The 288,358-nt window shown below is 41.8% G+C and overlaps 5 protein-coding genes across 5 annotated transcripts in view; all 5 read right to left on the bottom strand.

Moving 5' to 3' along the window:
• slc12a4 (solute carrier family 12 member 4) overlaps positions 1-13,593 on the bottom strand; it is a 46,344-nt gene extending 32,751 nt beyond the window's left edge. Inside the window, exon 1 of the mRNA XM_080436908.1 lies at positions 13,319-13,593. Within this exon, the coding sequence (XP_080293034.1) occupies positions 13,319-13,457 (139 nt within the window). The 5' untranslated portion in view covers positions 13,458-13,593. The remainder of the gene's footprint in view (positions 1-13,318) is intronic.
• Positions 13,594-45,746: 32,153 nt separating this feature from the next.
• On the bottom strand, positions 45,747-94,607 carry slc6a2 (solute carrier family 6 member 2). The gene is made up of 15 exons (XM_080438717.1): positions 94,464-94,607; positions 93,106-93,622; positions 90,632-90,763; positions 88,880-89,114; positions 68,111-68,249; positions 67,014-67,148; positions 66,155-66,258; positions 63,455-63,579; positions 60,847-60,959; positions 59,363-59,491; positions 54,687-54,786; positions 53,222-53,322; positions 51,186-51,353; positions 49,516-49,587; positions 45,747-48,879 (listed from the first exon to the last, which is right to left on the bottom strand). The coding sequence occupies exons 2-15, from the start codon at positions 93,395-93,397 to the stop codon at positions 48,856-48,858; spliced, it is 1,869 nt and encodes a 622-aa protein (XP_080294843.1). The 5' UTR covers positions 93,398-93,622; positions 94,464-94,607; the 3' UTR covers positions 45,747-48,855.
• A 16,781-nt stretch (positions 94,608-111,388) lies between these two features.
• lpcat2 (lysophosphatidylcholine acyltransferase 2) lies at positions 111,389-131,983 on the bottom strand. The gene is made up of 14 exons (XM_080438414.1): positions 131,631-131,983; positions 130,414-130,556; positions 127,159-127,376; positions 126,255-126,367; positions 123,966-124,026; positions 122,905-122,963; positions 122,590-122,624; positions 121,250-121,304; positions 119,835-119,917; positions 118,525-118,650; positions 117,231-117,384; positions 116,484-116,582; positions 115,202-115,343; positions 111,389-113,367 (listed from the first exon to the last, which is right to left on the bottom strand). Exons 1-14 carry the CDS (start codon positions 131,739-131,741, stop codon positions 113,186-113,188), a joined length of 1,581 nt encoding a protein of 526 aa, XP_080294540.1. The 5' UTR covers positions 131,742-131,983; the 3' UTR covers positions 111,389-113,185.
• A 1,595-nt stretch (positions 131,984-133,578) lies between these two features.
• On the bottom strand, positions 133,579-157,876 carry mmp2 (matrix metallopeptidase 2). Its single transcript, XM_080429295.1, has 13 exons — positions 157,551-157,876; positions 156,500-156,726; positions 154,414-154,562; positions 152,900-153,028; positions 152,253-152,426; positions 150,371-150,544; positions 148,882-149,055; positions 148,254-148,412; positions 146,855-146,993; positions 140,093-140,229; positions 138,389-138,548; positions 137,711-137,820; positions 133,579-134,817 (listed from the first exon to the last, which is right to left on the bottom strand). Exons 1-13 carry the CDS (start codon positions 157,683-157,685, stop codon positions 134,714-134,716), a joined length of 1,971 nt encoding a protein of 656 aa, XP_080285421.1. The 5' UTR covers positions 157,686-157,876; the 3' UTR covers positions 133,579-134,713.
• Positions 157,877-262,309: 104,433 nt separating this feature from the next.
• On the bottom strand, positions 262,310-268,583 carry irx6a (iroquois homeobox 6a; the record flags this gene model as incomplete). The annotated part of the gene is made up of 6 exons (XM_080436549.1): positions 262,310-262,410; positions 262,887-263,552; positions 264,326-264,624; positions 266,077-266,186; positions 267,095-267,406; positions 268,515-268,583. The coding sequence occupies 6 exons, from the start codon at positions 268,581-268,583 to the stop codon at positions 262,310-262,312; spliced, it is 1,557 nt and encodes a 518-aa protein (XP_080292675.1).
• Positions 268,584-288,358: the final 19,775 nt, after the last annotated feature.

The following is a 288,358-nucleotide window of genomic DNA, read 5'->3' as shown; positions in this document are numbered from 1 at the left end:
TTGCAATACTTTTTTTTACTTCTACTCCACTACATCTCAGAGGAAGGTTATGGTACTTTTACTCCACTACAATTATTTGAAAACTTGAGTTACTAGTTACTTTTTAGATTTGGATTAATATTACTAAATATACAGTACATTAACCACTTCAGCCCTATATATACTCCGACCATTTGAAAATAGGCGATCTACTCACAACGCCTCGCTTTGGGAGCTTGTAGATCTGCTATTTTGAAAGGATTTATACATGTGTATACATTTGAAAACTTGTGAAATGGTAGTACTTTCTACTTTTGGTACATTTTGATGCCAATACTTCAGTACTTTTAATCTTACTTAAGTAAACTTTGAATAACAGACTTCTACTTCTATTTCTACATTGTGATATTGATACTTTTACTTAAGTAAATAATGTGAGTACTTCTTCCACCACTGCCAAACGCCAGTGTGTCAGCATGCTCTCTAAAGCCGCTTAAGCATGGAAAACAATATCTCCCTCCATTAGCTCCTTATAGGATGTGAAAGCCTCTTTACTAAACTTCCTCTTTAATGAACATTTATGAATCAACATTGAGAAGCAGAGAAATAATGCAGCTTAACTCGCTCTACCTCATGTGGTTTGCTGGCATCAATGGTGCCAGCAAATGGCCCTACTAGTGGTGCCCAATGGTGGCTGCTGTACACACACACACACACACACACACACACACACACACACACACACACACACACACACACACACACACACACACACACACACACACACACACACACACACACACACACACACACACACACACACACACACACACACACGATGCATTTGTGTGGAGGTAAACATCAAGCATCTGACTGTGCATTCTCTTAACAAAAGTGCACCAACTCCATCAATGTACAAATTCAGTCCATTCTACAACTCATCACCGGTGGTAGGAGCACATGCAACCATGCAAGGTGAGTAAACAGTATTATTTTAATCTTTCAGCCAGGAATATGTAGGCTGTAGTGTATAATATGTATACTGTATGATAGATACATACACTAGTATGTTATGCTTGATTTTCCTGCACTGCTAACAGCAGCACAGGTATGTTAATGGTTCATTTGATAATCTTTGCCACAGAGGAAAAGCACATGACATGCCTTCTTATGACACTTATTACAGTTATTAAAGTTCACACTATGTCCACTAACAGCAAAAACCCTATTGACTGAATCCAAAACAGATTACATAATGTGGATCAATGTTGTTTTAGAGATTCTGAACAGCTTCTGAGTTTTCAATGTCTGTATTTCCTAAGTCAACATGACTTTTATGCTCTGATGAAATTAACTTTTTATTGGTAAGTCACTTTATGGTTTTTTCCCCTTCTTTTTTTTATATATAATATCCATTCAATGAACTGGACATGCAGGAACACAATATAATCATTGCCCTTGTAAAATCCTAGGAGGATGTGTCTTTTTGGGAGAAAACAAAGATTCAAGATTAGATTAGATTATTATGGAGCACCCCCACCTAAGTTTTTCACAGTGCATGTACTCGTACATTTTTGTCTTGAATTAGACTGCACTTACTATTACTGACTATTACTGCACTTACTATCACTTACTATTACTGATATCAACTTATTACAGGTAACTAAAGCCATTGAACAAAGGGACAATTTCAACACTGATGGACTACTTCCAGATTTACAAAGATAGATTTGATGGATGTTTTTTCATGGGAAGTGTCAGTTAGACTGGGATAGATGTTTTGTAACTTATGATCACGTATTCTTACTCATTAAGGTTTGAAATAGTAGGGGAAAGTATACAGACTGTGTAAACAATGAAGGAATAAAATACAAATTAAATATATACAAAAAAAAAAAAAAAAATCTAATATGTTAAATTTCCTAAATTAAAATGCAGCTCTTCAGGAGCTGAGGCTTGAGAAAAGGTCTTTGAAGCAAATTGTTCAGATTGGTACAGAATATTCTCTCACTTGTTCCTGTTCCTGTGGTGAAAAGCAGCAATAGGCCATCATTAGCTGTAATGGCCATGGCTCATGGGGAACAGTGGCCAGTGGAATGCTCGCCTGCTGCTTTCTTTTGATGTCTGCTAATGACAGGGAAAGGACAACGGCAGTGACATTGACTGCCTACCTTTAGGGGGCAAAGGTGGAAGCGGAGAGGTGCACTGCTGTAGAGAAAAGACTCAAATTAACTAAATAGGGCTAAATGGAGCACACCTGATACAGGGGAAATTACTCAAAATGGAGAAGGATTATGTTATTATGAACTACACAGGACTCCTATAGACAAGTTGGTTGAGGTCATATACTGGTCGTGTAGGTATGTGCACCTCCTGATGAGTTCCCCAGCATTGCTGTACATGTATTCTTCACAAATGAAACGTATGAAAAAAACCTTCTTGGTGAGATGTCTACACAACAGTGGCTTTCAATGAGTTTAGTTTCATACTGCGTCCTGAATTTAGCATGGGGCTGGAATCATTCTGGATGCATTATTTATTAAATGTTCATCTGAAAGTGCTTATTTGCCATGGCCAGCAATAGGCCATTAAACTTTTTTTTTTTTTTTTTTAAGAAATGAATGACTGGGCAGTGCCAATTTTGTCAGTATATTATATTTTATTATATTATTACATTGTATCTCAATGTTACTCTCCTCGATTTTCTCACATTTGCATGTTCCTATTCCTACAAGAGGTCAATTTCTCATCTCCATCTTCTTAAAAACGTTCCCACTTTAATTGCCTTTTCTTTGCAGAATCCGGTGTCTTTCAACAGAACCCAATTGTAATACCCTGCAGCACTGTCAGCATAATGCTGAAGAATTTGAACAAAACCAAAAGGACAGTCAGCCCCCTCTTTGAAGGCCTTGATGCAAGGGAAACATTTTGTGACACAGTGGATGCACATTTCTTTTAAGGATAACTTTTTAAGGCATTTATGCTGGATGATGCAACGGCATGCAAACAGGAGGAGAGGTGCACTTGGGGACAGCGACTGTGCAGTAACAGTAAGATCCCTGGTTCAGTTCAGTCCACACTACAGACAAAGTACAAATACATGTTAACAGATCTTAACAATTAATCAACTATCAATTAATTGCTAATAATCAGAGTGTGATCCATACATTACAAATATTTAAAAATGTACTAAACAATCTGCCATCTTCGTTGGAGCCACAGCTATTTTAAATTCATCCCAGAACAAAGTCAGATTTGTATGTAAAGAGAATAAATAAGTGATCCTATAAGGTCCTGTACCTGGTAGCCAGACACTGGCTGCAGCCTGCAGAACCTGAACCTGCACTGAAATACTAGGACTTTCACCACATCCCTAGCATCCCTATTCTGGGCATAATATGTGAACAAATAATGAGGCAAACATATATGAACATTCTGCACAAAGCTCTACAAGCTCACAAAGCGTTGCGTTGTGAGCTTGTATTTGATATGCAATGACAACATATTATATACTGTATAGGGTCAAGTGGTTAAAAGATAGAAGGGCACTGAACCCCTACACCTCATTAATTGCAAGTTCCTCTCATAAGGTTGTAAGTCAAAAGCCTGAAATGTAAATGTGAAATGATCTGAGCCAGAGTTGAAGGGAGCATGTTGCTGTCACTGTATGCAATGTGCTCCCAGGGTAGCTGGATGGCCAATTATGGACAACAATCTTTCTTTTTGCATATTTCTTATAATTCACTAAATCATTAGTACCGGTACTGTTTTTGTCCAAATATTGCATGTGCATACCATTACTTTGAAGTACTGTACATGGTTACTATGTCACAAAGCTGTGAGCTTTATAAGCTAGTTAGCTCCTCAGTAGCAGTGTTGCCATGTCCGCTTATTATAAGCGACGTTGGGCTTATTTTTCTGTAAAGTTGCTTGGGTTTTTTGGGCAGAGACCTGGTTGCTTATTTCTCTCGCAAAATCTGGCAACAGTGAGCTCTACTGGTGTAAGGATTGGATATCACTCACAAAGAGGATACTGTGGGAGCCCTGTGGGACTACAATATTGCGAGCACACCCAGGAAAATCACAGCAGAAACACCATAGACTTTTGTGTATGAACATCAATGTCTGCATTTGCTGTTATTATTTCTAGAGAGTTAGTATATATAAAAACATAGTACACAATGCATGATTTCAATGTCTGTACTAAATAATTACGTGTTATGCAGTGCTATCTGGCTGGTATCCAAAGTCAGACCAAAGTCAGTTGTCCACACTTTAGGAATACAACTACTGACAAAACATCTTTGACATTGAAGCTGAATCTTTTTACTGACTAATTATTAGTTATGCAAAACAAGTTTGACTTTGAGACAGAGTTATCTTGATTGTGAGCCACAACAATCCTTCAACAGCAATGTAGTTGTTGGTAAAAGTACTCAATCTTTTTACTTAAATAAAAGTATCAATTCTGCAATGTAGAGATACTCGTATCGTGTAGTAAAAGTCCAGAATTAAAGTACAAAAGTATTGGCATCAAAATATACTTTAAGTACCAAAGGTGAAAGTACCCATTATGCAGAATGTCCCATTTCAAAGGTTTCAAATGTATAAAAATATTTTGAAAATAGCAGATCTACGAGCTATGCGATGCGTTGTGAGCTTGTAGATCGGCTATTTTCAAATAGGCAATTTAAATAAAGTATGTTTAAATAGGGCTGAAGCGGTTAATGTATGTTTTGGAATAATAATCCAAATCCACAAAGTAATTAACTAGTTACTAAAGTTTTACTAAAACTAAAAATTGCAAATACTCCAGTAAAGTAAAAGTCCCTCAAACCTGTACTTAAGTACAGTATTTAAGTAAATGTACTACTACTGTAGTTACTTTCAAGCACTGAGTACTACAATGACATCAATGGAAAGCTGAATTTCAAAAATGGGGTATCCAGGAAGAGAACATGTGGGGGGCATGCTATTTCTATATGACTGATAGCGCAAACCTATGACACGTTATTGTACTCTGTTAAGAATGCTAAGTAAGTTAATCAAGTTTCAGAAAATTTGTGGCATTTAACATTTTTGAAAGTTGGTGAACATGTATGAAAATATAATAATAATAAGCTATGTAATTACTTGCCCATGTCTTGTGTTTTATACATTTTGAATTCAGGCTGTGTTTTTTCATCTGTCTTTTTCCGTCACTCGTCTCATGTGGTTCAGTTTAGCCACTCAGCTGTCTCTAAAGAGATGTACCGGTTCCCAGGACACTGACAATCAGCTTTGTGTGTGTGTGTGTGTGTGTGTGTGTGTGTGTGTGTGTGTGTGTGTGTGTGTGTGTGTGTGTGTGTGTGTGTGTGTGTGTGTGTGTGTGTGTGTGTGTGTGTGTGTGTGTGTGTGTGTGTGTGTGTGTGTGTGTGTGTGTGTGTGTGTGTGTGTGTGCAATCTGTCTTAACTTCTGTCAGCAGTTCGGTTCCACATTTGTGCCCTGCCACGGTGCTGATCTGTCCAGAGGGCGAGCGCTATCACACACAGTGTCATGTCATGTCAGACAGAATGACAGGAATGGACGCCATGGTCCCCAAGATCAGCCAGGAAAACACAAGCAGCAGCATCCTGCTGTTCATATACAGTTACACCCCTTTCATAATGGTTTGTCTCTTCTCTGAGCCCTGGCTGTTGCCATTCAATACAAGGACAACACCAGCAGCCTTTCATACCAGACGACCAGACACATTGGCTATGGTTAGATTATAGCTGCTATTGTTTACTTAACCTGGGAATGTTTGTGAAGCACGCAAGCATTGCCGCCTGGCGCTTGCATTCTCTTTTCAGTAATGCCCTGCATCAGTGGTTCCCAAATGTTTTAGCTCCCCGGGACCCAAACTAGTGAAAATAGCCGATCTGCTATTTTCACTACTCTACTTTCACTACTTTTTTTTTTTAAACAGAATTTCTTCGCTATTATTATTTATTTATTTTGAAATAATAATGAATGAATGAATGAATGGTTTATTTTTGGTCTTTCAAATCAAAGCACTTGCGTGTGGACTTCACAAATCCTCATCACAAATGTGCATATCCAACCGGCTCACACACAAAATCCAAATTCAATGACCTAAAAAAGGAATAGGCTGAAGCACAATGCTTATTCTTTGCCTTTACAATCCTTAAAAATATATGTATTTTAATATTAAAAAACCTTAAAATATGCTGCAAAATAAAAGAGAAAAAAAATAAAGAAAACGGTATGTTAATAAAAAATGTTAAAAAAGCAGGAAACAAAAAAAAGGGATATTTACTTGCAAGTGCGACCCATAAAAATGGGTCCGCCACCCAAAAATGGGTCCCGACCCGCTGTTTGGGAAACGGTGCCCTGTATGACATTTGCACACAGATGCAGACATCTACTATTGACTGGCATGGAGCCAGCTATAAGTGCCTTGCTCAAGGGTATGTTGACCTTGTAATATAACCATTTAAATGGTTATATTACAAGGTGATGTTGATGACATAATGACAGAGGTTCCAACTTAAGGGGCCATGGGGGCAGACAGAAGTCCCACATGTGTCATGGTGGGTTTGTACTTTTCCACAATACCAAGTGACTTTCTGTCTAGCAATGTGCAGATAACGGCAACGTTTCTAAAGTTTCCTCTCTCAAGACCAAAAGAGAGTTAGTTGGTGCAAAAACTAGAAACACCCATCACACCTGGAGGCATAGTATCAGTAACCTTAAAAGCCATATAAACTTTGTTGTGTGACGTATAGCAAAAAATAGCTGATCTACAACTTTAGATCACTATTTTTGACCATTTCTGAAAATATTTGCCTACAGTTTAATGCAGTGTTGTGGTCTAGGTTTTTTTTCGGAGGTATACGATAATCATTCCCTGCACGAGATGCGCATGGTCGTGGGTATACGCTAGTGCGTTTTCAATGGATGAAATGGTTAGTAGACTGTATACGCTTTTCCCCAAAAAAATCTACACTGTATACGGCGTATACAGCGGGACGCGGTAGAACACACCACTGGTTTAATGGACATACCCAAAATAAGAGGGTAACCGGAACAGTAGGCACCAACATGTAAAAAAGAAAATGTTTAAAATTTGGCTAGCCACTAGCCAGTCATTTGGGGCATAAACAAGAAGTTGAAGGGTAAATTTATGTCTGATAATGATGCACTGTGCATGTCCAAATCCCGTTAACTGTACTTTACAGTACTTCAGACCATTTTCCAAATTCTAAATTTCTTTACATTTAGGACAGAAATTGCCTCTTTAACTTCGAGGTGTCCACAATGTTTAGGTGCCCACTGTTCCTGTAGGCTATCCAATAAGAATGCCAGGTTAAAAGTGGTAAACTCCTGATCCTGATTAGTTTGAAAGGTAGACAAAGCACTGTAATGTTGTCACCGTTACCTTTGCCTTCTACAAATGAGGAAATTTGATTTTTATAATTCAACAGCTTGCGTAACACAATCCCACACGTCTCCAAGGATGACATGCCGTCTGTCTGTAAATGGATTTAGAAGTAATGTGGGTAGTGAATTGTATTTTATGGTGTGTTGTTGTGTGTACTGCTAATAAAAAAACAAGGTTTCCCCTGTTTAGGCGCTGAGGTACCCTGAAAGCTTTTTTTCCCTAAAACTAGGCTGAGTGCAACTCTAGTCCACAATGGCCGCAGTGTTCAGTCCAGTGCTGCCCTGTGCAGAACAGAGCCGGGCTCACAGGCTGAACAGACTCAGCACTGTGACAGTCCATCCATACCCTTCTGCTTCCATTAGACGTAATGCTGTGGCTCAGTCATAGAGTCCATCCAGACCCACCCACCCACACTATGAACTCACCCATCACCCACCCGCCCCCACTATGAACTCACCCATTACACCCGTGGTTCAAATTATTTTAGCTCCAGATCCAAAAGTCTCCTCGGGACCCAAACCTGAATGAAGAATTAACCACTTAAAGAATGACTTTACCCATTTTCAACATAATCTTCATATAATTGATCCTCACTAATGCTCATTATAAGATGGGACCATTTTTGTCTACTTACTCTGTGTTTCAGAGGAGGGCTGTGGACAGTTCAGAAGTCCTCCTACCAGTTACATTATCAATGGGGAATCCAAGCTAATAGAAACTGCAGGCTTTCTATTCCTGGAAAGTTATGCTATAATGGAAGCCATTTTTCTCGCGATAATACAATAAAAGAAAACATTTTGAAAAAAATGTTTGAAAAAAAAAAACAGCCTAATGATGATGTCACTGGTAGGCAGGTTTCTGAAGTGTCCACAGCCCTCCTATGAGACACAGACCGAGTTGAAAGAAATGGTACCATTTTATCATGAGCATTAGTGAGGACCTATTATATGAACATAGGTTGAAAATGGTTGAAGTCGTCCTTTAGGCCCTATTTAATAGTGAATATAGCCGATCTACAAGCTCACAATGCGACAGGTTGTATAGAATAGTTATGGGGACAAAAAATATTCTTTTAACAATTTCTGAAAGTCATTTGAAATATTTTGTTTTACCTTTTGAAATAATGAATGAATAACCAATAACGAGAACGAAACGTAGGGCCCATTAAACTTGTGACCCATTAAAAATGGGTCCGCAACCCAAAAATGGGTCCCACCCCATTGTTTGGGAAACACTCCATTGGACGTAATGCTGTGGCTCAGTCATAGAAAGTACACCCAGTCCCACCACCCACACTATGAACTCATCCATTACACACTCTCTCCTTTGAGTGGAGTCTGCGTCCCCACCCTTTCCCTCCATGTGTCACCACCCTATACAGTTACTCCAACTCAAACGTTTTAAAGGGTACTGAGATGTTTAGGCCAGTAGTTCTCAAACTTTTTCTTGCCAACGAAGGACCCCCAAATTGATATGGATTTGGTCACGGACCCCCATCTGAATTCTTTTTTTGTGCCAGGGACCCACAGCAGACAAGATTTGTGTTTAGAAAATTCAAAAAGAATTGAAAATCTTCCAAACAATCTGCTATAAAAAATAGCAGATGTATAAGCTCGCAGCGCGGCACAAAGTCAGCTGCTGCGAGCTTGTAGATCTGCTATGTTTTAATAGCCAACATATAAATGGATAAAGTGGTTAAAATGATTGTGGTGCTACAGTATGTTAACTACTTTTGCTGGGGACCCCTGTATCCCCCCCCGGGATCCCACTTAATTTACCCTGTCATTTGTTGACTATAGGTTTTGTGTAAATCGCTCTCTGAAATTGGATAAATTAACACTAGGAATATACTGTGTAGCTAACATTTAATTCAGGTCAGAGTAGGAGCACACATTACTACTACTATGTCCAAATGAAAACTTCCAGTAAAAGTACCGAGGCACTACACTGTCTCCCTGCATTTGATGTATGTGTTTACCTTGCATACTGTAAGTTGCTCTGGATAAGAGCGTCTGCTAAATGCCTATTTAGCAGATGCCTAATTTTAACTTGAATACTAGCAAAAACTGTACAAAATGAGTGTGTGCTGTATTTCCTCATCAATCATCTTCTCACTTCTTGGCCAGTGGAAGCTCTACTGTTGTTCTCTGCTCCTGCTCGTTCAGCGCAAAAGAATGGAAAGCGAGAGATGAAGAGTTAGAGGAATGGGATGTGACAGATCTGTCCAGTTAAGAATGAATTGAGGGGGGGGGGGTTGAACTATGGCAATAGTGAGGGGGGAGTGGAGAGAGAGTGAGGGAGAGAGAGAGAGAGAGAGAGGAGGTAGAGGTAGAGGAAAAGACAGAGCGAGAATGAGAACGAGAGAGACAAAAAGAGAGAGAGAGAGAGAGACAACAGACTTAAGGAACCTTCTAGGTCAATTAAGGACATACGGTGTTTGTCTGCATCACTGCCAAAACAACAACTAATCTAACCCAGCCTCAAAACCTATTTGAGTAAACTACATTACGCTACATTTAGATACCACTGTTGAAACACCTTCACAATCCTGATATGCATTGTGAACTGTATTGAATTACAGCATTTCTTGGTGGTTTGTTATACTTAAACCACTTAAACCCCATATGGTTGACCGGAGTCCCTCAGGGCTCAATACTAGTGTCTTTTCTGTTTTCTGTTATTGTGGGGAAAGCTTTCGCTGAAAATATTTTCCGCGAAAGCCTTCACCCACAATAAGGATGCTGGGGTTTAAGTGGTTAAGAATTCCTCCCCGCATTAAAACGATGCCTTCCATGCATTCCACAAATCCAAGTAGACAACTAGGTCGCCGTGTCCCGAGATTCCGGCCTCCTCCGAGGCTGGAATGCTTAGTGTTGTTGAGCCCACTGAAGCATGCTCCTCTCCTCTACACTGCACTTCAACACTTCCTACAGCAGTTCTCAAACTTTTTCGTGCCAAGAACCACCAATTGGTATATATTTGGCCTCGGACCCCCATCTGAAAATGTTTTGTGCCATGCAGGGACCCCCAGAAGAGAAGATTTGTGTTAAAAATATTTAAATTATTCAAGATTTTTCAAACACTTCCAAGATTAAAAAAATAATAATCAAAAATAGTAGATGTACAAGCTCGCAGCCTGGCACGAAATGACACGCTGTGCTTGTATACGTATACAAGCACAGCGTGTCATTTCGTGTCTCCTTGGATTTGTGGAATGCATGATGGAAGGCATCGTTTTAATGCGGGGAGGAATTCTTAACCACTTAAAATGAGTGTGATGCTGTATCAACACATTTTGCTGGGGACCCCCTGGAACCCCACCAAGGACCCCTGGGGGTCCCCGGACCCCACTTTGAGAACCACTGTTGACTACTGTATGAAGCCCACAATGTCTATAATGCATTATAAACATACTTATAATGCATTATAAACATACTTATTATAATGCATTATAATCTTAAAAAGGTATAATTGCCCACTTAGAGTGACTTACTGTATATAGTGACTTATAACCACACTCTAATGCATTATGAAATTCATTATAATGTATTACAGGAGCATTATAATACAGTATGATTCTGGACCAACCAGCTCAGTGGCCTTGTGGTTAGAATGTCTGCCCTGAGACTGGGATGTTGGGGTTTAATTCCGGGCCGAGTCATACCAATGTCCCCCTGCTTGGCACTCAGCATCAAGGGTTGGATTGGGGTCCCTGTGACATACTAGTGTCATGTCCAGGGGATGTACTTGTACATCCAGCTGTCTCAAGCTCGGGAAACAGGAGATGGGATCCTGACCTATGGGGCCACATGGCTCGGGAACCATTGGTTCCCAGGGCTACTTACTTAATTATAATCCTGGCCAAAAGTCTATGAGCGACCAGCCGTTATGAAGTATTATGATACTTGACCTTATAAGTCATTATACCATACTCATAATGTGTTATAGTTAGAAAGAATTATGATAAAATGCTTTATAATGTGTTATAAATTAATGTTATGAAGCAAAATTCAAGTATTTTGAGTATTTACGAATGCATATAACTATACAGTGTTATAAGCAAATTATAACGCTATATACACATATTTATAATGCATTATAGTCATGGGCATCATCAGACATTGTTACCCAGTTTTCCAACACACACACACACACACACACACACACCACACACACCACACACACACACACACACACACACACACACACACACAAATTTCCAGGGAGGTTCTTCAAGGCTGTAGAAAACCATCACAAAACTAGCCTGCTACAACGCTGTGGATAGACAGTCCTATACATAGATGGCCAGCCAGGGTCTGTGCACGTGTCCCTGCCACCCCGTTGGAACGGTGCTGGAGCGTGGGTGCTTCATTCTGCCGGCCACTCCCATGGGAGTGTATTTTATTAAAGGTTACTCTCTAACGAACACGATCCCTCCTGTTCAGTTCCCGCCTCAGCCCACACAAATTGGAGCCACTCTCTCTCATATAATCCTGCCCAGCGGCAGCCAGCTTCTCATTCAATCTCCACCTTCCCTCTCTGTCCTCCCATTCCTTCTGTCAGGAGAAGTCTGCATGATGACATACAGACTTATGCAACGGTGTAATTCTAATGTAATTTAGATAGCATGTTATTTAGACAGATGCTTGACACGTTCATTGTTTTCCTGGTATCCTATAGTTTCAATGTACAGATGCATATTTTTTGATAGTATATTGTTTTTAGACTGATGCTAGGTTCTTGGTTTACCTGCTGTGATCCTAGTTTACTGAGGCACTATACTGTCTCTGCATTTGATGTATGCGTTTACCTTGCATGGTAAGTGCTAAATGCCTAAATTGTAAATTGTAGATACAGTGGTGGAAGCAAGAAACAACAGCTTAAACTAGTAACTGCTGTAAGAGGTGTGAGATAACGCAGATCTTTCACAGTCTTTTTCTCAGATTCTTGATTTGAGGTTTAACAACATTCAAATAAGTATATTTTCTTCAACTTCTATTTCAATGTATGGCACACCATTTGAAAGTTTACAATCTGCCATTTCATAATCTGTAACAAAAAGGAAAACTGAAAAATTACCGTGCCCTAATTGAGGCACATTGTATCAGACCCCGTCACATAATTATGTAGTCTATATCAACAATGAATATGGAGGGGGGGGGGGGGAGGAGAGAGAGAGAGAGAGAGAGAGAGAGAGAGAGAGAGAGAGAGAGAGAGAGAGAGAGAGAGAGAGAGAGAGAGAAGCCGAGGCACAAAGAAGAGGTGGGACAGCCCGCTCAGCCACCATGTCTTGAAAGGAAATCCTCTGCTGGCACAAAGGCTGCTCCATCTTTTGTGTGAAAGAACACTTGAGGCCTTTTCTTGTTACAACAGGGTTGGTCTGGTCCAACGCCCAACCCGCTCCCCCCCCCCCTCTCCCCGGCCCCCCATCACCCGCCCCCCCCCCCCTGCATGGCATGGAACATTGTTGTCTCTTTGTCACCGCCACAGGCATCTGTGGCATGAGACGGGCAAAACCAAAAATGTGTTCGTTCCTGGAGTTTTATCTAAACGATTGTCTGGATAAAACAACAATAAAAGTGTTGCTCCTGAAACATTCCCCGTGAGTGAGCTGTCAAAAATACGACCCGGCTGGCTGGCTGGCTGCTGTGGGTGGGGAAAAAAGTGCTCGCGGGCCCTGGAGAATTGCCATGGTAACGGTAAAGCCAGCTGTTCAGGGGAGATCTCAGGACAATGTAAAACATTCCCACGCTTTGCCTCGCCTGAGGGTTCAAACTCCTGCGCTGTCGTGCGTGGGTCTCTAACGTCTGAGCAACTTCCAAACACTTCTTATTAAGGGGAGTTGTTGTTGTGTACTGCGTCAGAGATGAGAGTATAAAACTTAACAAACAAGCCAAAAAGTTAGTGAAACTCACCATCAGAGCTGACAGTGTCTTGGTGTCCCGGGAAGCCCCCCTGTCCAGTGTCTCTGTAATCCACCCAGTTAATCCCCTCCAGGCTGTCATAGTTGGTCTGAGCGCGGTCCTCCACCGGCACCACTGTGAAGTGAGGCATGTTTACTTTTCATCCGTCTCAGGCTGAGCCTTCCCCTCAGTTGTCCCCGTCCAGGGCTCATGCGTAGCGGGGCTAACCGTTAGCCAAGCCTCCCTTCCCTCAGCCTCCAGTTCCCCACTAATGGCATCTAACATTCCACCACACTGCGCTCACTTCCTCTGGAGAATATTACCATACGACCCGCCCCCTATACCACCAGGCCCGGCCTCTCCTGGGTTTGTTGTTGTGTGAATAAAAGGGTGTGTGGTTGGGGGGGCACGAAGACACCCGCACCCACCCACCCTAACCCTAGAGCTCCTGGTGTCATCTTCCCTGAGTCATGTGGAAGCAGCAGACATGGTGTGGGTGTACAGTAGATGGGGAAGCCCCGCTTATCTTTTGTGTTTGTGTTGTGTTTGTGTGTGTGTTCATGGTGCCATGTTGACTAATGACAGCTCATACACTGAACCCTGTCTGTTCAAGGTTCAGACAGACAGCTCTCTGTGTATCAACGCGCTCCTTTCACAAAACACACACACGCACACACACACACACACACGTGCACGCACACTGCAGCAACGTGGCAGTTTGGAAAATAATCAAGGGGTTGAGAGAGACAGAGACTAACAGAGAGACAGGATGGAAAGAGAGAGAGAGACAGACAGACAGACAGACAGACCGACAGACAGACAGTCAGACAGACATAAATAGACAGAAGAGAGAGAGAGAGAGATGGTGAAAAATGAGTGGAAACAGTATATAGGCCAGCCCACCTCCCCTTCAAAAAGCAGCACAGTTTCATGTAATTGCAGTTGACCTCAGGGGAACTCAGCATTGAAACCCTCAGCGTGATCATTATGGTGTATTCATATAATAAACGATCTCCGGTTGCAGCAAAAACTGCTACGTTTGTCTCTGCTACTGGATAGATCTGGTCATGGTGATAATGTTTACAATGATTTTTATGGTAGCGGGGAGCCATCTAGAAGAGGGTCTGACTGTCTGTGTGTGTCTGTGTTCCGGGTAGAATCTCACAAAAAACTGGACATGTTTTCATATGTTTTGAAATAATTGTATACTGGAAGTCAGTGGAGGCTGTAATAGGGCTGAAACTTTGCCCAAAAAAAATGATGAATGACGTCATAGTACTGACGACATAGTAGTGATGTCATACATGAATGACATCACAGTAGTGATGTCATACATGACTGATGACCACATGGTGGCAGAGATCCACATGGAAGCCATGCCGTTCTTCGACCCCGTCTTGTTTATTATTGCAGCCCTGTATTCGAGGTCTACCTTACATAACCCCTGCAAGGATCTAATCCAAAGAATCATTAATAGACTTTAGCCGGAACGAATGTGTGTCGGGTCCATGCTTGTCTTTGGCACATTTTCCACAATATACAGTAACCAGTTTTTTTTTCAGCTGCTAAACTACCGCCCTGACCTAATTAAACTAATATTATAACAACATGCCTCGCCACACTGCAACGGGTAAATCCATTATACATTTTAAATGTTGTATCATCTGACCCTAGCCAGCTGTAACCTAGTTTTATGCATAAAAGGAACAGTTCATTTCTCTACATAAAGAACATGCGAATGCAGCTGGTAGAACCATTATGGAAAAGTCGGACAGTGGCCTCGTGTAACCTAAAGTTTACTTTTCCTGAAGAACAGTAACTCACAGACCCTAAAAGTCACACATCAAAGGGACTCTAGCCTGTGATTAAAGAGGTCCTATTTTGAGCCGTCTGAGATCATCGGCTGGCCTGTTTGACTGGAGAGGCTTGCTGTCTGGCAGAAACCTCCTACAGTATATCCATATTTTAACTTTTTGTGTTTTGTTCGTACCCTTCTTGATCATACTACAGAGTCACATAAAAGCATCAAAAGTAGCAGATCTGCAAGCTTGATATTTGGAGCTTGTAACAGATTTCAACATAAGAGGTTTCCACCCGACAGCGACGATAAACTGTGTCACTACAGTGCACAGATGTTGTGTTACAGTTCTGATTGTATGTTTATGACCTCATATCATTGTTGTAGTAATGGGACGGGTTGCACTGACAAAGGGCCGTCTAAAAAAAACTGATTCTGAAAAGAGTTTTGTTAAGGAAACAAAGTTGAATTGTTCTCAGGAAGTGCTGATGTAATCATGTAGATTGCAGATACTGGAAGAAAGAAAAGTTAGCCTCCACCAGGTCATATTCAATAAGGTTAGCCAATAGTCATTTTAATCTTCCGCCGTAGTCTGAAGACTCACCTCTTCAGACTCCACCTTAGCCTGTAGCACTTGCCCTAGCCTCGACGACCTGCAGGCTTATGCAAAGGCTAAAATGTAATTTAGATAGCATGTTATGTAGACAGATGCCAGGTCATTTGTAGACCTGGCATCCTACAGTGGTTCAACCTGTGGGTCGGGACCCCCAGGGGGGTCACCACATGATTTTGGGGGGGTCCCCAGATGACAGTGAAGTGACAATTTAAGGACTTTTAATACAAAAAAAAATTAAGAAGAAAAAAGACCATTACTGCATCAAAAGTAATCAACAAACTATACAAATAAAAATGGTCAAACATTGGCCAAATTGTCAAATAATATAAGAAAGAGGCAAACATTGTGAAAATAGCTGATCTACAAGCTTTATCTGTGGAACTGTCAAACTAAATGTAATGCATCAACTCCTCCAATTCCATGTGCTTGTCAGGGTGGGGGGTCCCCAATTCTAATATGTGAGCGTGAGCTTGTAGATCTGCCTTAGTGAAGCTAGGGTTCAGGTACAATTCTAGCATTCTAGTCATTATGCCAAATTCTGTCCAATTTCTTGCTTGTGTAATCTTGTCTGTACTGACGCATAATATGTGTCTGTACCGACAAGATTACACAAGTAAGAAATGAGAAACGAGTCAAAATATTATTGTCTCCGCCAGGCCGAAAGGCATGGCGAGAGAGTATGTTTTACCCCCTGTCCGTCAGTCCGTGTGTGTGTGTCCGTCATTCTGTCATTTTGTGTACCGCTAATCTCTGGCACCGTTGGCTTGATCGCAGCGAAACTGTGCACACACACTTCCTGCAAAAATTGCCTTTCAAAGTTTGCAAGAGTACTCAGTTTCTAACAAAATGCCTCAAATCATGAACACAGCATGCAATTTCCGTGAAATTTTGCACACACATTCCCATTAGGCCGAGGAAGAAATGCCATTTGAAAATGTTCAAATCAGCCTCATGGTGGCGCTGTAACAGGCCGATTCGAGTTTTTACCTATAACTGCACCGATCAGTGTAAAACTTTGTATGCACACTCTCTAGAGGCCAAGGAAAAACCTTTGCCCTGCATTTTTCACATTTGCCTTTTATAGCGCCACCAGGAGGCAGACTTATGTAAAACACATTTTTTGATATTAAGCCTTCAGATTTGATCCAAATTTAAAGCAAATCGGTACACATGATCTCTATAGTCATGTGATCAAGACGGATCTGTTTGATTTTTCATATTCCATCCTGATTGGCTAACATTGACATGTAATGTTTGCAGGAGTGGCCCGTTTTGAACAAAATGCCGCAAATCATGAACGCAGCGTCCGATTGCGGTGAAACTTTGAATGCACATTTGCACTACGTTGAGGAACAAATGGCACCCTTTTCACATTGGCCTATTATAGCGCCATCAGGAGGCCATAATAACCTACCTGACCTGGCGGAGACTTGTGCTCCGAGGAGCACTTTTTCTAGTTTTGAATCGTTTTGTCCTAGAAAAGGTCATAACACCACATGTCACAGACTGAATGAGCCGTCTTACTGAGATGCACGTCGTGTACATCACTGCATCTTCTCACCTCAGTCACACTTTCAAGCTTGAAAATGCTATCACACACAGAGGCCAAACCACAAATTACGGGAATAAAAACCTTTTTCTAGGAGTAGCCCTTTAAAAAAAAGCAGTAATCAAAGCCAAAGAGCTGTTCTGTGGCCATAGCCCTGTGTTACACAAATCAAACTGTTACCAGCCCCTTTCTCGCCTTCTGCCCACAGACACAGATCCTGAGGTAGTACATGCATAGAGTAGACCAGTGGTTCCCAACATGTTTAGCTCGAGACCCAAAAGAGAAATTAGACGTTTGCCCGGGACCCAAACTAGTGAAAATAGCAGATCTACAAGCTTGTGGATCAGCTATTTTCACTACTTCTTAAACATTTGTTTTCAAATCTATGGAATTTCTTAGATTTTTGGTATTTATTTATGAAATTATTTAGAAAAATGTCTGAATTTGTTTTTAATTCATGAAAAATTTAGTCTTTTGGGGGGGGATTTTGGAAATAATTAAAAACTAAATGTAGGAATTGAAAAAAATAAAAGGGGATATTTACTCGCGACCCATAAAGATGGACCCACGACCCACAAATAGGTCCCGACCCACTGTTTGGGAAACACTGGAGTAGACCATTCCTTCCTTGCGTTTACGGTGCAAGGCCTGGAAGTGCGTCTGACACGGCAATTCCATGGACCATATAAGGCCTTTCCCCAGCCGTCTGCCCCATCCCATGCAGTGCTGAGGATGGCGGGCAGGGGTCAGTGAGCAGTGGGGCAGCCAGGGCCTGACGCACTCAGCTCTCCCACTCCCTGTGATTCACTCATGAGGAAAAGTCAACCACAGAGCAGGGGGCCATTTCCTGGTAACTGAGGCCCACAAGGGTTCAGCTTGTTGTTTACAGACATTTGCAATGGGAAGATACAGTTTGTGTGTGTGTGTGTGTGTGTGTGTGTGTGTGTGTGTGTGTGTGTGTGTGTGTGTGTGTGTGTGTGTGTGTGTGTGTGTGTGTGTGTGTGTGTCACTCACCTTTGTGTGGATCTAGAGTGGCACTTGGTGGGCAAGGGAAGAGCTATGAATCCCTACAAGAAAAGCAAAAGATGGTAGGAGGTCAGTTCAAAGCCCAGTCTGAACTGGCTTTGTTTACAATGTGATGTATGGGTTTGACTATTTTGTTCAATGAGATTTATTGCCTGGGCTTTAAAAAACACTTTAAATACAAGTAGTGAAGTAGTGTAGTGACAGTATGTGGTGGTAGCAAAAAAACTATTTTCTTATTTGTACACACACTAGTTAAGTTGATTTTACTTAAAGCCTCACTATTTAACTTTGTTTTAAGGAATACAATGTAATTGTGTCCAATCTGTATGGTTGAGTATGTTAATACAATAATAACTTACACAACTGGGGTGGTTGTATTTTGTCTCCCTGCTCTTCTATTGAGACATTTAGATCATGTCAAAGATCATGTCTGACCTAGACACAGGATCCTACATGAATTTTGACCTGATGGCCAAGATTCAATTTATCCCCTGAGCAAGCAGGCTCTATTAGCGCAATGGTTAAAATGTCAGCACTTGAGCAGAAAACCACGTTCAAATCCGGGGGAGAAGAAGAAAGTTACATAGTGCTTCTTTAACAAAATATTGTGTTTAGTTTTTTTCACTAAGAAGTGAAAACCCAAAATACAGATGGTCCCATAGGCTAACTTTGCAATTAAGTGTTAACTGTTTTGTCTGTCATAATCTTTATAACTTTCTAAACATATGAGCAGCATGTGATTAGCACTTTGTTATGTGTAGAGCAGGGGTCTTCAACAGGGGGTCCGGGACCCCTAGGCCGAGGGGGTCTTCAGAGCCAGACCCCCTAGGCCTAGGGGTCCCGAATCTTTGTGTGATACTTTTTTACATTAACCACTTGAACCCTAGCATCCCTAATTTAAGGAAAACATTATCTGAAAATAGCCAATCTACAATTTTTGGCAAAGAAGTTTGGTGTAGGGGGGAAGAGGAGTGAATCAAGTACTAAGTAGGCTATTGAAGGTTTAAGTGGTAAACTGTCTGAAAAAACGGAATTTACACAACACTGATGATGGTGCTGTCAAACAAGTATTATGAAGCTATCTATGAAATAGTTTAATCTACGACTACAACACAATTGTAAACAATGTGGGGGTCCCTGCTTCATCTCTCTCTCTCTCAGCTAAGGGGTCCTTGGCCTGAAAAACGTGGAAGACCCCGGTGTAGAGAACACGTTTTTACCTGTCCCACTCCCATTGTCTGTGGATCATGGGCATGAATGCTGTCTCCGTTTAGCCCTGGGCTGGTAGTTACTCTGAACTCGCCCAATAATGAATTGTGGTCATGCTATTGTCATCTAGTTTCATATCCACGCACTTAGTTCTGGCATAAAACGTGTGTTTAATCAAATATCTCCACTTTTCCACGAGCTGCACACGGACACAACATTGTCAACATACCCTACGGGGCCCGAAATGATTTTTGCAGGACTGAACATTACTCCACTGCGCCCTCTACAGCAAAACTGAAAACTTTTTCATGTCAAGGACCCCCAAAATGATTATGTGTTTGGTCTCGGACTCGGACCCCCTTCTCAAATATTTTGTTCCAAGGACCCCCAGAAGCAAAGATTTGAGTTATAAATGCTCGCTTTATAATTCAATAATTTCCATCTGGCGGAGATATTTTATTTTCTGCCCAAAAAGTCTGCTGTACCACAGTACCACCCTGGAGAATAGACTTTCAACAACCCAAAACGGGCTTTGTTTTGGTGAAATAGTTTTGTTTATTTTTTACTAAAGTTGGAGACCTCGCACGGCAGGGGAATTTTCGGTCTTTGAGAATGAAACCGCGCCTGGCAGACTCAGAGAGAGATGTAGAGTAGAAGTAAAAGTATTGAAAATTGGAAATACTCAAGTAAAGTAAAAGTACCTCAAAATTGTATTTAAGCACTTACTTTCCACCACTGCCCTAGGTGCCCAGACAGTGCCCACATACACACAAGTCGTATTTGCATTTTTAGGCTACCTCCCACATTTGTATTAAACAGGGATACCCACTAGGTGGCAGCCTTTGAACACTAAAGGAAATTCAGGAATTCTTCTTAGCCTTTGGGAGAAAAAAAGGCAGGTAAACTGTATAAGTCCATTGAGGAAGATGTACCAGTCTCAACCTGGAATAACTAGATTTCACAACCAATTACCATAAATATACATTAGTCACAGGATTGTCCAAATACTTTAATCTTCCTTATTGTTCAAGCTTCCTTTCAGTATTTGCTGTTAATAATAATGGCATCCATAACTCCTATCAGTGCCATCAGTCAGATACAATAATAAGCCAATGAATGAATCTTTAGTAGAGGGCATTTATTTCCAAATGTATCTTCAAATAGTGTTAGTAATTAAAGTAAAATAATGTCTTTATTTTACCAATATTCAAAGGTGTGATGTGCAAATGTTGTATATGAGCCACCCACAAGCCAAATTCCAATTCAGTTGTCCAGAACCACTCCCTTATACGTTTCCCTTTCCTCATTCCTTTCTTTTTCATAGAATAGTAACAAATGGGAGAAATAGCCAAGCGAGGAGAAATAAGTGAGGAAATTAAATCAGGAGAGTAGAATTTTAAGTTCATGTTTTATTCAAGTTACAGTCAGACTGTCATCAACCTATAGCCTAGGGAAGGACATGGTCCATTGTCTGAGTGATGATGATTTACATCACTGTACTGTATGATAAAACAGTACTCTGTGTGTGTGTGTGTGTGTGTGTGTGTGTGTGTGTGTGTGTGTGTGTGTGTGTGTGTGTGTGTGTGTGTGTGTGTGTGTGTATGTGTGTGTGTGTGTGTGTGTGTGTGTGTGTGTGTGTGTGTGTGTGTGTGTGTGTGTGTGTGTGTGTGTGTGTGTGTGTGTGTGTGTGTGTGTGTGTGTGTGTGTGTGTGTGTGCGCGCGCGCGCGTGTGTGTGCATGCGTGGTGTGTGTGTGTGTATATATTTTTTGTTTTGATTGTATTGCTGTATTGTTGTATTGTGCTTTCTGCTTTGGCAATGTAAACGTATGTTTTCTCATGCCAATAAAGCCCTTTGAATTGAATTGAATTGTGTGTGTGCACGTGTGCAGTGCGTGTGTGCGTGCGTGCATGTCCATCTAATGGCCACTGATGTACTATGTTAAGTCGAACACTGATACTTGTCTTGTTTTCAGAATTCATTATTCCTCCCTTTCCCACCACTGTCCCGTCTACCATTTGACATTTGATAAGAGAAGAACAACTTTAAAGAATGCTACCAGCCCACAGAAGGGATTTGTGTCTCTGTTTTTCAACGAATGAATGGTCCTTAAAGCTGCCTTTGCTAAATCTAATTGGTTGTGAAAGCCAAGCACCCTCTGTCTTTCTGCCACTGACATTGATTAGGAGGACTTTCTAATACTCTGCCTGAGGAGCTCGAGTCGATCCAATTACCTTTGGCTGCATCATTAGCTTGACATGGCCCTGGGGTCCTTTCAGATTGTCTAAGGCACTGAAGGTCTGGACTGGTGACAATGGATGCCATACACAGCCAGGCTTTTCTAGCGACTGAATGATCAGCTATGGTAAATTGTTGTAAAAGCGGCTTGAGATGTCTACACTATATGGCTGGAGTTGGGACTTCTCTTTGTCAAGCTCTATCACTGCCAGATTAAGTTGAGAAGGGCAAAAAGTGATCCTGCCAAAACTTCTTCCAATTACTTTAGCTCTGGAAACGGTGTATATTTGCTCCAAAACAACCTCCCACTGTCTCAGTTATGGGTCGGTTTTGGACAGGAAAAAGGCACCATTTTGGCAAAGCTTTGGCAGGAACAACTGTACATCAAAGGCAGAGGACGACAAAGATACAATTGTTTTTAAATAGCTTTGACGTTTTATGAAACAACTATTTATCACCCAATTTTTTTTATTTATTATTATTGAATATATTACAATGGGGAAGAACAAAACACATAAAGGCCTATAGCAGTGTGCATATAGAATAATGTAGTTATTGTACTTCTTTTTGCCCTGTGTTTTTTAACCCACCCACCTCCCACTCACTGATCACCTAATTGCCACTGGAGAAGATATAATACAACAAAGTGATAATATTGATAATAATAAAATATAATTGCAAAAATATAGAAATGTAATTAATAGAGTGAGCCATCTTTTATGCACAATTCCTGCATACCTCCAAGTTCACATCTTCTAGACTCGGTATATCTCTGCTGTTCGGCCGGAACCAGCTAAATCCAAAATGGTAATTGTTCAGGAAATGAAAAACAAAATATCAATTTTTCAGAAAATGAAGAAAACCTTATATTTTTAAAACAAAGCAATACTGTCCTCATCAAACTTGGTATTGTGACTTTATATATTATCAGATACTTGCATGTGTCATTATATTATCACCACTTTACCCAAATATAGTGCAAGTGGAGTTAGGAGGTTTTGTCCATCATTGATAAGAACAGCTGGCAATGGATCTCAAAGCTCACAACACATCACAACGCATTGTGAGCTTGGAGATCAGCTATTTATGGTGAGCGCCATCCTCATATACTATAGATCAAGCTGAATTCTGTACTTAAACAACTTTTATTTTAACATGCATTGTAAACAACCATGGATCTAACTGTTACCACTGTTGTTCTTCTACAGTTGAGTGCAACAAACAATTCTGCCTCAATACTCAATCATGTATTTAACAAAAGCAATCATGGCACACCAACAATAAATAAATGGCATATAAATACAAAAATAGAATCTTTAGCCTATCAAATCTGTAGCCTACTGCACTAACAATAACAACCACAGTTGAATTTACCTATCATATCAACATTTTATTATCACACTGTTATGTGTTGTGTGTTGCGTGTTTCTTAGTGCTTTAGATTGTCATAAAAGCTGTGAAAGTCTTTTGGCATGATCTCCTTGAGCTCTTGGAGATGTTTACCTCATTTACCTCCGGCAATAGGATTGAGGCTAAATTGATTCAGGCCAGGTTAAGTAAGGAAATTAAAGAGGCCAAAAGGGAGTACAAGGAGAAGGTGGAAAGGCTCTTCCAGGAGGGCAAAGCCAGAGATGCCTGGAAAGGTGTCAAGACACTTGCTGGCGTGCAAAACAACAAACCCCCGTCCCACCTAAGAGCAGAGGAATGTGTGGAGTTTGCAGAGAACCTGAACAGCTTCTACTGCAGGTTTGACACACACAACTTCACTCAGGAGAGGGAGGAGCTGACCACCAATCTCCTGTGTAATGCAGCGACTAACACCAACCTAGAGTTTCACCCAAGGGAGGTGGAAAGGGTGCTCAAGAGAACAAACCCTTATAAGGCCCCAGGTCCTGACAAAATCAGTGGGCGCTTGCTGAAGGTTTGTCATGAGCAGTTGGCTGATGTCTTCTGTAGACTCTTTAATCGCTCCTTGTCTGAACACTCCATACCAACCATATGGAAGTCCTCCATCATTTGCCCAGTCCCTAAGAAAAATAACCCCACCTGCAATAATGACTACCGCCCCGTAGCTTTAACATCTCTGGTGATGAAGAGCTTGGAAAGGCTCATTCTACCTCAGCTACAGAGGGAGGTTAGTGGGCACACAGACCCACTCCAGTTTGCATACAAGCAGCAGAGAGGTGTGGATGATGCGGTGATAACTCTGCTGCATCACACCTACACACAGCTGGAGAAGTCCAAGTCCTTTGTCAGGATGGTATTTGTGGACTTCTCAAGTGCATTTAACACCGTGCAACCTCATCTGATTGGACAGAAACTCCTCCGGATGAATGTCAATCCCCACCTCATACTGCTCATTCTCTCCTTCCTCACAGATAGACACCAGACCGTTAGATTCAACGGCTATTACAGCTCCAACAGAACTGTATCCACCGGGGCACCACAAGGATCTGTTATCTCACCAGTCCTGTTTACCCTGTATACAGATGACTGTAGCAGCTCAGACCCTGAGATGCTGTTCATCAAGTACTCTGATGACACGGTTATTGTTGACACCACTAACTCCAATGACCGCATCATTGGGGTAATGGACAGGTTTGCAGAGTGGTGTGAGAGCAACTTCCTGGACCTAAACCCAAGCAAAACAAAGGAACTGCTGGTGGACTTCAGGCGTGACCCGCCCACTCCCCCGGCCCTGGAGATAAATGGACAGACAATAGAGCGCGTTGAGGAGTATAAATATCTTGGCACCACCATCGACCACAAGCTCGATTTTAAGACCAACGCAGAGAATATCTACTCTAAGTGCCAACAACGATTGTTCTTCCTGAGGAAGATGAGGAAGCTTCAGGTCCGACCATCAATCCTGCAGGCTTTCTACAAGTCTTTTGTGGAATCCATCATGACCTTCAACATCACATCATGGTTTGGGGTGATGCGGGTCATTAACCGGAAACCTCTCGACAGGGTTGTTAAGATCAGTGGCAAGATCATTGGGAAGGACCAGGAGCCACTCAGCAGCATCCACAAGAAACGGACAGTAAAGAAGGCCTCTCAAATAGTTCACGACAATACACACACACTTCATACACACTACAAACTGATGCCCTCAGGCCGTCGTTACAGAGCTTCGAAACTCTCAAAAAGGGGCTCAGATAGCTTTGTACCTACCTCCATCAGACTGCTGAACATCTAGGTCTGGTGGAGCCCCCCCCCCCTCCCTCCCTCCCTCAAACACGTTGGACTATTCCACCTGATGGACGCTAGTAGTGTACACGCTAACACATGGGTTGCAATATAATATATAATTTTTTATCATGCTTTTAAGTTTTATCATGCTTTTAAGTAGTAGTTTTAATTAAATGAACTTTGTGCCTTTTATAGTGACATAGGTATATATGTATTGACTATATGTATGTTTGTCTTTTAACCACTGCACAAACGAAGTTCCGAAAGGAAAATAAAGTTGTTTGAATGAATTGAGTTTGAAACAAACTCCTGCACACACTCATTCTCTGTCCATTAACATTTAAAAAGAAAACACGAGCAGATGACCTTTGTGAAGACACCCTTCTCCTCTTTACTGGGGTGACATCTATCAAACCTTGCACATACATTCTCTTCTCTTCCGAGTTTATGTTCTCCCAAAAGCATTGAAAAATCTTCTCCCTGTCTGCCTCATACAGAGCAGAGCTTCTCGAGAGCCTGAGAGGAGGGGGGAGTTGTTTGTTTTTGACGGACAGTTTGAGGGTCCAATGGAGTTAGGAGTTTTCGTCAGAGGCGCTTTTTAATACTTTTCATATGTTATTATTTAAAAAAAAATTACACAGATGTAGAGGGGGTTCAATAGCGTTGATTTATGAAAAAAAAAAAAAAAACTGAAAATGGAGTTAGCTGGTCCCGGCTGGACACTGACGATATATTCCATAAACCATGTTATAAACTGGTTTAAGATTGACAATACAGACCACACAGGTTCAGTTAGTAGCCACACGTTGTTTGGTCATATACCATGTTGTATACACATACACAGATACACATACATCCACACAACAATGTGTTAATTTACATAACTAATCAAAACAATACAAATGAGGCGCTTGGGTGGCACAGTGGTAAAGTGCCTGCCCACCACCATGGAGGTTGTGGTGGGTTTAAATCCACCATGGTGCATCCGGCGGGCCCAGGTGTGCCACGGTGTGTTCTCAATTTAGTTCCAAATTGAAGTTTTGGCCTTAGGGTGGCGCCAGAGGAAAGGGCATGGGGTCACCAAAGTCCTCCATGCTCCTGTGAGCATGGATGTACTCAGCAATTCTAATGGCAATCAACTCATTAGAATTTGAGATATCTTGTGTGTAAGTGGACGTTTTGGCCTAATGGTGACAGTGGAGGAAAGGATGAACTAAAAATCAGTAGTGGTCATCCTCTTGGAAGCATGATGGTACATAGCAAATTCCATGGCAATCCAACAAGTGTTTTTTTTAGGTATCATGTTTGGGACTGCTGGCCAACATTATCATCCGTCATCATCACCACTAGTGAGGCTAAAAATGAACGAAACCAAGAAAGTCAAGTCAAAAAGTCATGTTGTCCAAAATAAAAGAAAAAAGGGTTAAACCTGTCCACCATTAGAGTCTAGGGCAGTGCTTTCCAACCTGAGGTCCGGGCCCCCCTTTGGGGGGCGCCAAAGATCACAGGGAGTGTGTGCGGCCATATACTGTACCTGTATTAGGTAGTCCAAAATGTTGCACAAAATCATAACTAACTCCCACATGAACATCATTGTCGAGCACCCATTGTTGCCTGTAGAAGAAGTTGCCTGAAGCTCGAGTGCACAGTTTTAATTGTTCATCGAGCACACATTGTTAAAAATATTTCGATAAATAGTGACACATCGCAATACGTCTTGGCTTGGCTTGCATTTTCGCTATACGTTGTACAAGTCAACAAGTATAGGGGTTAAATGGGTTTAACATGTCTGAAAAACATAAATTTGGTGATGGTCTCATTCACACAGGTAGATGCTTTTATTCGAGGTGAAAAATCTACCTTGTTTTGTTATTACGTTACGTTGCTTTTCTGCCACTCAATATTTGTGTTCTGTGTGGTATGTAGTATGTACACATACCACAGACAAACAGAAACAGCAGTTTAAATGTATGCAAATTAATTGCACGAAATAAACACACCAAATAAAGACTTTAAGACGCTAAAAGCCCCACTAGCAGGACATGTCCCATCAGGCCAATGGCTAGGGGCTTTTGTTAAACACAATTTGTACAATTTTGTAATCTGCCAATTAGATTATTATGACATACCTGGTCCTGGTGTGCAAAGTTGACATTTGGGCTTGAGGGCAGCACTAGAAAAAAGGTCATAATGTCACTCAAATGGTTCATGCATGAACACGCTCAAGTTTCATGACAATCCACTACTGTAGATTTGGAGATATGTGTACAAGTGGACAAACCCCCCTCAGTGTAATCAGTTACAATTACAACGAATAATATGGTAATCAAATTGCAGTTAGGCCTAATAATAAAAGCTGTGTTTACAAAAAGATTACGCTCAAATATCTTTTGACAGTTTAAAAAAGTAATATGTAAAATCTAAAAGCAGAAACCTTCTTTTCTGTGTTGTTAACTTATTTTCAATGTTTTTAAAGACCCATTTAGGGCGGGAACCCCTATTTGTAACTATACCTTTCAAGACGGGAACCCCTTTTGGGGTTGTTGTTGCTATGTACAGTGTATAGCAACATATTTTTTTTGTAATTTTTAAATACATATTTGAAGTTTTTCAGAAAAAAAAAGAAAAGAAAAAAAGGTCAGGATTTAGAAGACGTTTTTAGAATCGGCCTCAGGTCTAAATGGGTTAATGGCAATGTTGCCTTGTTTTTAAACAGGTCCCATTCAGTTGTCAGTCACATAGTATCTAGACCAGACTGTAATAGTAGGTTGTTGAGGTGTTAGTAAAAGACCAGATTTTTGGCAATGTTTCTTAGTTGAAAGAAACTATTGTTTGGACCACTTTTATAACATGTGATTCAAAGTTCATATGTTGGTCAAATAGAACTCCTAGGTTCTTTGAAACCTGAGTGAAATTAGCCGCTAATGGACCCATAAACTGCTTTATTTCACTATGGTTGCTCTTAGGTCCTATGATAAGGACTTCAGTCTTGTGACATCCAGTCCTTGATGTAAGTGAAACATTATTTTAAAATAGACAGTTTACTAGGGTCCGTATAGATTTAAAAGCGAAATACAGCTGGGTGTCATCTAACAGTGGCAAGACACATATAGGTGACTTAGAATGAAGTTACTACAGTGTATATAAAGGCCAAATTACAACAGCAATTTAGGGTTTTCAGACGGCTGTGGAAAATGGGGATTGAGTCTGCTGCCCTGACTGGGCGAGGGGGGGGGGGGGTTGGGGGGTCATTCCACAGCTTGGGAGCCAGGAGGGAGAAGAGTATTGGACGCTCTTGGGGGGTGGGGGGTTGGCCTGGGTGGGGTGCAGTATGGATTTCGTCGACTAAAACTATGACGACAAATGTTCGTCGACTACCTTTTTTCACTCATGAAAACAAAATAAAAACTAAGCTACTATGACTAAAACTAAGACTAAATATATTGTCTTAGCTTACCTGTCTGAGCTTGTAGATTGGTTACATTAGCTATGTAGCTGAGTGAAATGCATGAATTAGCTATGCTTGAACACGGGCTACACAAAATGTGTTATGTACGATCACTCACTCACACACACACACACACGCACGCACGCACGCACGCACGCGCGCACGCACACACACACACACACACACACACACACACACACACACACACACACACACACACACACACACCTATGAAAACACCAGACATCAGACCATTGTAGCCTACCTCTTGTATTGAAATGAACTGTTAACCTTTACTGTGGATCCCTTCGAAGGCCCCGATCAGACAGGATGGGTTTTGTAAGGTGCAAAACGCTGGGTGCAAAGCAGTACCTTTTTGTGCAGTTTACAAAGCAGAATAGCTTGCACCTCCTTTTTTGTCTTCATGCTTTGAGTTGAACTTTTCTCAACATGGGGTGCCTGCAGGGTGCTCCTCTAAACAGCAGAGGCACATCAAAAACACAAGGCGCACTGCAACGCAAAAGCAGCAAGTGAAAAGTCAGTCACATTGATAACAATTACCCCAAAAAATGAAAAACAAAAAGAAACACATCCTGTCTGTCTGATCGGGCCCTTATCTGTGCCACTTCTCTTGTACTACATCACCAGCAATTTCAGTGTGTTTCTGTAGATTAGCAAAAAATAAAGGCTGTCAGGAGCATATGAGCCCTTCTCCTCATAACAAAAGACCAATAACTCACTGATTTAATACATTCAGGGTGTGGGAAGCAGTTATGCCTGGCATACAGTACGCTACTAGGCATAAAATACGCGTGGGATAAAGTATGCCTGGCAGGCATTATACCCCTTTAGCGCAACCGCGTGTGTTTGGTTTGGGGGACAGAGTTGTCTCTTCCCACAAGGACTCCCAAATGGAGGAGAAGATCCCCTAATAACAGTTGCCAGACATCAGTGCTGGTGCCTCCCTTCTTGTGCGATGTCTCCACTCAACGCTGGACCTATTGGCTATTGATGGCACATTTTCAGCTCAATCCATGGTCTCATCCATCACCGAAATTGGTTGTGCTGGCAAAGTGCTGGTGGCACGTACAGACATTGGGGACGATGTCCAAGATTGCTCTGCTGTGGTTGTCATTAGATCCTGACAGAACACCCTCCCCAGATCCTTACCCTAAACTTAACCATACTAATATCATACATGAATGCACTCTGTTTAATTGCAATCTGGCCTGATTAAAAGTGTGACTTGTACTGTACATGTAAGTAACCTGAAAATGTCACTGACCATGATCGTCATACATTTTTCATATCAATATGCTGTTGGTACATATGGACCCCAGGAAGATTAGCTGATGTTATGCTAATCAGCTAATGGGGATCCTAAAAAACTCAATAAACTGAACTCAATGCATAATTCAACATTTGCATGGGCCAAACTTTGGCCAAACTTTGGCTTCTTAAACAAAGGAGTCAGCATGAAGCAGATGAAGATAGAGGAGATTCCATAGACATAGAGTAAGACTAGGAAAAAGATGACAAAGAAGTCACTGTTGGCGGAAGAAGGGCAGCATAGTGCAAGATTATTTCTCTCTGTGATTTCCTATCTACCACTCTCCCTTCAATCTGTCCTGTTTTTCTCTCTGTCACTGTCCGTCTTTCTCTCTGTTTCTCTGGGATGATCTGTCACGATAAAGAAGGGGCCTGTTTCATCTACCTTTTCCATCTTATCTGTGTCTGCTCTCTATGGCTGCCTCAGTTGTGCCTTAAAGCAGCAAAAAGGTCAAAACCACAAACTTTCATCAAATGTATTTAGCCAATAAATGTAGAGCCAGCCCAGCATAGACTGTCCGTTAATGGGCAGCTCTGTGCAGCAATAATGTGATTGGGGCAAAGGAGGACATTTTTTAAAAGATTTGTCTCTTCAGAGCGAGGGCTTGTTCTATACTGAATCCAATTGACAGATTATAATACATGTAACCAAGCCATAAAATCCATTTGTAGACATGAAGCCTGACAAGAGGATCATAATGGAAGTGTTGCTGCTGAGGAAAAGTAATGCTTATAAATGCTCCGTCATACAACGTGTCTCGTGCTGAAAATGGCAGACCTTGAAGCTCACAACACGTTGGCCTGCGATGCGTTGTGAGCTTGTAAGTTTGCTATTTTTGCTGTGTGACATTGTCGTACGATGGAGTATAAATCGGGTTTTAATCACCGGGTTCTCTGTGAGGAATTCCCCAGTGGATTATGCCTGGAATTGGCAAGAACTTATTCTTAACTCCAGTAAAGGGTTTAGGTTTTAATCCGTTTTTGGTTTCTTTGATAGAGAAAATACCAGACCCACGGTTTTAATTATGCTTATTAGATTATTACACTACTGTAGCATAACTTAATTGTCTGATGGTCTTACTTCTCGGGAAATGCCAGTAAGTCAATGTTGCCACTTGGCTTCTCACAAATTGATGATTTTGAAGAAAGAATTGTCGCTTTGCGCTGCGTTTCCAGCTTGCAGATCTGCTACTTTTGATACTTTTGTGATGCTGTAGTTACTTGTAAGTCTTTTTTAAATGCAAAAATATGTGCGAAAATTCTTTGAAGGTTTTTACACCATTTGTTTTTTTTTTGGGGGGGGGGGGGGATTTGCCGAAAATAGGCACACAATGGTTAATGTGGTTACAATTTACAATCTACAATTTATAATTAAGGCATTTAGTAGATGCTCTTTATCCAGAGCGACTTACAAATAAGCAAGGTAAACATAGGCCTACATCAAATGAGAGGCAGTGTTGTCCCTCAGTAAACTAGGATCACAGGTAAACCAAGAACCTATCATCAGTCAAAACAATAATGGTTAAAATAAATGTATTGTTTTGAACCTGTCTGGGCAGTGCAAACTAGCTGTGTATTTAACCCACATTGCCTCATCTCAGGATGAGGCAACTGTGCTGTAGTTTGACCAGGCCTATTTCTCTATCGTGAAACACAAAATAATATTGACCCTGCTACCCTGCGGCCGCTTGGAAACCGGAAAGTTCCAGTTCGATCCTGGGCTCCACCAGATTTACTGTCGAAGTGTCCTTGAGCAAGACACCCCCGATGAGCAGGTCGGTGCCTTGCATGGTTTCCTCCGCCATCGGTGTATGATTGTTTGTGTGAATGGGTGAATGTAATGCACAATCATTGTAAAGCGCCTTGGATTAAGGCACTATATAAATGCACCATTTACAATTTTTGCCCCCTGTAGCCCTGAACCATGCTTGCTGATGTTTTTCTATTTTCCTTGAGTTAAGTAATAGTGAAGTCACTCTGCTGAGTTTAATTTCCCAACTCTAGAACATCTGGAGACCATACTTAAGAGTGACAGATCCCACAGCACATTATTGTATTACAATGGCATCTATCATGCCCCCAAAATGACAAATGAGTTGTATCTTTCCTTGTAGGGATTATTTGCTCCATAAATTGAAGCGATAGGCTATTACAGTAAACCCTCGTTCTAGTGACATGCTTTATGTAGAGGAATACACTATCTGGTGTGGAGGGGAAGGCACCATATGCACATGTTTCCTGAGGTAAAGGGCCTCTGGGAATTGTACTGCATGATGTGAGCATTCCGCTCATACAGTAGGTGTATCATGTCAAAAATGGAATACTGTCAACACATACAGTATTAGGGAGAGGGTCGCTCTGCGGTTCTTCATCCCAAGCTGAGAGGGTGGGACAGAGGAAGTCAGGCATCAATGCTCCTTCTTTGGTACAGTAAATATTCTCTTGTTTTTGTTGGGAGGGAGCCGTAGAAGGATGAGCTTTTCCACTGCACTCTACAGGCAAGACACCCTTGAAAGCAGGCTTGCATGCAGGCGGGTCACGTGCACAAAAACGTTTGTTTGGTACACTGGGTGAGCTATTGTTTTTAAGCTTTGATGTAAGACATGTCCCATTAGCTTTTTCCACATCTGTGTGCCAAATAAAATATGCTGTGTGTCACACATATTAGCACCCCAAAATATGTTATTGTGGTATAATGTTATTTATAACGTTGAGGAAAATGGAAACAGTTGAACTTTGATTGTGAGAGGTTGTTTGGTTCTCTCTCAGATGAATCTACAAAGCTTCATCTATAGCGTGGAATGGGAAAGAGATTGGAGCTGATAACCTGACTCCATTTATACTTGTGCGCCGTGCGGCATCGAAAAAAGATTTTCAATCTGTGCAGATGCCTAATATCTGACAGTTGTGAATAAAAGGGGTAATCAAGAGGTCACATTCCATTTTGATCCAAACGAGGGGCCAGGGTACCCAATGGCCTAAAGCCAGGGCTATTCTGTGACCACATGACAGAGTTGGACCCACAGCAGCCATAAAGCTTCTGTGGGCATCGCAGTTGATAGACAGAATTCCTCACAGCCAGCAAATTATTCTCCTCCAATGCACACACTAAAGATGATGCATTTCCTGTTTACTTCCTGAGCCGCCTCAACCACCGGGACCACCAGAAAGAAGCCAGATGAAATCCAAATCTTTTCCTTAACAATAGAACTCAAACTGCTCAAACTGGGGAGTGGGGAACTTTCCATTCATTCAACTTTCCTCACAATTTAGACATTGTGATGCCGATAAACCTTCCGCACACATTTCTGTGTTGCCACTGCAATAGTAGCCTGCTGGCTCATCTGCCAGTGAGAAGCTAACACCTGGAGGACGCAGTGCCTCCATCCCACTCCTCCCGTTCCACACCTGCCCTCTGACAGGAGGAACCATGTATTTCGGAGCTCAAACAATATCTGGTATTGTATACGGATGCCTCCTGAGGCACAAAAGGCCAATCTTGTCTAGACTTGATGTGGGTTGCCTAGGGGAGACCGGGGACAAAAGTAACAGGGGGCAAAAGTAACACACTCAATAACTCTAATTAGAAATAAGCTAGAGGGGTGAGACTTCTTGTGCACATGCTCAGTAGGGTCCTCTCTCTGCCTATGGAAGGATAGAATGATAATTTCATCTCAGCAGAAGTTTTCAACAAAAAACTGATTTTGAGGTGTAAATGTAATTTTTTGAGTGTACGGTATGTTCCTTCTGCTGTCTAAAGATAAGATGTCAGCTAATTTAAACTTGGATGAATTCAACTGCCCCCGTCACGGGGGCAATTGTAACACTGTGACTCATTGCATTCAAATTAATGTTTTAGTCTGGTCCTTATTCATGAAAGCTTAACATTTGTATTATTAAGGCACATATATATGTTTCTTATAGCAAAAGATGACTAGGATATTTCAAGTAGTCTGTGAATTATGAAGGCAAATACAAGAAGTGTTACTTTTGTCGCCGGTCTCCCCCTACTTAAACCCTATACTTTGTTGACTGGGGTCACCGTGGGGTCTGTACTTTGCTAATTCCTTTTTCCCTCTACACCAAATATGTTTGCAGAAAATACAAGCTACAGCATGAGCTGTTTTGGCCGAATGTTCACTTATTTTCATAGAATGTATGCCAATTATGACATGCATGCCCAGAATCAGGGTACTGAGGTACCTGTTGTTAAAATGCAGTTGTAATGACACCAAATTCAGTTGTAATGACAATAATGACACCAAGATTACTGACTTGGTTTTAAGCTTCAAAGAAAGGGAATCAATATGTGCACCAACATTCAGTCTTCTTCTTCAGTCTTTTGCACCAAAGTCAGTTATCTCAGTTTGTGCTTTAGTTGGAGGCCATTTTGGCACATCCAGTCATTGATTTGGTCAATGCACAGTCTTGTCACTCCTCATGCATTGAAGGAAGCATGAGCTCAGTTCAGGGCTCTCACCAGGCTGGCAGAGGGAAAGAAGCGCCCAGGATTACGGCTTAATAGTCCCTGTCTCCCCCAACTTTATGCTGTAGATTGCTCAAACTGATATTCCACAATGTTATATATAAATTGTGAAATATTGTTGTTATGCTGATGTTTCTATTTCGGCTTGTACCTCTATGAATAGAGACAAATACACTTTCTTGATTCTTGATTCTAGTCTTGCAGATGACCTGAGTCTGTCTAGTTGAATTGAATTGTCAACTCAGCACTGAGATCCAATAACACTAACGCAATTTTGCCGTAATCAGTGTTCATGCAAATGTCATTTACATCCTTAATTAGAGCAGTTTAGGTGCATTTGAAGTTAAACAGTTAAGTTGTTGACAAGCAATTATTTTTTATTAGGCTATTCTACCTATAAAGAGTATGATATGAGTCTTTAGTTGCTAATTACAGAAGCGTCCAGGCTACCTTTTCTAGTAGGCACTTAATAACTGCAATTTTTAAGGCCATTGGAAGAATTCCTGATAGGACGGAGCTGTTTACTATTTGTAGTGCGTCAGTTGGCAAACGGTAAGAAAGCTTATTGGCATGGTCTCAAGGCAGCATGTTGATGTCTTAAGATGTACTATTTCCTCAATAGTTTTGTAGTCAATGGCATTAAACTGGGGCTGTTTATAAAGATACTTTTATGTGAATTTTGTGACACATTTTTGTTTAATGCGGAACTATTGAAAGTTTGTTTAATGTCTTGAATTAGATCCCTAAAGAATGAACCAAACCCATTGCATTAATCAGTGGATTAACTATTTGTGCTGATGGGGGTTCGTCAGCTTATCAACAGTGACAAATAAAGTGTTTAAAACTCATACATTTTCTTAAAATCAATGCATTGAAGAATTAATATTTTGAAATATATACGTACGGTTATATATATATATATATATATATATATATATATATACCGTATATATATATATATACCGTATATATATATATATACCGTATATATATATATATATATATATATATATATATATATATATATATATATATATATATATATATATATATACCGTATATATATATATATATACCGTATATATATATATATATATATATATATATATATATATATAGTTTTAAATAAGGCTTAAGTGGTTAATTTATAACGTTCATAAAGTTTGGATACCGGGGGGTTCCTTCCTAGAATTCTAGTGGAGTCAAAAGTACAATATTTGTCTTTGAAATGTAGTGTAATGAGTAATGTGTAATGTGTAAGTCATAAGATTAAAAAAAACATAACCAAATACAAAAGTACAGTAAGTACAGTTGTCTGTCATACAAACTCTATTTCCCCCTGCAGCTTCCTCAGGTCCTGATGGCTGCACCCCACGACTGACACAGCCCTGGGTAGGCAACCTGGCCTGGCGGCCTGGCACACTTTTCTAGTTTTAAACTGTGGGCATAACATTTCGCTATATGCAGTTTTGATGTCAATAAGTTTAAAGTTAGTTTTTTACCCTTTTAACGAGTTATTTTCCTAATAAAGTTGTTTTTATTTGTTTTGTTTTGTAAAGCCACTTTGAATATCTAGAAAAGTGCTATATAAATTGCATGTATTGTATTATTAAAATAATACGGCATAATGGAAAATAAAATGGAGTTTTTGATTTAATTTGGTTTAACACTTCACAGATCAGCAGCTTCACAGAACTTCACACAATGTTTTTCAATATAATTTATATATATATAATATAATTTATAATTAAACATAACAGTAAAATACATTTATCCATTTTCTACTTTCTGTCATGTACCTCCTCGCACCCCTCGAGGTACAGTACCCCCATTTCAGAAACACTACCCTACTACCAGTCTACAAATACTATGTGAGAGTGCACACACACACACACATACACATACATGTGCACACACACACGCACACACATGCACAAACACACACACACACACACACACACACACACACACACACACACACACACACACACACACACACACACACACACACACACACACACACACACACACACACACACACACACACACACACACACACACACACACACGTGAACACACACACACACACACACACACACACACACACACACACACACACACACACACACACACACACACACACACACACACACACACACACACACACACACACACATGCTCACACACGTCCTCACACCATTACACTAAAGATCGCAATAGTCTGATATAAATCCTTATGGGAGGGTTAAATCAAGTTCGGTTTACAAAAATACTTGGTATTGTACAGCAGGGACCTAAAAACTATGCTGTTTATCCCATGAGCTGGCAAAATTATAATAACTGAAGAACAGGTAGCTACAATATTGGCAGGTCCTACAGCTAAGCTAACCACAATGATAGGCAGAGTATTAGTTAGTTTAGAAACAATCACCCCCAGTTGGGGCTTGGGCAGACTCTGGGGAAGTCCGATGGCAAAATATGATTAAACTGATGGTCCATAATTGATTAACAAGGGGTCAGTCTTGCGGTTTTGATTACAGTATAATATAAACAGAGAGATCATTGTGCAGCAATAAATCATGCCAATGTTGAAACCCTGTGATGCTGTATGTGAGAGCAAGGGCTCCACTCCAGAGTTGGGCCGTAATTGCATGGTTTTCCATGTGAATGCAATGGTTAACCCTCTAGACTAGAATGAAGTCATCTTTAAGTTAAGTGTTCTATTTTTTTCTTGTTTGAATGTTTGAATGGAGCACAAGTAACATGTTGATGGCAATATTCTTAAGCACAGTCCACACACATACGCAACTAGTTGCAACTGCAACTACTTGTACTGTAACTACTCGCAACCATTATCCCCAAATTGCACCGGTCTGCAACTGGTCAGTCCAGACCGCTGCAATTTCTTGCAAGTTGCAACTAGTTGCGTAGGTGTGGACTGGGCTTAAGATTGATTGATTGATTGATAAGTGTACAATGTGACACTTCATGCTCTTTTAGCAAGTTAGCAGAATGCTCAGGTATAATACTGTAAACCTAGGTTATGCACAAATACTGTACAAACACAAGCACATACATAATGCACAATACAGTATCCAAACTGGAACTTTTACAAAGGCTACATCTGTATATTGGGTATAATGATGAATCACTTCCGAAGTTTGTGTAGTGGCAGTGTGGCACGCAGCACGTGTTTCCGATGCAGCTGTTTAGTTTGTTTGTTCTACTCCCTGTTATTTTGTCTGCTGGGATGGTTGCTGCTGATATATGCAGAGGTCAAGTGCTAATGCTGTGAGTCAGAGCAGTAATTTCATGTTAGCAGTTTGTGGAAGTGCAGTGCAGTCAATTAAACCAATTCCAAATAAGTCAGGGTTCTGACATTTTAAGAGTTTCAAAATGCCATGTTAGGGAGAGATCATGAATGATCACTAACTCACTAAAATACATTCTAGCCTGTTTAACTTTATCAACCATGGACTTGAGTAACCCACTATTCTAGATATTTTCAACTTGAACATTGAATGGAATCAAAGCTGGAAGGAGAGAAGGGTTTTTGTGACTCCCAAACTCTTATCTGCATCCAGCCTTACCATCACAACATCACCAACAACAGGAAATGTCCCACATTTCCCTCATCGTTTTTTCCGTAGAATTCTGTTCCCTTTACGTGAATACCTCCATGAGTGAGGTTTGCTTTGAGATTACAATATACAGTACACGTGTAAATTATGATGATTATGTTGTTGTTGTTGTTGTTGTTGTTGTTGTTGTTACGTTCTGCTATGTCTTACTATATGGAACAGCGTTTTAAAATCATTGCCCTCTTCATTTTGTGTTTAGGCAGTATTGTTTAGATGTAAATCCTACAAAAATAACACTTGGTCAAAGCCAATATCTGGTTCTTTACTTGAAAACTGTTCATCCAATATATACCATGCATAGATCATGCAGACTTCAAACTTGGGATGAAAATGTAAAATACCCATGTGCAAATACAGTGTAAACAGCAGGAAAAAAGCTACTTTTGGCCCAGCTGCAGTAATTCCAATAATAGCAATTATGTTTTCACATGGCTGCAGTGAAATACCTTAACAACTTAATGGGACTGGAACAAACGTTTTTTTTTTATCTGGGGTCATTTTTATCTTTTGCCTCATTCCATTGTAAAATATCACATTACACTTTGTTTACTTAGCTAAGCCCACAGAAGAATGTCAGGGCATGTTTTCTTGTAGTAAAGACATGCCTTTGGGGCTATAGGTCTGAGATAAGAGCACCGCATCTGTATATCACCTGACAACTTTTAATGGGGTGACAAAATGTTACGTATAAGACTTTAATGCAGTGGTTCTCAAAGTGGGGTCCAGGGACCCCCAGGGGTCCTTGTGGGGGTTCCAGGGGGTCCCCAGTTAAATCGGACAATAATTTTTGGGGGATCCTTTCACATGAAAAAGTTTGAGAACCCATGGTTTCTGCCTGACAGCAATGAAATGATGCCAATCTTCCTTGTCTCCCTTCAGGCATAGGCGAGCACACACAGCAGAATGGACAGGACAAACAAACAGGTCCTGTCTAGTGTGGACAACAACAGGGTGGGAGTTTGTTTCCTTAACCCAAGGCTATACGATCTCCATCTCTCTTCTCATTTCTCTCTCTTTCACTTCCCATAGACCTGTCTGGTTCTCTCTCTCTCTCTCTCTCTCTCTCTCTCTCTCTCTCTCTCTCTCTCTCTCTCTCTCTCTCTCTCTCTCTCTCTCTCTCTCTCTGTCTAGTTTAGCGTTTTGCCCCCCTTTCCCTTCTCTCCTCTTTATCGCTAGCCTTCCCTGTTCCCGCTCTAATTCTGTTTGGGCCGGTTCCTAGTCTGCAGTCTGTCATATGGACTTGATGTTATCATGTTCATCTGCAGTAGATTTCCTGAGAGGCATGTGATTGTGTGAGTGTCGTGTGTGTGTGTGTGTGTGTGTGTGTGTGTGTGTGTGTGTGTGTGTGTGTGTGTGTGTGTGTGTGTGTGTGTGTGCGTGTGCGTGAGCGCAATGCATGTATGTGGTTCTGTTTCCAATGAGGGTATTTTTGGGTAGATATATGCTTAAGTACATATGTGCACATGTTTGGATATATTGTGTGTGTGTGTGTGTGTGGGGGTGTGTGTGTGTGTGTGTGTGTGTGTGTGTGTGGGGGGGGGGGGGGGTGTGGTTGTAGACAGGTCTGCATGTGACACGCAGAGGAAGGAACACTGTAGTATAGTAACAGAGTTGTACAATGTTGTCAGTCTCCCTGAAACACATATTGACACAACAGAAGTTATATATAGAGACAAAATAGTGGTTTAGTCCAAAATAAACTTTTCCAGTAGATCAGGAAGTTGGAGATAACATTATCAGGAAGGGAAACAAGTCAAACAAAAAACTATATTAAATGTTATATTTTTGGACCAGATTCCAGTCCTTATACATGTGTGTGGGTGTGTATAATCCTTACATCAGTGGTTCCCCAACCTGTTTGCAGTCCAACCATCTGACCACTTAACACAGCAGCCATTCGGCAAGCCGTGTTAAGTGGTCAGATGGGTGGGCCGTGTGCATTTTCAGAGCGTGTTTATTTTAAAGATCAATCCATCGATTGTGTTCCGGCTTGGATCAATGGAACTAACATACTTTAAGTTCCTAATTACCTGTATCACAATGGAAACTAATTTTTCAAAGTTTGTAATTACATTTTTTATATTAATGTTATATAATCAATAAAATCATAGTGTTTTGTCAATGAATTGGGGGCCCACTTGCAATATCATCACGGCCCACCAGTGGGCCCCAGCCCACATGTTGGGAATCGCTGCCTTACATGATTTGAACACAGGGGGAAGCTGTCAGAACCTTCCCTAAAACATCCAGGACAACGGCCCACACGTCCCAGACTCTTCTCCCTTCTGGCTCCCAAACTGTGGAACGAACTCCTCATTGCTACTACTATTTCTATGCATTTGATGTACCTTGTGTGTCTCGTGTTTACCTTGCTTACTGTAAATCACTCTGGATTAATTGTAAATATGTTATGCTGTGTCCTGTTCTGTCTGACTTTTTGTTATCCTCCTCCTCCTGTGCCAGTCTCTGTGACAATGGCACAGACTCTTGATGCACTCTGATGTGCATTAGGTGTGTAGAGAGACAATTATGGCCAGGTTATCTCAGGCTCTCTTCTTATCAGAGACATGTATTTGATTCAGCCTGGACATCTGGCCTGTGAGCCATGGCCCACAGAAGCTCAGGACGGATGGGTGGAGTGGCACCTATAGCGATGGACTGAGGAGGACTAGAGAGAACTGGCCGAGTGACAAGCGGAGGGTTGCAGGTTTGAAACAACTGCATGGGAAAGTCTGGATGGTGGAAGTGAATGAGTATTGGCTTCCTCTGCCTTTAGGTCAGTGGTTTTCAAAGTGGGGTCCGGGGACCCCCAGGGGTCCTTGGCTATTAGAAAATAGCAGATATACAAGCTCACAGCGTGTCACTTAGTGCCGCACTGGGAGCTTGCACGTCTGCTATTTTTGAAAAAATAAAGTAAAATCTTGAAAGTATTGGAAAAAAATCAAAAATAAATTTTGAACACAAATCTTCTCTTCTGGGGGCTTCTCTAATTTGGGGGTCCTTGATATGAAAAAGTTTGAGAAAAACTGCCGTAGGTGATGCCATGCGAGAGCCAACAATAAGGTAGTAAAAGCAGAATCAAACATCATGGTCAAGATTCACCAATCAGCTGTGATTTTCATAACACCCCGCATTCTAAGGATGGCTCTGAAAATACAACCAGGGATCCCTCTCATCCAGCCAATGCACCTTTTGTTATCCCCCTTCATTAAGAAAAAGGTTACAAAGTATTAAGACCACAACTACACAGTTTCTAACACACACGCACGCACACACGCACGCGCGCACACACACACACACACACACACACACACACACACACACACACACACACACACACACACACACACACACACACACACACACACACACACACACACACACACACACACACACACACACACACACACACATGCACACCCTGGTGCACACACATATATTTTCCTTGTGTTTGTTTTTTACTTCTTTGAATTGTACAGTACTTCTACACCATTCATGTTACCATTATTTAACAAGTAAAAAAGCATGCACACCAGTACCAGCTAGGTGGAGGGCAGAAGCAATACATCACAGAAACATAAGAGTCTGCACACTGGGTCATGCTCCAAAATTGTAATTTTTTATTACCACGTCACGTCACGTGACGTCTTGAGCCTAGGGGCTCTTCCTCAGACCTCTACTATTGACTCTCACTTGTTGGATTTTTTTGTTGTAAATTTTCAACATTAAACGTGAATACAAAATATGCCATATCTGTAGCTTACAGTACATCTTTATTTGTGCAAAGAACTATTTGACAGTGTACTATAAGTTCAATATAGTATCGTTTTAACACAGTAACAGTGTCATAATTGTAGTATCAGACCTTTATTTGACAAAACAATTAATATTAATGTGGATATGATACAGACATAATACTTTGTATACTGATGCACTGAGTACAATGGAAACAAGCCCCCTGGGGCTTTTTGTGTTCATCATTTTAGTGTAACCTTTGACTGTTCTACCTAACAAACATGCTAATAAAGTATTCAATTCATTGTATGTGTATTATAGCCCTGTATATATGTATTATATAGCTATTCTTGTAATGTTCTATAAACATGGGCTTCAAAAAAATTGTTATGTACAGATCTTAAAGTGTTTTATAATAGTTGTATTAGAGGACTGATAATAAGCAGCACTTAACAGTAAAGCATCATTAGCATATATCATTCCGCAAGTTACAAATATAACAACCTGACTCGAATAGAGGGATTATTTGGTTGCAGCCAATGACGAAACACAGACCTTTAAACAGAGTAAAGTAGTCACACACTTCCAAGGACCACATGAGGCATGGGTGCTCGATCAAAGGAAGACAATAAAGGAGAAACAAAGTAGAGTCGCACACTGTAAGTGTAACAGTGATGTTTGAGCCTATATGCTCTTCTCTTCGCAGGCTTGAAATGTCACGTTTTGTTTGGATGTGCCATTACCTTTGCACTTACAGGGAGATACAGTGTGCAGATCTCCTTTGTTCCTTTCTTGAAAACACAGACCTTTCACACAAGGTTCTCAAACGGTGTGCCATGAGACTATACAAACAGATATGAATAACTTTTGTATTTACTATCAGTATTTTGTGCACTCATTCACACACAAAAAAAGAAGGTCAATGCCAATAGACCTGGTCCCAGAAGGCAGGCATTGGATGGGGCAAATGGGTCTGCGTTGACACCAAAATTGCAGTGTGCTTCTGTTTGCAAACGACATGCCCCCCTACTGCACCTCTCTTCCCATACTCCCACGGCGAGTCCCAAAAATACCAAACACACGCAGTCGGGGAAAACACATCATTTCGCCTCTGGAAATGATCAATTCAGCCTTTCATTGCAAGCCCACAGACAAGCTACCTGCCCCCAATTAGAGAGTGAAAATGAAATAAAAGTGAGAACGTAAACATTTTGCCGTAAGGCTAATCAATCACACTTTTGCTTAGATCAGTGTGTCAGTTGTTAGGCACACAAATGGACGTTGTTAGGCATACCAGGCCATGGCCTTCAGTGTATTCATTCTAGTCAGTGTGCCTGCTGAAAAACACTGTCTGGCACAAAAAAAAATCTATGTACAGTAGCCTAATAACATATTTCTTTATCTTCTCTAATGATGACGCACCACACGTCTAGCTGTTATTTTCAGTATGTATAAGGGACAATGGAAGTTCTCATACATTGTTCTTGGCCATCAGAGGGATTCTGTTGGTTGAGTGTTTAATTAAATGTCATGTATAATTGCGGTAATTGCCTTTATTTAATCAGTCATTAAATTGATTTGGCTGCTTCCAACCCTGATAAGACACGGGATGTTTGTTGTATCTGTGGTGACCGAGCAAGCAGCTCTGTGTGACAATGAAATGACAGAGACAGGGACTCAGAAAGTGTATGTGCAGAGTGTTTCCTGTTAATTGAGTTGAGAACTTCATAAAAAAAATGTGACTCTTTGACTAGGCCAAATAATTAACAACAACAGAGGGACCAAAAGTGTCCCAAGTCGAATGTTCCCGTGGATGTGTGGCAATCAGCTGTTCACATGGTCTAATTGGCCAAAAGAGACAAAGATAGAGAGGAGAGAGAGTGGGAGAGAAAGAAGAGAATAAATCAACACTTGAAAACAGTATGGAGTCTCTACTGAGTACTTGTACTAGCCTTGACAAGTTGCGTTGTAAGTTGAAATGTTAATCTCACAAATCACTGGACTGATCATCACCAAACTGTTCATGCTACCAGTAAGCCAAGGAAGCACCTCGACCTGCGTAGACCATCTGGCCTGGTGGAATTATGTGCTCCGCAGAACCCCCCTTTATAGTTTTACTCTAAAACTATAGTTTATAGTTTTACTACACTCTAGGACAGACTATGAACTTTGACTGGAACATAATGTAAGCATGTGATTATTGATGATGTTGATCTATTTGGATTTTTAACAACCTTGGTTTATTAAATAATTACATATTATTTTATAATCTTTCTTTTCATTTTAATGGTGGACTTCACCCAACTGTAGGATTTTCTTTCCCCACGGATACATTCTGTAGGCTACCTGTAGTATTTTGTTTTGAACTCTCCCCAGTAGGTGAATGGGGAAACTGGGCATGTGTCCAGGGGGGGATCATGATGAATAACAGCACATTATAGGCCAAGGATGGTGAGACAACAGCACAAAGAATGGGCATTGAGGGGCCAGAATATGGGCCCTCAGTCACTGGTGCAGATGAGACACAAAGACAGTAAAAAGACACAGTCAGCAACTACCATGAGAAGCTCTGACTAAGCAGGAAAATGGGATGGCGCCACATAATGTCTGTTACAAACTGCATACAGTATTAGCTTTTCTTGTTGGTATGTTTTTTTGGTTGGTTTGTTTGAGATGAGAACATTTTACATGACCTAAAGGGGGGTCAACTTATACTACCAGCTTTATTTACTTCAGTAAAAAAAACAAAAAAAACATTCATACTGTGATACTTTGTTGTTCTAAAATTGTGTGAGATATGTTAGTTTAGTTGCATTTTGTTGTGTAAGTTGCAACTTACACAACAAAGATGTACGTTACTTTTTTTTTGTTTGGGATTGCAATCTGTTTGTTGTTTTGTTGCAAAGTACTCTTTGCAAAGTACCTTTTTACCACTTTAACTCCCATATTCTGGGTGTGTTATAATAGGTAAATTGGGGGTGGGGGGGGTGGTCTGCACAATTGGGTCCAGACCCATTGTTTGGGAAACACTGCTGTATACAGGTCTCCCTAAAGAAATCAATCAGACGACAGCAGTTGATTCAGAACGCTGCTGCTCGACTCCTTACAAATACCAAAAAGGCAGAGAATATCACTCCAGTTCTTAAGTCCTTACACTGGCTCCCTGTGTGTCAACACATTTATTTTAAAATACTGTTGGTCTATAAAGCTTTAAATGTGTTAGGGCCAAAATACATTTCTGATATTGTACGATATCATGAACCATCCAGACCTCTCAGGTCATCTGGGAAAAGTTTGCTTTCTGTCCCTAAAACCAAAAATAAACGTGGGGAAGCAGTACTCCACTGGCTTCCCGTTGCTTTCCGGACCCAATACAAAATATCCCTGTTGACACATCAGTGCATCCACGGCAACGCTCCCTCATACCTCAAGGACCTAGTCTCCCTACAAGCCTCGACCCGCAACCTCCGCTCTTCAAACACCAACCTCCTCAACACCCGCAAGGCCAATCTACGCACCATGGGCGACCGGGCTTTCTGCTCGGTCGCCCCCGAACTGTGGAACGCCCTCCCTGTCCACCTGAGAGCACCACAGTCGGTCGACTGCTTTAAGAGAGGATTAAAGACCTTTTGCTGGTTTTACCTCTAGTCTTTACGCCCCCATGTTTTAATTGTTTTGTTTCAGTTTCTTAGTTGTTGTCTTCTTTTATTGGTGCGATGTTTCTGTTTTTATGCAATTGCCTTCTGTAAGCACAAATGTAAAGTGCGTTATAAATAAAATCCATTATTATTATTATTATTATTATTATTATTATTATTTCGTTTTTATGAACCACATATCTGGAACAATCTCCCAGAAAACTGCAGGTCTGCTGCCACTCTTATTTCTTTTAAAACTAATGAACTTTTTGGTTGCCGCTCCCTTTGATTGAGTTATCTTTTGTTTTCTCTTTTCCTTTCTCTTCTGCACTGTAACTGTATCTATTAATTTTTTACTTCTTTTGTTTTATACATCCTAACGTCATTTTTATAATTGTGTTTCCTTGCTTGATGTTCTGTGTAAAGCACATTGAATTTCCTTATTTAAATGTGCTATACAAGTAAAACGGCTTTGCCTTGCCTAGCGTGTAAGCTGTTATCTGACAATCATGAATGAACCACAGCACATCAGCAGGTGTGTGTAAGAAGAAACTCTTTATTTATCATAGTGTAATTATTCAGACTTCTTCATAGTTAGCTGTCACTCACGTTTCAACAGGACATTGGTATTGTACACAGTATTTCTGTAAACATAGTTCAGGAAAAACCGCGGCCGTCTACATTTGTGTGCGGCAAAGTAGCCTGGGGTTTTACACTGAAGAACAACATCTCTACATAGTTTATCTTAGTTTATTCATACATTGAACACCATGTTGTAACAGTGGACGTTTACGTTTAAAATACTTTACATTCACGTTTTGTTATAAACAATTTGATAAATACAAGATTACATTATATGTTTATGTGTATGTATATATATATATATATATATATATATATATATATATATATATATATATATATATATATATATATATATATATATATATATATATATATATATATATATATATATATACACACACACATAAACAAAAGAATATATATTTATATTTTTTTCTTTCCGCATACATTTGAATGATCTTTTCTATGTGTGGTTCTCTTCTTCCTGCCAGTAGGGTGATATTTATTAACAGGTTCAAACTTCAATTCAGTCCAGAGAAATATGAATGAACAGAACAGAACAGAATGGAAATTGTAGGTTGTGTGAACATTTTGTTTGGCACTTGATGATGGTACTGTAGATCCTTCAAGGTAACTTAATAATGTATCGTTGCTGTCGGGTTGAAACCTCATATGTCCACGAAATGTTATTTTTCAGGATTCTATTTCAAAAATATAATAATAATATTTTAGCTAATTTTGTGTGACACTGAAGTATGATGAAGTAGGCCATTAATTGACAAAAAAAACATACAAAGTTGAAGTATGGAGGTACAAGGTTTCTGCCCGACGGTGACAATATGCTCCAAAAAAATAAAGACAAAATGGAGTCATAACCAAATATAATGTACGACAGAAGAGACATTTGAAATCCCTCCCGTATACACAACAATGACACAAGGAGTACTCAACAACCCCCGTCACACACACACATATACTCTTTGGAAGGATATTCCTCACTAGCGTTTACCATACAACAACGCTTTGGAAAACAAAACACACACACACACACACACACACACACACACACACACACACACACACACACACACACACACACACACACACACACACACACACACACACACACACATTGTGTAACAGTTATTGTCATTTTGATTGGCTGGGTTATCCAGCTTCAGTCTACTGGGTAAGCAGGCACATTCTTTACTGACCACAAAACGCTGAAAATTACCTTTGTTTTGTCCTTGGAAACTATAATGGAGCTTGGCAGCTATGCTGCAATGGTTCTCAACCTATTTTTAATTGCAAGGATCCTCAGTTTGATATGCATTAGGCCACAGACCCCCCATTCAATTAATTGTTTTACCTGGATCCCAATCTTCACGGTGCAATCCTCAGTGTTAAAAATGTTACCAAATTGCTTGCATTTGTACACTCTCAGAGTTCCTTTTGGTTCCAAACTACCAATTTGGCTGGGGACCCCCCGGAAGTGGAACCCCCTCAGGGACCGCCAGGGTGTCCCCAGAACTGCACATTGAGAACCACTGCTATACTGCAGTGTGAACAAAACACAGGTTTTGTAGTATAACAAAACAAAAATATACAAAAGACAATACAACTACACCAGGCTTGAATCTCAGTTTGAGAAAATGACTTAGCAAACCATTATGAGGTGAAATTATATTTATGAAATGTTCTTCTTGACTTATTATAAAGAGAAGACTGACTGGTACACCCAGCCCATTTCAACATGCATTTTTTCTTTTTTCCCTTTTCTGTAACATAAAGTGACACAAAGGCTTAATAATATCAAGCCAGTTTTCAGATGCTACGGAGCTTGATCTTGATGCACTAGACCGGGGACGATTAACCACTTAATTCCCCAGCATACTTGTCGTGGGGAAGGCTTTCGCAGGAAAATGGCAGATCGACAAGCTCTGCTCTGCTACAAGCTTGTCGACCGGCTATTTTCAGCCGGAAGCTTTCCCCACAATAACAGAAAACAGAAAAGCCACTAGTATAGAGAGCCCTGAGGGACTACCGCTCAACCACATAGGGTTTAAGTGGTTAAAGGACTCAAGGTCACTGAAGGTGTCAAACAGTATCTAACGCCTAGTTTTACACTTTGTTGTAAGACTGTGTTGCCTGGCAAAAAAAAAACTAAAATGAAAACATGTTGTTTTCGTTGAGCAACGCGGTCGTACGACAAAGTATAAAGACGGCTTTAAGCCTAACAGACAAGCTGTGATTCATATCAGTTTGGTTCCTGAGTAATAAAGCCTGACTCACGCTTCGTTGCACAACGCCGTCGAGTGACAAAGATATCCGACCCACAAGCTCACAATGTGTGGCGCATGCGACACACGATGAGCTTGTGGGTACGGCATTTTCAGCGTGGGACGATGCGTCGAGCGACGGAGCATAAATTAGGCGTAATGGGGTTTTTCTATTCTGTCCTCCTATTGCAGACTGTGTGAAACATGGAGTGTCTAGCTTGATAAGGCACTGACACAGTTGAGCCGCTCGGCCAACAGAACACCAAGAAAAAGTTTTCTCCCAACATTGACAGACATTAACGTGTACATTTGCTGTACACAGAAATACAGGGACAAGAAAAAAACTATTGTTCATTCATTCTAAATTATCAAAGGTTCAAAGTCAGAAATGAAAAGGGCTCAAATTCCCTAAGTAATAGCCCATGCAGGGAATTAAAATTTGGTCCATTTGTTTTTCTTTTTTAGTAGCCCATTCTGACAATAATAAAATCACAGCTTACACAAAATGATTGTAAAAGATGTGTGAATATGTACATAAGGGAGGGAAAAAGGGATTGCACCAGTATTCAACACATGGACTCCACAAGAAACTGTGCAAAACTTTTCACAATATAAAAAAGTATGCAGTTGAAATAAAAGTGCATGGAAACAAACTGAGTTTCAAAGAAAAGTCATAGATAAGTCAATGGAGGCTTGGAAAGCAAGAAAATATATTTTGGCAAGAACACAACTCCAACACACCAGGTCTGAAGATATGAGGACGAATTCTTGATGTCTGCTGTCAGATGGTTAACCAGTGCTTTAGCTGGAAGACAAACAAACAAATGGAATATTAGGTCTGTCTTATATCTAGTTGATTCAATTTTAATCTGTCATAAGTCCTTCATTTGGGGATTTATTTTCTTTCTTTTTAAATAAAACCATGTTTTGGGGTTTCTTTCTTTCTTTTTTTCTTCTTTCCAAGATTTACTTCAAGATTTTCTTTTTGCATGACTGATACTTTCATACAGTAGGGCAGTGTAGATAGACAGTAAATTGAGAGCAAGGAACAATCACACCAGAGATGTTAATAGTATATGAATGCTGATCAGGTGGATTTTAATAAGACAAAGTGGCTATCAAAATATAAGTTTTTTCCCCCACAACAACAAAACATATTAATATTATAATGTGATATATTTCTGAATATCTAGAACCCCAATATGATAATTAGATAGCTAAAAATAAGATTAGTGTGTCATAAGTGATACATAACTTATTAAACAAATGTGTTGTTTCTATTTCATACATGTAAATATTTAGACATGTTCATAGTGATAATGTGTATAACATTATCTTTATAATTGTTGTATAAAGATAAAGATTATTCATGTTGTGTATTATTCAACACAAACAACTGAAGATGCTCAAGACTTGTTCCAAGTACAGAAGAAGGGCTTACTGTGAACTGCCGGATGTTGCCCTCTGCCACCAAATGGTATTCATGTTCAGGTGTGATGCAATAGGCTAACCTCTGCAACAACAACAAAACAACAAACAGAACAGAACAGAACATCACATGGCGTCATTCCCAGCTCTTCTCTTCTGACACACAGATCATATCATCAGGGTTTAAATAAACTACACAAGCTCTTTAAATCTCTCTGTCACAGTCCATGTACCTCCAAAAACCATTAAATATTTATCTGGATGTTTGATGCTCGGCTGAACGTGTGGCATCCAACTGCGTACAAGCGCTGATGGCTGTCAGAGATTAGCCCATTCTGACTGTCGGCCCAATTCCACTTGGTGCAAGTCCCACAACTGCTGTGGTCCCTTAATCTAGTTACTGTGCGTGTGTGGAAGTTTAACATAATGGGTTTTTTATACGTTTTAAGTACATGCTATTTTAAGAATGCACTTTTACTTAAATAGCTCTATTTTGTGATAGCAATCATTGCTATAGACTGTTTGTTCAGTAACAGGGGTCTCCCCCGTCTCTCTAACTCAGAAAAGACATTTTCAGGTCATGATACCAATTTCAACCAAACAGGAGAGAGACCTCATACAGGTTACAGGATGTACCAGTAGAATTGGAAGGTATGAGACATGAGCAGACAAAATTGGAACTGGAAGACTACAAAATTGAAGCTGATAATGGTCATTGCTTGGTTCTCTCTCCTGAATGGAATCCCGAACTTAAAATGTTTGGGTCTATTTGGTTCCATTTGAGTTAGATGAAGTTCAGGATTTACAGTGTAGATCACATTATTTCAGCCCTGTTTCCCCCTATGGATAAAGTTATCCATAAAGGGCCTGTGAGAGCCTTGATACGCCATGGGAAATGCCAGCGTGTTGAGGGGAAACTGCAGCATACGGTAGTGTCAATTTGAGCCTGGCTCGACTGTTGAGGGATCGAAATAGCTCTTATGATGATAGCTTTGATGATTAGAATCGTTCAGCTCTGCTTTGAAGCCATCATTTTGCATCTAAGTGTTCTTTGCAGCGCCAGGAGAAAAAAAGAGTACATTTATATAAAGAATTGTTAGAAACAGCACATACTATACAGCTCCCTCCCCACTATAGCTAATACCATTGTACCATTGTATGGCCTGCTGCATGATTGTATACTGTACATGATATAGTGTGTGTGTGTGTGTGTGTGTGTGTGTGTGTGTGTGTGTGTGTGTGTGTGTGTGTGTGTGTGTGTGTGTGTGTGTGTGTGTGTGTGTGTGTGTGTGTGTGTGTGTGTGTGTGTGTGTGTGTGTGTGTGTGTGTGTGTGTGTGTAAACAACATACTGTATGTGGGGTAATATGGTTTGTATATGTCCTGCAATGGTCCTGCACGACAAAGAATCTTGTGCAGACCACATTAATTACAAAGTAAACAATACCATTGTTTAAAGGAGGAAGGCAAAGTTATTGTAGGAGCGGAAGATTAATTTTTATTATGCCATTCTATGTGATCATTATACTGTTTATACATCTCTTGTACTTGCCTCTTGTACTTGCCAGGCTATGCATTATTTCGATGACCCTAATCATAATATAGACAGTAAAAGAGATGTTGTCTCCGAGTTGTGCTGCTACATTTGAAACAAAGGTGAAAAAAGCATGATAGGTGATACTAACCTGTTTAAAATTTCCGGGCATGGAGAGGAACTTGTAGATGGCATAGCCGGGGACAAACATCATAGACGACATGGCTATACCCCAGCCCACTAAGTTGGCCCATGAGGGAAATACGTACTCATCATAACTCAGGTGTGTAGATGTCACTATACTTGCTATCACCACAAACTGGAAGAGAGAAGAGAGGAAGGTCACTTAGGTTCACATAGAATTATCAAGTCAATTTTAAGCAAAAGTTATAAATGACACAAAAAAACATGAATGTTATGTTTCCAATCACTATGTCTTAATTTATTTGACAAATGCATTCCAATCATTATTAATGGCATAATTAATTACTGACAAAGAAAGTTAGCTCATGCAAGCATTGGTTGCTTGAAAGGTTGTCAATTGACATATGTTATGCTTATTCTACTATTGGGGTCAACACAACACAGGCAGAAAGATAAACGACATTGGATGTACTACAGTATTGCACTGTGGCCAAACAATGTTACGCTCTTAGTAAACGATAATAGGAAAATGGCAGTGACAGTGGAGACAACAGAACCAGAGCCAGACTCAGAGAGCGAGACAGAAAGACCAAACATCCCTTTCATCATAAATACTTCTCTGTCCAGCTTCTTAGGTAATTCATCTGAAAAACATTATTAATGAAACTGAATTGAGTTGAGTTGAGCTGAACACGCTTTTGGCAGAGGGCACAGTTACCCTCTGGGGTCTGCATATACTGTAATAACTATGTTTTCCCCTCTTATTAACCCCATTCACCCGTTGCAGACGGAATCCACGACTGAACTCTGTCCACCTCTGTCCCCCGAGAGCAGGACGAACGGGAAACGTCATTAGCGGTTATGTATCATAGAGAGGTCAGGGTCTCTCTCTTTGCTCCCCAACTGAATACCAAAGGCCACAGTGTTGTCCATACAAAATGTCAACCTTGATAAGGCCAAAGTGTTGTGTAGCGCCATCCTGGCCTTGTACTACTTCACTTGGCTTGGTTACTGAGCGCTAATGAGGATTGAAATCTTTCTCATGATACGCTTACATTTAATCAACTACAGACTGGAGTGAAATTATATCTTGGGGAATTAACTACGATGAAAGCAGGGGAAAAAATACGGTTCAAATGCAAAATGGGTTAAATGCCTCTTAAGTGTTGCAGCTGAATTCAATTATTGACTAAATTACGCAAACTCCTCAACAGACCATTTTAAATGTAGGGATTCATCTTGTGTTGCAGTGCACACACTTTAGAAAAAGTGTGGTTTACAGTAAGTTTAACGATGAAAGGCATTCAAAAATACATTTAAACTTCATTCAAGATGTGATGTTAATCCTTATAAAGGGGTGACATGACCATACATTTTTATTTTTGGTGGACCATATCCACTTCCTGTGGGTGAAATTCGATTTGAGCTTCACCCAGCTGATGGCTGCTCAGATGGTCCTGATGAGAGCTCAGGGAGAAGCAGTAAGGGGTTAAGTGTCTTGCTCAGGGACATGGACTGGCCGGGAGGTGAACCTACGGCAGCTTTGGACATTCAAGGTTTGCGCCTGACAGCGACCATATCAGTATGTACAGTGTACACTGATATGTTAAAAAGTACAGTCTGATATCAGCAGCATGCAGGACAATGTGTCTCCTAATAACAACACTTTACTCTCTTCCTAATCTCTTCAAAAAATGTCCTCTTTTCTTTCCCTTAAACTTAAAGCAAAAAAGATCACCAGCACTCACTTAATGACCTTTAGTTTATTATTATTTTTCTTGGCACGGACAGCATATGTACGCGTTTCGGTGTATAGTGAGACTTCTTCAACGTTGCTTCGCAAGTTACTTACTTTACTTAAACACAATATTTCTAGGAACCTGAGAATCCGATTCTGTCCATTCATTAATGACGTCTCTTGCAATGTCGCCTACTTTTCGGCCAACTACTCACCCAAAGCGTTCACTCTGAAATAGAGAATCTGCTATGTGGCTAAAATGTGAGTGTTCATGTAGGATGCAGTAGAGTGTCACGCTCACTCACCAGCAGAAACGCCGGGCTGACAAATTTCCAGCAGAGCCTCCAGTAGAGTCCTGGCTTGAATCCCATCATGCGCTCGATATCCTCACTGAAGCGATCCACGCCTGGAGAGGTCATAGACCCACACGCACACACACACACACACGCACACACACACACACACACACACACACACACACACACACAGAGGAGTTGCCAGCTGCTTCTTTCCACATGGGGAGTGTCATCGGGAGGGCATAACGCGTGCTGAGGAACATGCCATCCCTCCCAGTTCTTTTACAATTTTTGTATTGAGTTTTTTCCCAAAACTCAATCCCTCCCAGTTCTGCTCCCTGCTGAACAGAGAGGAGCAACCTGTAGGAGTCGCTAATGCAGCAGCAGAGATCACCCTCCCTTGCCGGCTTCCCACCTGACAACACGGTCAATTGTGTTTGTTGGAGATGCATGCAGATGCATGGAACCACTCTCCATGGTGGTGGGAAAACCTGTCGTTCACCCGTGCATTACTGTATCTTTATGTCTCTGTGGTCTATTTCCATTATGTTCCATTATGCGTGTATGTGGATATACTTAGATGTGTAGGTGTGTATGTATACGAATATTGAACTACATACAGTATACTGTAGGTTTCAATTTGCAAGGCTTCAATGTAGACTTATTATAGCACAGTGATTTGGGGTTCAGATCAAAACAAACGATCAAAGTATGAACTAGTTCTGAAATATCTCTTGGAGATTTAACAAACCTTGGAGTTGAGGCGAAATGCAGTTCATATGTTATGCATGACATCTGACATGACTCTTAATGGTACATGTTACCAGTGGTGGAAAAAGTACTCAAATGTTATACTTAAGTAAAAGTATCAATAATGCAATATAGAAATACTTTGCTACAAGTAAAAGTCCAGAATTAAACATTTACTTAAGTAAAAGTACAAAAGTATTGGCATCAAAATCTACAAAAGTACCAAAAGTAAAAGTGCTATAATGTTTGAAAATAGCAGATCTACAAGCTCACAACGCGTCGCGACGCGTTGTGAGCTTGTAGATCGGCTATTTTCAAATAGCCTATGTATAAAATAGAGCTAAAGTAGTTAATGTATGTTTCATAATATCATAATTTATATCTGAAAAGTAACTAGTAACTAAAGTTTTCAAATAATTGTAGTGGAGTAAAAGTACAATATTTGCCTCTGAGATGTAGTGGAGTAGAAGTAAAAGTATTGGAAATTGGAAATACTCAAGTAAAGTACAAATACCTCATCAAACATTTGACTGAAGTACAGTACTTAAGTAAATGTACTTAGTTACTTTCCACCACTGCATGTTACATTGCTCCATTACTTTAGACAGATGGATGCGGGTCACACCCCCATTAAGTGACAACCCACATCTCTGTGGTCTGTAATGGTCAAATGTTTGTTTTTTTGTTGCTTTTGCTTCATATGCTGTAGAGTGGAATTTCTTACCGTAAAACCAGGATACTCCAATGGCCTCAATCAACACGCCAAACAGTATGGATGTACCCGCTGCATAGTTGTCTAGCAGAGTCAGTACATAGATACCACCCTGCACGGAGTGATAGAGAAGGGGAGATACAGAGATAAAAAATAGTTAAAGAGGAGAAGGTCAAAGAGAGGGAGAAAGTGTTCAAAAAAGCATTTGAAAGTGTGATATTAACCACATTAGTATACACAAAGTATAAAGGGTTTCCTGTGAGATATTACAAAATGCAAAGATGTTATTTGCAATGTTGACATGTTAGTCCAGCAAGATTTTTGCACTGGACATAAAATTAAAGCAATCCAATCAAATCCACTTTATTTATAGAGCACATTTAAAACAACAGTGTTGAATCAGTAACAAAATAAATACTAAAATATCCAAGAGCATACTGTATAAATGGACACAGGTCCATTTATACAGTATCCATTGTACATTGTCGCTAAATTAACATTCAGAATTGTGTTCAAAGCCGACAATGGCTAAACCAATAAAACATAAAACATAAAACATTTCAATGGCCAACAACCTGTCTCACATATGTGAAGAGGCCATTCTGTCTGCCCTTGACACTATTGTATAGCGGACTTAAGCTGAAGTATGCCTCTAATCCAACCTATACCTTCAAGTGACCCTTGACAGGACCCTATCCTTCAAGGAACACCTAAAAGCGATTGCGGTCCATAAATAACCTGCTCTGCAAGCTCGCTGGTGCAAAATGGGGGGCGGCAGCCTCCACACTGCGCACCTAAGCACTGGCCCTTTCATACCGTTTGGTCCAGGTCATCCCATACACACAGGAATGCTTCATACGGTTAAAGACTCTCCATGCAGACATCTACAACCCACCCACTGCTCGGCTTCCATCTAGAAGAACAATTTGGAAGAACACCCCACCAGCTGACTTCATCATCCAATCAGCTTAGGAAAAGGAATAGGGAGTCCAAGGAGGTCCCAAACAGACACCTGGTGTCAGACCCCAATCAACAGGTCCCTGCCACCAACCTCCCAAGGAGACAGTGGTCTATGCTCAATAGATTCAGGACTGGACATGGCCCCTGCTTGGCCAGCCTTCACAAATGGGGCAGTAGCCCAAGCCCACTGTGTGCTTGTGGAGAGGAGCAAACAATGGAGCACATCATTGACGTTTGTCCTCTCCAAAGAGTGAAAGGAGGATTAGTTACCCTCCATACAGCAGACCAAGAGGAAACTGCTTGGCGTAAGGACGTTGCATTCGCTAAATAAACTATTGTATAACCAACCTTTAATTTTGGACAATCTGAGTCTCATGCTGGTGGAGGAACTATGACGTTGGATACATTTGGATTCTCTGTAATTTATTCAGCTCAAAACAAGAAACGTTCTGAATGGGCAACTTAGAGTAACCTCTCTAAAATCATACAATGAAAACCTCTGTAATGAATCAGGTACCAATACCATGTGAATAAATGGGTGACTATACAGAGGAGATAAAAGAGACATCCGCTTTCTGGTTACAAAGCATCAATTGAATCCTAATTTGTGATGGGAAGGGAATTGGTACTCTAACCTAGTTCAGACTGAATTTCGAAACACGTTGCTCATACAAATCTGCCATTGTAACATTATGCATGAACAGGTTGTCCCTCTCTCACACGCACGGTGTGCGTGGTACGTTCAAGAAAATACCATTAGTTGAATGAAGCAATAGGAATAAAGGTTGTGGCCTCTCTCACTCTCCCCCATACACACATCTTCTCTCTCCCCTACCCCTCTCTGTCTAGACAAATACACTCACTCAAATGCACACACAGCCTAGAGATGCGTGGGTCTTTTTTCTGTTTAGTTTTTTTACCGCTACCCATCTGACCTTATAGTGGCAACAACAGATTTAAATCACTTACCCTAAACGAATATGCGTAGAATTGTTGTAAATGCATCAAATCTAACAACAGCTGTCATCTGAAGTTGTGTGCGCATGTGTGCATTTATAAGAGTATACAACATATGTATAATATAAACAAAGCAAGGTTGCACATCAAGGAAGTAAGTAGGTTAACATGACGAGAGTTGTTGCTGTGAAAACTGCATTTGGTCTCAGCTTGGCATTTGATGTGGACTGTCCAGTTTTATAATGTTGCAAACCACAGTTTTGGGGAATTCTGTGGTAAGTTTCAACTCTGCTCATTCTCAACACAGCAGAATCATTATGCTCTTCTCCAGACACTGCCTTTGACATTGCACCCAATTCACATTATAAAATAATTGACTTCTAGAATAGGCCAGAAATGAGAGAGAACAAAACATATTTTGTAACATTTGATTACCGTTCGTGTTGTTTTTGTCTATAACAATAGACAGCTGTGCATAAGTTAGGTTTCAGACAGATGAATGAATGGGGTAAGATTATTGGGGACAAACTTAATTACATCTCTAAGCAGTTCCTGGGGAAACTGTGTGGGCATGATGAAAACAGTTGTAAAATAATTATGTTTAGTAGAAACAGCAACATTCAAAAGTACAAAATAATGAAATAGAATATAATGTAACTTTAAAAGTACAAAAAGTTTAAATAGACTTAGTTATTGAGTAGAAAAGCATTAGATTTTTTAGGTTTTAGAAACAATAAATTAGCATTGTGAAGAGTGCTGACCAAAACCGACAGCAGTCACTTGGATTGCAAAACAACAGTCTTTTATTGGGGGGAAACTTAACAAACGGTAGGTTTGTTTAATTCCTCCCGGATTGGGGTATTTCAATAACAAGCTTTTGAGCTTTTGACCTTGAGCCACTTACACATAGCAGCAAGTACCCGGGACATAAAGCAGCCTTGGTCCGTAAAAAAATCTTCAGCCACTCCCATCCGAGTGAACAACAACTCACTCCCTCGCACAGCTATCCAGCTACAGCTGACACCTGTTTCAGGTTCGGGTCGGACCACTGGACGCTGGACGCTGGCAAACTTCCCCAGTGTCGTGAACTCATGGTTTTCCAACTGGGGAAATTCAGAGAACGGCCCTGAGGACTGGTCAGTCGCTTCTGCATGGCCCCGAGTTCTCACTCTGTCAACGTCAGCGCCGCTCCTCCCTCCCTCACTGCCGGTACCGTCACCCCCGGAGCTCTCACTCTGTGGAACCTCTGTGTCACCTGGGAACGCTGGGCAGGCAGGTAGGGGACGTCGTCTCGCTCGTCGGGTTCGTCCATGTCTGGGCCGTCGGGTCTCTCGACACCTCCCTGCCGTCCAGTACCGTTGAGCAGGGGCACAGGCAGCTGGGGAATCACACCAGCCTGGATAGGGGCATCTTCCTTCGGAGTCTGTATGTGGAGGCGTGTGGTTGAATACCGGTGCACATCCCCACGAACACAGGTCACCGGCACTGTTGTGGCGTTTACTGTGTCCACCAGGTCTGTCCGGACCAGAGTGATGGCGCTGCCTGAATCCAACAGGGCACAGGTGTCTTGGCTCTCCACCTTCACCGGCAGTGTTGCCTTTTGGACCTCCTCATGAGCCCAGCAGGATGTCACGAACAGGCTGGGCTGGGGCGCTTCAGAACTGACAGCAGACGCCATCGTGACGTCCATATCGGGACAGGACCAGGAGATGTGGTCTGTCTGAGCACAAATGTAGCATCTCCACTAATGTGGCACCCGTGGAACCCGGACCTGGGGCAGCGGGGCTCTGGCTGGCAGCACCTGGGTCATTGGTTTGGGATCCTCTCCTTCTGGCTCGTATGGCTCTCTCTTCCATGGGAGCCCTGGAGCTGTCAGCTTTAGTAGCCTTTAACATTTCAATGCTCACTTGATAGTTTTCTAATAATGCAACTAACTCATCAGGTGAGGTGGGGATTAGTGAGTTTAGTAAGCAGCTCACTTGGTGTTTTTGGGGCATTGACATCTCTCTCAAACCTTTTGCATAGTTCTTGTACTGCAGTTTGCAGATCAGCTTGGCTCTTTAATAGGGCCGTGAGCGCATTAGCATGTTCCATGTTCCCCCCGGGTTGGTGATGATCAGCACTTATCCATATTCTCCACTATTTTGTGAAGAGTGCTGACCAAAACCAACAACAGAGTCACTTGGATTGCAAAATAACTGTCTTTTATTGGGGGGGAAATTAACAAAAGGTACTGTAGGTAGGGGGAAACATCAACATAAATTTCTCCCGGATTGCAGTATTTCAATAACAAGCTTTTGAGTCCATGCAAAGCCCTATGGTGCCGCCCGAGCCAGCGTCCATTCACCAAGGGAGTGAGTTTCATCTGAGGAGAGGTTCAGCAAACATTTGTAGTTCTGGGCTGATCAGTCACCCCTCTGGCAATCAGACCCCTGGTGTCATCGTATCAAGTTGATCGAGAATGTAAACAGGCACATACCTTCCTTCCACCACTTGCCCCAGTGCTCTGCACTGTCTTTGGTGCTGAAACCTCTCCTCAGCCCTCTGCTCGCCTTGGTGGAGATGCCAGTTGGATCGGGCCCCAAGCGACACTCCACAGCATGAACATTTTAAAGATAGTGAAAGATGATTTTTTTTAGATGTATATAGTAGTTAAAATGTGTTGTGCACAAGCTACACTATTGCCAGATCACTTCCAAAAACCCTGAGAGGACTGATATGACATGAGTGAAAACTTAGTGAGAAGTGAGAAGAAGCCCAGAGAGACTGACATTAGTGATGCAGACGAGGGCGACCAGGAAGGTTCCGAAGGCCGTCGCGAAGGTGAACAGCTTCCTGTGCCTCTTTAGGATCTTAAAGTCATCTGAAAGGCCTGTGATCACCGCCTCCATGCCGCCCATCTTGTTTAGAACACACACACACACGCACACGCACGCACAAGCGCACACGCACACGCACACACGCACACGCACACACATACACACATACACACACACACACACACACACACACACACACACACACACACACACACACACACACACACACACACACATACACACACCACAAAGACAGAAGTTAGCATCACATCTCTGTATCCACTAACACTTTACTTAAAGGTCGGGTCTAGAATGCATTATAATGTGCTTATAAGGCGCTATAACATTATAAATGCTTATAATTAAGCATAACTTAAAACAACGTTTATAACGTATTATAAGTGTTGGTTATAAGTCATTATTATGCTCAATAGAACAGCACATTATAACTACCATAAACCTTGTTATTTATAAATTGTCTTTATTATAAGTTGTTATGTATACTTATACACATTTATAACGAGTGTTACAAATGTAACAAAAACAAAACGAGCTTGCACAAAAACAAATTTCACCCACTGTTTTACACCTGTGATGTGACAATACAGTTCAAATAAAAGATCTACTTGTAGATCTGCTATGTGTGGTGAGTGACACCGTCCTACGACAGAGTATAAGTTAAGCATTACTCACGCCTACGCCGTTACGCCGTTACCACAGCAATCAATGCAGATCGGTCGACTATGTCTGAATACATATCGTATTTGAGAATCAAATAGGATTTGCCTGTAGTCTGGACAAGCCCTAAGGTCTTTCTATGACATAAAGAAGTCAACTGAGGTGGTGAGTCAGTGGACAGTGGTTCCTATTCCTAACTCCAGTCCTCAGGACCAAGACAACTGGCAATTTTCACTGTATCTGTTTAATCAGGGTCTGGCACGGACGCGCAACACTGGATGAATGCAATTACATACCAGAAGAAAACTAGTCATGTAGGTCCCCAAGGATGCTGTTTGAAAAGCACTCGGTGCGGTGGTCAAAAGCCACATCTGTCTGTCTGCAAGCAAGCAGAAGCTCTTTGGCAGCTAGTAAATGCATGCAGTGTCATCACTGACATGCCATGTAAAGCAAAGCATACAGTATTTCTGAGAAATTGTCAGTGTCAGAAAGTGTCAGTTCTCATTGCTTTCCACTATTTCCTTTAGGAGTGCATTGTGCAAGAGCAAAGCTGGCATGGGAAATCTTTCGAACTTGGTACATGGAAACTTGGTTTCTGTTTTATGTGCACGGAAGCCTTATCTGTGTTTTTCTTTTTATTACCAGAAGAGGTCAGAGAGAGGCTGAGCAAGCTATAATTGTTATATATATATATTTTATAATATCTGTAATACTAATGCATTAGTGTGCATTGTTGCGGGCAGCTGGTGTGAACTCACCGAGCTGTCTATGCCCAGTGTGAGTAGCATGATGAAAAACACGATGGCCCAAAACGTAGAGCCTGGCAGCGTGGAAATGGCTTCAGGGTAGATGATAAACACCAGTCCTGGTCCTACACACACACACACACACACACACACACACACACATAAAGGCGCGCATATACATCAGAACATAACGCAGACATATAGTGTATACATTTATAACTTTATAAACATACAGTATATACACGTCAGTATTTCTTATTGAACACCACATGTAAACACACGTATAAAAAGTACATTGTTAGCCAGGATGTCGGAGCAAAAACAGAGTTCTTGTCCTTCCTCTGACCTCCTCATCCCACCAGGTTTTGGGAGTGACGTGAACACAGATAACAGAGACATGTTAGGTGGGAAAGGAGAACACTGCACAAAATAGGAAACGTTTAGCATGGACTTTTCAGCTATAGGCGGTTGTTTTGTCACACAAAAACACAAAATTGTTCCAAGGCGAAGTGAAGCTATCTCTCCACAATGGCATATTTCAGTCATACAGTATATCCACTAATAATACAAAAAGGCTTTTGTGTGCACCCAAGACATTGTTTTAAGTTGCTTGATTCAATATTTAGATATTTGATATTCATTTGACACGCCACCCTCCTATATAAGCCCATTCAACTTAAAACTCCATGTTAGACTCATTGAAAACACATGTCCCTGCTTTTGTTGACTGATGTTGTCCTTCTACTGAATGGGCAGACCTTTATTTCATTTTGTTGATATTTTCTGTAATGTAAAGTTGCATCAAGGAATCCTTTATGCATGAAATCCATGAAGTCCATGTATGAAATATCTAATCGATAAATGAAGGTCTCACCATTCATTAGAAGGACAATAGTCACCAGAAGCAGGGACGTGTGTTTTCAATGAGTATAACATGGAGTTGAAGTTGAATGGGCTTATATAGGAGAGTCTGAGCAAATTATAAAATGTAAAAATATCAAAACTGTCAGGTGCACACAAAAGTCAGAGTAGATGTGAAAATGACTGGCATTGCAGAAGTTTTGAAAGTGAAATTCCACTTTAAGCCCTATACACACGTTGTGAGTTGGTAGGTTGACTATTTCCTCTATAATAGAAAACGTACAAACATTTATTTATTATTACATGCCCAAACTAGGGACGGCAGGTTGAAATTGGTTAATGCACTTGCTGGAAAGGACATTTTGTACACTGTGCTGAAACGTAGAAAGGGAGATAAAAATACAGACAAATGGAGGGGAGAGCACAAAGTAATAGACACGTTGACTGAGAATACAATCTTATATACAGCCTTGGCCTGGGGGAACAGGAACATCGGAGGAACACACACACCACACACGCACGCACGCACGCACACACACACACACACACACACACACACACACACACACACACACACACACATACACATACACACACACACACACACACACACACACACACACACACACACACAATTGACTTCACCTCTTGGCCATTGAGTTGCTGCACTTGTAGTTGTAAAAAAAGTGTGTGGGGGGGGGATAATGGAAGTGGAAATACATCATCATTGAGAAAGAAGAATAAGCCAATTGTCTGTATCAGTGCCAGTCTCCCCTGCAGTGTAAACGTAGTCATTGGACTCAGTAGAGACGATTCTGTCAACACTTTCTTGTGCGTTTGATCTTTTCAACGCGCTGCTCATTATTAACCTCTCATTGTTTTACCATACCTAGAGTGTATGGTAACATGTATAACTACACAGACAGGAGACCAGCTGTGTCTGGGTGTGTGTACTTCTATTGTATTCATTCATGCACATATAGCTTCCACTGAGGACAGCAAGGTCATGTCCACTGTATATACATTTTCTGGGGATTTCTGGGTTAAAGATGTTAATAACCGCAGGTGCAGTTCCTCATATTACTGTATGACTTACAATGAAACCCTCAGCGTCATTTCAATATTTTGTGAAGCACTTTGTAACATTATTTTGAAAGGTGATATACAAATACATTTTTATAATAATATTATTATTATTATTATTATTGTATTAATATTATTAATAGTGATAAAGCCATCCCACCTAGATGGAGAGAAATAAAAACGACAGGATCTGCTGCAAGTTTTGGTGCCTTGACTGCCTTCAGCACTATCTTCAGCTAAGAACCTCCAAAATCATTGCCTTCATAAGTGTAAAGTTATTTAACTGATACTAGTTGCTAATATGTTTGTTAGATCTCTTTGCTAGTGTGTGTACAGTACTTGAGGAATACTGTATGTAATTGAATGGATCAAAAGTAACGTTTGTCTGTCATGCCTGTGGAACAGCCTCCCAAGCGATTTAAGGGCACTGCAGACCCTGGCCTCTTTTAAGACAGGCCTAAAAACCTTTCTATTTAGGAAGGCCTTTTCTCGTACTACTGTCAACAATACATTTTTTAAACCCTGTTTTTAACCTTTTGTAATTGATAAGAACTTATACTGTAGTCTTCTGCATGTTCTTGGGGTGAGGTGGTGGTGGCTGGGACTCATGGTTGTATTTGCATCTGTGTAATGTGATTTCTCCTACATATAGGCTTAAGGTTAGACTAACACTTACCCTCGGTTGCCACGTCCTCTATATTCACACCATGTTTTTGAGCCATGTAGCCCAGTACAGAGAAGATGGCAAACCCTGAGAAGAAACTGGTCACACAGTTTATCGTGCTGGTCAGCAGAGCATCCCTGCAGGAAGAGAACACACGCACACGCGCACACACACACACACACACACACACACACACACACACGCACACGCACACGCACACGCACACGCGCACACACACACACACACACACACACACACACACACACACACACACACACACAATCCCATACTTTAAAGCTTGAAGTTGCTGGTTTCCATCTCTAACACAGTCAGAGAGACTGAACAATATGAGTGTGATTGTTGTCTGAAGACTGAAGTTCAGGTCTTCAGTAACAGCTACATAGGCCGTCATACAGCCATTATCACTTCATGTATATGACTGTTAATGTATATATGACTATGATTACACTTAACAGCTGCTGCACTGACACTTTCACTTACGTATGTATCACATTGATCTTCAGCCAAGGCATTGCTGATTTTACTGTCTTGAATGCTTAATGAGGTGTGTGTTGTTTTTTTCTCCTACTTGGTATAGCTGGACACTCAGCCTGAGTTAGGTTTCATTTCACCTAACTCATCATTCAGTGTGAAAGTGCTCCCAAAGGCTCTGTGAATAACTGTATTCCCGGGTTTCCAAAAGGTGGCATACCTGTTTCCTGTTCCAGTTCATTTTCCCATAGCTTGGCAGCATATATGTGAACTGGAAATATGTTAACTTGTCATACTGTGTTTCCACCCTGAGATTGGGAGGTCTGGGTTCAATCCCCGGCCCAGTAATTCGAAAAGTCAATAAAAATGGTCCCCTGCTTAGCGTTACGGTTGGATTGGGGGATAAGTCAAGTCCAGGGCGTGTACTTCTACATCAAACTCCCTGAAGCTTTTCCCAAGACTTACTGATATGCCTGTATATTCGGCACTTGCACTGATACTGATATGCCTGTATATTAAGCACTTGCATTAAAAAAAAAAGAACAATGAAAACTCTAAATGAAAATCACATGACAGTACACTCAAAAATATTGTTCAACTGCAAAATCCAAGTCAATGACAGATTCATTCAGCATCATGTCTTTGCGTTGGTCCAGCCAGAGGACTTCGTTCAAATCACACTAAATATTTTGTCCCTTGACCAGATCCACACCTACAGTATGTCTCTAGGCCTACGGTATTCGTCCCTGGTAGGTTTCGATAGACCCCCCCCCCTCTCTCTCTTTACGACTTTTCTCTTCTGCACTGTAACTGTATCTATACATTTTTACTTATTTTGTTTTATGCATCCTAATGTCATTTTAGAATTGTGTTTCCTTTGCTTGATGTTCTGTGTAAAGCACGTTGAATCCCCCCCCCCCCCCCCCCCCACACACACACAGTGAAATACGCGTCTATTGTGTTGAGAAAAAGGCTGTATCGCGGAGGGCAAACATTTATGAATCACTGTTTGATGTTGAACCGCTGGCATAAGTGGACAGCATGGTGAAAGCTGACATTGTCCCAAACCACCACCATACTATAGAAAGGATGCACTGGCTGCTGATGACCCTGTTGCTCACTCAGAATCAGAAATAAATCTTGAAAATAAATAAAAACCTCCTTCCTCCTCTGCCTCTAAGAGTTTTTGCATCCATTGTTGGTATCAACATGTACATGACAGTGTGAAAAGTGTTTAGCGATTGAGAGAGTTTTGCAGAAAGAGTGGATACGATTTACGAAATGTGTTTCGCTACCTTAACAGGGTTCATGGTTTTGACAAAAGAGGATTTCCTGTAGGCCACTGAGCATTTGGTTCAGAGTATGGGGTTTGGTGTTTTAGCAATTATGAAAAAACAATCACATATAAATACACTACATGGGCTGACCCATGAACAATGTGAGATCGCTCAGGTCTTCTTACTGCCCCAAAATCTAGGCTAAAGGGTGAACGAGCCTTCGCAGTTGTGGCCCACACTCTTTGAAATCACCTTCCCCTGGCAATAAACACGTTACCTTATCTGGCCTTACAGACAGACGGACAATCTTCTAAACGATTAGCTGGCTCTGAGGAGCCATGCCATAAAAAAAGGAGAGGAGGAGAGGAGAGGAGAGGAGAGGAGAGGAGAGGAGAGGAGAGGAGAGGAGAGGAGAGGAGAGGAGAGGAGAGGAGAGAAGAGGAGAGGAGAGGAGAGGAGAGGAGAGGAGAGGAACAATTGCTTTCTCCCCTGTACAACCCCAGCAAACACACTGACCTAATCTGGAAAGCTTGAAAAATCCAATAAACGTCTTCCACTGTTAAATGTTACATATTTATCCATCTGGATAGGTCAGACTGCTACAGATGCCCTGCAAACCAACAGATGTGGAGAAGACTAGGGAAGCTCTCCACCTCCAAGCCTGCTCTCTCTTAAGGAAAGGAGTATGGAGACAGAACAGGCAACCCACAGCCCTGGGCTAGTATCTGGCAACCCTGCCTGGACTTTATCCTTATCTATATCCGGCACCGGCCCAGAGGGGTCAGCTGGATTGATTAACATCACCTCTGTCTGCAGCATAATCCCGTTAACATAGGAAAGGGGGGACAGTATTGATAACAACACGAGGCTACATTTTGCTACAGGGCCTATTGTGGGCTCTTAATGACAGTGAAAGCGGATATTTAACAGCAGAATATCATACCTGTAGCAGTTGTTGTCAAATTTGTTGTAGCTGGCAAATGCTATGAGCACGCCGAATCCTGCCCCCAGCGAGTAGAAGATCTGAGTGGCAGCTTCGATCCACACCTACAAGGCAGGATCACAGGGTTAACTGCTTCTGATTTCAGATCAATGCTTACATACTGATCTACAGCAATAGCTTAAAGGGATAGTTCACCTGCCAAAATGACTTTTTTCCTATTGATTACACACCCCATGGAGACTTGATTTCATGGAGATTTTTTAGTTTTTGTCCCATTCCTAAGCCAATAATTTGATGATCGGCGGCGGCTCTGGTAGGAGACTCAAAGTGTCAACTTTGAGTCTCCTACCGGAGACATTAGCATCTTTCCGCTGGTCATCAAATTATTGGCTTAAAAACAAAAAAATCGTCACGTATTCAAGGCTTCATGGGGTGTGTAATTGACAGAAAATAAGTAATCTTTTGGGTGAACTATCCCTTTAACCAAATGAACCCTAGTGCCCTTATTCTCTTCCACCGAAGAAATTTGGAGAGGGCCTGGTATAGATGGGGGGGGGGGGGCTTTGGTCAACTAAGTATATAGGGTTAAAGTGGTTAATAAGGCGCACAGCACACATAACACATTCATTCTAAATTCTTCTGCAATATTCAAAATGAGATTTCCACATCCGAGAAACGGTGGCGCCTACTATTACATAATTATTGACAGCACCAAGTTAAAACAAAGTTTTACTACTTTTAAATGATGGCAGACAGATATTTTATATTTGAAATGAAAATCTAAATCTCTGGCGATGTTATGAAAAGCGCTAACAGCTCATGCTATGGCTGTCATGTGATATGGCGGGCCATATCTGACCTTGGGGTTGTTGAGCATCTTGAGGTCGATATGGAGGTAGGCCTTGATGCCGGTCATTGCCCCAGGGAGGGTTATTCCTCTGATCAGCAGCACAAACAGCACCGCGTATGGCATGGTGGCTGTGATGTACACCACCTGAACACACACACACACACACACACACACACACACACACACACACACACACACACACACACACACACACACACACACACACACACACACACACACACACACACACACACACACACACACACACACACACACACACACACGTGCGCACACACGCAGACACAGTTAATTGCGAACGCGGAAGGAGGCGCGGCGAAGCTCTGATTTAAATGCAACACCACACACACACACACACACACACACACACACACACACACACACACACACACACACACACACACACACACACACACACACACACACACACACACACACACACACACACACACACACACAATGTTCTCTCCCCATCACAGTGAAATAACACGGATTACAAGTCCGTAAATACACAATATGTTCGAGCTGCGTTCGCTTCCAGCGTTCGCGCGTCTTACTTGTTAGTATACTGTAAAAGAGTAACCGTATATCCTACATCATAGGGATAAATATAATTGGCCTCCATCCCCCCCGAACACAGGGCAATTGTGTTCTTATATATAGACACTTGTCAAAGCCCGGGTGGATTCGAACCCACAACCAATGCGGTGGTAGGGAGGCACTTTACCACTGCGCCATCCGAGCATCCTTACATGATTTCTTTTTATATTAATGTAATATTATCATAACAATCTTAGTGTTTTGCCAATTATGGTGAATAAAATGTTATTTTGTTCAATCTGTATGGTAGAGTATGTTAATACAATATAACTTATACATTGGGGTGGTTGTATTTGGTCTCCATGCTCCATGTGTCTAGGTTGGACACAGCCTTTAAGACGACCCTGTTTCTAGTTTGACACAAAGTATGACCTAAAGTTAAAATAACATTTCTCCCCCGAGCAAGCAGACAGGCTCCATTAGCTCAGGGGTAAAAATGTCAGCACTTACGCAGAGGACAGAACAGGAAAGTTGCAATTTTAAAGTACCTTGCCTGAGGACTTGACTCCCTTCCACAGGCTGAAGTAGAGGATGAAGACCACAGCAACCAGACACAGGGAGAGCTCCCAGCGGGGAGGTCCCAGGTCATGGAGGCCCCGGCTCTCATGGAGGTGCAACACACCACGCCTGTACAGGGAAACACACACACACACACACACACACACACACATGTTGTGTATTACCATACTGGGTGAGAACATACACATTCCAGAACGGCAATTTTATTAATGTGTTATTTTTTTGTGCAATTTTTACCATAATAATGTAGCCGAAAACAGGTGATCTACTCATGGGTTTGTAGATCGTCTATTTCCGATGCAAGACAGTATAGTATAGACTAGGCGTAACTCAACAACCCCAACCCTTAAACCTAACCTCTAAAAATGTCCAATCATAACCCCATTCAAGCCCATTCAACTCCGGGGAACCCCCGACCACAGGTGTCAGTACTGCTCCTGATTCGGCTGCAATGGGAAAACATGGCACAGGCTGACTAAATAAGCGATTTAAACGGTTGTTTCAACCCGTCGTTTAAATTGTACTTTCCGACTATTATGCAAACATCTGTAGGCGTCTCGGACTACCTTTAGTTTTTGGATACAATCGCTGACTTTTGCCGGACGCAACCTCTGCCGGATGGGACCCTACGCAGCGGAACCTCATCTAAGAGCTATCGTGTAGAAGAGTGAGGTTCCCAACAGAGCTAATCATAACCCTAACCGCAACTTGAATCTTTTCCTAATTATTGTAAGCATAACTGTAAACTTCTTTCTTTTCTTCAAAAAATATCTTCACAAGGTCTATTTCTTGAATTTTACTATACTTGCATAATGCATAGTACATTGCACATTTGACCCTCACAAGTATAGTAATACAAACACACACGCGCACACACGCACACACACACACAGATTACCTTGAATGATCTGTACATACAGTACAGTACGTGCACATGCATGCACAGGAGCACATACTGTACAGCACTGTTTCACAAACAGTGGATCGGGACCCATGCTTGGGTTGCGGACCAATTGTTATGGGTCACAAGTAAATATCCCCTTTTTTTGGTTTTCTACATAACAAAATAATATAGATTTTAAAAAGTTTAAACAAAACTTTTCATCAATTAAAAACAATTCAATTTTTTTTCATAAAATAAAGAAATCTAATAATAATAGCAAATAAATACATTTAAAAAGTGTTTAAGAAGTAGTGTAAATAGCAGATTCACAATCTCACAACGCAGCTCGCAATGCAGCGCAAAAATAGCAAGCTTGTAGATCTGCTATTTTCACTAGTTTGGGTCCCAGAGCTATAAAGTTTGGGAACTACTGCTGTACAGTACCTGCAAGTACGTACACACACAAACACGCACACACACACACACACACACACACACACACACACACACACACACACACACACACACACACACACACACACACACACACACACACACACACACACACACACACACACACACACACAAGCAGTCCCTCGTGATGAGAGCACTGCAGAGAAAAAAGCACAACTACATTCAAGAAAAATGCTTGCAAGGGGCTTATGACGGACAGTTTATTAATGCTGTCCACCAATAATATTTTCATACGGTATAAGGTATCAGAGGCCTTTTATTGCCGTCCAATAGAAGTTTATTTTCCCTTTGTTATATTCTTAGGTGCTGTGCCCTGGACATCCCAGACAGGGTTGTTATTGTCTGGGTTGGAGCCCACCCAGGTTACACTTCAGCCAGGGGGAGACTCAACAAATCAGCCCACGCTGACGGGGTCTGACGAGGGGAGCACATCGTTGCTGTCAGGCTAGAAACCTTGTATCTCCAATGTTTCAAATTTTCTTTTTCGTAAATTTAATGCCCGGCTGCTTCATCATAAAGAGCAGTGGCGGAAGAGGTATGGTCAAATGTTTTCAAGTAAAAGTATCAATACCACAATGTAGAAATACTCTGTTCCAAGTAAAAGTCTGGTATTCAAAGCTTACTTGAGTAAAAGTACTAAAGTTTTCAAATAATTGTAGTGGAGTAAAAAGTACAGTATGTGCCTCTGAGATGTAGTGGAGTAGAAGTAAAAGTAAAAAGTATTGGAAATTTGAAATACTCCAGTAAAGTAAAGTACAGTACTTTTACGTACTTAGTTACTTTCCACCACTGATAAAGAGTGTCGCACAAAAGTAGTGAAAATAGCAGATCTGCAAGTTCCTGTCATTATTTTTTTAAATGTTACTAAAATAATAACTAATAAACTAGAAAAAGTGCTCCTCGGAACACAGGTCTCCGCCAGGTCAGGTAGATTATTGTGTCCTCCTGGTGGCGCTATAATAGGTCAATGTGAAAGGGGTGCCATTCCTTCTTAGGCCTTGCACGGCAATCGGACACCGCATTCATGATTTGAGGCATTTTGTTCCAAAAATGTGGTTTGCTAAATTAGACCTGCTGGTGGTGCTATAACAGGCCAATGTGAAAAGGGTGCCATTTCTTCCTTGGCCTAGTGGGAATGTGCGTGCAAAATTTCACGGAAATCGCACACTGCGTTCAGGATTTGAGGAATTTTGTTCAAAACGGACATATCCTGCAAACTTTGGAAGCCAATGTTAGCCAAGTAGGATGGCATATGAAATATCGGACACATCCATCTTGATCACATGACTATAGAGATACTGTGTACCGATTTGCGTGATTTTTGGACAGAATCTGAAGGAGTAAGAGCAAAAGAATTGTTTTACAAAACTGAGCCTCCTGGTGGCGCTCTAAAAGGCATATGTGAAAAATGCAGGGCACATGTTTTTCCTTGGCCTCTAGGGAGTGTGCGTGCAAAGTTTCACGCAGATCGGTGCAGTTATAGCTAAAAACGTGAATCGGCCTGTTATAGCGCCATCATGAGGCTGATTTGAACGTTTTCAAGTGGTATTTCTTCCTGGGCCAAGTGGGAATATGCGTGGAAAATTTCACGAAAAATCGCATGCTGCGTTCATGATTTGAGGCATTTAGTTCGAAATGAACCAATCCTGCAAACTTTGGAAGCCAATTTTAGCCAATCAGGATGGAATTTGGAAAATCACATAGCTATGGAGATAGTTTGTACCGATTTGCGTGTTTTTTGGACAAAATCTGTAGGAGTAATATCAAAAAATGTGTTTAGCAAAAGTCGGCCTCATGGTGGCGCTATGACAGGCTGATCTGAAAAATGTGGGGCAGAGGTTCTGCTGTGGCATCCAGGGAGTGTGTGTGCGCAGTTTCACAGCGACCGGGTCAACGGTGGCGGAGATTAGCTGGTCGCAGACAGAAGGACGGACACACACACGGACGGACGGACGGACGGACGGACGGACTGACGGACGGACGGACGGACACGCGGACGGACGGACAGGGGGCAAAACATACTCTCTCGCCATGCCTTTCGGCCTGGCGGAGAAAATAAGGAAAGGTTTTGGACATACAAGGTTTCCACCCGACAGAGACGACATGCCTGTTAAGAGTGCAGTGGGACAGTGGCCCTTCAAGGACAAACAGCATTTCATCAAAGCCTCTTTCCAAAACACTTCACTGTTATCACCATCACACCACAGAACAATGCTGTTTGGAACAATCAAACTCCGGGCAGCTTTATAATTAAAACGCAACAACAACAATAGAAAGTATTGTACTTTTATACAGTACCTGGCTGGCACTGTATTAAACTTGATGAAAGATACATGACAGCAGGAGCTTTGGGTTGAATCATAATAGCCATGTTTTGGGTTTGCTCATGCCGCGGGCCTGAGGCAACTCTCTGTGCAATTTCTCCCTGTCTGTCTGTCTGTCTGTCTGTCTGTCTGTCTGTCTGTCTGTCTGTCACGCGCACGCGCACGCGCACGCGCACGCGCACGCGCACGCGCACGCACACGCACACGCGCACGCGCACACGCACACGCACACGCACACGCACACGCACACGCACACACACACACACACACACACACACACACATTTGTCTCCGTCAGGCTCTTTGGCAGATACGGTAGTGAACTGAGAATAAACACAGTAACCTCTCAACAATTCATTCAGCAGCATACCGTACGTCCCCTGTCAGTGTGGGAGCGTGTTTTACCGTCACACACTATAAATAATGGTGTCTCGCCTCGTGCCTCCTATCTCTAAATATTGTTTCTCGCTGTAAGCTCATTCCCTATGCTATGCTCTCTATATTATGCTAGATTGTAGCACAATTTGCGGACAACATTTCACTGCTAGCATGTACTTGTACAGTATAAGTTAGTGACAAATAAAACCTTCTTGATTCTTGATTCATCTGACTCTCTGGTCTAGAGGCTCCTTCCCTTCAAATGGAGAGAATTGTCCATGTTGGGAGACCCCAACCCTAACCCCAAGACTAAGCCTAAACTGAGGGAACATAGGGCTGAGGGAACATGTGATCTGTGACAACCACTGTGTCACCACCATCATGTGAATGGCGTCATTCCAGGGGGGCGCTCACACATTTGCCTGCGGAAACATGTCGAAAACGCGGGGGGAGAAGGGGGGACTCTGCCATCCAAACGCCCCTCCTCCCCTTTCCCCTCCCCTTTCCCCTCCCCCGCGGCACGTCGGACGCTTGAAAACCACGTGACATGTCGTCGTCCCACCCGCGATTTTCAGACGTTGCCTGTCCTCTGCTGTCAATCAGTCCTACTCATTACACTGCCCTCAGCCAATGAGAGTCGGCCACTCAACATTCCTCTCACCTGTCGCTCATTACAGTACAAGAAGCTCTCCTTGTAATCAGCCAATCACGTTCAGTCTTAACTTGCTTCAAGTTTCTAGCCTCCGTCTGAAAATAACAATTTACTCTGACTTTTGTTGCCATACTCTATTTTTAGCTTGCCAACATTATGTTTGAAGACCTCAGCTTGGACTTACAACAAAGTTTGCCTCCACTTATCTTACCTTCTGAGTTATATAGTATGTCATTACACACTGTCATGCCAGTCTATGATGCTCTTGTCAGGGGGACGAGGATGACACAATTAAGCCATTAAGACCTGAGGCCAATTCTACAGATGCCTTTTAAATCAGTAGTTCGGACCCCCCATCTGAAAATGTTTTGTGCCAGGGACCCCCAGAAGAACCCCAGAATAGAAACATTTTTGATGTACAGATGTAGCAGATGTACAAGCTCACAGCGCGGCACGAAGTGACGTGCTGTGAGCTTGTAATGTATCTGCTATTTTTGAGAACCACTGTTCTAAACCAATGTTCTAAATCCTAACAGTTTTCTGAAAAAACGTGTGATGCTATATATCTCTGCTGTTCGGCCGGAACCAGCTAAATCCAAAATGGTAATTGTTCAGGAAATGAAAAACAAAATATCAATTTTTCAGAAAATGAAGAAAACCTTATATTTTTAAAACAAAGCAATACTGCCTCATCAAACTTGATATTGTGACTTTATATATTATCAGATACTTGCATGTGTCATTATATTATCACCACTTTACCCAAATCCAGTGCAAGTGGAGTTAGGAGGTTTTGTCCATCATTGATAAGAACAGCTGGCAATGGATCTCAAAGCTCACAACACATCACAACGCATTGTGAGCTTGGAGATCAGCTATTTATGGTGAGCGCCATCCTCATATACTATAGATCAAGCTGAATTCTGTACTTAAACAACTTTTATTTTAACATGCATTGTAAACAACCATGGATCTAACTGTTACCACTGTTGTTCTTCTACAGTTGAGTGCAACAAACAATTCTGCCTCAATACTCAATCATGTATTTAACAAAAGCGATCATGGCACACCAACAATAAATAAATGGCATATAAATACAAAATACATTCATGAAAAATAGAATCTGTCAAATCTGTAGCCTACTGCACTAACAATAACAACCACAGTTGAATTTACCTATCATATACCTATCAACATTTTATTATCACACTGTTGTGTGTTGTGTGTTGCGTGTGTGTGGTGGGTGTTTCTTAGTGCTTTAGATTGTCATAAAAGCTGTGAAAGTCTTTTGGCATGATCTCCTTGAGCTCTTGGAGATGTTTGAAACAAACTCCTGCACACACTCATTCTCTGTCCATTAACATTTAAAAAGAAAACACGAGCAGATGACCTTTGTGAAGACACCCTTCTCCTCTTTACTGGGGTGACATCTATCAAACCTTGCACATACATTCTCTTCTCTTCCCAGTTTATGTTCTCCCAAAAGCATTGAAAAATCTTCTCCCTGTCTGCCTCATACAGAGCAGAGCTTCTCGAGAGCCTGAGAGGAGGGGGGAGTTGTTTGTTTTTGACGGACAGTTTGAGGGTCCAATGGAGTTAGGAGTTTTCGTCAGAGGCGCTTTTTAATACTTTTCATATGTTATTATTTTAAAAAAAATTACGCAGATGTAGAGGGGGTTCAATAGCGTTGATTTATGAAAAAAAATAATAATAATGAAAATGGAGTTAGCTGGTCCCGGCTGGACACTGACGATATACTGTAGCTAAAATCTAAAATTACACATATGCTTTCCAAGCTTTAAAGCCAAAAGAAACACAGAACAAGTCCAACAAATTGACATTTCCCAATGATTGACAACAGCACAATTCTGCTGTGCTTATAGTATCACATATTGGACTTCATTCTTGGAAAAGTACATCTTCATAATAAAGCTTGATTTCTCCATCCAGCAACTGTCAAACTGAGTGATGGTGGCGTGTGTGCAACAGCAAAGTAAATCATGAAGTCCCAAGACGGAGTGATGGGGCCTTTACTGTAAATGGGCTTAATTGTCTCCACGTCATTGCCTCCCAACGTGTGGCGTTAAAATTGCTGCTGATCTTCTTGGGCTCTGATTGTTGAGCCACTATGTTCACAAACAAACATGCATCTGGATCTGATAGCGAAGGTTGCTTACACAACAATGACATCGGGAGCTGTGTCTAGATATACTGTCCCCATAAGGGATTGTGGAAACTGTGAGATCCCTTATCCAAAAGCTATTTTGGGTAAGGAATTTATGTTGTGTTAATTTATGAAGTGTAAAGTGGACAAATACAATAAATTAATAAGAATGTGACACGGTGCCGGTGGTGAGGCACGCAACGAGAACATACTGTAACAGCACACGGCAGTTCAAGACATTATAAGACAAAGGGCAAAAAGAGGAAAAGAACAGGATGTTTCAGTAGACAAGAAGAGTATGCCAAAAGGGGAACAAGATAACATACAGAAATGGAACTATGGAACAGATTTGAATAAAAACAACAACACAGGATTAAATAAAGCTGTAATAGAAATGCATCCAGTGATGTCCAACGCCCTACGGTCGCATGGCTCATCTGATAGCATGGTGCCAGTAAAAGCTCCAGGTCCAGGTCCCTTTGGCCCAGTTACTCTAAACACAGTCGGTCTTATCTGCTCCCGGTGAGCTGGTTATGCTGCTATCCCAACACTCAGTGTTGCTAGTGCACTTGGTATCAGTTTACTCCAGGCCTTTGGCACACTCTCTCCGGCAGTCCGCCATTGACGTCACGTCGAGTAGGAAAAAAACACGTCACGGCATTAAAACCAAAAATATATACAAAGAGGTTTCAAATGCCTTTGTCTCAAGAGTCTAGAATGGTCTGTGCTCTGACTGGAATGCTCATGGGAATGGAAGAGTTCCTCTCCTGTCAAAGTTGGCCTTTCGTTTTATTTTTAATCTCTTCAGCACAGCACAAACCCGACCCCCGTTAATTTGACTGAGAGGCATGTGAGGCAGCCTAAGGAAAATAGGGGTTTGCCCTGATGAAAGGTATTCCTTAATTCCTTCAACAAATGTGTTAAATTGTGTGTGAGATTGAAGTGCAAGCAAAGCAATCTTCTTAGTCCCTATGTAAGTAGAACTGTTTAATGAAGGTCATTCATCAACTCAAGCTATTCCCGACATTACGGCAAATACTGCTGCTTCAGGATATGGCATCTATAGAAACCATGTGTTCTCATTAAAGTGTTTGGTAATGCTTACAGTAAATGCACAGGATGTATATCGTATGTAACCCAAACTGAACACCACTAATTGTTAAGCACCACGACCAAATGGGACACTATTTCCGTTACTGTATAATACAGAGCCCTTTAGTTTAAGGATTCCAGTGTTTTTATTTTAGCCATGCATTTCATGTACTTGTACTTGATTTATAACCCCTGTCAAATAGCGAGTGATTGACAAAAAAAAGGCTTGTTGGGAGTTAAAGCAGGGTTCACAATTTGGGCAGGATTTGGTCTAAAGGACAGGGCCATCTTTAATTTCCCCTCTCACAACCGGGCCATTCTCAGGGCCCCGTGCATGGGGTACATGCACCTTAAAACCAATGACCCAACCTCCTGCCATCACCAAGCCTTAACCACTTAAACCCTACACTTCGTTGACTGGGGTCCCCCAGGGGTCTATACTTGGTCCCCTACTTTTTTAGAAAATAGCGGATCTACAAGCTCACAATGCGTAGCAATGTTTTGTTTGTCTATTATGACATGCCCAGAATAGGGACACTGGGGTTCATGTGGTTAGGGTTAGTAAAATGCCAAGAGGAAAACATATCCAAGAGTTCCCTCCCCTCAGTCAGCTGGCAGAGGCTCACCAACACCAATCCTCCCCTAACTCAAACAACCTGGCCTAAGGAAAATTATCCAAACACAACAAAACAATTAATTATATTACCTATTGGAAACACAATAGCCAGTTTGATATGGGAGGGGAGCGCATTCCATAATATGGGGGCTACGACTGAAAAGGCTCGGTCACCTCAAGGGACCTCAAGTTTCAACTGGCCCGCAGACTGCAATGACCTTGGGGGAGTATACACCTCTAGCAGTTCAGAGAGATACTGAGGTGCCAGGCTATTTAGTGATTTAAAAACAAACAATAAAATACTGTGCTCCAATCTGCACCAAATATGCCACAAACACTGTTCAGGGGTCGGCCATGAAAATAGTCACCCAAGAGGCCATGTCAGGGGCCCCCGGCGGCCACGGGTACGGCGTTGCTCCAATCCTCACCAAACTTGGCACAAATGCTGTTCAGGGGTCTGCCATAAGAACAGTCACACAAAAAAAAACTAAATTGCACACATATATGGGCCGCTAGAGCAGTGTTACAGCAGCTTTTAACATTTAAAATGGCCATAACAACTGGGTCACCCAACGGTCACCCAGTTATGGCCATTTGAACTGTTAAACGCTGTTCCTCCGCTGGTTTGTGAAACGCTGGTTTGTGTGTGATGTCTAAGTCTGTATAACCTTTGCTCTGCTGTTGTTGTTTTTCGACTAAAACAAACCATTAGGGCGTCCACAAAACGCGTTGTGGGTGGAATGGGTGCTTTCGATATCATGTCCATTGCTCTGACCAGCACAATATAGGACTGGACTTTAAGGCCGCATAGTGGCCTGAAAATCTAGTATGTGTCAAATAGCCTCTATAACATGTTAGCACTCTTATTGTTATCACTGTGTCTGAAAAGTAAATGGTTTGATACAAACCAGAATGATACAAAAGCAGTGACAACACACATAATGGGGAGGAATTAATTGGCATAACGACCAATTTGAGTAGGAGAAAAAAGGGGGTAAAAAAAAGAAACAGGCAGATGCAGACCTGGATGCCCAAAGAAGATAGACTAGTGTTCACTCTGCTCCCAAGGGGAGGTGGAGACAGAGCTGCACTTCCCGTTGACAATGTGACAACTATTAAGGAATCAGAGCATCATTCTATCCCTAAAATAAAAATAAAGAAAGAAAGAAAAATAATTTGAATCCATCATCACTTCAATATAGACAAAAAGTCTAAACTTTTTTTGGCTGCACAATATGTTTGGAGCTGTCATCAACTGAGGCTACAGCCAGGGCACATCTGGAACAAGCTCTCTGAGTATCTGCTCCCTATCATCATTATCATTGCTTCATTGTTTGTTATTCATGTGTTTTCATTGTCGTTAGGTTGTTTGTTTGTCTTCGTTATCGTTGGGTTGTTTGTCATTCAGTTGTTTCTATTATCGTTGTTACCTTCCACCTAATCTCTCAAAACAGATTTGCTAACAGCAGAATCTGTCAGCACCACTGACCTAAACAGGTAGTGCAGTTGTTAGCAGGAATAAACGCAGAAGCACCCAGGAGGAAGTGGACTAAGAAATGGGAGGAGCCAAACTGACACATTTAGAAAGTATGAGTTGAGAGCAAAAAAAAGACTCAAGAAAAAGAAAAGTAAAATGCCAGTTTGAAAGCTTATTTGGACAGTCTCTATCAAAAAGAATGTTGCTTCAACACTTGATTATGGATTTAATTGCTGTGTTTGCTGCAATGAAGGCCAGAAAGATTACACTGTAGAGATTCAGTCAATGTGAGTTATTGATTGTTATAACATTTTAGATAGATGTGCAGTGTCATGGCATATATTCATTATTCATTTGGTTGGTGTGATGTGGAATGACCTACCAAAGGACATGACGGTTCTCGCCTCCCTACCCAAACTCAAAACTAACCTAAAATAATTCCTGTCCTCAAAATACAAGTGAACATAGTTTAACTCTTTGAACATCTTGATAGTAGAATCCTCCGGCCCCCGCCCCCACCACTCCTTTCTCTGTAAATATACCTGTATATTATCTGTATCAGACTACTGATGAATTAATTGAGTACGGTGGACCACAATGGATACAAGCCCCTGGGGGTTTTTGTGTTATTCTTTTAGCATTACCTTTGATTGCACTTCCTGTGCTGTTAATAATAGTGTTAAAAAGGATCCCTGGCTAATAAGCCAAGTATGCCTTTATGATGCATTATAATTGTCCTCTATAACTAAAATGTAAAATTAAAAACACCTTAAATGTTGTATTTATTTTAGAAATAGTTCATCTGTTACATCAAGGGGGACAACGCCCGTCACAAGTTGATGATGTCATTTGTCCATGTGTTGTCCAGCCATATGGAATGTTATATGTTCGTTTAATAAGAACACCAAAACAATATTTTAAATGTGTTTTATTAGCATATGCATTCCATACACTCCATAGGGCTGGACCACACATAGACAAATGACATCGGGTGCGTTCGGAAATACAGCACTGAGCGCACTGGCCAATACAAACTAATAGGCGAGTGCGCTCCGGTGCGCAATTTCCGAACGCACCCTGTATCAACCTGCGATGGGTGCTGTCCCCCTTCAGTAAAAGGGGGACAAGTGTAAAATAAATACAATATTTAAGGTGTTTCACTTTTTTGGGGGTATAGAGGGCAATTATAATGTATTAAGGCATATTTGGCTTATTAGCCAGGGATCCTTTTAATAAAGTATTCAATCAATCAATAAAAAAATGGCTGGTTTGTGTGTGATGTCTAAGTCTGTATAACCTTTGCTCAGCTGTTGTTGTTTTTCGACTAAAACAAACCATTAGGGCGTCCACAAAAAGCGTTTTATGAGTGGAGGGGGCGCTTTCGATATCATGTCCATAGCACGCGCACGCAGTGTTTTGTTGACACGCGCATCTTTCGAACCTATCAACCGTTGCTGTGCTCGAATGTCCTGTAATCTGTGTTATAAGCGGAAATAGCTTAGGTGAAACAATGGTAAACATGGACTTCTCATGGTTGTGATAACAATTCAACATCAGATCGTATAATTACTGAGCTTGTCTCCAAAAGTTGAACGCATCGCCAAAAAAAAAACAGCAGACGCCGGGATCGCTGAAAGCGCTTCAGCTCGGGCGCTGGGAAGAGGAGTGCACTATGCAAAGTAGACATGTGCTTTTTATGCACATCATGAGGCTATTTCTGTATGTCTGTAGGCCTTGTGTTCAATGAAAGAAAATGCTATTTTGTAACTAGTTTACTCTTGTGGTCAAAACGTTTAATGGTTCAGTTATGTAGTAGTGTAAGTGCGTCCAACAAAATAAAACATTGCGGTTGGCTATGACAGTCAACAGCTGGCCCCCATATGGGTTTACTTGCCCAACCCATGAGATGGCACTGCAATCTATCATGATGTTTGGCATCATATTTAATAGCCACTTCATTGAGTTAATTTGAGTTAGTTGGTTAGTTTTTTTTTACTAAAACAGCATATCTTTAGGTTAGATGATTCACACTGCAGATCTATCCAGGAAACCAAGAGCTTTTGAATCTAGCCTCCTGATAGACGTTGGCCAGGAGATCAAACTCTCACCAGAGAGGAACACCTAAAGCTTTGGTTCCAGGTCTGTATTTTGGCAGGGTGCTGGGTTGAGGGTTTTTTGGCTGTCCTCAAAAAGCCTCCTTGACTCTGCATGTTTCTGAAACAAAGGTCCAGCCAACATCCTTGAGCACGACTTTCACTCTCAGCTAGATTCCCGTATGATCTGCGTTGTGTTAAATTTACACCCAGAGCCAGTCAGTGACACTATTCACTGGATCGACTTCAAGGTTTAAACAACAATGAATTGCAAATAAATTAATTATAGTATGACAGCAGGAAACATGCATTAGTGCCCATCTTGTTTCAAACTGCTGGACTCAATTTGTATATTTGTGTCCTTTTAAATGGAGGTCAAAGTGTTCTCACACAGCAAAGGGACCTTGGGACTTCACTGAGCCATCAGCCTAATGGCTTTTTTAAGGCCAACAGCTTGGTGTAAATCAACCATTTCCATTTCCAAAAGGGTTTTGCCTCCAATGAAAAATGAACTAAACTTTAAGTGTTGATTTAAATGGATGAATTATAACTTTAGTTTATTGTGAAGAAACAAAGATGGTGTTGTGAAAACAGTAGCAATTTGATTGAGGTCAAATAATTCATAGATATCATTAGCAATAATGAGGAGATAACTCTAACTGTAGAGATGAAATGAGGTTAAGACTTAAATGGGGTCAGATGTGCATTAGTTCTGAATTATGGGGTCAAAGCGGATGTCACTGTATACGTACTGGGACACATCAAAACAAGCACGACATTTTAAAATACCAGCCAAAACGGCTGTGGCTGCTTATCATTTGACAGGAAATCAATAAATAACAGACGAAAATCAATCACTCTGTAAGCTGCCCGGAGGGCACAGTTAACCAATTAAACCCCAGCATCCGTATTCTGGGGAAAACCTTCGCAGAAAATAGCAAATCTACAAGCTCGCAACACAAAATGGATGAACATTCTGCAAAAATGGATGGACATTCTGCAAAAATGGATGGACATTCGACAAACCAGTTACCACTTAGGGACCAGGCCTGCAGGGACCACATCTATTTGCTGAGTCTCTCCTGAGGCGCCCAATTATGACAGAGGATGAAAGAAGGTGAACAGACGTGTCATGACCTCTGACAGGGCGGGACAAGGGCACAGCTACAGTACCACGTCTTTTAGCCATTTAATGTGAATGTATGTAGAGCACTTTGACTGGATTACATTATCTGTTGATCACGTTCCTTTATAAGTGCAGTAAAGTAAAAAGATCTGGGACTGGTCCATGGTTCAATTCAAGGAAACATCCAACGGAAACAAGTCCGCAAGGACTTTTTTGGTCGGACCTTTTAGTGTTTTACATTCTTTTGCCTAATAAAAATGTTAATCAATCAATCAATCAATCAATGGTCAGGCAATCACGGTTCATCCAGATCGGGTCCCACACACCTGGCCACTTAACACTTAAGTGGTCATCAACATTTACATAATTACCCACATTTGCATTTACTGGCACTATAAATAAATTGCAAGCACATCATTATTTTTGGTCATAAATAAATAGCCACTGTATTTAAATGTGTTATACAGCATGCTGGGGCAAGACTAATTGGAGAGGGAGCAACAGTTTGGGCTTTTGGTCAGAGCACACAACTTTCTACGCTTCACTGATGGCCTTCACAAATGTTACACAAATGCAATGCTTATGTATTGAGATCATTTAAATCTTAAAAAACCTGAAAGGGGAACTCTTCAACTCTGAGACCAAAAGTGTGCTGATGCACTTTGTTGCTGTCAGGTGGAAACGTTTTACAGTATGTCCAAAACTGCTAATAGCCTACTGCCTATTGCCTAGTATTGCCAGTTGCCGTTATCGCAGAATTTATTTCAATACAATTATACAGGACTTTCCTTTTAAAAGCAGCCGTCAATTAAACAATGTTGGCGACATTCATACATTTTTTAACTAAATAATACAGTTGGATGATATCGATGTGGGAGAAATGTACAATGTCAGTCAAATCTATAAACTGTAATTACATAATATTGATATGCTTAATATTTAACATGTCATTAACTAACACATAACATTTTCTTTTTATGGCATGGCACCTAGGGGTCGAGCCATCTAGAAAAGAGACTGTGTGTGTGTATGTACAGTATGTCTTTCTGTGTGTCCACGGCAAATCTGGAAAACCACTGGACCAATCAGTGCCAGTAGGCCAAGCAAGGAAATCCTTGAATATTTTCTTTTGAGTGAACATTTTTCACATTTTGTGAATTCATCATTTCAGATTAACTGTCCCGCCGCCCCTCCATATTTGGGCAAGACTGACATGATCAATATGACATCATCCTACACATGATGTATGAAGCCACACCGTTTTTAGACCCTGTTTGTTCACTTATGAACTTTTTGGCTGGTATGATTCCAAGTCTGTCATAGATTTGATGTGATTTATGTCCAGACATTAAGGGCCAGTGACAGAGTTATAATAACACCTGGCCTGTGGCCCTGATTAGGGCCCCACAATCACTCCGTTCTAAAGACCAGGATTGTAGGGCAGCTGTGATCAATGAGGGCCAATATTAAAGGCCTGTTAGTAGAGGAAATGAGGGCTCAGCACATCCTTGGACATCAGAGAAGACACTCATCAAAGAACCAGATCTATGTGCTGATGGTGTGGTTGACCATTTTTGTCTTTTGATTAAGGAAACTCGACTCAAAGCAGTGCTAATTTTTAGTCATAGTCTTTTGAGTCAAATTCCACTTAGTTTTAGTCATATTTTAGTCATCTGAAATGCTTTCATTTTAGTTTTATGTGACCAAATATCATAAGAATTTTGTCAACAAAGATTTATTTTGGCCAGCCGTGCTGGTGTGGTAATGCCTGATTTATACTTAGCTGCATGCTGAAAATATTTTTCGGAGTATGACATCCGGGTGCACCAAGCATAAAATTACTTTTTTAGTCTACCAAATGAACACTGACCAAAAGGCTATGATTTAACCACTTTCCGTTCACGCAAATATATTTTAAAATATCTTTACATTTGATTATTTTATTTCCATTTCTGCTAAGCAGATAGCTATATATGCTAAGATGATTTTTATTTATATCAGGATAAATTTGCGCGACTGTAAAGACGAAACGGAAGTGGGGAGGAGGCGTCACATCCGCTTTATCGCTTGTTCATGATCAGAGCTTCCGTTGCTCCAGACTGGAAGCATTTGAAATTTGTGGGAGGCAACAGTGTGGCCACGTGAGACTATAACCACTCAAACCCTCTAGTTTTGGTGAAACGGACTTGAGCTACAACTGTACTCAGACCGCTTTTTTCTGTCTAAACCAAATGTCTTTGCCAAAGAATTGCGTTTGAGCTTGTAGATCGGCAATTTTTTTGCGAATGTTCCCCAGAGTAGGCATGCTGGGGTTCAGGTGGTTAAATAGTATGTCGCTTAATTCATTCATTCCTCTTTGATGTTTTTTGTTTTGTTTATAGGTGCTTGTTTTCTACTTAAAGTATATTGCTATATGTATCATAGAAATGTTTTCTGGGGGAAAATAATCACTGATCCCTGATCTCAGAGTCATTAATGAACCTGTACACCATTTTTTAAAGATAATTTCCTTTCCTTACACGCTCTACCAAACTCAAATGTGACAGAAAATGTCTCGGCCCCTCACACTCCCCATCGACTGATTGGAATAGAACACCTGATTTATACATAGCTGCATGTGCACCAGTGTCGCACATCGAAAACAGTGGACCGACACAGCTCACAACACAAGGTATACGTTGTGAACTCGTAGATCGGCTATTTTCGGTCTGCGATGCACAACTAAGTACAACTCAGGCTTATGATCGTATCCCTACACTTCAGATGACTTGATTTTTACAATCCCACCTCCTTCCTGTTCTACAAAGTTACAATCCTCATCTAAATGCAGTCCACATACAGTAAACACACAATACACCACATCCTGCATGCAGTAAACTCCTGTTACATAACCCATATTTATTCTTATTCCTTTGGCTTTAACCCATTAAGACCTGAGTCCGATTCTAAAAATGTCTTCTAAATCGGTAGTTCTTAAACTTTTTTGTGTCAAGGACCCCCAAATTGATACATACTGTACACACATATATATATATATATATATATATATATATATATATATATATATATATATATATATATATATATATATATGGCCGCAGACCCCCCCATCTGAAAATGTTTTATGCCAGGGACCCCCAGAAGAGAAGACTTGTATTATACTGTACTTCTATATCTGCTATTTATGAGAACCACTGTTCTAAACCGATGTTCTAAATCCTAAGAGTTTTCTGAAAAACGTATGATGCTAATATACAGGGTTCCTACCCATTTTTACTAATGAATTTCCAAAACGTTTCCAAAATATTTAACCCAAAAATAATGAGTCTCTTACTCCTACGTGCAATGCCCAAAGACAGGCAGTGTAGCAAAAATAAACCATAGAATATAGAACGGTATAATTACATTCCAAATTAACCCCACCCCCCCCTCCGGAAATCTCTTGAGATTTCCGGAGGGGGGGGGGGGTTACCAGGCTAATCCTAGGGCATAGCTCACTGGAATCTCAAGACTCATTATGGCATCCGTATTACTTCTCTTTTTTTAATATAATCGTCCATTGCCTTGCATTTGCCCCATTTTATGAATATAAAAGTAATGAAGGATGCATGTATGTTTTAAATTACACTTTTGTTTTTGGTTTTGGAAAGAGTTTTTTTCTAATTTCAAAATATTTCCAGGAATTTCATGACCGTGGGCAACCTGTATAATATACAGTATAGCTTAAATCTTAAATGACACAATTGCTTTCCCGGTCTTAATGGGTTAATATGAAACAGCTAGCAACTACTGAAATTAGGTGTCTGATGGCAGGACAATCACTGTAATTAAACATATGTAATTATCTTTGGTAGAATGCAACAGTTAATACAGCCTAATCACAGCGATTGGAAAAATGGAAAATGCTGGATGCAAAACTGTAATTCAACGTCAGAAGCAAACAACACACACTGGCAAAACACACACACGCTGTCATAACATTTGAAGAGCAACAGGACATTCAGTTTGGAACGGTATCAGCTAACTGTAAATGAACGCACATCAGTGAGGGAGCTGGTTTAACATTAAGGGAAGAGAGAGAGAGAGTGAGAGAGTGAGAGAGTGAGAGAGTGAGAGAGTGAGAGAGAGAGAGAGAGAGAGAGAGAGAGAGAGAGAGAGAGAGAGAGAGAGAGAGAGAGAGAGAGAGAGAGAGAGATAAGGGGACTGACAGGGAGAGAGAGAACAAGAGAAAGCGATGACGGAGAGAGAGAGGTAGCGTGATAGAGACAGAGAGAGGTGGACTGTACAGAGAGACAGAATGAGAGAGAGAGATAGCGTGAGAGAGAGAGAGAGAGAGAGAGAGAGAGAGAGATGGAGCGAGGAAGTTGGTTGTTGACTCAGTTGTCTTTGTTCCTATACTCAAAGCCTGTCCTGGAAGTGAACGATTTATGGACCCCAGCAGAGACCCTGTCGCCGGACAGGGCCCGTCTCAAAATGTACAGTAAAGCAGTGGTTCTCAACCTGTGGGGGTCCCCACATGATTTGGGAGGAGGGGGGGGGGTGTCCCCAGATGACAGTGAAGTGACAATTTAAGGAGCTTTAAGAGCTTTTTAATACCTAAAAAAAAAGAAAGAAATGAAAAAGACCATTACTGCATCAAAAGTAATCAAGACACTATACTATGAAAACTGGTCAAACATTGGCCATTGGTCAAATATGATTATTTTGGAGGGGGGGGGGGGGGGGTCACAGCCTAAAAAGGTTGAACCACTGCAGTACAGTATAACGAGACCACATGTAATATTGTCTGTGAATACAAGGAAGTGTGCTCCTTCGGTGGCATTACAACACTTTTCTCACGGAAAAGCGGAGGAAGAATTTACACAAGAGTATCACCTGTTAAGCCTGACAGTCATATGACGAAAATAGCCAATCTACAAGCTCACAGGGCAACAACACGTTGCACGCATTATACGCATTGTGAGCTTGTAGATCGGCTATTCTTGCTGTGTAACACCAGCGTACAACATGTATAAATTAAGCATACCGGTAGGCCTATAGGCTTTTTCACCCATAACAACATGCCCAAAATAGGGACACCAGGGTTAATGTGGTTAAAATCTGTAGACTGGACTAACCAAGCCAGTGCATATTGAGAGCAGTCAGCAATTCTTGCCTCACTTCCCTCTCTCTCTCATACGAATCATTGGCAGGGGCTGGGGGGGTGGGGGGGGGGGTGTCAAGGAAAGTCTGTGATATATGCAATATATGTGAAGGAGGAACGTCTACTGTATGCAGGCACAGCAGGCATGGGGAAGGATCTTCAATCTGCATGGTTAGCCGCATGTGACACAATGGCCAGCGGACTTTGTTTGTGTCCCAGTATACTGTACACGTGAGCCGAGGATGAGATCCTTATACAATTTACAATTTAGGAGACAGTGTTATCCAGACTAAGCATGAATCCTCATCAACAAACGATAGGGTAAAGAGTCCTGCAGAGTAAAGGCGGTTACACACCGGCGAATATGCGAATATACGCAAAATTCGGACTCGTTCCGAATAATTAAAAGACGCTTTTTTCGCTCCGCGAAACTGGTGTGGAAGCTTGCATTGACTTTATAAGGTTTTATAAAAAAAAGTATTATTCGCATGAAAAAAAATCGCCCCGGTGTGTAAGGACCTTAAGTCTGAACATGAGCTGGAGGTCGGTCGGTGGGGGGGGGGGGGGGGGGTTGCTTTGAAGTGCAAACGGAAGCTGGGCTTTTTTTCCCCTGTGCGCTTCAAACACTGTATCTGTCTATACTGTATGCCTTTTTATAGTACAAATGTTCAAGGGTGGATGTTGAAGAATTTGTGAAGGCAGGTGGGCGGGAGGCAGGGGGGAGACACAGATGTTTCTAGTGACAAAGTCACCATCGTTACGGCGGGTGTGCCACGTGAATAGGTGCATGCTACGACAAGCAACAAATAAAAGTGCAAGAAACTGCTCAACTCTTTTGCACCAGGCCTGTGGTATTCCTTTCATGTCCACCTCAGAACGCCCATGGCTTCCAGTGGTGCTTCTAAAACAAACCTTCAAACCTGTCTTTAGCCTTTTTCACATGTCAGCATCGTCCCCCCCACCCGCGTGTGAGGCACTTACCGTTTTGTCCTACACACAAGGGAGGCGCAATAGAAGTTGAATGTATTATTTTTGTATTCTTATTTGTATATATATACTATGTGTATATATATATGCTTGTACTGATTTAGCTTAATGCTGTTATGGGAATGCCGCTTATAAAGGCATAGATTAGAAACATCAGCATCTAATTATGTTAGATTTCCATTATAGTCTTGATTGATATCTAATGTCTGGGGCACAACTATTGAAAAGTGGTTAAGAACCGCCCCGAAGACAAAAACAAAATGCGTGTGACAGACATATGAACTGACCAACCACAAAGCTCCTTAGACAAACCACAAACTTCCGTTACAACCCAGCCAATCAAGATTACCTGACTTTTTCTCTGGCAAAACCCAGATGACTTGTGATTCAGTCCCATGTGTTCTAATCTAGCCGATCTACACGCTTTGAGCTTATAGATCGGCTATTTTTGCTACTTTTTTGTGACACTGTAGTATGATGAAGTAAGAAGAAGAAGAGGAATATCTCAAATGTATATAGCGCTTGTCTAGGTATACCCAAAGATGCTTTACATGGGGAGGGGGAGAAAACAACAAAGGAAAAACCATTTATTAGGGGGAAAAAAACACTAAGATTTTTTTTTTTAGGGAATTAATTTACAGAAAAACATAAATGATTTACATAAGGTTTCTGCCTGACAGCAACCATATGTTCTTAAGCCTGAATAATAATACATTTATAGCACCTTTATCCAAAGCACTTTAAAATGTGCATTACATTCACCCATTCACACACACCTTCACACACCGATGGTGGAGGCAGCCATACAAGGCACCATCCTCAGTGTCTTGCTCAAGGACAGTTCGAGGCTAACCCGGGGGGGAGTGGGGATTGAAACAGGAACCTTGCAATTCTCAAACGGCCACTCTACCTCCTGATCTATCTACTGCCACCCGTCGAATGTCGTACGAGTAGATTGGCTATTTTTGCCATGTGACTCCAGAGCATAAAGTGAGCGTTATTCTGATTGAGACTGCGAGGGATGCTCAGCATCATTTCGGGGTTCATTCGTAAAGAGTTCATTTCTACAGACACCATGACACTTCAGTCCCAGACATCATGAACTTGTATCTTAAGCCATTAAGCATCAAATAGCAGATATACAAGCTCATAGCGTGGCACGAGTGCCGCTCTATGAGCTGTTATTTTTCTAATATAATATTAAAAAATATAATATATATTTTTAAATCCTTTTCAAAGAAGAAAAAAATGGCAGAGATGCGTTTCCCTGATTGAATGGATTTAAAATAGCCCAAAATGGCAGGGTTGGGGGTGGGGGGGGTCTACTCACTCGTAGTACTCGGCCGCCGGTGTGATCTTGTACTTGGAGTAGGACTCGTTGCCCAGGAAGGAGCTGTTGATGAGCTTGGGGTCGGTGCAGTTGACGCTGTTCCAGGGGTTTCCACAGTGGAGCCAGGGCAGGTCTCTGGTCATGGAGGAGAACAGGTAGTGAAGGGACCAGGCGATGATCACGTTGTAGTAGAAGCCCACGTACAGGGCGATGATGATCACCGTGTATCCCACGCCTGAGGACCGACCACACTGTATAGTTTAGATCAGGGGGTCCTTAACCTTTTTTCATATCAAGGACCCCCAAATTGACACATATTAGCCCGTGCGGACCCCCATTTGAAAAGACATGCCAGGGACCCCCATAAGAGCTGATTTTTTTTATGGCTTTAGCAGTGATTCCCAACCATTTTAATTTCAAGGACCCCCAGCCTTTGATATGCCAGACCACGGACCCGAATTGTATACCATTTTGATCTCTGGGAACCCCGATCTAGACTGTAGTATCATCAGTGTTCATTTAACTCTGAGAGCGCACACATTTGGGTCCATTAGTACGCTCTCGGAGTTGCAGACACATAAAGGGTCCATTTGGTTCCTAACTCATTTGGCTGGGGACCCCCTGGAACCCCCTCAAGGACTCCTGGGGGTCCCTGGACCCCACTGTGAGAACTGGTTCAGATCAATGGTCCTCAACCTTTTCTGGCCTACTTGAGAATCTCAAAGGCGTTTGCGGGCCACCCATCTGACCACTTAACATGTGGTCAGATGGGTGGGCCACGTGCATTTTCAGAGGATGTTTATTTGTGTTCTGGCCCCATATGACTCATTCATAAATATGACTCAGATTCATAAGTAGTCCAGTCCCGAGAACGAGAAAATGTAAACATTCAGTGTGACCTAGAACACACCACTGCACACACAACATAATTCAGGTCTCCTTTGAGTGCCATACAGTAGTACAACAATACAACAGAATGGCTGTGTGTGTGTGTGTGTGTGTGTGTGTGTGTGTGTGTGTGTGTGTGCGTGCGTGCGTGCGTGCGTGCGTGCGTGCGTGCGTGCGTGCGTGCGTGCGTGCGTGCGTGCGTGCGTGCGTGCGTGCGTGCGTTCTAGGTTTTTTCGGAGGGCATACCATAATATATAATCACTCCCTGCGTGCGTGTGGTCGCGGTTACGCTCGCGTGTCAATGGATGAAACGGTTAGTGAGGTCTACACTTTTTTTCAAAAACATTCTGCACGTCATACTACGTATGTAGCGTAACACGGTAGAAAACACCACTGTGTGTGTGTGTGTGTGTGTGTGTGTGTGTGTGTGTGTGTGTGTGTGTGTGTGTGTGCGTGTGGCCTGTCACTCATGTCTGCGTGGCATTTGGGAAAGTAGAGGAAGGGTAAAAAGGTTTCAGGAACAAGCAGAAATAAAGATCATAAAACATGGAGAGGTGAAGCGAGCATGGGAGAGACCTGACACAGAGACTGGTCGCTACCAGCGGAGGGGAAAGGCCAACAAAGGTGGAGCAAAACATAAGGTCAAGACCCCCAAAGAAAGTGCACGTGAGTGAGTGGTGAGTGGCATAGGTTGAGAGGTGAGAGAGCCAGATGTGTGTGCGTGCATGCATGCATGTGTGTGTGTGTGTGTGTGTGTGTGTGTGTGTGTCTGTGTCTGTGTCTGTGTCTGTGTCTGTGTGTGTGTGTATGTGTGTGTGTGTGTGTGTGTGTGTGTGTGTGTGTGTGTGTGTGCGTGTGACTTGCCTTTAAACATGGGGCATATCTTCCAGACGGTAGCCGCCCCCTCCCTGTTGTACTGACCCAGGGCCAGCTCCATGTAGAACAGTGGCATCCCAGCGATGAACAGGAAGAGGAGGTAAGGGATCAGAAAGGCACCTGAAACAACGGATACAGTTTGAACACCAACTTGGCATCATTGTCATAATTTAATTTTATTGATTATTTTAACCATTTACCGTAAAATAAAGTTACAACTGTCCTCGGACCGCTTTTTTCATCTACACCAAATCTCTTCACCCAAAAATTGTTGCGCTGCGTTTTGAGCTTGTAGAGTGGCTGTTTTTGGTGAATGTTCCTCCCAATAGGCATTCTGGGGTTCAAGAGGTTAAGCATTTCACTGATGCTCTTAACCAGAGTGACAACAGTAGAATACGCCTAATTTAGTGGATCAGGCAGCATAGGCCTATTTAATGTAACATATAAATAAGATATTCCGGAATGTTCATTCATGCTTAGAAAATAAGTCAGGTTTTTACAACACTGGTTTTGAAAGGACCATACCAGTCTAATATCGACTTCCATAGCAGAGATTGCTCGTCCTCAACAAAGGTTGTGTACACATGTGTATTTAGTGTTTACAGATGCAGATCTCAGCCTACATTTTTTAACATCATTCACTGCCAGTCATGCTGAAACGTTGTGGGAAAGCACAGTCTCTATGTGTAGGTACTTCAACCTTTTAAAATTCACTACTCTGTATATTTTAAATAAAAAACACTGCCAGGTCAAATACATGGTCAAATACATATAAATTGAGATTCCTTGACATGAACACGTTTTAGAACCAGTATTTTAAATGCGTATTATGTAACTTTGCCCCGTGTTTACATATCAAAACAATAAATATGGAAGCCCAAATGTCCCCGTCTACCAAAACAAACAGTGAAAACACCAAAATACAGCAAAAGGGCAGTGTGGTCCTGCAGGTTAACACCACCACACTACTCCAGTGGCTGATAACTGCTGGTATAGAGGGAAATGTATATATTGTTTTGTTATGTAAACTTTAATGCCACAATTAACAATGAAACAATGCCACAGTATGCGCTGTAGGCCGTATCATGGACCAGTAGTTCTCAACCTGTGGGTTGGGAGTCGGGACCTCCATAAAAATGGTCAAACATTGGCCAAATTGTCAAATAATATAAGAGGCAAACATTTCGAAAATAGCCAACCTACAAGCTCTACTGCGAGGCGTTGTGAGCTTGTAGATCTGCTATTTTCACAATATTTATCTGTGGAACAGAGTCAAACTAAATCTAATGCCTCAGCTCCTACAATTCCAAGTGCTTGTCAGGGTGGGGGTGATTATTTTGGGGGGTCCTCAGTTCAAATATGATGATTTTGGGGGGGTCGTGGCCTGCAAAGGTTGAGAACCACTGTCCTAGAGACTAGGCTACAGTATGAATATTTATTTATGTGAAGGTCAAACGGATCACACATCAGTTGTACAATTGACACCGCAGAGCAGCAGACCTTTCACAATGTTTATTTTCACCACATGAGGTGACGTGCACACAGCGCAACACAACACAGCACAGCACAGCAGGTACCAGCCAGCCAGCCAGGGCACACATTCACACTTGTCACAACTGCCTGCATGCCTGAGGCAACAGAGGTCTCATTAAAACTGCACATTTTTCGTGTTGAACTGTCACACTGCAGATGCAGAGATTTAGAAAATAGCTCTTCGATTTGTCTTAGTTATTTTTTTAGCAATCAATAAACTCTGGTAAGTAAATTAAACTTTGATGAGGCTACTAACACAGTGCCACCCTTGTAACCTTTCCTATCTCATGCAAGATGAGAATTTAGAGACTTTTGATTGTTGTCATAAAGAAAGTGCAATTTGTAGATGCAGTATGACACAGATGCAGGGTGACACTTCTTCTCTAGCCTACATATTAACAATTTACACTGTGGATTTAGCACTGTACGCTCTTAGCCAGAGCCACTTACAAAGTGCAAGATCAGAGTTTGACCCTATTCAACGATGGAAAGGGTAAATGGTCACGTATTCAAGAATTTAGTGCTACATAGTAACTAGGATACCAGGTAAACATCAAACCTGTCTATCCTAGGTAGTTTTTTTTCCACAGTACTTTTAATGCAGTTGACAATAAACATCTCAGTGGAATCAAGTGGTTCCTTCTTAAACCCAAAATGCACAATTAATACAACTAAAGCTATTATGGGATTAAAATAACTGAGACTGTGCATGATAAAAGAAAGTCTAAAATAGCTGTGTTGCTATTAGAAGATACGGATGTTTTGCCCCATATGGGAACATTTTAATCTAAAAGTAGAAAATTGGCTGATACTTTGAGGGGAACCTTAAGATAACAGGTTGGGCTATTATTAGTGTGCCCTGCACATAGAGCTACAGCCACAAGTAGGGCTCTATTTGTGTTGCAACATCCCACGCTCATTTCACTCACCTCCACCGTTTTTGTAGCACAGGTAAGGGAATCTCCACACATTGGCCAAGTCCACCGCGAAGCCAATGACCGACAGCAGAAAGTCGATCTTTTTGCCCCAGGTCTCCCGAGTCTCCCCCTCGGGGAAGCAGGGGGGACCGGACAGAGGGGTCGGAATGATGCTGGAGCTGGTGTATTGGACTCCATTCTGGTCCTTCACTAGTATCAGTTCCACCTCTTTTTTCTCCACATTGCACTGCTTAAGCGGGGCCACCGACGACAGTTTAAGTTCTGGCACTACCTGGATGTTCATTTTGTCTGCAGCCGGTGTGGCCCCGACGTGCCCTCACGGCCACGGGGGTGAATTGGCGACGTTGGTGGTGATGTTGGCGCTGCTGCTGCTGCGGTTGATGTGGATCACTGGTGACGTTGGTGCTGCTGCTGTGGTTGATGTGACAACCTGACTCCTGGTGGCAAACTCCCCGCATGAGCGACGGTTCTCCCCGGGAACTGCAGTCGACACCTCCTCATTCATGAGCTGAAGTTAAGTGGGAGAGACACACGGAAAGTTTAAATGAATACAGGATAGGTGGGCACTATAGGGGCATCTGGGCACCTCGATGTAAAATTGGCTATTTTGTCCAGAATGTTAAAAAATAAAATATTTGATAAATGGTCTTAAGTAATGTAAAGTATACATGATGTGAACATGCACAGTACATCATTATCAGACTGAATCTTATCCTTCAACTTCTTGTGTATGCCCCAAAATAACTGGATATACAGGTTTTGTAGCAATTTGGAGCAATTGTAGAAATATTAGACCTTAATTGTCGAATGTTTAAGCATGTTCTAACCATGTATAGGCTACTTTACTTTAGACCATTTTTCAAATTTTAAATGTTTTTAACATTTTGGACAAAATAGCCAATTTTACATCGAGGTGCCCAGATGTCCCCTAGTGCCACAGACTGTGGGATATGGTTGCTGCAAAATGTGTTAAGTTCCCTATAGCTGCGCTCAGTCGAATTACGCACAAAATTGATATGGATTTAATGGAGAGATTTGGGTTTGTATTCCTCCCTAAAGCCCACAGATTGTATGTCTAAAGAAAACAATGAATAAAAGTTTAAAATCTACATGAGGATCGCATATAGTAGACTAATTCACTTCAACAGCAGGTGTCGAGTGGTCTAAAGTAGAACGGACCGCGTCGGAGCGCACTGAGCGCTGCTCGCTCCAAACCAATCCGAACAAAATCATTATTTTTACAGACATTAATTACAAGGATAATAGAAAAGAAAAAAAAGTTTAACAGTTATAGCTGCATGCATCGTTCCTAAAAAAAGTGATATAAAAAATCCCCGCCGCCGACATACTTGTAAAGCTAGGGACACGTCCTCTCCATGGTGACCCGTCGCTGTGGTCGTCCAGATGCGTCTGAGGGGAGACTGACCATCCTGGAGGAACTGACCATCCTGGAGGAAGCTTTAAGACTCGCCTTCTCTTCTCCGGCTCAGGCGAGATCAAATGTGAGCTTTGAGATCCGTTTCCTCTCCTCCTGTCTCTTCCACGTGATATCGTATAATTGAACACTTTCTGCAGCGGTCTGTCAGAATACCAAAACGCTCGCCCCAAAACACAGTCGCCCCGGGGCAAATCCAGAGACCTTGGAACAGCCGCCACCTGGCATTCCTAAATGTAACCTCAGTTGACTAAACCTAACCTTAGCCTACTCCTAAACGTAACCTCAGTAGTCTAAAAGTTTAAACTATGCCTAAACCTAACCTTATTCCTAAACAAAACCTCAGTAAAACTATGCCTAACCCTAAACGTCTTCCTCTAATCCTCGGTAAAACAAATACAAGAATACACAAGAACCGCTGAGGGGCGAGCGGTCCGCGAAAAAAAATGGGGACGAGCGTGTTTTGGGGCGAGTGTTCCGGTTACAGCCTGTCTGAGTCCGGGTTGGGTTGGCATGCCGCCCGCTCGCCAGTGGTGCTGGTGCCCTGCGCTGGAACAGCACCCAGTAGGCTCTATGCACAGCAGCCATATTATCACTTCCTTCTAGGTGTTACCAATGATACTAATGAAGGCTCTGTTCCATTTAGAGTAGCACAGTGCGTGGTTCTCAGACTTTTCAATGTCCACAACCACCATAACTCTGAGAGTGTACAAATGGAACCAAATGGACCCGTAACAGAGTGTTTCCAGTGAGCCAACATGCGCAACATCAGCACCCTGACTCTGTTTGACCAGAATGGAACAGAGCCTTCATTAGTATCATTGGTAACACCTGTGAATGTCTTCACAATATGGCTGCTGTGCTTATAGCCTGTTTGCGCCTTCACAGGCAGGCTACACCACCGCTACGGGTTAACACAGATTAGTTGGTGGAAAATCCAACATAAAAGCGATGACTTTGTACACATAAAACAGCACACAGGGTGACGTTAAGAATTATAAAACATTGACACATCTTTGATTTTTGTTTATTTCTTTTTCGAAACAAAACATCATATTAAATTAAGTGTCTACGTTTATCTTTAGTTAGTAGCCTATGTGCTTGAATCTAGCAATTTCTTTAGGCTTTAAGAAAACTTTTTTTTCTTTTGGAAAATGTTTTAATTTGGACTTTATTTATCTGTTTCTTCTCCTGGCTAAATAGATTGAATTAGAGTTTTCTAAGAAGCGGTAAAAGCATTGTGTTCCACGCGTAATTGAATCCCGCGCCAGCTTTCGCTGAAGGCAACGATTTCTATTAGATATGGCTGATGGGTTCATCCCATTAAAGTCAATGAGTGTCCCTTTTAAAGCTCTCCAGCGCTCCTTTGATAGAATCCTTCGAGGGCTGTGTTAGTGTGTTTGGGCCTTTTGCTTGTGGAGATTGAATAATTGACGTGATGGTAAGGCGAAGAAACAGGTAAACAAGGAGGGATTCTGTGTTACTTGGGTGGTTTCCTCTATACCTGCTGCACCCATGACAAGTAAACTTAGCCCGTAGGCTGCAGTGGCAAACTGTGCAACCTGTGGGTTGGGACCCCAGGGGGGTCCCCAAATGATTTTTGGGGGTCCCCAGATGATTAGCTTAATGTGCAACATTGTTTTCTCACTCAACAGTAAACAAACCAACATACAGTATAAGTGTATATAGGGTATCTGCACATTTCTAAAGTGACAATTTAATTACTTTTAAGACCTTTTTAACCAAATTGTCAAATATTGCATAAGAAAGAGGCAAACATTGTAAAAAAAAAACAACAACAAAAAACAAGTGCCTACTTGACATGATTATTTTGGGGGGTCACGGCCTGAAAAGTTTGGGAACCCATGGCCTACTGGACAGATCCCTGTAACCAGGATGGTCATGCTTGTTACATTAAACATAATGCAGTGGTTCTCAACCTGTGGGCCGGGGCCCACTGGTGGGGCGTGAGGATATTGCAAGCGGGCCCGCAAAACAATTGTCAAAACATTATGCGATTTTAGTGACAATATTAACATCAATTAAAAAAAGAAAAGCCATGTTTGTCATGGTATTTTTTCCCTTTAAAACCTTGAAAGTGAGTTTTCATTGTGAACCGATATATGGGAATATAGGCCTACATTAGTTCCATTGATCCATAACATGCTCTGAAAATGCACGTGGCCCACCCATCTGACCATTTTCAAGTGGGCCCTGATCCAGAAAAGGCTGAGAACCACTGATAAATCATCAGACTCAAAATCCTTTAACCATCTTCACCAGATGGTGAAGATGAGCATGACATTATTATTTAAGGTGAATTCCAATTTCCGTTCCACTTTTGTTTTTGGAAGTTTTCCAAAATCTTTATAAAATAGCTGATCTATTATGAGCTCACGAGGCATCACCATGTGAAGCTTTGTGATCTTAATGTAGATTGGTTGTTTTTGAATAGCTGAAGTATGTAATAAGGATTACGTTTTTAAATTAGAAGGAATATAGAATATTTTCACATTCATATTTTAAGGACTTAAACAAATTAAAGGCAGTATAAAGGCAAGGAACACACACACACACACACACACGCACACACGCACGCACGCACGCACGCACGCACTACAAACAGAACGTGAATATGAGGTCATGCATTGCCTAATTTTGAGATAAACACTTCATACATGGTGCGTAAAGTATTTGAAAGAGAGAGCCATCATCACACTGGCCAAATACACACCATATTACAACCTTTTCTTTCCCATGATGAATGTTGTAGTACTGATACTAAAACCCAGATTTATTTTTAATGATCGCTGCTACTTCGTCCCACGAAATCTGAATAGAACAACAAGACCAGAAAGCATCTGAGCATCAGATAAACCAAGATATCTCCTCATTCCCTCCATTACAGCACAGCTGTGTGCCAGTTTGTTTACATCAGTGGTTCTCAAGCTTTTCTGGATCAGGGCCCACTTGAAAATCAGTTCGCTTTTTTTCTTTATTTATTATTTTTTTGTAGGGGTGACTCACCACTGCAAAATAATAAATACGTGCAGACCAGTTGAGTGCTTCAGTATTTTATTTGGGTATTATTCTCTCTGATTCAAGTTGTCTCTGTTGAGCGACAAGCCCTTCTACCTTCAACTGGCTGAAGCACGCTGGACTCATATTTTAATTTTTACGTTATTCTTTTATATTAATGTTATATCATCATTAAAATCTAAGTGTTTTGGCAATTATTTGGGGGCCCACTTGCAATGCCCTTGCGGCCTGCCAGTGGTCCCCAGCCCACAGCAGGTTGAGAATCACTGGTTTGGATGTCTCTTTGGGAGTGATAAAGTGAATCTGTTTTTTACCAACTGAAGTCTCTCCAGGTCAGGGGGGTCGGTAGAATATAATGACTGTGATTTCCATGCGTTCAGCGACATGTCTTTAGTTATAAGGTCTAGACACTTGTTAAGAGTGGAGTCCAACATAAACCATGATGCATCGCATCACAGTTTTTAGTAATTTAATCAGTTGTTTTCGCCAAGTATAATTTTGGGTGCCTTTTAGAGCTGTCTATAGTGCTTTTTCTGCTGATAATGAAAAAAGTAAAGACAGGGTTCCCACGCATTTTTCACAATGAATTTTCTAAACTTTTCCATAACCTTTCCAACGTGTTTTACCCCATTCAAAGGCCTATAGCAATGGTGCAATAACTTAAACATGTGTGCTATCAATGCCCCTAGGGGCATTGATAGCACACATGTTTAAGGGACAAAACATGAGCAAAATCAATAGCCAAAAACGTTTATTATATCCAAACATCTTCCAAAATATTCAGTTAATTCCAAACCTTTTCTAGGCCTGAAAAAAGGTTTTTAGAATTTCAAATATTTTCAGGAATTTCATGACCGTGGGAACCCTGGAAAGAAGAAGACGACGAATCAGAAGTAGAAGAGGGGCGGGGGCAAGGGGGGGACATTGTGCGACTGACACATTCCATGGAAAGTATACCGAATATTGATAACAAAGATTTAAACTACTGCGTGTAGATGTGAAATTAATCAAGATTGAGCACCTGCATGGCATATTCATCAACTGAAATGTTTCGATTTTTCACAGACAAGCTGTCAGACGAACATCGACTGCCTGCCTGTCTCCTCGCCAGCTGTCACCTCTCTCCTGCAGGGCATCGTGGCTGCTGGCTTCCTCTGTCTGGAGCTGTGATGGTACTCACATTTTGTACTTAAGTAAAAGTATCAATAACCTATTGTAGAAATAGTCTGTCACAAGAACAAGTTCGGTATTCAAAATTTACTTGAGTAAAAAGTACAAAAGTATTGGCATCAAAATATACTTAAAGTACCAAAAGTAAAAAAAAATAAAAAAAATGGAAATACTACAGTTATGTAAAAATAGCCCAAAATTGAACTTATTAAGTACAGTACCGTAAATTTCGGACTATAAGCCGCGACCTTTTTCCCATTTTTCGACCCTGCGGCTTATATAACAGTGCGGCTTATCTATGGATTTTTACAGCTAACGGCCACTAGGGGCCACTAGAATGCAGTTCATTAAAACACCTGCGGCTTATAGTCCAGTGCGGCTTATATATGTACAAATCATTCAATTTAGCTGCTGCGGCTTATATTCAGGTGCGGCTTATAGTGCGAAAATTACGGTACTTGAGTAAAGGTTACTTAGTTACTTTCCACCACTGGTCTGGAGCAGTGGGCTGGTGACTTGGTCACCAAAGGTCTGCCTGTAATAAAATACAACGCCACGATGAATACAGCGAATTGTGATTGTATTAGATAGCTAATAATAGGTTTAATGATATTAGCTGCCTATTGTATTGTTTTGTATGTATTATATGTATTACTGATGGATTGAGTACAATGGACCACAATTGAATCAAGCCCACATGGGGCTTTTTGTGTTTTAGCATAACCTTTGACTGTACTACCTGTACGTTTAACAAACACGCTAATAAAGTATTCAATCAATGAATCAATCAGTCAATCAATAATACTGTTTATGTTAGGCGGTAGAGGAGGTCGACAGTGGGGCATAGAGAGACCATCAGCTTGGATGAGCAGCTCTACATTTGTGCCCAATCCTGATTTAGACAACTGATAAAAAGCAGTCCACATCATAAGCGCATTTCTCAACTTTTCTTAAAAAAAAAAAAAACCAGATGGTGAAGATGAGCATGACATTATTATTTAAGGTGAATTCCAATTTCCGTTCCACTTTTGTTTTTGGAAGTTTTCCAAAATCTTTATAAAATAGCTGATCTATTATGAGCTCACGAGGCATCACCATGTGAAGCTTTGTGATCTTAATGTAGATTGGTTGTTTTTGAATAGCTGAAGTATGTAATAAGGATTACGTTTTTAAATTAGAAGGAATATAGAATATTTTCACATTCATATTTTAAGGACTTAAACAAATTAAAGGCAGTATAAAGGCAAGGAACACACACACACACACACACACGCACACACGCACGCACGCACGCACGCACGCACTACAAACAGAACGTGAATATGAGGTCATGCATTGCCTAATTTTGAGATAAACACTTCATACATGGTGCGTAAAGTATTTGAAAGAGAGAGCCATCATCACACTGGCCAAATACACACCATATTACAACCTTTTCTTTCCCATGATGAATGTTGTAGTACTGATACTAAAACCCAGATTTATTTTTAATGATCGCTGCTACTTCGTCCCACGAAATCTGAATAGAACAACAAGACCAGAAAGCATCTGAGCATCAGATAAACCAAGATATCTCCTCATTCCCTCCATTACAGCACAGCTGTGTGCCAGTTTGTTTACATCAGTGGTTCTCAAGCTTTTCTGGATCAGGGCCCACTTGAAAATCAGTTCGCTTTTTTTCTTTATTTATTATTTTTTTGTAGGGGTGACTCACCACTGCAAAATAATAAATACGTGCAGACCAGTTGAGTGCTTCAGTATTTTATTTGGGTATTATTCTCTCTGATTCAAGTTGTCTCTGTTGAGCGACAAGCCCTTCTACCTTCAACTGGCTGAAGCACGCTGGACTCATATTTTAATTTTTACGTTATTCTTTTATATTAATGTTATATCATCATTAAAATCTAAGTGTTTTGGCAATTATTTGGGGGCCCACTTGCAATGCCCTTGCGGCCTGCCAGTGGTCCCCAGCCCACAGCAGGTTGGATATAAGGTTCATTCAGGTCAGACAGAGGTGGTAGCACTTCGGGAAGGACAGGCTGTCTGTCTATCTATCTATCTATGTTTTGTCCCACACAGCTTGAGGATTTACTCTCACTATTATGTGCAAACATAGTCGCATTAAGCCTACCATTAAGCCTACCATTAAGCCTACCATAAAGCCTACCTTAAAGCCTACCATAAAGCCTATTAGCTCTGCAGTGTGAAGTAGAATGACTAAGCCATTAATCAGTGGTGTTATGACACATCAGTACATGATGTAGTACTAGTCGCTGTTGGGTGGCAACCTTGTACAGTATGCCGCCTGGGCAAGGCCCGGTGTCTAATGTAGTGACACCAGAAACACCCAGTGAACCCAGGATATATCACTGATGATGTGTTTAAGTTGCACCAAAAGTGTTTATTAGAACTATGTCCAAAAAGTGTAACTTTTCAATCCTGTGTTCCAAAGGAGTCAATGCAGTTGTTCTTGTTAATACTTTTCCTTGGGTAAATATTTATAATAAAACCCAGCCTTAACCACTGGTCCTCACACCTGGTGTCCCTATTGTGAGCATGTTATTATATTTCAAAAAATGTTTCAAAATGATACAATAATAATAGATCTACAGGCGATATGTAGATTGGCTATTTTCACTAATTTGTATATACAAGGTTTTTGCCCGACAGCAACAAACACAGACTACATTCTGAAGTGCTTTCTTTGTGGACATTTTCCCCGCAAATGGCAATATGGATATATTATGGAATATGGACAAATTAATCTCATGCACATGGGGAAGCACTTTTCACTGCTGTCTTTTCATATACAATTAATATACAGTTAATATACAGGCCATTGGGTCAAACACATGGCAATTGAGTCATGGCATTAGTCAGTGCTCTGCTCTGCAACCCCTTCAAACCTCGCTGTGTTGAAGTGACTTTGGCTCATTACGTTTCTTTGTATGTTTTTCTTTTTTTTACATCTGAAAAGATTTAAGCATCTCAGCAATGTTAAGTCTTACTCCCTGGTCACACCCACACAATTAGTCAAAGTTGTAGGGATTTGGCTGCCCTGAATGTGTTGGGGGCCTGTTTTTCTCACTTAAGGTGGCAAACAAGAAATATATATATGCAATATATTGCTTCAAACAGCCGTTTGAGAAATAAATGCATACATTCTTCTCATTCTATTGTGAAATAAAATGTATAAGGCTCAGTGTGGTAGCACTGCTGAGTCACAGCAAGAACACTATTTTTCTTTTCTTACTGGAGGTCCTATATTGTAGTGGCTGTTGGGTGGTACAGTAAGTACAGAAAGGATGGCGGGTATATACTGTACTGGTGGAGGCTTTTATCCAAAGTACTTTACAGTATCATCAAGATCAGGGTATATATCATATTTCACATCTCATATGTCATATATAAGTGTATACATTTTTAGCATGGGTGGCCACAGATGTTATTAAATCCACCAACCCCGGGGCAGTATTAACAATGTATTCCACTCACATGAACCACAGCTGGAAATTATAAGCAGTGCACGATGATTGATAGACTAGCTTTATTATAGCCCTCTCCACAGGCATAATTGTACGCTGCCAGGCTTGTAGGAAAATAATTAAATAAATACACTTGAATAGCTGATTGATTGACATGTGACAAGGTAGAAAAAGGCAATGGCATATCTTGCGGTTGTAAGAAAAAACATGCAGTCATTTTATGTTCGCTTTATTTTCTTTTAGATTGCAGAATGTGGGGAGACGGGAAGCTGGGGTAGAGAGGGGAAGGACAACATAATGGTTCCCGGTTGGAATTTAACTATAGATGTTGGGCGCTCCGGTGGCGCAGTGGTAAAAAAGTGCCTGCCCACCACGGTGCATCCAGCTTTGTCAAGTGTCTATATACGAATACAGTTGGCCTGTGTTCGGAAGGCGGGAAGCCAGGCGTGGAGGCACCTGTCAGCAGGAAGTGTTGGGCGGGAGGAGTAGAACGAAGGCTCCATGTTCACCCGGTGGGGGCTCCTCACTGGCAGGTGAGTCAGTAGGATACAACAGCAGTGACAACACACAAATGTTTTGGGAAAATATATATATATATATCGATGTTGCCGCACTGACCATTCATCCATCGGTGCACTTGTCTTTTATATAAAAAGAATATTTCATATGATTGTATTTTATATTTGGGTAATTCTTAAGTTAAGCCAGCCACCACCTCATTCCTTCAGTTTTCCTCAGCTGGTTTCTGGCACACAACTCTATTGAAAATCGTTTATTTTTGGACAAGTGAACAAAGTAGGCCTATAAATCAGCCACAGTCAGAACACAGAACACCACAGCATCTGCGTTGGTGTGTTTCGCTGCACAGAAGCCAACACAATTCGTTATTATGAAAGCAGCAGGGTTTTCCCCCCCAAAACCTCACACTGACCCAGCCTTGAATTATGACACAGGAAAAGGTTTGTGAACGTCTGTCAAACAGACATCTGGAAGAGAATCACAGACGCTCAAGGAGTTGTGAAACTCGCCCCAAGGCACCCATAACAACGAACGTGAAAACAAACCTGGGAGAGCAGCATACAGAGCGGACCACTCATGTTTCATACCATTCCCAGAAACCTTGCCCTTCACCCAGACCCTCCACTGTTCTCCTGAACCATCATCACTCAGGAAATCAAGCAACAATAACTTTCCTGGCAGACTAACAGAGGAGAGGAGATCAACAAGGTGTCATCTGGTACGACCAGGGAAACGCTAACAATGAGGTTTGGAGGCCGTCCCCGCAGGGCTGAACTCTGAGACTCACACTGCAACAGAGGGAGGCACACAAACTACTGTATGTCATTCATTTTGTGTGTGTGTGTGTGTGTGTGTGTGTGTGTGTGTGTGTGTGTGTGTGTGTGTGTGTGTGTGTAGAAGGGCCTAATGTATATGAAAATGTGGTTTCATACTTGTTTGTGTACCTAACTGGTCAAACCGTAGGAATACAGAACACAAGGAAGGATTCAAATACGAAATCCACGGAGGAGTTTTTTATCATAACCCTTTGACTGCTGTTATCAGGCGATGTTCACCCATGCTTGGGGCCAGACCAATCAATCATGGCATTGGCAGCCTCAGCTGTGAGGATGCACGCTCAGTGGTCCTCGCCATACACTCGTGTGTATGGATTGCAGAGAATCCTCCCGTCTTGGTTATGACCACCAACCAATCCCACTTCAGCTCTGGAACACCAGGGTGTCCACACAGATGGGAGCCATAATGGCAACCAAACCGACTCAGTGTGATACCGAGGACAGAGGAGGGAGGCGTGGAGTTATGGATGTGAGCCTCTGGAGCTACTGCTGGACAATAATCGAAGATCCTCCTTTCCAGCTGATAGTCAAGATGAGGACAGTTTATTCTTTATTCTCCACCAGAGGTCTGCACATGCTTCACCTCAACATAAGATGTATTCAGAAGATAGACAAAATTCGAGTAAAGTTCAGTACAAGCAAGGTTCAGATGTTATGTTTCCCATGAAACATGGCTTGACAGCTCCATTAACAATACTGAGACAGAAATAGAACACTTTACAGGCATTAGGAAAGATAGGAAACCTAAAGGAGGCAGTGTTTGTGTTTATGTAAGATCAGACATAGGATTTAATGTTAGATCACGTTCACACTGGACATTTAATTACCGAAATCCAAACCGACTTTAGTTGTTTAGTTTGTTAGAGACCACCTGATCAAAACAACTTCCATAACCTTTTAGAAGAGATCTGGGCAAACTCGGTTGACTTTGTTAAGTCAACCGAGTCCAGATTGATGCATTTTCTTTTAACGAAGTGTCTGATGAAGTTGTACTGAAAAGTCCTAAAAAACCTCCAAAGCAAGTCATAAAAAACGCTTTTTTACGAGTTGCAGCTGAACTCATCACTCCCCCGCATAACCTACATAACGAACTTGTCCTTCGAACGAGGACATTTTCCTTGAAAATCCACATGGAGAGAGTAATCCCTCTGGATAAAAAGTGAAGCAAATGATAACCCTGTAACTAGCATCCTGTCTCCATCCTGTGTTCCGTATCAAAGATAAGAGAAAGGCTCTTGTAGGCTCATCATCATCTCACAATTAGCTGTTTGAATTGGCACCACGTCCTCACCCAAACCATTCCCAACAGGGAGCATTCATTTTAGGTCCTTTAAAAAAAAAATATATATGTTAATGACATGAAGTCAGCCTGTGACTGTAACCTGTTCCTTTTGGCTGATGATTGAGCTCTCCTAGTCTCTCTCCATGATAAATTAAAGGTAGGAAGAACATTGCTTAGTGCAGAACTCTGCATCTGGTTATCAGACAATAAATTGCCTCTCCATCTTGGCAACACCCGAGCCATTACTCTTTGGGTCTAATGCAAAACTAAAGACTTCTCTGGCTTCAGAGTGATAGTACTGTAGGTGACTCTGAAGTTAGCCACAGGAGGAGAAGAAGTTACTTACTTTACTGTGGCTGCATATTAGACCAGGGACTTTCAGCTGATTCTGAGCCAGGGAGCACCACCCTGACTAAGAATCAACCTGAGGACCAATGTTGTGCTGGGTGGGACCACTTCCCCTTCGTGTGATTCTAACTTCCTTTTCTGAGGAATTCTGAGACTAACAGTTATCTCAAGGTCAATCAAAAAGTAAAACTTCTAGCTAGAATGTCTACTTTTATAGATAGAAGTGCTCTTGAAATATTGACAGGTGCACTTGTTCAATGTCAAAGTTTATTACACAAGCATCCCTAAGATCCTTAAAAAGAAGCTACACTCCCCTCCAACTAAATTAGTTAAGTTGATTGACTGGAGGAGATGCCGCCGGAGGGCTCATCTGAGGATGTCCTTGAATTATACTTTCTCTAATAATTTCTCTTATAATTAGAGAAAGAGAGGCTCAAAGTGGAGGAGAGAGTATCACAAACTGTATTATTGAAAACCCAAATATCTAGTCGATATCTTCGACAATTGGAATCTTGGGTCTTAATTGGTGCCATGACCCGGCTCGGTTTTCCCGGTGGGGGGAGGTCAAAAGGGTGGTGAATTTAATAGAGTAGCTCAGCCTGAAGCTCAAAAGCCTAATGTCTCCCCCTGCATGGCCAAGGGCAGATTCCCTCTTGCCCTACCGGTAGAATGTTTGGTTTCCCACACGGGAGACCCAGTTTTGAATGTTGGGTGTTACAATAGAACCAAATACAGTAAAATACATCACAGACAAACGTGTCATAATCAATAGAACTCCCTTGTGTCATGGAGGTCATGTTATAATAATAATAATAATAATAATAATAATAATAATAATTGTGTCCCCTTTAGTTGTTGTTGGGGTATTAGCTACAGTATATTTGCACATACTGTACATAGAATTTGTCCTTTGCATTTGCCCGTCTTAACTATTATAAGCAGTGGCTGCCATTAATACGGCGCCCGGGGAGCAGGGGTTAAGTATCTTGCTCAGGGACACTTGGCACATAGGGACGCGATTGAGGTTGAAAAGAAAAGGTGACCTTCTAATATCCAGATGGCCTCTCTAACCACTCAGCCACGGCTGCCTATATTCATGTAGCAGAACGAATGCAAACTGAACGAAACGAAAAGTATTCCACAATACACATGTACAAATCCTAACCCATATGCTTAACCCCTATTCAACCAGCTGAGTTGACAAAAAACATGCACGCATGCACGCACACAAAGCACGTTCTCACACAACAATAGCCTTGGGGGTGGGGGGTAGTTACAGGGCGAGGATAAGGGTTACAAACACTCTCACTTGGGAGTGTGTCAGTGATAAACTGCTCGCATGTGTGTCCTTGGCCACTCGATAGTTCACTGGAGCAGTGGAGTGTTCAATACTCTACTCAAGGACACACTGACAGCACAGCTGCACGTTTAGGGCTGTCACACGGTGTCACGGTGAGCCAAGGTGCGATATGGTGGCCCAGCATTGCGATATGCGGTATTGTTCCGGTGGCTGACACACCCCGATCTAAAGCATTATAAATAAGCAATAAACAAAACTTACACCATATAAATACACTTTACTGTTAGGCTAATATTAAGTACAGTGCTTTTTAAATGGTAGAGATGACACAGTTTTAAAACAAATTTCTTTAGTTTACTGTTCAGTGTAGAATGGCAATGAGGCACAATGAGAATGCACCGTAGTCTACTCCACACACACTTTTTTTATTTAAAAAGGATTGAGCCTGGGCTATATATACTGCAAGTTGTCAGAAAAGCTAATTGTTTAGGCTAGATTAAGTACAAATAGGCCTAACAAGGAACATCGTCTTAATTAAATAAAAGGAGAATATGTTTGCCGAAAATGGTGCAAAGTTAATGCAGTAGACTAAATCCTTTAAATGCAAATAAAAACGGAACTTGTCCACGCCGAAACCAAATGATAGTTTAGGCTACATCTTTTCAGTGCAAAATATATTGTTTTAATACAAATTGGTGGGATCATATGGTAGTTGCAGTGGGTATTGGTTTCTTTCCATCTCTTGAGGTTGTCTTATTAATATTGTGGTATTGCAATATAATAATTAATGCGACCGCCCTACTTGTTTAAGATGCTCTGTGTACGACCGTCAGCTAAATACATAAGATGTCACTGGGGAGAGAGAGAGGGAGAGATGGGGGGGAGGGAGAGAGAAAGAGAGAGAGAGAGAAAACCATTCCTCATCCATCTCTTATTGCCACACTTTCCCAGATAGCCAGGGGACCGGGGGAGGAAATTGAGTTATCATTGCGTGAAAGTCTAAATTCTGTGTTATTATTGTGTCAAAACACAATGAACAGTCTGTTTGAGTGTATAAGCTACTTCTTCATGCAGGACATGGCAGAGAGAGGAGAGGAGCAATCTGTTGTCAGTGTTCATCTAGTCTTAACCTATTGTTAGAGGATAATAACGAAGAACACATAGTTGGCTTTCTCTTTACAAGGTTTAACCACTTTCAACCTGGCGTGCCTATTTTGGCCATGTCATTATAGGTAAAACATTTTCAAAGAATTTCACAAATCTTTTGAAAATAGCCAATTTACAAGAGCTTGTACTGTAGATCTTTTGTCTGAGTGAGTGGAGATCCTCTCATCTTTCATTGCACAAATGTAATCAGCCAGAAAGCACTGCCGTTACAGTCAGTGCCAACCCTCCCAGTGGAAGGCCAACCTGCAGCCAGTCATCTATCGCTCTTACAGTAAAAGGTGATGACCACGGGCAGTCTGACCAAGTCAAAGTCTCACGTCTTCAAGTAATGTCCCTGTTCAAGTCAAGACACAAGTCACAAACGTCAGTTATCAAATTACGACTGGAAGGAATATTCTAACAATTAGATATTTTTGTGTGTACAACAATTAAATGTATATTCCTTAATGTTATATTACTTTTTCAAATTTTGAAACCTGAAGCATCTGGGAGGGCAGCATCATGTTATGATAAACATTTTAAATCAAGGAATTATGTTGACAAATATTTTACATGTATTTGACATCTATAAAAATGTTATAAATGAATAAGAGTAAGATTTTACACCTGAATTTTGAGATAAGTCTACACTGAGTTAAAATAAACGGTCCCTGCAGTGACCTGAGTGGTCCACAGCCAAGTGGTTAGGGCGCGGCCGCGTACCACATGGGCTCTAATGCCTGACAACCAGTCCTCAGTTTGATTCCCGGCCAGACCATTTGCTACATGTTACTCCTCGACTCTCTCTCCATGTTTCCTTTCTCTCTACACACTGTAACTGTCGAGCCTCAAAAAAAGTTCCAAAATCTACAACTCAACCTTTATAAATACAATGTTTAGATGGCCAAATAAATCATGGCTGGGATGTTTAACCACTTTGAACCATAGCGCCCATATTTTAGGCATGTCATTATGCCAAAGAAAATAAAGAAATGTCTTCCTCTCTTTTTTTCTTCAAAAATAGCCTTTCCAACAGCTCACACCGCACTGTGACATGAGGTGTTGTGAGCTTGTAGATCTGCTATTGTAAATATGTGAAATTTCCGCTATTTTTTTAATCGGGCTTATAAGTTGGTTAATTTGTGCATTGAAAACTGAAAGACACACTTGCATGTTCCACCTGCCTGAGAGCCAAGTTACCTTTCGGAGTGGAGGAGGCCCTCGATTATAGGTCGCATCAATTAATAGCCGCGGCCTGTCGGCTCTGACCTTTCCGTCCAGCTCTCCTCACCTCTATCCATCTGAAGGCCGCCCGCATCCAAGCCTCAGTCCACAAACAAACACACTGGACGCCTCCTCACTCTCACAGGACCTGAGAAGACCAAATGAGATTACCAACGCATAACTCTCGCAATCTACTGAGACAGGATCAGCCCCCAGGGCAGGGGCTGAAATGGACACAGAGATACACAACAGCAACCCAGAGAGAGAGAGAGAGAGATAGGAGTGCGATTTATGCCCCGTCGTACGGTGGAGTCGCGGACCAAAAACAGTCGATCTATGAGCACACAACACGCCGTGGGCGTGCCGTGTTGTGAGCTTGTAGATCGGCTATTTACGGCGTACAACACCATCGTACGACAAAGTATAAGAGAGAGATGGAGTGGATGGCCGGGTGTGTGGGTGGGTGCGGAGGGAGAGAGGAGAGACAGCCAGAGTTGGGGGTGGGAGGAAAAACAAGTGCAGCAACAGCATGACTTAATTGATTCCATGCCATCTCATCAATTGTGATTAAAATGAAATGGGGCCAGGTACGTTTGAAAAGGTTAAAACAAATTGAAGGTGGATATCACAGCTGGTAATCACGGTCTAACAGCAGGCTTTTAATGAAGCGCTTTGCTCTCCATCATTCATCCTGTGCTCCTCTCTCTCTGTGAGAGAGAGAGAGAGAGAGAGAGAGAGAGAGAGAGAGAGAGAGAGAGAGAGAGAGAGAGAGAGAGAGAGAGAGAGAGAGAGAGAGAGAGAGAGAGAGAGAGATATGCATGCTAGCTGATGTATCTAAAGTGTTGAGCATATATCAGGTGGATAGTGTCAGATCAGACATGTCCGATGCGGTCTATGTGTCAGTGAACCTGGAAAGTAAATAGTCATTTGCAGATCATTTGTTATTTTCACAGGTGTCACTACAAAGGCCAGGTGGAGGATAAAAGGTCTAACGTGAAGCATAAACCAAAGGATTCAAGTTCCATAATTTGTTGCTGGCAGAAAACAAAATTTTTACGCTTTTGCATTGTTTTCCATAAATCAGTGCTATTGAACACCCTTTATGTCTGTGTGTTGGTAAAAAAATATTGAACCAGTGCAAAGTATTAAAAAGTGCTTCTGACAACTCCATTGGATCCTCAAACTTTCTGCTAAACCAGCTAACTCCACCAACGGGGGGTGGAGTTAGCTGGTTTTGCTGACTCCAGGCTCCACCCCCTGTTGACCTCCAACCTCATTGTGAGCTTGGAGGTCCATTCAACTGTTCTTACCATTGAACTGTTCTTATCAATGTCACTTATCGTTTTTGTTTTTTTCATTTCCTGAAAAATGAACATTTTGGAGTTGGTTTCTGCCTGACAGCAGAGATATACAACTTTGCAGCATTTAGTCCAAAGTCATGTCAGACTAATGTCACCTTGCATCTGATGAAGAGGTCACTACTTGAAACTAAAGAGTGATGTTCAGAGAGCTTCACTCCAGCAGGTACATTGTGCAACAGATTAGCCTGTGGGACCCGAGACAACAGAAACATAGATCAATATCATAATTTCCTTTTCACCTGAATACGATTATGTATTTCATTTCTCAATGCTGAAACTGGAGCAGATGGTACAGTAGCTTATGGTTTTGAACTTCCAGACACAATATGTAGGGTTGAGTATTAAAGTTTAGGTTTCAAGTCAGAACCGAATATAAATTTCTGGGCACCCTATACCCATACAAATGAAGGAATCAAATCGGAATACATACAATCCTAATCATCCCATATAGTTTCCCATAAAAAGTGTTAAACAATATTTAACTCTTACTGTTTTCCATTGTGTGTCATGGAATAAAACTATAAGAGATTACTATTCATTACATTTCTTATAGTTGACATTAAACAGGGACAATTGTGTTTGGTTAATTTAGACACCAGTATTTTTTAGGACAAAACGTTTCAGCATTGGCTCTATCTCAGGTACCACTAATACACAGTTTTTACTAGAAATAGTAAGTACTATTTACTTCCGTTTCCATTTTCTTTTGGGAAAATGTCTAAGTTACACTTACTGTGTATTATATTCAAATATTTATCTTATGAAGCCCTTCCTTTAAATGCATTTCCTTTAATACAATAGAATTCATGTGTTGGCCCTCGGCCTGTTCAAGTTAGGGGTCATTCCTGTAAATGACACTGCTAACTCACAAACAGTTACTGACCATGTGTCTACCTTGCTTGGGCTTGAATCAGATTCAGGCCTTGTTGTGTGTTGCAGGTCCGTAGAATCATTTCTATGGAGAACTGCTGGCACCTGGTGGCCGTTTGAAGAACAGGAGGGAGAGAAAAAGGTCTTCAGTGCCGAGCATTCACGCCTCATTACAAGCAATTACAAAGTCTGAGAAACTACTGATTACAAGTTTCCTCACTGTGATATACAAAATCACAAAGGACACAACAAACAAAAGGAGAGTTAAAATGGTACTCATTTTATTGCAAGAAAGCAAACTTTTGCTGTGTTAACAAAAAATCCTGTAATTGCGACGCACCCTAAATAAATAGCAATGCTGCCGAGATAATTTGAAGGCATACCCCCATTGGAATATGCTCTGGTGAATAGACACTGTTGCCTTTTTGCTCACAAATTGCCCTATTTTCAGCTGGTTGCTCTGCTTTAGTCGACTTAACGCCGCGCAGACACACTGCTGCATCAGCAACAACACTCTTCAATGGAAATGCAAATAGATACAGATGCAGAGCAAAACCTTTAGCTAATTATACCAGCGTCTTACAAGGTCTGTGTCCCTGAGCGCTGGGGAAAAGGGGAAAGCGCAGCACGTACGCTCTTTGCAGACATTGTTTCCATATACTGCCCCGCTGCGAGGTTGCCAGATCGGGCATATCTAAAAAGAAAAAAAAAGAGTGTGCACTCCCGTGCAGTAATTAATTCTGCAACACAGAGGCAAAAGGACTTTCCTATATAAAAAGAGTGAAATGTTTTGCTTATATAAAATGGTGAGGTTTGGAAATGTCTCAACTTCCAGTCAAATGTAGACTGTTAATACCAACGCGGCTAGCAGGTAGAAATACAGAGCTAGAGGTCTGGCGGTTGTCCATGCTAGGGTAAGCACAGTGTACAGAGAGTTATTGAGGTCAGGTTGCAGTGCACTAAGATCTAAAAATATACAAGTCCAGGTAAAATGTATAATACAGTGTCACAATATTTAACCATGTACCTTTTATTTTATACCTCAGCGTACGAAGGTATCGTGCAGCGAAAATAGCCAATCAATTTTGTAGATCTGCTATTTAAGCTCCTTTAGAAGTGTTTTGCCTATAAATAGGGACGCCAGGCTTATGTGGAGAAGACACCCCTAACAGTGTGCCCGGACAGCCAGTAAAATCTTTGCTGGGTACTCACTTGACTTTACACCCAACTTCCGTAAAAATCAAGTTCCTATACGTTTTTATCCTATTAAAATCACTTCATTTTGTTTATCTTATGAAGAAAATTAATTCCTCTTATAAATAGTCCCCGTCACTGACAACCCGTACTGTTGGGTCTCGGGAGACAACCACATGTCTCCACACATGGAGTCACCAGCGTCTTCTTTTCACCCAACAGTAAGGAGTTTCACCGGGAGGAATGTAAACGCATGCACAGAAACATGCTATGCCTCCTAGTTCCGCTGCCTAATGAACAGGCGCTCTGACCAACTGGTAGGAGTCGCAAGTGCAGTGACAGAGATAATAATAATAACAATAATAATAATAATCATAATCGCTCTCCCCACCTGGCTTTCCTCCCGTGAACACAGCCAATAGTGTTCATTGAAGCACCATGCAGGAATTGAACCCCAGTGTCCCTGGTGGTGGGCAGGAACTTTGCCCCTGCTCACAAACACACAAACTGTGTTTCTGTTAGCATTTAATGTTAACAGACACTGGAGAGGTTTTTAAAACAGTTCCTCTGCAGTGGCTTGTGGCACAACTGCTCTTGCAAATCTTAATAAGGCACTAAACGTCATGATAATAATAATAATAATACTAATAAAAAAGGCAAGCACGCACCAGCCTATTATACAGTGAGGTTCACTTAGCTCAGCTGTGGCAAGAGCTAGAAAGAGATTTTGCTTCTCCCAAAGAATCAGTGCAAATAACTGTTTGAGTTGTCCATCTCCATGCAGCAGACACGGCCATCTAACTTTCAGTGCAGTCCAAAAAGCAAGAATCCCCACCCCCCCTCCCCCACTCCCTCCTAAATCTCAGTCATCTTTCTTATCAGACGTGCTCTCTTCCTGTCCGTCCGCTGATTGGTTAGCGTCACTGGCCTGTTCCTCATCGTCCGCTCCGGACTCCTGGAGGGCCTGGTATCGCTGAAGCTCCAGGTACGTAGTGAAGAGCTTGGCATACTCTGGATGACTCGTGGCAAAGGCCTGGAACTCAGCTGTCACCAGGACACACAGACAGACAAAGAACAGGGTCATTATGATAATAGAATTATTGTCTCCGCCGAAGGTGGAGAATATGTTTTCGCTTCGTCCCGCCGTGTGTGAGCAAACATTGTTAGCCAAGCTAACATTGGGCAAGCTCCACGTGACACGTGTCAATTTGTTGACACCAATGCCTCTGATTGGCTAGAGGGACGCGTGACGAAATAAAATTCTATAAATAAGTGTGTCACTTCAAAAAGCCCCTACTTTTTGAAGTGAGGTAAAACAGGATCAATCAGACTTGAATGGAACAGTACCTTCAGTAAGTCCAAATCACCCGTCTGTGCGTGTGTGTTTCCCTCTGAGAACACCTAACATTGGTCAAGCAAAGGCGCAGAAGGCCAAAGCTAAGAAAGCATACTCATCTACAATTGTAACACAGAAGAGGACTAGAGTTGAAATGATCCCACAACAAAGCCGAAGTCTTAATACGTGTCAATATGTTGACATCAATGTCTCTGATTGGCTAGAGGGACGCATGACGAAATACAATTTTTATTTAACTAAAATATATATATTTTACTCTACTGTATCTCATTAGTTATTGCTATGATAATATAATTGCTATAGTCTGCTGGCGGAGACTTGTGCTCCGAGGAGCACATTTTCTAGTTAGCATCTCTTTTTGCGTATAATGACATGCTCGAAATAGGGATACCAGGTTGGCGGGTGGTTAAGCAAAGCAGGCCTAAACCCCAGCCATTTCACACAGCATTGCATTTGTCATTCACTGAGTATTTCTCTGTGCAAGAAAAGTGGTATGCAAATATGTGATGTGGGTGGAAACCTGGTATGTCTTAAACCAGGGGTCTTCAAAGTGTTAAGGCTAAGGACCCCCTAGCTGAGAGAGAGCTGTAGCTCTATTGTATAAAATTGTGTTTCAGATTCTTAAATTGTGTTTCAGATTTATTTATTTTTTTACTTGATCTGCTCTTTTTTCTCTCTACACCAAACCTGTTTGCCAAAAATAGTCGATCTTCAAGCTCACAACGCCTCGCGCTGCGAGGCGTTGTGAGCTTGTAGATCTGCTATTTTTGGCTGAAGTTCCTCAGAAAAGGGATGCTAGGGTTCAAGTAGTTAATGTAAATCATAAAAATCATAACACACAAATATTTGGTGGCTCCCCTGTAGTAACTCTGAGGACCCCCTAGGGGTCACGGACCCCCAGTTGAAGACCTGTGTCTTAAACTGTTACTTTTCAGGAAATGGAAAAAAAATAACCTGTGTTCCAATGGATCCAATATACTTAATGTCACAAGCACTTGGTAATATTTTCTTTGTTTCAATATTTATAAATGTTATAAAGTTAAATTATCATTAACATCTTAACTCATTCACTGCCTCTGACGTAATTGACGTAATTATTCCCGTTTACCAATACTGCCACTGACGTAAAAATCGTTTTTATTTTATTTTTATTTTTTTGACCCAATGGCCAAGGAGATATGATTTTTCGAAGATCTAGACTCCCATCCACTTCCTTGTTAACTTAAAACTTAAAAATTCAGTATCTCGGCTCCTGAGTACTTTTTTTTTTTCAATGAAAAGTCTCTGGCAGTGGGCAAACGCGGCCAGCAATAATTGTGGCAGTGAATGAGTTAAGTGTTTTGCCCATTATTTGGGGGCCCACTTGCCATATCCTCGCGGCCCACAGGTTGAGAACCAGTGATCTGAACTGTAAGTAGTGTGTGTGTGTGTGTGTGTGTGTGTGTGTGTGTGTGTGTGTGTGTGTGTGTGTGTGTGTGTGTGTGTGTGTGTGTGTGTGTGTGTGTGTGTGTGCGCACACACCGAAGGTGATGAAGCCAGAGGCGTCGGCATCGATGGCCTTAAAGAGCTTGGCCATGTTGATATCTGACACGCCCAGAGCGGAGCGCAGCAGAGCCCTGAACTCCTCCCGTGTGATCCTCTCATCCTTGTCTATGTCGAACAACTGACAGACAACACACAGCACACACCAACATTAGAATGAATCTGTTAATCCATTAAGACCGGGAACGCATCTGTGTCATTTGAGATTTCTTTGGCTATTCAAAAATAGCAGATATACAAGCAAATCTGCTATTTTTGAAAAATCTTGACAATTTGTGCAATTCTTTGAATATATTTTTATAAGTGAAACATTTTAACTCCACTATTTGCTTCTGGGGGTCCCTGGAACAAAATATTTTGAGATGGAGGTATAATTTTGGGGGTCCTTGACATGGAAAAAGTTGGAGCACCACTGATATAGCCACCAAACAACACATATGTATTTGGCCGCAGACCCCCGTCTCAAAATATTTAGTTCCAGGGACCCCCAGAAGCAAAGATTTGAGTTAAAATGTTTGTTTTAAAAGAATATATATTCAAATATTTGCAAAAATGTTCATGATTTATAAAAAGTTGCAGATCTGCAAGCTGCTTCTATATCTGCTATTTTTGAATAGCCAAAAAAATCGTAATGACACGGATGCGTTCCCGGGTTGAATGGGTTAATATCGTTGCTGCCGGGGCAGAAACCTCTCATCCAGTGGCGTACCCACTGTAGAGGCAGGGCAGGCGGTCGCCTGCCCAACTAAGATCTCGCCTCCCCTAAAAAACCCAAATAACCCGGAAAAAAAGTCATCAAAGTGTCATTGCGTGCTTAATGTCCTCAAAGTCACGCATCCAACAAGCTTTGAACTGATGAGCAGATTGGACCTTCCATCCCAGAGATAATGGCCAAAACATCTTGAAAACGGCGGCTGCCCTAAATGTAAATCCTGGGAACGCCACTGCTCTCATCTCCATATTATAATCCACCCATCTATATAAAATGTAGAGATATACTTTCATGTTTGTTTTTTCATAATTGTTTATTTATATTAAACATCAATCTGTGCAAAAACCTCATCTACTAAACTAGCCTTTAGTAGATGAACATAAGTCAGTAAAAGAGTGCAGTGTATAGAGGATTTAGGATTGATCAAAATACAGTAAGCTGCAAACAGTACATCTCAACAAAAGCTAACATTTCCAAAAACAGAAAGAAAATACAGCATAGTCCCAGAAGGAACAACAGTGATGACCCAGCAGAATATGAGTGTCCCACCTGGAAAGCCATGCGCAGAACCTCTTCAGTGTTGGCTGGTCGACACAGGATGTTCACACCGATCACATACTCTCTGAAGTCTATGGTGCCATCTCCATCCTGGACAAATTGTTATTAGATTTTTTTAGCTACATGAACCCCAATCAACTAAGTATATAGGGCAGGGGTGGGCAACTTTGATGATGGAGAGGGCCACTATATTTCAAGTCACTCCAGAGGGCCACATTGCATAATACTGTCGTGCCATGTCACACAAAAGTAGCAAAAATAGCAGATCTGCACGCATTTTGAGCTTGAGCTTTTTTTGCCATTTCTTTATTGGAATCATAATTTTTTGGGGCTATTTTTGGGGGGAATCTGGAAAGTAACATTTTAATTTAATTTCATAAATTACAAAGACATAACAAAGACAATAGCATTTTAAAACTAATCATTAAGCTACTAATATAGACTGAAGTAATTAAAGCGGGTCATGTTTGCATGTTTGGAATTGTAACAGCTGAAATCAATAATATATCAGTATTAACCTGCAGGCTGCATTAAGTGAAGGTGGGGGCTGCATGTGGCCCCCGAGCCACCAGTTGCCCATGTATGATATAGGGTATATATAGTAAGTGGTTAAATTAAAATTTTTACACAAGTTGGTCACCATACTGTATGTCTGTGTGTATGACATTGATTTTACAAATGGTTAGAGGGTCGCCTCTTAGCCATTGTAAAATGTGGCTTATTGCTTTAGTTTCTCACCCTGTCAAACAAAGCAAAGAGCTCCTCCAGCACCGGAGTGACGGGCAGTTTCAGGAAGGCAGAGAACTCTTGGATGTTGATGCGTCCCCCTTGACAGGAGCAGGCCATGGACGCAAAGCCCTCCAACTCCGTCTTCACGTTGTCCCACTTCAGGCTGCATGGGGAGACCGAGCAGGACACAAGGACTCGAGGTGAGGATTGAGGAGGTGGTGGGCGTACAGTAGGTGAGGCGATGTCGAGTTGACATCTCCATTCACAGCCAAATGTCACTTTTGTTTAACCCATTTAGACCGGGAAAGAAGCTCTGTCATTTAGAGATTTCTTTGGCTATTCCAAAAAATAGCAGATTTACAGGCTCATGAGCTTGTAAATCTGCTAAAAATCGTGAAAGTGTGTGCAAATCTTTAAATATAGCATATATTTTTTTAAGCGAACATTTGTAAAATATTTTGTTCCAGGGACCTCCAGAAGCAAACATTTGAGTTACAAATGTTCGCTTAAAAAATATACATATGTATATATTCAAAGATTTGCACACATTTTCAAGATGGAAAAAAATAGCACATCTACAAGCTCATAGCGCGGCACTCGTGCCGCGCTATGAGCTTGTAGATCTTCTATTTTTTAATAGCCCAAATAAATCTATAGATGACACAAATGATGCTTTCCCGGTCTGAATGGGTTAATGCATGTACTGTATTCTTGTGTGACGTGTTAAAGAACACTATTCGTATGCCTTGACCTGTCCTCCTGCACTGTGTGCCATGTTCAGTGGTCCTTCTACTTTTGTGCAATCTGTCGATATGTCTGCCCCAAAGCAACCTAAACGAGTTAAAACATATTTATTCGTCCCATGTAACCACTTGAGGCCCATTTAATAAAATTGCTGACGTACAAGCTCATAACACTTCACATCGTGTTGTGAGCTTGTAGGTCTGCAATTTTATTATTAGTGTGCTTATCTATGAGCAACCAAACACTATTTGTTTGTTTGTTTGTTATTTAATCTTTTTTGAAAGTTTTCAGACCATAATGACATGCCCAAAATAAGGATGTCAGGTTTCTGATTCAGGGATTCTGATTCAAAGTGAGTGCTACAATGTGCAATGTAGCTCTAAAATATGGCAAGACAAGTGTATTTGCATGCAGGGATTCAAAATGCACACAGAAATTAGAGAGCAGCACTCACACATATTTCTAAAAACTGATCACGTTCAATAAAGAAAACTTCGGCACACAGTGCGGTGTTTTTACTGGCAAAAGCTGATGTACATTTTACAACCCTGGTTCATACTTGAGTTTTCGGCTGATTTTGGTGAACTCCACCAGGCCGGCCTCCATGGGCAGTGTCAGCTCCCCAGCGGAGATCATCAGACGGCAGTCTTCATATGTGTGGTCCGTCACCGGAACTCCCAGAGCCCTGAACAAAGATCACATTAGAAGATCATGGACAGACAGACAGACACAAATAATATCACATATCGTTGCTTTCGGGCGAAAGAAACCTTGTATCTCCATATTTGTTTCCCCATAAATTCACGCCTTACTTCGTCATTCTATTATGGCACACAAACGAAGCAAAAATAGCCGATCTACAAGCTCATGATCGGGTCAGCCACGATGTGACACGTTGTGAGCTTGCAGATGGGCTATTTTTGCTCCCTTTTTTATGTTTTAAAGAAAAAGTGGTTAAGTGTGTCGGTTTTATAACTATTTAACCTATGAAAAGTACTAAATAATAACTACAATGGATCCATTGGAAAATAGGTTCTTTATTCAATTTCCTGAAAAGTAACAGTTTTGGACAGCGGTGATACTACAGAAAGACAGGAATATAAAATCTGATCACATGCACACACAGTACACCCACCCATTATCAGGTCCCCGAAATACCCTTATTACACATTCAGGGAAGATGTTAACGATGTGATTTCGAAACACTTTGCAGGGATGTTCCTCTATGTCAGGACTACAGTAGTTGTTTTGTCTGGTTGTCTGTGTGCTTTGGCACAATTCCTGTCATTCTTCTGTTTTGAATGCAAATGACTGGATATTTTGGGGTTGTTTGCTCCATTTTGCACACTGGAACCAGCATGCCAGGCACAGCTGATCCTCATGTCATGTCCAAAAGATGTTTAGATGACTTGTTTCATCCATTCCAACATTCAGCTAGACATTCATTATACTCCTCAGTGGCAGTCTGCCAGTGCATTCCAGTGCATGTGGGAGTCATCTGTATACATTGGCAGGGTGGTGTTATGTACCTCATAAACTGGATAGTGGGTGCTATCGTCATTATTAGATATACTGTAACTCTCTAAATCACAACATACCACAGTTATTATACTTTTGAAATATCCATTAGTTTTGATTTGGTTTCTCAGGTTGGTGTTTGTTTGATATAGTTTAGTAAGATTTTTCAGGTATTATGAGGATAGCCTTGACATCAGATATAATGGTGGAAAAACTAAAAACTTTTATTTTAGTTTCAGTTAAATAATTGTTTTCCCTTTTACTTTTATTCTTAGTTAACTATAATAACCCTGCAACATACTAGACAACTTTAAACACATGATGCTCAGTCAAAGAAGGTCAGATGCTTACTGGGCCATGAAGTTTCGCACGGTGCTGGCAAACAGCGCTGGGCTTTTCTTTTCCTCCTCAGTGGGGATTTGTGTCTGAAGGAACTGAGGAACGGAGAGACAAGACCAGTACAAATAAAGCCTCCAACAACTCATCTTCTTGTGTAAAAAACACAAACAAGTATTTCTGTTATCAAAGTAAATCATTTAATTAATAGTGAGTTTCACACCCGATTCTCTCCAGCTCAACGGGTAGAACGTGGTATTAAGGAAGTTTGATTTCCAATGCAGCCAACTTTAAAATAAAGGTGTGTGCACGACGATAAAGCTCTTTAGATTATTTCTTTATTCCTTCTTTCTTTAGGATGCCTATTAGCTTACACAAAGTGATCGCTTATCTTCCACAAAATTTCAACAATAAAAAAAGACAATAGTTAAAAGGTAGGTTAAGTGATATTTTCAATTTTTTTTGTTTTGTTAAAAAGATTAAAGTACTATTCTGATAGTAATCATTGCTACAGAGCAACCGTCACAGGGGTCTCTCCAGCTCTTTAGTAAACAGAATATAGTACATTTTCAGGTAGGTGACAAGCCAATCGGGAGAGAGCACTGAAAATGCATTTTCTGTTTAATAAAGAGCTGGAGACATGGGAGCTCCTTTTACTAAACAAACACTCTATAGCAATGAGTACTATCAGAATATAGAGCTATTTAACACTTATTTAAACCAAAGTAAATCACTTACCCTACCTTTAAAATACTGCTATATAACCCAAACAATAGATAAGCATATTTTAATGCTGAAAGTTTTGTTGAATATGCAGGTAATTTTCCCATCATGTCGAGCTTCACATACAGTAGTTTCCAACATAACTCTACCATAGAACCCTCATTTAAGCCTCATTGAAGCTTTAAGCAAATTCTTATTTACTACAGCCTGGGGGAATACCGGAGTTACAAGGAAAGCGTTGCATACATTAACATCAAGAGCCTTGCTCAAGGGCACCTCATGAGATAATTGTTGAGGGAGAGCAGAGTGCTGGTAAATGATGCATGTATATAGTGCCTTTCTCCTAAGCGCTTTATAATGTGCATTACATTCACACACCATACTACAGCGGTGGAAACCATGCAAGCAGAGCAGAATTATGTTAAGTGTCTTGCTCAAGGACACAGAGCCAGGAGGAGCGGGAGATGAAATCTGGAACTTTCCAATTCCAAGATGCCAGTTCTACCTCCTGAACCACTGCATGCCCCTTTTAGTTACTAGCATTAGTTAGACCCTTTCCCAGTCCAGTTTTTCCCCCACCAGCCTTGGGATTTTAACTGGCAATCATTCATTTGCTATAGACTAAAATTCTTTTTTTTTTTATGTAGGAAATTACTAGAAAACCTAATATAAATGGATGTGCAAATAATTCTATGGCTGCATTGTACCTCAATCTCTACTGTAGTGTAGAGCTGTGACAACGTAAGAAGCAGGAGAGTCTTCCTGAATAATGAAATCAATAAAAACAAAAACAAAAGCAACAGAACAGTTAGTGACATTGTGGAATTCAAACAGGCAAAAGTTTTTTAATTTTTAATAAGTGTTAATGCTGTTGTGCTATGCTGACTGAAACATTAGGATGTTTATCGTGGCATGACATTAACAAGGAACTTAAAAGTCCTTCCTCATTATTGCTACAGTATGTTTCATCATTTTTTAAGTGCACAGGATCTGAGAAGTGGTTTCACTTCCTCTAATATTGGCGCTGAATAAACAATGCAATGTGTTCTCTGAAATGGCTTCATAGACCTCAGGGATTGAAGCCAAAAAAAAGAAAAAAAGAATCTCACGACTAAACATGTCCCAATCTGAAAAGCCCCAATCTACAATTTGTGAAACCGTGTGAAAGAATCCACCGTTTCCTAAAGATTATGATGATACACTTTAAATGTATGCAACTGCTGTTCTACGTACAGCCAACCAGTTGAAATCAAAGATTGAGGCTTTAACTAAGCATTGCTTTTAAGTAATATCCGAAACCATTAGGGTTTTGTAGAATATGCTTTTGAATATCTACAGCAGCATGTAATCTATTGCTTGTTTGAACAATTCAATAATCTTCAATATTAAAATAAAAAATATATATTATTATTGTAGGGCTTGGCTTTAGCAGCCACATGGTGCAGTGCAGCTGTGTTAAAGTTACAAGCCAAGAGAAAGACATGCTAGTCTCCATGGAATCCAAATGACCGAAGTCCTGGCAACTGAGAACTTTAATCCATGATATAATGATGTTGATGTGGTGCAGGTCTTTTGTTTTGGTTCTGGCTCCACTTATCCAAGTTTGGTACCAGGAAGGACTGGTAACGGTTCATGCTGTTAAATAGGTGATATCTGAAAACAACGGGCCGATTCACTAAGCTGGTCGTAAATATCAGTGTAAATAAAGTGATTAAAGGAGGGTGTATTTTCTCTAAGCAAAAACCGACGTGTAATTCACAAAGGGGTGTGTAAATCCCTGATATGTGCGGATCACAGTTGTTTCTCATTTTTGCCTGAAGGTCAGAGAAGCGTTCATATGGAAGATCCTTTGCATTGCTCCACGCCCCCATTTAAGACCATGAAGCTGTTTAAACTCAAAATATGGGTGTAAACAGCTTAGTGAATCGGGCCCATTGAGTCTATACTTGATGGTGATTTTTTTATTTGCATGCGGTAGAGTTTGTATGTACGCAACTCTTCAAGCTCCGGTCCGAACAATTACACCACAAAAAGTGTGGACACTTACGAGCTGAAACCTTGCCATGTCCATGTCACTGTGTCCTGGTAGAAAGAAAAAGGAACACACACACACACACACACACACACACGCGTCATATAAACTGACATAAAGTGGAAACTTTATGTCATAAAGTTATTAGACATTTCTAGTATAATAGCAAAATGCTACATCCCAGTGGAAAGGTATTACATAAAACAGAATGCAATACAAAATGATCTGTCCAGTTTTTTTCTATGCAACTGAACCATGAACCTGAGTTATATGCAGTTGTGTGTGTAGGTGTCGCACGCCGAAAATAGCCGACATACAAGCTGTACCTACCAGCTTGTTGGGATATCTCATGATGATAGGCTGTACTGGGACCCCAGGGATGAAGGCACCTGGGTTAAAATGACAGAGAGATATGGTGTGTGAGAGAGAGAGAGAGAGGTTAGTGTCTGTGAGTTGTAAGTCTTGTAGACTTAAAATACCAAAATACATTTAAAACATCTATACTACTACTAATAATAATACTACGTCAGAATTATTTAGCGTGTTTCTAAGTACTCAAATACGCTTTACAGAAAACAAAACAAATACATTTGTTTATATATAAAATACATATTAAAGCAAAGAACAAATACGAGTAAATAGAGGATTAAAACAATATATATTTATGGTTGAAATTAGAATGATAAAAATAGCTGATGCAGACTAGGTGGGGAGACAGTTCTGAAGAGGTGAGTTTTGAGGGTGGTTTCAAAAGAAGAGAGGCTGGGGGGCTGCTTTAATGTGGGTTGGGAGTGAGTTCCATAGAGATCTAATCACATCTGAAGCTGCCCCTTGTGTGTGTATCATTTGACCACAGACAATGCATTATGGGTGAACGAATTGGTATGGTCATGACAATACACACCTCTGAAACTAGAGCATTTCTCCTGCTACTGTATAGACCTTCTCCCTATGGGCATGTTACGTAGTTCTGCCAATAGACCCCTAGGGCTGCATGGGAATTCTACAACATTTTAGCATGAGTCACTTATTTGAGGATCATTGTGCAAAAATGCTAATATTTAACCACATGAACCCTAGCATCCTTATTCTGAGCATGTCATAATAGGTGAACAATATGCACAAAAAAAATTGAATCTACAAGCTCACAATGTGCCGAATCGTGAGCTTGTTGATCGGTATATTTTCTCTATTTGACATACAATGTAGTACAGTATGTGAGGTTTGAGTGGTAAATATTTAAGTGACACAGACTACTAGACTGGCATTCGAATTGTCCATCATGCAAAACTTGTCCCCTTTGATATCTACAGTATATAGGTTATACATCTTCAACACATTATTTGAGTCAGGTGCAGGTTTTATTAATATTAGGAAGTATATAAACATACCTAGTTTGAAAGTTATAAGACATGAGCGATTTGTACACGTCCCTTCAGGGAAAATCAGGACCTGGAACAAAGAATAGAATCTAACACTGTTCACAATGTAGCAACATAAAATACGTATAAAAATGGGTATTAAGTGGTAGGGTTCATTATTTTCTGTCATCAATGGTCTGCATTTTATTTAACACCTTTACCCAAATTCACATTCCTGCCAACACTCCCGATTCTAACGGGAGTCTCCTTCTATTTAACCCTTTCTCCCACTGCACTCACGGTTTATACTTTCTCCTGTTAATCTCCCTATCTAATGTGCAATGCAAGCACAAACAACCCTGTCTGACGTGCGTTGCTTGTCACTGCGCTCACTCAAACCCTCTCTCCTCAGTTTGCCTCTGAAAAGTGAAAATAGTTGAATCAGTTACCAAGAAGAAATACACTGATCAATTTCAGTCCAGTCCACTTGGTGCGAGAACGTCCCCTTTCTGACCTCTAATACCATGTAGCAACTCCCTTATTACATTATCAGCCGTTATTACATTATGAGTTGCTATATACTACCATATTCTAACCACTAGGCACGCACGCACGCACGCACACACACACTCGTAATTTAAGACTACTAAATTATCATTTTGGTTTCAGAACCTTGTTTTTATTCTATTTTCCACATTAACCTAACTTCCCTACTTTGGGCATGTCATTCTAGGCGAAACCTTTCACATAAAAAAAACATTTTCAGAATCTTTCAAGATTTCCCTAAAATGTTTTGTAAATAGCACTTCTACAAGCTCACAAGTGAGCTCTTAGATTAGCAATTTCTGGTGGTGTAAGGGTTATATATGGGGCGGAGGTTGTTGAGGGTAGGCCATTTGCCAATACCAGTCTAATTGTTGGCAGGTATGCATTCACACACCAGAGCCAACCGTGCAAGGCAAACAACCTGCTCGGCATGAGCAAGTAGGGATTCAATGCCTTGCTCAAGGACGCTTTCACACCAGGGGGAGCCGGGAATTTAACCTCCTGAGCCACTGCTGCTACATAACTTATCCAGTGTCCTTAAAGATTTGTATATTTGACAAGAATACAGTGGGCGTAATCGGAAAAAGATATTGTAGGCCGAGTTTAGTTTAGCCGTTAACCCATTCAATCCGGGAACGCATCTGTGTCATTTTTGTATTTCTTTGGCTATTGAAAAAGTAGCAGATATACAAGCTCATAGCACGGCACTGAGTGCTGCGCTATGAGCTTGCAGATCTATTTTTTGAAAAATCTTGAAAATGTGTGCAAATCTTTGAATATATATATTTTTTAAGCGAACATTTGTAACTCAAATCTTCCCCCTGGAACAAAACATTTTGAGATGGGCCAAATACATATCTAAAAATGTTTTCTAAATCCTAACAGTATGTTGCTATATCAGGGGTGCACCAACTTTTCCAAAATGATATGTATTTACAAGCTCATAGCACGGCACATGAGCTTGTATATCTGCTATTTTTTAATAGCCAAAGAAATCTTAAAATGACACAGACGTGTTCCTGGTCTTGATAGGTTAAAATAATAACTAACTGTGAACCTCTGCTTACGTCATTCTTTCATCTCCATCGAGCGACAGGAGTGCAGGATTTGTGTTTGTGGGATGAGCAGCTCCTCGGTCTGAAGACACAGAGAGGAATGTGGAAGGAAGACCAAACCTACACCCTGAGCTACGTTTCTCACCACTTCCTTCCTTTTAAACCAAAACCAACCAGCGCCGTTTCCTCTAACAAACTGATAGTGGTGCAATTTGGGGTGTGACTTCTAAATGTTTAAACACTAAACATTAACAAAAATTGTAAACATTAACAAAAATCTCTAGCCATTTAAACAGAGAAAAAGCTTATCTCTCACGTGATAACGTGGGCGTATGTAACTTTGCGATAGTGAGTTGGTTTACTCTGACAGCACTGGAGCAATGCAAAATCATTTGATTTAAAACACCCGATAGTGATGTTGAGTGATGCTAGCGGCGGCGATGACGTCAGTCCAAGCCCTACTATTTCACAGAAAACAGATTTTACTTTGAAAAAGAAAGCGTGACCAGGTTGAGTGTCAAAATTATGGCCACGGATATGCAGCTATTGTGAAAGATGAGGGCTTCACAAAGCTTGTGACAAACCAGATTAACAGATTATAAACGGTAGGGCTGTTCAATGAGACACTATGATCAGCGTTTGTATGTATGTATGTATGTATGTATGTATGTATGTATGTGTATTTTTGCATACATGTTGTGCCTATGTTCTGACTGACCTGTGGCCAGTGGCCCTCTGACTTGGCTCTACTCTCTATCTCTCGGATGGTGTTCTTCCTGGAGTCTGGATCCTTTCTGGACACCAGCACCGGCTGGAGGCAACGCACAAACCCTGGAGCGAGAGACAATACACAGGCACACAGTCATTACAGGCACACAGTCATGTCCCTTGCACTTCCTTCATTTTATCGACAGCCCTTCAATAGAAAAAACGTCAGTCAGTGCTAATTGTAAAACATGCCAAAATCTGAGGCATTACTATCATGAACAGGATCATGAACAGGATCAAATTAATAATTTAATTTACAATAAAGTCCAATATACGGCAAACTATACACACAGGGATCTGTCAAGGGTTTTTAACTTAATTAAAAGCTAAAAGAAGAAGTGGGGGGCTTTGTTTGAGTTACTTTGTCGTGGAATTCGGGATCAATCAGTAATTGATGAGGCAATAGGAGTCAGAGACAATATTCTAGGTGGTAAAGTAATGGTTATGCTTTACATGATATCATGGGGAGAAGTACAATATCACAGGTCGGTGGTACGGTAGTTCTGCCAACGAGCACAGGGATCAGACCATAGTTATACTCTAGCTGCTTCAAGGACAAGCTGAACCATAACAAGACAGGCTGTACCAAAACAATGGCTATCAGGCATAAATTCTTCTTCAAGTTACATAATACAAAACAAAGTGCCACGATCTTCTCCATTCTGTCACACTACTGCTGAACTCCAACATCCCACAAGTCCAAACACCATCATTGTCTTTAACAGACAAAGAAACCTTGACACCAGAGTTACGCCCACACAAAGCCATAACCAGTAACCACCATCAGCAACATCCCACCTTTGTGTTGAAATAAAAAGGGAAATAGGAAAAATAATAACAATAGCCATACTCACTGCCAAAGATGGGTGTCGCCAGGTTTTCGATGCGGGACACGGTGGAGGGCAGGCCCGCCATTACGCACACGATCCCATCAAAGAAGGTGGAGTGTGGGGCCACCGCCAGGATGGGGGCCTCGTTGCTGCTGGCCTGCTTGCCCTTCACCACCACTCTGAAGCCCATGCTGAAGTAGTAGGCCTTTCCCAAGAACGCCATCACCCTCCGACACATAAACCTGAACGAACAGAGCCACATCCAAGATGAACTGTTGGAACTGTCCAGTAGGGCTGCAACGGTTAACCAATCTCGACCTGGCATCCCTATTTGGGCATGTCAGTATAGGTGAAAATGCTGAAAGACATTCAAAAATAGACGATCTACAAGCTCACAATGCGTCGCATCGTGGCACATTGTGAGCTAGGTGTCGCACAGCTATTTTTGTGAGACACTGTTGCTCAATGAAGTATACAGTAGTGCTTAAGTGGTTGATCAGTCTAATCGATTCGGTCGCTTATAAAAAAATCTATTTCAATTATTTCACATTGATTTGTTGATATATACACACACTACAGCAGGAGTCTTCGTTTTTTAGGCCAAGGACCCCCTAGCTGAGAGAGAGATGAAGCAGGAATCCCTCTACATATTGCATAAAATTGTATTGCAGATTAAACAGTATATATGCTATCAGGAATAGCCAATCTACAAGTTCACACTGTGAGGCGTTGTGAACTTGTAGATCTGCTATTTTTGGCTAAAGTTCTCCTCAGAAAAGGGATGCTAGGGTTCAAGTGGTTAATAAAAAAAATTAAATCCTATCACACAAAGATTTGATGGCCCCCCTGTAGTAACTCTGAGGACCCCCTAGGGGTCCTGTTGAAGACCCTTGCACTACAGTATATCTATAGTATATCTAAAAGATAGATATAGAAACATGCTTCTCAATTATTTGATTAATCGAAAAAGGAACCCATAGATTAATCGGCAAGAAAATACTCGATAGTTGCAGCCCTATCAAAGAGACAGCAGGCTATTCCGCAACGCAGGGTTTACGTAGTAGAGGGAGAGATTGTCATGGAGTGCATTTTCAAGGCTTTTCTGCTTCATTAGTGAAGTGGGGATAAGCAGGGCAGAACAGGTAGAGAAAGAAGATGCCACCACTGGCTATGCGCCAGACTCAAATACCAGGAAGATCATGATTAGGTCTGTGCCTAATGTGGCATGGCATGGGCTTCATCTGTTTAAGTCAGTACATACTAGGGCAACCCGCAAGAGATCTCAAACCTCTACAACTGATGCAGAATGACATCACATCTCTCACACCTCTGTCTGCATGCACTCGCAAAACACTGGTGATGACAAGAAGACGCCCCAGGGCATGCCACCACCCTAAGACTAACTACTATGTTTCATGAGACTAACTCCAACCGTGCACTTTGTACTATAAATAGCTCTAGAAACGAGTGTCTGGTAAATGTGTCAATTATAAATTGATCAAGTCCTCAATCATTTGGTATCCTGCAGTGGCATGGCTTGGCACGGAAGCCCAGTAATACTTGTCCTTCATATACTCTATATTATAACCACAGCTTGTGATATGCTGTATTTGAGTAAGTAGGCCAGTGTTATGAAATTTCCCTTAACTTCAACGACAACTTTAATGACTTCCTCAAAAATCTATAAATCTATAACAGACGTTAAGGAAGTGGCAGGCATACAGATCAGACTTTTACGATAGCCACAATAAACCAGTATTGTGAAATAGAACCTCGGTACACCATGTGCTTTTGCACATGGTATAAGCTGCCAATATAAACACACACACAACTGAATGTGTGACAGTATATGCTATCAAGAAAGCAAGGATATTACTTTAAACGTCTAACATGTACGCATATTCAGTACAGCTTTAACTGTCAACACACAAAACTTATGAGCCGGTTACAGAAGTAAATTAGTCAACAGATAAGTCCTTGACCCAGATAAGCGCTCTCTCTTCCCTGTCACAAACACCTCATTTCCTCACTGTGTCAGTAAAAAAAACGTTTGTGGTCTTTCATAGTTCACAGCGAGGTCTGCTGATGCATTACTCAACTATTGGCTTTCTTGCTTTATAATACAGTACAGCACAGACCCATGGTGTGACAATTAGGTCTGTGAGAAAGCAGTGCAAAGCAGAATGCCCGCAACACTCGGAATTAAACAACAGTCTCATGGAGCACAATATCATGGAACTGAGAAAACAGCCAGCACACAGTAAATGCTCTTTTCACATGTTTTACTACTACTAATACTCAGCGTTGTCACAACACTGAGGAATACCCGTTAGGTTGAAACGCATCCATTGCTCTGTCCGTGGGGAGGTAAAATAAATAAAAGTATGTGAAAAGGACATTTACTGTGTGCTGGCTGTTTTCTCAGTTTCACAATTAGGTCTGTACCTTAAAAGGTACGCCTACTAACTAGCTGAGCAACCAGGACACCCTGACGCAACATTTCCAAATGCCAATACTATTGACTGATTTTATTTGGTGATGGCACAGAAAATTCAGTCTGTAATTGTATCAACCCATGTTGAAATACCCTATCATGTCATGGGTTATCTTTACATTGATTGTAGTGATTCCTGTGAACTCATTCTAGAAGTGTTTCCTAAAGACGTCCCAGCAAGCACAGTCAGGACCCGGACCAATCAGTGACGTCTCGATTGGGGCTAGATCAAGTCAAACCAAGACAAGTCAGATCTGGCCCAGAATATCACCTGATTTCAACCAAAATTTATCCTGACCACAACAACGTCACTTCCAGGACGTCATCTAAACACATTTCTCATCACCCAAAATTGCTGTCCAAATGTCCATATGATGTCCCGGTGATGACGTCCTGTAAATGACGTAAAGATCATCCCCATATGGGCTGTGATCTGGCCTAGTCCTGAACGTCACCGGGTGATGACCGGGCGTCATCATAACGTCATCATGACGTCATTGTGCTTGCTGGGGTAGTTTCCATGCTACAGAGGGGGTACAATTTAAGCATTTAGCAGCAACAAATAACAGGAAATAGTCATGTACTGCAAGTAGAGTGCAAATATCTTAAGAAGGTAATTGTTCATCTGCTTCCTGCATCAGCAATTATGTCACAGACATGCTCATGTGTGTTGTATTTGACAGTTATGGGTACTCTGGATGGGCTGTGAGTTTGAGTGTTGTTTTTGGGGTTGCTTCGGATCCCTCTCAAAAGATGTGTGAGGGCATTTTGTTTTTCCTAGTTACCGTCTCCAGCCTGTCATGGGCTCCACTGCTCCTTTCATTGGATACATGAATGTTATTATGAAGGACACCGGCCATGTCACCATGAGAACCAGGGAACACAGGATGGCGCGAACAGGGACCAGGAATATCCCAAGGAGAACACACTGAATAAGAGGAGAGGAGCACACACACACACACACACACACACACGCAACATAACATAACATAACATAACATAACATAACAATGCAGTGTCACAAATACAATGCAAAGAATGTTATGGCAGTCTGACCTATAACATAAATAGTAGTAGGCGGCTGTTAGAGTCATCAGCACAGACCAGAACTAAGCACACGATTAGCCTAGAAGAGACCACACTAAAAGGATTTCTAGAAAGCACACAACAACGGCCCTATTGTTTATGTTTTTAAAAGAAAAATGAATTGGTGGGGGGCACACGGTCTTTGCGAAAGGAATGCCAATCAATGTACCATACTCCATAGGATAAGCTATAAGCACTTGCCAGTTGCCACACAATGTGCAGGGCAGGCTACCTGACTGTGTGCAATATGTTCCCTCAGTTTGGAATTAGGCTTGGGGTTAGTCAGTGTTAAGTTTTGAGGGAACATAGGGCTGAGGGGACATAGGTACGCTCCCGGGTCACACCATCACCAAATGAGACCCATGCAAGTGCAAGGTGCGCGCATAGCTCTCAACAACATTTTGCCAAGTAACTTGTCAAGTATGTAACTGATTTGTGAGTATTTGTTTAATTTGACTGGACTGTTGGATTTGATTTCATGTTAATTTGTCTTTTTGTATTCATTTTTATTTTATTGTTTTTTTACTCTAATTTGTATTTTTAGTTGTACATCTGTATTGTATTTGCTTTGTTCAGGAGTCCCCCAGGAAGACTAGAGGCTCATTCATGTATCCCTAATGGGGATCCTTTAATTAGTAGACTGACATAAACATAAACATTTGGCCTATTACCATTTCTCAACAGACTGTCCTCTCCTGCTGCCAACCAGAAGAAGACGTACAATTAAACAATGAGTCTTAAAAGTGCAATGGAATCACAGTCACTCACTTTAATGTGATGTCAGCACCTTGCACAGTGAGTGTGGTGTCCTGGCTGTATGAAGGGGGTTGATACTGCTGCCTGGCTGCCCCCCCTGTCATCAACCCCTTCATCCATTATACACAACATATAATACATGATATACTATAACACTCACTTTAATGATGTCAGCCCTGCACAGCTTGGTGTCCTGTATGAAGGGGTTGATGACAGGGGGCAGTAGCAGGGACTGCTGCCGCGGGAGAGCGAACACCCTCTGCGGGGGCATGGTGGCGGTGTGGCCGCGGACTGGTGGAGCTCACTGTGCTCACAACAATGCTGCTGCTGCTGCTGCTGCTGCTGAGGTTAATGCCTGTTCTCCACTCTTTCTGTGTCGTTTTTTGAATATTGTCGGGTTATATCTTTATTATACGGCCATCCTACGACGCAAATCTCCCGTCCGTCGCCATTCTACTAGACGCTGGCTGACATCGCTCACATGGAGGTGATCGGTGACCGTACAGTCAGAGGACGATTAGACCGTTGTTATGGTTTAGCAGCGCGGTGTTGCCAGGCTGTGCGAGAGAAACAAGCAAGAAAGCAGGCCACAGGAACACCTTTTTAAAATCGGCTATTTTCAAAGAAGAATCTTGTAAAAGAATGTTTTTGAAACATTTTGAAATATTTTCAAATCTACTGTGGCCAAGTTAAGTAGCCTGGCTGCATGAAAAAGGTTTGGGAACCACTGGTTTAAACTACATTTAGGTCAGGAAGCAAGCCCAAAATAAGCAACTAACTAACTACACTTTAGAAACAAGCCCAAATAAGCAACTACACTTTAGAAACAAGCCCCAAAAACCGCAACCCTCAACTACTAATATTTACAAGTAACTTTACAGAAAAACAAGCCCAAAGTCGCTTAGAATAAGCAGACATGGCAACGCTGTTTAGCAGTCTAGTCTAGATCTTATAGATCCCATAGCCTGGTGCGTTGGTGGTAGTTGTGATTGGCTATGTGTGGTTGTCAAGCAACCGCTAAAGGTTGACACCGTTGACACCCACGCGCTTGACAACCGAGCTAGCCAATCACAGTTCGACCTTCGGGGCTATGGCATGTGTTGTTGACTAATCACTAATGGAATGGGTTTTTCTAATCTAGTGGATTTACAGTTTGATTACTTTAAACAGAGGGTTGTTGTGGACACATGGCCAAAATAAGGAGGCCAGGGTTAAAGTACTTAAGTGATATGTTGTTTGTAAATAAATACAATGAATTAATAATATAATATTGAAGTTTTTGTTTGTTTTGTTAAAAATGCCCCAGCCTACTGTAACTGCCTAGTGGTGGTGCAGGAAGGAAGAGAAGAGAGGCAGTAATGGAAAGTAACTAAGTACATTAAGCACTGTACTTAAGTAACATTTTGAGGTATGTGTAGGCCTACTTTACTTGAGTATTTCCAATTTTCAATATTTTTACTTCTACTCCACTACATCTCGGATCCAAATATTGTACTCCACTACAATTATTTGAAAACTTTAATACTAGTTACTTTGTAGATTTTGATTATTATTACTAAACATATATTAGCCACTTCAGCCCTAGGCCTATACATTTCGGCCATTTGAAAATAGCAGATCTACAAGCTCACAATGTGTCGAGATGCGTCCCATTGTGAGCTTGAAGATCTGCTATTTTCAAAAGATTTGTAGGCCCTATACATTTGAAAACTTGTGAAACGGGACATTATGCATATTGAGTAGGCTACTTTCTACTTTTGGTACTTTTAAGAACATTTTGATACCAATACTTTTGTACTTTTACTCAAGTACATTTTTTATTCCGGACTTATACTTGTAGTAAAGTATTTCTACATTGCAGTATTGATACTTGTAATTAAGTAAAAAAATATTTATACTTTTTCCACCACTAGGCATTCAAATGACAACGGGACTGAATTTGAGTAAATGGCCTCAACCAAATGTCCATAAGATGGCGCAATTCCATAATAAATAAATAAACAAAAAATATATATATATCTCCCCAAAAATGTCCCTCATCCAGCTTTATACATGTTGTGTACAAATTAATTAAGTGATGTGCTTTCACTCTTTATCACTGAACCATCTAATATTTACCATTGATCTTTATTGACGACAGAATGACAAAGTGCACAAGCATAAAAAAACAACAAAAACAAAACACAACACAATCACTAATGACTGCAGAGTAACATCTCAAGGAAAAAAAGATTGAATATAAAAATGATTATCAAACAATACTACTGTGGTACTCTGGTCATGATTCCATCATGCAGCAAACCTATACAGCCTCTGTAGGCAACCTGTGCCTTTTTTTTCTTTCCATACCATTATCGAAGGAAAATGCAAAATGGAGGTTCCATGAAAATGAATTGGGTCTCCAACTCTCCATATTGTGCAGTTCCCCTGTATATTTCTATACAAAGTGCTAGCCAAATGAAGAATAACATGTGCCTATGAATACTACCTTCTGACGTAAAAAAAAACAAACAAAAAAAAAAGTTGTCCCGTCGGACATTGTTACACAGAATATAAAACACATAGGCCTAATATGCAAAAAAGCTATTTCTAAAGCACCATCTTCGGTTGAGAGACATTGTGCAAAGTCATTTTTTTCCAAATGTATTTCACAACAATGAGACAATTACTTAATCAATAAAACACTAAGGCATTTATAAAAGAAAATGCACTTTATACACTGTGGACATAGAAGTAATTCTAAGCCAACACAAATCCCTCATATGGTGCAAGACCAGCCCGTGGGAATCAAATTTGCATAATAGGCAATATCTCACAGCACAGTATGGACATACCTGATGTCTGAATTTATGACAAAAGTTTAAAAAACAAAAACAATACAACAAATATAAAATGTGAAGGGTTGGGGGTTTGGGGGTGGCCACACATCATAACAAATCTGCATCAGCATAACAAATTAAATGCCAATATCACACAGTAATACATCAATATATCCAGTTGCCTATGTTGAGCCTGTGTAGAAGGCCTCAGGGTTGCCTTTCTGCCAAGCTAGGGGCTTAATATTACAAACTGGAGGGAGTGGGGCATGTCCCTTCATGAGAGCAAAGGGGGCAGTGGGGCCTGAAAGCCCAGCAACGGGATACACTTTGGTGACCTCTAGCTGTGTGCAATTCCAGGTCCTCATCATGAGGCCAAAGGTCATCCTAGGAAGAGCGGGGCGGTGGCTCTGCATCTCGTCAATGTTTAACACCCGAGCCAGTCCTTTGTAATTTCTCCCAACTTGACAATCTTCAGGCTACTGTCTTCCAACTTGAAATAGTGGGGACCTTTGAAGAAGTAGCTGTAGTCTGTGAAAGCAAGGAACAAGCATTGCACATTTAAAACTCTTTGCTGTAAAAATGTTGTTGCAGTTAAAAATGAAATGCCCAAACCATATACTGATAGTCTTCAAAGCCGCAGATTTTTTTCATCTCTTTTATTAAGAATACATGTTTCTCGGTTACAGTTTGGTTGGGGCTGTCTATTTTTATTGTCGTGTCTAAATAAGCTGGAACAAAGGTTGTTTGAGTTGACAAACATAGTATTCATTATTATAGTATATAGGCTCGTAGGGCAATCAGTCTTCAGTATGGAGAAGGATATGACATAATTTGCCTTCGGAGTAAAAAACTAACAAATCAGGCACAAAGTTGGACCTCCTCTTTTTCAGAATGCTAATAAGCCAGTGTACAGAGGCGCCACTGTGGAGGGGCACAGAAGTTCTCTATATAAATGTGTTTTTTCTCACCGTGTGGGGGAGGTGCTACGTGATGCTTACAGTATGTATGTCAGGAGCAATGGCCTGAGCAGTAATGGAAAAATCCCTGGTTAACTGCCATCAACCAAATTGTGCATACCATCTCACAGAGCAGGGGTTATGGCTGACGCTGATCATGGGCCATCAGAGGAGTTCTTTAGGTTTCATGCTTAATGTTCATACAAACGTACATTCGTACATGCATTTGCTTTTATGCTATGTTGATGAATTGAATACATAGGACCACAATGGAAACAAGTCTCCAGGACTTTTTTTGTGTTATCCTTTAAGCTCAAGTTCTTCAGAAAGAACAAAATAAAACAACTTATGATACTATTATTACTATTATTATGAACTTTACCAGTACCAATTATGAAGTCTAATTGTAAATGAACAATACAACAGCAAAAGTAAACCAAGATAATGCGGAACCGGGAGTTGCCGGGAGAACTCTAAGCTGAATAAGATATGCAACATTCACTGGAAAACTTCATTCACTTTGCTCTGTGTACTATATCTAATCGACACAGGGCCTTCCTGCTTCAGAGCTTCTTCTTGTCGACTGTTTAATTTTCACATCTTCACTATGTAACCCAGTCCTTCTGAAAAGTCAATTTTTGGTTGCATGGCGTCAGCCATGCAAGCAGAGTTCTGGTATATGAGCAGTGTTGTTGTTGGAGGCATCGTGCCAGACATGATGAAGGGGCTGGCTAGATCGGCCTGGCCACTGGAAACAAGGCATGTTACGACAGAGAACTGGATCAGACAGCACTGACCCCAAAGGCTTAGTTTAGACTGCAGGCAAATCTGATTTGTTGTCCACACTGTTATTTGCAAGCGATCAGATCCGATTTGTGTATCCAGACACATCATCGAAACTACCTGCATTGGCTGCTGTAGTAGCGACGTAAAGACATAAGAGTAAGTAATGCTTTACTTGTAGTCTGTCGCACGATGGTGTCGCTTGCCTAAAATAGCTGATCTACAAGCTCACAACGCATCAAAATGCGTATCAATCAGGCTTCAGTGTTGGGAGTGTCCAGATTGAGACACAACTTTAGAAATAAGATTTGAATGTGGTTCGACAAAAATCTGTTTCCATGTGCTGTTCTGCTGTTCAGACTTGATAAGCAAATCTGAGTCCAATCTGGGTAGGCCACAAATCTCATTTGGGCTGACAGTATGAACTCAGCCTAAGAAGAGCTCTGCTTTTCCCCCCCATATATGAATCACTTTAGCCTCATCAATTCCATTTCACTTAGTTCCATCTTGGTAAATAAAACTATAACTTGGTGGACAGTTCAGAAACCTGCCTAACAATGACATCATCCATGAGGATTCAAAGATAATGGAAACTACAGCTTTGTCTTCCTGGAAAGTTGCAATACTTCTTGCATCAAAAAAGAAAAGGAAAAATATGGGTGAAATCTTGTTTGAAATTACCACCACCCTAAAGACACTGGACTGGTTCTGACTGTAACACAACCAGTTTTAGCAACAAAAGCTGGGAGATTGTCCTCAGTCTCTAGTTGAGCGAAGCATTTTACACACTGACTTGTGAGTCTATGCATTTCTAGTCTTTTACCTGTAACCATAACCTAACGCATACTGTATGCACTCGCTGATTGCACAGTCTGGTCTTGTGTTGTTAAGTAATATGTCTCTCTCTACTGTATGTCTATTGTATTGCAGGGTAAGGAATGCCAGGCTGCTGCTGATGACTGGGTACAGACAATGTGGCCCATGCACACAGACGTCCCGTGGTCATTTCCTCATGGTTGCCCTTTCACTCTGCATTGCTCGTCGAAAGCGTTAGTTACCGAAGGCTGGTCCGGAAAAAAAATCACTCCTGCTCTGATAAACTGAAAACCAGCGTAAGAGCTGATACCCTTTGTGGAATTGCTGACATTATGTGGAATATGGCAGGTTGTTTGTGTTTTGCAGGATCAATATGGTTGCTACTGTAGGTTTGTTGCATAATTATTATTTATCATTTTTCAATTATAGCTATGACTATGGTCATGGTCATAAATATCTATATGGCTCCTACACATGAAATATGGCACTCCGGCACACAGACTACTACAGTAAGACGCACATTGCCTAACATTGACATAAAGCATGTTAGGGATAACTGTTGATAGACAGTTATATTCACATATTCATTGTTGATAGGCTGTATATTCACTCATATATTCATGGTTGATACATATATTCAGTGCTAGTTAGTAGTCACTGTATATAATATATATATATATATATATATATATATATATATATATATATATATATATATTGAGAAACCAATTTCAGATTTTACTGCCAGATCCTGTCTTGTCTTCTTTCTTTCTTTCTTTTTTCAATCTTATCTGATCTTATTATTACTATACCAAAGATGTCCTGATTTAAAACAAAGCTTAAAACAAATGAAGATGTGATCTTACCAATGCCATTCAGACTGAAGGCAGCGTCTATGCCGTCTGGGATGCCATTCCATGAGTCAGCGATAAGCTTGGGGAACCCAAGGTCCATTTTCTTTTTATCCTCATTGTACCTAAGGGATCATCATGAAGAGCATGGATTTGTCTCAATTATTTCACATCTTTAATGACTAAAGTTACAGTAAGTGGGTGGCTCTACAATCCGGTATGAATGGTTTTAGGTACTGTGGACCTCAGTCACATATCTGCTCTCATTCATCCCCCATGCCTCTAGCCTGCAAGACATGTTTTCTCTTTTTTTTTACCAAGGTGGTTATCCTAGTTTTATAGCACAACTCCTCTTCTATATTGGCGAAGGTGCCTCACCGACTATTGATGCGGAGGTATTAAACGTTAACATAGACCTCAAGAAGCAAACATGCTCTTCCTTGGAAGTGAAAGAGTTACAGGAAGTGTAGTGCAGTCATCATCTTATATATACACAGTACTCACATTGTGTAAGAGCTGTGGGAGCTGTTGTGGTTTACAGCCCAGTGTAAATCAATCATACTAAAGAGCCTAACTGAAACCAGGCATGACTCTGGGCAGCAATAACATATCATAACATCATCAACCCAGGCCTGGACTTTGTAACAAACAAGCTTTATGCTTATGGAGGTGCATTTAGGCTTTGCTCCTCACCTCCAGAACTTGTCCCCAGAAAACAGGTAAGTCTTCCTGTTTTTCCTGAAGCTGATGGCTGCGTCAATGTTTTGTACATCACTGGGTAGGCCAAGGGAGGAGATACTCTTGGGGTAGCCTTTCTCCAGCAGGTCCGCTTTGAAAATCCACATTTCCTTGCCTGGGATAAAGATAAAGACAGGGGTGTTGAGGCGCCAAATCAAAGCCAAAACAAAGACATGAATGAATAAATAGGAATATATATGTTTCTTCTGATGAAATGCCTCCAGAATTATCCCAACTAACACGTATAAACAATAATGCATTTATGCATTACTTACACAGTTTAATCCATCAAATCTATTGTATTCAGATATATTGCAAAGGCGTATGAAATACTGCAATACCTAAAGAATTTGGGCTGGATATGTAATCAAAACAGGTTGTGTCATAGGTCAGCTATTAGGAAGACTGACATTGGAGAATATAAACTTTCAAAATGGAGAATATCGAGTCTTTTGTTCAGCCAACCCTGAGCCTACATATGAAGGAAAATATGCAGTGAAGCAGCTCTGCCTCCAGTGTCCTACAATCTGGAGAAGATATTATGTAAATGGAGTCAAGAGTCAGGAAGGTTGTCATGATGCTGCGATTCAAGGCATGCACGATAAACCACTAATAACCACAGTCTAATGTCTTAAAGTGTCCAAGAGTGTGCACCACAACCGTACCCTGCTAATGTTTCTACCTTACAGTTCTTATAAATGGACCATCACTAGACCAGGGGAAAACAGAAAAAGGAATGCCATCCATTAGTCATGGAAATGGAAGAACGGCTGTTTCTCTGATCACCGTAGAGCTTGAAGTGACATGACCAAAACGCAAGAGCAACTAGATCCTTTAGTACAGCTGGTTCCCAATCTTTTTAGCCCAAAACCCAAAAGAGAAAGTTGATGTTTCCTCGGGCACCCAAACTAGTGAAAATAGCAGATCTACAAGCTCACAACGCATCGTTTTAATTTTTTTTACATTCATGGAATTTCTTAGATTATTATTTTTTATTCTGTTGAATAAATGTTTGAAATGTCTTTTTTATTTCTGAAACTGTTAGATTTTATATATTTTTTACTATTTGAAAATATTTTGGAGAAAAAATTTAGTAAAAAAAAAAGGGATATTTACTCAAGTCGTGACCCAAAAAATTACGGTAGTCTGCGACCCAAACATGGGACCTGACCCAGTTTACTGGTTATCAACGTATGGCCCGGGACCCCACGGGGTCCCCACCTAAATTACAGATGGTTAGGCAGCGACTGGACACTTACGGGTCCTCTGAGTTAAATGAACACAGGGTTTTACAGTTATACTATAAAAACTGGTTGTACATTGGCGAAATTGTATAAGAAAGAGGCAAAAATCGTGAAAATAGGCGATTAGAAAATAGCAGATCTACAAGCTCTCAACTCTGCTATTTTCACAATATGTATCTGTGGGAACTGAGTCAATATAAATGTAATGCCTCAACTCCTACAATTCCAAGTGCTTGTCAGGGTGGGGGGTCCCCACTTCAAATATGATTATTTTGGGGGGTCCCCAATTCAAATATGATTATTTTGGGGGGTCGCGGCCTGAAAAGGTTGAGAACCACTGCCCTAATGCATATCAACCTGGGATTCCTTTAAACAAAAAAAAGGTGAGAAGCATCTGCTTATCAGTATAACGTACCTGCAAAGAAGACGGTCTTCTCCTCCAGCGGGTTCTCGTAGGCAGCGTCTATCTTGACCGGCAGGTCTGGCCAGTAGGTGGCCACCAGCATGGGCCCGTTGGGCTTGCCTCTGAAGTTCGTTGACCTGAAGAGGAACCTGGAAGAGGAAGAGTGGATGAAAGGAATGAGTGGAAGTTATTAATGAGGCCAGCTGGACTGAGTTTCAATAGACATGTTTCGTGATGTTAGTGGTAATTTACTGATTAGTGTTTATTATCATTAGTCATTTGTTACCCCGTCTATGATTATAACTGACAACAGTTGGCAATAAAGCAAATGAAACGGTCAAAGTTGTCATATTGACATTTAAAGTGTGTCGAATGACTCATGGCATCAACTCATGCACCGAGTAACATGCAAGAAAACATTTCACCTTATACTGTAAGTTGTCAGTAGCTGCCCGTAGCCTTTGAGCGGCGCAGTGTATTAAATTAATTGACTGATGTCGTTAGTCTAAACAATGGAACTTACTCGGCACCATGGGTTGCCTTCTACTAGGTGTATTTTCATATTCGTCAACGTGTCAAGTGTAGCCTCCACTGTTTCAGTAGAGGCTACAGTTTATAGGGCACAGCATAGGTCATGTGGTTATCCCGCCATTGAGGCCTATATTGCCAGTGTCTGTCTATGGGTGCGGGAGCTTCAGTCAGTGTGTTAGCTTGTTGGATTGGCTGCCATTTGGAGGTGTCATGGAGTTGCATTGACCCAGCATACTTCTAGGCAACTAATGCCCTTAGGAGGACAGCCAGTATTAATGCACCATTTTTATTGATAAGTAATTTGGATACCTGTAACAGACTATCTCCCCAGTTGTGTCATTTGTTTGAGCACTTCATTTGTAAATACACACCCAACTAATACTGAACCAGGCAACAAGTAATGCCGCGTGACGATGCCGCTGCCGAGACTTGACAGAGTCGGCCAGACACTGCGTGGAAGGTGAGGTTTAACCGCACTCTTTTATCTTCTTGTTCCAACAACAGCGTTAGTGTTAGCTTAGCCCTTTGGGTCAACTTCTGTTGTTTTTAAATGTGCTATAACAGTGGTCCAAATGTATTTGGCCATGGACCCCATCTGAAAAGGTTTTGTGCCAGGGACCCCCAGAAAGAAGATTGATTTGTAAAAAAAAAAGGGGGAAAAAAGAAAGTGAGCTTGTATATTTGCTATTTTTGAATAGCCAACATATAAATGGATGAAGTGGTTAGACCACCTGGAATTCCCCCAAGAGCCCCTGGGGGTCCCCAGACCACATTTTGAGAACCAGTGTGCTATACAAATAAAGGTGACCTGACATTGGATTAATGTGTTGAGTGGAGATCAAGCATGCATATTTGTGATAGTCACCATTGCTCAACAATAATGTTTTCATATATGCCAGGGTGTGAGCACTGTCACCAATAATGTTTTCCTATTTGTGAAGATGCTTTTCATATTGCCGATGTTTTCATATTCATATAATCATGTCAACTCCATACTCAATGTTATGAAACTACAAATAAAGTCAGTCTACCATTCCCTGTTCAATGGCCTTGACTGTTTTAGATGCTTGTGAGCTTACAGTATATTTAGTGGCTGGCTTCGAGTAGAAGAGGCTTTCTTTGTCAAACTCAGTTTTCAAAGCACTGAGCTTTGGTCTAAACTCTTTCTGACTGTACTTTCCCCTTAGGGAAGTTGAGCTCTGCCAGCCACAACAGCTGAATTATTTTAAAGGACAAATCCTTTCTGATCGGCTCTAACCCAACCGACAGTATGACTACAACCACACAGTGCTTACATAACCTTTCGAAACAAGCAGGCACGCATGCGTACGCATCATAGGTGCACTCCGGTACTTAATACAAACAGCACTGTCTACACCCCCTTGGGGAAGAGGGAATGATGAGAGAGTGAGCGAGCGAGCGAGCAAGATAGAGAAAGAGCAACAGAGAGAGAGAGAGAGAGAGACAGAAACAGAGACAGACAGAGACAGATCGCGGCAGTGGTTCAGGTTGAATAGCAGTCTTTGTTGGAAGTGGAAGGTCCCCGGTTCGATCCCTGCCGGCTCCTCCTGGCTCCCTGAGTGAGATACTGAACCCCTAACTGCTGCCGATGAGCAGATTGGTGCCTTGCTTGGTTGCCTCTGCCGTCTATGTGTGAATGGGTGTAATGCACATTGCACAGAGCTTTGGATTAAGGTGCTACAGAAATGCAGAGAGAGAGAGAGAGAGAGAGAGAGAGAGAGAGAGAGAGAGAGAGAGAGAGAGAGAGAGAGAGAGAGAGAGAGAGAGAGAGAGAGAGAGAGAGGATAAGGGGGGACAGGGGGGGTTAGTACAAGTGCTTCACTAGCCCCAGTCAGCCACAATGGCCTGATTCATGAGCATCTGGTCCTCGTTAGGGCCAGGGCTGCCGACGCCAGCGGAACAAGACCCATCTTGCCCGGATTTCCAATACACAGCTGCACAACAACAGCAGCTTCCCAAACTCTTTTCCACTGACCTATTTTACACAGAGCAAAGCTCTGCCCATCACAAAGATAAGTTGTGATAATGAATAAATATGAAGACACAAAGCAGATTCCACCAAACCTTGTGTTTTTGCTCAAGTCTGTCACATGGAATCAAGAGTGAATGACTAACTGGATGATAGTTGCACGCGAGGAAATACAACTTTTTGTCTTCAGACCACATGTGTCAGCCACTGACGATTTTCCAACCTCTTTCACATAAAACTCGACCATCAAATGATGGGTCAGCTTGCTACTTACGGTATGTGTCTGGCAGAGCAGACAAACGTATTGGCCACAGCCAAAGACGTAGGAGGATGTGACTCGTGGTCTGACCATTTAAACGCTATATACAGTACTTCATTGACCGGGGTCACCCAGGGGTCCATACTTGGTGTCCTCCTTTTTCCCCTCAACACACAAATCTCTTTGCAGGGAAATAGCTGATCTACAAGCTGATTGGGAAGTGTTGTGAGCTATCTGCTATGTCTTTGTTATATTATGACATGCCAAGAATAGGGATGCTAGGTTGTGGTTAATTCCCGACATACAGTGTGAGACATACAGCGTGGCATTAGCATTAATTATTATTTTGTGACTTTTTGTAAGAGCCTTAAACTGTCATACCATTAATTAAGCTCATTATATTGAGCCAAAACCGTAGTTGGCTATAATATCAAGAGCACATAAATAAAATAAATCTGTTTCTGAAACAAACGTATTGGGGAGGTTGCTGGTAAGCTGATTAGTCAAAAAGTTGCTGGTCCGATCCAACAGCTCTCAAAACTGCAAAGGTTTCCCTGAGCAAGGACACGTAAGCCGTACTACAATGCATTAGAGAGTTTGGCAACATGTGGTTGTATCTGTCCCTGTAAGAATCAACATAGTCAACAGAATCAGCAGGTTGGACAGCAGACGCTATGCTAGCTTATCTCTAAAGCCTCCAGACAGACATACAGACAGACACACCTGATATTTTATGCTCAGTGAGAACTTTCAGTATTATTCGTCTCATCATGTCCAGATTTGTCCGACATAAATATGCAGAGCCGGGACAGAGAGGGGGGAATCCCTGTATGTTCTTTTACAACAGCGCAGATGGCGGTGAAATTTAGCTGAAGCCCAAAGTGCACTGGTTTCTATCTGCTGATATAAAAGTTGACTTGTTTTGCTGCTCTACAGCCAGAGGACCTGACATGGCCTTGAGGCAGCTCATAAGTCTCAGCTCCAGTCTCAGTTCCAGCAACAGGCAACGCACTGAAACGTTACTCATCTCTGACTTTGGAAAGGGGAATGTTATTGCCTCCAGTCTCCCTCTCTCCTCCCCATTTCGCGCAGTGCCTCTGGGTCAGTGTGCTTGGCAGCCCTATTTCAGCCTTTCTCGCGTTTCAAAGCAGGAATCACTCACACAGCTTGCTTGAAACTAGCTAGATAGATAGCTAGTCACGCAAAAGCCTTGTGCGATTCTACAAAGGCCAGAAAACACAATAACCACTTGAACCCCAGCGTCCATATTCTGAGAGAAACATTAGCCAAAAATAGCTGATCTACAAGCTCACAATGCGACACATTGTGAGCTTGTCGATAGACTATTCTTAGAGCTTTTTTAAAAAAAGAGATTTGGTGTAGACGGATAAAGTGGTCGAAGTATAGTTGTAACTCAAGTTCAAGACTACAGGGGTTTAAGTGGTTAAACATCTGTACACTAATTCTGGGGGAACCCCCCAGTCCGGGATCGAACTTGGAACCTTGCGGTTTTCCAGTTCACACTACCCGGCCACTCTACCCCTGAGCCACTGCCGCCCCTAGGTAGCTAGATAGGGACACCAGGTGAAAGTGGTCAAATCTGTCTGTTGGTTTTATAAATATTTAACCAATGAAAAGTATTAACAAGAGCTTGTGACTAAGCAATAACTACATTGGATCCATTTGAACACAGGTTCTTTTTTCCCCACTTCCTGGAAAGTAACGGTTTTGGTTTTCCGCCTGAAAGTGAAGATTTGTATGTAGGATGACTAGGATCGGTGTTAGTTTTCTTCCAACTCCCACCTTCGGGCCTTCTAGGGTTATGCAGGGCAGTCTTAAAGTGAATGACTTCACTCTTTGGTACAGAACAGAGGTCTGCTGACCTGTTTGCTTTGGATGCGCTTTCCGAAATGGACATGACAGATATACTACAGCTCTGCCAACCTCAAAATTACAGCGTTAAGAAAGTGGTTCCCAAACTTTCTAGCTCGAGACCCAAAAAAAGAAATTTGATATCTCCCCGGGACCCAATCTAGTGAAAATAGCAGATCTACAAGCTCACAACAAGTCACGATGTGACGCGTTGTGAACTTGTAGATCTGCTATTTTCACTACTTCTATAAAGTTGTTTGCTTTGTTTGTTTTTTTTACATTTATGAAAAATAAAATCCTGAAAAAATCCTGAGGATTTTTTGAAAATCTTTTGAAATAATAATAATAAAAAATATTTTTAAAAAAATTAAGGGGTGTTTACTAACGAACATTTTTTCCATGACCCACACATGGGTTCCGACCCACTGTTTGGGAAACACTGCTTAAGAGCTAGTTAAAAGGCGCTCCTACAAAAACAATAGGGTTTGTGATTCAGGACTGTTGCTTGGGTTAGAGCTGATCAGAAAAGGTTTGTCATTTAAAAGAATTCAGCTGTTCTGGTGGCTGGAAGAGCTCAACTCCCTAAGGGGGAAGTACAGTCAGAAAGCGTTTAGACCAAAGCCCATCGCTTAGTGAACTGAGAGAGATTGACAAAGAAAGCCTCTTCTTCGACTTGAAGTCAGCCAGTAAACACAAGCTTACAAGCATCTAAAACAACTGAGGCCACAGAAAGCGGAACAGAATATGAGTATAAACAATACAACTATACCTCCTGGGGAAATGATAAGGCTATGATCTGGGTTGTGAAATCCCACTAGTTTGTTTTGCTATATTACATTTGGTTGTGATTGTGTGTTCCTTCCTGTGCATGCATATATTACAGACAAGACAGTTATATTGACAACAAAGCCAACATCTTGATAAGTTTAGAGAGGGTTCAACCCGGTGCCCGAGTGGTGCAGGGGTAAAGTTCCTGCCCACCACTGCGGACAATGCGGTTAGATTCCTCCACGGTGCCTCCGGGGTTGGCTACGCATTCCAAAAAACACAACTGACCGTGTTTGCAGTGGGAAGCTCAAAGCTGCCAGTGGAAGGTGATCAGGGCCGGACTGGGACCAAAATTCAGCCCTGGCATTTTGGCCCGGTGGGCCACTGGCCCAGCGGCCCACCAGTACGCCAAATGGCCAGTCCGCCCCTGAAGGTGATCTGTCGCTGCACTAGTGACTCTAACAGGGCTCCAGACTCACTTTTTAGTTGGTTGCACTGGTGCACCTTAATTCTTTCATGTACTGTAGGTGCACCAGCATATAACTCGGGTGCACCCGCCACCCACACATACAGTTACACACACATTCCAGATTACAGACCTGCTAAGTGTAAGGTGCACTGTTGCGACCAATGAAATTTTTTTGTTGCACTGGACAGATTCTTGGGTGCAACTGCTGCCAAAATGGAGGCATTCTGGAGCCCTGTTTTACAGGTTGGTCGGAAAAGGTCGGAAAAGGTTTGTCAGAGAGATAATATACTGAGAGGCTGCTTTGGCTGCTTGATCCTGCACCAACATCGCTGTCATATTGGAGAGGGCAACATGCCATCAAGAGTCATGTGCAGTTTGGGGCTGTATATTAAAATTTTTACTGTTACTATCGTAAGAAAAAAGTATTTTGCAATGAAAACCCACATTTTCTATGTAACCATTTTTTTGTTTTACTTTACATATGCCGAATAGTGAAAATAGTTACAAGCTCACAGCTTGTACTTTGAAATTGGTCCAAAATATCGACGCGAGGGTTAAAATGGTTAACCAAGTATCCTGTATTGTAACATAACTACATGTCTGGAATTTGTAATGAACCAAAACATTCAGCGAGTAATGATTGTGGATAGACCTCCTGCCTCAATTGACATACAAATGCTTGATGCAGAGGATGAGACAGTGGAATAGTTGAAAACAATGAACAAAATGAAACAGTGGATGTGATAAACCACAAAGGTAGTAGCCTCTGTGGTTTAGTCAACTATACCTTGACCTAAACTGCATCAGTCATATTAAGAACCACCTACAGTATATGTGGTTGTAATATCAAACAATCAGAGTTCCCTTTGATTCAGTTAGGCCTACCTGTCCTTGAAGAAGAATGTCTCTCCCCTGATCTGTGCTACAGCATCAAACACCACCGGCTCACTGCAGATGTCCATGGGAGTGACAGGACCCTGGGTGGGGCGCTGGGGTTCATCTGGATCGGTTCCACCACCACCACCTATCAGTGAAACATTGGACATAATATTAGCTATTTGAAAGATAGATTCATGCTCCATGATGACAATATTAATTTAGAAACTTTGGTTTCATAGATACTTGAAGGTTTTTAATGGCTCTTTGTTTTAGTTTTGTTGCCAAGCATGCCAATAATCAAATTGGTCAAATATTGCCATGGAAACAACCCATTTAATCGTTTCGTGCCTGATTATCAAGTTGAATTTCTCCTCAACATTTACAGAGATTAAAAATAATAACAAAAATCCCCTATTGCTCAACATGAGGAGTAACTTAACGGTATTGCCAGATAAACAAAAAACTGCCTCACTAAACAATCCCCACAGACAAGATTTTAGTGTTAAACAAGATTACATTCCCTGTGCACGCCCAAAACTAGAACCCAAAACAGCTGGGAGCAACATAATGTTGCAATCTCTAGTCTCCACAGACTGTCCGTTTCTATGGAGCACAAATCTGATGCTTATAACACACATGATGATGATACCAGCTCTGTGGCCTTGTGGTTAGAGTAGGGGTGTGCCGATATATCGTCCCGCGATATATCGCGATACGTTTTCGTGACGATATGTATCGTTTTGGGGTTTATTTATTTTATTTTTTTACAATAATAAAAATCAGGCATGCAAACAGCCCCGAGGTGAAAAGGGTGACAACATGTTGTTATTTTTCGGGTCAGGTGTCACACTATTGCCCTATTTGGATTCAAAACGGCTATTGTAGCTGAAAAGCTACAAGTTTGCATGTCTGAATAATGCAAAAACTCCCCCATATATTTTCATAATAAAAAAGTGCGTATCGTATCGTATCGAAATCGTATCAAAGTTGTGAGCCCAATATCGTATCGTATCGTTTCGTGAAATTAGTGTATCGGCACACCCCTAGGTTAGAGTGTACGCGCTGAGATTGGGAGGTCAGGGTTCCCCGGCCGGGTCATACCAAAGTCCCTGCGACATACTAGGGGGTGTACTTGGATATCAAGCCGGATATCGTCCCACAGAAACTGGCTCCTGTGATACTTACCCACTTGAACCTAGCATCCGTATTCTGGCCATGTCATATTAGGCAAAAATAGCAGATGTTCCCAACGGGTTGTGAGCTTATAGATTGGCTTTTTCTGGTGAAGAGATTTGGTCTAGACTAGAGGGAGAACATGAGGGGGCCAAGGACAGTCCCACGGGGGACACCGCGGTCAATGAAGTGTACAGGGTTTAAGTGGTTAAACTGAAGATTTTAGTCTCACCAGGATAGAGCTCCTGGATGCCTCTGATGTCATCATTAGACAGTCTGAAGTCCTTGGTGAAGGTGTAGATTGGAGCCATCAGTGCACCAGGGTCTTCAGAGTGTTCCAAGCCCAGGGCATGACCAAACTCATGGGCCGCAACCAGAAACAAACTGTAGCCTGGAAATAATCAACCGAATTACCTTCACAGATCTTCATATTTACAGCCAGAGATTTTAAAATGTGTTGATTTTGCATCCCAAGCTTATGAATGATTTTAAAACTTGTTTGCAAAATCTGCATTTTACTTCTACAAAGCAATTAAATGATTTACAACTTCCAATAATATAACACAGTGTACTTGTGGTGATGAGTCTGGCTCTTGGAATGCCAGATGGATGGCGCTTCTGGTTTTGGTTTTGGTGTGTGACACTCACACACCAAAACCAAGCAATCAATTATAAAATGTAACCTACTGTAAATCAAATTGAGAATAGTTTCCTGTGACTGTCTAACTTCCTGCAATTCTCACATTATGTGTCCTATTTGGAAAATCCCACCCGCTTGGCACTCCAAGTGAGTTACAACAAATGCTAAGCAAATGATCTGCATTATATGCATTCTGAACCCGTGGCTGAAAGCCTCTTACCCTGGTCAGGACAGAAGCCCCACTTGCGGTCGTCATCGTAACTCTTGGTGGTGGCGCACCACATCTTGCCATCACTGCGTCCAGAGGCAGTGCAAGCCTCATAGGTGTCTCCCAGGAAAGTGAAGGGGAACGCGCAAGGACCTCCCTCTGAGTTCCCTCCCACTGTTGACATGGCTGTATGGGGGGCATCCAGTCACACGTTTCAGAATAGTCACAAGTCTAAACTTCAGCTGTTCATGGGTCATGACCTAGAAGTCGTATGGCTCACCGAAGGAGTGTTTTGATATGTATTGTACTGTGAAATAATTGCAGATGTTGAAAATGGCACCATTAAAGCATGCACAAGGCACACAACATCAATAACTAATATTCCAGGCACCAAACCAAAAAGGGAAATTCCCAAACTGCTTTCTTTCACAGGCAGATAATCTTCTGTTTGGCTAAATCAGGTTTTGTGATGTTGTTGTTTTTTCTTCTGCCGTTTTCTCATTCAACACTAGCACTACATGAGGCTCTGTGCACAGCTGCATTCCCAGTCAATTAGAACCAGATCCCAATAGTATTACCTATCCATGTCTTTCTCTTGCGCTCTCTCTCTCTCTCTCTCTCTCTCTCTCTCTCTCTCTCTCTCTCTCTCTCTCTCTCTCTCTCTCTCTCTCTCTCTCTCTCTCTCTCTCTCTCTCTCTCTCCCTATAAACTTGAAGTAAAGCAAAGTCTTGGTCATAATTATGAAGATGAATATCTTTTTACATGTTTAAGTTATTATTTTATTTTTTTAAGATTTAGTCTATAATCTCTCTCTATCTCACTCTGGCCTACTCTCCCCAGCTCCACAATCCAAGAGCAGCCAGCCCCACTGACCAAATGGAAAATGAGCGGTGCTATTACACAGTAAAATACTTTTACAACCATTCAGTAAACCACTAGCAAGAATGAAAACCACAGCTGGAACATTCCTGTCAACCAATACGGAGAGGCATCGTGCACTGTACAGCAAATAAACACACAAGCACACCCTCAGGCAAGCACACACATAGCTTACACACACGCACGCACACAAACACACACATGCATTCACGCACGCACACGTGCACACACACACACACACACACACACACACACACACACACACACACACACACACACACACACACACACACACACACACACGACAACTTTCACTCACACACAAGCATACAAAAATGTTAATTTAATTCTCAGATTATGGTTTCCATGCAACAGCACTTGTACTTAGGAGCAAAATAGAGCAAGTCAACCATGGATAGGCAAAGTATTTCTAAAAGAAGCTGGTCTAAAAATCTGAATGAGTTAACGTGTCGAAAACGATAAACATAGAAGAATTTGTCACGTGGCATTGGTGCAGAGTCTGCAGACACATTTTGACAACTGACACACATGACACAGGGACAACATTATCTCACATATACAAGTGAGAGGCATGAGACAGACAGTAGACTATCCAACCCACCGGTTTCAGGGCAGAACCCGTAGGAGGTGTCGCGGTCGTAGTCGTCGGTGGTACCACACCAGCGGTAGCCATCGTCACGGCCTTCAGTGGTGCAACCGTCGTACTTGGTCCCCTGGAAGTTGAAGGGGAACTTACATGGAGCTCCGTTGGCGTTTCCACCCAGGGTGAACAGCACTGTTCATACACATGAATAAAGCAAGGTTAGGGATTCTATATTATGTACGTTTCTCTGAAATCTGTTTCATGTCTCGAAAAAAATCCTGTAATATAGATCTCCCGATCTACATGGGAACAGTGTGGCCCCAATGTGGATCTTGGACTTCATGTGGCCAGCCTGTGATGTCAGTCATCTATGATGTCAGTCTTTGATGACATATCTCCTGACACATAGACTGACACAGCACACAGCATAGACACTCACACAGACCGTAGATGAAATATCGCTGGCACTATTGGCAATTATTTATTTATTTACTTGGCACTGAATGAGTTCATGTCTAATATCATGTACAGTATATTTGCTGCTGATGTTGATGCACCTTACGTACTCTGAACTCATGTCCATACTGTACCTGATGGATATGCTATGTGTATACATATAGATATCTTTTGTTGATTTGTCTTTTTTTCCCCTTGCCCCCCCCCTTCAAGAGGCCAGGACGTCAGTCATCTACACATTTTACAGTATGACGTCAGTTATCTATAACATACTGTATCTATCTATGATTGGGCAAGGGTTCAGCCTAATCAGAGCCCCATTTGATTTCCATTTTGGAATTCTAAATATTTCAAAAAGTATAAAACATATGTGAAAGAAGTTAGTGGAGGTACAAAGTTAGTCTACTGCCAGTGTGCACAAGAAATTTGGCACTGATCGGTCCAGCGGTTTCCGAGATTTGCTCCAGAGAAACACACACAGACAGACAAACACACACACACACACACATAGAGCCATGCTGTAAAAATAGACACACTGAAACACTGCGATGCATAATGGTACATCTGCTGCAATATACACATTTGTTAGATTTCAGTTCCATATGAAAATGCACAAATATGCACGTAATTGTACTAACCCAATTATCCTATTCCATTACATGAACTCACTGGTTTAACTTGTGTTTACATCATTTCCAACAACCCAGTACATGTGTACGTTGGCAACGGATCATAATGAGCCTTTGATAACAGCAGTACCGTGGACAACAACTTAACGCAGATAAACAACATGTTTGACAAATCCCAGTATTTTCAAAGTGGGACAGTACCTTGCAAATGAGCAAATTCCATATGCTGTTCCAAACAAACATCGCTTTCCTGGCAGTTATTCCAGCCTACTTTCTCTCCATCCAAAATAAACAGAACTACTTCAAATATATTTCAATCTTATTTGAAGTAGCACTTGGCCATCAGAAGAAAAACAGCTTCTTACCACCAACTTACTGAACATTTCTGAGGTTCAGCTACAATGAAATTGAGCATGTTACTAACGCTGCTAAAGTTGTCGGTCTGATTGCCCATGGGGCCATCTATGGCAAATGTGCACACTTGCAATGCTGCTGCAGTTGGTGAATCACTTAAGCCCTATATACTGTCATAATTTACACGTTTACAAGCACTGTGAGCTTATAGATCTGCCATTGTGGTCAAATGTTGTGGTCCTTGTTGCTACCCGGTTGGCTCAGAGCTCCCTTCTCTGATCGTTCTTTTTGCATAGTTTTCAGATTTTTCACGTTTGTGTACGTACACAAAAGTACACAAACGTGAAACCTCACACCTGTCACATCAAACATGCGATGTGACAATAAAGTTGAGTGGAGTCGATATCACAATATTATTTTGTCGTATTAGAACAGGAAATAGAACAGTGGCCCATACTCACACTCATGGGGGCAGAATCCGTATTTGCCGTCTTTATCGAAGTCGTAAGTGGTGGAGCACCACAGGAAGCCATCATCACGGCCCTGGTTCGTACAGCTGCTGTACTCTTTCCCCTGGAACAGGAAAGGCAGTTTGCAGAATTCCCCCTCAGCGTTGCCAAACTTCACCTTCACCACTGCCAAAAAGAGTTCACAAAAGATGTCTTACAATTGTCCGCCTGGTGCAGTGCTACTACATGAGAGAGAGAGAGAGGACTATCAATTTTATTTTCTACATAGTTGTTTCAAACAAAGCATTCTTAATTATGGGCAGGCCATATACAGTGCATGTAGATAAATTACACATAATGTTTGCAAATACATGTCAAGGTTTTGGTTTTGATTCTCCTAACATTGTACGGAATATAATTCAAATTGTGTTGGAGTGTTTAGGCAAGACAGAAAAGTACATATAAAAGCAGGTTAAAACAAACACCTAGAATTATTTGCAATAATTATAATGGTCCGTAACATAAACACAAATTATTGGAGTGGAAAAATAGTAAAGGCTTTAGAATCTACACCTGGGTACACTAGAGCCTTTCCATGAAAAATGCAACTTGAATTTACTTTTTCTTAATATTAAGAAAATGTTCTGTTTCTCTGGTACCTGAACCCTCTCCCAGGGTCCATTGCTCATCATCATCAAAGTGGGAGTCTCCACCAATGCCTGGTCCTGGTGCAAAGGCATGGGCCAGAAGGCCATCTTTACCATCGAAGGGGTAGCCATCCCCATGCTCTGTTGGTGAGACAATTTACACATTAAAAAAATATATATATATGCATATATCTATATATTACTACTGCAATGAAAAAGAGTACCTCATTTTTCAGTATGTAGTATGTACTGGAAAATGTACTAAGGAAACTGCTATGAAAGCTAAGCTACCAATGTACTATGGAAACTACTACCAAAGTACTATGGAACCTTTTGAGTTAAAGTTTAGCATTATAATTAAACAAATGCTGACTAGCTGGTTAGCAAATTTCAAGGGGAAATGCTAATAACCGTAACACTGCAAACATATTGACATCTGTTTGTCTGATGAAGGAAAAGATGCAACCTACTTAAAGCCCCAAACGTCGAAGTGTCTCTTTAACTTTTGTATAGATCTTTTCTCCCAGTTCCTCCAAGGTGGCTTGTTTTTATTTGTGTGCCATCATAATTACGGGAGTCTTTCCAGACAGGTTTAACTGGAGCCAGACAGACACCTCTGGCAGTACAATGATTTTTATGAGTAACTGTCTAATGGATACCTTGACTAAAATGACCCTAGTAACCCCCCCTAAAGACTATAATCCTCATCCATGTCCCAAATCTGTCCAAAATATAGGCTGGCTGTGTGGGGTGGTGTCATAATAAAATAATTATAACATAATAAATGTTATACTTGACCATAAGTCAACCAGGCAGAGTCTTCTGGTGAACTGTTTTCTTCCTTATGGTTCGGTCTGATGGTTACTGCCCTTACTCAAGGGAATAAGTGGGTTACAAATGACTTGCCAGGGTTATTGGCGCTGTGTTCCTATAATACTTGTTAAGTCTCAGTGGGGAATACCAATGAATTTCAGTTTTAGCATGTCACTCCTATTCCCTGTGGAGAACTGGGAGGTCTGTCCTAGTGATCATTTATAACAGCCCACACAAGACATAAGAGTTTATCCTGCCCTGTCCTGTCCTAAATGTGCAACGCCAAAATTATGTGCAACTCTGTACGGAATGAATATTGAAATGATGGAAAAAAGGACCGTTGCCAGCCAGGATGACTAGACACACATAAAGCACATACTCACAAATACTGACTGTGCTGTCCAAGGCCACAGGTAAGCCATGGTCAATCTTAGACATAGTGTTACGTCCTATAAACAAGCGTGTACCGTACCCTCATCCCCACTGTAGTTACACATGGGCCTCTATAGAGCTTTCATTTCTGACAATCTGGGGTGCCACAAATATGAAAAATGTAACCGTATGTTGTAGAAACTCTTCTCCCGCAGGTTCCTCAGGTCCTGGCGGCTGCAAGTTAACCAAGACTTACACAGCCCTGGGAACAGCCCTGAGTTAATCACTAGTGTTCACTGATATACCTTACTATGACAGAAAGGAAAAGGGTTGTACTGTACCGTTGCGGCCAAAATTGATCATGATGTCAGCCTCCCCATCCATAAGGCGTGTGAAGGTGAGTGGAGTGACGTCACCCCACACTTTGAACGCCCTGAAGAAAGCATCGTCGATAGTCTCTTCATCCAGATCTGGGCTGTGTCCGAGGATTCTGAAGAGTGAGACAAAAAAAAAACATGCAGGGATTTCATTTACTACAACAGGAAATGCAGTGTATACCTGCATGGGTCAAAGTGTTCGGATGATTCTTCCTGCACATTAACATTTGAGTTAAACACTTCCAGCTCTAGACTTTACACAACTAATCCTCAAGACCAGTGTTTTTTCAATTTCTTTGTGCCCAAGGCACCAACATCTCAAGGCAGACCTGTATTTATATCTGTGCAAAATACTCTCCATATTTGTATTTACTAATGCCAAATAAAAAGTTTAAAGAAACACATTTTAGGATCTATAATTTGCCCAAAGTACTGCTATAGTTCATTAAAAAAGAAGGTTCATAACTCTTCGTATAGTAGCATACTGTATATTGCAATACTAAAGTTGTCACAAAATCCTACGGCACACCTGGACTTTTATCACGGCACACAGAACCGGCCAAGACAATGACAGGCACTTATTTTTGATACAAAATGGTCAGCAGGATACAATCAGGGTCAGAGAGACAATGTAAACAATACAGCCATGTTGTAGCTTTTAAACCCCAGAACACAAAGACCAAGACAGTCGAAGCAGAGCGACCCAGTGATACTGTTATCTTCAGACAAGCAGACACTACTCCTACTAACAGACTATGAGTCATCTGGGGAAAATCTTTCCTGAAAGAGTTCAACCGCAAAAATCCGTTGTGTGCCTGTCTCTGCTGTGGATTCCTCTAGACATGGGCTGAGCTGAGATCCCCAAGTTGTTATTGTTTTCCTTAGGCTTATTGCCATCCTCCTTGACAAACACACAAACAGGCTAAAGCGGTCAGGCGGCCACGCCACCCAAAAAACGCTGATCTAAATAAAACAATTCAGCGCTGTTGTAAACTTCAAATAAATGGAGGGGGGAAAAAGAAAAGAAAAAAAGATCAAAGACAGGCTGTGAAGGAATGCTGGTGTTAGCAAGAAACAATTCAAGCACAAAGATTGTGTGGATGGGGGTTGGGTGAGTGGGAATCAGGGGGCATAGCTGAGGTCCATCTCTCAAAGCAAACAGACTCTGGGGGTGTTCTTTATAGTTTCCTTTGCTCAGCAGTTTATGGAACAACACAGTTAAACACTGGTTAGGGGAACGAAATTCAGACCTGTGTGTTTGACAGCGTTTTTATGTGAGCCACACCTGGGACAAACAGGATAATACATTGTTATTAGTGTTTCTTTGCCCTGCTTAGATGGATATGCTTTATTTCACATGTCAATACATCATCATTTAGACACTTAAACCCCCTAGTCTCAGTAAACTGGATCTGAGTTGGCTCTGTAATTGGACTGAACCCTTTTCCGTCTACACCAAATGTCTTCACAAAAAGAAAGAAAAAAAGAAAGTTCCCCCCAGAATAGGCATGCTGGGGTTCATGTGGTTAAGTAGCCTACCTCAGAGTTTCTATGGGCTGTTCCTTTTATGTGATAACCTGTGTGACACTATATCCTACTGCAAGGGTTCCCAAACGTCTCAAAATAGTTTCCAGTTTGGGAACCACTGTCCTACTGTATCTGAACTTTTATAATGTGCCAAGTACCCCAACCATATTGTATAATATTATTATTAGTTGTATTGTATGTTAACATTAATTTACCATTGTGGGTTGGAGAAGACATGATGCTACCTCTCAGGATTAGGTTCAACAAGAATCATTTCACCAATTTTGGTACTTTAACTACATTTTGATGCCAATACTTTTATACTTTTACTCAAGTACATTTTGAATTCCAGACTTTTACTTGTAACAGAGTATTTCTATATTGCAGTAGTGATACTTTTACATAAGCAAAACAATGTGAGTACTTCTTCCATCACTGAGAAAATAGTCTACCTCTTGCTTGGTCATTTCAGCATGCATGTAATATAGCTCTTGTTTTATGGTGTGTGTTGTGTAGTGCTGACCTGTAGGTGATATCTTTCTTCTGCCACTTGGGGCTCCTGTGGAAGAATTTGTAATTGGCCACATCTGGTACTCCACAGCGAGGCTTCTTCATGATCTCCACAGTCTTCTGGTCGATCTCTCCAGTCTCTTGCAGAGTGAAGAACTTCTGCATTTTCTTCAGGGTGTCCTTGAGCACCATTAGGTTACATCTGTCTTGTGGGCATCCATAAAACTTGTTCAAATAGTGCTGAAAGAGAAACGTGGAGACAAAACAATGGTCTTTATAAATGCAGCTTTGATGAAGTGGGGATTTTCCGTTCTGCTGACGATGACAAAAGTAACTTTTTTCCATTCCTATGAAAAATATTAAAACTAGTGTTTTTATGCAAGAATCAATGCAATCAAATCTCGCGAGTATTTCACTTGATCAGCAGGCAACTTCTCCACTAGCCTATTTATTGTGCGTGCAAATGATCAGTGGTGTAAAGTAACTAAGTACATTTACTCAAGTACTGTACTTAAGTACACTTTTGAGGTATTCTTACTTTACTGGAGTATTTCCAAATTTCTGTACTTTTACTTCTACTCCACAGCCACTACATCTCAGAGGTAAATATTGTACGTTTTTCTCCACTACAATTATTTGAAAACTTTAGTTACAAGTTACTTTGTAGATTTTGATTATTAATACAAAACATACAGTAACCACTTTAGCCCTATAGGCTACATTTCAGCCATTTGAAAATAGCCGATCTACAAGCTCACAATGCATCCCAGCTTGTAGATCTGCTATTTTCAAACGATTTTTCGACATTTTACACATTTGAAAACTTGTGAAATGAGACATTCTGCACAATAAGTCCTTTTACTTTTGGTACTTCAAGTACATTTTGATACCAATACTTTTGTACTTTTACTCAAGTACATTTTTTAGAAAGAGTAGGCTACTTCTACATTGCAGTATTGATACTTTTACTTAATAAAAAAAAAAACGAGTACTTTTTCCACCACTGCAAATGATTCGTAAAAAGAAAAAAGGAAAAACTAATCATAAACAAATAAAAAACTTACCAGGGCAACTTCTTTGTCTGTTCGGGGGGTGTCGTCCCCTGGAAACCTGATGATGGGCGAGGGGGCCGCGGAGCAGTTCTGGAGAACAGCGATCAACTGCAACAAAAACACGCTAAATATCGTCGAACGCCCCATAGTTGTTGTCAGGTTGGAAATAGATTTGTGGGGAAAAGGGTTAAGGATAGATGCAGTGGTGCTCTGCAGACCTTTCTGTCTGTCTGCCTCTGCTGCTCTGAAATATGTCTTTTCTTTCCTTTAACGGGACATCCTGCACCTCAGCAGCTCCATGAACTTTTCTCCGTCACTTCTGCTGCACACGCACTTTTCTCGATGCTCTCCGCTGTGCGCAACAACACTGCGGAATACCAAAACACTCGCCCCAAAACACAGTCGCCCCGGGGCAATTCCAGCGACCTAGGAACGGTCACCATCTGACTGGTATTCCTAACGTAACCTCAGTAAAACTAGGCCTAAACCTGAACTTTTCCCTAAACTTAATCTCAGTAAAACTATGCCTAACCTTAAACGTGTTTCTAGCCTTGTTATACTCAATAAAACAAATACAAGAACGTCTGGGGGCAAGCGGTCCGCGAAAGAAAATAGGGGCGAGGTGTTTTGGGGCGAGTCTTCCGGGGTTACCAACACAGTACTGCGCAGTCTCCAGGTTGCCACTAGTATGTCTGCTTCGCCTTCTCTCCGTCGTACGACGGTGTCGCTGCGGCGAAAATGGCCGATCTACAAGCTCACACAGCGTCTGTGCATGCATGGTCTGGTGTGACGCGTTGTCAGCATGTAGACTGACTAGGCTATCTTCGGTTTGTTTAGTCCTACTGTCGTAGGACTAAAGTAGGCTATAAGTCAGGTCAATGGTTCTCTCTAAAGAAAGTGGGGTCCGGGGATCCCCAGGGGTCCCCAAAATGTCTTCATATAGCATCAAAAGGAGTTCAACCACTTCAACTCAACAAAACAACAAACCCTTCAAAAACTACTCCTGCCAAAAAGTGATTATAGCTACTGGGAGGTATTTTCTGCCTACAAAATTAAATGGATGGCTTGATTTCTTTCTTGAGGGTTATATTTTAAACATTAGCTATGGCCCAATCACACCAATACAATTATTTACCATGTAAAAGGCCATACAGTATATGCTTATGGCATTAAATTAAAAGTTTTCCTCCTGCCAGAAAGTTATTAAAGCTCCTACCTGGAAACTGAAAGCTTGGTTCTGGTTATATTTCAAACATTATAGCACAATCAGACCAATATACAAGTGGACATACCTCTAAAGGCCTTAATAAGCCATAATATGCAATTATCACTCATGCCAAAGTCACCTCCTATCTGTTTACTGGGACGTATTTTCGGCCTCAGAATAGCTTAATTCTTGAGGGTAGGGTATATTTCAAACATTATAGCCCAATCAGACCAATTAACCAGTGGTTATACCTGTAAATGGCCATACATATATAATAGAAAACAGGTTTCCTCATATTGCTCAGGCCCCAGAAATGGATTTTAAAATATAACATGGGGTAATGAGTGATTAGAAATGTCTCTAAAATGTAGCTATGTTAAAAATGATAATAAGTTCTCCCCAAATAGTCCTCAGTTCTCCGCCTAAAAACCCAGAGTTCTCTCAAGTGCCCATCAAGAAGGTTTGAGATTCATGCAATGCCACTAGTCAACCAGAAGTGGACCAGAGGATCTACATTTCTCAAAATAAGTGCAGGGAGACCACCTCCAACCACTGCAGATACACTACTAGACTTACTGCACTAACATACTGTACCATACAGATTAGCCAAAACAATGTTCTATTCGCTAAACAAATAGTTATGGATGGCAGTTTTAAGGAATTCATCAGAGATAAATGTAAATCTGTTATATTTAAAGTAAAACATTTCTGCAATTAAATCCAGGTAATATCAATGTCTCATGTCATTATTCTAGGATTCGTTTGATACAGTGAAATCGGTAGAAAACAGCTCCTGTCGTCATTAATTAAAAAATATTTGGATAACAGTAAATAGAGGAAATTATATGGACAAGCCAATTCAATTCACAACACCTTTGCACAGGGTTAAACATCAATTAAATTCACAACACTTTGCACATGGGTTTAACATAATATACGGTTTAATAACATACTGGGTTTGTATTCAACCTCAAAAGCTATAAAAAATACAAAATATATACAATATATACAACAAGCAATAATAAAAGACAATAATCACTGGGTGTCTCTGTGTTCTCTGAAGTTGAACTTTGGCGACTGTCTCTTCTTTCAGACTGGTCTTCACCAACATGCAACAGCTCCAGTGTATAGGGCAGAGCCAACGCTTTTATCTGCTACTAGGGTAGTCCCCTGTCTTCTTGGACAATTCAGTCATTAAATCCTCAAAGTATTAAGGATAAGGCTGTTTGAAGGGAAGTTGGCTGAACATGCCAGTCCTTCCAGGCTGTCTGTTGTTGTCATGGCTCTGACAGTGATGTCAGGGCGGCAGTAAGTCTCGCGTTCCTGTCCTGTGTTCACTTTTTCTCCTCTTTGGGTCCGGGCTGCTTTCTGCTGCTTCAGATGAGGTCCGTTAGGCCCTCTGTGTCTGGCAGACGCTCATCTTGTCATAACAAGACCTCACACTGAAAAGCAATAAGGAATTAATGAGTTAATGACTTGATTAATCACATGGAATAAAGCAAAATAAAATCTTGTGCCTGAAAATGTAATGATGATGTTTATCATTCTAAACCGTATGTTGCTGCTGTTCTACATACTGCCAATAAAAAAAATTACAGATTGAGGCTTTAAACTTTGCTTTAATGACATTTCTGAGAACTTTCATGTTCATGGAAGATGCTTCTAAACTTGAATTCTATTGCTAGTTTGACCACTTCAAATACTCTCATCTTAATACAACTAATGAATGAAAATAGCCGATCTACAAGCTCACAACACGTCGCGCTGCGACGTGTTGTGAGCTTGTAGATCTGCTATTTTTGGTACGTGACATGCTTTCATAGAAGACATGCTGGCTTCTATGGAAACCAAATGACAGAAATCAGTGGCGTGGCGATTGAGAACTTTAATCCATGTAATCGACCACAAAACCAATTTCATATCTAGACACTTCAACACACAGGCCAAAAACAACAACTAAACACACACACTTACAAGTAGCTGTGATGCAGGCTGTCCACCAGGTGGCTCATGGTCACAAATGGATGCTGCAGTACCTGGTCGGGTTCAAGCCGTCTGCCAGCATCCATTTGGAGCATTTGCTTCAACAGGTCCACAAAGTGATGGCGATCTTTCGCTCTCAGGTATTTACTCTTCAGCTCCGTGGACAGATGGATCTGTAAATGGGAGAGAAAAAAAAAACATTTCAATTCAAATCACTTTCCTGGTCCATAGTTCTACATCCTAAGTGTTTGCGTACAATGTAACCAAATGGACCCATAAAGGTAGATACTGTAAATGTTTAAAAAACTTTGAATTAAGTCAGTTTCAAGAGAACCTTGAGAAACGTCCTCACATTCAAGCGCTAAATGATTAATATCAATGTAAAATGAAAGCATGCTTACATCTTTGATTGCATCTAGGGAGCATACGTCGTACACCCTGGTCCCTACAGACTGGACCCTTGCCTCCACCGGTGTCTAAAAAGCAAAAAAAGAATTACAATTTATGTTTTATATCACATATACAGTAGCCTGTATTTTAAGAATATACAGTAGTACCATGAGGGCAGAAGAGTATGTGTTTGTACCTTGAGCCTCCTGACACCAGTCCGGTCTCTTGTAAAATACAAGTCAGTCTTGGATGAAGCATGGAGTAGACGTGCTGGTAGCGGTCCCTGAGTCTCTGTGATGAATCGCATCTAGAAACAACACAACATCAAGTCATTCATAATGTTTAATCCACATTATATTTGCATAGGAAAGCATACTGAAATTTGTTCTACGCAGTTGAATGTATTAACCACTTAAACCCTATATAATTTAGTTTGTTGTACATCAAATAATGAAAATAGCCGATCTACAAGCTCGGCTTTTTTCGCCGAATGTTAAACCATTTCTGTTGAATGTTCACCTAATTGCAGCCAATTAGGCGAAAATTTTCGCCTATTATGATATTCACAGAGGTTCATGAGGTTAACTCCAGTAACTTGTGAGCTTATGTTTCTATACTTACCATGTCATATTCACTCCCTCCAGGATACAGTGCAGCGCCAAGGAAGAGTTCTGCTGCCACACATCCCAGAGACCACATGTCAATGGCCTCTGTGAAGGGGAGTCCCAACAGGATCTCTGGAGACCTGAGAGAAGAGAAACATCACACATGAAAAGTCTAATCTCAAGTCTGTCAACGATCGTAATGTTACTAACCACTTACATCCTATACACTTAATTGACTAGAGTCCCCCAGGGGTCTATGCATGCCCCCTCTTTTCCCTTCTACACCAAATCACTTTTCCTAAAATAGCACATCTACAATCTCACAATGTGTTGTGTTGCAACACGTTGTGAGATTGTAGATCTGCTACTTTTGCTGAATGTTTGCCTATTATTGAATGCCCAGAATAGGGATGCAAGATGCATGTGGAAGTAATAATAATAACAACAATAACAATAATGACAATAATAAGTTATAAACGTGTATGTATGCCACATTTTTCCTAAATAAGAGTTTACTAAGTGCTGAATGGGAAAATATAATACAATACATGAATACAACGATAAATGAAACATTCACTCACCTGTACCAGCGTGTCTGGATATAGGAGCCACACTTGACTTCAGACGTGCTACACGCACATCCAAAGTCAATGACCTTTACCCTGAGGGGCTGATCATGGTGGTCCACCAACATAATGTTATCAGGCTTCAGGTCAGTGTGGATGATTCCAGCTCTCTTCAGCATCTGTAACGCTGTGGCCACCTGCAACATAGAGGACAGAGAGGTTCCAAAACCTTTCCATGCAAACAACCCCCAAATAGAAAAATAGAAGAAAGAGAAAACATAATAGCAGATATGCAAGCTCACAACACGTTGTGAGCTTGTAGATCTAGTATCTAGCCTTCACTTTGAAAACCTATGACATAGGAAACATTTGCAGTATGTGGTTCTTATTTTTGATGAAGTCGGCAAAGTTAAGTTCCATCAACATTACGATTCAAACTTTCAACAGATTACAAATAGCAGAACATACCTGCTCCACTATTGGACGTATCACTCCTAGGGACAGCGGCTGGAAGCGGGACATGAATTCAGTGAGACTCATGTGCAGCCTTTCAAATACCAGACAGTAAAATCCACTGACGTTGAAGAAGTGGAAGCAACGTACAAAGTTGTGTTCGTCTGGATCGAAACACAGCTTCTGCAGCCTCTTGAAGATCTCAAACTGTGGAGAGAGAAAGAGAGTTTAGATGATGTGAGAAAAGATTAATTAGATTATATCACATTGGTTTACATAGCACACAAATAATTCAAATATTATGTAATTAAAGACATAATTATGCCATAGTTATGTCTATAATAATAATCATCATCTTCACATTGACAACATTATAAATGTAAACATTCCACAACAACTTGTTTGTACACATAGGTAGATGAAACTGATTAACTTGATGGCACTCTTTAAAGATGTAAACATTACATTGTAACCACCTTGTTTATGTCATGCTGTATAGATTTACTTTTTTTGTTGTTGTGTATATAGTTGGGGGGTCTCATGCCATTGTTTTGGATTTTATTCATTTTATTGTATCTCTTTGCTCTTGATTATTATTATTATGTTAATAGAGGTCTTGACTTGCACAGAATGTTTGGACATGTCTTCCAGGTTGGCTGCCTGTAACCGTTGGTAACCACTTTCAAAAGAAAAGCCTGATTTCAGGGCAGGTAAACGGTTGGAAATTAAATAAAGGTTCAAAAATGTAAAACAAATTAAATGTAAGCCTTGGAAAATGGTAGGAAATAATGAAATGATACATTATTTTAATGCACGATACACCATCAGTGGACAAATATATTAATGTGGGGGTCCTTGACATGAAAATGTTTGAGAACCACTGGTTTATAAACATTTATACAAGCCCAAATAAGCACTTTAGAAACTAAAGCCCAAAACGCCTCCCAACCACCAATATTTACAAGCAACTTTTGAGAAAAACAAGCCCAGTCGCTTACAATAAAGCAGACCTGGCAACACTGCCGACACGTCGTCTGGCCCATCAGCCCGTGGACTAAAGGGTGTCGGTGTCGCTAGCCCAAAAAATATAGACTCCACCTACAAGCTAACGGGCGTTTTTGCTACTAGCGACCAGTGGTGTAAAGTACATTTACTCAAGTACTGTACTTAAGTACCATTTTGATGTATTTTTTACTTAGCTTGAATGTTGGCAAATATTTACTCCACTAGAATAATTTGAAAACTAGTTACTTTGTAGATTTTGATTATTATTACAAAACATACATTAACCACTTCAGCCCATATACATTTTGGCCATTTGAAAATAGCCGATCTACAAGCTCTGCAACATATTGTGAGCTTGTAGATCTGCTATTTTCAGAAGATGTTTATACATTTTATACAGTTGAAAACGTGTGAAACGGGACATTCTGCATAATGAATACTTTTCCGGACTTTTACTTGTTACTTTAAAAAGAAAAAAAAATAATCCACCACTGGGTGTCAGACTGAGAGTGTCAGATGTAGCCAGGCTACCTTACCTCACGTTTGGCTCCTGGGATGCTGTTCTTCACCATCTTAATGGCCACGGTCCGTTCGGTGACCGTGTTCTTACACCTGACCACCTTGCCAAAGGATCCTTGACCCAGGACGGACATCACCTCGTAGGAGCCTTTGGTAGGAGAGGTCAGAACCAACGGCGGACGGCGTCCTAGTCCTGTGGAGTCCTTCACTGAGAAATACCGATCACCTTGACGTTGACGTTGAAAAGCCATGATGCTGAAATGTAGAGAGAAACACATCCATGTTTAATAGAACTGGTTGCTGGAAATCCTAACGTTTCAACGTTTTTAAAATAAACCTTGAGTTTAACTAGACATACAGTGCAAACGTCATTTTGCTGTAAATAATGTAGACATAAACATCCATGTTAAAACTGGATGATGGTTAAAAGTCAAGTCAAGTCAACTGCCAACTGCCAAGTCAATATTATTTATAAAGCACGTTTAAAAACAACCAGTTTGACCAAAGTGCTGTAGTACAACATGATAAAACAACCTCAAGTGTAAAAACAAACAATAAACAGTTTAAAAAGTTTAAAAGTGTTTACATTAAACCAACTAACTTAACTAGAGGTCTTCATTGCTGTCATGTAGACAGAAACATCAAAGCTACAATCTCTAAGTTTAAGAAGATAACGTCTGTTCTAACATGAGCTTCTTACCTGTTCGCTGTTCAAAGATGAAATGATGATGAATTCAAACCAAATCACTGCTTTTCAACATCGGTATTGGATTCAAAACACGCACACTCCATTGATTGGTTAAGAGGAAATGGTTCTCACAGGACGTGACGTAGCGAGCGGTACCAGGTGGCCCGTGGTCGCACGCGCTACTGTACACACTACGGCTTGTGGATTTACAGTGTGTTGTCATGGCGACATCTCCACACGGCTACGTTATGCAGGTAACTAATCTGTAATGACACGTATGTCTGTCTGCTATGTAGGCTAACGCTTATTTTATTTCTTTTTTAACGCTGCCGTTAGCTTGCATGCTAACTGAGCTAGCTTGCAAGCTAACTCTAATGTGTGCAGCTTGCAAGCTAACTCAGATGTTTACGTTTTGTTCCGCGTGATGGACGAGGGTGAAAACCAGTGTGACTGTAAAGTAACTAAGTACATTTACTGAAGTACGTGCAATTTTGAGGTACTTTTATTTACTGGAGTATTTCCAGTTTTCAATACTTTTACTATCTCAGCGGCAAATATTGTACTTTTTACTCCACTACAATTATCTGAAAACTAGTTACTTTGTAAAACATACATTAACCACTTCAGATCTATACTGCCTTTTTGAAAATAGCAGATAGATCTGCTTGTATAGAGCTTGTAGATCTACAAGCTCACAAGGTGTCACAAAAGACACATTGTGAGCTTGTAGATCTGCTATTTTCAAAGGATTTTATACATTTGTGAAACAACTTATGAAATGGGACATTGTGCATAATGAGTACTTTTACCTTTTTTTGGTTATCAATTGTTTTTATTATAATATCAGCAATACAATTATGTTTATGGATACATTTTTCAACAAAAACAAGATACAAACACATACACAACTGAGTACTTTTACCTTTAGTACTTAAGTATATTTTGATGCCAATACTTTTGTACTTTTACTCAAGTACATTTTGTATACCAGACTTTTACTTGTAAGTAACAGAGTATTTCTACATTGCAGTATTGATACTTTTACTTTGGTACATTTTTTTTAGTACGCCTACATTCAGTCCATTATTTGAACCAATAATTCATATGTAGCCTAAATTGATAGTGCACCAACCCTTTTCACACAAAAGCCTATGCTTTATTTATTATGGTAATATGTGGCATACACAGTTGCACTATTTCAGACATTAGCTACTATGTAAACATAGTAGTATACTTATTATTGTCATTTGGTAGGTGCCTTGGTGATGTGTTTTCCTCTGCAATGGATGTTTAGCATTCCAGTTGGCAGTGACTATTGTCAACATTTAAATGTTTTGTAGGCTAATGAACACATATCTTGATGCTTAGGTCTACTGAGCCAAAAACATTGTTTTTCTCCAATCACCTTGACCTATAGGTGCCATTAAGTTAGCCTGGTAAACCCTCCCTCCGGAAATCTCATTTGGGTTTACCAGGCTACCATTAAGTAGGCTAGTATTGCCAGTGGTGGAAAATAACTAATTACATTTACTCAAGTTACAGTATTGTACTTAAGTACACTTTTCAGGATGTTTTTACTTTACTGGAGTATTTCCAATTTCCAATACTTGTACTTCTACTCCACTACATCTCAGAGGCAAATATTGTACATATTACCGGTACTCCACTACAATTATTTGAAAACTTGAGTTACTAGTTACTTTGTAGATTTGGATTATTACAAAACATACAGTAACATTAATCACTTCAGCCCTATTTAAACCTTGGCTATTATGTGAAAATAGCTGATCCACAAGCTCACAACGCATCGTGAGCTTGTAGATATGATATTTTCAAAAGATTTTTATACATTTGAAGCCTGTGAAATGGGACATTCTGCATAATGGGTACTTTTGGTACTTTGAGTATATTCTGGACTTTTACTTGACTGAATACTTTATTAGACCGAAATGTAAACAGCACGAGGTACAGTCATACATTAAGGCTAAAAGGATAAACACATAAAAGTTCTGGGGACTTGTTTCCATTGTGGTCCTATGTATTCAATTCATCAACAAAGCATACAAACTTGGTGACCTCAACTCGGACTGCGAAGAATCTGGGTGTGACCCTGGACGATCAACTGACGTTCTCGGCAAACATCGCATCAGTGACGAGGTCCTGCAGATTCCTGCTCTACAACATCAGGAGGATTCGCCCCTTCCTCACGGAGAAGGCAGCCCAGGTGCTCATCCAGGCTCTCGTCATCTCCCGCCTGGACTACTGCAACTCCCTCCTTGCTGGTGCTCCGGCATCTGCCATCAAACCCCTGGAGCTTGTTCAGAAAGCTGCGGCTCGTCTGGTGTTCAACCGCCCCAAGTTCTCCCACACAACCATCCTTCTCCGCTCTCTACACTGGCTCCCCGTAGCGGCTCGCATCCAGTTCAAAACCCTGGTGCTAGCCTATAGGGCAGTGAAAGGAACAGCTCCTTCCTACCTCCGGGCTATGGTCGATGCCTACACCCCTGCCCGACCACTTCGGTCTGCCACCTCGGGGCGACTGATTGCCTCGTCACTCAAGGGTCCTTCTGGCCGATCCACACGGTCACGACTCTTTTCTGTTCTGGCCCCACAGTGGTGGAATGAACTTCCCACTGATGTTAGGACAGCAGAGTCACTGCCCATATTTCGCCGCAGGCTGAAAACTCACCTCTTCAGGAAACACTACCCTTCCTCTCTGCCTGACCTACTTGTTGTTAACTAGTTGTACGAACGCTTGTTTTCTATTGCTGTATTGTTTATTGGATTATTGGATTGTTTATTGGATCTTGTTTAGTCGATTCACTTATTTGTTTTAGCTCATGCTCATTTGATTTAGCTATTTTGTCTCATCTGTTTAAGGAAATAGGTAGCTGATATATTGCACTTTTACCTTAGCGCTAGGTATACTCTTGGTTGCTTGTTTTTGCAGATAATGCACTAAGGACTTCTGGTGATTAGTAGTTTTCGTTCCCTACCTATGTTGAATGCACTTATTGTAAGTCGCTTTGGATAAAAGCGTCTGCTAAATGACTGTAATGTAATGTAATGTACAAACATAACACAATAATACATGTCCTGAACAAATACAAAACACTATACTGTATGTACACAGGAGAAAAAGGGAAAACGGTGGCAGTGAATGGCACCTCCTTTCTATGGGAATTAGCATTTACCTCCCCTTGTGGTCTCCTGACTCATAGAGGGTCATTTCTTTTTACTTTTTTCATTACGTTTTTAATGTGTGTGTGTGTCTCTCTCTCTCTCTCAGGCCTTCATGAAGAACACCATGTCGAGACACTGTGTGTCTATCTTTGACCTGACAGGTGATCAGTGACCTGGCCATCCAGATCTACCTGCTGACCTCATCAAATGTGTGGAATGAACACAGACAGGGGCTTCTCGACTAGCCCTCATACTGTATATGCACAGGTACTGTATGTCCCTGCATATTAAACCTCTCTACCGGTCAATGGTGTGACTAATATTGCTTGTAAATGACTTTTTACTAGGACTGTAGAACACAGATACAAGTTACCCACATAAAGTTGCATCCACATAGTTCAAGAGGTTTTTGAGTAAATACATTTAAAAAATAATCGTTACAATTACCCCCAGTCTTATGTATGCATGTCAGGGTGTTTCAGTTATGTGTGTGAGAGTGTTTCGATGGTGAATGTAAGAGCGTTTCAATTGTTTATGTGAGAGCGTCTCGTTGGTGTGTATGAGAGTGTCTCTCATTATTTCAGTCCCCTGCAACCCCTCACTGTCTTACTTTGGATTTGCAGACTTACATTGTACTTAGTCTGTAACATAGCTTATTAGTGCTCTTACAGTATGTATACAAAATATGATGGTGCAAGATGTTATGTAGCCCTTAAACTAAGCTTTGTATGATATCAGTGATGCAACATATTTATTTGAATATCTCTATGATGATGTTCACAGTTTCACATTGAATTGGATGTCTACCCCTGCATCTTCACTCTCTTCCCAGTGGAATGTACAGGACAGACATGCCTTTGACAGTGCTTGTCCTACCAGTTACCAGCCTGAATGGTTAAGTTTCTGTTCCTGATGTGGGAGAGGAATCTGTCCCATATTCAAGATGGCTGTTGGTGCCAAACCTCCTGCAAAGGTGACGTCGGAAACTGGGTCTTCTCGAGAATCGCTGAGGGTAGTGATCAACTTCACTCAACATGCCAACAGCACCACCAACCAACCACCTCCTTGTCCAGCGTGTGGTCAAGCAACTAGCCCTAGAACAAGAACACACCCTGCCCTTCACCATTGAGGTCCACTATTCACCTCTGTCAGTGAACATCCATGCACCTTACAAAGATGTGTTCGAATGTGTGTCTGTCTCCAGTTCCAAAGCTACGTACACCTGGAGCAGAGTGAACCAGTCTAGGCCTGAGTCTGGGATCAGTGCAGAGGGAGGCATGCTGCAGTTCATCAGCCTCACCTCTGACCTGGGAGGTCATTATGTCTGTGAAGTATCTTCTAACCCTTATGTAAGATTAAGAAACAATGTCTCTCTCTATAAGTGTACCATGCCACAGGAGGCTGCATTGCCTCTTCTTAGACTTCATTCATTTGTAGCATGATTGCTGTTGCTTTTGTTGGTGATCTTGTCTTGTGGTACTACAAGCGTAATGGAGAGAAGAAGCGATGTGATGATGAAGCCCAATTCTATCAGAATAAGAAACATTGTGATCAGCTAAATGTTCTTTGACACTATTCACACCTTGGAACTGTAACCACTTTCTAAGTCACAGTAATAACAACCAATTTGACCCAACTGTTTCTGTCACAATGTTCAGCAATTTTATTTGCTAGTATTTCAATTTGTGCATTTAGGTAGGCTGTGAAGGTTTGTTTTAAATATACATTTAGATTTGGGTTTTTGACCAGAACACCTGTTGCTGTGCATGTTAGGTTTATTGAATAATAAAATAGCGCTGATTGTCTCTAATATTTTCGCTCTTGCGTGAATCCACGCATTTACATTGACAATGCATTGGCAGATTCTGCCCCAGAGGTAAAATAAAAGTGCGGTGAGAGTGCGCCCTTAGACCGAAATGTAAACAGCACGAGGTACAGTCATACATTAAGGCTAAAAGGATAACACATACAAGTTCTGGGGACTTGTTTCCATTGTGGTCCTATGTATTCAATTCATCAACAAAGCATACAAACATAACACAATAATACATGTCCTGAACAAATACAAAACACTATACTGTATGTACACAGGAGAAAAAGGGAAACCGGTGGCAGTGAATGACACCTCCTTTCTATGGGAATTAGCATTTACCTCCCCTTGTGGTCTCCTGACTCATTTCTTTTAACTTTTTTCATTACGTTTTTAATGTGTGTGTGTGTGTGTGTGTGTCTCTCTCTCTCAGGCCTTCATGAAGAACACCATGTCGAGACACTGTGTGTCTATCTTTGACCTGACAGGTGATCAGTGACCTGGCCATCCAGATCTACCTGCTGACCTCATCAAATGTGTGGAATGAACACAGACAGGGGCTTCTCGACTAGCCCTCATACTGTATATGCACAGGTACTGTATGTCCCTGCATATTAAACCTCTCTACCGGTCAATGGTGTGACTCTAATATTGCTTGTAAATGACTTTTTACTTGGACTGTAGAACACAGATACAAGTTACCCACATAAAGTTGCATCCACATAGTTCAAGAGGTTTTTGAGTAAATACATTTAAAAAATAATCGTTACAATTACCCCCAGTCTTATGTATGCATGTCAGGGTGTTTCAGTTATGTGTGTGAGAGTGTTTCGATGGTGAATGTAAGAGCGTTTCAATTGTTTATGTGAGAGCGTCTCGTTGGTGTGTATGAGAGTGTCTCTCATTATTTCAGTCCCCTGCAACCCCTCACTGTCTTGCTTTGGATTTGCAGACTTACATTGTACTTAGTCTGTAACATAGCTTATTAGTGCTCTTACAGTATGTATACAAAATATGATGGTGCAAGATGTTATGTAGCCCTTAAACTAAGCTTTGTATGATATCAGTGATGCAACATATTTATTTGAATATCTCTATGATGATGTTCACAGTTTCACATTGAATTGGATGTCTACCCCTGCATCTTCAGTCTCTTCCCAGTGGAATGTACAGACATGACATGCCATTGACAGTGCTTGTCCTTCCAGTTACCAGCCTGAATGGTTTCTGTTCCTGATGTGGGAGAGGAATCTGTCCCATATTCAAGATGGCTGTTGGTGCCAAACCTCCTGCAAAGGTGACGTCGGAAACTGGGTCTTCTCGAGAATCGCTGAGGGTAGTGATCAACTTCACTCAACATGCCAACAGCACCACCAACCAACCACCTCCTTGTCCAGCGTGTGGTCAAGCAACTAGCCCTAGAACAAGAACACACCCTGCCCTTCACCATTGAGGTCCACTATTCACCTCTGTCAGTGAACATCCATGCACCTTACAAAGATGTGTTCGAATGTGTGTCTGTCTCCAGTTCCAAAGCTACGTACACCTGGAGCAGAGTGAACCAGTCTAGGCCTGAGTCTGGGATCAGTGCATATGGAGGCATGCTGCAGTTCATCAGCCTCACCTCTGACCTGGGAGGTCATTATGTCTGTGAAGTATCTAACCCTTATGTAAGATTAAGAAACAATGTCTCTCTCTATAAGTGTATCATGCCACAGGACTAGGCTGCATTACCTCTTCTTAGACTTCATTCATTTGTAGCATGATTGCTGTTGCTTTTTTTGGTGATCTTGTCTTGTGGTACTACAAGCGTAATGGAGAGAAGAAGCTATGTGATGATGAAGCCCAATTCTATCAGAATAAGAAACATTGTGATCAGCTAAATGTTTTTTTGACACTATTCACACCTTCGAACTGTAACCACTTTCTAAGTCACAGTAATAACAACCAATTTGACCCAACTGTTTCTGTCACAATGTTCAGCAATTTTATTAGCTAGTATTTCAATTTGTGCATTTAGGTAGGCTGTGAAGGTTTGTTTTAAATATACATTTAGATTTGGGTTTTTGACCAGAACACCTGTTGCTGTGCATTGAATAATAAAATAGCGCTGATTGTCTCTAATATTTCAAAGTTAAGAAGCAGCGACATTTATTAATGTAAAGATCAGTCTAGAATACATAAACATTCCCAGAATCTTTTTTTATTCATATCCCTCTTTGCAGAATAAAGATGAATGTAGTTGGGCACCTCATGGGGCTCAAGCCCACTGCTATAAGTAGCCTGCCCTGAAGCCCACTGCTATAAGTAGCCTGCCCTGTTTTCAATTGGCATCAACTAGTGTTAGAAATGTAGTCCTAGGACACTAGTCTGTCTTGTTTTAATCTTGTCATTACATAACACAGTAGCGCTGCTACTGCACTGCCTTTAATTTTGCAATGTTCTATTGTACATTAACAATAAAGTTGACCTTGACCTTTAAATGCTATTGCAGACTGAGTTACATTTGTAACCTATTGGAATTATAAATCATGCTGTTATTGGAAACAATATAGGCCCATACAACAAAAGGTCCTGTAAATGACTATCGTAAGCAATGTATGTCAGAATAGCTTAATTCTTGAGGGTAGGGTATATTTCAAACATAGCCCAATCAGACCAATTAACCAGTGGTTATACCTGTAAATGGCCATACATATATAATAGAAAACAGGTTTCCTCATATTGCTCAGGCCCCAGAAATGGATTTTAAAATATAACATGGGGTAATGAGTGATTAGAAATGTCTCTAAAATGTAGCTATGTTAAAAATGATAATAAGTTCTCCCCAAATAGTCCTCAGTTCTCCGCCTAAAAACCCAGAGTTCTCTCAAGTGCCCATCAAGAAGGTTTGAGATTCATGCAATGCCACTAGTCAACCAGAAGTGGACCAGAGGATCTACATTTCTCACAAGAAGAGCAGGGAGACCACCTCCAACCACTGCAGATACACTACTAGACTTACTGCACTAACATACTGTAGCATACAGATTAGCCAAAACAATGTTCTATTCGCTAAACAAATAGTTATGGATGGCAGTTTTAAGGAATTCATCAGAGATAAATGTAAATCAGTTATATTTAAAGTAAAACATTTCTGCAATTAAATCCAGGTAATATCAATGTCTCATGTCATTATTCTAGGATTCGTTTGATACAGTGAAATCGGTGGAAAACAGCTCCTGTCGTCATTAATTAAAAAATATTTGGATAACAGTAAATAGAGGAAGTTATATGGACAAGCCAATTCAATTCACAACACCTTTGCACAGGGTTAAACATCAATTAAATTCACAACACTTTGCACATGGGTTTAACATAATATACGGTTTAATAACATACTGGGTTTGTATTCAACCTCAAAAGCTATAAAAATACAAAATATATACAATATATACAACAAGCAATAATAAAAGACAATAATCACTGGGTGTCTCTGTGTTCTCTGAAGTTGAACTTTGGCGACTGTCTCTTCTTTCAGACTGGTCTTCACCAACATGCAACAGCTCCAGTGTATAGGGCAGAGCCAACACTTTTATCTGTGGCTACTAGGGTAGTCCCCTGTCTTCTTGGACAATTCAGTCATTAAATCCTCAAAGTATTAAGGATATGGCTGTTTGAAGGGAAGTTGGCTGAACATGCCAGTCCTTCCAGGCTGTCTGTTGTTGTCATGGCTCTGACAGTGATGTCAGGGCGGCAGTGAGTCTTGCGTTCCTGTCCTGTGTTCACTTCTTCTCCTCTTTGGGTCCGGGCTGCTTTCTGCTGCTTCAGATGAGGTCCGTTTCCTCTCTGTGGGAGCTGTGACCCTCTGTGTCTGGCAGACGCTCATCTTGTCATAACAAGACCTCACACTGAAAAGCAATATGGAATTAATGAGTTAATGACTTGATTAATCACATGGAATAAAGCAAAATTAAATCTTGTGCCTGAAAATGTAATGATGATGTTTAGGCATCATCATTCTAAACCGTATGTTGCTGCTGTTCTACATACTGCCAATAAAAAAAATGACAGATTGAGGCTTTAAACTTTGCTTTAATTACATTTCTGAGAGCTTTCATGTTCATGGAAGATGCTTCTAAACTTGAATTCTATTGCTAGTTTGACCACTTCAAATACTCTCATCTTAATACAACTAATGAATGAAAATAGCCGATCTACAAGCTCACAACAAGTCGCGCTGCGACGTGTTGTGAGCTTGTAGATCTGCTATTTTTGGTGCGTGACATGCTTTCATAGAAGACATGCTGGCTTCTATGGAAACCAAATGACAGAAATCAGTGGCGTGGCGATTGAGAACTTTAATCCATGTAATCGACCACAAAACCAATTTCATATCCAGACACTTCAACACACAGGCCAAAAACAACAACTAAACACACACACTTACAAGTAGCTGTGATGCAGGCTGTCCACCAGGTGGCTCATGGTCACAAATGGATGCTGCAGTACCTGGTCGGGTTCAAGCCGTCTGCCAGCATCCATTTGGAGCATTTGCTTCAACAGGTCCACAAAGTGATGGCGATCTTTCGCTCTCAGGTATTTACTCTTCAGCTCCGTGGACAGATGGATCTGTAAATGGGAGAGAAAAAAAAAACATTTCAATTCAAATCACTTTCCTGGTCCATAGTTCTACATCCTAAGTGTTTGCGTACAATGTAACCAAATGGACCCATAAAGGTAGATACTGTAAATGCTTTAAAAACTTTGAATTAAGTCAGTTTCAAGAGAACCTTGAGAAACGTCCTCACATTCAAGTGCTAAATGATTAATATCAATGTAAAATGAAAGCATGCTTACATCTTTGATTGCATCTAGGGAGCATACGTCGTACACCCTGGTCCCTACAGACTGGACCCTTGCCTCCACCGGAGTCTAAAAAGCAAAAAAAGAATTACAATTTATGTTTTATATCACATATACAGTAGCCTGTATTTTAAGAATATACAGTAGTACCATGAGGGCAGAAGAGTATGTGTTTGTACCTTGAGCCTCCTGACACCAGTCCGGTCTCTTGTAAAATACAAGTCAGTCTTGGATGAAGCATGGAGTAGACGTGCTGGTAGCGGTCCCTGAGTCTCTGTGATGAATCGCATCTAGAAACAACACAACATCAAGTCATTCATAATGTTTAATCCACATTACATTTGCATAGGAAAGCATACTGAAATTTGTTCTACGCAGTTGAATGTATTAACCACTTAAACCCTATATAATTTAGTTTGTTGTACATCAAATAATGAAAATAGCCGATCTACAAGTTCGGCTTTTTTCGCCGAATGTTAAACCATTTCTGTTGAATGTTCACCTAATTGCAGCCAATTAGGCGAAAATGTTCGCCTATTATGATATTCACAGAGGTTCATGAGGTTAACTCCAGTAACTTGTGAGCTTATGTTTCTATACTTACCATGTCATATTCACTCCCTCCAGGATACAGTGCAGCGCCAAGGAAGAGTTCTGCTGCCACACATCCCAGAGACCACATGTCAATGGCCTCTGTGAAGGGGAGTCCCAACAGGATCTCTGGAGACCTGAGAGAAGAGAAACATCACACATGAAAAGTCTAATCTCAAGTCTGTCAACGATCCTAATATTACTAACCACTTACATCCTATACACTTAATTGACTAGAGTCCCCCAGGGGTCTATGCATATTGCATGCCCCCTCTTTTCCCTTCTACACCAAATCACTTTTCCTAAAATAGCACATCTACAATCTCACAATGCGTTGTGTTGCAACACGTTGTGAGATTGTAGATCTGCTACTTTTGCTGAATGTTTGCCTATTATTGAATGCCCAGAATAGGGATGCAAGATGCATGTGGAAGTAATAATAATAACAACAATAACAATAATGACAATAATAAGTTATAAACGTGTATGTATGCCACATTTTTCCTAAATAAGAGTTTACTAAGTGCTGAATGGGAAAATATAATACAATACAGCGATAAATGAAACATTCACTCACCTGTACCAGCGTGTCTGGATATAGGAGCCACACTTGACTTCAGACGTGCTACACGCACATCCAAAGTCAATGACCTTTACCCTGAGGGGCTGATCATGGTGGTCCACCAACATAATGTTGTCAGGCTTCAGGTCAGTGTGGATGATTCCAGCTCTCTTCAGCATCTGTAACGCTGTGGCCACCTGCAACATAGAGGACAGAGAGGTTCCAAAACCTTTCCATGCAAACAACCCCCAAATAGAAAAATAGAAGAAAAAGAAAACATAATAGCAGATATGCAAGCTCACAACACGTTGTGAGCTTGTAGATCTAGTATCTAGCCTTCACTTTGAAAACCTATGACATAGGAAACATTTGCAGTATGTGGTTCTTATTTTTGATGAAGTCGGCAAAGTTAAGTTCCATCAACATTACGATTCAAACTTTCAACAGATTACAAATAGCAGAACATACCTGCTGCACTATTGGACGTATCACTCCTAGGGACAGCGGCTGGAAGCGGGACATGAATTCAGTGAGACTCATGTGCAGCCTTTCAAATACCAGACAGTAAAATCCACTGACGTTGAAGAAGTGGAAGCAACGTACAAAGTTATGTTCGTCTGGATCGAAACACAGCTTCTGCAGCCTCTTGAAGATCTCAAACTGTGGAGAGAGAAAGAGAGTTTAGATGATGTGAGAAAAGATTAATTAGATTATATCACATTGGTTTACATAGCACACAAATAATTCAAATATTATGTAATTAAAGACATAATTATGCCATAGTTATGTCTATAATAATAATCATCATCTTCACATTGACAACATTATAAATGTAAACATTCCACAACAACTTGTTTGTACACATAGGTAGATGAAACTGATTAACTTGATGGCACTCTTTAAAGATGTAAACATTACATTGTAACCACCTTGTTTATGTCATGCTGTATAGATTTACTTTTTTTGTTGTTGTGTATATAGTTGGGGGGTCTCATGCCATTGTTTTGGATTTTATTCATTTTATTGTATCTCTTTGCTCTTGATTATTATTATTATTATGTTAATAGAGGTCTTGACTTGCACAGAATGTTTGGACATGTCTTCCAGGTTGGCTGCCTGTAACCGTTGGTAACCACTTTCAAAAGAAAAGCCTGATTTCAGGGCAGGTAAACGGTTGGAAATTAAATAAAGGTTCAAAAATGTAAAACAAATTAAATGTAAGCCTTGGAAAATGGTAGGAAATAATGAAATGATACATTATTTTAATGCACGATACACCATCAGTGGACAAATATATTAATGTGGGGGTCCTTGACATGAAAATGTTTGAGAACCACTGGTTTATAAACATTTATACAAGCCCAAATAAGCACTTTAGAAACAAAGCCCAAAACACCTCCCAACCACCAATATTTACAAGCAACTTTTGAGAAAAACAAGCCCAGTCGCTTATAATAAAGCAGACCTGGCAACACTGCCGACACGTCGTCTGGCCCATCAGCCCGTGGACTAAAGGGTGTCGGTGTCGCAAGCCAAAAAAATATAGACTTCACCTACAAGCTAACGGGCGTTTTTGCTACTAGCGACCAGTGGTGTAAAGTAAAGTAGCCTACATTTACTCAAGTACTGTACTTAAGTACCATTTTGATGTATTTTTTACTTTGCTTGAGTGTTTTCAAATTTCAGTACTTTTACTTCTACTCCACTACATCTCAGAGGCAAATATTTACTCCACTAGAATTATTTGAAAACTAGTTACTTTGTAGATTTTGATTATTATTACAAAACATACTTTAACCACTTCAGCCCATATACATTTTGGCCATTTGAAAATAGCCGATCTACAAGCTCTGCAACATATTGTGAGCTTGTAGATCTGCTATTTTCAGAAGATGTTTATACATTTTATACAGTTGAAAACGTGTGAAACGGGACATTCTGCATAATGAATACTTTTCCGGACTTTTACTTGTTACTTAAAAAAATAAATTCCACCACTGGGTGTCAGACTGAGAGTGTCAGATGTAGCAGGCTACCTTACCTCACGTTTGGCTCCTGGGATGCTGTTCTTCACCATCTTAATGGCCACGGTCCGTTCGGTGACCGTGTTCTTACACCTGACCACCTTGCCAAAGGATCCTTGACCCAGGACGGACATCACCTCGTAGGAGCCTTTGGTAGGAGAGGTCAGAACCAACGGCGGACGGCGTCCTAGTCCTGTGGAGTCCTTCACTGAGAAATACCGATCACCTTGACGTTGACGTTGAAAAGCCATGATGCTGAAATGTAGAGAGAAACACATCCATGTTTAATAGAACTGGTTGCTGGAAATCCTAACGTTTCAACGTTTTTAAATTAAACCTTGAGTTTAACTAGACATACAGTGCAAACGTCATTTTGCTGTAAATAATGTAGACATAAACATCCATGTTAAAACTGGATGATGGTTAAAAGTCAAGTCAACTGCCAACTGCCAAGTCCATTTTATTTATAAAGCACGTTCAAAAACAACCAGTTTGACCAAAGTGCTGTAGTACAACATGATAAAACAACCTCAAGTGTAAAAACAAACAATAAACAGTTTAAAAAGTGTAAAAGTTTTTACATTAAACCAACTAACTTAACTAGAGGTCTTCATTGCTGTCATGTAGACAGAAACATCAAAGCTACAATCTCTAAGTTTAAGAAGATAACGTCTGTTCTAACATGAGCTTCTTACCTGTTCGCTGTTCAAAGATGAAATGATGATGAATTCAAACCAAATCACTGCTTTTCAACATCGGTATTGGATTCAAAACACGCACACTCCATTGATTGGTTAAGAGGAAATGGTTCTCACAGGACGTGACGTAGCGAGCGGTGCCAGGTGGCCCGTGGTCTCACGCGCGACTGTATACACTACGGCTTGTGGATTTATAGTGTGTTGTCATGGCGACATCTCCACACGGCTACGTTATGCAGGTAACTAATCTGTAATGACATGTATGTCTGTCTGCTATGTAGGATAACGCTTCTTTTATTTATTTTTTAACGCTGCCGTTAGCTTGCATGCTAACTGAGCTAGCTTGCAAGCTAACTCTAATGTGTGCAGCTTGCAAGCTAAGGATAAGTCCTTTTAACAGGTCGTTCATGAAAGTCCTTGCGGTCTTGTTTCCAATGAGAACCTGTGAGCAATTGGGGTTAAGAGTCTTGCTCAGGGACAAATTTCATATCATCGGCACATATGCTGGGATAGCCTGGAATCGAACCTGGGGCAACCAGGGCCAGCTGGTTCCCTAGGCGGGCTCACTAACCACTCAGCTATGGCCGCCTAAAGCAGATGTTTACGTTTTGTTCCATGTATCGACGAGGGTGAAAACCAGTGTGACTTTAAAGTAACTAGGTACAATTTTGAGGTACTTTTATTTACTGGAGTATTTCCAGTTTTCTATACTTTTACTTCTACTCCACTACATCTCAGAGGCAAATATTGTACTTTTTTACTCCACTACAATTATTTGAAAACGAATTACTTTGTAAAACATACATTAACCACTTCAGATCTATACTGCCTTTTTGAAATTTAGCGGATCTACAAGCTCACAAACAAAAGACACATTGTGAGCTTGTAGATCTGCTATTTTCAAAGGATTTTATACATTTGTGAAACAACTTATGAAATGGGACATTGTGCATAATGAGTACTTTTACCTTTAGTACTTAAGTATATTTTGATGCCAATATTTTTGTACCTTTACTCAAGTACATTTTGTATACCAGACTTTTACTTTTAAGTAACAGAGTATTTCTACATTGCAGTATTGATACTTTTACTTAGGTTAAAAATGTGAGTACTTTTACCACCACTGGTGTTAACGTCCGCAGTGTAGCCTACATTCAGTCCATTATTCAGAACCAATAATTCATAGCCTATGTAGCCTAAATTGATAGGGCACCAAGCCTTTGCACACCAAAGCCTATGCTTTATTTATTATGGTAATATGTGGCATACACAGTTATACTATTTCAGACATTAGCTACTATGTAAACATACTTATTATTGGGTAGGTGCCTTGGTGATGTGTTTTCGTCTGCAATGGATGTTTAGCATTCCAGTTGGCAGTGACTATTGTAAACATTTAAATGTTTAGTAGGCTAATGAACACATATATTGATGCTTAGGTCTACTGAGCCAAAAACATAGTTTTTCTCCAATCAGCTTGACCTATAGGTGCCATTAAGTAGGCTAGTATTGCCAGTGGTGGAAAGTAACTAAGTACATTTACTCAAGTTACAGTATTGTACTTAAGTACAATTTTTACTTTACTGGAGTATTTCCAATTTTCAATACTTGTACTTCTACTCCACTACATCTCAGAGGCAAATATTGTACATTTTACTCCACTACAATTATTTGAAAACTTGAGTAACTAGTTACTTTGTAGATTTGGATTATTACAAAACATACAGTAACATTAATCACTTCAGCCCTATTTAAACCTTGGCTATTATGTGAAAATAGCTGATCCACAAGCTCACAACGCATCGCGAGCTTGTAGATATGCTATTTTCAAAAGATTTTTATACATTTGAAGCCTGTGAAATGGGACATTCTGCATAATGGGTACTTTTGGTACATTGAGTATATTAGTCTGAAATGTAAACAGCACGAGGTACAGTCAGACATAAAAGTTCTGGGGACTTGTTTCCATTGTGGTCCTATGTATTCAATTCATCAACAAAGCATACACAAATAACACAATTACACATGTCCTGAACAAATACAAAACACATGCACACAGGAGAAAAAGGAAAAACGGTGGCAGTGAATGACACCTCCTTTCTATGGAAATTAGCATTTACCTCCCCTTGTGGTCTCCTGATAGATCACACAAAAACTGTCACAGTCAAAGACTCATAGGGTCATTTCTTTTTACCTTTTTGTGTGTGTGTGTGTGTGTGTGTGTGTGTGTGTGTGTGTGTGTGTGTGTGTGTGTGTGTGTGTGTGTGTGTGTGTGTGTGTGTGTGTGTGTGTGTGTGTGTGTGTGTGTGTGTGTGTGTGTGTGTGTGTGTGTGTGTGTGTGTGTGTGTGTGTGTGTACACGCGCGCGCTAAGGCTGAACGATTAATCGTTTTCAAACCGAAATCGCGATTTGAAACCACGCGATTAGCTAATCGTAAAGGCCGCGATTTTTTTATTTTTTATTTTATCATAATAAATCATTTTAATATTCATATTAATACCAGACCACCCGCGGGACTTGTCTCCTTCTCTCCAGAGTGGCTGCCTGCATCTCTCTACAGGGAGCGAGAGGGCAGCGAGCCCCCCCACCCTCTCTCTCGCTCTGTCCCTCTCATAGAGTAATAGGTCTCCGTCGGCTACGAGTATTTAAAGTTTGTCGAACGGCCGTGTTGCGCAAATCCCTGATGCCGCGCGTAGCGGTAAAACATTATTTTCGGTGCGACACAAGTAGTGTAGTAGTAGTAGTGTTGCTCCTATCTATGTTTGTTTCTGTAAGTGTAACTTATATTTTTCCCATCATTATTAAACTATTACTGTTGGATGCAATGTAAACAATACGATGGAAAGCACTTCCTGGTCAGTGTTGCCAGGTTTTGTGAGAGAAATAAGCAACCCTGTCTATGAAAACAAGCCCAAAAGAAGCGACTATGAACTGTATCTTTGTCACTTCTGTTATGTACAGTGGTGGAAAAAGTACTCAAATGTTGTACTTAAGTAAAAGTATCAATACTGCAATGTAGAAGTACTCTGTTACAAGTAAAAATTCAAAATGTACTTGAATAAAAGTACAAAAGTATTGGTATCAAAATGTACTTAAAGTACCAAAAGTAAAAGCACTAATGTTTGAAAATAGCAGATCTACAAGCTCACAACGCGTTGCATCACGGCGCGTTGTGAGCTTGTAGATCTTCTATTTTCAAATAACCTAGGTATAAAATAGGGCCAAAGTGGTTAATGTAGGTTTTACAATATTATAATTTATATCTGAAAAGTAACTAGTCACTAAAGTTTTCAAATAATTGTAGTGGAGTAAAAGTACAATATTTGCCTCTGAGATGTAGTGGAGTAGAAGCTAAAGTATTGGAAATTAGAAATACTCAAGTAAAGTACAAATACAGTACTTAAGTAAATGTACTTGTATGTATTCTGAGTTTTTCACTTCCAAGGAGTAGTAGTAATACAATGTACAGTAGGAGAGGACTTTGCCTTCTGAGACAAAAAAGTGTTACATTTTAGTTGAATGTTAATCTACATAAGCTAAATACTGGATATCAGTAAATATGCTTTAGCCATAAGTGAAATACCTACTTATTTCACTGCTGTGAATTGTTTACACAAAAAGGTAATTCTTTGTTTAATTTTATTTTTATTTATTGAACTTCATTTCAGAAAAAGCTTCTCTTCTTGAGCCATAAGTTAATGACTTAACAAGTTCAATGTTGGGTTGTTTACAAAAATAAGCTATTTCTATTCCAGCTAAATGTTTAAATATATACATGGGAAAAAAAGTACTTGGAAGATACATGTTGGAAGCAATGAAGCAATTCATATCTTTTAGTTCTGATCCTTATTTATTAGAATATAGAACAGTAAATAAATGGTATGCCATTTGGTAGCCATGGTTCACATGACGCTTGTATACAAGCGTCATGGTGCCGAGTCCCCCTGGTCTAAAGTTGTGTTCGATTTTTTCACATAAACATAAACGTTCAGATTTCAAATATAAAGTGCTTACCACCGAGCCACGGATGTTACAAGGCGATGCGGACCGCGATGAGTACCCGTATCTCCCGTATTGTTCAATCAAAAGCATTTTAATCCCATCGCCGGCCATTTTCTCCAAATTGTCTCCGATACTTTCAACCATGCGACACTAATGGTTGGGAGGTGTATTGCACTCTGATACATTACAAAAAAAAAACAAAAAAAAAAGAAAATGGCCGGCGATGGGATTAAAATGCTTTTTATTGAACAATACGGGAGATACGGGTACTCATCGCGGTCCGCATCGCCTTGTAACATCCGTGGCTTGGTGGTAAGCACTTTATATTTGAAATCTGAACGTTTATGTTTATGTGAGAGATGGCAATGTGAAAAAATCGAACACAACTTTAGACCAGGGGGACTCGGCACCATGACTGTCATGGTATGACAGTCATGTTTCAGGGCTAGCCATTTGGTAATGTTCCATTACTTCCAATTACTTTTTAAACGTACACAGTGAACACTAAACTGAAGCTTGACTTAAAAAAAAAATTTTTTAAATTAAAAAATCGCAATCAAATCGCAATCGCAATATCAGTCAGAAAAATCGCAATTAGATTTTTTCCCAAAATCGTTCAGCCCTAGCGCGCGCGCGTCTCTCTCTCAGGCCTTCATGAAGAACACCATGTCGAGACACACCGTGTGTCTATCTTTGACCTGACAGGTGACCTGGCCATCCAGATCTACCTGCTGACCTCATCAAATGTGTGGAATGAACACAGACAGGGGCTTCTCGACTAGCCCTCATATATGCACAGGTACTGTATGTCCCTGCATATTAAACCTTTCTACCGGTCAATGGTGTGACTCTAATATTGCTTGTAAAAACATGTTATGACTTTTTACTAGGACTGTAGAACACAGATACAAGTTACCCACATAAAGTTGCATCCACATAGTTCAAGAGGTTTTTGAGTAAATACATTAAAAAAAATAATCGTTACAATTACCCCCAGTCTTATGTATGCATGTCAGGGTGTTTCAGTTATGTGTGTGAGAGTGTTTCGATGGTGAATGTAAGAGCGTTTCAATTGTGTATGTGAGAGCGTCTCGTTGGTGTGTATGAGAGTGTCTCATTATTTCAGTCCCCTGCAACCCCTCACTGTCTTGCTTTGGATTTGCAGACTTACATTGTACTTAGTCTGTAACATAGCTTATTAGTGCTCTTATGTATACAAAATATGATGGTGCAAGATGTTATGTAGCCCTTAAACTAAGCTTTGTATGATATAAGTGATGCAACATATTTATTTGAATATCTCTATGATGATGTTCACATTTTCACATTGAATTGGATGTCTACCCCTGCATCTTCACTCTCTTCCCAGTGGAATGTACAGGACAGACATGCCTTTGACAGTGCTTGTCCTACCAGTTACCAACCTGAATGGTTAAGTTTCTGTTCCTGATGTGGGAGAGGAATCTGTCCCATATTCAAGATGGCTGCTGGTGCCAAACCTCCTGCAAAGGTGACGTTGGAAACTGGGTCTTCTCGAGAATCGCTGAGGGTAGCGATCAACTTCACTCAACATGCCAACACACCACCAACCACCTCCTTGTCCAGCGTGTGGTCAAGCAACTAGCCCTAGAACAAGAACACACCCTGCCCTTCACCATTGAGGTCCACTATTCACCTCTGTCAGTGAACATCCATGCACCTTACAAAGATGTGTTCGAATGTGTGTCTGTCTCCAGTTCCAAAGCTACGTACACCTGGAGCAGAGTGAACCAGTCGAGGCCTGAGTCTGGGATCAGTGCAGAGGGAGGCATGCTGCAGTTCATCAGCCTCACCTCTGACCTGCTGGGAGGTCATTATGTCTGTGAAGTATCTAACCCTTATGTAAGATTAAGAAACAATGTCTCTCTCTATAAGTGTACCATGCCACAGGAGGCTGCATTACCTCTTCTTAGACTTTATTCATTTGTAGCATGATTGCTGTTGCTTTTGTTGGTGATCTTGTCTTGTGGTACTACAAGCGTAATGGAGAGAAGATGCGATGTGATGATGAAGCCCAATTCTATCAGAATAAGAAACATTGTGATCAGCTAAATGTTCGTTGACACTATTCACACCTTGGAACTGTAACCACTTTCTAAGTCACAGTAATTACAACCAATTTGACCCAACTGTTTTTGTCACAATGTTCAGCAATTTTATTTGCTAGTATTTCAATTTGTGCATTTAGGTAGGCTGTGAAGGTTTGTTTTAAATATACATTTAGATTTGGGTTTTTGACCAGAACACCTGTTGCTGTGCATGTTAGGTTTATTGAATAATAAAATAGCGCTGATTGTCTCTAATATTTCAAAGTTAAGAAGCAGCGACATTTATTAATGTAAAGATCAGTCTAGAATACATAAACATTCCCAGAATCTTTTTTTATTCATATCCCTCTTTGCAGAATAAAGATGAATGTAGTTGGGCACCTCATGGGGCTCAAGCCCACTGCTATAAGTAGCCTGCCCTGTTTTCAATTGGCATCAACTAGTGTTAGAAATGTAGTCCTAGGACACTAGTCTGTCTTGTTTTAATCTTGTCATTACATAACACAGTAGCGCTGCTACTGCACTGCCTTTAATTTTGCAATGTTCTATTGTACATTAACAATAAAGTTGACCTTGACCTTTAAATGCTATTGCAGACTGAGTTACATTTGTAACCTATTGGAATTATAAATCATGCTGTTATAGACCGCCGAAGTCTGACGTCATTTACACATCCTTTGTTTGTCTACCTGGTTCGCAGTTTTCCACCCCCGTTCTGAATCCCATAGACTTATTTAATATCGCGTCAAATAAGAACTGTGTTCCAAAAATAAACAAATGACCACGGCGGGTTGACTCTTATGGATATGAAGCATCAACTGACGGTGAGAAAACGCTAATGTTACTTCCGCCAAATTAGTTACATTTTCGCCAGAAACAGACTGTATCAAATATAAGTGACTGACTATCATAAACTATACAGAACCTCCTCCCTGACAATAACGCCGACACGCGGTGTTTATTTTTGGACCACAATTCTTATATGAGACGATTCTAAGATGACCCAATGTTATTCTCCATAGAGAAATTACTTCCGCAAACCTGGGGATGAACGAGTGACGTCAGGACTTCGGTGCTCTATTGGAAACAATATAGGCCCATACAACAAAAGGTCCTGTAAATGACTGTATCATAAGCAATGTTTGGACAAAGAAAATGCGTCTTTATTGGAAGATATACCCATGTACACTCGCATATTATGCAAAATGCATGACTATGGCCAAGCCTTATCTGATAACATACAGCATGAGTTTTAGTCCCATCAACAAGACATTAATGAATATGTATAGTGTAGACTCCTGTCCTTCTACCTTCATTAAAGTTTGATGACCATGGTAGAGGATGATTTGTTTCATGTTGAATAGACATACATGTTATGCATTACAAAAACATAAAAACAGTTATCTTCAGTACTTTGTTTACCAGAATCCTCCAGGGCTTTATACCAGGCCCCCTCCTTTTTTCCCTGTACACCAAATATCTTTGTCAAAAATAGCCAATCTACAAGCTCACAACGTGACGTGTTGCTTGTAGATCTGCTATTTTTGGCAAGTGTTTGCCCCAGAATTGGGACTCTATGGTTTAAGTAGTTGACTTATAAGTAAACAAATAAAAACAAACTTTTTCATAGATATATATATATTTTTATTAAACTATATTTAATATATTATAAAAAATAATTTAACTGTAATTATTATACAATGAACAACAAACAATGTACATTACTCATAGTGTAAATGGTACCCATTAAAAAATTGCAGTAAGTTCACAATGGGTCATATTTTGATCTCGTAGATCAGCTGCATGACCGCTGATACCAAAGTGATATTGTCAAAAAAGTCAAAGTATTGTGGGAGCAGATGTGGTCCTCTGTGTCCGGCAGACGTCCATTACAAATGGATGCTGCAGAACCTGGTCAGGTTCGATGCGTTTGCAAGGATCCATTTGGAGCATTTGCTTCAGCAGGTCCACAAAGTGATTCAGGTCTTCACCCTTCAGCTCTTTGGACAGGTGGATCTGTAAATAGAAAAAAAACATATCAAATCACTTTCCTGGTCCATATCGCTACACTGTAAACTTAACTACAAATGTAAATAAATGGATACATAAAGTTAGATTGGAAATGATACAAAGTGATTAGTTGATTTGAAGAAAACACAATTGAATTGTCCTAACTGATAAATGATGATGAATATGACAATTTAATTCAATTAATGTAAAATGAAAGACACCACTTACATCTTTGATTGCATCTAGGGAGCATAGATTATACCGCCTGGTCCCTCGGGACTGGACCCTTGCCTCCATTGGTGTCTAAAAATAAAAAATAATTAGAATTATGCTTTATAACACACATTCAGTAGCATTAAAGACCATGAGAGCAGAAGTGAGTTTGTGCCTTACCTTCAACCTGCAGAGACCCATCAAGTCTGTTGTAAAGTACTGGTCGGTCTTGGTTGAAGCATGGAGTAGAGGGTCTGGTGGCGGTCCCTGGGTCTGCGAGATAAATCTCATCTAGAAACAACACAAAGAAAGTCATTCATAACGTTTAATCCATGAACATTATACAGTATAGTGCATAGGAAAAGCTTACTGAAATTAGTTCCACAGTTAACTCCAGTAACTTGTGATACTTACCATGTCGTATTCACTACATCCAGGATACAGTAGAGCGCCAAGGAAGAGTTCTGCTGCCACACATCCCAGAGACCACATGTCAATGGCCTCTGTGAAGGAGAGTCCCAACAGGATCTCTGGAGACCTGAGAGAAGAGAAACATCACACATGAAAAGTCTAATCTCAAGTCTGTCAACAACCCTAATGTTACTAACCACTTACATCCTATATACTATATAGGGTTCATGTGGTTAATAATAAAAAAAATAATAATAATAATAATAATAAGGGTAATAATAATAATAATAATAATAATAATAATAATTAAATAATACTGAACTTGTATGTACAGAATGCAGGATATTTTAAACATAATAGTTTACAAAGTGCTGAATTGGAAAATATAATACAATGCAGCAATAAAATGAAACATTCACTCACCTGTACCAGCGTGTCTGGACATAGGAGCCACACTTGACTTCAGACGTGCTACACGCATTGCCGAAATCAATGACCTTTACCCTGAGGGGCTCATGATGGTCGTCCACCAACATAATGTTGTCAGGCTTCAGGTCAGTGTGGATGATTCCAGCTCTCTTCAGCATCTGTAACGCTGTGGCCACCTGCAACATAGAGGACAGAGGGGTTACACAATGTTTCCGTGCCAACGACCCCCAAATAGCCTCTAGCTTCGGCCCCATTGGAAAATGGCTTAAAATAATAAAGAAAATTGTCGGCGTACAAGCCCAGCTTGTAGATTGGGTATTTTTTCCTTTAAAAAAAAAATGTTCCTCTCCTTTTCAATTGGCCCCCTGGCAGCCCCACTTTGATATCCTGTGATATAGGAAACAATTGCAGTATGTGATTCAACTTATGTTTGAAGAAGTCAACCAAGTTAAGTTCCAGCAATATTACGATTAAAACTATCAACAGATTGCAAAACAGTAGAACATACCTGCTGAACAACTGGCCGTATCTCATCTAGCGACAATGACTGGGAGTGGGACATGAAGTCCCTGAGACTCATATGCAGCATTTCAAAGGCCAGACAATGAATTCCCCCGAAGGTGAAGCAGTGGAAGAAACGTACATAGTTGTATTTGTCTGGATCAAAACACTGCAGCCTTTCCAGGATCTCCACCTGCAGAGAGAGAGAGAGTTTAGATTATGTGAAAAATATATCATATTGGCTTATATGGCACACCAATAATTAATATATAATGTGATTGAAGACATAACTATGCCATAGTTATGTATTTTTAGTCATTATATTTGGATGATTGGTGGAGTGGAAAGATGACACTTTCACCAACAATGTAAATGTAAACGTTGCATAGCAACCACAGAGATGAAACTGATTAAATTGACGAGATTTTTTAAAATGGAAACTTTACATATTAGTAAGTAACCACCTTGGTTAGTAATCCTGCACATGGCTGTAATAGAGGCCTTGCACAGAATCTTAGGATCTCTTGTCTTCCAGCATGGTTGCCTGGCTGTAATCATGGGTAAACACTTTCAAAAGAAAGCCTAATTTCTGTGCAGTGGTACAGTTGGTAAAACGTTGGAAAATGACATTACTAGACACCATTTTGTGACATAATTATGCTGATGTTAAATGGCATTCATGTCCATGGAAAGGCCCCCGTTGGAAGACAAAATATAAATGTAAACATTGCAGCAACTGCCTTTCCATATTAGATAATAAAGGCAATAACTCACTCACTCAAAGGATGTCGCTTTCCAAAAACGAACAGCTACAAGCTATAAGACCTTTAGCTTGCAGATCTATCTAACGTTGCGCCTTTTGGCTAGAGAACCTGTCCAACTACCACCTACCTCACGGTCGGCTCCTGTGTTGTGGCCGTCAGCGACCTTCAGTATCTTCATGGCGACCGTCTGGTTGGTGTCCGTGTTCTCACACTTCCAGACCAGACCAAACGCCCCTTCACCCAGGAGGGTCATCCTCTCGTAGGAGCCTTGATCCGAGGTCAGAACCACCGGACGGTACTCCGGTGGTTCCTCCTCTGCCAAAAAGTACTGCGGTGGTTCCTCATCTACCAAGGAGTACTTCGGTGGTTCCTCCTCTACAAAGGAGTCCTTCACTGACCGAGAGAAACATCTCGCACCTTCTAGAACACTTTGAAGAGCCATGCTGAAATGTAGACAGAAACATCCATGTTAAAACTGGTCAGAGGTGGAAAAAGTACTACTAAATTGTTTTACTTAAGTAAAAGTATCAATACTGCAACTTAGAAATACTCTGTTTAAGTAAAAGTCCGGTAAAAGTAAAAGTACAAAAATATTGATATCAAAATTGACTTAAAAGTACCAAAAGTAGAAAGTACTCACAGAATGTCCCATTTCAAGTTTTCAAATGTGTCAAATGTATAAACATTTTTGAAAATAAAAGATCTACAAGCTCATAGATAGGCTATTTTCAAATGGCCAAAATGTATATAGGGCAGAAGTGGGTAATGTATATTTTGTAATAATAATCACAACCTACAAAGTAACTAGTGACTAAAGTTTTCAAATAATTGTAGTGGAGTAAAATTGTAAAATTGGAAATACTCCAGTAAAGTAAAAAATACCGCAACATTTTACTTAAGTAGAGTACTTGAGTAAATGTACTTAGTTACTTTCCACCACTAGACAGAAACATCCACATTAAACTGGTTGATGGAAACCCAACTAACGTTAAAAGTTTTTACGTTTTAACTTAAAACCTAAGTTTAACAACACAGACTGTGAGAACGTCATTGCTGTAATGTAGACAGAAACATCAATGCTACCCTTAAGTTTAAGAAGTTAACGTCTATTCTAACATGAACACCCTATACGTGCTTCTTACCTGTTTGCTGATCAAATATGAGGAATTCAAACCAAATCACTGCTTTTATGTTCCAACATTTTAGTTGATAGCGTGTTGTTGCCATGGATACGTACATCATACGTCGGTATTCGCTTTATGATGATTTAAGATTCCATCGGTTAGTAGAGGAAGTGACGTCACGTAGGCACGCTGCTCCCTGAAGTTCAAGAAAAGGGTTCAAGTTCAAAGCCAATACTCGCATTCCATTGGTTATAATAGAAATGACGTCACGTATGTACCTTGCGTCACGTGCTCAATATTCAGCTCGTCGTTATCGTGGATCACACGATTTTTAATAGTTATAATGTGCAAATTAACCGTTTTTCAATGGTTTTCAATGGCTTCTGTTTACTTTAGAGGCCCGAGCATACTCTTATTCTGATTTCTGAGGAGATCATCCACCGGAAGTCTTATTGTTGTTGAGTTATTGTTGCTATCGGAACACAATCAACACAGCTGATCACACGACGGTCCATCATTTGTCACGACCGTCATTGCGAAACTTCATCCTGGTGTTGACTTGGCCCGTACATCTACATAAACGTTCAAATTTCAAACATAAGGTGCTTTCCCCATGGCCACGGTTGTTAAAAATAACAGAGTAACAGAGTATTTCTACATTGGAGTATTGATACTTTTACTTAAGTAAAAAGATGTGAGTACTTTTTCCACCACTGTTCCGTTTTGTTTGGAGCATGGTCACATCACAGTACAGCTGCCCAAACTCAGGCTCTTGTAAATGGAGTGACTTCATTGGGAAGAAAGTAGTCGCTACACTTCCTGTGTGTGTGAACCAGTTTAAAGGCCTAATATTGTGAGTATTGAGTCAATGACAGTGTCTGTTTTTGTTTAGTTTTTTAAGGGTGGTTTATACTATAGTTTATGTGAGCGCTGGGTGGTCATCATTATAATTATCTACTTTGTGGACGCCATGTTTATGTAGTACTGTCGTCTGACCAACAGGTGTAGCTCTTGTTGTACCTCTTTCTTGTAGTTGTATGTGAATGTAGTTCATTTCTCTAAAGTGTTCTCATTTGTATACAATTCTTGGTTACTGTTTCTGTTGAAAATGGACATTGCAATGCTTGAATATGTTTGAATGTGCCTTGGTGGTTCTGATTTTATGGTAGGCTGCTGTATAGAAGATACATTTCTTCATGTTTCATGGTTGTTTATGTTCTGTTGCTGTCAAGATGCCAGTGCCTAATGGAGATGTATTGTTATGAGTAGTATGTTATTGTTGTTTGAGAAGGGTCCTCAACTTCATTCCTGTGTCCTAATATACTAACATGTTACCCAACAAACAGTGAATTCATATTGTTTTCTTTCATTCCTTCATAAAAAGAAAGATGATACCAAGGCCCAAGCACTTAAAAAAACGTAATAATAATAATAACAACAAGAGTCTAATAGGCAAACACACACACACACACACACACACACACACACACACACACACACACACACACACACACACACACACACACACACACACACACACACACACACACAGAAACATATAGTAATCACTCTGAGTCTCTGTTTGCTATTATTTAATTTGTCTGGAATATAGACTACTATAGACTACTAGCCTATTCTGGGACCATGTGAGTCGGGAATGATGCATGTTGGGAATGATGCAAGTTGGGAATGCACGCCACACCCATTTATGCAATCCCCGTTGTAGTTATTGTCAGCGTACCCATGGTACCCGTTGTTATAGTCACAGGCGCCGATTTATGTGCGCGGTTGTGGGGGCTCAATTATTGGACACTGAATTAATTGAATGTGATCAAACCGTTCGCAGTCATTTCAGGTATATGTTGGTGTGGTCTTTTACATACAGTATGTAAGATTAGGATAAGATTATGCAATTTAATGGTTAGTATTAGTAATACAATGGGTCAACACACACACACACACACACACACACACACACACACACACACACACACACACACACACACACACACACACACACACACAGAAACACACAGAAACATATAGTAATCACTCTGAGTCTCTGTTTGCTATTATTTAATTTGTCTGGAATATAGACTACTATAGACTACTAGCCTATTCTGGGACCATGCATGTTGGGAATGATGCAAGTTGGGAATGCACGCCACACCCATTTATGCAATCCCCGTTGTAGTTATTGTCAGCGTACCCATGGTACCCGTTGTTATAGTCACAGGCGCCGATTTATGTGCGCGGTTGTGGGGGCTCAATTATTGGACACTGAATTAATTGAATGTGATCAAACCGTTCGCAGTCATTTCAGGTATATGTTGGTGTGGTCTTTACATACAGTATGTAAGATTAGGATAAGATTATGCAATTTAATGGTTAGTATTAGTAATACAATGGGTCCACACACACACACACACACACACACACACACACACACACACACGTGCGCGTATAATACTGTACGTATACAACATACTGTACACACACACACACACACACACACACACACACACACACACACACACACACACACACACACACTTTTCTTTATTACTTCACTGTCACATTTTGATTACTCTTTTTAAAGTGTGTGTGTGTGTGCGTGTGTGTCAGGCCTTCATGAAGAACACGTGGTGACACTGTATGTCTACCTTTGACCTGACAGGTGGTCAGTGACCTGGCCATCCAGAACTAGCAGCCGATCATCAAATGCATGGAATGAACGCTGACTGACAGGACAGTGGAACTCTAGCCCTCCTCTCTGCAATGGTATGTCCCTACATAAACCTTTCTACCTGTCTGGGTTGAAATGTTGCTTAAAGGTATCCGGAGCTACTGTGTAATCCAGTGTGTGGATATGTTTCATTATTGTCCCTGCATACAACCTGTTCTCCCAACTAAAGCACAGGCACCAGATCCATTATAGCTTGGGTGCCTGCCAATATAGAACTGCTTGGTTGGGAAGTGTACTTTAATGTACAGTGTTCAGAAGCTATAGACTAGAAAAAGCTGCATTTAGTCTTCAAGCTGATCTCTAAAACAAGCATCTGAAAATGGCTGCTATAAAGTCTGCTTTTGTGAGCACTCTGTATTGTTATCCCAAATCAAAAGGTCCTTCTTTCTGTAATTTCTTTAATAATGTAATTAATTAATAATGTTCTTTAATTCTCCACAAATTCTACGTTTTATTATATATTTGATGCTAACTGTACTGTAACATCTACGCCAAACTTTCCATACCATTATGAACATCATGAGTGGAAATAAGTCTAATTCATACCTACAGTATGTTTTTTCTAGATCTATGTAGACAATAGCGTTATTCTTTATCTTGACACTGGGAGGTTTGGAAGCTGTCTAATTATGCATCAGCGGAATGGAATATCCTGACCCGTTCTCAGTTGCATCTCTACTAAGATTTTTAATCTCTGCAAGTAGATTCATGTTTTCACCTGTCTGTCTGTCTGTCTGTCTGTCTGTCTGTCTGTCTGTCTGTCTGTCTGTCTGTCTGTCTGTCTGTAGTTAGCTAACACTACTAGGCCAATCAGCATAACATTTCTTGTGCATGGTCCCAGCAGGCCAAATAACTCAGTTCCTTTTCTCTGTCCCTCCATGTCATGCCGATTTATAACACACACACACACACGCACGCACGCACCCACGCACGCACGCACGCACGCACGCACGCACGCACGCACACACACACACACACACACACACACACACACACACACACACACACACACACACACACACACACACACACACACACACACACCCACACACTGAGAGATTTTAGTTTTGAGTGACTGGTGATACAAACATATTTCATACATGGCATTAACCACTTACAACCTCTATATACTTCATCGACCGGAGTCCCTCAGGGGTCTATGCTAGTCCCCGCTTTTTTACCACTCAACACCAGATCTCTTTGTCGAAAGTAGGGATATATTTTGATGCTAACAGTACTATACTTATCCATCATTTCCACCATTAAGTCTTTAGTTTGGTCAATGGAAATGCAAGATGTATGTGGTAAGACTTTTTGATCAGAAGACATGCAGACTTACAATTCTTGTTCATCACTGCAGTAATTCAATATCAAAACAAGGTAACCAAATCATATAATATCACATCACTGGTACAGGAACTGAGAACAAACCTTTACAGGACTAATATAAGCTGATCAGAGCTAAATGGAGCACGGTATTTAAGGTGGAAGGTTGACATCTGGTGGACAGACTGTGAAAAGTCTCAGGGGGTTGACTGTAATAGACCAAATACATGTATACACACTTTTTTCTTTCCCCCAGGAACAGACACTCTGATACATCTTACCACATTGTCCCTGTTTAGAGATTTTACACTGGTGTTTCCAAAACGAACAATGTTTTACCTTGATGTTGATAATTATGCCTCTGACTTGTTAGATGAACAAATTAACTGGCATTAAGTGAGTTCCAGACTGCAGCAATAATTATAATAAAAAGCATAGATACATATGTAGCAAGCTAAATAAATTCCCTATACGTTCTGGGGAAATAATCCTTTATTGTATCACTTGTCAGTGTCTTTGGAAACAGCAAAACTGTCAAGGAGAGTAAAGTATAGAAACTTATTTCAGTTCCATACAGAACATCTTTATCACACTGTAGTATGCACGTTAGATATATTTTATTGATCCCCATAGGGAAACTTATCCTCTGACCCAACCTAACTAGGAGCAATCGGCTGCCACCAAACAGCACCAGGCCAGATCTGGCTCCCAAGGCCTTGAGTATGTTCCTAACATGCTAGTCTTCTGAATGTGAGGGTCTGTTATCACCCTCTGGTGGCTGATGTGTGTATTGCATCCCTTTTCTTGGGAGTCCTGGGCAAATCATTTCTTGCTGGTGGATTCTGCCCTACTACTGTATAGGCTCAAGATTGAACTAAACTCTATTTGACACAGTTCTTTGTTTCAGCTCTCATTGTGGATTAGCTTTGACAGTGTATGAGAATAGACTCTGATAAAGACCATTCTGTATATGTGTGTGTGACTGTGTTTGTGTAATGAGGTTTGACAGATGGATAGCTCACATACATGATTTTGTGTTATGTCTAGCAAAGCAATTTCCCTTTCCCTTTAGCCGGAGTAGAGTTAATTTTTCATAGCTGGAGCTGCAGTTGGTGGCTGCAGAGTGAATTTAACATCCATTTGCCAACAATATCCAGGGCCTGTCACTTTGGAGTAGGGCTTTATTTCATGCACGGGTACATGCTGCCATCTCCACAGACTGACACAAACAGAGATCTCTCACAGAGCCGTGGAACACAACGGCTGCCCATTAAATGTACATGGGCCTGGTTCTCCAAATAGAAAACGCTGAGATGTGAAAACTTGGGTTACGGCTAAGTGAAAGCCTTTGTGCATATGAATGCAAATTTGCAGGAGGGGGGGAAACACGCATAAAGAGATTGAGATGATAAAGTTTGATTTGCATGTAAATTGTTTTCTTGTGTTTTCCTCTTGTTGAGTGCGCTCTTGTAGATTGAAGCGCCTCAGATGTGTGTGTGTGTGTGTGTGTGTGTGTGTGTGTGTGTGTGTGTGTGTGTGTGTGTGTGTGTGTGTGTGTGTGTGTGTGTGTGTGTGTGTGTGTGTGTGTGTGTGTGTGTGTGTGTGTGTGTGTGTGTGTGTGTGTGTGTGTGTGTGTGAACTGCGAGAGGGAGAGAGAGAGAATGCACACTTGTCACGTAAGTGTGTATTTCATTGAAACACTGTAGGCTTGTTGTTGGAAGTGTGTCTCCTTGCTTAGACTGCAAGATCATCTTTGTCTTTTGTATTTGTTTGCTGGCAAGCTGGTTGATTTAGACGTGTTCATAATTTCCAGGATTGTGTTACATCAGTAGAACTGATTTATGTAACAACATGCACACCCGTTGTGTGTGTGTATATAAATCATATATGTCACTGACGATGTTACAGACACTCCCAATATAATTTTTATATCAGTGATTTGTACACATAATACAAGTTCTTCTGAATGTGACGGGCAATATACTTTAATCTGGTATGCAACATGCAAACCCGTGCCATTAATTATTAGCTTGGGGGGCTTTCACACATTTGGCAGCGTGGCCTCCTACTGGGGGTGGGAAAGGGACATCATGGACATGGACGCATGGTGGTCGTATCATGACTCTCCAGCTGGCTGTGTGGGTCCGTTGACCCCAGTCCAGCAGAGCTGGGCTGCGTGTCACAACCCCATCTCTCCCATGGTCTTCTGGGTCCTCTTGGACCCAGACAGACAGATCTTCTGAAGGGTCATCAAACCAAAGTCAAGGCCAGCACCAAGGTCATGAATGGCAAATGTCATTAATCCCAAAACTTCAAGTCCCTCGTCTATCTCGCCTGATGGTAAAAGGGTCTGCATTGCTATAGCCTCTTCATCCACACCCATACACGCACCCATACACGCACGCACGCACGGACGCACGCACATTCACACATGGCGGAGGCAACCAAGCTCATCAGGGGCATTTAATCACATTCATCCTGGCATCCCTATTTTCAACAATAGCAGATCTAGATCGTCTCCTTTCACTATTCATCGTACGATGAAGTATATATACTGTAGGCTTAAGTGGTTAAGGGTTCAGTGTCTTGCTCAATAACACTTCAATACTAAGCCCGGAGGAGCCAGGGATCAAACCAGTAACCTTACAGTTCCTCGACAGGCGCTCTAGCTCCTGAGCCACCGCCTCCAACTTTGCGTCACCGCAGAGACGTTCTGATAGAGCTTTGGGCATACAGCACAGTGTGCACAATGCTGCTCCATGTGTGCTTCCTTGGGTGTATACGTACGTTAGTTAGCCTGGGTGAGTAATTAAGACTGACACCAAGAGGGTTTAGAATCAATCTATTGGAACTGTTTGTTTTATGTACTCGGCAGGAATGATTTAACAACAGTTGTCGGGTAAATAAATGCGGCAACAACCACGTCAATAAATCTGTTTCAAGATAAGTTAATTTGGCTGAGCACTGTATTACAGAACACTGTGACACATATTATATCACCCCGTTTGAAACATTCTGATGATGAATTATTGAACATAAATCCATTATCTTGGACATATTTTATTTATAAGCGCACCACTAAGACACGGGAGGACTTTAACGCTGCAGGGGTAATTATTGTTCCACATTGTGTCACAGTTCTCCTCCGATGCAAACTGCCAGAACAAAATGCGACGAATCAAAGATTAGCCGAGTTTTGACTGACATTTTCCATGTGCGCAAGGCCCAGAGCGACATTAAGCCGAATTGGTTTATTTAATACTTTCTTCCTCATTCTGTTTCTCTTTTAGTGGGCCTTGTAAACACTGATGCAGTAATGCATTCCATTATAGCAGAGGAGAGGAGATGAGTGTCTCTCGTGGCTCTTCTCCATCTCAATAATAGGTCAACAGCTGTATTTAAAAAATTAATCACATTCTTGGCAGCCGCAAAGGTTAGCCGTGACGCTCCACGAGATGCAATTGGAAGCTCAGATCAGCGGCAAATCTCGGCGGAGATGAGAAAGAGTTGCCTTTGATGAGTACAGCATGTAAATGATTTGTGTGTGTTTATAGGACACGGGGCTGGCCCTGCCTCACTCCAACACAGTGAGTGACATGTGCTCCACACTGTGGCAGAACCTGGCAACAGCAGAAGGAAGGGGGCTCACATACACAGTTTGCACTCAACTCAACAGAGTCTCTCTCTGTCTCTCTGTGTCTATCTCACTCTCTCTCGCTCTCTCTTATACCATAGGTCACGTCTTGTCTAATGTCTAATAAATGAGAATAACTCCCTTTATTGCCTCAATATCAGAACTTTCTCAGTGCCTCTAATTGTAACATTTCTTATTTCTTTTGTACAATTTGTCAAAGTGCACTGTTTACTCACATGTCCTATATTTATGGGGGTATCCTATATGAGAATGGACATACCTGTATGTATTGTATTTATTTCAAGATTTCAAGAACATTCCAAACAATATATTTATTCACAATTTCACCCAGAAAAGCTGATATCAATGGTCGGCTTGTCTTTGAAACATTGATGCCTTTCTCACATTTTCGACAGAATTACTTAAACAAATATGTAGAGGTATGCCCTGAGATGCAAATGAAATATGAATGGCTACCTTGAATTGCTTTTAGTAATTCTAAAATATTCAGAGTGGTATTTATGGAGCACTGGCTGACAGCAGCAGATACATTTTTCTGATTTGGCTTCTGAATAGCCTTGATAAGTCACACGTTGCAGGGATTTACCTGGGGGCTGTCGGCTGGGGATGTGAACGAGAGATGAGCGTATGATGTAAGTGAATGAAAGGGCTGTTGAAAAATAACCGCCCGTCTGTCTCTGTGAGCTCCCTGACAGTTCTGAGAGCTCCGCAAACAGATGAGCCATTATGTAGTTTGTACATGTCAGCTTTGGACCGATTGAATGTGTGTTTATCTACTAGGAAATGTTCATTATGCGTTTCAGCATGATGAGAGGTGGTTGTTGTTGTTGTTGTTTTATCGCTAATTCATCACAATTCATCAGATCAAAATACCGTGGCTCTGTGTGATCATGCTCTGGACCATACATGGGCAACAGGCGGCCCGGGGGCCACATGTGGCCCCCACCTTCACTTAATATCGGAATACTGATATATATTATTGATTTCAGCTGTTACAATTGAAAGCATGCAAACATGACCCGCTTTAGTTACTTGAAATAGCAGATCTACAAGCTCAAAACGCGTCGCACTGCGACACGTTTTGAGCTTGTAGATCGGCTATTTTTGCTACTTTTGTGTGACATGGAATGGAATGGAATTAAAATACGGGGTGTCTGCCCGACAGTATATGCAATGTGGCCCTCTGGAGTGAGTGTGGAAATATAGTGGCCCTCTCCATCATCAAAGTTGCCCACCCCTGCTCTGGACTATGATCCACTTCACACAGTACAGAAAGCCAGTGGTGGGCAGTAAGTACATTTCCTTGAGTAAATTAAATTATAGTTCTTTGTAGTTTTTTTGCAAGCTGACGACTTTGACTCCACTACATTTCAAATAGAAATATTTTACTTTTGAGTCCACTACATTTCTAGGAAGGGACTCTTGGGACCGAAACCTAACCACTCACAACGCGCCGCACTGCCACGCATTGTGAGCTTGTAGATGTGCTATTTTCACTATTTCTGAAAATGTACTTTGTAATTTGTTCTTTTGAATACTTGAGTATTTACTTGAGTATATACTTTGTCCACTACTGCAGAAAGCTGAGGACATGTCGGCTCCCATTGCTAGTGGATTTCACACCAAAATTTGCATATGAACCGTAATACCCCATTAGAAAATAATGGAAGTTGTGTGTCCAAAATGCTTTAAGTCCTGAACCCCCCCCCCATTTCTTTAACCACCATGTTTTTCTTTAACTTTCATACGTTGTCACTCGCCGAAAATAGTTTATGTAAAATAGATGACATGCTCTCGATAGCAACGCCACATGTTAAGTGGCTACGCTGTTAATCAGAATACTTCTTGCAGACATGACCAGTGGGAAATCGTATTCTCAAACACAAGTTTCTTCCTAGCTCCATCATGTGCAGTAGACCTACATGTATAGTAGTTAGTTGTATACAGTAGCACAAATGAATGAGATATTTTTCAGGGTAGTGCAGCGACGGACCCAATTCTTTTAGGTTGTTGTTTATTCACCCTGCACATCAAATTCATACCATCTGAAAATCTCTCCTCTCACTCTTCTGTGTCTCTTCTCTCTCTCTCTCTCTCTCTCCCTCTCTCCCTCTCTCTCCCTCCCTCTCCCCCACCCACCCATCCCCCCCATCTCCCCATGGGAGGGGGCTGATGATGTTTCTCCATGCCAGCGTCCTCACTTGCTTGGCACTAATGCGTTCAACCTGAGGTGTGCTGTGCTAATAACATATTTAGCAGACGGCTCGCTGCAGAGTAGAGCCTGAGTGATCAGTCTCATATGTGAAGGTCTCGAGCAATCCGTCCCCCAGGCTCAGGCTAGGCCTTAATTCAGGGTAAAGTGTAATACACCCAGGTAAGCAGCCTTAATCTGCTTTGTGGCCATAGCACGCAGACTTAACAGGCCGAATTTGATTTGATTCGATGTGTATCTTTGGCATTCATACTTTACATCAAACAGCAAATTTCAACAGCTGGTATTGATATTCTTTTTTTTTTTTTTTGCACCTTTTTCCTTGTCACATCTGAAGTGGTTCAAACAAATCCCTTGCGCTCACCTTGTTGACCCTGCTTCCTGGAAAAAGTAATACCCTTTAAAGCTCAATAGGGCATTATTATGGTTCGGTCCTGCAGTCACAAATTCCAGACAAAAGTGAATTTCCTATTCCCTGTCAATAACAACCCCGCTATCACCTCTGAAGGTGAGGCAGCATGATTCAATAAAGCTGCCTCTTTTTTTCCTCTCACTTTGACCTCATGTCACCTTGTTAGTCTGAGAGACTTGAATTACAGTGAGGTTGTTTTTTTTTTTTGCTCTCTGTAGCAAAGCAAGCCTTTAGGGTTTTTTTCAGACCGCTGGCAAAATCCGATTTGTTTCTTGAATATGATCTTTAGGACTGACTGTCCACAGACTCCACACTGTTATTTTCAAGTGATCAGATCATTATTTGTATCCACACATCGTCCACCCATATGTGTTGATTGTTGCGGTAAAGACGTAATGACATAGCGTAGGCCTGCCACAATTATTACATAATCGCCTAATTGCAATTATTTGAGGTAAGAGCAATCAGTGTTGGAAAAAGTACTAAATATTTTTACTTAAGTAGAAGTATCAATACTGCAATGTAGAAATACTCTGTTACAAGTGAAAGTCTGGAATTTAAAATGTGCTTGAGTAAAAGTACAAAAGTATTGGCATCAAAATGTACTTAAGCTACCAAAAGTAAAAGTATTCATTATGCCGAAGGTCCCATTTCACAAGTTTAAAATGTATAGAAATCTTTTGAAAATAGCCGATCTACAAGCTCACAATGCATCACGATGAGACGCATTGTGAGCTTGTAGATCGGCTATTTTCAAATGGCCGAAATGTATATAGGGCTGAAGTGGTTAATGTATATGTTTTGTAATGATCAAAATCTACAAATTAACTAGTAACTAAAGTTTTTAAATAATTGTAGTGGAGTAAAAGTACAATATTTACCTCTGAGATAAAAAAAGTAAAAGTATAGAAAATTGGAAATACTTCAGTGAAGTAAAAATACCAAAAAATTACTTGAGTAAATGTATGTTGCTTTACAACACTGCGCCCAATTATTTTGCATAATCGCCATGATTCCACTCATATACTAATGCATCGATTGAAAAATAAAGATTATTAAGAGCATGGCCGGTTTCTGGCATATTTTGATTATGGGTATACCAGTCATTGTCAGTCATTATAGTACAGTATATTTAAGTTATTGTGCAAATTATTTGAAATACTCGCTAGCGATTTTCACGTTGTTTATTCGTCACGCTCCCCGTTGTGAGAAGACCTTATACTTTGTCATACGACGAGTGTCGCTTGTCGAAAATAGCAGATCAACAAGCCCACAATGCTTTGTTGCATCGTGATGCATAGTCAGTTTGTAGATCTGCAATTTTTTGTATATTTGTATATTTACGGTAAAGTATACTGTAAATCAGAAATCTGATTTTAATCGCATTTAAAACCACCTTGGAATGGGGTTCAACTTTGACTCACAAATCAGTTTCCATTTTCAGACTTGATAAAACCGTTCTGATTATAATCTGGATAGGCCAAAACTCGGACTTGGGCTGCCATTGTGAACGTAGCCTCAAGATGTGGCATCTTTCTCCTTATTGACAAGAAACATTCTTTGTGCACCTGTACAATAAGAGCTCTTGCTTTTTTTTGTTTGGGCCGCATCATTTATACTATAGCGTATCCTGTGAGCCAAATTACGGTACGATAAGAACAGTATGTGACTTTACCGTCCGTGGAGGAGGTGCTTGTCTGTTCAGCCTTATATGAAAACGACATTGTTGTGTGATGCATGGCAACTGAGGTGTGCTGCGTATGCACTAGTGTTCTGGCGATGCCTCCTCCTATTGCTAACGCCTGTGATCTGGACCCTGTTATAGGGGCCGGTCTGTAGTCCACACCCCCCCGCCCCTTCCTCGTATCCTAAACTGCCGGGTGGCACGCACGCCACTTCTTCCACTTGCCAGGCGTCTTTGCAGGATATTGGAAAAGACTATTGTCAGGAAGCAGAGGCCCCTGCGGGCTGTTTGTGACCGGCAGCGGCGTGCTATAAGTGACCGTATCACCTTTCTCTCCTCAGGTAATCCCAAGTGCTATTTTACAGCAGGGGTGGACAGCTGATGGGGGACATTTTGTGGTTGAGGGGTTCCTGTGCTGACCTCTAAAATAATACCTAAAGACATAAGATGTAAAAGCATCATTATCCGCTGGTCCCAGTTTGAGTCTGTGCGCACGTACGGCTGTGTGAAATAATAAATGGCACATGACAGCCAGTAACACATCCAACCGAGTGCATTGTGTCTGCAATATAGAACTGTGACAGCGAATGAATCAATTCTCAGGCTGGCCCCAGCACTATTAATATGCAAACCAAATAGATGGCTTAAGTTTAATTTATGTGATATTCCCTGAATAATCATTATTATTATTATTCCCGGGGATCTTGGCAGGGGTATTTGGCCTATAAAGAAATTAACTTTGTCTCTTTGCTAAGTACACCAATGCATCAAGCCATAATCTCTACAATAGATGAATCATATCTGATATTATGCAAGACAAATGTATTCATATTGCATATTTTTCTAATTTTTCCTGTCTGACCATCTGTATGTATTACGTCTCACCAAGATTAATCTGCTGATCCTATTGGGATAGAGGGCAGCTGTTTTTCCTATTACAGATGAGTAAATAAGGGCTGGTGTCAGGATGTAATCTAGCACATTGTATTTTATATCTTTGTAATGTGTAAAGGACACCACTATACAATACTGTTTTTTGTGTACGCATATTGTAATTGTGCGGATGTGTTTGTGTTGGATGTGTGTTTTCAAAAGACCAAAAAGGAAAGGGCAGACCCAGTGCACAGAAATAAATATATAGAGCATTGTGAATATCAGTGGTGTATGAAATTGCATGGCGTGTCCTCCGATCGGAGTGCTAAATCATTTAAGCACAGCGATACTTGGCCATGCAGACAAGGGAGGTGGGTTAGTGCAGGACCGATTGGCTTGAGGGATGAGGAGCGAAGGTCACTCTCTGACATTGTCAGCGATGACCCAAATTCTGTCAATCCACAGCTACAAGGGTCTGCTGATTATTTTTCCAGGAACATTGCGGCATTTGATCTCATACCTTTCCTTGGCTTGAAGTGGGTCTGGGCCAGCTGCGATTGAAGTCTACTCATGATGATTTTAAAACCTGGTGTCCCTATTTTGGGCAAATTTGATACAAAAAAAGCCAATCTACAGGTAGATCAGTGCAATACCATCGTACCACAAACTATTAAATAGGGCCTTGCAACTGTAAAGTGGTGAGCAAATGGTAGAAGATGCAATCAGTGATGCAATCAATACAATTAGTTACTTTGTCTCTTTGACACACACACACAAACACACACACACACACACACACACACACACACACACACACACACATACAGCTTGTACATCTGCTAATTTCAGTACACGACACCGTCATACAACGTAGTATAACACCTGATTTGTATTTGGTTTGCGCATCGTGTCGCGCATCGAAAATAGCCGATCTATAAGCTTGTAAATCAGCTATTTTCAGTGCGCGACAAACCACACGCGTAAGTATAAACCTGGCATAAGCACGACTGACCACTTCACAAGCTTTTCTATTCTTGTGGGACGTGGGGAGGTGGACGTGCACCAGAGCCACACACACACACACACACACACACACACACACACACACACACACACACACACACACACCACATGTACACAAATGTGTACTATAATGTCATAAGCTCTGGAAAACATTCCCATTCATCATAAAAGAGGTGAAGGCCCTCAATACAGTTCCAAACAGAAATCCAGAAAATACCCAGTTAGAATTGTGCTATTTAACACATTTTCAAAAGAATGACCAAAAATGTCACATTACGATGTGTTGTCAGCTTGTTGATCTACTATTTTCTTTTATAGCTATCTGCTATAATCGTGAAAATGTGTGCAAATCTTTAGTTTGAATATATATATATATTTTAAAGAGATTTTTTTAAAAACTCAAACCTTTGCTTCTGGGGGTTCTACAAATGTCTTCTAAATCCTAACAGTTTGTTTTTTTAAACTTATGTTGCTATAATATCAGTGGTTCTCAAACTTTTTTCATGTCAAGGACCCCCAAAATTATAGGTATTTTCATTTACAACTAACCAAAAATGAGTTTTCATATGTGATACCGATAAATAGGAACTTAATGTTAAGTTTCCATTGCTCCAAGTCGGAACACAATAGACTGATCGATCGTTAAAATAAACATGCTCTGAAAAATTCTCACGGCCAACCCATCTGACCACTTAACACGGGGGTGGTCAGATCGTGGGGTGGACCAGAACAAGCACTTTCAAGATTTCCAAGTTGGGCCCTGATCCAGGAAAAAGGTTGAGAACCACTGCTGCACAGGGACAACTGCTCACCTTGCACACTGTTCTGTTGTGTTTTAGCCACTGTCTTACACATGCCCTCCTAAATTCACTTATGTAGAACACTTGTCTTCCCCAAGGCGTACCCGCGGCTGTGAGTCAGGACGTGTGGACGCACACAGACAGATTACAAACTAGTGTTAATGATCGACCTGTCAAGCAGAGCCTGTGTTACTTAATCTCCCAGCGCTGCTGCTCGCGATCAAAGCAAAATGCAAATGCAAGGCGCCGTATTGATTTCTACAGCATCTCCGTTCGTGCATTTATATCATTTAGCTCATCTGCAGTTTCCATGTGCATTTCTCAAGTTCTATCCCTGTAGTTAAAACAGCCCTTGGAACTATAGAAGTATATTAGTGCAATATTACTAACGCGACTGATAATGCTGACTGTGTCATGTTTGTCGTATGAAGAGTATGCTTCAATGTTAGCAATCCCTTAAAAGCAGTTATTGTCACACTTTGTGGATATATGATTTTGGAGTTAAAATGAATTGTCGGTCAATTATAGGTGTGGATATGGATACAGCTTATGGGAGTTTATGTCTTGGATATAGGGTTATGATAACAGATGGTTTGTTATAAAGCCCTAAATCTCTGGCGCTAATCCTGTCAACCTTTAACGCAACCTACTTTGCGTCGAGTTTTTTTGACACACTGTTGTTGAGTGTTGAAGTTATGCTTCATCTGATGCAGAGTTTTGACACCACTGGTCTCTTTGCAGCATGCTTCATTTAAAGGGATAGTTCACCCCCAAAATAGCTTTTCTTCTATCGATTAGTCACCCCATGGAGACTTAAATTCATGGATATTTCTTTGTTTTTGTCGCATTCCTAAGCCAATAATTTAATGACCGGCCCCGGTTCCGGTAGGAGATATGTAGTCTCTAAGTCTCCTTTGTGTCTCCTACCGGAACCGTTGCCTATACCGGTCCGCCTATATACCGGTCTACTGGTCATCACATTTTTGCCTTAGGAATGCGACAAAAACTAAATAATGAATTAAAGTCTCCATGGAGTGATCGATAGAAAAAAAGATGGGGCGGAGGATATATTGCACTTATATAATACCACTTATCAACCAGTAGTGGTCCTACAGTACCTGACCACAGGGTTTACAGAGAAGGTAGACTAACTACAATCACAACAGCTGTTATTCACAAAAAAAGAAACAGTTATGAATTGCTAATTGCTTGTTAATGAAAAGGGATAGTAATAATTTGATGACCAGGGGACCGGTAGGCAGCGATTCCGGTAGGAGACACAAGGAGGACTCTTTGTGTCTCCTACCGGAACTGCAGCGGGTCATCAAATTATTGGCTTAGGAATGCGACAAAAAACTAAAAATATCCATGAATTCAAGTCTCCATGGGGTGACTAATCGATAGAAAAAAAATTGTTTTGAGGGTGAACTATCCTTAACTAATTTAACAGTAACATCAGAGGGCATTATGTCACATTGCTAGCTATAACATGACCTTTCTCTTTTTACCTGTATGCAAATGATAGTGTCTAGATTTTGTATCGGAAACATTTATTCAACGTGGTGTCAGTTTTGAGCAAGCTGGCAGAATGACCTGTGGAGCACAGAGTGGTGTAAAGTAACTAAGTACATCTACTCAACTGCTGTACTTAAGTACAATTTTGAGGTACTTTTACTTTACTGGACTATTTCCAATTTTCAATATTTTTTACTATACTCAACTACATCTCAGAGGCAAATATTGTACTTTATATTCCACTACAATTATTTGAAAACTTTAGTTACTGTTTACTTTGTAGATTTGAATTATTATTACGAAACATACATTAACCACTTCAGCCCTATTTAAACTTTGGCTATTTGAAAATAGCAGATCTACGAGCTTACAACGCATCGCGATGTGACGCGTTGTGGGCTATTTTCAAAAGAGTTTAATACATTTTAGACGTGTGAAATGGGACATTCTGCATAATGACAACTTTTACTTTTGGTACTTAAAGTATATTTTGATGCCAATACTTTTGTACTTTTACTCAAGTCAATTTGTATTATCGGACTTTAACTTGTAACAGAGTGTTTCTACATTGCAGAATTAATACTTTTACTTTAGAAAAAATAAATCTAGTACTTTTTCCACCACTGGGAGCACAACATGCATTGCAAATACATGCATTTCCTTTTGGGAAATGTAGTCTGTGTGATATGTTTGATATTTATGCTGGATAATATCACAGTTTAACAATGTGAGCTTGTAGATCGACTATTTTCCCTCTTTGTCTTCCGACGAAATATATACAGTAGGCCTTAAGTGGTAAGAAAATGTCAAATGGTACCCTGGGCTCTCCTCCCGTATTTGGAACCAGAGCGACCACAATGAACTCTCCGTCACAATAAGGCATGGTGATTAGGGTCGCCATGTAGGAAATGAAAATGAATTCCTGCAGCTCTGGAGGTGTTGTATGGGATTGTCACAGGTCACCCTGCAGGCGGCCTTCGCCTGCACAGTAATTCATCTGAGGCATTATCCCAATAATGATATATTTCCAGGATTATGAATTGGGATGTTTCCTCACACGAGGCTTTAAATGATATTTAGGTAACGGCTCCTAGGATCGCTTTGCCCTTTAATCTCCCTGACGTCGTCATCAGCACCTGCATTGCATTTTTATTCTAATCGCAAAGAGCAATTTGTGAAGTACAGTGTCGTGCTTAGAAATCTGTGGGGCAGAAAGATGGGGGGGGGGAGGGGCGGTCGGGCGGCCTGGGCTTAGAGTTATCCCTAGCAACCTTTTCTCCACTTTTGTGTAAAATATAGTTCCATTTGAACTATCTATTTTAAATGTGCTATAATAATAATAATAATAATAATAATAATAATAAACTTTATTTGTATAGCACATTTCATGACATGAAATGCAGCTCAAAGTGCTTTACAGAGCAAGAATACAATTACAGTTACAACTAATTTAACAATAAAGCCTTCAGCCACAACCTTCAGCCACTAGATGTCGTACTACACTCCCCCCTCCAAGGTACCTTACTTCCCTGATTCATTACCGTAAGGCAGCAATCATGCTTTTTGCAGTGTTGTAGTGCTGAAGTGTCTTCAAGAATGCCTTTATAGAAAAAAAATACCTTCTGAATCTCAAAACAGAAGCAAGAGGTAAACAAAACATACATTCTAAATGCTTGGCGGATATATATATATATATATATATATATATATATATATATATATATATATATATATATATATATATATATATATATATATATATATATATATATATAATATTTCACCACATTTTCAGATAAGATGACATGCTGTCATGTTTATAATGATGTGTTAGTATAGAGAATTAACTCAAACAATAGAGGTCATGATGGATAAATTGCATACTAAATCTCAAAATGCCTTGGGATATTCAGAATTATGTGGTTGACTATAGGAATTAATATGGCTTTTACGGATTCATGCCTTTTGCGGGTGTATGCAAGCTTAAGGAGCAATACATATTCATCTATTGAGTACAAAAATGCACTGAATTGAATTTGCATTTGACAAAATCCCAGTTTAATCTGTCTTAATGACTTTCAGCCTGGCGTCCATATTTTGGCCATGTCATTAGGCAGAAGAGTAAACAATTTCCAAAATAGCAAACCTCCATCGGCTATTTTTTGTTTTTTGTGTGTGACACCATCGTGTGAGGAAGTATAACGTAGGGCACAAGTGGTTAATGTTTTAGGGCAGGCTACTATTCTGATGCTAAGCTAAGAAATAATTGTTGTCATTAACATTGCCAATAAGAACAGCACAGTAACTTTTTCAACCATTGATGATAAGCCACCATTCTGTAGGAGAATATCATGAGTGTGGTTTCAAAAGGACCAGGTTCTCAGTCCCCCCGTTTACCGTATAACCACATGATCGCACATGGCTGGTGGAGCATAATGACACCATTACACCAGTGGTCCGCCTTCCTATCACCTTCTTCAACAGAGCGTTTAGAGCCATTGTGAAATAATATGTCATGTGTTAAGACTGGTTGAATTAGGAAGAAAAATGAAAGACCAGAATAATTTTTATTCATGTGGACGCCTCTGTGGAACATTACTGCATGTCATTGCTACCTCTGCTGCATGGGAAATGATTAATTTCCAACTACAGAAAACTGATTTATTCGGTTTTCTTATTGCAATTATCAAGCTAACATGCCTAAACAACAAAGTTTTGCAAGGGTTTTTTGTAAAATTGTAGTCATGGAACTGTTTTGCTGCAGTGTGTCCAATATATAATATAATCCGTAAAAGAAAGAAGTAGAAAAAGTGCATAAAAGCATGATTGTATATATTGTATAAAGCATGATTCGTACTTCTAATTGCGTGCCGGTGTTGCGGGCCAAAAATAGGAGATCTACAAGCAGAAGTTGTATATAGGCTATTTTCCTAATATAGGGCTGAAGTGGACTGTATGTTTTGCAATTATAATCAAACGTAACTAGTAACTAAAGTAGTAAAATTGTAGTGGAGTAAAAGTACAATATTTGAATCTCAGATGTAACGGAGTAGAAGTAAAAGTATTAGAAATTGGAAATACTTGAGTAAAGTACAAATACCTCAAAATTGTACTTAAGTACAGTACTTGAGTACATGTACTTAGTTACTTTCCACCACTGGATTTCAGGGCCTCAAACGTATCCAGTAGAGAGGAGTCTTTGCTCTCATGGCCGTGCACGTGGTTAACCCTTCAGTTCTCTAATTGATCACCAGTGGGTGCATTTCGGACGGAAGCAGCCCACTGGCAAAAGCGCAGGAGGAAACCACCGCTAAGATAGCCTCTCCTATCAGATGGTCCTTTGAAGTGAAGCATTAGGGGGACTGCAGACAAGCTCTTATAGACTCTGCATGGGGGGAGCACCAGCAGCACCCCTCGCCTTCCTTCCTTCGCCCTGATCCCCAAGACCTCGCGGCATTTCTACAAAGTCAACACTGCATGTCTGCAGAGGGGAAATGTCCCACTGTTTCTCTCCCACAAATGTGGGCAATCTCTGTCTCTCTGTGATTCTGTCTTAAGCTCTAAATGGAAACAGTGTTGTTTCTTTTCGTTCACGCCGCCACCGAGCAGCCAAACAGCGTGTCAGGCCAGTTTCCTCTGGATAATTTCAGACATGAGAGGCCTGTTTGAGCCCCGTGTTGCCCCCCCCCCCCCCCAACCCACCCAACCCCCCTCCTTTCGCCTGCCTGGCCTGGCCTGGCCTTCATTAGGCCTACTTATTGGATGCACATGGGCACAGAGTGGACTGTGTGTTATCCCTCACGCGAAAAGGTGCTGAGGAAATTGCTGAGTCTTCTGTCGTAAGACAAGTCCACCGGAGGCGATTTCCTGGACTTGCTTCGCACGCGTGGCCCGGCGTCTGCCCCGATGGCAGGAGGAAAAACGAGGCTCAAAGTGAGCCGGGCCTATAAGCCCGTGGCAGGCCCTCCCATACCGGCCTCTCGCTGGAAACTGATACGTATACAGTGGGCCGGACACGGAACCCTGAGGGACCCCTCACACGGTCCCTGTGGGAGATTAGCTTTGCTACCCATCACCTTGTATATTTCCTGTGGTTTCACTTCACTGAAATAATAATGCTCTCCGACATCTGAAATCAATTAGATGAAATAGTTTAATCCACAAAGTGGCTGATGTAAAGATTGTTTTGTCAAGGTAATGCTGATAGTATCAGTGTGATGCTTTTTTCTTTTGCATTAGCCTGTTATTGATAGGCTTCCATGGACACAAGATATAGTGGAGCTTGTGATGGAAATGTGACAGCCTGCAACTATGGATTATTTATTTTCTTAGCGATTATTCTATTGATTACTTTTTCGATTATTAATAAATAATTGAGAAGCATGTTTTTAATATATATATTTTTATATATCAATGAATCGACCTAAAAACATTTTTTTATAAATCGATTAGTCTCATTGACTACTTAAGCCTTATTTTATACTTTGCCGTACAAGTCACAAAAATACTGAAAATAGTCAATCTACAAGCACTTGTGAGCTTGGCACTGCATTTATGCCAGCTCCTGCTCAGGAAAACCAAGTGCACAGTACTTATTGCTTACATTAGTATGAAACCATCCTCTGTGAAACAGAGGAAAACATTATGAGTTGTATTTTGCTTGCCAGAGAGAAAATTCCTCAAGTTTTAAATTGAGTCATGGCCCATGACACGCTACCTATCTGAAGAAACAAGACACATCTTGCTGTGATGAACATATAATAAGACACAGACCTCCACATGCGTGCACATAAAATATTGTGTCTGTGTGCGCTCTTGTGCCCTGGGTGAAGATGAAAAGTTTTTTAGACTAGTAACCTCTCTTCCCCTGCCGGTAATCACCCCGGAGCCCTGTAATCCCCAGTGCATGCAGGTGCCGCGGGGGGAATATTACTGTTCATAATATTAATCTGCTCTCAAATTCCTTTTCTGTTACCAAGATGAGGGGTCCTTGCGCTCCATGTTCTTACGGGTATTAAGTGTGCTACAAGAGATTCATCGAGAGCTAGATTTTGACTCGTCGAGGGATCAAGCCGAGGTCGTATCTTTGCTTTAAGGAACACCCCGCGAGCACGTAAAAACGCATCTCCATATTTTCATAAACAGGCTGACATAAAAGACGACACGACACAGCAGGGACCCAAATCCACACCCGGCAGCACCTCATGAATCATGTCAGGCCGAGCCAGAGAGGGTGGGGGGGGGGGGGGGTTAAAGCCGCTTTTTAAGGGGCTCGGGCCCTGACTGTGATACCTGACTTAGGCAGGTAAAAACTTCTGCACTGCTGCACAGGGCCGAGGACAGCTGCATTGTCTACTGTCAGCTGATCAAAGGCAAAAGGCATCACATCGCCACGCCCCACCTCCCCCTCACATCCGAAAAACACAGGATCAGAAATGAAATCCATCTGCCAGATGGGTTTGAGCCCCCAACACACGCGTGCGCACACACACACACACACACACACGCGTGCGCACACACACACACACACACACACACACACACACACACACACACACACACACACACACACACACACACACACACACACACACACACACACACACACACACACACACATTGATCTTCTTTCCGTCAGACCGTACCTGGAATTTGGTCTTTGTAATGTTTGTCATACACGGCTCAGAGACAGGGTTGGATTTATGCTTCTTTGAAGAACCTCGGTAGATCAGTGTAATTGTGCTTGACTTGTGTGAAAACAAAATAAATACAGTAAGACTAATGATCACAATAATGTTAAACACAGTAATCTCTCTCTCCCCCTCCGTCTCTCTCCCTCTCTCACACACACACACACACACACACACACACACACACACACACACACACACACGTTGTTTTAGCTAATTGGTGTTCTTATGACCTTTTTGAACCTTTCCTTAATAGTTTAGGTTTTTACACCATGGGCGAAGGCCAAGCCATACAACAGGATGTGACTGTCTAGTGTCTGTGCCTCCATGTGTACGTCCCATCTCGTGCCACTATGTGCATGACATCACAAAACAGAACTACCTCCTGCTAGGAACTAACACAGCTTGCACAGTCTTGGAAATACCTTGTTAAGTGAAAGTGATACTCGTAAAGAGAATGAAAGAGGCATCATGGTTGATCATCTAATTACATGATGCATTGCACTCATACTGTAGTATAGCTTACCATCGAGAGATTGGAAAAGGAGGCCACATTTAACATGCACGCATGCTGCTTTTTATTAATTTTAATGAGACAAGCCGCTTCACGGCTCTCTCCTACCTCCAACATGCCTCTCCTTTTTTTGTGTGCAATGGGAAAATTCCACTTATTTTTAATTTTGCGCAAAGTGATAGGGGTACTGTGTGGAATGTGGATCCTCTGTCATTCTGTCTAACGGGGTTGGAGTTAGGGGTGCACATCACATCACCAAGTGGGTCAGCGTCTCAGTAAAAACTGAACATGACCTTATGGCCTCTACACAGCAAGCCGATATCGGGGTGTCGATAAGCGTCTGTGGCTGAAAATTGTTCAGTGTGTTCATGGCCATCAGTGGTAGTGAGGCCGTCAGTCGTTCACCTGACCATAAAGCACATTCCGCATCGCCTGTTGATAACAGGGGGGCGGAGAGGTGCATGGGTGCGTAGAGCTCGCTGGTTGTGTGTGTGTGTGTGTGTGTGTGTGGGGGGGGGGGGGGGAGAGAGAGAGAGAGAGAGAGAGACTCACAAATGTGCAGGTTTAATGTCAAGAGCTAGGCAGAAAGAGTGTATGTGTGTGAGCGGGTCTAGAGAGCATGAATGTGCATGTTTCAGAGGAGTCTCGAGAAAATTGTGCACGTTTTAGTTGCTTAAAGCTTCTGAAACCTTTCCGTGTTTTTCTTTTCACTGACGAATCCTGCAGACTACTGCCACCTTCTGACTTGGCTCTCACACAGGCGCACAACAGCACCATCAGCCAACCGTCTGTGCGGTGTGCAAACAGCATGCACACAGCAACCTCTAACAGCTTTCACCCAAACGTCTGACCCGACGTTGAGTCTGTCCTAGTCAGGACAGCTCAGTTTGGTGTGCAGGGTGCCTTTAGTCTGACGCTTCTGACTGACAGTGATGCTCGAGTGTCTTTATAATGCCACAGCAGGCAATGAATGCGCCAGGCTACTAGTGTGTAGGCTAATCGCTCTGAATTGGGAAGCCAAACTCTAGAGTTACTGCAACTTGGAACAGTCCTCTCGCCCCTGTCCTTAACTGGCTCCCTGTGTTGATTAGATCACGTTTTGTTTTCCATCCCCTGATGGCTTGTACTTGCTTGAGATGTCTGGGTGGGTGTAGAACTGGATGCGCTCCGCTGTGGGACTGCAAGTCTTTATGCAATCAGGAAGCAAGCAGACAGAGGTGCCAGTGGTGTGTGAAATCTGCCGGCAGGATTGACGGCAAGCTGACAGATACCTGTAAGAAAGAATAATGCCTCATGCTTGTGAAAAGGATAGGGGGGCATTATTCTTTGAGCGTTATACAAAATACTCGCAAGGGAACGAGTGCATCCAATCCCCACTCTCTGCCCCACCCACATACCCTACATATTGTTGCTGTCGGGCAGAAACCTTGTATCTCCATATTTCAACTTAATGTCCTACTTCGTCGTACAAGACTGTCGTGCAAAAGTATCAAAAATAGCCGATCTAGAAGATCACAGCTTGATGTGTTGTACATCTGTGATTTTCCCTCTGGTTTTTAAAGAATTTTGAAAGTGGTTAATTATGTGGGTTTTATGAATAGTGAACCAATGAAAAGTATTGACAAGAGCTTGTGACTAAATAATAACAACATCAGATCGACTGGAACACAGGTTCTTTTTCCATTTCCTGAAATGCGACGGTTTTGGACATACAAGGTTTGCACCCGACAGCGACGGCATGATAAAACGGAGAAACCCTTTCTGAAGTGAAGCTGAGGTAAACTGCAGAGTAGACCGAGGCCTCCGTTGGCACATTCGGATTGTTTTGATGTCTAGGAAATGCACAGTCAATTATAAAGCCAGCGCTGCATGTAAAAGCTGTTTGTTCAGTTTCCCGAAGCAGAACAGCCGCACTGAGAACTTGTAATGGAAAGTCGTTCTATTGAAACAGCGTCGAGCATTTACATGCCGGTGTGTTTATGTTCCGCCTTCACAGTGTAAGAACCGAGGGCACCGGGTGAAAATCTAAATTATTTCCACATTACGTGTCTCGGTGCCAGATCTTTGCGGGGAGGAACAAAGAAAGATGGAAGAATTTGTAATGCACGGTTATTGATCTGGTTGTGAGCCGGTGTCTATACATGGGTCTCCTGTAAGTGGGGTGGCGTGGTGTGACCCCGATCTTCCCTCTACAGGCATATTAGTCACCATTAGCTGCTCTGGGGTCACCTTGCAATGAGCTGCCCGTCCCCGTGGAGGTGACTTAGCCGGAGTGCCATTTTGCATACGCCACACTAGCATCTTAACCTTGACCGACGGAAATCTATTCTCCGATAGTTAGTGAAGATTTCCGTGGGGCCCTGGGCTAAAAGACCTCTGGGGTTTGGCTATCCGACCACCCCCTCTCTGCGTACCTCGCCGACTGCCCTGTTAGCCTATCAGTATAAATACAGACCACCAGCCATGCACTGAATGCATAATTATTCCATTTCCAAGATAAATCTGGTGTATAGTGTCATATCCATCATTGCTGTCACCTCTTACATGGAGAGTAGGGCACTAAATGAAAGCCTTTTTGCTCATATGCACTTCTATATAGTCATCAATTTTGAGCGGTCTAGTCATTGTTTGGCTTGACAGACGTGCACTAATAATGAACGATCAGGCAATGCCCCTCAAACCAAAAAAAAAGTCAGCCTAAGCATACACAGTCACGGAGGAGGGCGAGGGGCGGTCATTCCTGAACACAAGCAGCATTCAGACTGTGTGTGAAATACTCCTCTCAAATAGCCCTTCTTGTTTTCCAGGGTTGCTATCCTGTGGACAATATGGACATTGCCAAAGAAATGTGTGGCGATTCATATCTGCGATGGCTGTCCCAGCAAGAGAAGGGCCGAAATGCTTATGTTAACAAAGGGTTCGTTCAGGCGATATTGTTGCTGACTTACAGCTTGTGTACACTTGGTTATAATGCAAAAACAGTGGTTCAGTCCTTAAATGGTGCCCATTGAGCCCTGTTCCCATCTTGTTTCATGGTAATAATCATTGCTTGTGCACTCAGGATGGACATGGCTAAAGAGATTTATGTTCTGACCACTGAATGGTGTTTTTTTTTATTCCAGTGAACATTGGATTAGGCGGGTTAGTCTTAACTTGAAGCTGAAGAAAGGTTTTGGGGCTGAATAGTAAAGCAGGGTTATGATAAGCATACTGTAGTACGAATATGCAGGAAATATTGGGGTCCATTTTGAGGGACTTGGTATATGACAAACACCAATCCATTGGTTTCATATTACTGTGCGATGGATGGCTTTGGAGATGTTCTATTGCACGCTATTCATTTGTTGGAAATAAAAACAATTACTATCCTTCATCTATAACAAATGCTGTCAAATGCTATTATGAAGCAAAACAGGTGTTGGAATGAGCTTTGAAAATACACCATAGCCATATAGTATTAGTTGCTGTCTGTCGGGGAAAAGATGGGACTCTTTGCATTGTTTGCTTTTCCAAGAAGATGGTATTCAGTTGAAATGGTAAATCCTTTTACCCCATATAATTGAAGAATGCTCGAAAACATCCGCCATGTGCCGCTGTGTCGTTTTGCAGCTGATATGAGAAAATCAGACTCTCTTTGTCGGCCGATATTACTTGTTTGACAAAAGCTGTGGCAAGTTAACGATTTCTCCCACGGTGTCGTCTTAGTGATGTATGTGCCACGTATTGGGGTTATTAGCGTACAATAATATTGGCTGGCCTTCCATAGTCTCACAATAGGGTAGCTCAGATGTTGGTATGGGCAACCCCGGGATGAAATGCTAAGATATGTCATGTGTTACATGCATGACTGCCCCCTGATGCATTTACAGTAATTGATTCTTTTCAATGATTTTTCAAAAGCGCGGGGCCCCTGCCAGCGCTTGCCTCATACCTTGCATGTTTAAGCGTCACGCATGGCTTGATTTCTACAGATATGGAGCTTCCCCCGTCGTAATTCAATCTGGACTTTCTGCACCTCCAGAGGTGATTGACTCGCTCGGACATGAGCACCGCTGGGCCAACAGTATAACCCCTATGGCTAACAATTCCTGTGTCCTTCACCTGCTGATCTCAGTGTAAAGAGCACACACACACACACACACACACACACACACACACACACACACACACACACACACACACACACACACACACACACACACACACACACACACACACACACACACACACACACACAATGACACATGTACTTCCATTTGCTTAACAGCAACAACTTAACATCGTTTAAGTATTTTCATATGTCTTTGTTTGGCCGTTGTTTTTTGTTTGGAACGGTATTGAAGGCCTTAATCCCATAATGATGAATGGCAATGTTTTTAAGAGCATTTTTATGACATTATTATTATACTAACACCCTGATCTGTGTACATCTGTTCACACTCTTTATAGTTGCCAAGCACTATTTTATATGTCATATCCCAGTGTTGTGTGGCTCACGTTGTGAGCTTGTAGATCAGCTATTTTAGAAAAGTTTTTAAAAATCTTTGCCTAATGCCTATTATGACCAAAATAGGGACGCCAGGTTGGAAGTGGTTAATGAGGGAGGAGAATGAATCTGCAGTGTAATTAGTGAACCTATCACAGACTATATTGAACATTTTAATAAATAAATAAAACAGTTCAGAGATCCATTCGGCATTCGTGTGCATAATTCAGTTTGACTAAGTTATACATTTTAATAGATTTAAAAATATTTTTTTTAAGTTCATGGATGAGTTTTAATTCCATTATTCTGCATGTGTGGTTTTAGCTGTCAAAAGGTCCTCACCTACAGTACACCCTTATTATTATTATTTTCTTTTTTCAAAAACATTCTTTAAATGTTTTGATGGACCATGGTGAAATAATGTGCACACATGTGCAAGAGTAAAAAAAAAAAAAGAATGCATCAAATGCTCTCCAGCTCGACTGTACACAGCCGTTATGTGTGGTATTGTGCTGGTAAACAACAGAGAAGTTATTTTAGAAATGAAGCAATTAAGCGGATCCAAAATGAACACAAGCCCCTTGTAAACCAGCACATGGCGATGTCATTTGCATGCCTTTGAATAGCTAATCTCTGAGGGGAGTTCCTTCAGATGGAATTCTCAATGCCATGCGCTCTTTGTTTTAAACACGGCAAACAAACAAACAAAAGCGTCCTGGGTACCAGAGTGCTTTCTCCTCCAATCCCCCCTCACCCCATCCTCCTCCCCCCCTCATGCCCGGCCCAACGCAGCCCCCCCCCCCCCCACACACACACACACACATATACCCAAATCAAAATCACGCATTCCTGCTCTCGCTTTCTCTGCCCAGCCCCTCCCCCTCCCCACTGCCAGATGACCTACAGCAGAACGACAGTGGCCGCAGAGGCCATTACTCACCACTGGCGAAAGGACAGAAAAAAGGAGAGGCGGTGGGGGGGGGGGGGGGCTCTCCGTTATTAGATGAACACAGAAGAGTGAGGGAAGAAGAAAAAAGAAATGGCGCCTCAAGTTGAGCCGCGGCGGATCTTTTCTTTGGTCTTAATTAGAAACGCCATCCATCACGGTCGCGGTGTTTCTATTCATCCGCCTGATTGGGGACATGACAAATGAATGTGGGAACGAACGGGGTGTCAGGCCCGGAGAGGGAGATGGATGTCTTCGCCGCTGGTCGGAATGGGGATAAGTACAGTTAGCGCTGGCCGGTGGCCAACGTAGACCCAACCGCCCCCCCCCCCCCCCCCCACCCCCTCTCTCTCTCTCGCCTCCCCCATCATCTCGTCACGGATCAAAACCCTCGGGGCCTTCGCCCCCATCATCACCAAAAGCACTGTGGTATGGGACAGGCCTTCTCTGATAGCCCCCCCCCACACACACACACATTTATTAGTAAATGAACACCTTGTCAGGGACATGCTTTCACTCCCTCGTCCTACACCTCTGGCCTGCCTGATTTAAGCCTGATTTGTAGGCTACTTCGTCATATGATGGTGTCCCGCCACGCTGGAAATAGCAGATTTACAACAACGACACGTTGTGAGCTTGTAGATTAGCTATTTTCGGCACGGGACAGTGTCAGATCATATTGCATACATCTGGCATTACAGCCATGACCTAGACTAAACGGGTGTCAATCTAGAAATTCGAGCACCAGCATTTCTACTGCTGAGTTATAATGGAAAGACTATTTGGGAAGGCGAGATATTTCCCCTTGAGCTTCATGCAGTACCTCTTGTCAACCAGTAGTGGTCCTGCCCAACCACGTTATCTAATCTAAATGTCTCAATAGAAGAGCGGGGAGACCACCAGCAGATGTACTAGTTATATTGTAATTTATTAACAGAAAGTTATGAATTACGGCATTAAAAGCATTTTTGGCGTGTGGCAGAAAGCCTTCTCTTTTTAACTACTCCTTTTATTTTTTTATTTTTTTTTACAACTTCTGTGGTGTGAACATCCTAAAAGATGTAGCACAGATGTAGCATGGATGTGAAGTGATGTACTTGCTGTTGTCTGGGTGGTAATTATAAAACAGACATATTGAACATTAGCCAAGCATTAAAAGTGAATAGATTAAAAGACAGTTTAGCACAATGCACTGTTTTATTCAGCCCTGCTGTGTTCTCGGTGGGAGCTTGAGGGGCCGACGCGCCCATTGATGCGTAAATCAGCGAGAACAGCGGAAGGGGGCTGCCGAGTTCACACCGAATTAGACGCCATTAGATGAGTATTTGATTGACACACTCTAAGCTCCCCTTCTTCTTCAGACTTTATTAGCAGACTCACTTTCATCCCATTATGTGGCAGACAATTGTCATTCTGGAAATGAAGAAAAAATAATAATGTTATAAAGATTAATGCCCTCCTGCACCACACTCGCCCCCATCCGCCCACTTTTGCATAGACCGCGGCTCTCATAAAAATCTGAATTCGTTTTTCAATTATTGGAGCGCGGCTCTCGTCTCCCTGGCTAAACAAAGACTTTGCGGCGGATCCATTGAGATGAAAGTTAGATTATGCATTAGTGCAGTATCCAATTTAATAACTCAGATTTCCTCCCTCATTGTTTTTTCTGTTTTCATTGTGTTCTCGTTAAACGACTAAACCTGGCCGGATGGCGGGCGGGCGGGCGGGCCAGCAGGCGTCGACGGGAATTCCGCCGCCTTTTCAGCTAACAAAGACGTACACAGAGCTCACGTCAGTGGCCGAGGCTGAATAAGCACGAATAAATAAGAGGCACTCTTCAATGGCTGTGACAAAGAAAGGGAAGGAAAAATTGGATTCATAGTTCATCCGACTCAGAGAAGCAGAAAAAATTTGATTAAATTAATTACAGAGCAAACGACTATCAGTCTCAGCTCAAATGGCATTTAATGTATTCACGATCTGTGTCAGTCTGTCGGTTTAACTTTGATTAATCATATTTCATCTCTGATCCAGCTGTTATTGTTCTCTTGCGCTGTGTTGCTTTTATTTCACAGATTGAATTAACAAATAGTTTTACATGCAAATCAGACAGTTCTGCATTACCCGTTTCTTAATTCCTTCTTTGGGGGCGACATTTGTTAATAAGTAGTAATGTTTTAACAATTGGTGAAGCGTTTTTTTAATTAAAGATTAGTTTCTGTAACTATATCACAGAAACTCTGGCAGGGGAAACTTGAAAACCATAAAAGAGTTTCTGGGCCCAAACAGAATGTCATTGTGTAAAATATAGTGAACAACCTTTTGCACAATTTCAAGATCTCAAGGCACCGCTTTACTTCTTCTTCTTCTTCATCTTCTTTTTAAACACCTATGCCAACAGTGTCATTTCAAATTTGAAGAATTAAGGTGATTGAGCTCCATAAACAAACTGCAGAGGAAGTCGGCTTCACTGTCACATCCAGATGCTTTAGTCTCCAAGACAAAGAGAGTGGAAAAGGGGATATTGGAACAAAAGCTCAACCTGAATGATTTATCTTCTCTCACCGCTTTGAAGAGTGGAGAGATGACGTCTCCCCGCTGCCTCTTGTTTGAGCATCCCGGGCAGAGTACCTGGGGAGGGCCGCGCTGCGCAACACGGCGAGGTGAGGATGTGAAGCATTCATCCCTGTGTGCCATCTATGCCGAGAGACAACGAATAACCAGAAGAGAAAGGGGAGTACAGTGGGTTTGGCCTCAGGCTATCTTGTGCCTGCATGGCTCCCCGAGCTTGAACGACACACGCAAGACATTTTCTCGAAAACACACAGATGTGTTTTGTTGTAGAAGAAAACGAATAGATGAACAGTAATGTCATGGGTCGTGACAATTAAAACAAGGGGGCCCTGATGCGTGCGATGATTCAGCAAGCAAGCTCCCTGGGTGATTGTGTGCTATTGAAATGTCCATGATGTGCCCCAAATTAAAGCAGAGTGCACATGCTGAATAAGATCATTTTATATAAATCTGCCATCTAACCCTCCCTCTGGAGCTGAACCGGGCTGTGGTTGAACTCCTGGGTACCATCCTCTGTGGTCTTGAAGATGTCTAAGCTCTTTTTTTTGTTCTTTTTCACTGAAGAATCAGTTTTTCCCCTTATTCTTACCAGAGGGGCAGGAATGTGAAGACATCTGTTATGTTATTAATTTCACATAAATCTTAAGCTCCTCAATGCTTGAAATGAGGCTTCATTCAAGCTGAATTAATGAAACATGATTGTAAGTCCCTCACGTGGACGAGGCTGTCATACAATATTGAGTTGCTTATAATCACTGTGTAATCTCTGTGTTTGCCAGCTAGGGGAGGGTGGTGAGAACCCCCCCACCACACCCACCCACCCACCCCTACCACCACCAACAACCCACCCACTAAAACAATGTCTTGAGGAGATCAGATGCCTTCCTTCTCTGGCAGATTAAAAGTCCAATTTTGTGCAGTTAGCCCGGGAACATGACTCATCGCTCAGAAAGACCACAGATGCAGGCCATCCATTGAATCACACGTGCAGACCATAGTGCTGCATGTATGCTTGTTGAAAAGATAGCGGTGCAGAGTGGCTCGGTAAAATACTATATAAACAAATACGCTAAATGTGATCAGCGTGGTTAAATTCAGGTGGCTGTTGCATAGAAATTGTGAACAGCAATTAACGTGTGTACTCACAATGCCAAACATTCATTCATGTCCGTGTGTACATGACCTCATCATCGTCATCACGTAAAATATGTGCCGTGTTTTCCTCTGGCCTGCGTACAGAGCCGGCAGAGAGCGCTGCATGAGTGGCAGCCCGGCAGGTCTCAGGTGTTTGTCTGTGTTTAATGTCAAGTGGTCGGGACAGCGGTGCAGCCGCGGCACTCTATCACGCAGACAGCCTCTGTTGTCAGGGGTCACTAGTCACGCCGTGCCAGGCAAGCGGGCTCACACTAGGCCCCTTCTTGTCACATCATTGTACCGCTTGTCACCGACCGACACCCCCTGCGACAGTGTCATCGGCTTACTTGGCAAGGCTTGTCACACACACCTGCCCCACAATTGAGTGAGCGCTCCACTCCAGGATAGAATCGTTTTGTAAATCATCTCGCTGTGCCAAAACCGCACGCGTCTTTTCAGGCTGTGTTAACACATTGAATGCCAAAAACGGTCCGGACCGTTTTTGAGGGTCCAAACGAGAAGTGCCGAAAACGGTCCGGACCGTTTTTGACCCAATTCTATTTTTATACATGTGGGCCACGTGGGGCGCTAAAACGAAACTTAGACATCACCCAAGGAGTTTCTGAGAAGAAGAGGCTGGATCTGGCTCCATGTCAAAAATCCTTCCGGTCGGCGTTTTCAATGTTATCTCCTTGACTAAAAGCTTAATATCTCCATTTCTTTTTAATGTGGTGGAAACGAGCCGTTTTCGATCGGCGATCACGCTGCAATGGAGGGTCGCGTTAGAAATATTATTGTTCCAGGCGTTAGTCGGGACCCTCCGCCGTCTCGCACGCACGCTTTGTTTACATGCATTTCCGCGTCGGGGCTTCTCACAGCACGAAACGTATAACGCAAGTGGATGGAAGAAATGCTGGCACTCAACGTATAATATTTTAATAAACCTCTGGCACCCAATGTGTTAATACCCAGCGACGTATAATGTGCCTTATCAGAGTACATCAGTCAGGGGAGCGTCAGGCTTTATCTACCATCTCCATCCGGCTCCTCGGCTCCAACACAGCCTAATTATTTTTTATGCAAAGCAACGCAAGAGATGCGGATGACACACAAACACACTCGAAGTCGGGATAGACCTCATCATTGTTTGGCTGCGCCCACGACTTAATTATAATTCGCAGGGAGCCCGGCTGCCTTTGTTTCCCCCCTGTATTGCGGCATTGTTCCTCAGAAGTGAGCAGGAGTACAAAATAATCGAGTGCAAACACTTCCTCTGGCGGAGCGAGCCCCTTCCTCTAGAGGTTTAGCCTACTTTACTTTTCAAACTGACAGAAATGGGTTGTCTCAAATCTTGCCACTGCATCGCTTCATTAAAGAAGTAGCCTGCTTTAAAACAAACAAATGCACGCCCACCCTCCACCCCTCCCTGCCCCACCCTCACCTCCTCCACAACCACATGCACACTCGCCACCCCACCCATCCAAAATGTGTCACGTCCCCTCGCAATCTGTAATTTTTGGACTCGGGGGGTTAATTGCCTGCCACGGCATCAAAGGGGGCGAGTTTTGATGTGCATTTTTGGAGGGCTGTCTTTAGCCAAGCCAGGGGGAGTGAGAAGGGTGGGGTGTGTGTGTGTGTGTGCATGTGGTGGGGGGGTGAAGAGTTGGAGGAGGAAGATGGAGGGAGGGGGGAGGTAAGGGGTGGGGTAGGGCGCAGGCGTCTCCTCAGGTAATCCTGCCTCTCAAAGGCATTATTGAATTTTCGTGTTTTTTCTTCTTTGTCAAGAAGGGGAGGGGTGTGCGTGTGCGCGTGCGCGCGCGTGTCTGGGGGGGCGGGGGGTTAAAGAGACTGAGCCTGACTTCTGAAGGGGTCTGCAGCGGCTGCTTGATTCTCATTCACCTCTGCAGATCCATGTCAACCCCCCCCCTCCAGTCACCCCCCCAGCTTTGAAGTGAGTGAAAATCCAAGCTCTCTCTCTTTCTCTGTCTGTCTGTCTGTCTGTCTGTCTGTCTGTCTGTCTGTCTGTCTGTCTGTCTGTCTGTCTGTCTGTCTCTCTCTCTCTCTCTCTCTCTCTCTCTCTCTCTCTCTCTCTCTCTCTCTCTCTCTCTCTCCTCTCTGCCACATATGCCCGGCCTGATAAATTAGTGGGCGTTCGTGCACGTCTCTCTGCTGCCCTACTTTGAAGTTTCCACAGACCTCTCTCTCATGACCTAACAGAGAAATCAGAAGATGTGCCGTTTGACTAGATTAAGGGTAGTGATTTGGGCAGAGTACGGGTATAAGAGCTGAGCGCCCAATCTTTCACTTTCCTTTCTGTTCAGACAGAGCACGAAAAGCTTCACCAGAATCGCCACCGTTTATCACTGTTTATGTAGCTCTGCAGAAAAGCCCTCCAAACAGCTCACGAAACAGTCGATTGTGACAAAGGCCCACTGTGATCTATACCTGACCAGGTTGATCTGCAGGGAGTGTAATGGGAATCACTCAGACAGCAGTCCTTGACTAAAGAAATTCGTAATCGACTAAAACTTTTTGATTTCAAGGACCCTCAGTTTGATATGCATAAGGTCAAGAACCCCCATTTAATACAATTCTCAATCGCTGCGACGCCCAGTGTACACTATGAAATCCTAACTCTGAGAGTGTACCAAATGGACCCGTAAGGGTTCATTTGGTTCCATTTGTATTTTGTACACTCCCAGAGTTGCAGATTGGTAACTCCTTGAGAACTCTACCTTCTGAGCCACTGCTGCCCCGGCTGCAGCCTTTAAGTGTGAAAGTGTGTGAAATCTGGTTTTCAGCAGGGCTTCAGCAGGGCATCCTTTTTTAAACTTTTTTCCCCCGTCTTCTTTATTTTATCTAACCTTTATTGCTTTGTTGAAGCCCCTTTTCTAACTGACCTACTTCGTTAAGTGCACTTTCTAAATAAAGTTGACTTCAAGTGGACGCACTGTCTCCTTCAGCATGCATAGCCCTGTCCTTCTCCGGGAGGAGAAAAGGTCCTTGGGCAGACATGGCAGGGAGAGGCATATTAACCACACAATGCGCGCAAGCTGCTTACCCCATTGTAATCTGACCTGATTGGGAGGGTTTGATTAAAAGGGAAGGGGGCCACGCGCCTCCTAAGCCCCGCTGAGCAGCGCGCCGTGACCCCGTCTAACCCCCCCCACCTGCCACGCTGCCCCGCACCCCCGACCTCTTCTCTCCTCTCCTCTTCATGTCAAGATAGCTCAGCGCCAGACGTTCAGAGTTCAGGTGTCTAATCCCCCCAAGCTTGTCTTCTGTCCCCTTTCCCCGCTTATCCTCATCAGTGGGACTTTCTCTCGCCCCCCCCCCTCCCCCCCCCCTTTGCACAAAGCAAATTGGGCAGATGACGGCTATGAAAGTTAAATGCCCCCCCCCCCCACACACCCCTCCATACCCACTCATGAGGCCGGGAAAAAAACTCAGAAAGGGGTCGGATAAGACGCTATATGGGCAGGGTGTTTGAGAATAGAAGACACACCTTGGGGCGATCCGATAGTGATCCGAGTGGTTAGGGCCACGTACCACATGGGCTCTAATGCCTGACAGCCAGTCCCTGGTTCGATTCCCTATCGGCCGGACCATTTGCTGCATGTCACTCCTCTACTCTCTCTCTCTCGCTGCGTTTCCTGTCTCTCTCCACTGTACCTCATCAAATAATGTCTCAAAAAGCCCCCCCCCCCCTTTTTTACATGTATCACAGCACATAGCTACTGTAGTCATATCTGCTGAATTCCCTGTTAGCCATCACTGCGTCTGCTGTGTTCATCTTGGCGAGAAACTTTGTTTTACAGTCTGGAGTGGTTCGTAAAGCTGCCTCTCCACTGTGTGTGTGTGTGTGTGTGTGTGTGTGTGTGTGTGTGTGTGTGTGTGTGTGTGTGTGTGTGTGTGTGTGTGTGTGTGTGTGTGTGTGTGTGTGTGTGTGTGTGTGTGTGTGTGTGTGTGTGTGTGTGTGTGTGTGTGTGTGTGTGTGTGTGTGTGTGTGACATCTGACTACAATCAGAGAAATTGTCAGGCAGCGGAACCTGGAGTGTGTGCGCGTGCATACGTGTTTGTGTGGTGGTAATACTGTATGAGTGCGTGGGGGTTTTAACAGAGATGGGTCAAGTTTCAACTTGCCATCAATCTCAGAAAGTTGCCTGTTTGTGAGTTGAACGAGTTGAGGCGATCTGTGTGTGTATGGCTGGCATCTACATAGTACACGTGTGTGTTGGGTTTGTGTTTTGGGGGTGGGGGGGTTGCTCCGGGGCCCGCCGTCAGATCCAGATCAGATGTTATCAGGCCAGGAGAGAAGGAGCACCGCCCGGCCTCTTCATGGCTGCCGGCCGCTGGGCAGCTCTGGTTCAAGTGTCACAAGGAGAAGAGAAGAAAGATTAATGGCCCCTATGAAAACGGAGGCCTGCTCCCGGTTGTCACGGCCTCCTGCCTATCAGCAAGGCGTCCTCTAACTGACTGCCAGACCACATGGGACAGGTAGGGGTGATTTCTTAAGGCCCCTCTGCTGATTGGTTTGGCGTGGCCCGTGGACAGGGTCACCAAGTGATGGAGTGGCGAGGAGACAGCGGGCCGGCTTTGGAGACGGATTCCCCCTTCGGAACAGCTCGCCCATTCATGGCCCCTACGTCTCTCGTGGGCCTCCGGAGGCCAGCGCCAGATGAAAAGGTCCTAATAGGTTGTCAGTGAGCCTCGCCGCTCGGGCGGCGACCCTTATCTAACGAGGATGTGAGGAGAGTCGGTTCAGTTGGGTTCGAATAGAAGCAATCCACCTTTCCTGTTCCGTCCGCTACAGTATGTAAAGTAGACCCATGAAGTCCTTCTAACAGTGCTCACACTGTCCGTGCGGAGGCCCATTTTCTCATTTACACGCAAGTATTGCATCCGGTCTAAATGGGTTAAAATACGAGAGGAAGTGCGGGACGTGAGGAATTTATCCTGTGAAAGAGGAACATGATGCCTAAGCAGCGTTTGAGACAGTTCCGTTTTCTCTGCCTGAGACATGACTTGTGCTTAACCCAATCGCCATGCTCACAAGGCCTGTTGTTGTATTCTTTAAACTAGACTTGAGTTCACAGTCCCTGAAGGATATAGTCTCATAATTAGCTCTAATTTTGTCACAACTGGTCATACCCTGCTGTCAGGGCACATCAAGACCAAGTAGACAGGCTTTTTCCCCCTCCTTTTTCATGTCACTTACTTGGGCCATGGCACTTGGACTGTGTTGTACCCTTTGTACACTCTGAGTTAACCACATGAACCCTGTCGTCCCTATTCTAGGCATGTCATAATAATAATTCAGAAATAATAGGCAAACATTCTGTGAAAATAAATAGCCGATCTACAAGCTCACAATGCGTCATTTTAAGACGCGTTGTGAGCTTGTATTTTCACTGAAGAGATTTGGTGTAGAGGAGAAAAAAGGAGTGGACCAAGTACAGATCACAGGAGAACCTCGTCAATGAAGAATAGCATAGGTTTCAAGTTGTCAAATTCAACACTGAGGATTTCACTGTGTATGGCAGGCCTTTCCCTTGCAGTCTTAAGAGATGATGCACAGTAAGGGCTTTTTAGGCGGTTCGATTTGAAACCTAAAATGTTGAATGATTTCAGTGAAAACTAGAAAAAGTGCTCCTCGGAGCACAGGTCTCCGCCAGGTCAGGTAGGTTATCGTGGCCTCCTGGTGGCGCTATAATGTGAAAAGTGTGGCATTTCTTCTTTCGGACACTGCATTCATGATTTGAGGCATTTTGTTTCAAAAATGTGTTTTGCTAAATTAGACCTGCTGGTGGCGCTATAACGGGGCAATGTGGAAGGGTGGCATTTCTTCCTCATTGTAGTGCAAATGTTAGTGCATGTTTCACTGCAATCGGACCCTGCGTTCATGATTTGCGGCATTTTGTTGAAAACGGGCCACTCCTGCAAGCTTTAGATGTCAATCTTAGCCAATCAGGATGGAATATTAAAACTCTAACAGATCCATCTTGATCACATGACTATAGAGATCATGTGTACCGATTTGTGTGAGATTTAGATACAATCTGAAGGAGTAATATCCAAAAATGTGTTTTACATAAGTCAGCCTCCTGGTGGCGCTATAAAAGGCAGATGTGAAAAATGCAGTGCAAGGGTTTTTCCTTGGCCTCTAGGGAGTGCACATACAAAGTTTTACACAGATCGGTGCAATTATAGGTAAAAACACAAATCGGCCTGTTATAGCGCCACCATGAGGCTGATTTGAAAAAAAATCTTCCTCTGCCTAGTGGGAATGTGTGTGCAAAATTTCACGGAAAATGCATGCTGTGTTCATGATTTGAGGCATTTTGTTCAAAACGAAGCACTCCTGCAAACTTTGGAAGCTATTCTTAGCCAATCAGGATGGAATATGAAAAATCTGAAAGACCCGTTTCGTTTAATGACTATAGAGATACTGTGTACCGATTTGCGTGACGTTTGGACAAAATCTGTAGGAGTACTGTCAAAAAATGTGTTTTGCAAAAAGCGGCCTCCTGGTGGCGCTATAACAGGCCCATGTAAAGAATTTGGGGCAGAGGTTCTGAATTGGCATCCAGGGAGTGTGTGTGCACAGTTTTGCTGCGATCAAGCCCACAGTGCCAGAGATTAGCTGGTCACAGACGGACGGACAGACGGACAGACAGACGGACGGACGGACGGGGTGCAAAACATACTCTCTCGCCATGCCTTTCGGCCTGGCGGAGACAATAACTTCTAGGCTTTTACTATTGGTGTAATTACAATGCAGCTGTAATGTGGGTGATTTCAGGATAATATAATGTGATGCATCATCTGTTTAATTTCATGCTGGAGTAAGCCAGGAACATAGCTGCTGTACACATCTCTCATTTACTCGAAGGTGTTTGTTTGCATGTTTTAAACATTCTTTGATTATTATTATTATTATTATTTTTAAATATAGCCCATCTCCACCAGTCTCAGTGGATCTCTAATTTGCAGGCAGGGGGAGAGTGTGCACGTTTCCCTGGTTTGGGAGTGTTTGCTAAGCAAATAAATGAAGTAATGAAGTAATGTAATTTAAGACTAAATTAATATGTTTTGTGCCTGCATGCGCATGCCTCTGGGGTGTATAAGGAGGCTGAGCAAAAACTGTCCGTGTTGCCAAATTTGAGAAACACATTTTTTTTCTTGTGAACTCTGTATCCTGTTGGTTTCAGCTAGATTTAATTACTGAGAGCAGCCTGGGGAATTTTTTTTTCTTCTTCATCAGCTGTGTTGGAAGGTAGAACTGAGAGAGGCCTTGGTGGGAATACATGAGAGTCTCCTGTATTGTGTCGTTGAACAGCACCAATCATCTCACCTTACACACTGGCTCTGTAGCGAGCACCGCGTCCTTTTGTGTCCACAGCGTCCAAGCCGTATCGCTCGCTCTCCAACCGAGGTTGCTTTTTGTTATGTCAGGACAGTGAATCGCAGGCTACTTTCCATTTCCCAGTGGGCACTTGTCTTTTGGCTTTCGTCGACCATGCCATAGTTTTAAGCATTTTTTTGGTGTAAACATGTTGACAAATGGGCCTTTGTGAACTTTGTTGCCTGCGACATTTATTCAGTAACAAAGCAGTTACTTGAGCCGGCTCCCTGGGCTTGCTTTCCCCATTCAGGGTAGTGATCAGTTGTCTGCACGCCAGACACCCCCCCCCCCCCCGGCCCACCCATGACGGCGGGCTCAATGAAGGAACTTATTTATAATTGCAACTGAGGCAAGGTTTCCTAAAAGCATTAATGAAGTTTACTGGCACCGGTGGGCTGATGCGAAGCCAAAAGGTTTTAGTGTTCTTTAGTAACATGTTAATATGATTTGTCTTGGCAACGGGCAACAACAAAAAAGAAGTGAAATTGGCACGGGGAGTAGCCATGAGCCCAAATCCCAATGCCAGATTTGTCATCCATGTTTTTACTTTGAGCTGGGGTTGGAGGCAAGAAAAAATTAATTAAGGCCATTGTTTGTCTGTCTCTGTGGGGAGCGTTGGCTTTGTCGAAGCGTTGTAATTATGAATGATATCCTTTTTGGCCTGATTTACTCTCATCCATATCTGCAAAAAATAAAATAAAAACTGTGTTCCACACAGACACTCAATAATTGTGTGACCCCCATTGTCATCACCTGCATTTGTTCCTCAGAGCAAATTATTTGAACCATTAAGCACTTAAGCCCTATATAGTTCGTTGACTGGGGTCCCCCATGGGTCTGTTCTTGGCCCCCCCTCCCGAAAATAGCCGTTCTGCAAGATCCTAGTTGTGCCTATAATGACATCAAAAATGATCCTGTCTTCAGAGTGGCAGAGTGAGAGATCCCATCAGCCTCAGATTACCTGACCCCACCCCATCCACCCCAGCAGTCACTGTACCTGTGTAGAAAGCCATTACTGGTGCAGCAGTATGCTAAGGCAGTGGAGTGGGATGACCTCCCAGGGTTGTGGTGGACGGTGTGAAGGCCTCCTCCAAGGCCCTGCTGAGTGCTCCCTCTTACAGGCTTGTCTCGCCTGACCTGGCCAGGTAGGCACGGCACACAGACCAGGGCTTTCATAGCCACCAGCCCCAGGGCTTCAGACCCGCAATAAACCCACCATTTGATCCCCTTGAGCGTCCCAAATCGCTCGCCTTTTGATTCGTTCTTAACTCGCCCCGGCTTTTTTTTTTCCCTCTTTCTTTCCCCTTCTCTCCCACTTTGTTCCACTGAACAGAGGGTCGGGTTTCTGCTCTCAATGATGGTGTTTGGTGGCCTTGCACGCACCGGTGCCCGGCGACAACAATTATGGACAATTTGCGAGATTATTCCGAGCTACAGTACTGTTGCTGTAAAAAAGATGGCCAGGTGGATGTTCCAGTGACTAGAACATTAGTATGGCAATCTTTGCTCAGAAACAAATAAAACATGACACTTTGGACTATAGTCTAGTCCAAAGTGTCATGTTTTAGTTTTTTCTCCATATGATATTGCCATATGCCGCAAATTTGAAATTACACTCCCTGTGAGGCAAGTGAACAAGTTAATCTTTACAATTGTGCTTTATTTTTGTTTTCAGTGACGCTAATGACATTTACTTGACCCCATCTGTAAACCCCCTGCTGTGAGATTAGCGCCTTATTACTGCCGTGTGTGTGTGTGTGTGTGTGTGTGTGTGTGTGTGTGTGTGTGTGTGTGTGTGTGTGTGTGTGTGTGTGTGTGTGTGTGTGTGTGTGTGTGTGTGTGTGTGTGTGTGTGTGTGTGTGTGTGTGTGTGTGTGTGTGTGTGTGTGTGTGTGTGTGTGTGTGCGTGCGTGCGTGCGTGCGTGCGTGCGTTGTGTGCCCATGTTTGTTTCCTCTACTATATAATTGTATGCATCTATAGGATGATATTTATATTTGCTTTGGCGTTGGGGGGTGATTGCATTTGACGGGTTTCTAATACAGTACACAACATTCCTGTGCATGTCCCGTATACGGTAAAATCTTCAGTCTTCTTCTTTATCCGCTTGCAACTCTGAATGTGTACCAATGTGGTCCATTTGGTTGCATTTCTAATCTCTCTGAGCTACATTATCACTCAGGATACATGTGTATGTGACTAAGATAGAGAGACAGCGAGAGAGAGCGAGAGACATAGAAGAAAGCAGAACCAAAATGTTTGTCCGTTTGGCTGAGTTCTATATTCAACAGTTCATGTTGAATATTGTTGCTGTCAGGCAGAAACCTTGAATCTCCATGTTACAACTTTTTATGTTGTAAATTAATGCCCTTATTCGTCATATAAGACTGTCACACAAAAGTAGTAAAAATAGCAGATCTACAAGCTCACAACACATCACATTGTGTAGATCAGCTATTTCTTTTAGATCTCTGTATCTGTCAGTCCTCGTCCCTTTTATGCCGATATATGGAGATCCCTGATTTCATCAGTATATGCCCATATGTGGGCATGCTGATATGCCCATATGGAGATCTCTGTATCTGTCAGTCGTTTGTCCTTTTATGCCCATATATGGAGATCCCTGATGTCTTCAGTATATGCCCATATATGGGCATGCCCCCTTTTGTGCCCATATATGGACACATATATGGATTTGTTTGCTGATGCAGTGGTGACACATTGAGGTTTGACAACACATTATTTGGGAGTAGTTGCATTGGGAACTCCTTATATGGTTATGGCTGAGTCATGGTAACATGAGTGTGATGTCAGAGGTCTGTCCGCCCGCCTGCCAGCTGGACCTCCCTTAAGCCAATTTTAATATAGGATTATTGTGATTGGTAAAATTGTCCATCATACACTGGACCTGAGTTGGTTCTGTACTTGGACCGCTTTTCTCCGTCGACACCAAATCTCCTCACCAAAAATAGCAGATCTACCAGGCTCACAAGGCTGTGAGCTTGTAGATTTAACATGTTTGGCTAATGTTCCCTCCTGAATATGGGTGCTGGGGTGCAAGTGGTTAACAAAAGTGGCATTTTTAGAGTTTTAAGCATATCGTTTTAAGCAGATCGTCCATTTTCGAATAGCCAAAGTGATTAATATTCCTGCAGAGAGAGATAGAGAGACAGACAAACAGACAGGGAGATGAGAGAGGGGAAGAGAGTCTTGCTGAGTCTTGCAGCGAGATGTTTAAATGAGATAACAGTCCTGTGGACTTCAGAGGCCCAGGAAATTACAGGTTTGTTTTAAGAGGCTGATTATTCCCTGGTGTAATGAGCAAAGTACACCCATAAATTGTAGCTATAGCTGCCTCCGGGCAGGACCCAGTGTGTTCTCTCCCGTAGCACCCCGTCTTTAAACTGCCGTGGATGGTGGTTAAGGGAAATTACACCCCATAGGTACCAGACACTCCCAAGGCTTTATGCTAATTGAATGCCCTTTTTTATCACCGTTGTCCGATGGGTTTCTATAGCAAGCTTTGTTTTTGTAATTATTGCTCTAAATGTGCGCATTAAAACACAATTATTTTACCCCAGAGCGAAAGGGAGCGGAGCAGAGGGTAGTTGGGAGCTGTTGAGATGCTGCTATTATTAGTCTTAACTGGGTGAAAAGCTAATTTTGCCTAATAAGACAGCCTGGGGGGGAGGCTTCTGTGTTTAATACACAGTGCTTTAGAGAATGATGAATGTTCTCAAAAAGTCAACACATGCCAACAGCAATACGGCACATAATAATTCAACCCCAGCTAGATAATAAATTACAGTTTTACTATAAAAATATATAAATAAATAATAAACAAATTCCCATGTCATGTTTTTTTCACTTTTACTCCCGTGAAAGTTTTCTTGTATCTGTAAAAATCCTCAGTGTTAATTGGAGCAACTTGGTGTAATGAGTGAAGTAGTACACCTAGTGAATAACCAGCCTCTTAAAACAAACCTGTAATTACCTGGGCCTCTGAAGCCTTATGGGTCTATTTGTACACTTTAAGAGTTAACCACTTAAGCCATATATAATTTGTTGTGCGACAAATAGCCAAAATAGCCCAACTACAAGCTCACAACGTGTTGCATCGTGCATTTTCACTATTAAAAGAAAATATATTTAAAATATGTGTTCATTTATTTATTATTATTATTAAAATTATTATCAAAAATGTTTGCCTACTGTATGACATGCCCAAAATAGGGACACCAGGCAGAGAGTGGTTAAATTGACAGTCAGGATTTTACTGTTCCTGCCCAAAGTGCATTAGCCGAACTCTAGTCGCACACAGATCACAGAGACAGCATTTCCTGACATGTGTGGGTGCCCTGTGCCCAACACTGTGAGTGAGCCCTGTGGTGCTCAGAGGAGCACAGGGGAAATGAAAGAGCTCTTATGCCCATGCCAGTCACAGATGCCGCCGGCCGGCACCGCCGCACCAGGCGCCCACCACACCACACCGCCTGGCTCTGTCTATAGCTTTTCCCCTTCCGACACCGCCTGGCCCGGGGCCGGGCCCCGCAACAGGCCTGCAGGTGGCCCCATTAGTGAGGGAAAGTATGTCAGCCGAGCTGCCCAGAAGTGTCATGGCAGTTCCCTGTTCCCAGGGAAGGGACTAGGCTCTATGCACAGCCGTCCACATTGGAAAGAAACTGGGCCTCTTCCTTACTTCCTTCATACATTCAGTGGGTGTTACCAATGATACTAATGAAGGCTCTGTTCCATTTTGGTCAAAGAGAGTCTGATATTGTGCATGTTGGCTCTCTGGAAAGACTCTGCTACACCAGTGGGGGTCTCAAATTGGGGTCCTGGGACCGTCACGGTTTCGTGAGAGCGTTCCAAATGGCCCCTTACGGGTGTGTAACTCTGAGATTGTACACATGGAACCAAATGGACCCGTAAGAGTTCATTTGGTTCCATTTGTACACTCAGAGTTATGGGGGTCCTTGAAATGAAAAAGTTTGAGAACCACTGTGCCACACTAAATGGAACAGAGCCTTCATTAGTATGATTGGTAACACCAATTTCTTTCCAATATGGCTCCTGTGCATAGAGCCTATTGATTGGAAGGAGGGCTGCAAAATCAAAGACGGTGCAACAGATCATTTTAAATGATTGGAATTCAAATATATAATTTGGCATTCTCATAAAAATAATACATGTGTTATACATAGTTTGGAGTAATTAAAGCTAAACTAGGCCTATTTAAGGCCTCTTTCCTCTTCTACCCCGGATTTAAACCCGGTTTCCTGTGCAAGTGCTGAAATCTTTTACCATTGAGTTGATAGAGCCTGCCTGCTTGCTCAGGGGATAAATTGAATCTTGACCATCAGGTCACAATTCGTGTCAGATCCTGTGTCTATAGGTGTAATCTCTCAAGAACAGATTCTGCACTGCGTTGGAATCTGTCGGTGAGGTTCGTCATAACATGTGCGCATGGGCGTGCCTTCAGATCAGGAAGCGGGCCGCGCTTTACCCAATCAAATGTAGTGGGCGGGATTCACGTGTCCGTCGATCATTCCCCCCTCGAAACAAACCGAAACTAATTTAACAATAGCGTCCGCGGAGCAGACAAAACCACGGAAAGATATTCACATTTTAACTTACTCTTTCATCATAGAAACAAGTGGGTTTATAACCAAAACGATCCATGTTCTCTGGGAGAAGTGGTGTTAGTGTTCCGTGTAGAAATATTGTTAGTGGGAATGAAAACATAGTCGCACCAACCGGAAGTGATGCGCTGAAGGCATACACAAAACACCGGTTTCCTTGCGCTCTGGCTCTACGTTTTCGTCCTCCCAGAGCCAACAGACATAGAACAAACAGCAGAGGGCGCTGTTTTTCATTTTCAGTTGGCGATGGGTTCCCAGATTGCTATAGGTGAGACATGACCTTTGACACAATCTAAATGTCTCGATAGAAGACCAGGGAGACAAAATACCACCACCCCAATTGTATAAGTTATGTTTTATTAACATACTCTACCATACAGATTGGACAAAATTACATTTTATTCATAAAAAAAAACATAAAAACATAGTGCCGCTTTAAATTGTTGTTTGAGCAGCTAAATCCCCACCCCGACATTCAGAAATCAGCCAGTAAATAATGTTTTGTGATATCAGGGCTGGACTGGAAGAAGTCCATCCTGGTCAACTCACCCAAGCTCCGTATTAACTTCACAGTTACACATTGATTGCCTAGAACGAGTTGACTCGTTTTTAGTTTTTCATCACTTGATTGCCAAGTTTTTTAAAAAAAATAATAATTGACCCAAAGACCAAGGAGATATGATTTTTCGAAGATCTAGACTCCTATCCACTTCCCTGTTAACTTAAAACTTTAAAATTCTGTATCTCGGCTCCTGAGTACTTTTTTTTTTTTCATTGATTGAAAAATCTCTGGCATGAATAATTATAGGCAGTGAAAATAATTCAGGCAGTGAATGTGTTAACAGTAGAGAGGCTTCCAGAGCATTGCAAGTATATAGCTTGAGGGGCCGAATGGAACATGGCGCCACTTCTCCATTGAACTCAATGGACGCGGTCGCCATGTTCTTTTCTGTCGCCCTATTACTTTAAATGGTGTCCTCAAGCTCAAGTACAGTTAAAGTACAGTCATTTTATTCAAACCGAGCTTTGGTTTCTTGTTACTCGTACCTTTTTTCCCTTTAAGATTTTGCCCATAATTTTTACAGCTCGTATTTCAAATATAAGGTATGCATTAAAAGAAAATCCAGTGTGATCTTCCTTGTACTTTCAATCTTAATAGGAAGTGGGCTGGGGGAAGGGTCCTGCCCAATAGATCAGGGGTTTGTGTGTGTACAGGAGTGGCATCCAGACTCTGGCCCAGCCAGATCCAGGGCCCGCCTCGCAGCTAACTGGTCCACAAGCTGAGATCAAAGTGTCAGTGCTGGCACATCTAAGCTTCCATGCGGGGCCCCTGCACAGCCTTGCTCACACCAGCCCCCAAAGCAGGAAGAGCCGGTCCGGCATGCCTGGTTGGGGTTAGAAGGAAAAGATGGCTGAAAGATTCACAGACTGGACGTGTCTGCATGACTTCCAGGTCCATTTGTACACTCAGAGTTAAATGAACACTCAGGGTTTTACGCTGTGCTTGTCTCCATGATGGTCCTGCATTACTACTAAAATCACACCTCTAAAGAGGCACAAGAAGAAGGCAAATATTTTCAAACATGCCATCTTTTCACACTGTCAGAGAGCCAAGGTGAGATACACACTGCACCCCTCCCTCTCCATTATATTTCTTTCTATTGCCTCTGTCTTTTATCGCTCCTCTGTCAACTCGTCACATGACACTTGGTCAGTTGGTCAGGTCCGCCTTGGAGTCACCTTTTATGACACTTTTCAATGTTCAGGGTAGTCTGAGTCACGTGACTGTGGTGAATGCGGACGTGAAATAACCAGGTGATGTTTTCCTTAAACACATTGAAAACACATTCAAAACCAGTTCAAACATTGCAGGCCCACCATTGGAAGCGGATTGAGGTACGATGTCTGCTTCTGCCGCCTCTTGACATCCTCATCAACATGGGACGGGAAAGGCGGTCGGTCCTCTGCGTTCACATCGAACGCGAAAGGTACCTTGACGAAGCATCACTCCCAATGCATCATACGGCCGATGCATTGGGAGTGATGCTGCAATCTCACCAAATGCATTGATAATGCATCTAGGTGCACCAGACTCCGGCCAGAGGGTGGCCAAGTAATATGATATAAATTTATAGCTAGATCGTACACTAAAATATGTCTCTAAAGACATGCGTTGCGTTGGATATTTTTAGCCCCCTTTTTCATAAAGTTGAATTCAACCAACCAACTCAGATATGGTTACTGATCGGAAACCTTGCCGTGGCGTATCCATCATGTACCGCGTGGCCGCATCACATGCTCTCCATAGAATCTTTTTTTGGGATCTGTCGACTTGACGTCCATCAACGTATTTGTCACTCTCAACTCATCAAATATGTCACTTTTGCATCACTCTTCAACATTCAGAGTTGTCCGAGTCACGTGACTGACGGTGGAAGCGGATGTGAGAGAGAACAAGGCAAAGTTTGGCATTTAAAACGAGTTGTAACAAGCTAAAACGAATCAGGTGTGCCATCAGAATACCTGCACCGAGTGGTGCGATGTCCACTTCTCCGGAATCAGAGGCGTTCTATTTGCACATACTGTAGGTGTGGAGTCGATTATCAATCATACATCCGCATCAACATGGGTTTTGAAAGGCGGTCCTCGTCTACCTTGACCAAGCGTCAATCGCATGAGACGACTTCGGCAGCGTGGGATGCTTGCCCTGTGGTTCATGTGATCTATAGAAGAGACTGTAGTTTGGTCTGTCAAACTGTACAGTATACAGATAAAATTATGTTGACGTTGACATGAATTCTGAACTCCAGTAGATACACTGCACTACACGCATTTGGTCATACGAAGCTGTCTTGGGGCAAAAATGGACGAACTGCAAGCTCACAACGTGCCACGAGCTTGTAGATCTGCTATTTTTGGCACGCGTGTAGAGTATAGCATTACCCTGCCTTATCCCCACCAGTTTCTATTTATCTGTGTTTAAATATATACTAAATGCTTAGACATTATTCAGTGCATTTCATCCATTTATCATAGTTATGGCATGTCCGCATTTTACGCATAATAGCAATTAAAAATCTAATAAATACTGTAAATAAATTAAAGAAAGAGAACCCCAGGGGTTTAAAATCTACAGTAATTAAAAGTTGCACTAAACAGTTGAGCAGCACAAGATTACGAAGCCTCCATCCATTATCGGCGAGGTTATACGGCCATAAGCAAAGCAAAGTCAAACTTTGAGCTAGTCGCTCTGACGTTGGGGCGGCTGCTGACGACCGGCACATTCTGGCCCAGCGTTGATCTAATTTCCCTTTTCAATAAAAGGGGGGCCTCCCAGTGCGAGGTGGCACACAGAGAGACAGACACACGCGGGCCTTTGGGCCGTCTGCGAGCTTCTCCTCGTTAATTAGACCAGGGAATTCCATCGGCCCACGTTCTGAGGAGGGGCGGGCGGGGAGGTGGGGGGGGGGTTTACAAAGGTACCAGATGGACTCTTGGAAGAGGAGGGGTTAAGACAACGAAAAAAACGAAATGGACAGGAAAGAAAGAAGACAGAGAGACACACAGACGGAAGAGGACGTCATAGACGCGCAATCACTACTGTCAGAATTGGCACCAAAATGTCAGTCGGTCCCCACGACAGCCCCTCCTCCTCACCACCATGCACACAAACACGTCGTACACACACAAATGTACTTGTGCCCCAATCGTGCATCACTGTAACAATACGGCCTAATAACACTCCTTGTTAAATGCTATGAAGTGCTATCAGACTGCTATCAAACTGAATTTGTGTTGTCCTTTTGGGGGGGGGGAAAAGGGGGGAACATAATCTGCCACAAAGCCTGCTAGGCTGTGTTTGTGTTTGACCCATAAATATCCTGTTTGAGTTTGCCAGAATAGATCCGCCCTCTCCTGGTAAATGCCAAGCCAAAGGAGCTTAAGGAAAGCTAGAGCAATGAATTTGTCGCTCATGAACACAGTTAAGGTTTTTTTTTTATCATGTCATATGTTACTTGATTTGATTTCCTATTATTTGTTATTTCAGTGCATAATCTTTTCAGAGGATTTGTGATTCTATGGGCTGATGAACTGACCACAATTTGGGACTTCAATTAAGAGCTAGGCTGTTTACTATGAAGGTATTGTTGCTGTCGGATAGAAACCTCTTATCTCCATATTCAAACTGTTTGTGTTTTTTTGTAAAATTAACGCCCTACTTTATCATACTACAGTGTCACACAAAAGCATCAAAGGTAGCAGATCCACAAGCTCGAGCTTGAGGATCTGCTGCTTTTGATACTTTTGAATTTGAATCCGGTTTTGGACATGAGGTTTCACTGATAAGAGACGTATACAGATCTAAACTGGAGTAGATGTTTTTGATTGACTTTGCTCAACATTATGGGTGTTTTGTAGGAGCCAAAAACAAAACAACAGCATTTGAAAAAATTGAAAAATTAGGAAAACATTCCCTTGCGGTCATTGGCTGAACCTGAAAGCATGTCTCTTATGCTTCATGCTGAAGCATGCAAAACCTTGCCCACTTGTTTTGCATAACGTTTTATTTTTTATTTTTTTATAATAGCTTGGAACGCCAAGGATGGAAAAGTGGCACAAGATAAAAAGAAAGACAAAATGGCAAATCATTCAAGTGTGACTCTTTGAAAGAAGAATGAACCTTTTTTTTCACCGGGGGAGAATATAATGTTAAAAAAAGGAGGAAAAAAAACTGTTTGTTTATTCAAAGAATCCTTGGGCAGGAGGTGTGGACAGGAATCAAAGAGAGAGAGAGAGGGAGAGAGATTTTGAGAAACACAAGAAAGTTGAGCACGACAGCGTTTGAGAGCCAGACGGACAGATTGAGAAATAACCTGGAACGAAGGAGAAAAGCAAAGATTCCAATCGAAAGAGTCTTGAGAAGAAAAAAAACTGAACGCGAAGGAGAGTGGAACTGTGTGGAAAGAGAGAGAGGCTTGTGCCCTCAGTGATGGAAAGTAACTAAGTACATGTACTCAAGTACTATACTTAAGTACAATTTTGAGGTACTTCTACTTTACTGGAGTATTTCCAATGTTCAATACTTACTCCACTACACCTCAGAGGCAAATATTGTACTATTGTTACTCCAGTACAATTATTTGAAAACTTTAGTCACTAGTTACTTTGTAGATTTTGATTCAAAACATACATTAACCACGTCAGCCCTGTTTAAACTTTGGCTATTTGAAAATAGCCGATCTACAAGCTCACAACACGTCGCGATGCAACGTGTTGTGTGCTTGTAGATCTGCTATTTTCAAAATATTTTTTTCAATACATTTTTCACATAAGTTGTGAAATGGGACATTCTGCTTAATGAGTACTTTTACTTTTGGTCCTTAACATATTTTTAAATTTGTATTTTTATTTTTGACTTGACTTGACTTTTTACTTGACTTCGAGACTTTTACTTGTAACAAAGTGTTTCTACATTGCAGTATTATTGATACTTTTAAATGTGAATACTTTTCCCACCATTGCTTTCCTCAGTGGCCTCCGCTCTCCTCTCCGCTCCGCTCAGCTGTGCTCCACTCAGCTCTGCCTGGCCCATGCATGCACCAGGCAGCTTGACTTGACTGGTCGGTGACAGCACGCTCCTGCTCCGACCATACGGCCTGTCTCCTTAGCTAACAGCCCCAGCTGCACGGGGGGAATGTCCCCGGGCCTGACATTTTGACACGGGCACCGCGTTGACAAATAGCTGGAGTTTTCACCTCCTGCTACACTGTCTGCTCTCTGCTAAATCAAGCCTCACTTGACTGTATGAAGGGGGGGGGGGGGTTGGGGGAACGGGGGGTAGCTGACAGATCTGCTGTCACAGCCGGGTGGAGGGGTATGGGGGGGGGGAGAGGACTGCTGATCGAGGTCTCTCTGGGTGGCAGACTCTCCTACATACGTGTGTGTGTGTGTGGGGGGGGGGGGGGCGTACCATGGACAGTGCATCCAAGCATTTGGGGCTCCTTGGACGTTACGAGCTGCTACCTCAGACCACGCCCCCCCTCCCCCCACCAGCACCTGAGCTCCCAGTTGGCAAGGCGGCAGTGTAATCACAGCATTGTGTGGCATGATTGTGTGTGTGGGGGGGAGGGCGGTGTAATTATGTACTTATGCCATTGTAATTGTATACGTACTGTACACCCAAACTGTATAAATGGTGCTATTTCAACCATTTATTTATACTAACCTATATGCTTCATTGACCTGAGTCGCTTAGGGGTCTTTACTTGGCCCCCTCTTTTTTGTCCCTCTACACCAAATATTGTCGACAACAATAATAACCAATAAAAGTCGACAATAATAGCTGACAATGCGTCACGCTGCGACACATTGTGAGCTTTTAGATCTACTACTTTCTTTGGATGTTTGCCTATTTTGGCGGAATATTTACCTATTTATGGCATGCCTTCAAAAGGGACGCTAGGGTTCATGTGGTTAAAATGTCATGCTTGCAATTAGATGGGCGTGTATTAGATCACCCCTTCCTTGAAAAAGGAATGCATTGTCCAGCTGAGACAGGCTCTTATTTTAAATCTTGTCCTACAATCATTAGGCCTCCGATAATTACAGTGAACAGAGTAATGTGAGGTAGCAACACTTGTAGTTATTACAAAGTCTGACAGGCCTGCTATTGTTTCCATGTATAACGTACCCCGATACATCCCTGTCCAAATGATCATGAATTGCACATTATGCTGTGTAGCAGTGGTTATTAACCACAGTGCATTGCATAGAGACGCGTTGTGAGCTTGTAGACCAGCTATTTCCACCGCGTAACACAATTGTGCGACATAAGTGTAAAATAGGACGTGGTTAACTGCTTTCTCACTGTGTCACAAAATTTTGATTGATGAAAAAGTCGGGACACAATATATTATGTAACACCATATTCCTGTATTTAAGTTGTCCGCGAAACTGTCAGAACAATTTGCATTGACTGTATACTTCAACGTACAACTGTGTCGATCAACTGATCCATTTTCAGCGAGTGACATGACCATACATAAGTATTAATAAGGCTTTAGACCCGCCTTTGGTTGCTGTCCCACTGGTTGAGACCAGTGGTGGAAAAAGTACTCAAATGTTTTACTAGTATCAATACTGCAATGTAGAAATACTCTGTTACAAGTAAATGTCAGAAATTCAAAATTTACTTGAGTAAAAGTACAAAAGTGTTGGTATCAAAATGTACCTAAAGTACCAAAAGTAAAAGTACTAAAATGTTTGAAAATAGCAGATCTACAAGCTCACAAGTTGTGAGCTTGTAGATCGGCTATTTTCAAATAGCCATGGCATAAAATAGGGCTAAAGTGGTTAATGTATGTTTTTATAATGTAATAATTTATATCTGCAAAGTAACTAGTAAAGTTTTCAAATAATTATAGTGGAGTAAAAGTACAATATTTGCCTGCCTCTGAGATGTAGTGGAGTAGAAGTAAAAGTATAGACAATTGTAAATACTCCAGTAAAGTAAAAGTACCTCAAAATTTTACTTAAGTACAGTACTTGAGTAAATATACTTAGTTACTTTACACCACTGGTTGAGACAGCCGCTGTATAGAGTAAATACCACATGAGACCTTTCACCTTTCCAAGACACTGTGTGTGTGTGTGTGTGTGTGTGTGTGTGTGTGTGTGTGTGTGTGTGTGTGTGTGTGTGTGTGTGTGTGTGTGTGTGTGTGTGTGTGTGTGTGTGTGTGGGGGTGTCTCAAAATCAATGTTGGCGCACACACACGTAAACAAGTCTGCATGAGTATATCTGCGAGAGGGGGAGAGAAAGAGAGAGAGAGAGTGTGAGCGAGCCCATATGGCTGGGGCAGGGCGAGTGCATTTGTGCGCTGGTACCAGTGGGGCTTTAAGTGCTGGCTGTTGGCTGTTATTACGGGGGTCTGTATTGATGAATCCCCCACGCCTCTCATAACCTCCAGCTCACTTTGAGGTGTCCCCCGTGTGCAGGCGCTCTGGGCAGAGCGCACAACCGTGATTAATGCCCATCTCCTGAGCCCGGCCTGCTACGGAGCACCGTGTCAGGCCAGGTTTGTCAACTCACGACTATAGATTATCTCGTGTCTCCTCCTCCACAACTTTTAGAGACACCGCCGTCCTATGATGCAGGTCTCTCTCTCTCTCTCTCTCTCTCTCTCTCTCTCTCTCTCTCTCTCGTTTGCTCTATTCTGTGACCATCCCCTGGGTGAGGAGATGGCAGATGCATTAAACAATCCACTTAATAGATAAGCAACAATATGCTCGACTTTCCTCTTTTTTTTCTCTCATATCCTCTCTCTCTCTCTCTCTCTCTCTCTCTCCCCTCTCTCTCTCTCTCTCCCTCTCTCTCTCTCTCTCTCTCTTGTCTCCTATCTCCCGCTGCTGTAATGGAATTGGATCAAAGAAGAGGGAGAAGAAGGGAGGGGGGGTGATGGTGGGATGTAGAGGGTGTGGGTGTGGGTGGGTGTGGGTGGGGGTGGGGGTGTGGGGTGGGGGGGGCCTCATTGGGTTTTGTTGAAATATTTATAGGTCAGGGTTGACTGGTTAAATTGAATATCTATGCCGATCTCACTTGCCTGTTTAACTTGCGCCTAGGCAAATATGTTTCCTAGGTGATAACCTTTTATGTACCAGTGCCGACTTCATTGAAATGCATAGAGATAAAAATATGTAGCACTGCGCGGCCGAGCACCAGGCAGCCGCCGATGCTCGATTATTCAAATGATAATTGACCTCCACCTGTAGCTTCGCTTACATTCAGTAGTCAATCACTTTGCCCCCCCGTCCACTGTTAAGATATGGGAGAAAATACCGTCCTGTCATTTACATTACAAACCACCGGTGAATGTCAAGTACCCCGGGCGAGCCATTTGTGTGGAGAAGAATGGGAAAAATATATGGCCAATTATGATTTCCAATCTTTTTAATAATTTAAATGCCGTTGATGTGTGCATTACTGGCAGCATGGCTCTTAGTCCCGCACACACCCTGTTTATTCCCCGGCAGTATTATTTTCCTTCCCTTAACAAATGACTCGATGTTAATCTTCATATATAATTTTCATTTCTCTGATATAATGGCTGCTAGTGGCTTGCTGTCAAAGGCTGATGAATTGACAAGCAGTATCAAAGCACTGGAATCGACAATGTGGAAATATTTTCCGTGTGGTTTGCCAAGACAGGCTTTTCTTTCTCCCCCCTTCTAGGGGGCACTCATAGTAATGAATGAATGCATATTCATGCGTGTGTGTCTGTGTGTACACACATACATAACAGTACATACACACATGCACACACAGTCTGTGATTTAATACTGTTACAATGCCTACTTCAGTCCTCATTTGACTGTAGATCATGCCAACGCATGTTATTCCATCCAAGCCATCATCGCGGCGGTGTTGTCATTTCCTCCTCTGTGTCACTACTGTACCACTGTGTAATCTGTGTTATGTGTGTGAATGAACGAGCAGTGTGTTCTTAATGTCACGGTTTCATCTGTAAAAGAAAAAATAAATAAATTAGCTATGGGACCGATTTGCATAGATTTTCCAAATGGAAGGCGTCAAAGTGTGCTCGGCAACTGTGCCTGTTTGTTTAAAGTCAGCCAAAGCTTTATAATTAGCAGTGTTTAATTATGGAAATGGCTGCCGAGGAGAATTTCAAACGCACTCCTTCCCCCAGATCATTAGTTACGGGGTTGGGGGGTTGGGGGGTGTTGGGGTGGCACAGAAAAAGAAAAAAGAAAAAATGAAATGCTTTCAGCAATGAAGGGTTCATATTTCAAGCTTATAGCTGCTAAAAGGGTGTACTCAGAAAATCAATTTTATGAAAGTCCGTTCAGCACTAAAGGGACTTCCATGCAACTAAGCAATTTTGAAATAATGTCGGCGGGGGCCAGATTCATGGCCGGTAACGGGACTTTGCTACCCTTACCGAGGACATTATCCTCTAAGCCCCGGGTCAGGGGTCAAGCTCTGGTTTAAATCAACCTCTGTTTAGCATAACTCGATTCTTAAAGGGCTGCTGGCAACAGCCCTGCACACTGAATAGATAAGTAGTCTTTCTGGAGGCGGGGAAGGGGTTGCACACTGTACCAGATCAAAGCTTACAGAGGCCGTCTGAAGACTAAAGACTGAGGAAAGGAGAGCGGGTGTTGGGGGACAATAAACTTCTGGGATCAAACCTCACCTTGACCCCACAGAGTTTGGATAATCCTACACCCACGTCCAAGGCGCCTGATTTTATGCTACGCAGAGTATTGTGCCGCACACACACGGAAATAGCAGATCTACGAGCTCTCAGCGCGTTGCGGCGTGACGCACTGTGAGCTTATAGATCGGCTGTTTTCGTGCGCGTGCGACGCCGGAGAAGTATAAATCAGGCGTGGCGGTTCAGCCCCGAGCCACAACAAGCTCGCGCACACACTCAATAAACATCAAATTACTAGGAGTTCCTCCCTCCACAACACATGACCTTCTCGAGAGAAAATAGCTTCCCCCAATAAATCCTGTCCCTATTGTGTCTTTGATGGTCCACCCCACATCAAGCCAGGCAGGGCCCTGGTGGTACCGGGAGGAATTTTGGCAGCACATGTGCTTTGGAGGGGGAGGGTGGACGGGGGGGGGGGGGACCCCGGGCGACACATGGGAGACGTCGAGATCCCCTCCGAGGTCTGCTGTGGAAAACCACATCACCGGCACGCAGTGCACGCGCACACCGTGGGGGGTCCCGACCTAAATGGTTTGTTTTGGGAGTAATGGTGTGTGTGTGTGTGTGTGGTGGAACCTGTGTTCTCTCGTTGGTGGTGGTGGGGGGACACTGGTGGGCGTCTTTTTTTTTAAGCTGGGAGGTCACACATAAAACAGGGTTCCAGCTGCATTGGGGACGGCTGTGGCCCCCGCTCCTCACGGGGGATTCCCATTAGGCAGATTGATCGTTTCCTCTCCTTCTCTCCTCCCTTTGATTCATGCCTTCCATCTGAGCTCTAATGAGCAACGTGGCCGTATGGCACAGTACAGGGCATCTGTGCACGGACCCCCTGTACCGTACTGTACTGTACAACGGCTAATGGAAAGCACATATACTGTACACTGCACATGCACACAGTAAAAAATACAAAGTGTTAATCTAACTCTGAGATTGTGCAAAATGTAAGCAAATGGGACCGCTTACAATTGTAAATTCATTGAGTTACAAATGGATAGATTAAAGGTGCTACAGACAACATTTAGCCACTAGATGTTGCACTACACTCCACCTCACAGCATATATGTGGCATAAGGTTCCTTATTTCCCTGAGTCACATCTATAAGGCAGCACTCCTACAGTTTGCACCATTGTAATGTGGCAGCTGCCTCTAAGCGTTACCTAAAAGGTCTGTGGATGCATTATTTTCTGTTTGTTATTCATCTAGGCTACATAAAGTTTTTTTTATCAATAACACCTTTAACACTGAGGATTTTACTGTGCACAGGTGCACACACTGATGCACGCAGATGCACACATGGTTAGTACACCTGGGATATGTGTTGGGTACTTCAAATCAGCACCTTTTTGCCATGTTTCATACACACACCTCTGTTAACATTTCCTTACAGGGCATGTCTTAGTTTTTAGGCTTGACCAACCCCCCCGGAATCAAGATCACTTTAATTGCTAAGTACGTTAGTTCCTGCAGAAAGTCGTACAGTGCCACTGGCACAGAGACATTATTGACAATTTAACAGCATGCAGTATCGCAGTATCACAGCATACGTACAAGGACAGTGGGACCTCACCATTCCATTGCAGCTTTGAGTTTTGGTGGCGGCTGTGAAAGTGCATTGAAACGCAAAGTGCTCGTTTTATTTAGTCTCCCACTGAAGAGCCCAGGACAGGTTTATGGTGCCTCCGCCACAGTCGTTATTTACAGCCCCAGCCCCTCCATACATCACCCATGATCCACTTTTACGGTACATGCGGAATGATAATGATGATAACAATAATAATTACCATATAAAAAAACCTTTACAGCACTTGCGGGCCTGGGCAATAAGCTCGATACTTCACCAGACACTCAGTGTTTCTCCGCAAGGCTGTTAAAGGCATGCGTACAGAAAATTCCCTCCTGAGCGAAACGCGACCTGTATCCGATGGAGATTTACTGCAAGGTTTTTTTAAAAGATGTATTCTGGATCATTTTTTTCCTCCAGATTTTTGGGGGAGGGGGGAGCGCAATGACTCCGTGACGGATAGCATGGCGCAATTGGAACCGCTGGATAACAGTTTTATTAGCTAGAGTCCTGTCTACTTGCCTAGTGGTATAGGGAAGCTATAACAGAGTTTTTCTTGGTGTGACGGCATTGAAATGAGCTGGAAATGTCTGTCTGCCCGTCTACGTGCTTATCAAAACATTTCTCATTTGCTGAAAGGAACAGAAAAATATCATGTTGGCCTCCTTCCTGTTGTAGCAGACTGTCAAAGATTTTAACTGGCATCCCTACACAGACATATTTAGTCTGAAAATAGGATAGGATAGGTGTTTGTTTTTGTTTTTTTTCCTTTAATTCAAGTCCTTCCAAGAGTTTTTTTATTATTGGTTTTAGAATGTTAGCGTTTGCAGTGCATATACGTACTGTATATACAGTGTGTGTGTATACGTAGTATATAGTACACACACACACACACACACACACACACACACACACACACACACACACACACACACACACACACACACACACACACACACACACACACACACACTATAGGAACCAATTTCAATGTGTCATGGAAAGTTATACAAAACATTTAAAGTACAAATAATAGATTAGAAGTACTGTGTGTGGTATGCCAAGGAGAGAGACAGAGAGAAACAGAGGGTACGTGGAGAGCGTCGGTGTTTCAACTCTGATGAACTGCAGATGAACCTGCAGAGTGAAATCAGCCTCATAAACACAGCCTCATCGCTGCTATGGAAGAATGGGGAGAATAAATGACTGTTTGCTAAACACATTAGATCGCCTCTCACCGTGAACAGGGTGATCTGTAGTGCAGCGACCAAGTGGGGTGGCCCCAGGTCTCGCCTGAGCGTACACGCGTGTGCGTGTGAGAAGACTGTGTGTGTGTGTTTGCGTGCGTGTCTGCATAGGTATTTATATACTGTAGGTGTGTGTGTGTGTGTGTGTGTGTGTTTGATGGTGTGTGCACGAGTATGCGTGTTTTGTTTGTTGTGCATGTGTGTGTGTGTGTGTGTGTATGTGACAGTTGATTCAGTCCCGGCCTCAAGCAAGTCTGCAGCCTCAATGTGTCTGCGATCAGCCCGCTGTCACCCCGGTGTGCCTGGTGCCAAAAACATGTCAGCTTGCCTCCATATTGTATGTGGAGAGAACGGTCTCTAGAGGTCACTGCAGTTCCATGGGTGACAGCTGCAACATGGCGCACCAGCAACATCCTCTTAACATGGCCACTTAGACAATAGATGCAAGGTAGTGAGAAGATGCACAAAACACATGCACGCGCGCGCACACATACATACACACACACACACACACACACCCCCCCCACACACACACACACACACACACACACACACACACACACACACACACACACACACACACACACACACACACACACACACACACACACACACACGCACATGCATGCACACGGCTCTGCACTCTACACACAAGTGTGACCTTGTCACCAAATTGAGCGGATAGACTCCTGAGAATGGGAAGAGGAATCCAAATGAACCTCTGCCGGGTGTTAATGGCACCGATTTCACACCAAACGAGGTGGAGCATTTTGGCTGTGGAAAGCTGCAGCTCACGTCTCCGCCGCGGGGCGAGGTGGAGTGGCTGGGTGGGTGGGGGTGGGGGTGGGGGGGAGTAGAGTTGCGTCCAAGTCTCCTCTGCTTCAGGTGTGTGGGAAAGAGGACAGCTGTATTTTCATAGTAACACAATCCTCACCTCACCCCGCTATCGTTAAACTTCTCTGGCGTGTGTGTGTGCAGCCTCACCTCTCTCATTCTGGCACGGCGAGTTATTAAGATTTGACTTTAAGATGTTGGACTGTTCCCACAGGAGCATTTATGAATAATAATAATGATAATAATAATGATAACAAAAACATGCCCGGGGACTTCCCCAACCCGCTGGTGGTTCTCGAGAAACGACCCGGAGAAAGACATCAGTTTTATCCATTCCTTCAGTTCTTTTTAAATACTTTTTGGGGGGTTATGCTTCTCAAACTCTTTTATACAAATCTGTTGCAGGAGTTGAAAAGGGGAAAAACCTATAGTGCCGGGGCGCCTCTCTCCCACTAATTCTATTACGCCGGGTTATTTTTAAAAAGTTCCCTCTCTAAACATTGGCTGTCAGTAGAACACTGGGAGCTGCTGTTCCCTCATGCTTTGTTTGTATTGTGGTTGTGGTCGCATCGGGGCCCGAACCCGGCTGCCTCCAGTGAGCCGGTGGCAGATACATGGACCGCCATGCCAAGTTTAAAATTAGTAACAAATTTAATATGCTCTCCGCTGGCATCCAGCGGCCTTGCAGAGTGCAAAACGCTCCCATCGTTTGTCGTTGGGGTCTCTTCGGGAAGACCACAACGAGGCCCCCAATTTAGAAACTCCAATTGAAAGACAGAGTGGAGAGAAAAAGAGGGAGGAGGTGGGGGGGAGGGCGAAATCCAGAGCAGATGGGGATGAAATTGAGGGAGATTGGGGCTAAGAAAGCTGAGGGACTAGTCCAGGACCACCGACAAGAAACGCTGTTCACACACACTGTGTCCCCTTGCTGTCTGGCAGGAGTGAACATTCATCGCTCCGTGCTCATTCAGCACGGCCACAACCCTCAAGACCAAACTATTAGCATGACCCAAATGACAGAACCATGCTCCTGTTAATGGCATAATAGCAGGGAAATATGATTTACGACTTTCATTTTAAGGATCGCTATCCTCCATAACTCCTAATACGGGGGGGTGGGAGGAAAATGTGTGTTTTCAGTAAGAGAGCCCTCCCATAATGCCTTATAGGCTGTTAAAGCATGGAAAAGAACATATTGGTGTCATAAATCTACATTTCAAACGAGACAGCTTAAAACACGGAGCGGGATTACAATGGGGCCCAATAGTTGAAGAAGTTAAACCACGGACGGGGATAAGGTTTGGCTTGCTTTGATACCAAGAAGTTGGAGGTAATTTCTATTAAAAGCACTTCATCAACACATCTCTGCTTAGCTTCCTCCGCCATTCATCATATTCAGTGCTGCCCCCAATCATGTGAGAATATTTACTGTATATTTGATAAATGTATAATATGTGTCTGGTGTAGGAGTGTTGCTAAATTGTAGAAGTTATGCAGTACATGTTATACAGAGGGATTTGGGTTTTGTGGAACGTGGAAATAGATTATTGGAAAAGTGTTAACATACTTTTCCAATAATATATAATAATAATATAGCCTAATATATACCTTCACTCACTGTGTTTATGCGGTTTCTTTCTGCTTATGATGAAAGCAGAGTAACAACCAGAACTGGTTACTGCTCATGTTCTAACTGCAGTAACCCCTCTGGCCAGTAGAGGGAGGTCATTGATTTATCTCTGACATTTAACCACAGCCAGGGATCTGCGTTTGCCTTCTCGAGGGCGCTTGATTATGAGCGATTCCAAAGAAATGTGTCACTTATTATTTTTAGACAAGTGAACAGTGCAGGCACCAGAGGGCCCTTTGAAGGCTCATTTATAACAAGAGGAGATAAGCATGTTGCAAGGGGCCAGACTCCTCAGAACAGGTCATGAGCCCTGATTAAAAGTGACTTTACGTCAGACCATAAATATTTGTCAGCCCACCTTTCTGAGAGGCAGGCAGGCAGGCAGGCAGGCTTGTGGCTTCCTCGCTCGCTCGTTTTCCACATGAAAGTGCAAATGGAAACGCTTTGGGTTGGGAGCCGCATCAGTCATAGCTGGAATAAGATGGCCAATAAAAGAGGCATAATTATGATGCGCCATCATTGGACACAGCCCCAGGGGTTTTGGGCCTCTTGCCTGTATGAGCTCAGAGAGGGCGTGTGTTTGTGTGTGTGTGTGTGTGTGTGTGTGTGTGTGTGTGTGTGTGGGGGGGGGGGGGTTGGTTGGATGCCACCCGCGTATAATGGGACCTGTTCTTTTATGGGTGTTTTATGTGTGTTTAAGAGCGAACTATGATAATGTGTGGTCCCCTCCCAGCCCCCCGCCACCCCCTCCCTGCTGCCTCTCTCTCCCCTTCAGCCCCGGTGCATCCATCCATCCAGGGCTGTTTACCTAGCAGCCTCAGGACGTAGAGCGTGTTGTGACTGCCTCTCGCTGCTGCTGCTGCTCCCCTGCATCAAAGCCACCACGTCACTGTTGGCACGCTAACGCCACAAACCGTGGCTTGTATTTATTTATTTTTTCCCACCCTGGCAGCTTGTTTGGTGGCGTGCCGGTGGGCTCTTAACAGCCATGCACTGATGTTGCTTCATGAGGACCCGTTATTGGTTTGTTTACAGCACATTGTGACTTTTTTCACATATTGTTTTTTTCTCTGTGCTGTTTTAAAAGGTTTTATTTGATACACAGGCCACAAGGCGTTCTCTTGTGCCGTAAATCTCTTTCGTATAGAACAAAGCATTTTCGTGAAATTGAAGTTTAGATTAACTTCATGATGTCCTCCTATGGTGTGCAATGTCCTTCCAGAAAGGTTTTTTTTCGGGGTACAGAAGCAATACCTTCTGTATTCACAGAGAAGGCCTACCGATCATGGAAGATCACCCCACAGGCAGGCCTGCCCTCCCTTACAGTATGACTATGTACAGTATGACACACATATCTGTATTAAACCGTGCTGATTGAGACATAACTCAGGTATAGAGGCTCCATTAGAGCTAGCAAGTCATTTGACTTGCACACCGGTTGTCTAATCCTACACAGGGATTTCACACGGAGAGGCAGGCTCCCCAAGCAGAGCCCGCTGGAGAGAGAGGGAGCGCTGCCATACTGTTACACTGTCCCGCTGTGAGTCTATCTCCGAACCTGTGTGATGCCAAGGAAACTAATGTAGTGGAAAGGCTCCCGCACTCAGGTGGAGGAGGCAGCGTTTGTTTATAAGTGTGCTGACACCTATAAACAATATATACCTATAATAACTGCTGATTGCAGCTGATGTAGTGGTACAGAACAGGCAGAATGCTGGCCAGTGGGACAGTGGAGTGGCGCCGGACTTCAGCTGTCAAACCTGCCACGGTGTCTGCGGAGGATTTCGGAGACGTAAATTGGAGGGAATTGATACTGTCGTCGTTGCTTTGCAGACTGGAATGCTGTTGCTGTGTCTGCAATCTAAGGGAATCAAGCCCAAGAGCTTGTTGTCTGGAGTGGTTTGCTAAACTATACAGATTTCCACTGGATTACCTTGCTAATGTATACTTTAGGTCCTTTGATTTGGTGTGATATTAGAATTAGAATTAGTTTGACCAACTATCTTTTGCATATGTTCACCATACTCTCGGAAAGAATGTTGAGCAACTTTCAGAGGAAAGCATTCTCAATCCATTCTAGTTTTAAATGGCTCTTTTTCTACATCAAAGGTTGCAGGCAATACACTGCACCGTAGGCCTAAATGTAAACATACATTTTACGGCATATGAAATCATGTAAAACACATGCTTTCATAAACACTGGGGAAAAAAATGTCTTCTGTCCCATAAATCTCTTACGTCTATTAAAAAGCAGAAGCAGGGCAAAAGCTTTTCAACAGGGGGCACCCTACTACAGTTACATATTGGAAGTCTAAACAGAGATATATTTGCCATGTCACCCTTCCCCATGACCACTGCTTTATAAGCTAAACTCACCTCACCCGAAAAAGAAAAAAGAAACTACTAGCCTTCACTGCCATTATACATGGGCAGGGTGTCTGTCCACTGCCACAATCTATACTCTTTTGTTCCATCATTTTTAGTAGAAAATAGCTCTCCCCTGAATCGTAGGCAGTACAATGGGATTTTAACTAGAGAGTTTTGTGGTCTGGCTGTGACATGATACACCCTGTGTGAGAGTGGAGCACAGACCCAACAGCAGGCAGTAAAGGCCAACAGATGCCCGACATAAAGGGGAAGAAAAACCGAAGGAGAGTGGGAGATTAAATCGGGGATGCGGAGGGATTATTGAAGGGCATTAAAATGACACAGAAGATTATTCTGACGTCGCTGGCATTGCCTCAAGGTCACAGGCTGAGAACTGCCAGTTCAGCAGACAAACATAAAAGAACAAACAAGATAACAAGGCACAACAGCACACACAGTTTTGTAGGGCTACAATGTAGGGGATTCAGGCCCCCCAAATGAAAGCTCCTCTTGTTCTGGTGTCCAATGAGAATGTATTTCCTCGTGCCCCCTTGTGGGTTTGCCCCCATGTCTTGTGATTGGGACTTCTTGACCTGTTTATTGCCATATGTGTTGAAACATCTGTGGGCTTGTTCATATCGCAGCCAGCGTACCATTTGCAGTCTTTCCAGTGCTTACAGATGGTCTTAGAAGCATGCTTGATTTTTGCCCTTTAGAATGCTGTGATATAATTGTCTCCAAGGAAGAATACCTCCCTTGTGTATGAGCAAAACGTTTACATCCAGGCCTAGCCTAAATTTGAGCTGATTCAGACACTGGCATGAGCTAGGCGGTGGGCGCCATGGGGTTTTAAGATTTGTTTTCAGGGTGACCACCTCATTGTATCACTTCTGCCCATGAGCATGGTGTCCCATTCACAATTAAGCAGTAGTAGCTGGCTGGTGAACTGAGGTGAGAGGTTGAGGGAACTCAGGAGGAACGTTCATTCCCTGCGTTCGTTCACTCAGAACCAGCATTCCCATACTCCACAGGTCAGAGGATTGCAAAAACCTGCTTATACTCGGAACACAACAAGAGACACAAGGCCCTGGGAAATGGCAGCGCTGAGTCTGACATCCCCTCGTGCCAAATTCTGGCCTGGTAAATTAGGATCAGGTTGATGACGGCAAGGAAGATTGCAGAGTGGCTGGAATAAATCAGTGCACCCAATGAACAGCACCTAACAGGAGGAATGGAGGCCTGCAGGCTTTTGGGCAGGTGCCTATATGTGCCACGGATCGTATAGTTCACCCAGAGGGTATAGGAAGGACCAGGGGTCACAACGGGGGTCACAATGTCTACCCAAACCACACAAAGCCAGCTTTTCATCCCGTCCCTGGCCATTCCACCAAGTCCATAATTATCTTTGACAAAACTCATTAGCAGAGACCTTGTAGTGACATCGGCAACCAGGAATTCCATGGAGGGAGACATGCACAGAAACAATGTTCCACACACATTCCGCTGTGCCCTTTAACAAAATGTAATGAAGTGTGTACATTGTCCCCCTCATTTGAGCTCTGTGCCATCGGTACAAAGACTTTGTTTTATGAGCCCTTCTCTGCCCCAGCGTGGGACACATCAAATGGCACCTCTATGTTGGTTCTTTTGTCAGGCCCGGGGGCAAATTATTGTTTGGGATCTTGTTGTTGTTATTGTTGCTTCCTATTAGCATGAAGTGGCCATTGCTGTCGTGTCAGTGTAATTCATGTTTTTCTACATCGCAGGCACATGCTCATTAAGTGGGACTCAAACGGAGGTGCTCCCTCATGGAGCTTTTTCCCAAGTTAACCCCTCATTGACCTATAGCATTATAGCCCACAACATGCTGGAATGACGGCTATTGTTAAGCAGGTCTTGACCTACGGTATGCTGTGCGTCCATAGGGGGAATAAAGAGTGAACCAATAATGCATCATCATCATCATCCAGGGTGCAGTATATGGCCTATATATGTAGGCCGGATGGACTTTACATTTTGCTGTCAGGTGGCTACCTTGTATGTCCCTTTTTTACAATTATTTTAAAACATTTTAAAATGGTGAACATATTTTTTGTGTGACACTCTTGTATGATGATGTAGGGCATTCATTTATCTAAATATGGACATACCAGGTTTCTGCCCGACAGCAACGATATGTTTATGTTCATTTGCCTATATAATATACCTGTATTCTGTATACTATATTCTGTATTTGTCAGACATTTTAGCATAATTTTTACTCATGCGGGCGATTTACCAGACTGGTCCTAAAATATCCATGTTTACCTGGTCCTATATGCAAACAAATGATAATACATTCATACTTATTATATTGAAATACTCAATCCTAACAGTGCTTTAGATGGGGTGGAAATTAATCATGTATACTGTATAGATAAAATAAATTTAATTTCTTAACACCAGGGTTTAGGATATGGCATTGTAGACTATGGATTCGCAATTGCCCGTCAAATGTACATGCTCTGAAAGGACATCAATTATCACTAGTGGCTCCGTATAACAGTAATGGAAGAGCATGTGTTTCATTTCTAAACACAAAAGCATTGCACAGCATGTATCATCATGACACTGATTAGAGTTATTAATAATACTATACATCAGTAGTTTCCAAATGATGTACCATGGCCAGTGTTGCCATGTCTGCGTATTATAAGCGACTTTGGGCTTGTTTTTCTGTAAAGTTGCTCGTAAATATTGGTAGTTGCAGGTTGCGTTTTTTTTTACTTGTTTCTAAAGTGTAGATGCTTATTTGGGCTTGTTTCCTAATGTTGTTTATAAATCAGTGGTTCTCAAACATTTTCATGTCGGACCCCCAGATTAATATTTGTCCACAGACTCCCCCCATCTGAAAATATTTTTTTGCCAGGGACATTGTAAAGCATTTGCATTAGAACAGTCTTCTAATAACAGCACAGAAAGTAAGGGTACAGAAAATATTGAAATGTAAAAGCACAGGGACAGGGTAACTTTATCAGGCAGGCGTGCGTGAAAAGTATTCTTTGAAAGTATTCTTGTTGAAAGTAAAGTAAGTGTTCAGTATTTTAATAAAGTTTGATATAGAATAAAGCAGACACATCCTAATTGTTAAATTAATGTTAAATAAAAATATCTTCAGATAAACGGCTTTCTCTTGCTTAAATTTCTTTACAAAGAAATGTAAGCAAAAAGCAACAGCAAAATATCACACCATCGTGTTTACTTCTACTTGGAAGGTTGGTAATGAGGCCAGTGAGGCAGTCACATGACCATGTCCACGTATCAAGTCATCCAAATTCAGTGTTGCAGCAAGTAAGTTAATGTGCTTAACAGTGTTGAATAAGTTACAGTAGCACAAACATTACATTTGATTTTCAAGGATTCTTTGGGACATTATTTGGTATTTTGACTTGAAAAGAACTTGGTATTTGTGCATATAGTAACTACAATGTGCAACAATCTACAGTACAAGAACCTACCCACTACCAAGGCCTGGCACCCACAAGACATCATGCAAGGGGTGCGGACTGATTCAGGATGTCAAGCCTATTTAAAGAACCATACCAGTGTAATTTGGATTTCTAGACATTAGCAGATATTGCCCCTGTTTTCAAAGAGTTGTGTGTACAGTGTACACTCACTACACTGCATACCCTACACTTGTGTACACTGTACACAAGTGTAGGGTATGCAGTGTATACACAATACTTCAGTAGATCTCAACCTATTTTTAAATGTAATTAATGTTGAAACTAGAATTGGATGTCTAGAAATGTCTAGAAATTGGATTTCTAGACATTAGCAGATATTGCCCCTGTTTTCAAAGAGTTGTGTGTACAGTATACACTGCATACCCTACACTTGTGTACACTGTACACAAGTGTAGGGTATGCAGTGTATACACAATACTTCAGTAGATCTCAACCTATTTTTAAATGTAATTAATGTTGAAACTAGAATTGTTCCGAACGATTAGACCTTAGAAGTATGGGAAACGCCTCCGATACAGCTATAAAATGCTGGATCGGGTATCGGCAGGTTCGCCTATTATATGCACCGATCCGATATCACGTAATTTATCACGTGATGACAGCTTATTTATGCTACACAGGCAAACAACATGTGCGGTGCTAACGTAGAGTGTAACGTTAGATTGTCAAACTATAGATAGTAACAAAAAAGTTGTATGGCATTCAGTCTATGTATGTATTTGTTCATGTTTTACAAAGGGTTTAACCTGAGCCCATCCTTGCAACAGTGATAGCTATCATATCACATCCATACAGTGTTAACAGTATACAGCACAGATGTTAAAGAATAATATAAGTATGTACAGTATACATTTTAATGCACTGGTCGGTACTTGGTATTGTCTGATACGCAAGTTCAGGTATTGGCATTGGTATTGGTATTGATAAGTTATCGAGCATCAGTAGTAATTTGCCCTTTTGAACAAAAAAAAAAAACTGATCTAAAACTACCATATTACTCTAATACAAGCCGAATTTTCTCATTGATATGCCTGGAAAATTAGTTCCTTGTAAGTGCTGAATTTCGAACTCACATTTTAGCTTGAAGATGTTTTTTAATGAGTGAGTTTTAACCAAAGTTGACAAAATAATTTATATACACGGTACATCCTGTAACATTTATTGTACAAAATGTAAACAAACACTATCTCAAAAATGGGGCAGCCGTAGCTGAGAATCAGCAGCTCACCAGTTCACCCCCCGGCCCACCCAGAGCAAGACACTTGACCCCTAACTGCTCCCCGGGTGCTGTATTAATGGCAACCACTACTGCTCCTAATAGTTAGGATTGGTATATGCAGAAGACAAATTCTGCACATGTGCAAATGTACTGTAATGTACTGCCAATACCACAACTACAACTACTGTAGGAGGACACAATTATTTATTATTATTTGAAAATAAAGCATATTTGTGGGAAAAAACGATCAAAGTTTACTTAAACTATGTGACCGAGGTTGAGAAGAAACAATGATAATGTATTAACTCTGGTATGGTCCTATCTGATTATAATATATATTACATTTTAGTGTTTATCTTCATGTTGCCTCAATCTTGTTTTTCTTTTCAGATATTTTGTCTCATTCAAAGATTATCCGAAATCTGTTTGGGATTATACAAACAGGCCACAAAGAACTCCATCCTCCCACTCCCCACCCCCCAAAAAAAAGCAATTTGCTGAGAAGATCATGTATTAGGGTGATTTGGTTGCGCATATAACTACCTAAGGAACGTATTGTTCCCTGACATTGTATGCCTCAGATTTCATGTCCTGCCCCAGATTAAAGATGTCAGACAAACATCTCTCTGATGTTTGGTTTAATACCCCTCCCCCCACACGCAACAATTTTGCGAGGGTCTAAAATCCACTGTGCCACATAACAGCATTCCTTATAAAACAAGATGTTTATGTAAACTGAATAACAGCTGTGTAGTTTTGCTGTATGGAATAAATTAGGTAGAGAAGGCTAATGTTACCCTTAATTGTCTAGTATCCACTGTGCTATTCCTTGGGCTGTGTGTAAAACACTATGTACTACACACTAATTGATCTGTTCGCCACCTCACACACACTGACGTTGTTGAATAGCTCCACGATGCGCGATAATACACGAGGTATTATCTGTGGTTTCCCTCAGGTACAGGCCCATTGCCATTTGCTTAATCCCATTGCGCATGCATCATTACTTTCAGTAATGTACGGCAGATTTTCTTTACAACCGCAGCTTTAATTAACTTGGCTTTTAAATATTTGATGCACGCCTGGCCTGTCTTAAAGTAAAAGAGGGACGCACCGTGCTGGTTAAAGACATACGAGAAGACATTCCCCTGGTGTCTTTTCCGTTATTCATTAACAGACGCACTGCGTTGCTGTAGGCCTATACCAAGTGATCTGGGGGTTTGAAAAAACACACACACACACACACACACACACACACACGCATGCACGCACACACACACACACACACACACACACACACACACACACACACACACACACACACACACACACACACACACACACACACACACACACACACACACACACACACACACACACACTTGCACACAAAATTGAGTTGTAAATCCTGATGCTTAGTAATCATGACACAATGCATTTATATTATCAAGGTGAGACACGTTTTTTTCCATCATACAAAGCACAAGGCTTCCTCGTCATCGTAGCCGCCATATCTGATGCGTTGCTTTCATCATACCTTTAATTCAGGTTAGGTTATGGCGACTTCATGTAACATGAGAAGGAGTATTAGTTGACCTTTGCTATAAAAAATGCAGCTGTAGAGTTATGTCAATCGTGGCCTGTTTGACTATATATTAAAATTTCTATATACAATATATATATATATATATATATATATATATATATATATATATATATATATATATATATTTATGATCTAGTTCCATACTTATTAAAATGTTCTGGTATTTCTAGGTATGCATTGCACCCTCATATAGTATACCATTTTATATATACGGTGTGTGTGTATGTATGTATATATATATATATATATATATATATATATATACATACATACATACATACATACACACACACACACACACACACACACACACACACACACACACACACACACACACACACACACACACACACACACACACACACACACACACACACACACACACACACATATATATACATGGTATTACATATACCCCACCCCCCACCCTAAATATTTCATTATTCCTGACCTCATCTAGATCTTCCAAGAGGATTTGCCACGGTCAAGTGAAGCCTCCATAATAGACTACATGCATTGCTCACAGGCCTGGCTGGCCTTTTGGCCACGGGACACAAGCCAGCGCCTCCCAATTGCCCTAATACTTTTATTACAAGCATAATCCTTGAGATCCCACTTGAAATGACGTTTATGTGTGTATTATTTGTTTCTGCCCCGCTAAGCTGGGTGTCATTATTTTGTCAGATGTATTACAGCTATTTGTGCCAGTTGTGATCTGGAGCCCTCAGTTACCTCGTACCAAATTAATCTTGGTGAGGAAACAAAGGCATCAAACAAAATTTCAATGTTAATAACATAAATACATGTTTTGTTTAGAGTTAGAAATACATGGCATCGATTAGGGTTGGGCAATATATTAATATTGTGATATGACACTAGATATCGTCTGAGATTTTGGATATAATAGTGTTTTATTCCATATCACTTACTGTATCTGTAAATATTTATTACTTTCAAAAAGGTTTGTCTAAAATAGTGGATCTACAAACTCAGAACGTGTCACTCGACGCATATCGAGCTTATAGACACTAGGACTATTTTAGCTATTTTTGATATATTGAAAATATTATGAATTTGTCCATATATTACCAAGCACCTACTGTAGCATCGATTGTCATTTTACTGAGGCTTTTGGTTTGAGATGTGGAGATCAAATGTTTTGGACTATAGGCAAATCAAAGGACCCTCTCATGGACCATGTGAACTCCTCCTTTGGTTTTGATCCTACAAATGACCTTTTAATTAACACCATATTAAGTTATTGCAACGCCTCCAAGGGACAAAGCAGCATTGATTGTACATTCCTGCCTCGTCGCTCGTCTGAACAGTAACAAAGTGTTTGATGCCACTCCTGATTAGATGCTGACAATGGAGGAGATGATGTCCCCCCTTTCTTCCCCGGCTTGTGAATTTCAGTCACGTCCTCCTGAAATTATGACCTTCCAGCCATGTTCTCGTTTCACGCGCCGACTCAAGATGGTAAAACTTTGATCAATCGTAGATCCTTCAAATGTTTTAATTGGCTGATTGAATTTCTGACTGCATAAATTACGACACAAAACGAAAGGGGTCTTGGAAAAGAATTGCATTCTTATAAAATATTTCATGGATGGCAAATAAGCTCACATAAACACAATGACAGTTTTTCGTTCACACGCCAAGCAAGATCCAATCTGTTCCGTGTGAACTTCTTGAAGTTTTAAATCAGGCAAAATACCACAAATAGCCACGTTGTAGCGTAATACATAACAAAATTATTCAAAGGAGAAAAAGGAAATAAATACACTTAATTACCAAATAAATAGACAAAATGCCAAATAATAAATAAATACATACATGTCCACGCTTGATACACTACACGATTGCCCGTAGACAAAATCTTCCGGCCATTCTCGTCTAAAGTTCTTGCATAACATCATTTAAACACCATTTAAAAACAATATTGTGCAAAATGATAGCCACATCCCACAGTTTGAATTGTCAGTTCTCACTGCAGTAGCGCAAGGTAGTTCCACTGTGTCATGTGTAGACACTCGTTGTCCACTTTGTCCATTAGTGCATATTAAATGTCCCACTGTTTGTCATTGTAGGCCACAGCTGCCATTCATCTAACAGGAGACAAAAGGATACAAAAATAAAACCATAATTCTTTGGTTGAGTATTATCTTCCATTAAGACGTGAAAACAAATAGTAATATTATGCATTCGATATGATAACAGTCTAAAATGTATTCAGTTTTGGTCATGATTTATTAGTGACATCACACGTCAGTACCCTTCTGCATGCATATTACATGTTGCATATTGTCAGTGTTGGGAAGAAAACTTGTAACACCATATTTCATCTTTTTATGTGTTTTCATAACTTAATGTCCTGGTTTATACTGACAGTGTTAGGCAAAAGTAGCAGAAATAGCTGATATACAAGCTGTTTACAACCGCAGCTTTAACTTGGCTCAAGCTTGTAGATGGTGATGAAGATGTATTTTCACCATTTTTTAAACATTTTGACACACACACACACACACACGCCCCAAAATATAATTATTATTTTGCAGCCACATTTTTTTCCCTCTTTTTCTCCCCAATTTAGTCATTATACCAATTAATTCCTCCCTACACACATTCCAGTGTGTTATCACTGCTGTTGTATCCTACTGGCTCACCTGCCAGTGAGGAGTCCCCACCGGGAGGAGGTAGAGCCTCCTACGGCCCAACAAATATCACTCTCCCCGCCCGGCTTCCCTCCCCCGAACACGGGCCAATTGTGTTCGTATACACGTTCGCCAATGCCGGATGCACTGCGGTGGATTCGAACCCCTAGACTCCACGGTGGTGGGCGGGTAGACCTACTTTACCACTGCGCCACCGGAGCGACTAAAGGTTTTTATAAATATTTAACCAATAAAAAGTATTAGCAAGAGCTTGTGAATTATAACTACCATCCATTGGAACACAGGTTTTCTTTTTTTTCCGGAAAAGTAACGGTTTTGGACATGAAACTGTTTCCATCCAACAGCAACAATATGTTGTTGACCGTTGCTGCAATAGACTGTGTGTGTGTGTGTGTGTGTGTGTGTGTGTGTGTGTGTGTGTGTGTGTGTGTGTGTGTGTGTGTGTGTGTGTGTGTGTGTGTGTGTGTGTGTGTGTGTGTGTGTGTGTGTGTGTGTGTGTGTGTGTGTGTGTGTGTGTACGGGCACTCGGGTGATTGTTGGTGACTTGACCCTTTATTCCGTGTCAGTGTTGGGTGACTCACCTGGTTCACCTCTTCATCACAGGTCTGAAGGCGGTGACCTTGTCATCTTGCAGGGTCCCACAGGCCTCGTTAAGGTTGGCTGTCTCTGTCTTGCCACCGGAGAATCCTACACACATACACACACGCACACACACACACGCACACACACGCACACACCAGCACATGTAGTGTGTCAAAATATTGTCTCACACTGTAATCATCATTCTTTGCTTCTCAGAGTTTTAACAGACATGATGCATTTTTAAACGTAATAATCTGACATATTTATGCGTATGTATGCCTGTCTGCTAATAGCATAAAGTAAACCTCTCACATTAACCACTTTCAACCTGATTATATCATTATTGGTGAACATTCCATAGAAGAAAAGTTGCGAAAACTGCATATCTACAAGCTCACAACACATCACTTCGCGATACATTGTCAGCTTGTTGATCTTTGATTTTTGCTATGTTCGATTTTTTTTAAAGGTATAAAATAGGGCTCAAATGGTTAGTTAATACAGTAGGGATGAAAGTATTTGTAAAACCTGATGTGTAACCTATAATGCATGAAAACGTGAAAGACAACAACATAGCGTACCTTCAATGGAGTACTGGCATGTGTCAGCGAGTGCAGGGTACGAGGAGCAGTGCAGCTGGAGGCTCTTGTGACTGTAGCTGCCGGCGCCGTAGATTTTCGAGTGCAAAGGCAGGGCCTCCTGGAAGGGGTTCTCTGCGTTGGTCACATTGTTAGATTCGTGGAGGCCCATGATGCCCCCACAATGTCCAGCAGGGGCCCCGGGGAGCCTGGAGGTCTGCAGCTGGCATTCCCCCCCAGCCAAGCTGCCTGTCCTCAGCTCCGAGCCATGGCGAGGGCTAAGTATGACTCCCGAGGCCGCCGTGCGAGCCAGAGACCAGATCCGCGGCTTGTCCGAAGGTTCAAAGTGGGACAGGGACATGGTACCCGTGGGCACGGAGGAGGAGGGGGGCTTGGACGCCACGTGTTCCAGGAAGTCCGACGGGAGAGGCGGGAGAGAGGTCAAGCCCTTGATGCCGCACGGGAAAGCGGGGAAGCTGTTGGCCAAGTTGAGGTGCAGCTCGGACTCTCTCTTTGGAGGGGTCCGCGACACGGCCATGGCCCTGTGGAGGTCCAGCTCATCAGGGGCCACCTTCTCACAGTCACTGTCCAGTTTATCACAGTCGTCCTCCTCCATGTCCTCCAGGTCACTTAGATGAAGTTCCTTATCTTCTTTACCGTCACAGGAGTCTGAATTCAAATGAGAGAAAAGTTCAAAAACATGTAGGGAAGTAGTATAGACTTTAAGCAGTTTAACAAAGCATAATATGGAGACTGAAAATGCATCTGTGTTGTGGACAGAAACATGGTAAGAGCACCTGAAGATTTGTCTCAAAGTGTCTTGTTGCTAGGATTAAAAACAGACTACTACTAGATACTGTGTCTAAAAACCCTACTACCCACACTACTCTTAAAGTCTGGTATGAAAAGAAAAATTGAATGTTTCAGCCCTGCACAGTAAAACCGCTAGAACTGAATTAATTTAACCATTTTAAACCCTATACCCATTCACAATGATCATACTATATACTGTCCCCCCCCAAGGGTCTACACTAAGCCCCATTCTTTCCCCCCCTACACCAAATCTCTTCAGTAAAAATAGCAGATCAATCGTAGATCTAACCTGACCTAACCTAACCTAACCTAACCTAACCACTTCGCCGGTGGACACCTACCACATAGGCGCCTGACAGCGAGCCCCAGGTTCAATTCCCGGGCCCGGCGAACCTTTGCTACAAGTCTCTCCCCGGCTCTCTCTCTCTCTCTCCCTGTTTCCTGTCCCTACACTGTGAACGGTCAATGAAGAAAAAAATATACTTTAAAAAAGAAAATGGCCGATCTGCAAATTCAGAACGCAATCCAATTTGACGCATTGCAACGTTGTAGATCTGATATTTTCACCCCAGAATAGGGACACTATATAGGGTTCAAGTGGTCAACATTGTGGTCAAGTGGTACCTTACCTTTGGTGACACACTCCTGGTCGCTCTTGTCGAGGTCGTCGTCCTTCCTGTCGTCGTTTGCCTTGTTCTTGGGAGACCAGGTCATCTTGTTCTCCTTCTTGAGCCTCCGCCGGGCGTTGGCAAACCAGGTGGACACCTGGGTGAGGGTCATCTTGGTGATGATGGCCAGCATGATCTTCTCTCCCTTGGTGGGGTAGGGGTTCTTGCGGTGCTCGTACAGCCACGTCTTCAAGGTGCTCGTTGTCTCCCGGGTGGCGTTCTTTCTCCTGGCTGAGCCATTAAAGTCTACAGTTCCATATCTGGTAGCACACACACGCGTGTGCACACACACACACACACACACACACACACACACACACACGCACACACACACACATGTTTTACCCAAGTAAAAGTGTCAATACTGCAATGTACATATACTCTGTTACAAGTAGAAGTCCCCGTATTTTCCCTGTATATTCAAAATGTACTTGAGTAAAAGTACAAAAGTATTGGTATCAAAATGTACTTAAAGTACCAAAAGTAAAATGACTCATTGTTGTGCAGAATGTCCCATTTCACAAGTTCAAAATGTATAAAACAATCTTTTGAAAATATAACATCTACAAGCTCACAATGTGACACTATTTTCAAATCGCCGAAATATACAGTATAGGGCTGATGTGGTTAGTGTATGTTTTGTGATAATAATCAAAATCTACAAAGTAACTAGTAACTAAAGTTTTCATCCCATTGTAGTGGAGTAAAAGTACAATATTTTCTTCCAAGATGTAGTGGGGTAGAAGTAAAAGTATTGAAAATTGTAAATACTGAAGAAAGTAAAAATACCTCAGAATTTAGTTACTTTACACCACTGCCGACACACACACACACACACACACACACACACACACACACACACACACACACACACACACACACACACACACACACACACACACACACACACACACACACACACACACACACACAGACGCTAGCCATTAGCATCATTAGCAAAATACCTCAAACTATTCACTCAAAGAATCAAAGCTCCCCCGGAGTGTTATTTGAAGTACAGCTCTGCTCCAGGTATCAGTATCATTAACAGTATCACCTGACCTTTGATCCAAATGTGACATATTCCCTCAATGAGGTGATGGTTCCAACATAAAATATAATGTTTGATAGGTGTGCTCAAGCTCAAAGGTTAGGGCAACAAGGGACAACTTCAGATACGTATTTACAAACTAGTCCACATAGGCATACTAGCTTCTTTTCAAACATAATTGTAAGGAAATGACTTAAAATGAGAAAACTCATTTTAACAGCTGTCCGGGTATGAAGAATCCTGATATCATGAGTGTAGGAAGTTGCTCGTTTTACATTCTGTATTGACGGTTTAAGTATAGTATGTGCCTGTAAATGTACATTGTGAACGTCCAACATTCAAAACCAGCTACACCTGCAATGCTCAAGAAGCGTGTCTATTTTTAACTGTGAAATGAAATGCATGTTGATGATCAAGTATCGTTGTATTTGTTTATCTTGAGGTGAGTGCAGGGTGTACTTCTTCCACTCCTGACATCACAAAACATTATTTACCAGAAGGATTTCTAAATGTGGGGGTCGGTCTCACATTTTTGTTGTTCAGTGCCAAATTAACATAGGTACTTTTTTCCCCTCCTCCACATTATTTGAAATTCCAGCATTTTAAATGATCAGTTGTCCTGTCTTTAAAGGGCATGGTGTGGATAGAAAATGGACCTTACCTGTCGTATTGATACTGGCCCAGTGAGTGGTCGTATGGATAGTACGCAGCAGTTTGGGTGATGCCAGAGTGTAAAGTGCCCGTTCCATCCTTAATGTCATATTGTGGATTCTATAAATGAAATAAATTATAATATATTCAAAATTAGATGGGGATTTGTTTGTGTGGGTTTAAAAAGCCTATTTGGCAGCTTTTTCTCTCCGTGTTTAAACACCCCCATAGGCAACAAACATGTTATTCTATCTCATTTCCACTTTCTTTACACTAAATCAGTTTGGAACCGGAAGATTATTGCCATTTTATTTATTTTCTTAGTACAATCTAGGTACTGTGTAGATTATTATATTAGACTATTATTCTGAACAAGCAAGTACCTAAAAAGTGGTAAATGTTATAGGCAACAATATTTTTCATTGCATGCAAAGCGAACAACTTTTTACTAAACTTGATTCACCCATGCAGTGATGAGTGACACACACACACACACGCACGCACACGCACACACACACACACACACACACACACACACACACACACACACACACACACACACACACACACACACAGAGAGAGAGAGACACTAAAATCCTCTATCTGTGTAACTTTGGGAGTGTAAGGAACCAAATGGACCTGTGTTGATTTGGTCTCCTTAACTGTAACACTCCCAGAGTTAACACATGGGATAGATTTATACACTCCCAGAGTTAAATAAGATTTGATTTTGCGCAAACACACACAAAATAAATAAAATAAATAAAATAAATAAAATAAATAAAATAAATAAAATAAATAAAATAAATAAAATAAATAAAATAAATAAAATAAATAAAATAAATAAAAGAGGGGGAAAAAGTGAAGTGAGCAGTGAGCTTAATAGATTTAATTGATCAAGAACCCGTTTAGGAAGGCAGACAGCTCAGCTCAGCTCAGCTCAGCCAGGCAGACAGCTATAGATCGATGCATGCATGCCTGGCGGAGCAGCCAGCCGAGCACGGTCCGTGCGTAAAGCTCTAACCTACCAGCGAGGAGTAGAGAGACGGCTCGGCGCTGTATGGGAAGTAGTTGGCGTAGCTGTGATGGGTGGCTGCGGCCGCGGCAGCCGCGTACGGAGAGCTGTACATCCCCAAGGAAGCGCCGCACAGCTCGGTCCTGGCTGGGGGCAGGAGCCGGTGGACCTGGTGGTGGTGGTGGTGGTGGTCCTCGTAGCAGGAGGACGGGCAGCAGAAGGACGTTACGGGGGGCTGATGGGACGGATCACCACCGGACACCGACCTGGAGGGAATCGAATCGTAGCAAGTCGTATTTCTGGGGTTTGATGCCGACACGAAAAACTGCATGAATGAAGAAGAATCGTGGATAGACAGAGGTGTCATTGGCTGTTTTTGTCGCATCCATGCGCTTTTTATTGTGGATAGTGTCACCCTATGCAGGCTACACGATCACTCCTTTACTTCACACACTATTAGTGCGTGAAGTAAAGAAGGGATTGTGTTGTAGGCTGATAGGGGATTTCAGGTGAGGTAAGGAGGAGGAGAGTGGCTTTACGCAAATCCGTGACAGCTTGGCTCAAAATAATGTTTCGACGAAAAATACTGTACATTATATTGTGAAACTAACTATACAGCCTTGTGGTAATTTAATAATCCGATAAAATGTGATGTTTAAAATTCATAATATTTAAAATCTAGTGTTCCGTTCAGTTCACAAGATGCAAAAACATGATGAGAAATTAAAAGTTGGATAGGCTAACAACTTTGAATAGCCTATAACTTTTTGGCACCAGAATGTAAACGAACTGCTTTGAACTATGCCATTTAAAAAAGTCTTAAATAAACGCTTGAATTAGGCTATATAAGCTTTCTTTCAAACCTATATACAAAATGATAATTGCAATAATTTGTTGCGCTCTGATCATGATGTCCGAACTTTGAGTGAAAAGTTTGGAGTGCTTCGCAGTTTAATGAGCAGCGCTATAGCATTGATTGATTGATTGATAGATCGATTGATTGCATACTTTATTAACAGTTTGCAAAAAAAAAAGCACAGAAAGTACAGTTCTATACAAAAGGATGCTAAAGGGATTAAACCCAATAAAGCACTACATGGCTTGTTTCCATTGGGGTCCTGTGTGAAGTCTCGTAGTTTGACTAATAGGTGACATTCATCTCTATTGTCATCAGAACAACACGTGAGCTTCATTCATAATTCAGTGTAATTGGACATGCATGTCGATATTTGGTCCAACACGCAAATAGTTGTCATTAGGCTACTGTCAGGGAAGTTTGACAGCCAGCCAGCGGTCTGTCTTATCGGAGGCAGAGGGTATAGAGGCTATGACTTAATAAAACACACTCATAGGCTATTTAAAATACGATTTAATTGTTATTTTTTTGCGTGCAAAATAGTTAGGAGATAATATAACAAAATGCAGAGGCTTACCTGGGAAGTTGCATCGTAAGGGTATCCAAACTGCGAGAAAGACATGATAGCTGCTTCTTTTGTTACCATCAGCCAATATTCTTCTTCACCCCTATGATCGATTGTAACCACAATTCTACTTTAAATCCACCGTCTTACACACATTTCCAACGCACGGCCTTCTTCTCCTCAATAATAGATGACTATAACACTCATAGGATGGAGACTTTAGGGCTTGTCTGCAATACCAGCTGCAGATACAGTTTTATATGAATGAAATAATCCCCCAAAGGAGCCGATAAGAAATGAAATTAAAGCGTCATTAAGTATACACACACAAAAAAAAATGTTGTTGATGTGTTAGCCGAAGGAGGCTTAAAGGATAACGAAAAGACTTGCAAGATGAAGATATGGACTCTGCTTGTGCTATTATTTGTGGCTCTATAGTTCTTTAGCATTCACCCATTGCCAGGGTACCAGCGTGACGTCATTGTAATCCTGGGACCGACAGGACAGCAAGGGATGGAATCATGTCTTTGCCAATCAAGTCCCAACATTGCGTTTTTCTCTTACACAGCAGTGGTTTTCAACCTTTTTCAAGTCAAGGACCCCCAGTGTGTGTTGTATTTGGCCGTGGACCCCCATCTGAAAAGGTTTTGTGCCAGGGATCCCCAGAAGCAAAGAAATTTAAAGTTAAAAGAAATGTGCTTATTAAAATGAATATTCAAAGATTTGCATACATTTTCGAGATTCTTAAAAAAAATTGCAGATCTACAAGTTCATAACATGGCACGCTATGAGCTTGTAGATCTGCTATTTTTGAATAGCCAAAGTATAACAATGGATAAAGTCAGTGGTTAAAATGATTGTGATGCTGTATTTATAACACATTAAGCTGGGCACCCCCTGGTACAACCCCCCCCCACCCCCCCACCCACACAAGGACCCCTGGGGGTCCCCAGACCCCACTTTGAGAACCACTGTTCTACACAGCTGTGTTGCTCTTTGTGTGGAATTCTTCCTCATGGAACGACAGACAGGACAGCAAAGGATGGAATCATGTCTTTGCCAATCACGTCCACCATTGTGTTTGTCTTACACACCAGTGGTTTTCAACCCTTTTCATATCAAGGTCCATTATTTATTCGGCATTGGACAACTGTTTGATGAGATGTTAGCCTCTCAGTCCCAAGACTTAGAATATTTTGTTGTAAGATGTTGTCAAAATAACAATTCTTTATTTCTTCTACATTCTCTAATTGTGTAGACTTGTAAATTATGCAATACAGATGTCTAACAATAATTTAACTCTTGAGAGTGTAAAATGGACCCATTTGGTTTCATTTTACACTCTGTAAGGGGTTAAGAATAAGGGTCCATTTGGTTACCAACTCTCCATCATTTAGCTGGGGACCATCGGGAAACTCCTCAAGGACCACTGGTGGTCCCCGGACCACTGGTGGAGAACCACTGTACAGGGTTGCACTGCATACATGCAGCTGTGTTGCTCTTTGTGTGGAATTCTTGGCTGATTTAATGATCAAATAAAGACTGGGAATCTGCCATTGTGCCTCCATTATATTGCACCCCTTTTTGTGAAATGATATTTATTCAAACCAAACACAAATAAATGATGCCACAAGTATATTTTGGCAGCACCATCACGGGACTGTTCTGTTATCACGCATATTGCGGCCCAGGATGTCATATGATTTATTTTATAGTAGCCTAATGCAGACTAATGAAGTGTGTGTACAGAAAAACAAAATCACGTGTATTCATAAATAGTCAAAAATGTTACACAGGAAGTTTTTTATTCTTCATATTTTATAGTCTGTGACGATATTAAAGAAAGGGATTAAAAGTAATTTAATGAGCACCTCTGAAAGCCCCCCTCCCCCCTCCCCTCTGGCTGTGCTTGGCCAAAGGTCCAACAAGCCAGAGTTAATGACGATGATGTTTCTATCGTTCTCTATTAGAGACAGGTTGAGCCCCAGCAGGGCAGGTGTTTGACAGGTCAATAGAGCAGTGATTGATGCCTGCCTGGAGACCTATACGCGCACGTTGCGCGTAATGCGTAATTGTATCAATTAACAAATGGATACGTGCCCGTGTTAAACCAGCGAGTAACTGAGTGAAAATATGCCTTAGAGGTGAAACACAAAAGGAACTGTGCATGAGAGGGGGGGGGGGAAGAAAAAAGAAAGAAAGTGGAAACCCTCTCACTCTAATTAAATATCCGTGGACGCGGGAGCACGAGAATTGCATTTTAATTGAATAATGCTCACTTGAAGAAGATGGGGAAGGAATGTGTGGCTGGCTGCCTCCCACTGAATACAATGAGAATGAATTTTAAGCCTTATTAGATCAACAAATCAACCATCGCTGGCTTCTCACCCCCTCTTTCCCTCTCTCATGAACAAGTTGTGTGTGTGTGTGTGTGTGTGTGTGTGTGTGTGTGTGTGTGTGTGTGTGTGTGTGTGTGTGTGTGTGTGTGTGTGTGAAAAGTACTCACATGTTTTACTTTTAAGTGAAAGTATCAATATTGCAATGTCAAAATTTACTTGAGTAAAAGTACAAAAGTATTGGTATAAAAATGTACTTAAAGTACCAAAAGTACTCATTACGCATATGATAAACCATTTCACAAGTTTTCAAATGTAGAAAACTATTTTGAAAGTAGCAGATCTACAAGCTCACAATGCGTGAGCCCCCCCCCGGCCTTGTGACATGCTCTACCCTTCAACAGCTGATGATATGACGCGACTTCTCCCCAGAGATGCGTCTGCGATTACGGCCTCTCTCTTCGAGAGGCGCCCAAGAGCCGCATGTGAGATGTAGGCTAATACTCCCCCTCTCCTCCTCCTCCTCCTCCTCTCCTCCATGTGCGATGTAGGCTATACTCCTCCTCTCCTCCTCCTCTCCTCCATGTGAGCTGTAGGCTATACTCCTCCTATCCTCCCCGCAGATATTACCTAGGACTGTCACTATAGGAGGAGATAAAATGGACAGATACAGTGGTCATCATACCAGGTGGTGTGTGAACCGCTATACTTTTATATCCCTCCCTATCAAGATCACATACGCACGATTGTATTACTATACTTGTGAGGACATGAACTTTCAGAACATTTTTGATTTTTTTTGGGCCATTTTAACCCTAACCCTAAAGTTGAAAATAGCAGATCTACAAGCTCATAATGCATCGAGCTGCGACATGTTGTTAGCTTGTAGATCAGCTATAAGGCAACTATAAGTATAAGTCAGGCACTCCTCGGACCCCAACTCCTAAAGCTAACCTCTATATGCCTAATCCTACTGTTTCTCTAACCTCAACCTGAATCTTTTCCCAATTGTAAATCTAACTCTAAAAAATATTTATTTTAGAAACAACCGTTTCTCTTAAAACTATGTTCACAGTGTCTATTTATCAAATTATTCTATACTTGTGGGAACATTTGGCCCTCACAACTAAGTATAGTATATGTACACACACACACACACACACACACACACACACACACACACGCACATACACACACACACACACACACACACACACACACACACACACACACACACACACACACACACACACACACACACACACACACACACACACACACACACTGCTCTGACAGTCATCTTGGATAACTCACCCTGGTGCTTAAATGTCATCAATTGCCAAGTTGTTTTTAATGAGTGACATGTTAACGTTGATATGGGATCATTTAATTCCTGCATTCACTTACATTCAACAAAATATGTCAAATGCCAATGCCAACTACCAGCAAAGGTTACACAACTTTAACACTGAATTTTGTCTATAGAATATAATAAGAACAGGTCTTCAAACCTGAGAAATATGCACTTACAGAAGGATGGAAAATGCTAAATAGGCTACAATTGTTTTTAATACAGCTATCAGCTTCTGATATTTTATTCATCAGAATATCTTTTATCATCTGTACAGAGGACCCCAAGCAGGACAGATAGCACTTGGTGTTGAAATAAATTAACCATTTAAGCCCTGTTTTATACTTCCTTGCGGCAAAAATAACTGATCTACACGCTCACGTGTCACATCATGACGTGTAGTGAGCTTATAGATCTGCTATTCCCCCCCCCCCTTTTTTACCTACAGTATATGATGTTATACACAAAATATGGAACGCCAGGTTTAAAGTAATTAAACTCAACTACTTGAAATAACACCTACTATTAGCTTGTCATTCTTATTTCCTATTCTGTATTTTACACTCCATTCACACATCACTATTTAAAAAAAATCAAAATGATCTTGTATCATTCTACGGGGACGCATGTTTTCAAATGTGAATTGTTATTACACCAGGGAGTGTGGCACAAGCTGAATGTAATTGCTTGCCGGTGGCCAATGAATTTCACAAGGGCATGCATGATGGCCCAAGTGCATATGGACAGACTCATGCATAATGCATGTGCAGCAGTCAGTGGCCATCCCAGTGAATCAAGACCAAATGAACAGTAATTGTAATGGCCCACTGACCAGAGCGCCCTTCTCCCTGGAACGTGTCATATCCACAATAAGACAATCTTTTTACACTGTTTTGCCCAGATTAGTCAATAACTCACATCCTAACGAGCTTCGGGTTCTGCCTTCGCCAGCTGAGGCTAATGCCTCATTTATGCTCTGTCGTATGGGCTGTGTTGCGGACCGAACATAGCAGATCTATAAGCTCACAACGAATCGTGGATGTGATGCGTTGTGAGCTTATAGATTTGCTATTTTTCTGGTCAACGACGCCGTCATATGATAAAGTATAAATACGGCTTAACAGCCAAAGCCTGCCTCAGATGTTCAAGTGAGTTTGTGCCTCCTTAGAAATACTTTTAATGGTCATCAGTTTGACAATCTGCACTATTTTTAAAAGCTGTTTAAATATGATTTTAACATAATGTAACTGGAGTAGATACAGCACATGCTTGGTGAAGCGTGTTTCTACAATACTGGGCTGTTTTCCTCTAAAACTGAATGTGCAATAGGCATAATTAATTGTTTTCTATCACTTCACTGTCCTAACTTTTTTCTTTTCTTCAAAACTTCCCTTCCTGTTTGTTTGCAAACTTTGTGAATCATAACACATACATATTCTGATTTCACTGGGCTTGCATGTTTGAATCATCAGGTTACGTCATTATGTCGCAAGTTTGTTTGGACTTTCTGGCTATATTATATGGGTGGAGTTTGCTATAGTGCACAGTATCTCAAAGTTCAGACCTTTCCAGGCAAGAATTTGAAATGCATTTTTTAGAATAGAACTGTATTGAAGTGTAAATGTGCCTCAGTACTGCTTGGTTGGCAGTGATCCAGCAAGCCACACCTACTGTAACTGATTTTTCCCAGCAGGTTTATTTGTAAATACAATCAGACCCAAACTCGTGATCGTATTTTGTCTCTTACATAACATTTGCCTAGCATCGCCATCGCTCTCACTCTCTCATAACAGGAGGAGAAAGTTCTCCCGCCTGTCTTTCTAACTGGCCCTGCTGGTTACTAATGTACCTCGCTCCCGTTATGTACCGCACGGGCGTGAAGACAAAAAATAAACTCACACCCAGGAAAGGTTAAGTCAACATGCCATGGCTCCCAGCCCTATTCTCCTATTTAATATGTTTCCTGTGCCGACTTAATGAAGCGCACAAAAGCCTTGCTGGTTTTTCATAAGACTGAGGGGTGGAGGGGGTAGGGGTGGGGGTGACGAAATGGTAATAAGGGCAGACAGATGGAGAGATGGAGGGGAGAGAACCCTGCTCCGTGCTGGAGATGAGGAGGGCATCCTACCTGGAGGTGTGCGATCTCATTAAAGGCAGATTGGTATGTGCCAATGAACGCTCGCTTGTGATCCCGAATTATTGCACACACACACACACACACACAAACACACACACACACACACACACACACACACACACACACACACACACACACACACACACACACACACACACACACACACACACATACATTTAAACTTCAACAGGGAGCGTTATTAGTACTGGTAAATTATCCAAAATGGGAAAGAAAAGTAATACATACTGTAATGAAAGCCAGGATGGAGTGACAGCGGCGGATTGTGGCCACAGCAGTGTCCGGTTAAAAACTAAAACAAACATCCTCCAGGCTGGCGATTCGTGACGAATAATTTGAACACACAGAGGGAGTCATTAAAGCTGTATCAAACAGAGAAGAAAGTATGATATCACCACGATTGCTTCAATAAATCATCTGCTAAAGCAAATGAAAGCAGCCGTGATTGGGCCTTTGAGGGCATTATTAGCTTGATCATCATACGCATTAGTGGTGTGACAGTCCACTGGTGCTACTGTGGGCTACATGATTGGCATTGTTTGACTTTTAAAAAGACACAAAGTCATTTGATCGAACTTCTACCGCATCAGAACGGACATGCGTAATTGGCACATCATTTGTTAGCCTCATTATTTTCATTGGTTGCAGTCAGATGTTTAACTCAAACAAATCCCTGGAATGTTGGTGTTGTGAGCAGCAGATCCCGGAGGCCTCCGGGGCTCCTCCTGGGAGAGAACATGAGAGAGGAGAGAGAGAGCCAGAGATGGAACGAGTGGAGTGAAAGAACGAGAGAGATAGCCTACGGTAGCCCCACTATCTAAGGCTTGATTCATACTTCACTGCGTGCCGTGTCGAGTGCCCGAAAATAGCTGATCTACAAGCTCACGCCAGCGAGCGGCGGGGTACAAATCGGGCTTAACACAGGGAGAAAGAAGAGACAGAGCGAGGGAGCCGGAGGGAGAGACTGACAGAAAGAAAGAAAGAAAGGAAGCAGGAAAGAGAAGAGAGACAGACAGTGTGTGTACATACGTGTGTGTTTGTTTGCGTGTTTGCGTGCTCGCCGGTTGGCAGAGTCCCCTGGAGGCTGTACTGCAAAGCTATCATCAGTGGTGGTGTCAGGGATTTGTAGCTTGTCACTGAGAGAGAGCGCCTGGCAGTGACTCTGGGAAATGACTGCTTATGGGGAGCCTCTGGCTGTGTGTGTGTGTGAGAGAGAGAGACAGAGACAGAGAGAGAGAGAGAGAGAGAGAGAGAGAGAGAGAGAGGAGGGGGTGTTTGGTGATGTGTGCATGCATGGTTCAGGTCAGTTTGTGGGATGATTGTGCACACGCCTGCATCTGGGTTGAGGTACCACGAAGGCTCCGTGTGCTCCGTCTTTCATCTCGGGGGCCTGTCGGGCTGTGCCTCTGTGTTTCTCGGTTGGCAAGCGGGCATAGCATGGCATACGTGTCTATATTGGGGTGTGTCAGTAGCTCGCTCGGTGGTGTTGCCTCGGTCTGTGTCTCCTTCATGCGTTAGCGTTCGTGTTTGGACACGAATATGATCAAATGTGTATTTTTGGGCTCCCCGCAAGTGGGGAGTCTGTTTGCCATGTGTAGGCTACCTCCCTGCTACTATTCCTATGTTTGTGTATGTGTGGTCTGTGTGCTGAGATGGATGCTGGCTCCAGACCGAACTTTCCCTTAAAGGCAAAGGGCCAGCGGTATAGCAGCAGGAGCAGCAACACGTCGTTGTCGTGTGTGTAAACCAAGTTTTCAAGTAGAAGTAACTTAATATTTTTTTATTGACACCTCATGTACTTTTTTCTTTATTTATTTTTTTTCCTTTTTCTTTGCAAATACACAATCAACTGTTGACAGGTTTCAAGGGCCCCTCCGGAGGTCATGAAAATCACTCAACCTTTAAATGACCATGTCCGTTTTCAATCCCATGTGAGAAAATGGAAAAGCACACATACTGTAGCTTGCAAGTTACATGTTCTTTTCTCTTTTTCACAGAGGCAGTGAAAATGTGCGAGGCTACATAGCGACCCATATCCCCGTCGCACAAAGGGAGAAGAGACGGTTCTCATTACTGTCACTCCAATTACTGGCCGCAGTGCGGCCGCGGCTGTCATCACCACAGGGGTCGTGGTGCACGTTAGCGCGGCGGCCATCTTGTCTCTTATGCATTATTTCCGAATGTTCTCATACGCTGAATTTGCCGTGACGGAGAAACTTCCCGCAAAGTTGTTTATTGTTAGCAACAGTGGTGGAAGACGTTTTCAAATGTTTTAAGTATTGCTACTTACTGTAAGTAAACTGTAGCAATACCACAATGTAAAAATACTCAGTTAAGAGGCCTGTATTAAAAATTTGACTTGAGTAAAATTAAAAGAAGGTATTGGAACAAAAATTTACTTAAAGTATGGATATGAAGCATCAACTAATGAAGAAAAAGTACTAATTTATCCAAAGGGTAAGAACATTGATTTTTTTTCTCTAAACACAGACGTTATCAAATGTAACTCAATATCATAAACGACACAGAGTCACAAACCTGACAAAATCGAGTTGACATCTTTAATGGCTTTTGGTTTGGCATTCCACGTTTTGGTGACGTTTTACCCCATGTTTGAGACGAATTTTGGGGGAACAAGGTCAAATGAGCTCCCTCTGGTGTTATTGCCCCATGGGCATCACTCACTCTGGAGAAGTAGCTTGATAGGTAACTGGGCACCGTTCCTCTGAGTATCTAAGACCAGACCCATTGGAAAATGCTGCACTGTCTTCTACCTTGAGCTAACCCAGGCTAGCCAAGTGGGCTGGATTAGGTGAGTCCTGCGTGTGAGGCCTAGTAGTAGTCTTACTAGTTTGTTTTGAGAGGTTTGTTAGTTTTGATTTTAGTGACATTGAGATGTTAGTGAATCATGAGATGCAAGCGTAGTCAAAATGACTACAAAACGACTGCATCACGTTTGATGTATTTGGTTAAATACAGTAGACAGGTGTCAATGGAATGAGATCTTCTGAAGCCTGATTGGAATTCAAAAGGAAGTTTGAGTTTTTATTGAGAGATAACTATCAATATGCTCATATATTAACCTCTCTATAAACCTTCGAGATGGAACAAAGAATGGAATCAGGGAGGTAGTTGCCTTCGTCTAATTTGCTTCCTTTTGCATACTCTCACAAGCTTAAATTCTTGTGGGACGTGACACTGACTGGTGGATACATTTGTTGTGTGGGCAACAATGGGAGAAATATATATATATAGAGTTATCCAGTTATTATTTAATCCTAAACTCTTGTTAGTCACAAGCTCTCGTTAATACTTTTTATTGGGTAAATATTTATTAAACCCACAGACAGACTTAACAACTCTCAACCTGGCCTCCCTATTTTGGGGATGTCATTATAGGCAAATCTATCTGCCTATTTTAGCTAAATATAAAATAGGGTGTTAATTTATGAGAAAACAGCGACGACATACAAGTACACAAAGGGACAGTTCTTTGGTTTCGGTTCCTCCACACAAAACAACAATGAAAACAAGAAGTATCTCTCTGGACAGAGATGAAAGGTCTTTTCTCAGCGTAGCACTGTAATAAACTGTAATAGCTGAAATATGATGACACATGCAACAGGAGGTGGCTTCAAATGTTTGTCTGCGTGCTTGTGTTTGTCCTCATCAGGAAAAAAACAAACAAGCAAACAAACCCAAAACATATCCCGTACTGTACGCACACGCGCCCAGACGTGACAGCAGTAATGTGATGAGTAGGGGGCTAAGTGTTGAGTAACTCCCCATTACAGGGGCCCTCTTGGTCTGCCAGTGCCTACTGAGCACCCCCCCCCCTCCCCGCCTGCACCATTGGCCTCAATGCACAGACAAAGGGGGGGGGGCGGGAGGATCTGTATGGGGGTGGTGTTGGTGGGGGCCCATCTGGTCCTGGTTCAGTCTGGTTTACTGAAAAGTGGTGCCAAAACAAATAGCCGCGCTTGATGTTTGTTTGCATAAATTGTTTTGAAAGGCTTCACCAGGAGTTTTTTGGGGCGGATTACGGCGGGGAAGCGGGGAGCCAGGCCCTGTGGTGGAATAATCCTCGGCGAGCTGACAGTTTGATTTGCGCTTCTTTAAAAATAAAAATAAAAGATTGTTTTGGAGTTTTCCCTTTCTCCGGGTTCCTGGCAGAGAGTTGGGACTGTGAACTTTTTCAGAGGCTGCTGTATTGTGTGTGTGTGCGTGCATGTGTGTGTGTGTGAGCGTGTGTGTGTGTGTGTGTGTGTGTGTGTGTGTGAGCGTGTGTGCGCGCGTGTTTGTGTGTGAGAGAGACGAGAGAGGATGAGGAGGAGTTGTGCTCGCTCTTCCCTCCCGAGCGCTGCATTGTCAGTTTCAATAACATCAGCCAAGCCTGTAACACATGCTAGGAGTTCAGTAGAGAGTTCAGAGCCTCTATTCGATGCAGGGAAAATGTCTCTCTTCCTAAAGGAAAGTCGGGGTCTCACCCATCCACTTTGATTTCGGACCCATGGGTCAAGGAGACACCAAAGGAAGGAAAACACAAGGTTATGTAGTGAGGTGAATTAGTCTTGTGTTACACAGACGAAAAATGTAAGCGAGGATTTATCTTCCATTATCGCACGCACATTCTTTTGTTTTGATTTTCCGCTGCGGTCTTGGGGAGGAAAAAAAGCGACCGGCAACCAATTGGTAGTCATCATCACTTAGCTCCAGTTATTCTACAGGCCTGAGAAAACTTGACCTGAGCGCTTTCATGTGCAGCTAGGTAAGTGTGCCGGGCTCATGGCTAACTGGTACCAGACTATTCTCTGTGGAAGCCTTAAAGGGTGATTTAGTTGTGCCGATATACAAGCTCACGACGTGTTGCATGGCGATGCTCCGTGAGCTTTTGGATCTGATATTTTCGCCGTGCAACACGGATACGCAACCAAGTATAAATCAGGCATTAAAGATGCTACGGGCCCTGGAGCCCAAAGCCGAGCCAGCCCCCTGCACCACCCGTTCCACCCTCCGTATGGAATGAAATAGCCGTTCCACCAATGACGGTTCAATCATCCTGGGCCCCTCTGTTCCTCATTTGCCGCTCAGGCTGGTGGAGGTCCCTCCGTGGTCTGCTTCCAACTGGATCCAGATGGGGGGGGTGGGGGCAAAACATTTTTTTTATCCCCACAACCAGTTTTGCCTTTGTCTCTAGCTCTCCTGTAGCCATGTCACGCCAGCGCCGTGAGACCATGATGCTTTATATGCACTGTCTTAGGACAAAAACCTGACCATTCCTGACCTGCTGGGTTCCCTAAGGGTCCAGTCAGGTGCTCATTCAGGTGGGCGGGGGTGACTTGGACGAGCGGTCGGTCGGTCGAGGATGCTTGACACCAGAACACTGCTGAGAGGCTCAGAACAACGCAACGGGATCTGCCCTCCCTCGTCTGTGAGTGAGATGCAACGGTGCAGTGCTGGCATAATATACCTATGCAGTTTTATTGTCTCTCGCAGAGCCATTAAAGTCCACATGTCCGTAGGACTGGAAAGAGCAAGCGAGAAACGTCTTTCTACGAAACGGCACTCATTCTCCCGTTATTGCTTCTTCTTAAACGTGTCCGTCTCACAGTTAAACCGCGAGGAAGGGCCAGTACTGTTTATTCTGAGCAGGGCGCTGGCATGGCCTCGTCCTAATAAAATCCAGAGGGGAAAAGTCCTCCTCCCTTTTTCACAGCAGCGTGTTATGCATTTTCTCCCCAGGGTCTCCGCCCCATCAAGTGGATTGCCACTCGGACATGGTTGTTTTATTTCCCTTTCATTCTTTTTTTCCCCCTTCGCTCCGTTCAAATCACATGCACTATCGACAACCAGGCCTGACCAAAGTTATTTTCCCTTCCCTTCGCATGATCTGGATCTACCTAAAAGAAAAGAAAAAAGGGGGCTCCCTCAAATCCATCTAACTTAAAAGCAGATGTTACATGGCTGCCAACATCAAAAGGTCTTGTTAGATGTAGAAAAGGTGAAATCATATACCTTTGATTGCAGCGGTCGCTGGTTAATGTAAACGAGTTGGGAACATGGCTGCTGAGTGAACCTTGACCTTGGCCTCATGGCCAATACATCATCAAGTTTCCAATGAAACACAAAAAGAAAATACACCATAGTTTTGGCTCTGGCTTGTTAGGGCTAATTTCTGATTTGCAGATTGTCAAGCTTACTTTGGAGGGAACCAGAGGGGTGGCTGTATCGGATCTCACCCAGGCCCCCCGCTCTGTTGTACGAAGGCTGCATCCAAATAAAAGGGGCAGTATCCTTGAAACACAACTCAACTGCTTTTAGGATGCCCCCCACTCACCCACCCGCCCGCCATACCCTCCTCAAGATGTTTTCCATTTCGGAGTCATAGATATGTAGTTTGTAGACACACTGTCCATTTATCTCAAGGATATTCATACAGAGTGAAATAAGAGGTAAAACGGAGAGAGAAAAGTGGGAAATAGCGGGTAGCATTCCTCTCAAGTACACGGTGAATGAGAGTCCTTCAACAAGTGTCATGTTTACATTGCTCGTGGGAAAACAAACCGACACAGGCTGAGCTTGAGGGGGTTGTAAAACAGCCCTTTGGTACGTAGGTAGCAGGGCTTAAATTCCAACAGAGCAGTCTCACCCCAAAGTGTTGAGAGTAAACATAGAGAATCTTGAGGCTAATTAGAAGAGAAGAAAAATTCACAGAGATTGAGGCACACACACATCACCGACAGAGTAGAGTGGTAAACCCGAACAATAATCATTTCAATTTCTGCTTGTAGAGCACCTCCCATGACAAACATTTAATGAGCTAGGAACAGATGCATTAACATGCAATCAGCCATGATAAAGGTTAGACTTGTGCTGCTGGCTTCATTAATTAAGGCTTGATCAACACAAGTGGAACACTCTATGAAATATTGCCCGTTTTTTGACCCATCCAAAAGATTAACTGTTTAATTGCCTGTATAATTTAAGGTGTCTTGAGTTTTGTGTTCAAGTGTACCCAACTCATTAATGCATTACAGATAAATATTGCATTAATAATAGTAATAATAATAATAGTAATAATAAATAATGTTGTAATAATGAAAAAAATGCATGGCAGTTAGGGAGATTTCTACTGGTAACTTCACGCTGGCTGCATTTTCGCTATTTGTCATACAATGAAGTATATTCAGTAGGTCTCAAGTGGTTAAGACTGCTCGGACTGAGTTGAACTTTGAAAGAGTAGTAGTGTGGCAGCATGTGATTAGCAGTTGTACATGGTCTCTACCAGTGTTGGGCAAGCTACTTGGAAAGAGTGAGCTATCTACTAGTAGTTACTCCCCAGAGTATCTTCAGTGTGTGTGTGTGATTGTGTGTGTGATTGTGTGTGTGTGTGTGTGTGTGTGTGTGTGTGTGTGTGTGTGTGTGTGTGTGTGTGTGTGTGTGTGTGTGTGTGTGTGTGTGTGTGTGTGTGTGTGTGTGATGTGTGTGCGTGTGTGTGTTTGGTGTGTGTGTGCGGGAGGACTGAATAAATATTTTCACACATTTTGTATTACATGTAGGGGGATTCAGGCCAGTTCCCCAGATACCTGCTAATTAATTTGGCCAACTGTCTGAAAGGCTTTTTCAACTGTACAGGGGAAGCCACACCATTATTATACACAGTCAATAGTCATGGCTGTCATGTGGGAGTTTGGGAGGATTGCATTTCCACATATCGCTGACATTCCTTTCCATGCGTAAGTTGTGGCCACCAACTCTGTACAGCTCTCCATCGTAGGCAAAGACTGAACGATTTTGGCTGATGACTTCATGTTACTGAAACAAACAGTGACATTTGTCGCATTTGTGGTAGCACCTATGGCACCTATGTAACCCTAGCCCTAACCCAACTTAACCAGGAATTTCAAATGTATTCTTTGTTCCATGTTTGTTAAGCAGCAGATGTTAAATTATTTTCTGTTCGGAACAAATACTGTAAAACATATTTGTGTGTGTGTGTGTGTGTGTGTGTGTGTGTGTGTGTGTGTGTGTGTGTGTGTGTGTGTGTGTGTGTGTGTGTGTGTGTGTGTGTGTGTGTGTGTGTGTGTGTGTGTGTGTGTGTGTGTGTGTGTGTGTGTGTGTCTCTGTGGAAGCAGTGGGAGTGCACTGGTTTAATGTGTTCACTTAGCCCCGGCTCTGGGCCCTTTGTGCACTTCCCTTCATGTGAAGCTCCTGCATCATCACAGCCTACTGTCAGAGACATCAGGCTGTGTGTGTGTGCGTGCATGCGTATGTGTGAACCTGTGAGCTTAGCCTCGTTCTCCACAACACTGACTAGTATGCTTTTTTCCTTCTTCTTCCCTTTTCCCAGTGTAAAATCAGTTTGAAATTCCCTTTTTCTCTCCAAATGGGTTTTCTGACATTTCCGTATGGTCGGTAGTGCTGTTGCACTTGTTTGGTCCATGCCCAGGGAGTTCCTCTGTATCCCAAATCCCCATACACCGACTCCTGGCTCACCTGATAAATAAATAAAAGGGCAGCACAATTCAAAAAGATGTAAAGATTATTTTTTTCCTTCCTTCGTGCTCCCTTGAAGGAGCCGTGTGTATTGCTCAATTCTAGGATTAGAAAGCACCCCCTTTGTTGGATGGATGTGTGGGCATGAGCACTCAGGCCTTTCACAAAGGGAGTGTGTGGGTGGGGTGTACTCCATTCTGGTGAATATTTTAGCTCTGCAGATTGATTCGGCTGCCCAAACACACCTAGCAGTGCTTACCCCAGTCGTTTTTTTATTCATCAAAGCAGACAGACACTGCAATAAGTAAGCTGTGTCCTTTGATGTTATAAAGTTAAACTTTGATTATTGAACAACAGAAAAATCTAATACATTTGAAAACGTACAGGAAGCCAGTTTAAGTTCATGATGCACAATCATGATATACCGTGTGTGCTTAATGACAATGAAAGATGGATGGACGGATAGATAGATGGATGATAGCTAGATAGATGCAGACAGACATTTGATCCCTGTGCATCCATTACAACCCTTTTCTTTTGTACACCATTCTGAAGTAATCCATGAACCTCATCAGGTGAAAAACATACAGTACCTGCAAAACTTTAGTTTGTCATTATTAATAAGTAATTTAATGTAATTCTCTCTCCTTTTTTTTATAGTATTATAGAAGTAAGTATTTATAAATGTTATTTCCATTGGGCCAAATGTCGCCACACTAGGCACTAGTGATGTGCGGGTCGGGTTTTTTCATGACCCGCCCCGCCACGGAACCCAACCCGCCTCAACCCGCCCCGTGAACCCATATATAAATCTATGGCTCAACCCGCCTCGCGACCCGCGGTGGGAAAAAAAAGATAATCATCATCATAATAGCTCAGATTTATATAGCGCTCTTTTAAGTACCCAAAGTCGCTTTAAATGTCTACAGTAGCACAACATTGTCATGGGCTAAATAAACAAGCATGTTGTTCAAAATCGTTTTTTTGTTTGTTTTTTTTTGCGTGTGAGAGCGGCTGACCCGCTCACCCGCAGCCCGCATAATTGCCTCTGAAATCCTGACTCGACCACCCACGCCGCTGGTTGACCCGCGGGTTACGGGTCGGCCCGCTCATCACTACTAGGCACACATACAAGCAGCCAGCTTACGTACAGTATATGGTGCGGGCGGCATTGCCACTGAACACCACTTTGTGATTTGTGCTGCTTTGCTCACAGACTGCACACATGCGTATTAACCCAATGGCTAGAGGGACTCTCAGAGACTGTAAGGTTGTGAAATTGGTTTTACATTGGTCCACATGTTTGAGTGGTAAAAGTACAAATGGGCAACCTGACAAGAATTAATTATGCATTTGATATTAAAAGTTCTTAGCGTGCTGTGTGTGCGTGTGAGTGAGTGTTAGGTGAGTGCTTGTGTTTATCTGTGAGGAGACGGGGCTGGCACTGGGTCACTGGGGACAGGGGCAGGGTTTTGAGCAATGAGACAATGGCCTTGTAGCCCCCAGTCCCCCCCAGGGCGCGAGGGTCCTTGCCAGGGGCTTATCACTTCACACGCTGTCATTTCCTACACCCTCCCACCCCCCCTTCCACTTCCTCCACCTTCCCTTTCCAGTCCACTCCTTTCCTCCTCTCTCTCCCCCCCCCGCTGTAACACCTCCTCAGGCTGTCGGCACGCAGGTTCGGAGGGCTTCCTGCAGGATGCAGAGGTCTGTGTTCAGTCCAGGGTCTCGTACAGAGAGACTGATAACCCCTTGGCAAGGCGCTACGCCGCCAGCTGACACGAAGCAGATGTCCCACCTGATCTCCCATCTCCTTGGGAACGGGACACCCGAAACGGAAATACACGAGAGAGAGAGAGAGAGAGAGAGAGAGAGAGAGAGAGAGAGAGAGAGAGAGAGAGAGAGAGAGAGAGAGAGAGAGAGAGAGAGAGAGAGAGAGAGAGAGAGAGAGAGAGAGAGAGAGAGAGAGAGAGAGAGAGAGAGAGAGAGAGAGAGAGAGAGAGAGAGAGAGAGAGAGAGAGAGAGAGAGAGAGAGAGAGAGAGAGAGAAGCTGTCAGCAGAGGTCTGACAAGGTGTGACCTGATGTCTCAGAACTTATGAGCTGTAGAAATGATGCTGATAAGATCTCAACCCTGTTTTTTTCCTTTAAGGAGGAGGGCAATTTGCCTTCTGTTAATGATTTAAATTGTTATTATAAAATATAATATAAAATTGTCCAAAAATGTCCATAACAAGTGCACAATTAATTAACACAAATAATTATACAGCAGCACATGTAATCATAGATATAACATCAGAAGGAAAGAGAGGTGAGAAACCATAGTACAGACCTAAAATAATACATACAAAACTGTGTTAAATTTAATAAGAGTAACCAGTTCAGTTCCCCCAAAAGATGTATAATCAAGAGAGACAGGGAATTGAGTACTGAGAGATGTGACATACCAAAGTAATTCAAACCTCTGCAATACAAGTGTGTACAACACTACACACATGACCACATACACAATGACACAATGACAGTGTTTGTTAACCTGTTAAGCCCTATACAGTTTGTCGTACAATAAATAGGGCAAATAATTGATCTATAGGCTCACAATGCATCACAATGTGACGCATTGAAAATGTTACACTAATGATTATTTTTTTGTATGTATATAGGGTTTGCCTATAATGACTTGCCCAAAATAGGGATGCCAGGTTTAAAGTTGTTTAAAGTTGTTCTAAAAGTGCTCCACAATTATGTTTTGACAGTTAACACATTTCACGCCAGAGTTTAATATCATAATGTACTCACCAGTGGCAACGATTTATTGTTGTTTTTTTGTTTTTTTCACGTCGCCACAGACCTCGCTAAATACCTTAAGATCGCGCGTTAAACTGTTTGTAGACACACGGGGTAGCTGTGTGAGTGGCCCAGAGAAGACCGTTTCAATCGGCGACATTCCATTTTGCAGTAGTCGCGGTTTATGTTAAACAGCGTTGAGCGAGGAGAAAATCTCCGGATACGGATATTATCCGGGTGTGCTACAATGAAATGTGTCACTGCGAGGGAGGCCTACAATGAAATGTGAACCTGCGGAAAAAAAGAAAAAAAAAAGACCACTTCGCGTAGAACTACGCGACTGGCACGCTGCACAATTATTTAGGTTCGCGTAGAACTACGCGATTGGCACGCAATGTGTTAAACAGGGCCAAATATGACTTTATAGAAGGAAGTACAATGTGCACCTATAGTACAGTAGGACCTACAGTACAGTAGGACACCTTACAGTAGGACATTTGTAATTGCATTCCCTGTTAGTATATTATACACTGACACCTAGAGAAATGCTCTGACCCTCTAGTCTATATTGTGAGCATGTCAATGTCTTCAGAGAAAGCACACAAATGTGCACACATTATGCACTCAAACATACGCACACACGCACGCACATGCACGCACGCACGCACACCAGACAGCCTCCCGTGGAGCAGAGATGAAGCAGCATACGCACAGGGAAGATTTTTAGCGCCATGACCTCATTACTATTCAGACCCGGTGGTGAGAAGATGAGCTGCTCTTCGTTCCCAATGCAGACCACCTCCTGCACCCCCAGCGCACCAGGAGATGTGAGGAAGCCGGGGGGGGGGGGGTGCATAGCGGTTGCGGTGATGCTGGTGGTGGTGGTGGTGGTCGGGGGGGCAGGAGGATGATGACATGGGGGGCCACGGCCTCCCCTGACCCTCCACTTCCTCCTGGGAGATAGGCGGTCTCTGCTTTCTGTCAGGGGTGTCCTCTGTGCCAGACCCCCGGGGGGCGGCGCTCGCTGGGAATCCAGATTTCTCTCTCTCTCTCTCTCTCCCCATACCGACTCCACCGCACCTCCCGTCCCGGTTGTTCTCCTGCCGTGGAAAAATTAAGAAAAGCACAAACCCAGGGGGAAACCTTCCTCCTCCTTCTGTCCATCCTTCATTACTTTTCCTGTTTTCCTATCCTCTTCCTTTCTCGTTTCTATCTCTCGCTCTCTTTCCCTCTTCATCCCCGTCCACTCTCTCTCTTTCTTCCCCGCTCCGGCCGGTCGATAGCGTTAATTGGCTCGCTCCGTCACCGCTGCATTGATTGCAGCCACTAATAAAAGGGCTATTGATTGGCACTTTGTTTAACACTGGGCCACGCGGTGAGAGCTGCCCTCTAATGCTATCCTGACAGCAACCTTTTCCTGTTTCCTAGTTTCTTAATGTCATAAATTATGTCACGCGATTAGTGGAGAGAGTTTCCCTTGCCCCCTCCCCTTTCTTTTTTTTTTTGCCAAATCGATGTGATGCGATGTCTCCTAAAACAGAGGAGAGTCTGTCTGTGGCTATAGCTTACAGCTTTATAAATGCACAGCGCTTGGTGTTGCCTCAGATCCCGAAATAGTCTTACGCAAGTGGACCACTTAAGGATCGACTCTTTGCGGGCCGAAGTCTAATCTTTGTTAGTCACTTCCTCTCCCGCTCCCCCGAAGACCCCTGGGAAAAGTAGTCTTACTCCTCTCTCTCAGCTTAAGTGGTGGATGTCGCCGAAGGGGTTGGCCCTAGATGTAATTTGGTGCTGAATTGTATAATTCTCAGAATGATTACGTTCATTCATAATTGGCCCACTACGATTAAGGTCAATTAGGACAATCCAAAGTGGTTTTGCCTCCACACTCACAAGCAGATGTGCAAGGTTCTGCATTAAGGGACATACGAGTTGACAGGAAACAGGCTTTGAGATATCCCTAACATGAACTCAATATCTAGTTTTATTGCAATTAGCCGTGCGCTATTCCTCACAGAGTGCTCCTAAAGCATTAGCGAGTCAACGGCAGGTCTCCCGAGGAAGACGCTGAAAACTGGAAATGGGCCGTAAGTACGTTGGCGAGGGATTTAATTATCACCAGTAAATATTCAATGATCAATAGAATTTGTTTTAGCAGATCAATAGGTGGCCAGGCCCCGAGAAGGACAATGTGCATAAGTTGCTATTTGCATTTCAAAGCAGCTTGGATCACGTGGCCCCCATTGGAAATCCATACCATTTTGTACGGCTGTATTTCATATTTAGCTGTTTTATCTCCTTATCACTGACTGCTATTGATTCTGTTCTCTTTATTTACTGCCGGCAAACTGCCTTAGGTTTAAAGTGTCAAAATGTTTTCACAGAAGCCTGTACCTCCATCTGCCTTTACCTCTCATCTCTATCTCTATATACCTCTGTCTGTCTATGTCCCTCCCCCATCTCTGTCTAGCTCTTAACTTGCTCTTCATCTCTCTTCTGCCTTCTCTCTCTCTTTCTCTCCTCACTCCTCTAGAGAGCTAGAAATTAAAACCTTGTCATCCCCCCACCCACTGTGCGCGCGCACACACACACACACACACACACACACACACACACACACACACACACACACACACACACACACACACACACACACACACACACACACACACACACACACACACACGCTCGCGCGCACAGACACACACTCACAGCTCCCTACTCACTGGGGTG

Source organism: Gymnoscopelus braueri (assembly GCF_963280865.1).
Source record: "Gymnoscopelus braueri genome assembly, chromosome: 1".
Classification (NCBI taxonomy): domain Eukaryota; kingdom Metazoa; phylum Chordata; class Actinopteri; order Myctophiformes; family Myctophidae; genus Gymnoscopelus; species Gymnoscopelus braueri.
Note: the sequence above shows the minus strand (reverse complement) of the source record. Positions and strands in the feature narration are given on the sequence as shown.

Excerpts from the sequence above, each read along its gene's own strand:
- lpcat2 (XM_080438414.1), bottom strand. The coding sequence starts at position 131,741 with ATGCCCCCGCAGAGGGTGTTCGCTCTCCCGCGGCAGCAGTCCCTGCTA. Across the intron at positions 124,027-126,254 it reads CAGAGGGCCACTGGCCACAG|GTCCTGATTTTCCCTGAAGG; the intron begins GTCAGTCAGAAC and ends TCTTTGTTCCAG. Across the intron at positions 122,625-122,904 it reads TGAGATATCCCAACAAGCTG|GACACAGTGACATGGACATG; the intron begins GTAGGTACAGCT and ends TCTTTCTACCAG.
- slc6a2 (XM_080438717.1), bottom strand. The coding sequence starts at position 93,397 with ATGAACATCCAGGTAGTGCCAGAACTTAAACTGTCGTCGGTGGCCCCG. Across the intron at positions 68,250-88,879 it reads CCGGCGGCCGAGTACTACGA|GCGTGGTGTGTTGCACCTCC; the intron begins GTGAGTAGACCC and ends TTCCCTGTACAG. Across the intron at positions 49,588-51,185 it reads TGCCCGGAAATTTTAAACAG|AGGTTAGCCTATTGCATCAC; the intron begins GTTAGTATCACC and ends TTGTTGTTGCAG.
- mmp2 (XM_080429295.1), bottom strand. The coding sequence starts at position 157,685 with ATGGGGCGTTCGACGATATTTAGCGTGTTTTTGTTGCAGTTGATCGCT. Across the intron at positions 152,427-152,899 it reads GACCCTGGGAGAGGGTTCAG|TGGTGAAGGTGAAGTTTGGC; the intron begins GTACCAGAGAAA and ends TCTTTTTGGCAG. Across the intron at positions 140,230-146,854 it reads ACATTCTTCTTCAAGGACAG|GTTCCTCTTCAGGTCAACGA; the intron begins GTAGGCCTAACT and ends TTCCTCTTCCAG.